Source organism: Pseudopodoces humilis, chromosome 5 (assembly GCF_049639895.1).
Source record: "Pseudopodoces humilis isolate 2021_Gansu_Grassland_sample_001 chromosome 5, ASM4963989v1, whole genome shotgun sequence".
Taxonomy (NCBI): domain Eukaryota; kingdom Metazoa; phylum Chordata; class Aves; order Passeriformes; family Paridae; genus Pseudopodoces; species Pseudopodoces humilis.
This window is the reverse complement of record NC_142204.1, coordinates 24,978,022-25,223,488: the sequence shown is the minus strand read 5'-3', so window position 1 is coordinate 25,223,488 and position 245,467 is coordinate 24,978,022. Positions and strand designations below refer to the sequence as shown.

The 245,467-nt window shown below is 48.6% G+C and overlaps 13 protein-coding genes across 25 annotated transcripts; 8 read left to right on the top strand and 5 right to left on the bottom strand.

Annotated features, from left to right (window-relative positions):
* The first annotated feature begins 11,388 nt into the window (after positions 1 to 11,388).
* TNFRSF13C (TNF receptor superfamily member 13C) lies at positions 11,389 to 17,243 on the top strand. The gene is made up of 3 exons (XM_005527741.3): positions 11,389 to 11,890; positions 12,389 to 12,550; positions 14,130 to 17,243. The coding sequence occupies exons 1-3, from the start codon at positions 11,746 to 11,748 to the stop codon at positions 14,441 to 14,443; spliced, it is 621 nt and encodes a 206-aa protein (XP_005527798.1). The 5' UTR covers positions 11,389 to 11,745; the 3' UTR covers positions 14,444 to 17,243.
* A 19,004-nt stretch (positions 17,244 to 36,247) lies between these two features.
* On the top strand, positions 36,248 to 45,673 carry SHISA8 (shisa family member 8). The gene is made up of 4 exons (XM_014256597.2): positions 36,248 to 36,954; positions 44,044 to 44,168; positions 44,273 to 44,413; positions 44,937 to 45,673. The coding sequence occupies exons 1-4, from the start codon at positions 36,407 to 36,409 to the stop codon at positions 45,248 to 45,250; spliced, it is 1,128 nt and encodes a 375-aa protein (XP_014112072.1). The 5' UTR covers positions 36,248 to 36,406; the 3' UTR covers positions 45,251 to 45,673.
* Positions 45,674 to 46,336: 663 nt separating this feature from the next.
* SREBF2 (sterol regulatory element binding transcription factor 2) lies at positions 46,337 to 71,177 on the bottom strand. The gene is made up of 19 exons (XM_014256641.2): positions 71,031 to 71,177; positions 66,511 to 66,894; positions 65,413 to 65,594; positions 64,085 to 64,225; positions 62,090 to 62,311; positions 60,856 to 60,970; positions 60,481 to 60,662; positions 59,518 to 59,710; positions 58,404 to 58,585; positions 57,455 to 57,728; positions 56,947 to 57,116; positions 56,559 to 56,727; positions 55,867 to 55,987; positions 54,212 to 54,321; positions 52,792 to 52,924; positions 52,148 to 52,316; positions 50,792 to 50,977; positions 49,803 to 49,914; positions 46,337 to 49,168 (listed from the first exon to the last, which is right to left on the bottom strand). The coding sequence occupies exons 1-19, from the start codon at positions 71,110 to 71,112 to the stop codon at positions 48,948 to 48,950; spliced, it is 3,348 nt and encodes a 1,115-aa protein (XP_014112116.1). The 5' UTR covers positions 71,113 to 71,177; the 3' UTR covers positions 46,337 to 48,947.
* A 509-nt stretch (positions 71,178 to 71,686) lies between these two features.
* Positions 71,687 to 117,830, bottom strand: LOC102106387 (coiled-coil domain-containing protein 134). 10 transcript variants are annotated; one of them, XM_088055510.1, is made up of 34 exons: positions 117,701 to 117,830; positions 117,334 to 117,457; positions 114,938 to 114,988; positions 113,031 to 113,104; positions 112,162 to 112,267; positions 111,413 to 111,616; positions 110,091 to 110,221; positions 109,477 to 109,591; positions 108,572 to 108,688; positions 107,956 to 108,055; positions 105,344 to 105,478; positions 104,687 to 104,801; positions 103,028 to 103,146; positions 101,835 to 101,976; positions 100,358 to 100,469; positions 99,650 to 99,710; positions 98,331 to 98,428; positions 97,475 to 97,649; positions 97,217 to 97,364; positions 96,383 to 96,655; positions 93,252 to 93,417; positions 91,108 to 91,212; positions 89,331 to 89,441; positions 88,600 to 88,781; positions 86,148 to 86,229; positions 85,480 to 85,685; positions 84,675 to 84,756; positions 82,580 to 82,686; positions 75,310 to 75,427; positions 74,361 to 74,482; positions 74,072 to 74,156; positions 73,664 to 73,845; positions 73,351 to 73,422; positions 71,687 to 72,984 (listed from the first exon to the last, which is right to left on the bottom strand). In XM_088055510.1, exons 1-34 carry the CDS (start codon positions 117,803 to 117,805, stop codon positions 72,859 to 72,861), a joined length of 4,251 nt encoding a protein of 1,416 aa, XP_087911636.1. In that variant the 5' UTR covers positions 117,806 to 117,830; the 3' UTR covers positions 71,687 to 72,858. The 10 variants fall into 10 exon arrangements, with proteins under 10 accessions (XP_087911636.1, XP_005527730.1, XP_014112112.2 ...); XM_088055504.1 differs by lacking the exons at positions 71,687 to 72,984; positions 73,351 to 73,422; positions 73,664 to 73,845; ... (1 more) ...; positions 74,361 to 74,482; positions 75,310 to 75,427 and adding exons at positions 79,936 to 80,099; positions 81,378 to 81,487; positions 81,655 to 81,786; positions 84,438 to 84,509; XM_088055506.1 differs by lacking the exons at positions 71,687 to 72,984; positions 73,351 to 73,422; positions 73,664 to 73,845; ... (1 more) ...; positions 74,361 to 74,482; positions 75,310 to 75,427 and adding exons at positions 79,936 to 80,099; positions 81,378 to 81,487; positions 81,655 to 81,786; positions 84,438 to 84,509 and having other exon boundaries at positions 111,413 to 111,508.
* A 59-nt stretch (positions 117,831 to 117,889) lies between these two features.
* SNU13 (small nuclear ribonucleoprotein 13) lies at positions 117,890 to 120,396 on the top strand. The gene is made up of 3 exons (XM_005527670.3): positions 117,890 to 117,970; positions 118,758 to 118,878; positions 119,454 to 120,396. The coding sequence occupies exons 1-3, from the start codon at positions 117,968 to 117,970 to the stop codon at positions 119,714 to 119,716; spliced, it is 387 nt and encodes a 128-aa protein (XP_005527727.1). The 5' UTR covers positions 117,890 to 117,967; the 3' UTR covers positions 119,717 to 120,396.
* Positions 120,397 to 123,529: 3,133 nt separating this feature from the next.
* On the bottom strand, positions 123,530 to 136,252 carry XRCC6 (X-ray repair cross complementing 6). Its single transcript, XM_005527669.3, has 12 exons — positions 136,132 to 136,252; positions 135,910 to 136,019; positions 135,672 to 135,810; positions 133,175 to 133,429; positions 132,131 to 132,314; positions 130,630 to 130,816; positions 129,243 to 129,411; positions 128,126 to 128,287; positions 127,093 to 127,222; positions 126,292 to 126,392; positions 124,615 to 124,728; positions 123,530 to 123,829 (listed from the first exon to the last, which is right to left on the bottom strand). The coding sequence occupies exons 1-12, from the start codon at positions 136,223 to 136,225 to the stop codon at positions 123,633 to 123,635; spliced, it is 1,842 nt and encodes a 613-aa protein (XP_005527726.1). The 5' UTR covers positions 136,226 to 136,252; the 3' UTR covers positions 123,530 to 123,632.
* Positions 136,253 to 136,560: 308 nt separating this feature from the next.
* Positions 136,561 to 152,729, top strand: DESI1 (desumoylating isopeptidase 1). The gene is made up of 6 exons (XM_005527668.3): positions 136,561 to 136,868; positions 145,862 to 145,883; positions 146,796 to 146,865; positions 147,523 to 147,632; positions 148,372 to 148,494; positions 149,627 to 152,729. Exons 1-6 carry the CDS (start codon positions 136,595 to 136,597, stop codon positions 149,718 to 149,720), a joined length of 693 nt encoding a protein of 230 aa, XP_005527725.2. The 5' UTR covers positions 136,561 to 136,594; the 3' UTR covers positions 149,721 to 152,729.
* Positions 152,730 to 155,863: 3,134 nt separating this feature from the next.
* Positions 155,864 to 167,239, top strand: PMM1 (phosphomannomutase 1). The gene is made up of 8 exons (XM_005527667.3): positions 155,864 to 155,993; positions 156,090 to 156,207; positions 157,085 to 157,161; positions 157,322 to 157,413; positions 159,646 to 159,745; positions 160,549 to 160,624; positions 163,369 to 163,484; positions 164,259 to 167,239. Exons 1-8 carry the CDS (start codon positions 155,925 to 155,927, stop codon positions 164,379 to 164,381), a joined length of 771 nt encoding a protein of 256 aa, XP_005527724.1. The 5' UTR covers positions 155,864 to 155,924; the 3' UTR covers positions 164,382 to 167,239.
* Positions 167,240 to 167,376: 137 nt separating this feature from the next.
* On the bottom strand, positions 167,377 to 176,647 carry CSDC2 (cold shock domain containing C2). The gene is made up of 4 exons (XM_005527666.3): positions 176,419 to 176,647; positions 170,027 to 170,292; positions 169,658 to 169,780; positions 167,377 to 169,400 (listed from the first exon to the last, which is right to left on the bottom strand). Exons 2-4 carry the CDS (start codon positions 170,200 to 170,202, stop codon positions 169,238 to 169,240), a joined length of 462 nt encoding a protein of 153 aa, XP_005527723.3. The 5' UTR covers positions 170,203 to 170,292; positions 176,419 to 176,647; the 3' UTR covers positions 167,377 to 169,237.
* Positions 176,648 to 182,071: 5,424 nt separating this feature from the next.
* Positions 182,072 to 188,564, top strand: POLR3H (RNA polymerase III subunit H). The gene is made up of 6 exons (XM_005527664.3): positions 182,072 to 182,400; positions 183,582 to 183,678; positions 185,270 to 185,356; positions 186,343 to 186,406; positions 187,017 to 187,224; positions 187,712 to 188,564. Exons 1-6 carry the CDS (start codon positions 182,290 to 182,292, stop codon positions 187,763 to 187,765), a joined length of 621 nt encoding a protein of 206 aa, XP_005527721.1. The 5' UTR covers positions 182,072 to 182,289; the 3' UTR covers positions 187,766 to 188,564.
* A 1,109-nt stretch (positions 188,565 to 189,673) lies between these two features.
* ACO2 (aconitase 2) lies at positions 189,674 to 212,262 on the bottom strand. The gene is made up of 18 exons (XM_005527663.3): positions 212,155 to 212,262; positions 206,377 to 206,519; positions 205,064 to 205,322; positions 202,804 to 202,896; positions 200,705 to 200,863; positions 200,006 to 200,156; positions 198,627 to 198,731; positions 198,273 to 198,364; positions 197,884 to 197,989; positions 196,624 to 196,781; positions 195,500 to 195,573; positions 194,704 to 194,815; positions 194,405 to 194,527; positions 194,046 to 194,201; positions 191,913 to 192,104; positions 190,970 to 191,102; positions 190,541 to 190,662; positions 189,674 to 190,179 (listed from the first exon to the last, which is right to left on the bottom strand). The coding sequence occupies exons 1-18, from the start codon at positions 212,188 to 212,190 to the stop codon at positions 190,036 to 190,038; spliced, it is 2,358 nt and encodes a 785-aa protein (XP_005527720.1). The 5' UTR covers positions 212,191 to 212,262; the 3' UTR covers positions 189,674 to 190,035.
* A 107-nt stretch (positions 212,263 to 212,369) lies between these two features.
* PHF5A (PHD finger protein 5A) lies at positions 212,370 to 218,824 on the top strand. 2 transcript variants are annotated; one of them, XM_005527662.3, is made up of 4 exons: positions 212,370 to 212,588; positions 213,732 to 213,755; positions 214,981 to 215,147; positions 218,131 to 218,824. In XM_005527662.3, exons 1-4 carry the CDS (start codon positions 212,537 to 212,539, stop codon positions 218,218 to 218,220), a joined length of 333 nt encoding a protein of 110 aa, XP_005527719.1. In that variant the 5' UTR covers positions 212,370 to 212,536; the 3' UTR covers positions 218,221 to 218,824. The 2 variants fall into 2 exon arrangements, with proteins under 2 accessions (XP_005527719.1, XP_087910957.1); XM_088054831.1 differs by lacking the exons at positions 212,370 to 212,588; positions 213,732 to 213,755 and adding an exon at positions 214,402 to 214,604.
* Positions 218,825 to 223,867: 5,043 nt separating this feature from the next.
* On the top strand, positions 223,868 to 232,711 carry TOB2 (transducer of ERBB2, 2). 3 transcript variants are annotated; one of them, XM_014256672.2, is made up of 2 exons: positions 223,868 to 224,184; positions 228,260 to 232,711. In XM_014256672.2, exon 2 carries the CDS (start codon positions 228,346 to 228,348, stop codon positions 229,366 to 229,368), a length of 1,023 nt encoding a protein of 340 aa, XP_014112147.1. In that variant the 5' UTR covers positions 223,868 to 224,184; positions 228,260 to 228,345; the 3' UTR covers positions 229,369 to 232,711. The 3 variants fall into 3 exon arrangements, with proteins under 3 accessions (XP_014112147.1, XP_014112149.1, XP_014112148.1); XM_014256674.2 differs by lacking the exon at positions 223,868 to 224,184 and adding an exon at positions 225,124 to 225,159; XM_014256673.2 differs by lacking the exon at positions 223,868 to 224,184 and adding an exon at positions 225,332 to 227,995.
* Positions 232,712 to 245,467: the final 12,756 nt, after the last annotated feature.

Sequence of the window (245,467 nt, the reverse complement as noted above, 5' to 3'; positions counted from 1 at the left end):
AGCTCAGCAAGGCACAAAGCCTGTATCCTTGCTCAAAGGACACACAAATCCCAGCTCCAGTTGTATTGTTGCTGGTGGGGGAGGGCCAGGGTGTTTGTCAGCTGAAACAAAAGGAGCTAAACCATTCAGCTGTGTTATGATGCCCAAAAGGGCTGGACTCTGGCTAAAACCCAAAGGAGAAAGACATGTGCAAACTGTCGTGGCTGTGTAAGGAGGATTGGAAGCTTAATGGGCATGCCCTACTTTCAGCTAGCTTCGCCATCCTGAAGTTACTAACCGGGACTTGTCCACCAGAGAAGGGAAAATCATGCTGAGAAACAAGTTTCTACGTTGGTTATGCTGTCTCAGCCTTGCTCTTGCTTTGAGTCCCTCAAAATAAAGAAGACCATGGCTTAGAATAGGCTGGTTTCAATTTGCTCTCGATGTGCAGGTGCAGTCTGTGGGAGGAAAGGAAGGGAAGTGGCATAAAATGAGCCACTCTTTTGTGTCCTCTGCAAGGCCTATAAGGCAAGGAGACTTTTCCATCTCCTAGGTTGCTTCCCAGTTGACTCTAATAACAGATGGACTCAGGTTAAATCCCTTTGGCCTCAAGAGTAATTTCACTGTGCCTTTTTTAATGAAATGAAACTTATTTTTTTTGGCCACACAGAATGCTTTGGAGTAACCCACATGTGCTACAGTCCATCCCTGCACCTTCAAGCAGGGTTTTTTTTTTCCACTGTTATGTTTCAGATGTGGTATTTCTTCCCTTCTACTACTTTCAAAGAAGAAAGATGCTGTTTTTACTTCCTACAGGTGGCTGAATCTCGGTACATAATAAAATCTAGTTCCTTAAGAGCAGCATCTTGCTTCACCTTGGGGCAAATATTTTTCTTACTCTTAGGAGAAAGTATTTACTAGAACTGGCAGGCGAAGCGGAGCGTATCTAAGAATATGACACTGTATCTCAGGTCCATCATGTTTTACAACCCAAAGTAGTTGGGACACATCTGAAGCTACATCTTCAACTATGTAAATACCTCTAGGAGCTGTCAGCTATTAGTTCAGACAGGCCATAACACTGCCCTTACGACCAGAGGAGACAAGGCAGCTGAGGATATCTTTCATCTAAATGGAGTAGCCAGGGCTAATGTTTGATAAAGGTCTTGTGAAAGTAGTGCTTGGGTTGGGATCAGAGGCATGGAAGGCCTGAAGCCAAATTAAGGCTGGTTGCTCAGGTTCTGTTGTGTTCAAACCTCGTGAAGGAGCTTGCCAAGCTGACTGAAATCTATAAACTAACAGAAACATTTTGAAGTTAGTTACTTTCTTCTCTTTCTTGCCTCAGTTCCCTATCCCTGTGGAGATTTTCAAAGAGGAATCCCCCTCTCTGCGGTGAAAAGTACCTGTGAGTGTTGCTGGTTTGACTGTTTCAGTTTGTGGATGTTTCTGTTTGTCAGTAATGTCAGCAAAATTAGAATAAAAGTGGTTTAATTAGTATAGAAGAGTTCATACCAGTTGCACTGGTGTAAGCTTTGGTCTTACAGTGCTTTTTGGGGGGAGACGGAACTAAATAAGGTTGTAATATGGTTTCTGCTATGGCAGGTTGACCCATGGGATTTTGTTTTCAATCCAGTCCCTTGAAGAAGATTTTGTATCCTCAGCCTGATTGCCAAACAGCTCACAGAGGTGATCTGTGAGAGATTTCTGCACAAATCGGCTTGCTTGGCATTACCTAGTGGGATTACAGCTCTCTGCTGTGCCAGGTTTTCTAAGAGTGACTGCTGCACCAGCAGTTAAATCAGACCAACTTTTAAGCATGATAAAACATGATATGCTCAGTCTATACCAAAGGGAAAGTCTGCGTACTGAAATGGCATCCATAGTAAAAGATCTCTCTGTTCTTAGAACAAAGACCAGAGACAAATCCAACCCTGGGGATATATCTGTCCCTTCCAACCCTTGAAACTGGTGGTAGAGTTTTAGATTTGAGGCTACCTCTGATATTTGCTTTGGGGACTGGTTAAAACTGGATGTCTTTGCTTGCCAAGACCTGCAGTTTGAAGGGAGTGGCTGGTTTAGGTCAGCAGTGGTGCTTAGCAGCTGTGGTCAAGCTGTAAAAGCTCCTTGGTTGCTCTCATCATGGCCACTGTTCACCGCACTGGTGGACAAGAAGGGACTCCTGCTCTGCTGCCTGGAGCTGACCAGCAGAGCTGTGGTAGAGGTCAGCTCTGCTCTGCTGCCAAAAGCAAGGAAGAGGCTTCCTCTTGTGGGGTTTTTAACTTGTCTTGATTTTGCAGGAACAGTGGCTGGTTTCCAGCTGCTCTGTTTCCATTCAGCTGGCCCAGATCCCCTGGCAGTCTCCTCTGCACTCGGAGTGTTCTCCACTCCCCACTCTAAGCTGGTGTGCAGTGTTGCTGTGGGCTGCTGAACAACTGCCACTTTCCATTCAGTGGCCAGCTGTCCTTCACTGGTGGGGAAAAGTGATTTATATGCAAGAGAAAGCAATAGCTGGTACAGCCCAGAGGCCGGAGCCAAAAACATTGGATTCATTTCACTTTTGTGGCTGATTTCTTACGTGACCCTGGGCACATGTGAAAATTCAGTGTGCCTGCCTTGCTCTGCTTCTACAGCAGGATCTGCCACCACTGGTGGTGTGTAACAAGGGCAAGCTGACATTACTTTGGGGTCGCAAATCTGGAATGGAGTGGAAAAATTCAGAAAAAAACCCAACATTTTTTCCTTCTTTAGCAGAGTTTAACTTTTACCTTAGTTCTGTGGGGGAGGGCTTGGTGGGGCCTGCTGGCTGGGCACCTCCTGAGATCAGCTGTTTTTGTGCTACTTACATGCCTGACTCCACTGCAGGGAGGCTGCCTGAAAGTGGCTGCAATCCTTCTCATAAGGCATTGCGGCACGGTTAGGTTTTGGTGTGAACTGGAACGAAACCACCTTCTGAAATGCTGAAATTCCCTGCACAATTCAATTATCCTTGAATTGGCCGGTGGGGAAATCAAAGTCTCTGGATCTGTTCCTCACTGTTAAATATTAATACAGCACGGCGATACTAGGCAGGAAGGCATCCCCTCGGGTCAGCTCTGTGCAGGAGGGGCTGTCTTGGCTGTGAAGAGCCGGTGTGCAAGAGAGGTCGGGCACGGGGGACTCTGGAGTGATGTGACTTGCTCAGACTCCTTGGCAGCTGAGTAGCGTGGGCTCCCAGCCCGTGCCGGGCCACGTTTCCTTTGCCACAGGCTCCTTCTGCAAGAGCTGCCACATGCGGCGATGTCACATCCCTCGTCCCCCTGGAGCTTACCGTGTGCTGGGCCGTTTGGAGCGGAGCCAGGAAAGGCCCCGAGCCCGTGTGCCGCGCCCTGCCGCCTCCTTTGCCGAGGGAAGTCAGCGGCGTGTGAAGAGAGCCCGTGTTTTACATACATGCAGGCAGCCTCCTCGCCGCCGGGCCAGGTGCAGCTGCGGGCTGGCTACGAGAGCCCCGTGGGCGCTGTGTGTCACGGGAAGGAGCACCGAGGTGGGGCAAGGACAAAAACAAACGAGAGAGAGCACCTCCCTTTGGGAAACGCGGCCCCGGTGTGCAGGCTCTGCTCTGGCCTCTGGATCGCGACACCCTCTTGGCACTACAAGAAGGGCCAGCTGCAGCACCTGTGCTCAGACATGCTGGAAAAAACGAAAAAGCCCAGCCAGCATTAAACAAGCTAAGGAGGCTTTCCCCATTTTCTGTCACTATGGAGTATTGCTTTTCTATTGTCCCATGAAAGCTCTCCCATCCTGCTATGTGCTCACCGTGCAGTGACAAGGTGACAGTGCCATGCTGTGACTGGGCCTGCCTTGCTCCTGCCCTGTGCTCGGATTGTTGAAACACCTTGGGTGTTTGTTGAAGGCTGGCAGTCCTTGAGGCACTATCGTGGTCTGCACCAGTCAGCTGAAAGCTGTCCTGAACCTCTGTGCTGGCCACTGTCCTAGTTTTGACAGCGGCATTGGCATTGCCCCCAGTGTGAACATTCAACTTTTTTCCCCCCCTGCTGTTTCTTTTTCTTGCTCTTCCAGTGATCACAGACATGAAGCCAGGGCTGCATTTGACTCAGCTCAGTAACAACCTGTGGCTCGTGTGGTGGTGGAGTATCCCTCTTTAAAGATAGATGCCAGAATCAACTAATTAATCCTCATTCCCCTGTGGGCCTGGGAGGTGACTCAGTGCCTCGTGCTGCTATGCTGAACAGCAGAGGATCAAAGGCATTGGAGCTGGGGAAGCCCTGGGATAGCAGTGTCACTCTGCCTGCGCACCAGGCACCTGTAAAGGCTCAATCTTGCACACTTATCTCCAGGACAGTTCTTAGCCATGCAGGGGATTGAAAACTCTGCAACCTTAGAGACAAGGCTGGAGCTGCCATCACCTTGCTCCAGAGGGAGTGTTTTCACTACCTGGTGTTGCCTTTTTACCTCTTCATTACAACCCAACTTGGCCACCCTGAGCAATTCTCCCTCCTGACCTACAGGTCCTTCACTGTACCCACTGTGGATGTGTCTGGGTGAAAGGCAGGGCAGGGAGGCTTAGGCTAGGCACTGCTGAAATTGAGCTGTGGTGGTGATGCACGTCCCTCTTGGGCATTGTGACCCCCAGCATGCTGCATGCCAGGCTGTGCCAGCATGCCATGGCAGCCCTGAAGAAAGGCAAACAAACCCCAACACCTGGCCTTGGGCTGCCCTGGCATCCATCATGCTGCTGCAGGAGCTGCTCTTAGGGAAGGGACGGGGAGTTGCTTGCACGCAGATGTTGTGTAATACAGACCTAGTTGAAACAAAAGTTTGCAGGCTGGGAAGTCCAGGGGGAAGAGGAAGACCCGCTGGGACAAGGGCTGCTGCACTGCATCTTCTGTTCTGTGTTTTAAAGGAGATGAAACATGAAGCGTGTGCTTTCTTCAAAACCTGGGTCTTACCCAGGTTGCATGTGGAGCATCACCTGTGAGAGTCCCCCTGAATGTGCATGAGCTGCGGTTTGGCTGAGCTCAGCCTCTGTATGGGACTAATACACAGTGATGCTGTCCTATAAATTATATAGTCGGAATGTTCGCCATCTGCTCTGCACGGAAAGCTGAGTGTGATTGAGATCTCCCCCACTTCCCAAAGCTTGACTCTCTTGCCAAGCTTGAAATGTGTGTATCTCCTGTAAGTGGTTCTGATTGAATCAGGTAAAGAGGGAATTTTTTAAGCAGGCTGCAATGTTCCCAGCACCCGAAGTGAGAGCTAAAGCAGCGGCCAGCATCCCATTATAAGGCTATGAGTAAAACTGAGTCTGATTTCATGTTAATTAGGTTCTAAAGGGACTGAATCTTGATTGTAGTGGTCATATCAAAGATTTAAAATAGTAATGCAAAAAGCAAAGGAAACCCCACAGTGATTCATATAAGAAGGGGAAATAAAGACAGCCATGGAGGAGGAAGGAGTTTGAGGGGGCCTGAATTGCTCTGCTGCCCAAAAGCAGGAGGGGATTTGAATCAGATTATCCTCATTAGATGTCTCTTTAAAGCATCATCAAGGCAGATGAATGGTCTGGGGGAGAGCTTGCAGGCATGGTGGCTGTGATTATCACCAGGGATTTGCAGTCCTAGTTATCTAGCTTAGAGACAAGATTATTAGGGGGTATAAAGCTGTTCCTGCCCTCAGCCTCTAATGTGCATTTTTAGGTTGGGTGATGGGAAACGCTGTGTTGCTGCACAGCCCCTCAGAAGCCTGCCTGCATCCTCTGGTGGTCCAGCCCTCTGCAGGGCTGTGAGTGCAGTATGGAAGAGAAAGGGACCTTTGCTGGCCAGGAAAACTTCCAGGGGGACGGACAGGCAGCCTTCCCTGGGGACTGTGGCAAAGGGCAACACTTCCATGTAGGTGGTTACCCTGCGATAGGAAATGGGGAGGGGATCTTGGGAGGGGGGGATTATATCTTCCTTGCAGAACTGTTTGCTCCTAATAGCATCTCCCTTCTTGTGACTGCCTGTGCCAAAGCAACTCATCCTTCTTCCAGCTAGAGCCTTTGAGGCCTCAAAGGCTCAGAAGTTGGTGGCTGTTACAAGAGGGAATGCCTGTGAGCTGTGAGGAGGTTCTTCCCTTGAAAGGGAATCAATAGACATTGCCCACAGGTTCCTTGGAGTTCGTCCTCAGGGATGTGAATATGGCACAAGGCTGCTGGCAGTCACTCTCCACCTCCTCAGCCCTGCAGCTGCAGCAGCTCCTCATACTCCCCTTTATCTCCTTCTCTACTCTGTGTGTTGCACTCCTGTTTCTTCTCTGGGCTTTGGCAGGATGGCCAAGGCATTGTGCCCAGATGCCAGCCAGGAGAGGATGTGCACAGGCAAAATTCACCTGTCAGTTCTCTTCTAACACTGCATCCTTAACACACTCATGGAAATTCATAACATTACTCTGCACTCAAGCCTGTGCAAGTAAAATCACTCTGGCCTTTTTACACCAGGCTGGACCTAAAGGTCTGTGAGAAACCAGAGGATGATGGCTTCTCTTGATGGAGGTTCTGGGGCCAGTGTGGCTTTGATTTTTGGCTCTGGAGTCATCTGCAGGAGATTCATGCCTTGAGAGTGCAGTGATGGGGCTTCCCACTGAGTACTGGGAAGATTTTTGCCCTAGCCTCAAGGATGCTTGATCTGGCTGAACCCTCTGTTCAGAGGTTTTTCCTGTGGCAGCACATCACCCTCAGCCACTGGTTTCTGTTTTGGTGCTGGAGGTGTTGCCTGGCCCTGACAGGGCACGTGAACACTCCCTGGGAACAGCCACAGGCAAAACGGGGGGGGCACTTGCCCCCTCTCCCCCCCCCTCCCCCAGTTGCCCAAGGGAGACAGGACAGGATGCCACTTCTCCACAGGATGGGGGTGGGGGCAGCATCCCTGCTGCAAAGCAGAGTGGGCAGGGAGTACTGTTTGTTCACCTTCAGGCAGAAGAGCCAGGCTCAGCTAACGCTGTGTTGCTCATGATGGGGTGGAACTTGCAGGAGCCAGCGCAGTGCCAGGGACCCAAGGCTTGAGTCCCCTCCACACTCTGGAGAGCAGCAAGAGCAGCCAGCACACCAGCTGGAAACACCTCTCACTCCTCCCCACCGGGGGACATAAAGGGCTCAGCCCCTTCAGGGCTGGATCAGACAAACTAGGTTTTTCCTGTGTTCTCTGTGCTGCTTTGTCCTTCTTGGGCTCTGTGGATCAGGGAGAGGGAATGGGCAGAGGGAGTTTGAGCTCAGGAAGTGTTGACACACTCTTCTGTAACCCCAGAAAGTTCTTCAACAAGCAGCCCACTGAGAAGTCTGACTTGGGTATTCAGCATTATCCCTGCGGGGGTCCAAGGCCCCTTGCAGGGGGAGGCAAGGACACCTGACCTTTTTTATTCAGCCTTGTGGAAGTCCAGGGACATATAAACAAGGAGCAGGGAGACAAGTTCTGCTCGACAGGCTGGAACACTGCCCCACACCAAACACCCCATGCAGGTGGGTAAGCAGTGTCACAAACCCCCTTGATAGGAAGCAGAGTACCTACAGAGGTGCTCTGGGGTTTAGAGTTTAGATTGTGAACCTCTTGAAACCTTTGGTTTCCTATATTATTCCTAAAATGAAAATTAAAGCCCACCTGGCTTTACGAAGGATCCCAGGGCATCCCGAGGAGAAGGCTTATGCTGGAACTATGAGAAATCGGCTCCTAATAGCCATAGTGGTACTTTTTGGGAAGGGATGTTTCCCACCAGCCAGCACAGGGGTGTTGGGAAGGAATGTTGGGATGAGGTGCTGAATGGGCTTTGGGAGTTGGCTCCAGCCAAGGCATTTTACTGGACCATCTGAATGCAGGGCAGGTGTCAGGCTGTGCCGAGATGTTCCCGAGGCGTTGGGTGCATCCTGTCAGACATTTGTCCTGAGGTAACAGGGTCTGCTCAGTAAACACCTCGCAGCTTCTCTGATCGACAAGCCTTTGGGTTTCCGGTGTGCACGAGCACAAGGTGAACTTTCGGGGGATATTTTCTGCTACGCGCGGTTTTGCAAGTGCGTGCGTGAGTCACTTCACCTACCCCTGAGACCAGAGGAACCGCTCACACGAGTCCAGTCACTCATGTGTGCACGAGCCCTCGCAGGCCCCTGCCAACCCTCCATGCTCCTGGAGCACCAGCACTGCCCTGTCCCCCACAGGGATCCCAGGGATCTCAGCTGATCCGAGCTGACCTCAGCCAAAGTCAGCCTTCCAGGTGTGGGATGGGAGCAAACGGCACTGGAAATCGAGCTATCTGACTCTGAGATGAAGACATAATTCTTAAATCGCTCATTTGATACCTTTTCTGGTTTATTTGTTTAATAAAAGGACTTAGCCGGAGACCCAGGCTCCTGGGGTTTTCATTTCTCTGCAGAGGAGATAAGAAAAGCGCATTTCCTTATCCAGTGAGTCATTTTTTCTGCTCTTTAATTATGCATTTGTGCGATTATCAAGCGTATTCAGCTCTGAGATGCAAACAGCTCGAACTACTCACCAAGCTTTAACTTTTGCTATTCCAAAAAGGATCACAGTTATGAAGGGAAGGGGAGGCAAAGATGGGGGAGATGAAAAACAGGACAGCTGACGCCCAGAACCTGGGCCGTGCTCATGAGCAGACACGTGTGTGAGTGCTGCTGGGATGGTCAGCACTGGTTTTCTCCTTGAGTAAGCATTATCATGTAAATTCAAACATATCTTCTTGGTCCAGGAGGAGGCGGACAAGCTGGGATGAGGGTAGGGAAGACCTGTAGAGCATGATAAAGAGGGATGAGAAAATGGGGGGGGAATTCGGTAACATCAGTGGCAGCAATGAGGCTCAAACATATAACAGGATCTTCCTTCCATGTAACAAGATCTGGGAATGCTTCATTCACAGGAGGACATGATGGCTGCCATCCCTGGGCTCCCCACTATGCATTTGAAACTTCAAGGTTTCTTTCCATGTCCTGAAATGGGATCTGTCAGCTCCTGAGCTTTAATGTAAATCTCACTCTCCGTGTTGGAAGCACTGTGTAGGTTACTTGGTTTGGGCTTTCCCCAGTGTGCGTATTTGACTGGAGGGCTCACAAAGTTAATCTGTAAGTGTGGTACTGCAGATGCTTGGAACCATTTCCCACCCCACACTTTAGGCCAAGCGGGAGGGAGAGACAGGAGGAAGAGAGGCAGGGTGACAGTCTTGTTGTGGGACCCCCAGAAATAGGGGCTGGGGTCCCTGAGTGATGATCAACATGGGGGAAGTGCAGTGGGGGCATTTGAGAGGTGAGGAAAATGGGAATGATGGAGGAGCATACGTCTTTGGGAAAAGGAGACTAGCAGGTGGAAACACCCCAGGGCAAGAGGAACAGCAAGGCCTTTGCAGCAGGGAGGTGGTTTGGGGATAAGTATCCTGACAGAGCACTGGATGTTTTGTGGGGATCCTCTGCCTACATGCATGTCCTCAGCCCCACCAGCCCACAAGACAAAGTATCTTCTCAGCCCTAGATCCTACACTTGCACTTCTGAGAGTTGCCTACTGGGAACAGTGAGGATTCCAGGTGCCCTCTCCTTGCCAGGTCTTTCCACTGTGGAGCTCAGATGTGGACTGGAGTGAGCCTTGGCTTTAATTTTCCCCCCTGCTGTGGGTCATGGCACTGCATCACAGCTTTCCATCCCTTCTTGCTGCCCTGCTGCTGTACACTTGTCTCTCCAACTCCCATGCCTGCACCCCAGCCCTGGTCCTCACCTGGGGTGCGTGAGAAGCAGAGGGTCAGCTGAAGTGGGATATGGAGAGATGTCCTGCTGTTGGACACAACTCCCCCAGCAGGTATGAGCAGGGTGAGTGCAGCCTGCTCACAGCAAGCAGCGAGGCAGAGGGTGCTGAGCTGTCTGCGCCATTTGTGGCTCAGGGCTGCGCTGAGAGAGAGAAGTGCTTGGTGTGCCCCCACTCGACTGGGGACTTTTATTTTGAGTAAGACAGAGTGGGAATAACTGAGCCACAGGCACAAGAATGGCTGGCTTCCCATAGCTCCTCAGTGCATCCCACAGCCCTCTGGCAGCCATTCCTGCTGGCATGGCTCAGGGGTGAGGGACCAAGGGCCTGGGCACACTGGCTGGATGGGGAAGTGAAACCACGGCAGGTGTGGAACTTTTGGGCAGTGACCAGTTTTTGGTTGGGACTTTGGATTGCCTGGAGCCCTGCAGTGCCCACAGTGGGGCTGAGACTATGTTGGGGCTGCTTTAACATTGCTGTGATGCAAAATATCCTCTGGGAATGTTGCTGGCAGGGAGGGAGATGTGCTGTAGGGCAGCTCCTCCCCTGCAGGGCATGGGGTACCAAAGAACTAACGGTACTTGGGGTGAGATCTAGCATGGGGAGCTGGTGACTGCATCCTACTGAGGACTTCAGGAGGTGGGATGTGGAGCCTGTGAGCTCAGCTTGCCCAACAGTAACTGGTGAGGGGCAGCCACATTTAGGGACCAAGTCCTCAGGCCTGTGTCAGAGGACCACAGCTGCCTAGTGGGGGCACCTGGTACTCTGTCAGCTTGAGCCAGAGAACCCTTTGGATTTTTTTGTCCTCCCCTCCCAGCCTTGATCCAGGACAGTGGGCAGTAGAGGCCTCCCTAGAAGGAGTCCAGATGCTATAGCTGCTGGAAGGACATGACTCCAGCAATAAAGTCCTATTAGGGATCTCCTGGGTAGGGCAGGTCACTGAGGGAAGTGTTGCTTCCCTCAGCTGAGAGCCAGCCAACAACTGTGGCTGGCCCCTTTCTTTCCTACGGAGTGAAGAAAAAGAGGATGTGACTTTTGTTCAGTAGGAAGGGAAGAAATCCACCTACAGCACTGAAATCCATCTCTTCAGGTCTCAAGCATCAGGCATTGATGGGTGGGTATTGGTGGCAGAACATTTCTCCTGCTCCTGATCAGGAATGCTTAAGACTATTAAAGTTTTTTTTTTAATCCTTTCCAATGGTTGAGGACCAGGCTTGCTTGGTGTGACCTGCTTTGCCCATGTCCTGCACATTTACTGAGCAGAACCATATCTGAACCCTGGAGAATGAGAGATGGTGCTGAGGAGCCACAGGTCCAGGTCTGTGTTGGACAGGATGCAGAGAGCAAGGTGACGGAGAGCACTGTCAGTAGGGGTGAAGAACATAAAACAGTTGTCCTGCTTGCAGAGCAGTCACTGGCAGGACGTGTCCTTGGACCAGTGGGAGCTTTTAAAAGGGGAAACATCAGTACCCTTTCACTCTTTTCTCCTGTGGTCCTTTGCATTTTCAATCCAAGCCAGATCTGTGCCCCTGGGACTGAGTCTTGTAAAGATCTGTGCACAGGAAAGTCTCCTGTAGACACTGGAGGAGGCCGAGGGGGCTTTTCAGTGTAAGCAAAGGAAGGAGCAGACTGGGGGACATGCCTGGGCTGGGGGCAACATTCAGGTGGGCAGGGGAGGAGTGAGTATCCAGGAGGTCAGGCTGGGACACAGTACCGCTGCGTACGAGGTGCTGCGTGGCTGAGGCACACGAGGGGCTGCGGGGATTTCGGAAGCATATTTCGGAGGAGAGGGGTAGTTTGAGGGCACATTGCAAAGGCAGGCAGGGGTAGGGCTTGGTCTCTTGCTCTCCTCCTCCCTGGTGAAGATCCGCCCCAGGCCAAGCACAGCGATTGTGAGCCCCAAGGGAGACGACGCAGCTTGACAGACTGTATCTCCCTCTGCCACGGGGCCTGGGGCGCTGCGATTTCACACTCCGGCGGCCCCATCACTGCTATGCCATGCAAGAGCTGGGCTCTCACTCCCACTCTGCCATGTCCTCATCAGGAAAAGCTGCCATTGCCCCCTCCTGCCTCTCCTTCGAGTGCTTCGACACCCTGACCAAGTCGTGCATCAAGTGCTCCGACCTGTTCAAGGACAACACAAGTAAGGGGACAAGGGCAGCTGCAGTCTGAGCTCCCCAGGGCTGGGTGGTGGTGGGCCAAGGAGGCTGGGGGCACCCCGGGGGTGGGCAGGTGGAAGGCACCTTCTCCTGAGGATGGCTATTGGGGTGGCAATGGAGGACGGAGCACCACCTTCACCTAAAGCAGAGGGGAAGAGCGCAGACAGTTCCAGTGAGAGGAACACGGTGCAGGGAGAAGTCAGATGATCCACCCTAGGGTGTATCAACCTGCCCCAGGGGTGACTGTGGGAAGAGCAGGAGGCTCTCATCTCCTACCACCCAGGGACAGGAAGCAGGGAAAGGGTCACATCAAGCAGGGGGATATTTTGTTGCTGGTGGCACCTGGGTCACAGTTAAGTGCCACTCTTCTTCCCTGCCACCACAGCCCCCAGGCCAGCCAGCCAGGTGAAAAATGCTGCTGCCCTCCTTCCTCCTTCAACTCTCCCCCCCTGTCCTGACACTACTGGCATCTCACCCCACAGCAGAGCCTACCCTGGCACCCACCCTGACCAGCACCTTCCTGACCTTCGGAGTCCCGGTGGTGGTGGGGTTCATCCTGGTTCTGGCTGCCCTCTGTGGCTTCCTGGCCTGCAAGATGGGAAAGCGGAGGAGAACAAGGAAGACAGCAGATGAAGAGGACAAAGGTAGGAGACCTCTTCCTATTCCTCTCACAACACCCTGAAGACCCTGAGTAGATGGGATCACTTACTGCTGGCTCCCCTGAGGCACATCCTTGTCCAGGCTAGCTCCTCCACCTCAACATCAGCTCTGCAGGCATCCTATGGCATTTTGGGACATCTGACTCACTGCCTGAGTGACAGTGTCCTGTATTCCCTGGGAACCTATGCCTGTACCTGACTGCCAGCACAACCCTGCTGAGCCATCCCTCCCTTTGCTGGGTCTCCCTGTGCCTTTGTTTGCTTAAAGCATGTCCTGGCACCATCCCCCCTCCACATGGGACACAGATGGAGCACTGGTGAGTAGCTTTGTGAGCTCACTGGTGAGAGCCCTCTCCCCCGGTAACCAGAGGACCATGGAGGGAGTGGGAGTAGTGGGGGCAGTGGTGGACACCTGGGGATGGCTCCAGAGGCAGCCTCTCCCTGTGGTGCTGCAATGGGGGTCCTAAGTGGACTACCCAGCTTGTTTCTCATGCTTGGGATGCCCGGCATCCTCTAACACATATCCCAAAGACCCTAGTGAGATATCAGGGCCAGCCCCATTGACACTGCAGCACTGCACAGGGTTGTCTGGTGCAAAATTAGGGCTGGAGTTCAAGGGATGGAGCTGAGCCTTTCCTAGCAGGGGACTTCCAGAAGAGTAAGGCCACAGTGCTCCATGATGGCCCATTTTGTTGGGGCGGCTCTTTCATCCCTTGGGGGCCCCTGCACTGGCACTGATTCAGCCTTGCACAATCTTCTCAGAAGTGGGCTTGCCTGGCTTCACTCCTCCCCATTCCTAGGTAGGGGATATGGCTCCCCAGGACCCCCAAGGGATGCTGCATCCATAGGGATGCTGGCTCTCACCACTGCCCCACAACCCGGATGGGTGTCCACAGTGGGGCAGCTGGTCCCTGTGCCCTGGCTTGCCTGCACACTTCTGGCAGTGCTGGATGGTGACTCAGACCGGGGGGACATTACCCGGGGCCTTTCTGCTCTGCGACAGCCTGTGACGCACATGCCTAGGAAAAATACCAAAAACGAAAGAGAAGGGAGAAATCCAGCGCTGAGAGAGATCTGGCCATTAAGGAGTGTTGGAGGCACTACTCAGCCTCCTGTTGCATGCCCTGGTCCACATCCCCCTTGTCCCCCAAGGCTACACCACAGCAAGCCCAGTGCTGTGGCACTGGATGTGTGGAAAGTGGCAGGAGGCTTGGGGCTGGAGGCACACGGCTGCATTCAAAGTGTGTAAACAAGTCTATTTTTAAGTGGGAGGCAGTCGGGGAGGGCAAGCTGCCACGGGCCGGGCTCTTCTGCTGCTGGCAGGGTTCAGCAAGAGGACTTGAAGTGGAAGTGCAAGTTTCGGCCTTTCCCTCTTGTCTTTTAGGGGGGGAAAAGCCCATTGGGTTGTAAGCAGGAGCAATTATGCAGCAGGAGAGGTGTGGGGACCTTGGAGACTCCTCCTGTTCAAGATCCATCTTCTCCTCTAGGGACAGGACCATCTCCCTGGGGCCTGCCTGACCCCATTCCATGAGCCCAGTAACCCCCTTTTCTTGTCCCTTCCCAGAAAACACAGACATCGCCAGCCCCCTGCCCAGCCAGGACCCTGCCATGCCAGAGGGAGATGGTGCCCTGAGCCCAACTCCGTGCCTGTATCTTGATGAGAGCCTGAAGATGCCAGGACCACCCAGGAAAGCCAAGGCAAAACAGAGGCCATGCTGCCAGGGCAGTGCTGACGGTGACATTGTTCTGCTCTCCGCCGTGTACCCCCGGCCTGAGGAATGCAACCACAGCTTCCCACTGCCCGCCACTGAGCTGGGGGCCACAGCGCTGGTCACCACCAAAACCACCCAGAACTGTGCCAGAGAGGAGAGAGTCTGAGGGCAAGGGGAATGGGGCTGGAGTGCTCTGGCAAACCCCTGTGGACACTGACAGCCTGTTCCTGGGACAAGCAAAGCCTCCCGTGGGTATGAGCTCTGTGAGAACCAGGCTTTGCCTTTAGCAAAATCAGCCTTTTAAGATGACTGTCCTTTTTGTGCTGAGTCCCAAGTTACACCTGTAAATGCTGGAGGAAGCCAAAGTGGATCATGCTGAGTTACAATGGACTGTTGACAGCTGCCATGGCTGAACCATTGGGAGGAGGCAGAGGAGACACAACTGGTGAGAGTGGAGCGTGGCAGGGACTGCTGTGCCATTTGCAAGGCAGCTGTTGTGCCTGGACAGGTCTCGTGCTGGATGGGCAATTGCTCTGGAACACCAGAAACTGTAGGGGGAAAGGAAGCAGGGAGTTACTTTAGGACCAAATCCCACACAGCACCAGCTTGATTTTTGCTACTGACCTCAATAAAAGGAGACTTGAGGCCATATGAAGCAAGGCACATCCAACATCTACCCCATTTACAGTCCTGCCTCCCTGTCTTCTGCACTCTGTGACACCCAGGTCTTTCCACCCTCTGGGCTCTCTTCACACAATGGCAAGCATCCACTGCCACTCATGGGAACCCACTCCACAGCCAGGTGCCCTGGGGATGGGAAAAACATTTATCTTCCCAAGCAGTGAAGAGGGGAAAAAAAATCTGTCCTTGCTCTGACCTACAGTCCGTGAAGTTAGAGAGGACCAGGGGCAGGCAGTGGAGACAGCTAGTCCAGTGGAGCTCCCTGAACTTGTCATTAGAGCCCCAGACAACCGTCACTTCAGCTCACTGTCGCTGCAGAAATAGCGTGTGTCACTTGGGATGGATGCTTCCACACTGCACAAAAGCAGTCAGGGAGTGATGTGAGCGTAGGCAGGATGACTTAATTTATAAGAGTGTCCTGAAGGCATTGCCTGTGTGCCAGAGCTGGTCGGCATTGCTGATCCCAGGCATTTCCTCGTAGATGGGTTTCTTCACCCACCTGTAAGTGGCTTTACTGCACAGGAAGGGCTCTGTTTGGGAAATGAACTCATTAGTGTGGGATTGCTGATTCTGAGTAATTACAGCAGTTGATGTCCCCTGGCTGAACAGAGACTCTGGGTTGGCGAGAAGCCCCTGGAGAAGGTGATTAGTCACTTAGAAGTGCTTTGAGGGGTTATTTACATGAAGTACCATCTCTGGGTCTGCTCTTCCCTAGATGAGGTGGATTCCTCGTCTGGGAGGCTTTGGACACTGAACAGAACTGGCCAAGCAAGGTGTGGGGGCACTGACACCGGGCACTAATGGGCCACCAAGTGCCATACTCCCAGCAGGGTCAGCTGGAGGCACTCTGTGGAGGGGATGTCCCTCTGATGATGGGAAGGTGACTCCCTGCCCAAGCCTGAGTTCTCTCTGGAGCTGCAAGACAGATGCTACTGTTAAAGGGTGACCACTTCTCTTCTCCCGTCTGTAGCACTGCAGCCAGATTCATGGTATTAGTCCCATAAAGGCAACCACTGGCGCTGCTACAGGTGCCAAGGCCAAAATTCCTCACCACAGTTCCTCTCCCAGACCTTAACACACTGACTGAGGTGAACCCTCATCTGACTGAGGCTCTGCATGACCCAGGGATGGGGATGGATCCCCATCTCAGCCTTGGGGCTGAGGGTGGTGGAAGAGGTGATCCATGTGCCCGGTGACTGTCTCCTGGGACATCAGACACGGGTGGCAGAAACTGTGGAGACTCAAGGGCCGGTGTCCCAGTTACCCACAACAGCCATCCTGCCCTTTGCAGAGGGGGTATTGCCACAGCATGGATCAGACATCTCATCCTCTTGCTCTGCACCCAACCCTGTGAAGTAACTTCAAACACCCTTTGTGTGTCTGGAGTGGGGAAAAGAGCCGCAGCCAGGTCGGGGGATGTTTTGTCACTAGAAGCACTACAAACTGTTTCAGGGGAGATGGGGGCGATACGGAAATGGAGCAGTGCTGTCAGGAGCCACCTCCACTTCCCTCCCAGTGACAGTGGCAGCCCAGCCCTGTGGATGCACTGTCCACCCCAGATGATCTGGGAATTTGAAAAAGAAACACCCATATAAATCCTATTGAAAAAGCCCTTCTTTCTGCTCTCATTTCTGCTGGAGCTTAAGCCAGGTATCTCCCTATATGGGATGCCACTGGCATTTGCAGCATGCAGTGTGGCAGTTGGATCCACACGGGATTCCTCAACCAGCAAGTGCCTCTTGGATCTCCTCTCTGTTATGGCACAGGGATGTCTTCCCTGCATCGTGTCTGCCCAACTGCCAGCTGTGCTGGGGCGGTGCTGCCCTTCTTCCCAAACTGCCCGGGAGGGATTTGTAACCTGCTCTGTGCTCATCTCCATCCTTATGTACAGTGCAAAGGGCTGTCCATCCTGTCTGCATGGAGAGCCAAGGGAATAGAGATGAAAAAGATGACAGTAAAAATTAAAGAATAAAGTGAACACACTGTCATGCTCAGAGGTCTGAATGGGGTCCCCGTTTTCCTGGCTTTAGGGGTCCAGCAGGGCTTTGAGCCAGAGAGGCTCCCCTGACAGTGGCTTTATCAACACATTCCCTATACATGGCTGCCTGCATGGCCAGGAACCAGCCAAGCCTGGCTGCCTGCTTCTCCCCACAGCCATGCCAGGAGCTGGCCATTAGGACAAAACTAGGGAAAGTCTTTTTTTTGGGGGAGGTGGGGTGGAAATGTTGCCTGTCTTTGACTTTCCACAGCAGTTTCTCACTTCCCTCTGTGAGGCAGGAGCTGTGCTTCCTCCTCAGCCTGGCACCCACCCCACTGCCTGCACAACTGCCTAGAAAGGCTGGTGAAGCTGGGCTTCACCTGGCTGCAGAGGCATGAGGTTTCAGAGAGAGCCAGGGGAAAGTCTGAGGAAACCCCTGCACAAGAGAAAGCAGTTGAGGCTAAAGCCCTCTTCACTACAAAATCACTTTGGTATCTCCCATGACGTTTCAATTCCACTGACCCTGTTTTGGAAGAGGTAATGAGCATATTTGAGCTCCTGCAAGTCTCACCAAAAAGGCTGGTGGTAAAGGAGAGAAGCCTTGTTATCCCTTTGGAAATGGGTTTGTTTTCATCCATGGTCCTAGAGGCAGGAGCCAGCTGGCCAACAGTGCATGGTGGTGTGAGGAAAGGGAACACCTGGCCAAGGGTCTTCTGCAGCCACCAGTCATGTCTGCCAATGCCTTCTCAATCCCATAGGCTCCCCAGTCTCCAAAGTGAGGCTTTCCTCCCTCTCTTTTTCTTCTCCACTCCCATTACTGGTTCACCCACCAGTTTAGTCTCCTGATAGTTCACCCAAAGGCCCAAATACTCCAGCCTGAAGCACTCCCACAGGCCTCCACAGACCCAGCTTGCCCCTCCATGGGCAGAGCCTTGACAGCAGGCAGGGCAGGGAGGGCAACTTGGCACCATTTCATCCCATGCATGAAGTAATGCCCCGATGGCAAACGTCCAGCAGGGTCTGTCTGTCCCTGATCCCCCCACTTTGCTGCAAGGACGGGGCTGTGTGGCCACCCCATCATCTGCTTGCAGAACACGGATCTCATCCCGTCCCACAGGAACCTTTCCCATCGCTCACTTCCCAGTGCCAGCCATGGCACGGCGACACGTGGGTGCCCCTGCCATCCTCGGGGAACACCCGTGGGAGGCTGCGGGAACACCCGTGGGAGGCTGCGGGAGAAGCGAGGTCAGCGGTCCCGGGGCGCCTGCCACGAGGTGGCACTGACACCACACACCGGGAGCGGCACGGCAGGACCGGGGCCCCAGGGCAGCCTGCGGGACCTGGCACGGCCAGCCATGCCTGTGGCCAGCCCCACCTGGGCCAGACGGGAGGGCGACAGCTGGGTCCGCCCACACAGCCCATCCCCATGGCCTCTGGGCTGCTCCGGAGATACGGTCCAGCTGGTGGCTGGACACCCGTGGGGCAACCAGAGGCACAGAGAGCTGCTGCTCCATCCCCCACCAGCACCGAGCACCTCGACCATCGTCCTGCTCTCCCAAGGAGCCCCTTCCCAGTGGTGTCAGGCCTCTCTGAGCATTCTCCAGGACATGGACCTGCCAGCCAGCACCTCCCTTCTCCACCCTGTCGGCCTCTGCCAAAAAGGAAAATACTGTGCTACCCACCAAGCTCCCCAGGTGGAAAAGGCCAGGGCTGGAGAGAAGGGGCTGGCCAGTTCCCTGTGCGATGCTGTCAGGGGACCACAGCCTTCCTGATGCTGCTCATCAGCATCCCTCCCTAATTGCTACCCAGTGCCTAATGACAGTAATTAGGAAGAACGAAGCTGCCTGGGGACTGGAAGCGCTGACGGAGTTGGGGGAGACAGATGGTGTTCGCACTTAAAGAAAGATTAAAAAAAAAAATAAAAAAATTCCACTCAGCTTTGATCAGCCTCCTTTTCCTTTGCTTAGTGTCAGGATCACTTCAGTCCACAGGCACAGCAGGGAAGGCTGAGATGTTGCACTGGTCATTTTCAAACACAGTATCTGCACAAGCACACACACACACACACACACACACACACCCCATGCAGAATTGCTGGTATTTTAGAGTGGTGAGGGAGCTGTGGGAGGGGGCACAGTGCCTGCCTGGGTACCTGGCACGGAGGGGGTTTCCTCACTGCCTTTGTGGGCTGATGCTCTCCCCTGGGGCCTCCACCACAGCTCCCAGCTTTGCTGGCTTTGATCAGTGAGCAGCTTCCCAGGGGTATAAGGTGAGGGAACAGCCCAAAACCACCTGAGCAGCTGTGGTGAGCAGACAGAGGCACTCCTGGCAGAAAGAGCTGGCCAAGGGACAGCCCCACATTCTCCCCATCACTGTGAAGACACCACACTGGGTTTTCCACCCAAAACTGGACCTCAGCAACCAGAGCAGTTGGACAGGGACTGCGATGCACTCAGCTTTACCTTCCTGGAGAAACCCCACCTGCAGAAAACCCTCTCCAAACCCTTTCACACAGCCCCTTTCCACTCGAGCCTTGGGGTGATGCCACCTGCTTCCAAAGCTACCTGCCAGACTGCGGGTGCACCTGGGCAGAGTATTGATACTGGAGTGTGAGGGAAACCCCCTTCTTTCCCCTCAGCAGCTGTCCCAAATGCACTCAGGATGCCCAGACTTTGTCCCCCAGAGCACCCTGGAGATCCAGGGACAGGGTTATGCTAGGTAGGGGGGATGCTCAGCCTCATGGCAGAGGATGCTCAGCCCTGCAGTATGGCATCAGCCTGGCCCCGTTCAGGGGATGCTCCAAGAAAAGGCCCAAGGCAGGCATAGGGCAAACCTGCACATCCCCTGGGCTCTGAGTGGGACAACTTCCCCCTCTCCCACAGCAAGTGGGGTCATTTTAAACCCATGCTTCATGCTGGTCACAGCTAGCGAGGAGAATAGAACCTTGCCAAGTGACACAAACCTCATGTGACACCTGAAGTGATTGGTGGTGACAGGCAGATTGTGCAGGGAGAGCCTCCGCACTCATTTTGAGGTGCCACTGTGACAGGGACTGGCCCCCCTCACTCCCAGGGACACCTCCAAGGAATGCAGGGCTCTCCTCCTGCTGCACAGCTGGAATTCCCAAAGGGCTGTGGAAGTGGACATGGGGTGTGAAAGATCCCCAAAAGTAAGGATCCAGTTTTGGCCCCCCCACAAAGGGTCATCTGGGCAGCAAGGTGGCTGGTGCCAGAGCTAGAGCGCATGGCGCAGCCTGCCCTGCTCCAAGCTGCATTGCATCCTCCCCTCCCTCTCCTGCCTTATGTTATTTCTTTTTTTTCCCTCTTTTTCTGAGCATGGGGCTGCGATGAGAGCCCAGGGTGGAGCCACAGGGGTGCAGAGGGAGGAGGCTGCCAGCAGTGGGGTGCTATGGGGATGGAGCCCCATGTCCTTCATCTGCTGCCTCCTGTGTCAGCTGGCCACAGCTCCCTGGCTGCTGACAGGAGCTATTCCGAGCCTGGATCAGTGGGCAAGTGTGGGGGTTTGGGTGACAGCCATGGGAGGCATGTTGGGAGGAGGGCTGCAGGCAGGGAAGAGCAGGTGGGATTTCTCAGGAGATTCCCCCATCTTCCCCCTCCCCACACACACACTCTGCTGTCCTGTAAGGTTTCAATGATGCAGATGTCTTTCTCATTTCCTTCCCTACGGGGGTTGCAGTCTGACTGGGTCCCGCTACCCAGATGTCGCTTCCTGATTTGAGAAGTGCCGGCATTTTGTGGAGTGGCAAAACTCCAGGATGAAAGCACCTGCAGCCAAAAACTGTGGCCAAGGCTGAGCTCAGGATGGCAGTTTAAATAGGGGTTTACAGTGGGGGTGACACACAAAAGATCATCTTCCTCCTCCGCCAAAAATAATTGCCATTCTTATTCTGTGACAATAATAATATTTGGTAAGGCTGTTAATTCTTTGTGAACTGAGGATAATTTTAAATCTGGTGATTTAAATGCAGCACTGCAAAAGTTTTAGGATAATTAAAAAAAAAAAATAATGCTGTTTTCCTTAACTAAAAGGCTTACCTTCTCCATTAACATTTCCAGTGATGTCCAACTATGGGATGTTTCCCATTAGAAAATTTGCAGATGATACCAATTTGGAGGGGAGTGTCGATCTGCTGGAGGGTAGGAGGACTCTGCAGAGGGACCTGGACAGACTGAATAGAGAGGCTGACTCCAAGAATATGAGGTTTAGCAAGACCAAGTGCTGGGTCCTGAACTTTGGCCACAACAGCCCCTGCAGTGCTACAGGTTGGGGACAGAGTGGCTAGACAGTGGCCAGGCAGAAAGGGACTTGGGGGTACTGATTGATATCTGGTTGAATTTGAGCCAGCAGTGTGTCCAGGTGGCCAAGAAGGCAAATAGAATCTTGGCCTGTATCAGGAATAGTGGGGCCAGCAGGACTAGGGAAGTGATTCTTCCAACCAGCTTGGCATTGATTAGGCCATAGCTTGAGTCCTGTGTCCAGTTCTGGGCCCCTTAATTTAAAAAGGATCCTGAGATTCTGGAGCATGTCCAGAGAAGCTGGAGAAGGGGCTGGAGCAGAAGTCCTGTAAGAGCAGCTGAGGGAGCTGGGGTTGTTTAGCCTGGAGAGGAGGATGCTCAGGCATGACCTGATCACTCCCTACAAATACCTGAAAGGAGGCTGTGGTCAGGTGAGAGTCAGTCTCTTCTCCTAGGGAACCAGCAACAGAACAAGAGGACACAAGGTTCACCAGAGAAGGTTTAGGTTGGACATTAGGAGAAATTTCTTCAGAAAAAAAAAAGGTGATTGGGCATTGGGATGGGATGCCTAGGGAGATGGTGCAGTCGCCGCCCCTGGAGGTGTTCAAGGAAACACTGGATGTGGCACTCAGTGTCATGCTCTGGTTGACATGGTGGTGTTTGGTCATAGGTTCAACTCTGATCTCAGAGGTCTTTTCCAACCTAAGTGATTCTGTGGTTAAGTGACAAGGACCTCAACCCTCACAGAAGGGATCCAGTCTCCTTCCCTGGAGAAGAATGAGCACACAAGGGATGGCTGCAGCTGGTGACCCTTGCTGGCCCCTCATGGCCACCACTGGGGTGGTCCTAGCTTATTTGCAGTGTGAGCTGATAAAAACACTTTCTTCTCCAAATGAGAGGGAGCATCATTTTGGCACTGGGCAAGCCTGTCATGGACAGTCAGAAAGAACTGGAGCAGTGGATTGGGATGAGGGGGAAGGAGAGACCTGTTAGCTCCCTCCCAAACCCCTTTCAGAGCCACAGCCCCAGCCTCTCCTACTCCCTTAATACACTCCTAACAAATTCCCTTTTGTCTTTCTTCCTGTCCCTCACCACTAATATAAAAATTAAATCTATAAATGCTTCTGGGGTGACACATTTCCCAGTGTATTCCCAGGAGTGGTCTCTCTGGGTTTCTGGTTTGCTCTTCAGCTCCTCAATTATTTATCTCTGCAAGGGAACAGGAAAACAAACTCAGCGAAGCAAACTTCATGCCCTGTAGTGACACCGTGAGTTATTAAAAAATATAATAAAAATTCCCCAGTGAGTCATTTAAGAGGCACTTAAGCAGCTCCAACCACAGAGATGACAGTCATGACTAACTGTTTACAGCCGGCATTGGCCAGGGAGGGCCAGGGGCAGGACAGAATCCGGATCCCCTCATGGCATTTCCCAACAGGGATGTTTATGGGGAGCCCTACTGGCGGACAGTAAACACTAAATGTCCTCATTTACAGTTTAAGGTAGTTGCAAGCTCCCTGTAAGCCTCATGTCTCCTGGGGTGGCGGAATGAGGTGATGCAGGGGATGTGGGGGATGTGGGAAGTTATAGAAACTGTGGTGGGATGCAGGGGATGAAAGAATGCAGGAGCATTTGAGGGATGCAGAGCAATGTGGGGGATGTGAAGATGTAGAAGGTGAGGAATGTGGTCGGAGGTGAGGGATGCAGAGAAAACAGAGGAATACAATAGATGCAGGGATGAAGAAGATAGAGGGGATTGGGAGGATGCAGGGGGTGTAGAGGGATGTCCATCCACATGGGCAGATTGTGCTAGAGTGTTGCTGGGAACCCTCTGCCCCAGCACTCCCTTGCCCACCTGAGCCCCATTCCGGCTCTGATGCCAAATGGCCACAGCAGTGAAAGAGCCCCCCTAAACACCTCCTCCCTGTGACATTGAGTGTCCACTGCAGGCAATTGAGCACCAACCCCATGCTCAGGAGAAATCTCCTTGACCTCTCCACCTGCTGCCTCTCACACCATGGCCAGTCCCCTCTGCTCCCTCAGCCTCATGGACCTGCTGGGGCACATCCACTTTTCCTGCTCCTGGCCCAGAGAGCAGCAGTGGCCATGCATCCAGAGATGGCTAAATGCTGTGCAGGGAGTGTGGACAGCCCAGCATGGGCTCCAGGAGAGAGAAACTGGGGGGGAACCGCTGGCCTTGGAGGTGTTAAGAGGAGCTTATCCTTAGCTCATCCCTTGCTTTCAGCCCAAATCCAGAGCCCTCCACAGCTAAATGCCTAAATTGTGACGTGCTTTGAACTCAGGTTTATGCGCGCTGTCACAGGGGCAGCGTTGAAGCCTGTCTTGCTTCAAGGGATCCTGTGATCCAGCTTCCACTCACAAAACCCAAGGAATAGGGTGGGTCCATGAGGACCCCTGCTGTCCCCCCTCTGCCCGGGAGCCAGCATGAAGCAAACGCTCACTTGGGCAGCGCTTAACCCCTGGCTCCGCTGCCCCCGCAGCCGGCACGGCCGACTCGCTGCTCTCCTTGCATGCCGCTGGCACACCGGGCTCGGCTTCAGCTTGAACGCCGGGAAAAGCAAAGGGCATAATTCTAGGAGAAGCGTGTGAAATGTGTTCTGGCAGATCAGCCGAAGAGCTCTCCAGCGCAAGGAAAGCATTAACATTTGCAAAAGGTCCTTGCAACAAAGCAAGAAATTCCCAGCAGGCAAATCCAGATGTGGGGATGTACAAGCCCTGGGATGCAGACAGGGATGGGATAGGTCCACTGGTTTGGGAATGATTCAGGAGTGTCCTGGGAAATAAATGTTCCCGAGCAGGAATGTTACACTGCAGGAATGAAATGGTGGAGGCAATCAGAGTGGGAGGGACCACTTGCTCCTGGCTGGGATTGATAGCACACAGAGGTGCAGGGGGATGGATTTAGGCTTGGTTGGGACAGGATCTCCCCTGGGTCTGAGCTCCTTTTCTCTGTCAGCCCCTCTCCCCCACATGATGGATTTGCAGAGAAAGGATGGGAAAAAAACCCCTGAAGCCTGCAGCCTGTGATTCATCCGTACTATATTTGCACATATTATTAGAAAGATGAAAATATAGCCAGAGCTGGAATTACAGATTTAGTAAGCAGGACTGCCTATTTCAGCATATACTGCTTCTCCCAATGACTCTGACTCTACAGGGGACCAATTTACATCCTCACTAGCATTAAGGCATTGCCCTACACAGTCTACTTATATATCTGGGTGGATATATTCAGCAAGCAAGTCCTTCAGGGACAGCAGTGTTTGGGTTCTGGTGCTGCCCACTCAGCATGCTGCGCAACTGGCTGGTGCCCATAAACCTCTGCCTCAACATTCAGTCTCCTGCTAATGCTCACCCAGATTTTGGGTCTAGATCAGTCCATGAAAGCCATAGGCAGGAGAAACTTGGTTGCTTGCTGCTTTGCAAGCCCTCTCCATCCCTGACAGGGAGTTTGGGATCACTGAAGAGGGAGAGACCCAGAGCTTGCCAGCTCCTTGCTGTAACTCACCCCAAGCCTCCATCTATTTATGAACAAATTATTAGCAAACCCCACAAGTTTGAACCCATAGGTGGCAGTAACCATGCCTGGCCCATACCAGCCCTTGTCCCCATGCCTGGCCAGTGGGCTTTGTGCCCACCAGGTAGGGAAGGTGACTGATACCTCCCTGTGACATCTCTCTGTGCTATCTCATGTGAGGAGACATGGTGCCCTCTGTGAGCCTGGGCACAGCACTCTCCTGCATGGGTTCTTCTTCCTTGCTGAACTGCTAAACGCAGTCAAGTGGATGGGGTATCTGCTGTAGTCCACTTGCTTGGTTTAAGACATTTTGGTTTGCTAATAAACCAGGTTCGTTCAATATTTTTCTGCCTGCAAAAGATGTATTTCAAGGTTCAATAGAGCAGTAGGCAGCTGTGTGACCTGAAGAAGACCAAAAAAAATACCAGGTACCAGGTGTGGTTGCTGGTCTCCAGCATCTTGCTAGCAAAGAGACTGTACCGAGCCCACTCCGAGTGCAAAAGCTCCCAGGTGTGCCAGTGCGGAGGGGCCAGGAAAGCAGCACTGGATCCCTGCTGCCAACCCAGAAAATTGTGTGTGTTTTCCCATGAGGTGGCAATGCAGTGTCTGGAGCAGCTCATGCCAGGGAGGTGAGGAGGACTCCAGGATCTGTCCTGTCTGGTGGCAGCGGGACATAGCTCCACAGGGATATGACCCCAACAGGGTGAACAGTGCAGTGACACAGATATTTCAGCAGTAGTGCAGTGACCTGCATGGCTGAGGTCTGCAGGGAAGATTTCCTTGTGTGATGTTTTCTCCTTTTGTTGGAAGTAGGGGAGAACCTCTGCTTTTGGGGTTGTTGGGGTTTTTTTGTTTGTTTGCTTGGTTGTTCTTTTCTGATTGCTTCAGCCCCAAGGAAGGAAAGGGAGGTTGCAAAGGAGCTGACTCTTGGGATGGTGTGTGACAGGAAGCTCTGAGCAGGGGACACCCACTGTGGTTGTGTTTGCTGTGAGAGACACTGGAGAATCCACTTTTGGGATTGCAAAACACTGTGTGACCCCAACCACTCACCAGAGAGGTGATGGCACCCGTATTTCTGTCCCTGGCCTCCTAGTGAACATGTGGGAGGTATTTTTATCCTCCTGCCAGCTCCCTTAGTCACCGGTGCTTGCTTTAAATGGGTCAACAGGGAATAAAGATGCGGCAGCCCTTGCTCCCTCGCTGTCTTGGAGCACATTTACCGGCAGCACTGACTCTTCCTCCTCTTGCGCTCCATCCTGGCCAAGTGCTATCGGAGACCCAGGAGAGAACTCCCTGGCCCAGGCAGTGTCAGCGGCAATTAACTCCTCATTAAAGGCCGGTAGTGAGGCAGCCCCACTGCAGGGTTGCCAGGAAAACAAGAGCTGTCTCCTGGGACAGTGGAGAGGAAAGTGGCTGCCCTGATGGTGGCAGAGGCAGTGTGCTGGGGTGGACAGATGCACAGGGGAAAGGGGCAGCAGGAAAACTGCATCCATCTCACACGCCCCAGATGCATCGGTACAAGGTGGCAGAGATGGCTTTGGGGCACTGGGGGCAGATATGGCCTCTGTGAGCCATTTTGGGAAGGAGATGAGGTTCACTAGAAGAGTCCATAAGGTTTGCATCTGCTGCCAGCAAGGTCATGGGGCAGGTGTAATACACGATGACATCATTTGACGGCAATGACCCCAAAACCATGGTGATCTGCCTGGACAGTGCCATCATTGCTGTGACTCCCAGTGCTCACTGCCTCACACATCTGTGCACATCTGCAATCACTGTGCCAGCACCATGGTTCACAAACTTGCATTTGATGACCATCCTGGGAACTGTAGCAAAACTTGAAGGGTTTAGAACCAGGGCTCTGCCTGAGCACTTCCCTAGCTCCAGCCCCACTGCACTGCTGCAGCCTAGCTGATTCTGTGAGCAGTGATCCCCCTTCCAGCAGCAGTGCTAGCTGGTCACCATTTAAACCATTTAAAATGGTTTGTTCCTCAAAGGTGACAACAGAGCTTCACATCTGCTCCCACCCGGCGTTTCAAGAGTGAGATTTCCACTGCAGTCGCCTTTGTGGCCAACTCCCGGCTTAGAGGGGACAGCGCTCGACTCCAAGGTGACCTCAAGAGATGAGCATGGGGTGAGTGCAGCACCCAGGGATATTTGGGCCGAATCCTTGTGACATCTTATACCCAGAGAGAGAGAAAAACAGCGGGAGACAAGCTGGGTTCTGGGAGGAGGGGGGCAGAGGGGGCAATGGCTGACAGAACCAGGCAGTCGCCTCCATCACATTTAAGGGAGTTAGTTTTCCTCCTGTCTGCTCAGATCTGTCCTCCTGCTGTGCTCGCACAGAGCCATGCAGCTTGGCTGCCCTGGGGAGGAGGCAAAGGGAGGGGGACCTGCTCACTGGGAGATGTCCCAGAGAGGAGCCACAGCTCCAGGCACACTGTGCAGAAGGGATTGCACACCCTGGTGTGAGCCAGATGGAGAGTGAGGGGCTGGCAGCCTGCCTGGGACCCCCACCACATGCAAGGGGAGTGAGGTGGGCACCAGCAGCCCATCTCTCCCACTCTGGGGGGAAAGCATCTTTGCTGCAGGAGGAAACTGCAAAGCCCTCCCAGAACACCAGCAGGTCTCTCAGGGGGCCCTGGCACAGTGATACCTTCAGGCACCTCAGGGCAGGAGCCAGGCCTGCGGAAAGCCAAAAACTGGCATAAGGACTGTGAGAGTAGAACAGAAAGAAGGAAAAAAGTGAAGTTTTGGAACTTTTCTTATTTAATCTCTGGTTTCTGAGCCTCTAGGCTATACTCATTTTACCTTTTCAAGACTTTTCTCTGTGAGAAGGATGACTAGAAATCCACACCTTGCTGATGAAGGCAGAGCCCCATGGGCACTTTTGTGGGTGGGGAACCTGGCAGGGCCTTTGGAGCTCCAGCTCCTTTGATATCTAAAGCCACAGAGCCTGCCTGGCAAGTCAAGGAGGGGAAAGTGGCATGAGAGTGGCAGTGGGGGCAGCATGGCTTGCAGCGGCATCCGTCCCCTGAGGTGAAGCTGGTGCAACGGGGAAATGTCTCTGGCGATGATGTGGAAGACTGCAGAAGGGCCACTCAGGTGTTGTTAATTTTCAAGACCGAGCTTTTTTTGTCTTAGCAATTCTGTTGCTCAGCAAGGCATGACATTTCTCTGCCGCCACCAGCCCAACCACCCCTTCTCCCACTGGTCCTGCTGCCTGATGAGGGCAGGCTGGTGGTAGCCACTGTCACCACGCAGCCAGCAAGCTCCTATTCAGAGCTGAAGGACAATCTGGAAATGTGAGCTAAACATCTAAATGTGAGATCAATACTAAAACATCCCCTGCCCCTCCAAAGAGCCATTTGGTATCTCTGATACACGTACCACTTTCACACTGCAGGGTGGTGCAAGTCTGGGCTTTTCTCCTTCTGAAGTATTGGAAATACTTTACCTAGAGCAACCTTGAGCTGTCAGGGGCTCCAGCCTTAACTCAAGAGGGACAAACTGAAGCAAGAGAGCTCCCATGTTGGCAAATCTTTATCACTGTGCATCCTTCAGGCCTCCCAAAACCAGAGGCCCAGGGTATGGTCTCAGTCTCCTAGATGCCACAGGAACAGAAATCAGGAGATGCTTCTGGCCATGCTGTGCTCAGTGACACATCTGTGCAAATGTGGAATCTCTGGGGCAAGCTGGGAAGCAGCTTTCTGAGCCAGCTTGGTTTCTGCCCAGGGTGTGGTTCCCTCTTCCCATGCCCCAGGCAGGACCCTGGGGAAGGGGAACTCTGACCAAGCTCTTCTCCCAGCTTTGCTTCTCTTTTCCAATGGTGCCAGGCCCATCTGGGAGTCTTTGCACCTAATTCAGATGTGGCCCAAGCTTGCTGGGCTCTCCATGCTGCCGCTGGTAGAGGAGAAACCTGCTGCTGGTGGCTGCCAAGAGTTTATTTTTCTCCTCATATTTGCAATTACTTCCACTGGTTGTTACAAATATTGACAAGCTTTAAAAATTATCTGGGCAGACACATCCCTGCATTTACCCCCCTTGCTCCAGCAGCCACAACCCATCTCCAGCCAGGGCAGGGCCATCATCATTCTCTGTCTGCAAAAGGCTGATGGTACATCCTGAAACAGAGCATGAGGGGCAGAAAGCAAAGGATGAGGCCAAGAGCAGCACCAGAGGGCAACTGCACAGTGTGTCCAATGGCTCTTGTGACAAAACGAATGTCCAGCAGTGAGAGTCCCATTCAGGGGACATCAGGGACATCTGCCTTTGCAAGAACTATGAGACTGTGAACTGGTCCTCCAAGAGGAGTGATGAGTGAGGATTAGTACCTGGGAGCTTGAACACAGCTCTCCTCACTCGGCCACACGCCTTCCCTGCCCACAGTATCAGCCAACTCAAAGGAGTTTTCACAGCCCCCTCCACCTGCACCCTGCTGCCTCACGCAGACAGCTGCAGAAGTGAGAGCAGACCTGTCACATCCCCAACCTGATCCCTCTCTGCTGCTTTTGGCATGTTTTTAATGGGACAGTCTGAGATCTGTCTATAGCCACATACATCTCTCTGTCTGGATTTTCAGTTTTTCTCCTGTTCTGCTTAATTTATTCCTTTTCCCCTCACTGTATATTATCCCCCTTACCTTGTCCTTTGCAGAGCTGCAGATAGTTGCTGAGCCCCTCATCCAGCCTCAGCACTTTGCAAACCTCACACAGACCTTCAGAAATTATTTGTTGGGAGCCAATATTGCCTTTTTCCTTTTCCCTTCTTTCCCCCGAGATTTGCCATGGATCCTCCTGCATCCCTGTTCATAGGAGTTTTCATTGTGCCCTGTTTCCCTTGGGTGGGTGCACCCACCAACTGTCCTGTATTAGTCTCAAAGCTATTCACCGATTTGCTCTGCCTGTGTGGAAAACACAGGACTTGTTCCACCTAAAGCCCTGCTGCTGGTGGCATCTGTCCTGTCCTTGGGCTGGGATTTGGAAGGCAGAAGGAAAATGACATGTCTGGTAGGAGCACCAAGGTGACTCCTGATTGCCGCAGCGAGGCTGCTGCCGGCGTGGCACAGGGACAGTTCCTATCTGGGAAAGCGGCACGCTTGATTTTTAGTTTCCCAAAAGACAGAGGCTTATTGCACAACAAAATGTCATCAGGGTAATGGTAGGAGACCTGAAGCAAATCCCTGCCACTAATAGGATTGGGCCATCCTCAGCAGCTCTCACTCGCAGAGGCGGATCATGCCAAAATGAAGCTGGCTCGAAAGCCCACGGGCTCACGGTGGGCAAGGGAGCTCTGCTCGCAGCCAGCCCTCTGATAGCAAAGCCCTCTCCTTCCTCTGTAATCCAGTGAAAAGAGACACCAAAGTACAAGACAAGTACATCCATCCTGGGACACTCTTGGGAAGCCAAGGGCACAGAGAGCCTGCAGTTTGCTGCTACAGAGGGGAAGAGGCACATACCAGTGCCTGTGGAAGGGCAGGTGGAGGAAAGTGATGGTCCCAAATGCAGCACACCGCTCTGTGCAGAGGCGGTGCACAGGCATTGCACATCCACACCTCTGTGCTTTCTTTACCTTCTCATCCTTGTTCTCTTCCATTGGAAAAGCAAAACTGATTTTCTGGACTTTCCCTGCCCTTCCCTGGTTTTAATTAAGGTTCTTTCCTGTCCCGTTCTGCTCACAAGCCTTTCCCGGTATTTGCCTGAAGCTCCTTTCTCAGAACACATCCCTGATTTTTTTTCACCCCTTGGCATCTCAAAAAAGGGCGGGAGTCCAGTGAACTGGGCCCCAGTGGAGCCAGCCTTTGCTGGAAAAGGGTTATCATGACAGGAGAAGTGTGCTGAGCCCCTTCAAGCCTCTGCTGGAAGAGCCTGTCCCCCAGCACAGGGAAGAGCTGGCAGAGGGGGAGGTGGGTGCACTCCTGCAGCCAATGTTCCACCAGTCATCCTCTGCTTCCATGTCAAAATGTTGGTCTTGTAGAAGCAAAGATTTCATCAACATTCATACCGTGCTACTATCAACCACAGTTACATCCACCTGGCCCAAACCTGTGCTGCGAGGGGGTCATGAGCCCCTACATGTCTCCTGGTTCCAGGGGATGAGGAGATGAGGAGGGACAGCTGGTTTGCACGGGGGCATCCTGCCCTGCTGGCCATGCCATGCTGCCCTGCGGGCTCTGAGCCGCCCGCAGCACCTGAGTGTACCTGGCAGCCGGCCGGCACCTGTGCCAGAGCCTGTGCTTGGCACGGCCGCCCTTCCCGAGGAGAGGCTCTGCCCGCTGCTGCCGGTCTGACGCCGGGACAGCACGCAGCACGCTGCTCCTGGCCATATGGCCTCCTCCTGCAGACCCTGCCTCAGCCGCCGGAACAGGCGCCCTAAATCCCCCATCCCAGCAAACCCAACAGCTCACTGCCACCACCACCATCTCGGGTCCTCAAGCACGGGAGGGGAAGCACTGGGTCCCTTTTGCTGCCACACTCTGGTTTTTATTGCTCCACAGTTGGCTAAAGCAGCCTGGAGCTGGCCCCGCTGCCTCCCACCCTCCCTGCAGCAGATCCCCTTCTCCCACAGCTGTTATGCTGAGCCTTTAAGGATGCTCTGTATTGCGATGGCTGCTCTCATCCTTTCTCTCTTTGGGTGTATTTTGCCCTAAATGACTGTGGTTTGAATCAGCACGTTGCATGAGGGGTGGTCAGGGGTGAGAGCGGAGGGGGTGGAGAGAGGGAGCGTAGCCAGAGATGCCACTGCGCTGCTGAGTAAGCTGGGCTGTGCATTGCTGCTTCCAGGTATTTATCTGGCTTTTTAATGCTTGAAAAACTGCTAGAAACTTACTTTAAAAAGGAAAGGAGAAAATACTCGGGCTCCACCCAGGATAGCAACGGGGACCTGCCACACAAGCCCAGTGTAGGAGGAGGTATGAGGCTGAGTGCTCTTGCTCAGTCTGCGGGCACCAGTGAGGGGACAGTTTTGAGTCCAACATCCCACCAACTGCCCTGAAGCTCAGATGAGTGTGAAGGGGGCTGCAAACACTCTGCAGCCATCCCCAACACGACCTCCAGGCTGCATCAGCAAAACCCCTGGGCTAGCAAGCTGATGCTAAGCTCCCCAAGCGCCTACAAAGGGGGAGCATTTACCAGCACTATCTCCAAGTTTAATCCTAAATGCAAAGTCCATATGCAGACAGCCTGGGGGTCACAGCTGATGCTCGTGAGCCTTTGTGCTATATGTGGAGGTATGGCTGCCCTCTAACAGTGGCAGATGAGGGAGCTCGGGCTTCCAGCCCAGATCCTGCTTGCCCATACTGTGACATAAATTAAAAATAAGCCCTTGCTTTGAGCTAATTTTCTCCTCGTTCCTCTGGATGTCATTTGGATTTGAATCCAGCTGCCTTTAGGAAGCTGGAAGCTTGCAAATCTCAACTTTTGAATGTTTGCAGTTATGATGGTAATGGTAAAGCACATATGCTTCTGTGTTCTCTGTAAGCCATTATGAGGCACAGTTGTTCTTTTACAGCCGTTTTACAGCCAGAGCATCAAGCACAGGCAGGAGAATAAAACCCTTGTGCACATTGGGCTGGAAATAGGGTAGATGGTGGCTGCTCTGGGCTCAGCCACCTCATCTCTGTGCATCCCCCAGTGCATTTAACTTGCCCTGCTTTACACCAGTAGCCCAAGATCTGCTTTGGTTTCCCTAATCCATTGAGCCTATGATAATGTGAGGAGGGGAGTAGGATCTGATTGCACATTAGCCCAGTGCTTGACCTCAGGGATCCCTAATCACAGTCCAGGGGTCCCTTATCCCAGTCCTAGACAATGGGTCTGACAAAACTCAGAACTTCCAAGCAGGATACTGATGGCCAAAGAAATTTCCCTCACAGAGACAAAGGCAAGGGGAGACTCTTCCCCAGCTCTAGCCCTGCCTTGGAACAGAACCAGCTTCAGTAGCTGAAGTTTTGGAGGGAAGTAGGTTTCTCTGGTGTATCCTGGGGAATGTGGGGGGGATACACATGCCCCATGTACTCACAGGGATGATGGCAGGAGCTCTTCCTCTCCTTTGCCTCCAGGCAGAGGACAGTGCTGCAGCGCATGCTGGAAGCTCTTCCTGACAGCCTTCTTTTGCCTTCAGCTCTTCCTAGCTGATGATGTCGGGTGTTAGCTGCTGATTTGCAAGCAGCAAAACCCACTCTGGCAGCACTCCTCAGCACACAGGCATGAGGTGCTGGAGCCCTCCTATCACAGCACAGCCCTTTGAGATGGGGCATCCACCCCACAGCAGCACCCTTTCCCTGGCCACCCCTCGGCCCTGTGTCCAGCTCAGTCCTGCATGGTAAAAATCACTTTTTTGGGGGGGAAAAGTGTCTCTGATTCCCCGGATGAGGGGCGAGGGGGGGTTGGCTGGGTAGCTTTGGGGCTCCAAACACTCCAAACACTGCTAGCTTTTCTCAGGAGCTGACTGCACCCCAATCCTCCCACATTCAGGGAGGCGCCCAGGGCTTTACTTCACACTGATGATGGTGATGGCTCCCTCCTCCTTCTGCTCCTCGGGCAAGAGCCTGGCAGCTCTGCTAGGCTTGCACCCCCATGATCAGCGGGGATCTGGGTCTGTTGGGCTCTCTGGCTGTGACAGAGAGGATCTTCTCCAGATCACCGTGCCCTGCCAGAAACAATCTGTTTACAGTGTCAGCGCTCGGCGTATCCCTCCCCGCTCGGTGTTGAACCGCCCGTATATCCTATTTCTGCAGGCGCAGAGACACCCTTCTGTAGTCCGGGTGGCATTGTCACTACAGGGAATATTTCCGTGACATCCTCCAGGGCTGGTGGTCAAAGTCTAACGGAGCTCTTCTCCCAAACCCCGCTCCCTAGAAGTGCCCGTGGATGTTGCAAGCACGTTCTTTGCTTTTTCTCCGGAGGTCCCTGCTGACCTGAATTTTCCTGCGGGTCCTGCCACCGCTTCCCAATGATGTTAGAGCGTAGGTGCCGGGCTACAGGATTTCCCTCTCACATCCCCCTCCTTTTGGGGATGCAGCTAGTGGCTGGGTCACTTATTTGACAAAGATGAGCTGACGGCTCAGCGGGGCTGCGGGCTGCAGCCCCTGGTGCCAGCACTGCACGGAGCCAGCGCCGGCCGGCCCTGCGAGCCGGGGACGTGCCGGGAGGGTGCTCCTCCGCACTCTGCCCTGGGCTTTGCTTTCCTTCTGGGTTGATGCACGCAGCTAACGCCAGCGAGCGGCTCTTCCTCCTTCCTTCTCGCTCCCAGAGACCCTTTAAATCAGCTGCTTCACACTCAGTAAACACCCTCCCCCCGCCTTAAAACCGTTCCCTTTCTCGCAGGTCATGCCAGGCAACCATTTTCCAGCAAATTCCCCGTTTTTGGCCAGTTTTTCGCTCTGCCTGTTAATAGTCTGTTAAATTCCGGGCCCCCGGGGCGACTCTGCTCGCACACACACGTCGGGACCAATCGCCCGGTGCCTGGGAAACGATTGCTGGCGTTACCTGGGCAGCAGCAAACTTTGTTTGCGCAGCTTCTCTCAAGGCCGATGCTGCTTTTGGCTATTAGTGGTAACGACCCCCATGTCTGCAACTTCCAGACGATGGGGCCTTTCATCAGAGAGCTCTCCCAGATGCAGGGAAAGTGTGGCTTTTGGAGACGAGCAGTTTTCTTCCGCCTCACTAGGTTTCTATCTCTTTCAGGAAGCTCTGGAGGTTACAAGCTACCTTACCTAATGGATCTCTATTAGGCTGAGGCACTGGGGGCCGATCGGACACGTCCCGGGCTCCAGCTGCTCTCTTCATCCATGCTTTCAATGTCTTTGACTTTTGCCAAACTCCAGATGGGAAGCGACCGGGGGCGTGCAGGGCTCAGGCTTGGTGAATAGGGAAAGGATATTTTATCCTCTAAATCCATCCCCCAGCAGAAGACACAAGTGTTTCACCCTCGACGGGGTGGGATGGTTTTTGTGCAAAGCTCCAGCCTGAAATATCGGATTGCCACGATGCACAGGCAGGATGATGATGGAGTGCTTCATCCCATCAGCCTGACCCCTGTGATGTGGCAGGTAAGGCATGGCTCCTGAGGACAGGCTGATCCATGGGCTGGCCTGAAAGGAGGCATCTGCCAGAGGGAGGTGGGCCTCCCCAACCTGTTTAATCCCACCTTCATCATTAAAATGTCTTTTTGTATCACCACTTGCCTAGGGACTGGGGTCTCCTGTGCCAGCACTATGCAGCCCAGGGGCAGCCACATGCCCCAGGTTAGAGTACCAGCGAGGTAAGACAGGACAATGCATTATTCATCCTCTCTCTCACAGAGCATGAATAGATGCCCAAGAACACAGTGGCGATGCCAGATTTGCTGACCTTCCCTAGTACAGCATTTAGGTCTGTCTGGAGGTGATGAAGATGCAGCCACATCTCCCATGTGTCACTCACCCCAGCCACCCTTGTTACAGGCTGTACGTTGTGTTAGCGCTGGGCAAGGGGCCCGATGGCCCCTCAGTTTGCCCCACCCTGCTCTTACCTCAATGGCCCCAGAGCAGGAAAAGCAAATCATGCCCTTCTGGGAAGGGGAGCTGGCAGTGAGGATGAATACCACCTTTATGGGTGGCACCAGCCAGAGACCAAAGCAGTGGGTGCACATTCCCCAGAAAGTCTGAACTTCGGAGTCCAAACAAAGAGCCAGCCAGTGGCTGGCTGAAAATCATTGCAACTCCATGGAGGATGACTTTCTAGGGGCGCCCCATTAGCCCCCCCACTTTTCCCATCCTACAGACCCCCATCGACAGCTCCCCTTGGGGGATGCTCTGATGTTCACAAGGGACTGGGACTGCTGCTCTCCCCCTTTCCCCAAGTGCCCCCTTTCTGAGCGGCTGAAGAAGGGCACCCCACCACCTCGGAGGCCCTCTCCTCCCCAGCATACGTCCCTCCTGTACCACTAAGTGCCAGCCTGCGGCCCGCAGCTCCCGTCCGGGCGAATGGGGGTGCGGCGGCGGAGCTCGGTGGTGCTCGGGGGCAGGCGGGCAGCGCGGGACTGGTGCCACGCGTGCCCGGCCGCCCGCGGCGGCTGCCCGACGGGGAGGGCGGGTGTCCTGCCGCCCGGTGGCGGCGGGGAGCCTGGCAGAGGACTCGGCGAAGGACCTTCTCCGGTTTCCTCGGGAGGCTGTCAGGCGGCGGGGGAGCCGAGCCCCCCGCGCCTCGCTGGCTCCCTCCCCCTCTCCCCCGCACTCCTCCTCCTCCTCCTGCTGCTCCTCCCGCCCTGGTGCGAAGGGCTTTTGCTGCTTTTCCCTCCTCTCTCCTCCCTGTCTCCTCGGCGGAGCGCGGTGCCGGGAGGCGCGGGCAGAGGCGCGGGGATGGGGCGGCCGCCGGCGCCCGACCCGCCCGCCCGCTCCCGCCGCCCGCCGCCGCGTCCCCTCCCCGGCCGGCGGGAGGCGGCGGCTCTCCCATGCCGCCCGCCTCGTCCCCTGCTCTGAATCTCTCTGCCCGTCGGCCGATCTGGGTAGACACGGGGAGGGGGTACGTCCCCTCGCACTTTTTTTTTTTTCACCCACTTCTTTTTTTTCTACCCTTTTTTGCCTTCCCTCCATTACGCCCCCTTTCTCCCCAGCCCGTTTCTCCTCCATCGGGGCTCTTCGGCGGCCATGCGGCCGGTCCCGGGCGAGCGGCTCTAACTCCTCTCCTCGCCCGGATGGCCCCCCGGAGCCGCGGGCGGATGGAGCCGAGCTACGTCGTGGGTATCTGCTGCCTGGTGCTGCTGGAGCCCGGCCGGGTGTGGAGCGGCGAGCCCAGCACCGGGGGGCCCGGGGAGAGCGGGAACAGCAGCCAGGCACCGCCGCCGGAGACCACGGTCCCCGCGCCCACCGGAGCGGCACCAACGGGGGGGGACCGCTGCCGCGGGTACTACGACGTGATGGGGCAGTGGGACCCGCCGTTCAACTGCAACGCCGGCATCTACCAGTACTGCTGCGGGACCTGCGGGTACCGCTTCTGCTGCCAGTTCAAGCCCGGGCGGCTGGACCAGAGTGGCTGCTCCAACTACGACACCCCCAACTGGGTCAACACGGGCCAGCCGCCTGCCCGGGTGGACGAGACCCCCGAGGACCCCACTCGTGACAAGACCAACATGATCGTCTACATCATCTGCGGTGTGGTGGCTATCATGGTGCTGGTGGGCATCTTCACCAAGCTGGGCCTGGAGAAGGCACAGGGTCCCCAGACAGAGATGACCGTCTCCAGGTAAAGGGGTCCAGTCCCCCCACCTTCCCCGCTTCATCTCCCCATGGGTAGCAGCTCGTGTTCCTAGCCCGTTGCGTACACTGAACCTGGGCTTCACCTTGGGACTGCCAAGAGGGTGAGGTGATCCCTAAAATCCCTGTCCCAGCATGCTGAGACACCAGGGGGTGGGTTGACTGCAACACACTAACCTGGCAGGGAGGGCTGGCAGCCAGGACAGCCTCCACGAGAAGGGGTGGTTTTACACCCATCTCCTCTCAAAGTGACCTGCTCTGTCTCTTGAGGAGGCATGTCCCTGGCTCAGGAGTGCCAACCCACCAGTCACTGGGGTGGGTGACATGTGAGCTATAGGACATGGCTTTCCCCCCCGCAACAAATCTGTGGCTCCTGATGTCTCAGGAAGGTGAGACAGAGTCTGACAGTGTGTGGGGTGACTCTGGACTGCAGTCCCTTTCATCTCAGCCTTGCTTGCAGTGCTGGGGGAGACGAAGCGGCAACTGACAGTTCCACTGTGGCTGCTGCGCCAACTCCGTGTGCATGTGTGCACACGCGTGCACACGCCTGTGTGTGCACGCCTGCGTGGGTGTGCCCTGGTGTCTGCTCTGTGCACCAGCATTGGGACACTGCCCTTGCAGGGGGCATCCACACTCTTATACCCCCTGGAGCACACCCTCCAGTGGAAAATTGGGCAGCTTCTTCCTGGAGCCCATGCCCTGTGGCTCCAGTCCCTGCTTTTCAGCTCACTCCTGGGGCTGAGCACAGGGCTGGCAGGGGGAAGGTCAAGGTGTCAGACACACTTTGGCACTGGAGACCCCCTGCATCTCCCCCAACTCCTGTGCTGCTGCTGTGGCTGTTGGTGCATCTTCCCTTCTCCCTCGCGCTGCCAGTACATGCTTCTCTCCCCATTTTGGGGCTCTAATTTTCATCTTCTCGGTGAGGACATCAAGCCTGGAAAGAAACCCATTTTCATGCCATTTTGTTAAGGGATTTTAGCTTTTAAAAAAAGGAAAAGCAGGGCTGGTGGAAATAATTTCGTTGGGATGATCAGGCAGCTGTCCTGATTGCAACCCCTAGCACCAACACACTCTCTCCTTCCCCTGGGGTACTGCCTATTTGGGACTTACGCAACCAATGGGTGCTGCACCCCAAATCCAGACCCATTCTACTTCTTGCACCCACTCAGGGGAGCAGAGGTTGATCACCCCTGGTTGGAGGAGGGTCATACTAAGTCATGGAGGAGGGTCACAGGACCCTCCTGAGACACAAGAGGCAGTTTGGGGGGGATCCATGCTGTGCCCCCACCTTGGCAGGGAGCCTGGCTGTGTGCTGCTATGTGCCCACGCCTCCCCCTGCGTTGCCTGAGGAAGTGCTGGCACCTTGACAGGATCAATACGGCCTCCGCCAGCCTCCTGACTCCCCTTCCACTCGCCTGCCACCGCGTCTTTTTTTGGTCATCCCCCCCCCTACCTCCTGTGAAGGAGATACTGTGCTCAGGGAGGGGTCAGACCCTGGGACACCCAGACCCATGTCCTCATCCCCTGCCATTGGGTATTGCCTTCTCCCACCATCACATGCTGGTGGGAGTGCTGCCACTCACCAGGGGCTGTTTTCTGTGGGTAGCCTCAATTCTGCGCTGCTGGAGCTGTGTGTTTCCCCTTGTCCCTGCCTTCCCCTAAACTCATGGAAGCCTGAATTTTCCCACTGAGTTTGGAGAGACAGGTGCTTGTTCTCCATAAAGCCACAGATCTTTTGGGCACTAGCATACAGATAGGGAGAAGGTGCGTTTTTCTCGTCCACCTTTGAGGGACAAAATCAGAAGGACACCTTGATCACTGCAGAAGTCAGGAGAAGTCTTGCCCTCTTCTGTGTCCTGTGTCCTTCTGTGCCAGTTGTGACCGGCTCTGGTTCCACAGGGATGGTGACTAGAAAGCTGTGGCAGGGCAGCAGTGGTGCATCAGGTGCAGAGCCCCAGGAACCAGGCAAGAGACCAGGCTGATATGACTTCCTGGGTGCTGGGCTGATGGAGACAGTGCCAAATGACATCACGACATCAGCATCCAAAAAGGGATGCTATCACCTCCATTCCACTGTGCCTGGGCAGCTGGGGGAATACGCTTTGTCTTGGTGCCCCTGAGACAGCAGGGCTATTTCTACCTGCCTTGCCACTGTACCCACGCATGGCCCAAGGCATGGGCAGTGCCACCTTGCCTCTCTCCTAGTGCCTCAGGTAGGAGCTTCTCATTTGCTCCTTGGGCACCGCATCATGGCCTTGGGCCAGCTCCCTGTTGCACGGTCATCTTGATTTCCATTCCTATCCCTCCCTCCCGCCGGGGTTTTTCCGCTCCTGGGAGGCACTTTGTGCTGCCCTGGACAGCTCCCACTGCTGCTGCTTGCAGGTTTCTCTCTTGGGTGGTAAGGTCAACCACCTCCAGATGTCGTTTGTCATGGTTCTGGTCCTGGTCCAAACCCAAGAAGAGTGACTAGGTGCAAAAAGTCCATTAGCTCCTCCCTGATGGAGACACCCGAGTCTGTGTCCAGCTTGTCCTGAGACCCCCACACCTTGGTCATCTCCAACATGTCTTTGTCTCCTCACGGATTTGGCTGCTGGCCCACCCAGGGAAGTGGGTGCTCAAGGGACTGCAGCTACCTGGTTTGTGCTCCCGTCCTCATCCGCCTTCCTCCTGCAGGGCCTTATGGCAGCTCCGGCAATCCCCTCTCCTTCCTGCTCAGCTCATGCTTGGCATCTGTCCCCAGCACTTGCTTAGACTGGCCAGACCCCGTGTGAGTCAGGAACACCTGCCTGTGTTTTTCTTCAGTCCCCGGATCTCCGAGGACGTTGGGTCCTCGGGGGCCTCCAGGATCTGTCCATGCCCATTACATTGAGAGCAAGCACATGCCCCAGACCTCTCAGTGAAAACCTCCTGGGTGGGAATTGCAGTTTTGCAGCTGGTGTGAACGATGCTATGGGAAGAACTGGGCAAGAAGGAGCCTCCTAGAGAGTAGGGGAGATTCTGGAGAAGGGGAAAACAACTGTCAGGAGCAGGTGCCCTGGCAGTTGCAGTAGGTGAGTGCTCGATTCTGACTTTTCACTCCCTGGGTCTCCCCATGCTTTTTGGGGTCCCCCAAATATGGCCTCACTATGCATCCAGCTGTCCTGGGTGTTTCTCCGGCAATGCTCAAGTCCAGGGCCATGCCTGCGGTTGATGTCCATGGTAGCAGGTAGTGGTGAAGACCTAGAAAAAGTGTTTTCAGGCAGTATGGTGTGCTATTAGGTGCTGCCCTGGCTCTCTGGGGGACAAAAGAGGATCCAGCTCCAGTAGGGAAGGAGACCTGGAGGTCTGTCCCTAGACTGAACATAATGTTTGGGGATGCTCATTTCCACTGGGTCCAAGCTCCAATACCCACCGCTGCAACTCCCGTTTTGCAAAGACACTTTGATAACCCCATGCCTTCCTGAGCATCCCTGAGCTCCACCGGACAGGTGTCCCACAGTGCCTGTGCTGCTCGGTTGTATGGATGGGCACCCCTGCCCTTAGCAAACATGCTGTAAGCTGTGGGAAACTTGGGATGTGAAGTTGAGGCTCTCACTGGGAGCAGTAGTGTGACCATCCGGGATGCTCACCTGTGGCTGCAGCGTGCTCTGTGCCTCCTGCAACGCTGCACCTCTGCTCCAAACCTCATGACCCCACTCATCCATGGACCCCACTCCAGCTCACGGTAATGTCACTTCACCCCATCAGTCCATCATCTCTCCTCTCTTCTGGAGGCTGTGTTTCTGTCTCCCCATTGCTCCCTGCCCCCTTGCCAGGACTTGCATACTCTCTCCTGCTGGGCTTACCAGGTATGGGGCTTGGGCCTCCCAAAAGTGAGTCAGGCCCTGGGCTGGGCTACTGTGCCAGGTCAGCGTCCTGCTCCCACACAGGCACATCCCTTGGGGATGGATCAGGAGCACTGAGTGCTTCTTGCATGGTTTCTCCTGTGAAGCTCTCTTGGCCTCCATCTTTATTGCTTCTGGATCTGCCTCTGTGCTTGGTCTCAGGTCTTGCACTAGGTTGGTTTGGGGCATCTTTGTTGCACCCTTAAGCAGAACTAGGTTTGCTGCATGGTGGTGGCTGCATGCCCACCCTGCTTGCTCAGGCAAGCTGGGTGCCAAGCCACCCACACACACTGCCTCATGTACTTTGCATCCATGGCCAGAGTGTGGATGAAGGCCTCAGTGGTACCATTCAGCAGAACCTTTTACAGATGAGCAGTGCAGGTCTAAAGCTACACTTACTCTCTGTTCCCTTCCTCCATCAGCACTCCAGATCCGTTTTGGTGCCGCAGACCACCAGGTGACCTAGGGAGATGTGGCTTGACCTTCCTCAAGCCCCCCAGCCACAGGACCAGACTAAGGCTCAAAATCCTCAAGGTGATGTTCAGTGAGACACAGTGTCACCCTCCATGTCCACCTTCCCTTCACTGCATCACCTGAGGATAAGCCAGGGAAGGGGTGCAGCCCCTGAGAGCCCTACTGGCAGCCCTGGTCAGTGGCACTACTCCAGGTGCAAGGGCAGGGTGAATCCAAGTGCTGCTGGTGCTGAGGACTTGTCGGTGCTTCTCACCTTAGCAAAACAGCTCATTAATTGCTGCTCGAGCCATTGTTGTTAATTGTTGTTGTCCATGTGCCCGGAGTGGTCAGCACCGAGGGCACGTTTATGAGAAAGAGCATTGATGGATTTATGTGGAGAGAAGTCATAGATAAAGGATTGCTCAAGCTTCATAAATAGACCCGAGGAAAAGAAAAAATAATTTTAAAAATAGGTCAAATCACATTGAACTTCCTGTTGAAACAAGCCTGTTTGAGCGCTGGCCCCGAGGACACGCAAGAGCAGGCAGCGTCCAGTGGGGAGGGGCTGGTGAGTAGTACACCCCAGGGAAGGTGGGAGTTGACAGGGCAGCAGCTCCCCGAGTTGACAGCCCACACCCATGGCCTCGGGGTACCTGCCTCCCCCTGCCCTGCCTAGGCACAGCCTAGGCACAGCTTGTGCCCAGAGTTTCTCTGACTGCAGCATCCATGGCCTGAACTTTGGTTGGGTCAGTCTGTTGCAGGAAGATTCCTGGGGAGGTGCAGGCTTTGAATAGCTGTAGGATGGAGATGCCACAGCCTCCCTAGGCAGCCTGGTCAAGCATTTAACTACTCCTGCAGGAAAAAAAAATGTTATTTCTTCTGTTTAAACAGTAATTCCTGTTTCTGTTTGCACCTGTCACCTCATCAGCTTGATGCTGTCTTTGTTGCACCCTCCCTTCAGATACTCATGTACATTGATAAGATCCCCCAAAACATTCTCTTCTCTAGGCTGAACAGTCTTAGCTCTCTCAGCCTCTCTTTGTATAAAAGATGCTCCAGTCCCAACTTTGTGTCCCTTCCCTGGACTCTCTCCTGTACATCCGTGCTTCTGTACTAAGCTGGAGCCAGCACTCCAGAGGTGTGGCCTTTCCAGTGCCAAGCAGAGAGGAAGGATCACCTTCCTCAGACTTGCTGGCAACACTTTGCCTAGTGCAGACCAGGAAACCATTTCAGCGCCTTTGTCCCAAGGGCACTTTACTGGCTTATGGTCAACTTGGTGTCAACCAGAATCCCCAAGCCCTTTTCTGCCAAGCTGCCTTCCAGCTGGTCAGCTGCCAGGGTTTGTTCCTCGCTCGTTTCAATGTCTTCAGCTCTATCAGGGTTCTCTTGGCCCATCTGGAGATTAAGCTTCCCAAGAATGATGTGTAATTAACCCACAGGCAAGTGACCCTTCCTTGTAGCTTTGCTCTTGCCCCTGCCCTGTGATGTTGACTGAACACAAACTGGGAGGTAAAAGGCTTCCTTAGGTCCCCACAAGCATAAGCATCCCCCAGGCACAATGCATTACTTTTTCCCTTGTTCTCACTGCTTTTCCTTGAAATTCCAAGCATCACGTTCGCTAGGTTTTTGAGCACTTTGGTGCCATAAGCTGACACATCTACCAAGTCAGGATTATTTCCCCCTCCCTCTCCTATTTGCATTTATGCATGTTGAGTTTAATCTGCTGTTTTATTGTCCAACCACTTGCTAACCATCAGCTCACAGTGTGCGTCTGTGAGCCAGCCAGAGCCTTTGAGGCGCGAGGCATGCTGACAGTGAGCTGGGGATTAGCGAGCCAAAAAAAGCCCTGAGTGGACACCCCTGCAATCTTGCAGGGATGGTCTCTGCAGGGGGGATGGTGTGTCTTCTCATCACAAAGCCCTGCACCTGCAGGAGCATCCCATCCTCTCCTGGGACTTGCTGCCAAAGGCTGCAGTGGCACATGGCTAGGTCCTGCTCCAGCACTGATAACGTGCTCCCTCTGTCACTACTGTTGTACCCTCCTCTGGCACCACCAGAATTGGTGCACCCTGCTCTGGCACTGACTGCCACTGTGCCCCACTCTGGTACCACCAGCATGCCGCGCTCTGGCATTGCCAGTGCGCTGTGGTGGGACTGCAGAATCTCTGTCCATGAATGTTAAACGAAATAGGGCTCTATCTTATGTAATGGTGTTTAATGTTTAATGCTGTTACTTACAAGGAGGGTGTTCTGCACAGACAGCGCCTGCACCAGAGGCTGCCACTAGTTTATTTCCCTCCCCGAAGGGGCACAAGTGGCCTCTCTAATCCCTTCCTTGGGGTCTTCTCTGTTTTGAAGGGATTTGACTGGAGGTGTTGCCTCCTCTCCCCTGTTCTACCAGGGGAGCATCCCAGAGGTGTTGCTCCAGCTTCATCAGATCAGTTTCCTTCTGTCTCAGTTCACTGTACCCTTGCAGCCTGCTCCAAGCCATGCATCTCCCTCACCACTCTTACCCACTGATGCCCCTGGCTCTGGGAGGGCTCAGCCCCAGCCAGACCCCAATTAGCCATTAGACTTGCTAGCCCTCCTGCAAAAGCTGAATTAGTGGCTTGGGTGCACTCTGGGTGCACTGCTCCCAGTAGCTCTTTCCTAGCCCCAGGCTGCATAGCTCTGCCTTCAAGGAGTGGAGTTCAGGGTTGGGATGCATTTGAGGTCCCAGGGGAGTAGGATATTGTTCTAACAGCCCTTCACCCCCTCTCCAGGACACTGACAGATCTGCTGAAGCAGCCAGGCCACAGCCCCTCTGAGAATATGGACAGCCTCATGGGGGGTGTGCAGGTGCCTCTGGGCGAGGGGCTGGCCCGGGGACCCCCCAGAAACAGCACAGGTAAGGCACTGGTGTGGTGGGGAAAAGTAAGTTCCCTTGAGTGAATAAAGGCAGTGGGAGGGCACAGCCTACGGCTGAGCCCCCACCCATCTCTGCCCCTCCAGACAAGCCACCCTTGAACAACGCGGTGGCCATTGCCCCCTCACTGGGGCGGCCCCACAGCCACGGCAAGCGCCTGCCGCTGGCCAGCAGCCTGGCCCTGTCAGCCCCGGACTACACTTCCTACACCACCCTCAAGGTTGGAGGTGAGTTCCGCTGCCCTGGGGGTGGGATGGTGGAGGAGGGCATGCACCCCGTTAACCCCAAAAACCAAGTGGGGAGGGGCATGAGGCTCACAAAGGGGCACAGGCAGAACAAGTATCCCAGTTTCCCAATGCTCCTGGGGTGGCTGCTCGCAGCTCCTCCATCACTCCACCAGCCTGCTGTGCTGCCCAGCCAGTCAGTGCCCAGGGTCCCCCGCAGATCCACTGCGCTTCCCAGTCAACCAGCACCCACGATCCCACACAGACCTGGAGCACTGCCCACCCCAGCAGGGCTCAGGTCAGGGCTCAGGGTCCACATGGACACTGCGCCGCGCAGCAATCGGTTCCCCGGGATCTTCCAAAAGCACTGCCCAGCCAGTTCATTGCCAATATCGCCCCCAGCCAGTCAGCGCCCAGAATCCCTCCTACAGCCCCATCCCAGCCTTCTCCACCTCTGCACCCTCCCTGGCCCCCCCGTGCCAGCAGGAGGCCCTGGAGGGGTGACACCGCACGCCTGTCCCCACAGAGAGCGCCACCGAGGACTTCTACAGGCGGTTCGGTGGGCTGGAGCCACCCCCCGCCACCACACTGACCTTCCCAGCCGAGACCCCGGTGCTGGCCGAGGGCTGCCCCCTGCCCAAAGCCAAGGGCCCCAAGGTGCCAGGGGGTCTGGCCTTCCCGGGGGGCTGGGAGGGGGGTCCCCATCGTGGACCCCGCCGGCCGGGCCTGGCCACCCTGCGCCCTGAGGGGCCACCCGAGGCCTTCGGCCCCTCCGCCTCGCTGTACGGGCAGCACCCGCGGCACCTCGCCACCAACAGCAAGACCGAGGTCACCGTCTGACGGCCCGTGCCATCGGGGTCTGGGGCTGCCCCTCAGGCGGGAGTCGCTGCCATCGGGGGCAGCCCGCCGGAGGAGAGCACCACAGGACTTACACAAAGCGCGGCGCTGGCCAGGCCGGGAGACGAGCCGGCCCCCGGGATGGGGACTGCCGGCTGCACTTCACCGTCGAGGAGGCATCGCGGACTCATCCGAGCAGCAAGTTTCAGGCGTCCTCAGCCCACGCCCGGAAGAGGCTGAGTCGAGAACACACTGGCAGAGCCGTACCCTGCTCAGGGCATGGGGGCCAACGCTGGACGGACTGGGAACAGATCCTGCTGGGGCCAGGCACCTTCGCCTGGCTCCTCTGACGAGGTGCGGGGAAAAGCAATTGACTCAAAGCACTGAACCCATGCTGCCAGCAAAGCCCGAGCAGCCCCTTTGCCTCCCCAGCCTCCTCCCTTCACTGCCCCAGCCTCCACCTTGTCAATAAATAACACATTAAACTGTATGGCCTTCGTATGAATTGGTTGGGGAACTTTACAATGCTCACAAAACCTTCCCCCGGGGCAGCAAGGCACAAAGCCCACTCCCCCACAGGGCCTGGGGAACCCCCCACAATGGGGGACATGGTGGGAACATAGCTTCCAGGGCCAACTGCAAAACCCTTCAAGCAGCTGCACAAAAAACAGATCTCCTCTGTCTGAAGCTTAATGGTTCTGACAGAGTTTCACCAGGGGGAGCAGAGAAACAGAGATGGAGCGAAAGGACATCGTTCTAAAGCAAGGTCAGGTAACAGCCTTCCTCCCCTAGAGAAGGTCCTAAAATTGCAGGCTTCTGGCCCAGCTCCACCTTGCTTGGCTCTGCTCAAGCCATCATCCTCTTGAGTTGCTTCCAGATGAACATGGAGACACCACACTTGTTCCACCAAGGGCCTTTCATTGCAAGCGGTGCAGTTCTGGTCTCTGGGTTATCTGGACAAAGGACTGACAGCTTCCCAAGGCACCTGTGAGGTTTTATGTCTCTAAAGGACTTTTCAAGCTCACCTCTGCTTAAGAGCAGCTGCTGGGTGGGATGAATAGAGGTAAGAGAAAGAGGTCAGGTGGGAGGTGGTGGTAACATTCATCTTTATTAGATAACAGATGTCAGGAGCCCTGGAACAGGGTTTTCAGACAGCAGGTATGTTCTCCGGGGAACTTCCCCACCACCAGTTGCATCTCATATCACAAAGCATCCCTACTCTGAACTCCATGTGGATAAATAGACTTTCTTCACATAATCCATAAAACAATTTCCTCCCACCCACAAACCAAAAAGTTACAGTATATACACACACATATAAAAAAAGTTGTAGGGACAGACAGACAGCAAATTCTTGAACAGTGTAGAAAAAAAACGGCAAAGATCCCTTGCTCTGGAGGGGGAAGAGACATACCAGCCATGCTAGGACCCTCGGTGCTTCATGCTGTTCATTACCTGGGTTTCAGCCCAACAGTTTCTCCCAGCTCCTGGCCCAGCCAGTACTCCCTGCAGCCCAGCCCCCAGGGCTCAGACTAACATTAGTGACAAAGTGAAACCTCAGCATCACTGCTTTCCCAAAGCTTTACCTCCCATTTTACTAAAGCACAGAACTGCCCACGTGCTGCACGCAGACCTGGAGAAATGCAAGATAACTCAGAGGCTGCCACAGGCAAGGAGTTTCTGTATTTTTAGGGAAAAAAACTCCATGGCAAGGAAGACAGCACGAGAGCCATGGAAGAGGAAGGAAATCAGGAAGAGGCAATATAACCCCCAGAATAGGATCACTGATAAGCTAGGGAATTTGGGAATGAGCAATCAAAATGTGTACAAACTCAAGAGCTGTTCTGCACACTTAGGGTACCTGCTCAAAGCCAAAGCCGCTGCCACCAGAGCATCCCTGCACTGATCAAGCACTCTTGAGAGCAACCTCTTCCCCTCAAATGAGCTCCCCTCCCTCCAGCCACTGACTCCAAGGAAGCAAGGGACACCCCAGCCAGTAGGACAGTACTGGCCATTGAAGCTGGGTGGCCACCCGCTATTCCCCAAATAAAGTCAGGGAGAGAGGTAAACACACCTTCTGGTCCCCACACAGCTACGGAACACAATCACTGGGAACAGGCTTTGCTGGGAGATGGGTTTCTCCAGGCCCATTTCCATCTTCTTGAAGCTGGGCAACTCCAGGACTAGCATTACCTGTGTCCAATTGCTGTAGCACATGAAATGGCCCTCCCAGATGCATAAAGACCCTGTGCAAAGGGAAACCACGAGCCTCTTATCTTTCTCCTCTCATTTTGAAGGAGCTCATGCCTCTCTGCAAGAGCTGGATATGTGTGAAAGCTGCTTGCAAAACAGTAAAAATTTGCAGGAGTTGGGCAGTACAGGCTTGATTGGGACAGGATGGCTGTCTGTATCTAAATGCTTCAAGCTGCCCACATGGAGAACATGCCGGCTGCACACATGGAGAAACAGCAATGCCTGCTTGCCAAAGGCTGGTTTCCACATCTGCACATGTGAGAGGGCAACCACTCTGCACTTCTTTGGAGAGATGCAACAGGAAAGGCAGAGAGAAAGAGGGCAAACCGTTCTCTCCCTGTCCCAAATCCACCTCCCACTCCTGGAAAGTCACAGGCAATTCAACACCTGCAAGTCAAACTGCTTGGAATAGCAACACTAACAAAGCTGGGAGACTTGCACCCTGAACCAGTGCCTCCCAAATCCTGCAGGAGCTGTGGAGCAGTTGGAGAAGGTAAGGAGAAACACCTGAAGACAAGTTCTGGGACTGGGAGTTGAGTAAAATAAAAAAAAACTGTTTCTAGAAATTGTTTCTGCATCAACAAAAAGGCACCAGAGAAGCATTCACCCTTCATGCCAAGTGCAGGGCACAGCATGTCCACCTCTGCTGCCACCCAGCACCAGATGTCCAGGAATGCCAAGGTCTTCTACCAGGCTCTGCTTGTTGCAGGCTGCTACAAACCCACCCCCTGCTGAAAACCGGAGGCAGCTATCACAGGAAAAGACGCATGAAGCAGAAGGGAAGGGAAATCTGCTGCGTTGTTCCCCATGTTTTTGTAAAGCCACAAACATTCCTATAAAAAAACCTGTATAAAAACTGTAGAGAAATTTTCCAGGCAGTACTGGCCCCAAGCGATACTCCCAGAGCACCTAGGGAAGTTGGGTCTAGGGGGCTTCAGTTTCCTGACACACAACTCAAGGAAAGCTGGTGCCTTCCCCTCTTTTGGGAACAGCCCTAGGCCCCAGCAGTGACACAGGACAAGGCTTGAACAGATCCTCTGCCCTCCCCAGAGATTTCCTTTCAGCAGAGGTGTTTGGAAAGGGAACAGAATACCCCTGAGGAGACACGGGATGTGCCACTTCTCTGTGCCGTGGGCTCATGGGCTTCTCTCCCAAGCAGGGACGGGTGATTTGTGTCGGGGCAGTGCTTCTCAACAGCCCCAGGCATAGTGACAAAAACCACAACTAGACAGATTCCTGCTGCAGTGCCTGAGAACAAGCAAGGAGGCTAGTAAAGCTAAACCTGGGGCAAGTTTAGAAAAAAATCAAACCCAAAACCCTCCCCCTCCCACCCCATCCTGATCCCACCAGCACAACCCTAACCTAGCACTTTTTCTAAGCTCCAGAAGGGAAGTCCAAGCTGATGCTCAACCAGTCTGTCTTTGCACAAAGGAAACCCATGCCTGCGTTAGGAGGCAGCAATGGCCGTGCCCCCACTGAGCTTGACGATCATCTGCTGGCAGTCATTGCAGGAGCGCTTGTCCCCCACTTTCTCCAGGGTGCGGGCGGCCTCGGCCAGCAGCACCGCCCGCTGGCCTGGAGAGGACAGGAAGGAGAGGGGGAGATGGCGGCAGGCCAACAGGATGGCTGTGGCTCGCTCCCTTTGGCCCGGCAATGTGTCCAGTTCACCTATGGGCAAACAGTAAAGAGAGAAAACTCACCACAGAGCTACTACCTGCATGAGAAAACCCCACCACACAGGCCCTCCACTGCCACCACCAAGCACAGACTTCTCTGGCTGGCATCCCCTGGCTGAGCCAAGAGTAGGGGGCACCCTGAGGGCCTTTAGGCTAGCAGAGGAGAACACTCCGAGCTAGAGTCAGGAACTGTCAGTCCTGTCTTCTACAGATACAGGTCCTTTCAGTTCACTTCCTAAGGCTCACCCCAACACTGGCATGCATATTTGCCCATTCCCATACATCCATCTTTTGGCTTTTCCCTTTAGAATTCTTAACTTTTGCCTTTGCACTGAGTGCTCCTAACCCCAGATGGCCAGGTTTTGTGTACGTGTAGCTTCATGAAGGCAAATTTTTTTTTGCCAGTCTGTTCGCCAACACCTCCAGCCCAGGGCTGGCAGCTCACGTTAGCTGGCTTGTAGAGAACATGGCAGAAGCATTGCCTTGAGCCACAGGCTGATGGGAGCTCATTATCCTGACGCAGCAGAAGACACTGCAGGGTGTATCTATGCCTCCGCACTTTGCCCAAGCGCTGCCCCCTCCCAGCCCCACAGGCAGTGGGTCGCTGCCTGGGCCCCGGGGCTGACCTTGCTTGCTGCTCTGGGGCGTGCGCCGCCTCAAGCTGTGTTCCAGCAGCTGGTGGGTGCGGGTAGGGCTGGCACCTGCCATTAGGCGCACGGTGGCCTCGTGGAGGAAGACCTGAAAAGGAAGGCAGGATGGAAGATAAGAGGTGGGCTGGCACAGGGACGATGCTGTGGCTGAGCTGTTACCTCTCAGCCACCACATTTCAAGAGCAGAGCACTGACACCTTGACAAAAACAGAGACCCATTTCCACATTCCTCCCTCATCTTTCCACCTGTCTCTGGGGAATTTGCAGGTCAGGGCAACCATGAGGAAGGGAAAAAAAAAATTGAGACCTAACTGTGAGTGGCCTGGAAAGGGGGAGGATTGAGAGCAGGGAACAGGGCAGAAAAATCTGAGAGCAAACTTTGGCACTGTGGTGCAGGCAGGATTCTTAACCTATGCTGCTAGTGCAGTGCTTTGGTAACAGCACCAAACTTTGAAATCCAGAGTTTGGACAATACCAGGACAGCTCTTGTGTCCAAGTATTAGACTCCCTCTACAGAGGCTTAAAACTAGATGAACTAAATGGGAAATGCCCAGAAAAGCACCTGGAGCTCTACAGATGCAGAAGGCATCTGACCCTTCAGCTACTCAGCAGAGTCAACACGGCTGAGGAAGCTTCCTTCTGCACTCCCCAGAGGGACAGACCCAGTCTGAAGCCACCTTAATAGACAGGATGCTGTGGTATTTGGCAATACACACGTGATGGTTTTCTACACAGAAACTAAAGTGGACACTTCCCCACATCCACTGAACTCCTACGGGAGCCTCCCTCATCACCTACCTACAGAAAGTATGGAGGTTGGTAGCAGAAGAGCATCCCACCCCAAGTATCCAAACCACACAAGCTCACATACACCCTATGTTTCCAGGGGCACCAGCTTCCCATCACCCCCAGGAAGGGCTATAGGTAAGCTGGAGGTGGGGCAGGCAGGAGAGGCGGGCCATCACCTTGCGATAGGCGGGTCTGAAGCTGTGGGCCAGCTTGCGCAGGCTGCCGAGGTCACGCTGGAAGCCCGTCAGCTCGGGGGCCGAGGCGTGGTAAGTCTCCCCCAGTGCCTGGCTGGCATTCGCCTGCTTCTGCCACAGGCTGGTGCGGAGGGAGAGCAGCAAGTCACAGGCCAGCAGCTGGATCATCTGCAAGAGCCAAGATGCCCGGGCACACTTTTAGTAACACACAGCATTGGGCGAGTAACAAGCTACGTGGCTGCTGACACGGCCCGTGGGAAGGCGGCCACGGCACCTCCTGCCCACCTGGGGGTCTCCCCTGCCCTCCCCCTGCCGTGTCACCCCACCACAATGCACCAAAGACGTGGACCTTTGCATTTTGCCCAAGTGGCATCTCTCGACCAAGGTCAAGGAAACGTGCCAAGGGCACATTGCATCAATGTTAGATGCCCTTGCCTGCACTTTTCACTGGGATCAATACTAACAAATGCAAACTGATCCCAGGGAAACACAGCCTCCTGCAAAAGGCCTTCCTGCCCAAACGGTGATGCTAACTAGTGGGAAACAGCAAAGACAGCCGTGCTACCTGCAGAGAAAAAAGAGGCAGTCTTGGCACAGCCGACAGCGGCTGCCAAACCACTTTTCCCCATCTGCTGCTGCCCCCTAGCACCGCTCCCGGCTCTGGGAGGGCTCTCTGCCTGTGCTGCCGAACAGAGAGTGCCTCTGTACTGCACTGCAGAAACATTGCACAGTCACTGCCACAACATGCAATGCAACTACAATGCACTACAGCTGCCACCCAGCAACGACGAAAGGGACCAGAACCACGTCCCATATGCCATGGAGGGAAGCTCCAGTTTTACGTAATCCTGGAAAGAAGAGAAACAAGCCCCACACAAACTCAGGAGTAGCACAGCATAGTCACACTACCGTGCTAGAGGATTCAAACATTCATGAGTCTGGCCTGAAACAGAACTCGACTTAGTGATGTCCTGTTTTACAGGTATCACCAACTTGACCTGGAGCAGAGAGATGGATACTTTCCATCTATGCAGGGCCAATTTCAAACTGGTCAAAGCACCAGAAAGAGGTGACAGCTACTAGAATGAGAGGAGTGAGAGCTGACACCGTGCCCAGGGAGACAACACTGTACTTGTGACTCTGCTTCCCCCCAGTACAGCAGAAACAGAGCAATGGCAATGCCCTTTTCAAGGATAGGGAAGAAGTCTCCCCTCTAATGTCAAGATACACAGAGTGAATGAAGAATGAAGCTACAACAGGGAAGTGACACACCTGTAGCAAAGACCAACTTTACAAACAAGACAGACCACGGGTTATCCCAGGGCTCATAATGCTTACATTGTTGAGGATGGTGCTGGACATGCCACTGCTCATGTTGAGGCTGTTCCACAAGTGACTGCTGGCCCTCTCACAGTGACCCAGGGAGCTCTGCTGTCCATCTGCCTTCCCAGACAGAGAGGCCTGCATGGCTTTACACATGTAGAAGGTAGCTTTCACCAGGGCATTCCTGAAAGAGAAAGCAGGTTGCTTTCAAGCAATACCATGTCATGCTGCCACAGCATCAGCTTTCACTCTCCCACCTTCAAGGGATATCATCACTCCTTAGACAAAAAAAAGATGGCAATTGTTCCTCACCTACACAGACAGCACAGAGAAATGAGAGAAAGCTGGCAAAGATTCTTTATTGCAGAAGAACAGAGATGGTGACACCATCCTCATGTGAGTTTTGTTTGATTTTGGAAGATGGGAGACTGCGCAATTAGAACAAAGAAAGCCAAAAGACACCCCTAAAGAAGCAACTGTGACTGTGACTTCCAGTCCACAGTTTTACTATCAGTCTGCAAGCCTTGACCTACACATGAACTGCCGAGCACACTGGCACTTGCAGAGCACAGGTAGATGTGACCCTAAGGACAGCATTAGGGGAAGGAGTCACCCCTGTTTAGGAGCAGCAGTTTGAAAAGTCTACGAGGCCTACGCACTCTGACATCTCCAGGGACTTTGGCATGCGCTCCACTTCTGCAAAATGTGACCTCACAGCGGCATCATCCCCTCTGAGCCAAGCGATTGCCATAGCCACGGCCGCTGACCACCATCGGCACACCACGTCGGGACCTGCAAAACAAAACCAGCAGCTGCAGCCCAGGACAGCACACCTGACTCCCTCACACTTGGAGAGGTGGACAGGTATATCAGGCCCTTGCCAGCACCTTCTGCTGGGATTGATGGTAATGAGCCCAAACTGATCCCACGGGAACTCAGCTGTCCGTGTGAACGCTGAAGTGTGCTGCAAGAACACAAAGGAACTTGGCAGCATGCAAACATCCTACATCTGACCGCAAGCAGAGTTTTGGATGGCATGTTTGTATCTTGTCAACAAGAGTGTATCCCACCAACCTGTCTCAAAATCTGTTGACTTCCTTCCTGACAATGATCTCCATTCACCACCCCAAAATAACAACTCCACTCATATATACACTCATGATTGGCACTAATCACCATCAAGACAGTACATCAGGTTCCCTGTATAATTTCCTTCATTATTTAACATCCCCTCAGAAACTTCCCAAAGCCTGCTTAGGGCCAATATGTTCTTCTACTCCAATCTGCTTTTTAATTCTATGGCAATACTGACCCAAGCAGAGACTTCTCTTTAAAAAAATAATTATTTAGTTTTCCTATTATGTTTGCTCTATACATTTTTGGTACAGCAGTTAGTCTGTGTCTAAAGCTGCACCAGCATCCCAGTGAGCTGCCAGGTGTAGTCTGTACCAACACCAAGCAAAACAAATATTCCAGAAGCCTGTTACCAGCCCAGACCAGATGAGTGCATGGCTCAGAAGGATTCTGCAGCCCTTGCTGTCCCACTAAATGCACACCAAGGGACCAAAACAAGCACCTCCCAGTATATGTCCAGAGCTTGCCTACAGCAGAGGCTGCTGGTCCCTCTGGAGATTGAGGAATATATCTGACAGCCACTGTGAAAGTGGGGGCAACCCCGTTCAGTAGGTAATTAAGTGGAAAAAAACCCTTCCTGTACTTCAACTGCAATGCTGCTATGTTTGTTTATATGCTCCACCCTTCCTCTCACTTTGCACTGCTAGGAACAAGCTCTCAGGTGAGGGCACAGGGTTCAGATTGGAAATAAAATACTGCTCAGCAACACAAATAGCAGCAGTCCTTGGCTGGGCTGGGCACTCAGCATTACAACACAGAGCCAAATTTATAAGCCTTCTTAATCACCTTCTTCCAGTCTGAGCTCTGGTACCACACTGGCATGCAATCAGGCCTCACTCCAAGGACTGCATTTCCCCTTGATTAGAGTTTGTGAAGTGGAAGAGAGGGAATTTGTATTGGCAGTAGATCCTGTGTATGAAAGAGCTTCAGTTCTGCCAAACTTACCCAGGGCAGACTTGAGTACAGAACTGCTGGCAAAGGGTGGGGCTCCACTTCCCATTGAGTCCAGGAAAGAGTTGAGCAATTTCAGGTACTCCATGGCACCCGAGAATTCACTGAAACAAGGAACAAGGCAGATCTTTGCTATGCTGTCAAACAGAAGATACCAAGGCACTTCTCACTCACAAGTCATGTTTAAACAGAGCTGACCCACTAAGCCCATAGAAAGTTCAAGCTCTAAAACTAACACAACCCTGCTGGACTGAAGAGACCACTCCATGAGTAGAAGTGCAGAGCGATGCTCTGAGGGGAACGGCTTCATATCTCCCCTTTCATGACCACCAGCCACAGAACTAATTTTAACCTCAAGTCTCACCTCAAACATAGACATATGTTGCAAGTTAATTACAGGCTCCTTTTCAATCACTGCCTCCAAAAGAGGCTGAACTACACTTCTCTGATTATTTGCATATATGCAAATATGTATGAGTGGAAGTGACAGCATGTTCTCAGCACTGGTCAAAGAAAATAACATATGCAGCAATGACCTAATTTACTGGGACATGCTACAGATTAAGATCTTGAGCTCCCACCCCTAGAGTGGGACAAAAAAGCTAGCTGCTTTACTAAATTTAGTCCTTTCCACGAAGAGACAGCACTCCCACAAGTATAGTGACAATCCACCTCCCTTATACAAATCCTGCTACTTTCTCCCAACAGCAGCATCAGATTGCAAGCAATTGAACCAAACTGTTGCTCTCTCTCTGCTAGGAAACAGACGAGACTGGGGAAAAAACTCACAGCTAAAGGTATGATGTTTTTCCTACACAGGTAGGGTTATCTTCCCATCTGAGGCTTTTACCCACACTTTCTTGGGACAGAAAGCTCTTACAGAGCTTCCTGTATATATATATATATATATATATATATATATATATATATATATATATAACATAACATGTAACATTTGTCTGACACCAGCATATCTGGAGATCAGCTGCAAACAGTGCTGAATTACTTGCAAAGGCTGGGATCCTGCTTACCATGGAGTCCAGGAAAAAGTTTGACATGGTTCAATACAAAAAGCAAAAAGCTTTCCGTCCTATTTTCCCCTTTAATTTGGTTAAAGAGCTTAGAGACAATGACAATTATGTTCAACATCATCTTTCCTCCTCTTTCCACATGTCTGTTTAATTCTTTACTGAGGGCAAATATCACACTCAGTCAGAAGAACACTCATGCACAAAGTAGCAAGCTGGTGGGTCCACTCTTTCACATGCCAGACCTTCACACTCTAAAAGCCCTGGACATCTGTGCTAGTCTATAGAAGAACTAGGTGCGTGCTAATTTTAGTCCCCTTGAACATTAAACTTTTTCTCTGCACAGAAAGTGCCAACCATTTAGTTGAGCAATCAACCAGTACTACCCCAGCTAACACCAGAAATCCCCACCACACCCAGGTTCACCTTTGACTTGAGAGGTTTTAATACAAAGAGGCAGAGCTTGCTCTGCTAATAAACTCTGGTGGTCAGGCTAGCATTGTCATTCCAAGCCTTTAATGAGGACTAACCACCCAGTTTTCCCCACAGCACTCGGTCACGAGCTCTGCCTCAGAGCCTGCTGCTGTGGCCAGCAGTGCCCAGTGGGCCACTCATACTCACCATGACTCCTCCTCCTCTTGTCCTGCTACCTCTTTCCTAGTCTGAGGCTTCACAAGTGAATCCACTGCTCGCTCTAGCAGGTTCTCACAGAACGCCTGATGGACTTGTGCAATGGGATCCGCTGGAGAAGAAGGATAAACCAAATAATTTAACCTGCATATTGCCATAGATACCTACCAAAACACTCAGAAGAATCAAAATGTAGGAAAGAGCATGAGGAAGAATAGTAGAGGGAAATTCTCAAGATACTAATGGAATGATTTAGAGACTAAGTTTTTATGGCTTTTTTATCCTTTTAATCCACCTGTAAAGCTACAGCCTTTGGCCAAAGATCCCTCTGGCGCTTCGGCCTCTCAGCAAAACAGTGAGGACACTGCTCTGCAGAGGATAAACCTTGGTCACCCCAAAGTCACTCCCTGACATTCAGGGCCACCTTTGGGTTGTGCTCCAGCAGATAAAATGACAAGCAGTATGACACAGCACAGGATACAAAGGGAGGCAAGCCAGACCCTGCAGGATGAGGAGACATATCAGCTCCTCAGGCCCTCTCAGCCATCAGAACCACAAGCAGGGTGGGGATAAAAGAACAAGCTCTCAAACATGACACCCGCTTTTGTCCCAGACAAGAGTGGAGGGGCTGCCAGGCTCAACGTGCTGGGATGCCACACACTTGGGAAATGAGCGGCTCTCACCGGGATTCCTTTGCGTGCAGTACAGGCTCTCCTTCGCAGCAGATTTCACCGTCCAGCTTCGCTCCACAAAAAACTTCTGTCCCAGGGGGTGGCACAGCCAACGCAACGAGTCAGGAATGGCACTTCGCTCCGAGCTGCACAGGCTTTGAGCCTGGCTTAGAAAGTAGCTCTGGCAAAAGGAGAGGATAACATTGAGAACAGTATCTAGGGAAAGAGCAGCACCACCAAGGACGAAGATCATATTGTAATTACAGCTTGTATCGTAATTGCAGGTCATATTTTAATTGTAGTGCTATCAGATGCCCTCTCCAAGATACAGCAGTGCCAGCTTCCAGGCTTTCCTAGATCTCTGCTTGAGGGTGTGATCGGGGAAGATAACACAACTCACCGCTAGGAAGCCAAGCTTGCCTCCACAGCGGGTTTTCAAGCCAACTGCAGCCGTCAGGTGGATTTCTGCCATTGTGCTGGGTGGGATTTTTTCTTCTGCACACTCAGCCAGATTCACAGCACACAATGCCATGTGCAAGCCTGAGTAAGCTGAGCTGGAGGGAAGTTTACCTGTACCAGCAGGAGAAGGAAAAGTGTTAATTTTTAATCAGTAGTACCAGCTACTAAATACTACCATCATTTGCAGGGCTGCTATCATAAAGAAACAAGAACCTGTTGACATGAGAAGCTTACACTGCTGTTGCTTCAGCTGTTCTTACAGAGTTCTTTTATCGCATGAACCTGTTACGTTTTAGTAAGTGGCTCCTAAAATTTGTCAGGCTAATTTCTAACAGCAGCCCTCCCAGAGGACAGAGGCTGTAGTGCTCTCTCTGTATGTTCCAGGATTAGCTCTGAGTCTTCTGATTCAGGAGAACCAGGCACAGCAGACCTGCCACCTCTGCTCCCACCTGTTATGTGGAGCTGATGGAGCTTGTGATACGCTAGGGCCGCATCCCGAGCGCTGGTCTTGGCCTCATCCTCGAATCCTGCAGTGGCCTCCCTTGCCCGCCACTGATGAGAAGTCCTCTTCAGCAACCACCGCACCAGTGCCAGCTTCTGCAGGCTATAGCGGATCACATTCCAGGACAGGCTGCAGGCCAAGTCCAGGCGGGAAGCTGGCAGTGCTCGTCCGAGTACTGACAGGCAAGTCTGCAGGTTTGACGCAGCTGCAGCAAAATCACCCTGCAAATAGCACAATGGAAGTTTCAGCAACAAAAATCACTCTCAGAGACACTATGGGACCTCCTTGGCACTGGGAGCAAGACAAACTGATGTGTAAGTCAGGACAAGATCTTTAGCAGAGGAACATCAGCACAGAAACTGAAAGCATAACAGCAGTTTAACACCAGCTTGAAATCTGGCCCTAAACATACTTTCTACACGTGGTTCTGATCCTGCATTGCCTGTAAGACATATCGGCACTAGATGAAAAGTTTCCTGCCTCGTCAAGTACCATAGAAATTTCAGGGTTCCTGTATCAAAAGCCAAATGTTTCCTCAACAATAAAGAGGATTTCCAAGAGGCTGGAGGACAGCAGACAGACAGACACAGCAGAGGCCAGATTCTGGACAAAACCCAAGATGTTGAAGCCAAAAATTGATACAACATGCAGTAGTTAGCAACAAGGATAGAAGTTAGGAGCCTCTTCCACTGCTTCCATGCCTCACTAACTTAGGCTGAGTAGGACAGTAAACTGCTCAGAACAACCTGGCAACAGCTTCTCTGAAATCACACAGGATAATCCACTCAAGTAATACCATCCTCTTGCAAGTGCCAAGCCACTGTCTCATTGGGAAACATTTACCCACAATACCATCTGAAAGATGCATTTGATGCAAAACAACGAGTCAACTTTACCCGTGCCAAATCCAGGTCCGCTTGCTTGCGGTGCCTCCAGAAGGTGACCGAGGACCTCGAGTGCAGCCGGGTCACCGGCTCTCCGTGCACAAGGAGCTTTATGAACACACTCAGAACAATCACTCCATTCACAAGCCACAGGATTAGGGTGGGCATCATCCAACCGAACCAACCAGCTGCATCTACAATGCATATCCCAAAAGGGAAAATTAAAATCTAACCTGGGCACTGGCAACATGAGCGTGGACCCTGAAGGATGTCTTGCTATGCTTGCCACATGTCTAATCAGCTTTCGCAAAGAATGCAGCTCAATCAGGAAACAGCTATACCAACAACCTCTTCATCCAAACTCCAACCCTCAACATTCCCAACTAAATGATTATTTCTACAAGACTGATGTATAAAAAAAAAAATGAATCAGCACTTAATTTTCCAAGAGCTGTCTTCCGATTCTTCTGCAAGACACACCCACAGGTATTCAATACTCCAGTATCATTTTCTAATCTTAGTTAAATTTACAAAGCGACACTGAAGGATCATATTCACCAGTGAGGAAAACAACTACATGCCTACAGCATCCCCTACCCTCTCCTAAGCTGTACTTTTAACTATGAATTTTATGGAATGAGTGTGTCAACAAGCCAGTTGCAAGACTCTGTAGCAACAGTGTAGTAATACTTTATGATTAAGTGACAAAAATCAGTCAGTTACCTTAAAAACAAATATAAAGTGAACACCCCTCAACGACTGAAAACAAGAGGATGCCCTAAACTACTTTTCAAGGGTCTATGCCAAAAGCTCAGGCTGCTGGCCTACAAATAGGTGCCACCTCAACCTCACCACGCTGAGCCATGGCTAGTTTTATGCAAGAGCACTGGATGTGAACTGGAGCTATAGCCAGGCTGGCTCTCCTTCCGTGCCCTGCCCTGCAGTTACTGCCCCTCCCCACCCATTAAACAAAGGTTGTACAACTCCCAGAACACACAAACCCATCCTGCTGAACCACAGCTGCTGTCCACCTCGTGACCAGCAGCCCCCACAGCTGCAGGTGGCTTCCAGAGAGAAGGTGTAAGGTGGGACATCCTCTGTGGCCCAAACTATCCTGGTTTTTTACCTGACTCAATCGTCAGCACGTTCCTGCCGGAGCCATGGCGCACCAGGCTGTCGGACTCGGGGGTTCCTCGGGCGTCCAGGAGGGATGTCAGCGGATTGAAGGAAAGGCAAAGGAATGTGAGAGCACAGAGGAGTATTCGAGAGCGATCCACCATACCAAGCGCCACAGGAGGAGAGTCAGGCTCATCTTTAACCTTCAAGGGAATAGGAATGGAGAGAAAAAGGACAAAAAAAACAATGCTTACCATTCTGGAGCATAAAAAATGTTAATGCCAAGGAAGGGATGGAGAAGAAGGAGAAACAAAATGTGTATAAATTTGTTGTTGATCTCCAAATGAGCAAGAACTCCAGTAAAGCTTTTCTTAGCTTAGTAAGATAAGGCTGAATTATTTGACTGCATTTGACTTCCTTCTGTGTCCAGTCATTTCAGTAACTGTATCCCTGGGTTAGGCAAGGATTAATCTTTGCTGCCCTTACTCTTTTGAGGATCTCCCAGAAAACCCACTTCTGTGATATCCACAAAACAAACCCGTAAGCCAAAGACAGCTAACAGCTTTTTGTTATTCTGATTACTTATGGTCTCATTACCCACACCTGATGTCACCATCCATTTTTCCAAGTTCTCCTGGCTTACTCACTGGACATATATATTCTGGAAAGCCATGGGTACCCTGGGTAATGAACAGATGCTGTAAGTCCACAGAGACTGTACAGGATAAGCACAGTTCTACCAGCAGCTAAGGCAGGACTCAGGTAATACAGCTCAGGAAATAGTCTCAATATTTCAAGAAAGATAAAACATACACATGCACCTTCTTCATCCTTACAAAGGATCTCTAAGCCCTACAAATCTGCTTGCCAGATGTCTGCTGGTTCTACTCTTGAGAATAAGAAGAATTTAAATTCTAAATCTTACATATCCTGAAGGAGATACCCTGAATTTGACACTTAAAGTCACAAATACCTTTGCATCATCAAGGAGCGGGCTTCCTGGCTCTGAATCAATGGAATACGGAGAGAAGCCAGCCTGGGATCCTGAATCAGAGGCTGGAGGAGACATCAGCAGCACGTTCTGGTTGAAGTCATCTATCTTCAGATCTACATCATTGTCAACCAGACTGCTCAGGTCAATGCCCTTCAACAGCTCTGAAAAAATCAGAGTGCGTTATGTACAAGTTTCTCCATCCTGACTCCTGTCAGTAGCTCTCAGATTGGCTCTGTCATCTGGAGTAACACTGGCCACTATCAATACAACCTCTGTCAAGGATAAGAAACTGTAAGATACATCCTACATCCATGCTGACTGCCTCCCCTCTGCTACAGAGCCTCCACAACTTACTGTTTTTTTGGTTAGCCAGCTTCAGAACCATGTTCTCCTGCCTCAGCTTATGGTTAGCCTGCTGCAGGTATTTAATGTAGTCAATAGCTTTTCTCAGGACTCCAGACTTGTGCATCTGTAAGGAATTAAATGTACAAAAAGCAGTTTATATTAAGAGTATCAAATGATCACTCTTGCCTGTAGGAATACCACAACCCTTTGTATCATGTGGTGAAAGAAAAGAGTATAAAGGACCTCTCAGCAGCTGCAAAAGAACTGTTAGCAGAGCATGCTCTGTGGGCAAGGCATCAAAGATACACAAGGATGAGGTCTCTCCAAGATCTTTTTAAAAGAGTACAATGGAAACAGATTAACATCCAAACTACAATGCAGTTCACACCTAGGTTTCAGCCAGAAATAATCCTTTGAAAGCACCACAGTTTGTAAATTAAGTGGATCAGTTCTGGGATAGAACAAGATGCTGCCTAATCACTGCTACATTCTGAGATAAGTAGTTCACCCCTTGCCTTGCTTAGCCATCTCCATGCAAATCCTTCCTTCCAGCAACATTGGGCAAGTTTATCTTCTAAACACAAGCCAAAAGTACTATGAAGCCACTGCACACTACCCATGTTTTTAAAAGCTTCCACTTTCAGCATCAGGAGGTGACTTCAATTATTAGAATAATAATAATAGAGCAATTATTAGTGCAGTAGTCACAGAAGGTATCAAGAATACTACTGCCTGCCTCAACAGCATGAGGTAAAGCAAGCTGAACAAACCCTGAATATTTGGTGCAAGAAAGCTTCCAATATTTGAGCAAGCAGGAGTTTTTACAGCTCATGTCTAAAGGAAATAAACTGGAAAGCTCTGTAAACCCTCATCCTTACTGCAGTCACATGGAAAAGGAAACTCAATTGAAGCAAGATCTGGTTTGTCAGAGTTATCAAAACATCCACTTGGATATCCTACCTAGAGGGCCTATTTTAAGTTAGGCCTAAAATAAGAACAAATGTGTAAGGTATAGCTTATTTTCAAGAAACAGTACCACTAGCATAGTAAAGTCAGCATTTTACAGATGACACTTAGTGAATACAATTACTGAGCACAGATGATTCTCACCAGTCTTACCCCAACACACGTGTGCATGCTACTCACAACCACATGTACCCAAACGCTTCATTTGGTAGAGCAAATGAGCACCTGAAGACAAAGTATTTATGACACCACATTTGCACTTATTCCCCATCTTTACCTTGGCATCTGTCCCCATGACAAGGTCCTTCAGCTCAATGATTTTGTCATTTATGGATGACCGGTAGCGCTTTTCAATGATGTTGTGAGTTGTTCTCCTCTCTCCTTCTTTAGGTGGTTCAGGTTGCTTGACACCCCCAGGAACTTGTTTGATAGGCACTTTTTCTTGTCCCACCATCACCGGCATTGTGGTCAAAATGGTCCCATTGCTCCCAACCAGGGTCTACAAAGACCACGCGCAACAAGTGTCAAGAGCAATCAACCAATTCAGTTAAGAAAGAAGGAGTAAACAAAGAAGAATCAGGAAAAGTTGGTACAGCTCAGAAAATGTTTGAGATGCCAAATTCCTTCCATCTTTCTTAGCTGGCACAAGCATTGGCACAGCAACACAGGAAAAATCTGTCGCTCTGGCTCCTACACTGGCCACTGTGGAATAAGAACATCTCTTGTTCTCCAAGCACACCAACACTTCTGCCAATACTACGCTCTGTTCATCCACTTAAATAGAGAAAGGGACTAAAGCTCCTCCTTGTTCCTACAGCTTTACACTCCAAGTGTCCAAATCCACCTTTTCTTTGGACAAATAATCATGAAAACAACAGCCTACACTACTTCCAATGACACAAGTAATGACAGTGCTAGAAATTATCCAACCACGAAAAAATAACCTTTGGCTTGAGGAATGCATTTCAAACTGATTTGAATTTGATTAAATGAAGGAAGAAAACCCCATAAGCTATAAAGATACCTTAATATGAGGAACTAAGACTAATGAGTGATATACAGCAGAACGAAAAGCTCAAACTTGGGCATCTAGATGTAGGACAGACTATCTACAGCAAATTAAAGCAGTATGTCTTCAGAGATAAAATATGATGAATCCCACTAGAACAGTTGCACAGAGGGCCTCCTAGGACAGCTGCAGTGAAACAAAGTTTAGACTGCTTAATCCAGCAAAGCAAGATTTAGAAAAGCACAAGTGTTCTCTGAAGTACACCAAGGATCAGGGAAGCAAGTAGCTATGGAGAGTAAGAGTTATTTCTGTCAAAAGACAGACATATTAACTAGTCTAGAGAGTTAGCCATGAGAATAAACTAGTCATCATCAATTTCAGGAACAATTTCAACTCTGAAATAGTCTTCTAATTGGGATACCAGAAATTAATTTAGTTTCACTTCAAGTTGGAACTTGACAAATAAGTGAATTTAAGTCTTATACTTCTCCTTGGCTAATATCCACCTAATTTCAATGTGTTCAAACATGCCTCCGATAGACACAACCTCATAAGCCTCAAGTTGTGTGAAAACATCTAAAAGCAAGTAGATTAATTGAAGATTTTAGCCTGGCTACCAATAAGTATCTAAGAAGCATACCATGCTATTGCAAAAAAAGTCAAAATTTGGGTCCACACTGACAAGTTTATCTCCCCCCAGTAAATATTTATACAAAGATATCTGTTCAGAACAAACAAGATCATAATAAATGTTTCTTTGGGAGCATACATTTCTAAGACTTGATTAGAAATGGAGGCCATGAAGCACAAAAGCCACCTCCCGTGATTCTAACAAATCCTTCCTGCAAACACCCTCTGAAAAGTAGTTTAATTAGTTGTCACATTTAATATATTACTATTAGACACTACTGAGGGGCAAGAGGAAGTTCCACAGGTACTCTGAGCAAGTTAGCTTTTGGCTTCAAGTTAAAAACTAGACTGAGTTTTTAGGTCATATTCCTCTCCCTGTAGTACCAGAGAAAGGTAAACAGAAATGTGCCCTTGGTCTTTGCTTACTGGCCATGGGAAGGCTGCCAAACAGTACAATCTGTGTGTTTAGCCTTGACAGAAACAGGGTATTAGTCGCCCTGCATGTGTGTACAACGGCCTTCAAAACCCCTTCTTGTCTGTGCCACTGCAGAACGCTAAAGTACAAATCTCTTCCTTGCATTAACAGAAAAGGACATCAGTGAGGAAAGGGATGGAAAGACATCCACAGGGTACCTGCAGAGCTGTGGTCTGAATGGGAGCAGTGAGTGCTGTCAGTGCTGGGTTCTGTACTGCAGCCATAACAGGATTGCCATCTGTTTTCAGGGTTGTCAAGACCAGGGAATCCGTTTTTATGATCTGAGGCTGGACGAGAACCTAGGTTGAAAAGAGTTACAGGTGAAGAGGAGAGCAGGCACATATTTCCCTGCTGATCTCAGTAGCCAGAGGTAAGCACGGACAGAGTTGTAATAGCTTTACAACTCAGTGGTTGGCAAAAGAGCAGGGTATTTCTTTGACTCGCACCCTGAATCACCTGGATGCTTTCCGTCAGCCCCAGTGCAAACTCTGAGCAGGAGACGGTCTGAACCGCACTGGATAGAGTGGGGCAGAGGAACCACCAGGACAGTGGTTTTCAAATCAGTCACCAGAAGTAAACAAGTATGTAAAAACACAAAAGAGCTGATGGAAAAGCTGCTTTCCCCTCTCCAGTTACACCTATAATTAGCTCTCTACATTAACTGTCTGAGTATTCAGTCTAACACAGCTAGGACATTCTGCTTTGACGAACACCCATAGTGGCTTCTCCCTGCAATTTCACTGAAAGGATCTGTACCTTTAGCATCAAGCAGATCAAAATCCACTGTAAGTTATTTTGCTCTTATTTCCTTCAAATAAGAAATAAGTGCAAATAAGTCAAACTTATTTGCTCTTATTCAACTTTCAAATAAGTCTTTTTGACTCTCTGAGAACACCAGAGATGGCACAGTACAACTCAGCCATAGCAATTTTGTCATACTGAATCTCATAGACAAACATTTTTCTTTAATACAACAAAGATGCACAAGAGTGAAAAAAGTCATATGGCACTGTAACAGTAAAACTATTTAAAAATACAAGACAGAAGAATTAGAAGAACACATTTCAGTATCAACTAGTCCTTATAAGATGTGGTAGAGGGGATGGATGTGCAAAGAAGTAAGCAAAAGTCAAAGAAATCCTGTTCAAGTAAAGTTTCCAACTGGGTTTGGCAGTACCAAGTTAAAAAAAATATTTTAGACTGCATTTAGTTACTGTTTTACTGAAAACAGTTGCTGAGCATTGCCCAGAAGTCAATCACATCTCACAACAGGGACTCTCCCACGTGACCTGCATAAAGTAGAATGCTTCTGGGACACAGGGTGGTTAGAAATACCCCTCAGGTTTAACAACATTTGTGGCGAAGCAATCCTAGCCAGGATCACCAGCCCTACAGCTTCACCACTTTTCCCCAGGCAAGACAGGGGACCAGACCCACGAAAGCACTTCCTTGTTCTGCTGGATCATCATTCTGCACTTTTACTTACCGGAACTTGCTGGACCTGTGGTGCAGCAACAGTCTGGACAGTGGCTGGCGTTAAGGTCTGGATGGTACCGTTGGCAGCCTGCGTCAGCACTCGCTGGGCCTGCACCGTCTGCACCTGCTGCTGGATCGTAACCGGCTGAACCTGCGAGGATGTCACCAGGCTCTGCACTTGGGGCTGGAGAACTGAAAAGCAGAAGAGACGTCAGAAATGGTTGAGACACACATCTCCCTCCCGGAGCCTGGAAATGCTCCTAGCATCACTCCTCTTCTTCCCAGAGCTTCTCAGGAGGCGGCATTCATCTAACACATCCCACATGCTGGGAAGCTTCCAGCTGCTTTGGTGCCCCGTGCAAGAGGACACTGCACCTAGAATAGCAGCTTTCCAGGAGGCAAAGAGTATCAGCTAATAGAAAATAAAGCCAAAACCCTTTAGTCTGATAGCACAGGACTCTGCTTCAGTGCCATGATACAGGATATCCAACTTGCACTTTCCCACTCCCCTGGTCTTGGTGGACCATAGGATCCTATCTGTTACATAAAGACTCAAGACCTACTGAAGAGGATGAAGTCATCCAGCATTCACAAAGGAAGATCGCTGAATATTCCTACAGGTGTCTCTGCTCAGTGCAAGTACTGAGCTCCAGAGTTTGGTAGATAAAATGTGCCTTCATTCCAGACTGCTGTGTGGGACAGACTGGATCTGCCCAGTGCACCCACCAGTGAGAGAACAGGGTTGCCAACAATGGTGTTATAAGACCTCTTTTCTCAAACCTCCCAGGAGAAATAGGGCAGAGGGCCAGGCCAGAGGAGAAGAGCAAGACAACAACTATGGTAAGAGGTCACACAAGAACACTTAAGATCCCGTTCCTGACAATTTCTCATGCTCCCCCAACTCCAAAGCCACACAGGTAGGAGAAGGGACACCCCACAGGCAGCATCACAAGAAAAGCATCATCAGGGTCGTCATGACTGGAGGTGCACTTGGAGTTTGAACACAGATGCCATTTACTGCAAGTGCACCAGGCACATCCACGACCCGAGCATCCTGGAATCTCACGTGCACCAGGCACGCTTGTAACCTGAGCACCGTAAGCATTACCTTGGAAGCTTGTGGCTGCATTCTGGTAGATGACTGGCTGCTGGATAATCCTGGTCTGGGGAGCAGAGCTGAACGTTGGTGTAATCATGACAGCTTGCTGCTGGAGCTGGGGCTGCACTGAGGGCCGCGGCTGCAGGACAGGAGCCGAGCGTGGAGGGGCTGGAGGTGTCGTCTGCGCTGCTTTCACCGGCAGGCTCTGGAGCTGGGGGGATGCAGGGGGTGGCGGGAAGGTTTGGAGCTGCACCTGGCTGTAGGGCCGCTGCAACTGCGGCTCCAGGGTCCCACTGCTGCTGCTGCTGCTGCCACCCTGGAAGCTGCTGCACAAGGGATCCGAAAAGAGGTCTGGAAAATCTCCTGCCTGGTTACTGACAAACTGCAGCATCTCTGTAAAACAGAAGAAAATTTGTTCAACGCTATTTTGTTGCCTACATACTTTGACACCTGGCATTAACATCATGGAATGATGGTGTGTGTGCACAGAAGGGAGCTCTGGTCCTTCGAAACCTTCAGAGAACACATCACACCACTGCAACACCTCCAGAGAGAGACCAGGACGTGGCCAGGACTGCTGCTGTTCAGGGCTAAAAGTAAGACCCTCCCACAACACTTTTTCAGACAAGATCCAAGCACAGGCTAGACCTTAAAGCCATCTCCAAAATATATATAACTAAAATATTAGAGTCTTGTTCCACCACTCCTTCAGTCTAACCCTTGCAGAAGGAAGAAACCAAGCACCTCCACAATTCCAGCACAAAACCACTCTCTCACCCAACTTTTGGGAGCTTTCAAGTCCCCTACCTGCACTGCCCCACTGAGTATCTGGAAAAGGAAGAGACAGAATAAAAATTAATGTTCTCTTTATTTTACTTACAAGCATAACAAAAACTGGGGAAAAACCTTGAAAGTAAACACCACTTCATAAAAGTGTAGCAGGATAAATCTATACATGTGTTTAAAACATCAGAGTAACTTTTTCTGTTGGTTTTCTGCCTGCAATCACTGCACAACAGGTTCTCTCCATCCCACCTTCTCCAGGATTTTATGAATCCACATCAAGAGGCTCCTACTGCAACACTATAGGCCTTCCCCCAAGAGGTGAACATTTTATAACCAAGAGATCGTTGTTCATAAGAAGAGCTTCCTCTTCCCTCCATCCTATCCAATTTAATCCAATTAGGCACCTTAAGACATATGAATGCTTTCCCTGATTTGTGTGCAGGCAGTGGCATGAGGAATCAGACACTCTTCCCTGCCCCAGGACCTGCCCATGCTGCACTGGCTCTTCCATGGTTTTCTGTACGTCCTATTCATTTTTTTTCTGGAAACAGGAAAAGAGGGGAACCACAACCTAAGAGAGATTATAACAAAATAATAAATATGGATCTAGGAAACAAAAAATATATTTCTGATTTATAGGAAAAAATACGGCAAAGGGCTACTTACACCAGGACCTTTCTCACTCCCAAACCCCAAAGGATGTCGCTGCTGTGATTTATGAAGTAGGTCTGAAGCAGTGAACTTTTGACAAGAAGTTTCTATAGATTATGTCCCAGCAATAAGAGGGCTATTAATTTTCACAGCTCTCTGAAATGCCACCCACACATTATCCAATTAATTTGTCTGACGCTCCTTTGTCTGAAGCAGAGCAAAGGGATGAGGCCTCTTGCTCCCTCAACACACATTTCGACATACTTGTGTGATACTACTACTCTTCCCCTTCAGTAGCAATCCCTCCACACCCTGACACACATTTAAGCATTGTCCATGACCACTGCTCTCAAGAACTAGTCTGTTTGAGGGAGGAGCCTGGGAGGAGATGTGTCCTTCTGACCTGTTCATAACCTGATGCTAAGTGGGGATGCACAGCTCCCCCAGCATGAGCCACCCTTGGGGACCGGCTGGACCAAACCCTTGTCTCCAGTCCTCACTAGAGGAATGAAAGATTTATTTTTTTTTATGTGTTGCCTTAATTGGCTTTCACAAAGCACTAGCAGAACAAGGAGGGCTGTTTCAAGATTAACATCTAGATGGATATTAAACAGCTCTTCACATTCCAACTGACCATCCCAAATAACCCTCACCATGATAAAACTGATAACCCAAACTACTTCCCAAACCCTGCATTTGATGGTATTGCTATTTCACTATCAAACAGCACAAGTAAGGAATAAACATAAATCAGATGAGATTTGCTCTGGGAGATTTAATTCCCAGCATAAGAACAAAATTTCAATCACTGTGTTTTAAAGAATGTTGTGTTCAGTGCAGCAGATTTAATATCTTATTTTAAAAACTACTCCTGCTCTCACAAGTTAAATCACATCTTTATGACAGATTTAACTTTGACTAAATACAAAAAGTCTGAAGCTTAACTTTTAAGACTGCCAGGGGATCAAACCCACCTCTTTTAAAGGGCTCAAGAGCTTTCCTAATAACAACACACAAAAAATTAAAAGCAAGAGACAAAGCCAACACCCAAAATCTAAATCTCTGTTTTTTGAAACATCTTTGCCTACCCAGAAATCAGAATATCTACACTCACTGTGAGAAACCTCAGGTGCTTCTGGAGCCATCAGTGATAAACCCAGTGTCACCAGAGCACCTGAAAAAACCCCAGCCCAACCCAAGGCTAAAAAATGTCAACAAGGTATTACAAAACCAAAACTGAGCCCACCAAGGGCTTCTACCGCTTTCATCAGCCCAGGGCCTGAACACCTGGCAGAAAGGCAAGGTCTGGGCTTCAGCAGCCTCTCCCAGGCTGTGGCTCAGCTCCTACAGAACAGAGGTTGCTCTTCCTCACACTCCTGGAGATGCTGTGCTCTGAGAAACAGAGCAGTAGAGATCCCAACCTCAACAACCTCTGTGTCCTGAACCCTGATGTGCTTTGACCTCCAGCTGATTCAAACCTCATGCTCCCACGTTACCCAGCAGTGCCCATGGCTCGTGGAGGAGTTGTGTTGGAGCAAGAGGCAGAGCCTTTGGGCTCAGCACTGGGGCCCCCTGGCCACCCTTGTGCCCTGTCTTGAAGGATAATCCCAGTGAACACTGGCATCCCAGAGCACATCCGCCACAAAAAAATAAAAATCCACGCAACAGGCAGTGAGGAGCGTTCAGTCTGAATGGGAGAAGAACACCCACAAGACAACTTAAAGACCAAATGAAAATCCTTGCAAAATTTCAAACCCTGAGATGAATCCATGCTGGAGCACAAAAAAAGCAGGATTGTCACGTCTCTTCCCCCTGCCTTCCCCAGGAAAATCCACCCCTGGAGGTGGGGAGGAAAGTGAAGCTGTTTTCCTAAGTTACTCATCGCTCTGAATCACACCTCCCAGGGCACACCTCAGTTCAGAGCCATTGCTGGGTTCATCAATTCGTCTCAGTTTCCATATGGAACCTGAGAACTCTACGTGGTGGTGCTTAAACAACAGCAAACACCACCTTTAATGTGCACTATCAAACTTTGTGAGCAATAAATAAGCCCACTGCACTCTCATAAGGTTCGCTCTTCTTCCATGGCAAAAGAAAAAAAGGAGTATAAATTTTGCCCCAAGCTATGTGGCAAATCAGTGTCAATTTGAAACCTAAAAGTACTGGTAAAATTTTATCTCCCAGCTGCTAAACAAGGATATTTTGGACACCCCCAAAACTGAGCTCTGTTCAGGATTACAGCCCAGCAGAGCAGTGAACTAAAGCAGGAGCTCATCTTCACCAGCCTACAGCACAGACCACACCGAGAAATGTCATTTTAAATGGGGTTTTCGGGAGCTCCTTGGTGTCGCCAAAAATATACATAAAACAGGCGTCACACGCAGGCGCTTCATTTTCCTGCACTTCGGTGGAAAACAGGGGTTTTCTCACAGGTTTGTGCTGTGCCAGCGATGCAGTAAAGTTTTAGGATGACAGGGAAAATGGGAAATGTAAGCGGGTAGAGCTGTTTCGATGCGGGAGGGCTCGGAGGCTCGGCCTGCCACGGGCAGCAGCGGAGGCACAGCTTCAGCCATCGTTTAGCACCTACTTTAAGAGAACCACGAGGAAACACGAGGGGAACGCGGGCAGCGCCGCTTGCCCCGCGGGTCTGCGGCAGGAGCAGGGAGACACGGTCAGCACCTTCCCCGACCCCTTCCCGCGACGGCCACCGGTGGAAAGGTGGGCTCGGACCCCCACATCCCCACCGCCTTCCTGCGGCTACGGCCTCCGGGCGTGGGGCAGCTCCACGACAGTCGCTCAGAAGCGCTCCCCTGGCAGGGGAGACACGCGTGGCCGCCGGCCGGCCGGGCGAGCGCTGCCCGGCGGGACGCGCTCCGCAGCCCCGCCTGTACCCACCCGGGACGGGGTGGCAGCCCGCACCGCGTGGGAAGCGCACACACCCTGAACACTCCAGGAGCACGGTCCAAGGAGCGCCCACCCCCGCCTCCCGGCCCGGCAGCCGCGGGGAGACCCGAGCGCTCCCCTCACCACGCGTGGGGAGCCCACGCGCGCCGTCTCCACCCAACCCCCCCGCTCCTTCGCGCGGCGCCTACCGTCGATGTCGCCCAGGGTGAGCTCGTCGCCCAGCTCGGTCAGGGTGTCCATGCTCTCGGCGGCCAGCTCGCCGCCCTCCATCGCGCAGGGCCCGCCGCCGCCCCGGGCGCTCAAGCGGAGGCTGCTGCTGCTGCCGCTGCCGGCGGGCGCCGCCGACCCCGCGCCATCTTGGGCCGGCCCGCGGCCCCGCCCCCGCGGCCCCGCCCCCGCGGCCCCGGCGCGCGCGCCCCCCGCGGTTTGTTGTCAATGAGACCAGGTCGCCCCCGGCCAATCGGCGGCCGCGGCGGCGCGTGGTGTGATGGCGCGTCAGCCGTCAGCAGCCGCATTAGCATAGCGCGCCCCGCCCCCGCCGCGCGCAATATTCATGAGGGGGCGGGGCCGCGCCGCGCGTGGGAGCGGCACCGCCGCCGCCGCCGCCCACGGGAAGCGCGGCCGGGGAAGCGCGGCCGGGGCAGCGCTCGCGCCCCGCGGTGCCAGCAGGATGCGCGGCGGAAAGGGCAGCTGGACGGAGCGCGGGGTCTGCCCTTCCCTCCGCAGCGCCCACGGACCCTCACCTCCTGAGGGGCCAGCCTCGACGCTCTCTGGCGCACACCCGCTCCCCCCAGGAACGGGAGCAAGAGCCAGGATTCTTCTACTTAAAAAAAAAATAAAAAAATAGTAAAGTCAATTTTATTCAAGAAAAAACAAATGCGCCCATTGCCACCCCCCCTCCCCTCATCGGAGGGACTTGGCTCTGCTGTTAAAAAATCCGGGACGTTTCCCTTTCCTCAAAGGCTGTGAGCCGCCAGCCCGGCACAGAGCACCCGCTCCTCGGGGAAGGCCCCTCTGCAGGAGCCCGCTCTGGTGCGAGGCCATCAGCGCAGGTGAGGTGTCGCAGGGTGGCTGTGTCAGGTCACAGCCCCTGCAGTTGGCTCCCTCCCTACTTCAGCCCTGCTATCGCCACATGCGCTCACCTGGCTGTCGCCTGACAGAGCCCTTTGGGGACTCATTTAGAGAGGATGAGCCCCAAAGAGAAGGGATGGAGCATGGGCTGCAGGACGGGCTCTCCGTGGCTCAGGGCTGCTTCCCCAGCATCTTCAGCATCAGCACTGCTTGCACTACAGCCACCCACTGGCTGCAAAGAGGCCAAGTACCGAAATTCCTCCTGTCCAAAAATTCACCGGGCATTCACCTCTCTGCGGTAATGACCTGTGGTAGCCACGGGATGCCATCAGCCAGGAACAGCTGCCATCGGCATTTTCAGCTAAATCTGGACAATGAAACGCATGTTGCTCAGTGAAACAGCCACTGGGAAAAGGGGAGGTCTGATCTGGCAGAGGTAGCAGCTGTGCAGAGACCAGGTAGAACCCGGTGGGGGGTGCCAATGAGATCACTCGTTTAACAAAACGAAAAGCAAAACTGAGAGAAGCAGCATTGCTCATGAGGCTGTTTGGTGTGATGCACTCCCCAGCCCACCCGTGTTGGAGGAGGTACATTCAGCGTGGGGTGTGCTGCAGTGAGGAGGGATCCCTGGGCTCCACCAGAGGCGTGTCCCCCACCCCCTATTTCCCCACAGGCAGTAACACCCTGACCGGGGGATGGCCCCAGTGCTGTCCCATCTATGCTTTACCTCTGTGGAAAGGGGTATCCCATTTTAGCCCCTTTGGGGCAACCCACCAGCACCACCACCCAACCTCCACTGAATAAAAATGAAAGGCAACAAAACAAAATCCACGGCACAAATGGAAAGGGAACGGCCAGGCATCGGCCCAAGGCTGCAAAGAAGGGAGCAAGCTGCTCTGTGTCCCAGTGGTGTCACCCCCACTGCAATGCACCAGTCCCAGTGTGCTACAGTTCCGACTGTGAGCGGGAGATGCGTGGGCCCTTGCGGATCTCCTTCCGCTTCTCTTCCTTCTTCCTCCTCTTCTCCTCATCCCGCAGCGCCTTCTGAAAGGTGTCAGCACTGGGGAAAAACTGTGGGTTGACAGCAAGGGGTCAGCATGGGCGAGCGCCCACTGCCTCCCAGAGGCACAACCCCCCCAAATCACCAAAGCCAACACACAAGCCTCACAGCCCAGGGAGCTTTCAGCACAGATGCAACACGAGGCAAACGGTCTCAACCACAAGGCAGATGGCCACAGAAGGGAAGAGAGGGCACCAGGTGCCCAAAGTAGACCATCGATGGGAAATTCAGTGTTTGTGTTTCAGCCATGCTTATTCAGTGACAGGGGCTTTTGGCCATTTCCCACAAGCCACCCATTCCATTCCCCAGCCAGTTGCCTGGAGCTGCAACACGGATGGGGAAGCCCATGAGGCAAGCCGGCAGCATTGCCATCTTACCTCTGACTGGTCCGTTTTAAAGGGATTGCGGTAATCGGGTGATTTCTCACTGATTCCTAGCTCCTGAGCCATCTGCAGAGCAAAGGGGAAACCTCACTGGGGAGTGGTGCCTCCCACTCACATCCCCCAGCTATGTGACCAGGGTCCCCTACTCTCCCACCAGTCCCATCCATGCTCTATGCTCTTCCCCTATCCCTCAGCCCAAGGACAGCCCCCAGACATGGGGGGGCCCTGCTTTCCTTTTACCCCAAAACCCTCACCCCACCAGCCTAGCAGCAGAGAGGGTTCACGGCAGGGGGACGAAGAGCCATACCAGCCGCAGGACCTGGGAGTGGGGTCCCTGCTCGAACACACCCGTCAAGTTGCAGAAGCCGATGCCCCAGCGGATGAGGCTGTTCCAGTTGGAGTTGCGGTCAAAGTAGTGGTGCACGATCTTGGGGAAGCGCAGGACGACGTCCCCGAAGAAGGCAGTGTTCTCCACCACGTGGGAGTATGCTGTGGGGACAGCCACCAGCACAGGCTGAGGGCAAACCCATAGGCTCTCCAGTATGAATTGGTCAGAGAGGCAGCAACAGGGTCCCCAACAGACAGGGACCAGCCCAGGTCTGGTCTGGATGCATAGGAGTTTTGTACCTACCCCAGTACTGATCCCAGGAAGAATGTCTGTGGTGCACCAGAGCACCAGAAAAAGGGAGGGGAGTAAAAGCCAGAAAGGACCTACCATCCTTTATCTTCTCATCCTGAGGGAAGGGCCCATCAGGAGGCACATCGGCAGCAATGAGCACAGCACGGGAGTCCTCCAGCACCTGCCAGAGCCCTCGGTTACTGCCCTGTCCTTCCAGCCTAACCCTGCACCCTGGAGGTGCTGCCACAGCTGCCTCACTGAAACCCCATGGCATCCTCCCTTCAGGTCCTAAAGCTCACCTGCCACACACTCCACAGAAGCCCCCAACCCTTCCCATTCCCACCCACCCTTGTGGGCTCAGAGTGCAGCCTGCAATGTGGCTTACTTTGAAGAGTCCCTTGAGCATGATGTCAATGATTTTGTACTGCTGGTTGATGTCATTGAGCTCAATCAAGTTCTTCAGAGCATTCATCTGGTCCTTGCGCTTCACCTCAAACAGCTTCTTATCTGCAGCACTGTCAAGGGCACTGCCGACACTCTCTCACCACACTGCTGCTCTCTGCCCTCCACCGGGCTCCCGGCACCATCCCAGCGCCCCCAGTTCTCCATGAGGTGTCTGAGGGCTGAGGGGCAGCACCTGAGCCAGGACGAAGCATAGATTTCCAGGGAACCCCTCGCCCAAACACCCCAGCAGACCCTTAACAATGTTAAGAGCTTGTGGGGAGCTTTCTTCTTGCCAGTCCACTCTCTTGCTGATGGGCTGGAGGAGGAACGTGAACTGCCACCTTCCCTGTGTGTCTCCACATACTCACTATCTTTTCATACTTTGCCTGTTCACCAGGGGATGCTGCTGTGTGCTAAGAAGGGCTTGCATTAGCCCACATCCTCATACGCAAAAGGTACCTGTGGCACTGAGGAGACCAAGTGCCACAAGCCCAGGAGTCCTCTTCCACCATCCCAGCTGGTGATCCCAAATCACTGAGAAGTGCAGGTGTGCTCTGCCTTCTGGCTGGCCATGCCACTTCCAGGAGCAGACTGGGAAATGTGCTCAGTGGGGCACAATGTGTGCACAATGGGGCAGGAAGAACACCAGGCATCACTGCCATTTCTGTTCCTGCACCAAGCCAGGCACTTGGTTAGCAAACCCAGGAGCTTGGCTAAAGCCCATCTACAGAAGGACAAAGCAGCAACTTCCCAGTGCTTCTGCATCCTCTCTTTTCCACTTCCTTGTGCCCCTTTCCACGATCTCTGACCCTTTCCCTGTCATGTGCTCCCTCCAGCCTCTGTAGCCATTAGTGCATACGTGGTCACAAGGGGCAGGCTGCAGAGGATACAGATTTCCAAGCCAGAGTCAGCTCTCTGTTTCTCCAGGTCTGTGAAGCTGCCCTGGGACAGCAGCAATGCCAGCAGAAAGGGGCAGATGAAGAGAAAATCCATGTTGGCCACTGCAGCCTAAAAGAAAACAGACCAACAAAACCAATGATCAGTGAGGAGACTTACCAAAAGGAGGAGTCACACGAGCCACTTGGGACTGATGACACACTGCCCTTGGCACCAGGGTCCTTGCCCATCCCTTGTCCCCATGATGGGTCTGAGGGATACAGTGGCCAGAGCAGAGCCACATGGTGATGTCCCAGCCTGCTCTGCCCTGCAAGTGAAGCCCTGGTCTCCCTCTTCTCTCTACCTGCCTGCACTGCCAGCCTCCAGGCATCTGACCCAGCAGAAAAATTAAGTCCTACCCCTCCTTCCAAAAATAACAGCTAGCTTTTTACTGGGTTTGTGAGGCAAAGCCGCCCAACAACCACAACAGCAGGTCTGGAAGGAAGAGTAGGATCAGTGAGGGGTTGAAATCCATCTCTCCTTCAAGTCCCTATGCAACCAGTTCAGCGACCTCCACTCATCACTTTGGGTATTGGTACCTGGACCCTTTCCCTCAGTACAAGCTGGGCGCCACCTGCAGGTCCCAGGCCAAAAAAAACCAGTTAGGTGATCTGGTGGTAACTTCCCCCTCCAAACAAGCCCCTTCCCAGGCAGCATCTGAGGCTTTGAAGGGATGTTCTTGGGCAGAGCTCCTCCTGACCACAAAGGTCCCTCAGACAAAGTCAACAGCTGGAGGAAATAGTCCTTGAGAATGAGGACCCTCTTGGACAATCTATACCTGGAAAAGGAGAGCAGTAGCTCAGTCCCCAGGCAGCAGAACTCAAGGTAGTCTGTCCTCAGGCACGAGGCTTCCACAGAGCAGAGCACAGGCCACTGACAATTACAGATGCAACAGCTCCTTCAGAGGCATTGTCTGAGCCACCTCTTGCTCCCAAAGGAAAGGCCACCAGAGATGCGTAAGGCCACCAGAGCTGACCTCACCCTATGACCCACTGCCCTCTTGAGTCTGAGTCTGCCTGCCCAGCCAAACCTGTCTCTGTAATGCCCTAACAGTGAGACAAAACTAAATCCCTTCTTGTTCTTTTCTTGTTGCTTTTCTTTTTTAAACAAATATAATTTATTCAACTCCAAGCCGCAAAAGGCAAAGCAGGCAGCACCAGCAGCTCTCCCAGCATTGCAAGGATCAGCAGCAGCTCCCACCATGCACCTCCTGCCGAGACCAAGCCAAGCATCTTCACACCCCTGGCAAAGGCAGGGGAACAGCGTTAGACAAACATGAAAAACCCTCTGAAATATTTTGCTGTTGTGCTTTGTAAAAGGCAACACCTCTGGAAAGGAACAGACCAGAGTAAATACAACCAGCATTACTAAAGAAGACTTGGCTGCCCCTGGTGTGGGCTCAGCAACATGCCCCATGCTTCTGACATAGTGCAGAGCCAGGATGGCAGCACAAGCCCTTATGCTAGGCTTGAGGTCTGTCCCCTCTTCCCACTGCAATGTGAGGCTTAAGCCGCATTCCAGCTGTCCTGAATGCCACAAAGCACACCAGCAAGCCAAGGCTGTAAGGAAAATTCTCCAGCCCAGGCAAACAGATGTTCTCTTGGACCTACCAGCCTGGTCAGCTTCCACGAGACGGCTTCACCCTGCCAAAAACCATGGCCCAAGGACCCAGGGCCTGGCTCAGTGAGGTAAGTCTGTCCTCTGCAGAGCCGCCAAGCTCTCGGGGAGAAGGAAGTGCAGCAATGCAAAAGCACAAAGAGTGACTGCCCTGGGACTCGGGCTCCTGTTTGCCCCTCAGATCAAACACACCACCATAAGGACCAGGCTGGCTATTTGCCATGCTCATGGAGAACTGGAAAGAGACACTGGAGGTAGCCAGTGGCCTCCAGACCAAGCTGGAAGGCAAAAAACAGACAGGCTGCCCACAACAGCTCTGCCATGCTGCCTGTGGCAAGTCCCAGCATACCTGATAAGGGCAGGGTCTGCTGTATCCCCCATTTCCAACACTGGAGTCGGGTGGCCAAAGGATGTTCCACTTGAGCTGCAAAAAGCCCTGTTCAAGGCAGCAGCAGAGCAAAGCTCTTGGCTGAAGCAGCTGCCAGCTGGCCAGTTGCTGCAGCACAAGGTCCACCTGGCTGCTTCCGAGTCTCAGAACAGTGATGGGCTTCTTCAGAGACACAACAGCAGATGCTGGGGTAGAGATGGTCAATGTTTTCAATGCAAATGTATTTGGATCCTCTTACATCAGCCCTAAAGATTGTCCCACGGGACAAGGAGAGGACTGGAGAACCATGCCATACTGGAAGCCCACCACTTTTTCATCTGATCTGCTGGCACTCATTCTCACATTGAAGCTACTTATTTGCCATTGTCTATCAGGGCTAAAACATGCTGGTGAAAATGAAGCAGGGCCCAGTTGTTTCTCTTACCCACAGGGAACTTGGGGCTACTGATGCCATGTGGGACCAGCTCAGATTTATTTCCTTTAGCTGCCCTGGCAATTTCACCACACTTTAACAGCAGAGGACATTCCCTCCTCTCCAGGCCACACTATGCAACAGCAGAGGTGCCAAAGCTCCTTGCAGATGTTCCTCCATGCTTTCCCAACAAACTCTCTCTCGTGTCTTCACACCTGCTGAGGGATGAGATGAGACAGAAACACTGCAGAGCTGCTCCTCTCTCCTCTCCCTGCTCCTCCCTGAATTGATTTCTGCCAAAGACAGCTCTGCCTGATGCTCCCAGAGCAGTCCAGGGAGCCAGGGCCTGGCCTGATGCTACAGATGGAAAGGAGTTTCCACCAACATTGCCTTGCATCCCTGGCCAGCTGGCTGTTTCAGCAGCAAGCCCACCAGTCTGTCTCACTGTCTCCCAACCTCTTAATTTAGATGTGTTTTTCCAAAGACATGATAACAGATGCCGTGTAATAGATGGTTAGTACTTCCCATTAAAATGTTCTCAATTACTTTATAAATTTTCCTGCAGGAGCCCCATCTGAACGAAGCATCCCTGAGATTTATTCACTTAATGAGCTTGCAGGGCAGAGCCATGCTGCAATGCTTTGGTTCCCAGGAGAAACTTTTGCATGATCCCCCCACCTTCCCTCTGCAGGCACTGAAATGTAGGGGGAAAAGCATCATCCTTCACCAGGAGCATGCTGTGGCAAAACAAGGAATGAAAACTCCCTCCCCCACGAATCCATTCCTGAGACTCTCCTCCAACAACCAGATGAGGATTAATATCTTCTTACAGGTGAACCAAAAACCTCAGAAGTGAAACACTGCTGCTCAGACTCCTCTAGGAGGACACATCGATATGGGGCTTACAGGACCAGCTGCTCCAGTTGAAACGGCACTGGCCATTTACACCTGCTCGTCTCCAAAGTCTCTCAGCCACCAAGCCCAGAAACTCTCGTACCACAGGGTTTGGCAGCCCCGATTTCCTGCTGTGATTTCCAGCAGGGATCGGTCCATCCCAGCCCATCCTCGTGTCTCCCGTCGTGCAGGAGAGGTTCAAGAAGCACCCTGAGGGGCTCGGGAGGCCACTGGCACAGGGAGATGGGGATTCTCCCGCAAGCTCCGCTGAAAGTAAAGGCAATCACACAGGGACCGTGGAGCTCAAAGGGGATTAGGCGAGCCTACCCCGGCCGCGCTGCGGGAAACCCACCCGGAGCCGTGTCCAGCGGACGTAGCAGGCTGCACACGGGAGGAGCGAACCCTCGGGGAGGACGGCAGCTCCCAGGAGCCGCGGCGGTCCGCTCCTCCCGCGGCTCCAGCGCGGGGCGAGCAGGCGCCGACGGCAGGCAGAGCCCGTCGGGCACAGCCCTTTAACCCAGGCTCCAAGGAGGTGTCCCGGGACCTCCCTTCCCGCCCCGCTCTCGGCCACCGCGGCTGCCCGGGAAGGAGCGAGCACCGGCCACCTCCGCCCCGTCCCGCGATGCCCCCGGAGCGGCCCCAGGGCTGCTCCCGCCCTTCCCTCCTGCCCTACCACGGCCCCGCTGGGCCTCCCGGGGCGGGATGGCTCCCGGGCGGCGCGGCCGGTCCCCACCTGCGGGCCGGGTGCCGGGTGCCAGGGCCGGCGCTCACGCCCGCCGCGCTGCCATGCTGCTGCTGCTGCTGCTGCTGCTGCTGCCGCTGCCACCGCCGCTCCGCCCCGCCGTGTCACTTCCTGAGCCCCCGCCCCGCCCCGACACCGGCACCGGCCACGCACCGGCGGGCGCTCTGAGGGTCTGGAGGCAGCAGGACAGCGAGGGCTGGGGCTTTAGTCGAAGGGGTCACTCGGGACCTGGAAGAAACCTCCTCATCCCTATGGGAAACGCAGCGTGTCTGCTTCCCCCGGGATCCTGGCGGATCCCCCACCGCCCCTTCCAGCCCAGAGCAAAGGGACCATCTCGCAGCTCCATCAGCCAAGGCGGGTGAGCAGAGCACCTCTTCCGCAGCATTCCTGTACGACATCGTTACCCCAGGCAGGTCTGCATTTGATAGATGAAGGGCATCAACCAAGCCTTATCCCGCACAGAAGGGGAAACGGAGCCGTTTCAGTAACAGAACTGAATTTTAATTTCAACAAACCTTTTTCTCAAAATGAGCAACAAGTGACTTCCTCTGTCCATCTTCTCCCTACTGGGAATGAATGGCAGGGTGGGATCTCCTGCTGCATTCTTGCTTTGTTCCTCTGCTCTGTGCACTGTATCTTCTCATTTCAATCTCCAATGTGTGAGAGGGACACTGCCACGCTTCCCAGACATCTGTCATTACCAGCATGAGTGGAAACCAAAGGAAAGGCATGCATGCTATGGGAATTCCCAGATTCGACATATCACTTCCAGGAGGTTTTCATTGCTAAACCAACCCTCCCAAAGATATGGAACCTCACTCCCAACATATGTGAGAAATACCACCGTAGGTTAACCTGAAGAAAAGTCAAAGCGCCATTTTGACAGAGAATTTTGTCTTTCATGTCCACGACTAACTTATTAATGTAGCCCCACTGCTGCATTTCAATTGTATCTAAGATCCTTCCTAACCACCAAGATTTGAAGGTTTCTTAATACGTAGAAAATTTAGAAATTAAAGTAACTTCAGCAATGTAACAAAACCTCCCATCCAAATTCCCTCATCCCTGTACAGAGAAGCAAAATGGAGTGGAAAGGGACTTCATGGGGCTCAATGGCCTCCACCAGGACAACTTGCCCTCTGAGTGTCCCACAACAGAGCGGTAATACCACATTGGGGGTAAGCATGAGGACAAGCTACTCCTCACAGGACAAACACCTCACCCACCACATACCCTACACGTGGCTGATGACAGTGCCCCTCAGTGAAGGAAGTCCCCACACCCATAGGAAATCACCACCATGGCCACTTCCATCACTGCTACATGTCTGAGGCAATGCAGTGTGATGAAAACAGGAAGGCAAAAAAAAAAAAAAGTTTGAGAAAAAACCAAATACTGCACCAGGTTCCCTCTTTCTCCATAAGGCATCTGGGAGTGGCCCCTGCCTCCATGACCAGGGAAGTGGATTTAGTTTGCAGAGGTGGACTCCAGGCCCAAACAGAATAAAATCTGGTAACTCCACTCAGTGGTTCCCAAATGCTCTGCATTTTGAAAGTGCCTGAGTCATATCTGGGTTTCCACTACTTCATGGGCATACTGGCACTAGATGGCATGCAAACAGAGATTAACTCATTGCTCATCCTCCAGGGAAATCAATAGAGATTGTTACTGCTTTGAAGCCAGAGACTCCCAAGCCTGCTCTCCTTTCATCAGACCACCTCTGCTTTATAGATGAATGCAAGCCCAGAATACAGACACATCTTTAATCCCAATTGTCTCCTCATTTCCAAAATGTCTTCTCAGATTAGGACGTGATGAAGTCTTTCATCCCAAAGTTAGCCAAGTGTAGAAACCACTCAGAGTCTTTCAATTTTGTTTGCCTTCAGCTGGAACAAGAGAAGCACCAGCAGATTAAGTGTCCCTTCTACCTCTGTTACACCTGCCACACACATCAGCTGTCAAAGGATACACAATGTCCTGATGCTTTACACAAGTGGTCTTCTGTCCCAAGAGGCGATCCAGCAAGGTCTGAATGATCCCTGACTGCTCTGGCTCCACCTGGTAATGACTGCTCTGAATCTGAGGGGTCAGAAAAAAAAATGATTTCCAGAAAAACATAAAACTGTTGGGCTTGTTCCTTCATACTCCCTCCCTCATCTCCACACAGAGCAATGAGATCTTCAAAGGCCAAAGCAAAAGCCTAGGGATTCCATTCTTGTTTTCCTAAGCAGTCACTGCTCTCTCACCTGAGAAAGGAAGAGGTGGAGAGCACAAGATGTGGCCTCGGGCAGCTCTGCTATGTTGGCTTCTGCTGCCTCCTGAATAATCTGGCTAATTTCTTTTTGAGAAATAATGTTGTTGCTCTGATATCTCACAAACTTGAACAAAGGAAAAAATAGACACATTAAATAGTGGAAGACCCACAGAATGCAACAGTGACTCATCACTTGCAGAGACCTCTTCTATGTGCCATTACTGCAGCACCTTAACCACAAGCCTGATTTTTATACCACTTCTAATGGAACCAGTGCAAGTATCTATGTTGCTGGTGCTGTGATTTATAGCCAGACTTATTTTGGTTTAAGCTGGGAAGGAACTAAAATAAATGAGGTAACCTTTTAAATCTGAAATAAGAACAGCAAATACTCACAGACCCATCTTTTATTTGGAGGGGGAAGGTTCTCTTTAACAACCCCCTCCTCTCATTCACTGCCATGAGGGCTCTATCTTCAGGACCACATTCCCCCTCCAGCCCACATACAGCAGGGTAGTATATTGCACTAACTCCCTGCCCTTAAAAGTATGGTCTGTAAGGTCAAGACTCGACACAAGCTGTGATGCCAAGCAGCCAGCTTGCTTCCTGACTGGTAACAGCAGTTGCATGTTCTCTGCAAGTTTCCCCGCTCCTCCCCAGGGGTCTTAGATGATATAAATAAATGTTACCAACACCAAAAGAACAGGAGGTGCTCACTAACAGCAGTCAGTTTCTGCAGGGTGTGGAATTTTGTTTGAAAGTATCATTATTAATACAGGGCACAAATATAGTCCCAGACAAAGCCACAGCAGTATCAGACTGTGCTGCAGAGCAGGTTAAGTATCAACAACCAGCCCACATGCATTGTACCAACATACTGGGAAAGATGGGGAATAGCCCACCCTTCTGCTGCTCACCAAAGTCATCAACCTGAGAACTTCTGGCTGCAGAAAGGACTTCTGGCTGCCACTGAGTAGTGTGAAGAGCAGGAATCGGTGCCATGGCTGTGAAGCAACGTGTAGAGCTGGGAGAGAAGGAGAAGCCAATCAAAGACAGCTGTAAAACTGCCCAAGTGACAGGCTGAACCCAGCTAAGGACAGTCTTCAATACTGAACCCAAGTTTTCTCTCCTAGACCCCACACTGTGAAACACTAAGGGGATATTTTGCACTGTTCTTACTTGCTTTTTAATCTGTCACTCTCTGGGCAAGAGTTCAGTCAAGAGGACAAAAGCTTAATAGCTTTTCAAAGCAGAAAATACATATTGTCCATCTTCATGCTGGTACGGGAAGAGAAACCTCCTCCTGGGGCGCATAACACAGTGAGGGAGTATCTTTAGCTTGGGGTTTTAAAAATAAAGCCCTCCGGTTTCAATATGAGGACAACTCTCCTGACCTCAGTTTTTATTTAGCTGCAGAATACCCTCTGGGTAATGAGGAAAGCCCTATAACAGAAGCTGAACAAACTGAGCCTGGATCTGCATCAGACAGTGGACTATGGGACCAGCCAGGCTGATGGTGGCAATGCAGTCAGTAGAGAAAATGCTCTTACTAAAGAACATATATGATAATACAACATATATTAGGTAATAATAAGGTAAAAAATATACGTCTGTGATGGCATGAAGTCTTTCCCTGAATGCTGAAATTAAAATGTTATTATCTTGTATTTATTACAGGTTAGGAGCATGGGATGGACAAATAGATCAGCTGATATAACTTGTTATACTATAGCAACTCATCAGAGTGTTAGGTCTCTTTTCCACTGACAGTCACATAACCTCCCTATTGCTACTACAGGAATCTTTTCTATAGGAAAACAACACTGACAAATAATGTAAAATATTTGGAGGATATCTTTCATCTGGGGAAAACGAGAAAGTACCAGAACTGTGCATGAGCCTGCTCTGCACCTTTGGAAATATCTCTGGACCAAAAGAGGGTTTTAGAAAGCCTCAAGTGAGTCAACTCCTAGAGGCAGAGTCCATGACAGACTCTTTCCAGTGTTCTTGCATCTTTCAGCCAAATACAGCTATTCTGCTTGGAATAAGGAGACTCTTGTTATTGCTGTTATGAACTTCAGCACCACAGCAGCCAGAGTGACAGGTTCAGCTCTTGCTGCAGCAGCATTTCATTAGTTTAATCCCAAACCAGCAGAGCCTTCCCATAACTTTTTTTTTTTCAAATTCAGCCTTTTAATAGCCTCCCTTCAGCTACTGGCTGTCATTCATCCGCAGTATTACGTCTTTATCCAACCACTTCCTCTCTCCCACCAGTGTCCATTGTTCATTCACTCCACTCCCTTCTCTATTAGTGTTTAAACAACTGAAGTTAACAGGTCAGGGTACAGAGAACTTTCTGGTTTAAGAACAGAGCCAGCACCTGGACTTTGTGGCAGAAGGCTGACAATAAGCAGAAGGGTCTGTTCTTCCTCTCCAACTGTACAATGCAGTCGTGTTATGTTATACTGAAAACATGGTATACATTAGGTCTGACATGCACTCTGGAAACCAAGGTCAGAATTCACCCCTGGAAATCCAGAATTTCCATCTTCCATAACCTAAGGCTGCCTAGTACCCTCTTCTCCCTTCCCTTCCTTCAGGGCCAAACTGTGACCAACACTGCCCTTTTGTAAGTCCCATCATGTTCAGATCCTCCCTCCAATATGTTTATGGTATAAATGTTTGAAACAATTGGCCTGAAAGTAAAATACTATTCCTGTACTCCTTCCACTCCCAAACCTTTCCCTCTTACAGGGTTGGAGAACTACTCTTTACCTTCTGGAAAGCATCTTGGTGTCCAGAGCCAAAGTGAAGGTTCATGCCTGAAGGTGAGCCAGGCACTGTGATCTCAACCCAAAAAGCACAAGGTTAACTTTAGGCACACAAATAATTTTTCTTATTTGGCATAAACCCATTACGCATTTTCTCCAGAGCGCTATTGGAGAGAGAACAAAGAGCTCAAAATCACTGCAGGAGGGGAAACTAGGAGAAGAAAGAGCATGAACACTTTACCAACATCCTGGTTCTTCACATACAGGTATTCCACTAAGGTTTCTAGGCAGGCAACCACTGCCTGAGAGAGCAGCAAGTCTTTCTGGAATACCAAGAGAAAGGAAAAAAAAGAACCCAGTCAACAGCTATTGCAAGTGGAAAATTCATAAAGTGCCAGGATCTGAAGAGTATGCAGCACAGGAAAATAACACCTTTCATCTCCTTCAAGGGTTGCAATGTGCTGCAAATTATCTGTCACATCAAGGAGCCAGACAGAGTTATGGCTACTTATTTTGAGACTAAAAAATAATAGGTAACAACCTCCAAAGAATAAAGATAGGAGCCCAACATAGCTTAAGAGTTAAATGTAAACTGATGTACTACCCCTGGAGCCCAGCATCACTTGAGCAAGTTAAATGTATGCTGATGCACTCACTACCCCCAAAAGCACCTTGCCAGGGGCGTGGGGGATGGACTGGGATTTGTTATACTTTTCCTACATCTGTCCCTATGGATGTGGCAGCCCTGCAGAAAAAGAGATGGGAAGACAGAAATCATCACTAGTACACAGAATTTCAGCTACCCAGTTCAGCAGCAGGGAGCACCGCATAGCCTGATTTACCTTCTTTCTCACTGCACTGTGCTGCAGCAAGAGCATTTTCCCTCCTCCTCATCACACGTCTGTAAGGGGTGGAAAATGCAGGCAGAAAAAAAAACAAAAAACAGGCAGCCTCTCTGATTCTGCAACAGGGTGGCTTCTTCTCAAGTTAATGTTCCTGTTTGAAGCCCAACATTACTGTTGTTCCAAAAGTCGTATTTTATATACCTTCAACTGGACATGCACCAGAAGGTTCTGCAGACTGACAACAAGCGAGAAGACCTGCTGCATGGCAAGGGGGTGCAAGGCAGTGTCCTGCAGTGATGATGGCTGTGGTTGAGTAGAACTTGGGGCTGTGTTTCGGCCAACAATCACCAGCAGGGAGGAGGAGAAGTTCTGTCGCAGAACAGCTCTCAGGAACTGCATGATGCTCACTAGACAGGGAGATACTTATTAGTGTGTGTCAGTGTGTTTCTCTGCTCTACCCTGTGTGTTGGTGCCTGTGCAATAGCATGGGAGTGGGTTAGGAGAGAAAATGTGAGCTTAATAGCCCACCAAAGTTGTATGGCAGCTGCTGACAGCTGTAGACAGGAATGGCAACATGAGTTTTCTTATTCATCTCCTTCTGTAAGACACTAACTCAGTTCACACTCAGTTCCAGATGTCACTACCAACCTCCAAGGAAGATCTGTCCAAACACAGAAGAACTTCAGACAGCTCACTTTTGCCATTTCTCACCACCAATTACACATTTACAAAGTCAAATGGACCAAAGTTTCCAGATTCCCTCCAGCATCCCCACCATCCCATTCCATAGTCACCAGTTCTCCCTTGTTGCTTGTATCATGGTACTAATGGCTGCTTCCAGACAAATCCTCCTAACAGATGCAAAATACCTAACAGCAGGATTGGCTTCTTATTCCTGAAGTTGACTGCATTCAGGACTTCTGTAAGGTCTACAGAGAGTGTCTGGTGAACCTAGAAGAGAATTAAATAGAAGAGAAAAAGTGGTGCTTGTTTGGAGCAGATAGAAAGCGCCATTAAATACTTCTAGTTGTTAGACACTAACCCATGATGACCACTGAAAACCAAGGGAACAGCAACAGGGTTTCAGGAGGCTGACACAGAAGAGAAAATTACATCATTGGACCCTCATGCTTCACTCACCACTAGTTGCCTGAGCTGCACAGCTTCCAAACCACACTTTACCTTGTCTGTCTTGTTCTCACTGCTCTCTGCAGGACCTCTGACACGTGGCTGTCAGCCTGCCAAGCACATGAAGTGGCAGGAACAGCTACCAGCAAACATGGCTCTACCTTAGCCACAGAGCCATGCAGCAAGACCGAGGAGCCAGGCAGCCAAAAAGCAGCAATGGCCAGAAGCTGTTCTTCCCTGCTGGAGCTGGGGCCTGCTGAGAGCCCAGGGATAGGAACTATTGCATGGGTGAAAGTGGCAGAGGAGTTTAGGGATTTGGGAACTAGTTGAAACAGGAAAGGTTGCCTTGAGAGGGAAATCTGCAATATATTGTTTCCATCACAGAACAGCCATTCAAGAGCAATGGCATGAAGCTCAGAGAACAGCAGAAGGGTTCAAATTCTTCAATAAGCCGGAGAGTTGATATGGGAAGGCAGGCATAAAGATCACAGGGCTGACTCTTTTAAATACTCTTCCGAAGAGGGAAATATTCCACAGAACTAGGAGTAGCTCCTGCAACATGGTGGCAGTGGCTACTCATTTTAGAACTGACAAGCCAAAGCCTTTAATAGCCTACCATCCATGAGTCCTGTTTATTCACAGGGTAGCAGTAACACAGTAAAGATGTAAGTTTGCTATGGCCAAACAAGTCCTCACTATTAACATCAGCCTGAGATGAATGTGGCCATTTCTTGAAGCCATTGGTCTCCCCTAAAAAACTGCAGACTCAGGGAGACAGCCTGTCATCAGCTTACATTCACAGCCACAAAGGTGCTCTTACGAGAGTCTCCAGGATGCTTTGTGCAGCTCCAGCTACACTGAACAGCAGAAAGAAGCAAGAGAAGTGACTCTTCCACTTCTTCCCCTTCAGCAGAATATTAGAAACACTAAAACTTAGAAATGCTGAAGATTAGAAACACTGAAGCAGTCTTGATCCGTTTCCATTTCCCAGCTGTATCTGTAGTTTCTTTCCTCATCTCTGGTGCAAAAACATTTCTGGGTTGTATATGGTAGCACATCAAGCCAGTGGTATTGGTAAAACCAAGCAACAGGCTTATGAGCTGCTAAATGATTGCACTTCAAGGATCAATATGAGCTGAGAGCGTCACTCCCAGGAGCTCAACACTTGACACTGGACACTAGAATGTCGTCTGGGACTGGCACAACACCAGACACAGCCCTGTCAATTTCCCCAGGAAATTGAGAAGACAGGCTGTACTTAGCAGCTGGCAGAGCAGGGCCAGACTGCATTCCCACAGCTGACAGTCTGTACAAGTACCATGCTCTAAGCCCAGCTCATGCTGACAAAGTAATGGGTGCAGACTTGGTCTGGGCTGGTCTTCTGGAAAACATCTTCCCTTCAGTATTAGAAATCCAACCCTTGCTTTTCTGCGCTCATGCATGTGTGTCCTTAATGTGATCTTATCATCTGCAAACAGGTGTACCAACTCCCAAGGAGCATACTCTGCTGGGCATAACTGCAACAGCAGAGCTCACAACTCATGACATGCTCTCTAACTCTGTATCAAGAGAGGTCTGGGTAGATACTTCAAAAGGAAACATTTTTTCCTTATATTGATTGGCATTGGAAAGTGCTTTCTTCAAAGTTGTAAATTCCATTATTAGCTGACAACTCCAGCTTAGATGTCTTGTTGGACTGCAAAGCATCAAATATAATGACAGCTGCCCACATTCTTAAGAGCTTGCTAATACTGAACACTTACTTGCCAATAATAGGTTCTATTTCACTATTGATCATTTTAGTAACAAAAAAGCAGTTTACAACATGGGAGCTGTGCCTTCCACCCCCAGGCTTCCCTTGAGAAAGGTTTTAAAATGTATTTTGCTCTGTCCTGAAGAGGAGAGTGATTTGGATCAGGAAGGTTGGGTATGCACTTCTCCCCGCAGGATTTGTGCCCTTCTTTAACTCTTCAATGATTCGTGTCTCAGAGCTTCAGTGACATGCTAGCTTCCCATCCTGCTGGAGAGGTGCAGCAAGGAATAACTTGTGGACAATAAAAAAAGAGAAATCAAAGCAATCAGATTACAGGCCAAAGCAAAACACATTCACATATGTATATATATATATTTACACACGTATTTATTTTTAAGGTTTATCCATGTGCTGACTCTGAACGCAAGAGTGGTTCTAACCTCAGTATTGTATCGATGCTGATAAAGCAAAAGGGAAGCCACCAACAGCCATCCAGAGCACAGCAAGGCATCCTCAGATGACAGGTAGGCAGGTCTGGAAGTAGGGGACCACAGCCAGGTGCATTCCAAAACCTTCTGCAGGAGTTCTAACAAGGACACGTTGGAGAGCAGCACAGCCACTGCTGCATGGGAGAAACATAACAAAGAGAGGGTGATGGGATGGCACGGGTTAGAACAGCTTGACAAGCATAAGAGAAGTGCAGAGCACACCCCTGCTGCAGTGAGGTAGCCCAGCTGCCACAGCTCATCCGAGTAAGGCTGTCCAGCTACTGGTATTCATCTCAACTGCTCAGACAGCTAATCAGCTAACAACATAGTAGGATGGTCAGTTAGAGATGTTCCCTAGTATTGTTTAATTTTTTCAACTATGACAATACCAGGATATTTCAAGCTAGGCATCAAAGGCCCACTGCTGTGTTTATGAACAAGGAAAATACAGTGATTCTGTCATTCAGCAGCCAATTCTTGAATCATCAGAAGGCAGCAGAACCAAACTAAACTCCTCAACCTAAAAAACATCATCCAAAGAATGAAATGGTCTTTAATTATAATGATGTGTCTGGACAGGGAAACATTCACCTTACCTGCTGAGAGGGTTAGAATACAGTCTCTGATTGTGAACCTACAACTTCACTGAAATTAACTTAGCAATCAATACAATCTCCCCTCACCTCTCTGCTGACTACAAGGTGTTGTCTGATGAAGGCTCCAGTACAGAAAATTCAAGGATGGCTGCAGGAGGTCAGTGTCCCTTGGCCTGCATTTCCCACAGAGATTACTGACTGGACACAAAAGAACACGTGTAACAAGGTCACCAACTTAACACAGCACCTCAACACATTAAGTAAGTGGGCAGGGAATTCAGACAATGTGAAAATAAATAGAGCATGGTACAGACAAAGCAACAGGCATGTGCCCTACAGGGTTTGCCTTAGAGTGGACAGTGCAGTGGAGAATGATAACAGAGGGGAGAAACTGAGGAGGGTATATCAGAAGGCATATATCACATTGGGGAGTAATGAATACAAGAGCAATGGAGTTTAGATTATCTGTTTCCACAGCTAAAAAAACTGCTGTGCAAGTTACCTGTTTCCACAGTGTGAGTTTGATTCTAGTACTAGAATAAGCATAATGATGTGACTGTTTCTCATGGTGACCAAACTGGGGAAAACCATGGAGAGCTGTGCTCCTCCACTCTCACCAACTTTGCTCAGGCTAGGGGTAAAATGGCATGTTTGTTGTAAGCACCAAACACTTAGCAACAATGTTAGTAAGAGTTAGGGAGGGAAATCCAGGACTGCAGGGCTCAGCAAACTGCTGTTGGAGATCTTTTGAAGAGCTTACAATTTGAGTAAGCAATTCTCAAAAAACATGCATCAACACGCCCCTTCCACCTAAGAGGCCTCATGAGAGAAAAGTGTCTTGCACATCCACCCCTGGAGAACACAGTCTGGAGGCCCAGGGGGGATAAATGGGGTGGCTGGGGTAGGGAGAGAGTTGTGCAGAAAAATACAAAGCAGAAAACAAGAAGAAAAGGAGCTTGTGACTCCTGGGAGAAGCTGAGCTGTGTTTTAAAATCAAAGCAGCTAAAAAGGCTGGGATAAAGAGGCCATGGTTATTCCACACCCCCAGTTCCCTTGGCTAATGAACGTCTGAGAAATGCCACTTCTTTACAAAGGCAACACAGGCAGCCCTGAGATATGAAACATTTCAAATTGGAGGGGATAGTCCTTCAAAGTCTGCTGGAGAGACCGATTTGTCAGAGCAGGGAAGAGATGAGAGGATGGACCAGCTGAATTTTCCTCCTAGTATCTATTTTTTTTCACAGCCTATATGAACCTCCAATAGCCAAGTAAGAAGGCAGAAGTCACCAAGTAAGGATCACCAGACAAGACAGCAGGTTATGGTATGGTAAAGAAACACAGCCTGCTCTTCTGTCTTTGGGGTGGAGTGGGCAAGGCCTGCAGTTGGTTGGGAGCCATATACTCTGGATTCATATTCCAAGGTAAGCCCAGTTTCACTAGACTGCTGGCTCCTGATAGCCGATTAACAGGACGTGACTTTGGCCTGAACCCCACAAGACTGTTACAGCAAGGATGGACAGAAAAGGATGATTCAGGAAGAACACCAGTCATGTGGTCATGTGCCAAATCAACAACAGTCACTGACCCTGCAATCATGACATGGTCAGGGGAATACTTTGGCCACCTTGTGAGATTTCAGACAAAAAAAATGCATTGTAAAAGCAAGAGGAAGAGAACCTGGGTTTTATTAACTGAATTAGTTACCACAACTCTTTATGATGCTCTGGCTATGAAAGTATCTCAAAGCAACCATTACTATAATGCAAGGTCAATCTTCTCTCAAATGACAAAGAGCAAGCCTCTAATCATCTTATGGAACAATTAACAAACACTTTTCTGGGAGAAGATGGATGCACACACTCACCCTGGTGAAGCAGCTTGAAGTCTGTGCTGTCCAGCTCCCTTATGCCCTTGCTCCGCAGCTGCACCAGGAAAAGAAGGCTCAGCAAAACAGGCAGGTTCCTGTTAGCTAAGAAGGGCACAGACAGCTTAGCTTGTCAGTGAACTCCAGACTGCTGTACCTTAAAGTGTGCCAGGAACTGTTAATTTTCTGGCTCCGGAATAAGGGGACACACACACACACACACACACAGAGCCACAACTTTACTCTCATCTCTACAGCCCCTTCTGGATCAGGTCCCCTTTCTGACACTCTAGTTTGGCCCGAGTTACACTTGAATCCTGCCAACATCATTTTAGGAGCAACTAAAGAAGGGGGGAAAAGAAGCTAGGGTCATTTACACCCATCATGAGCCATGTAGGGAGCATGTTCCTCACACTTTGATACTGCTAATAAGCTAGAAGTCATTAGCCCTTTCTAGACTGCTCTCTTCCTGCCCACTTGACCATCACTGTCACACTTTTGATAGCAGCCCAGATGGACAGCATTATTCTCCTCCATCTTGTGAGACTGAAAAAATGCTGTCCATCCCATCCCACCCCACAGGGCAGAGCAGAGACAGAAGTGAGAATCTCACACAGCAAGCCTGTATGTAAGGAAAATGGGGCTACTTAGACCACCAACCCCTAGGGCAATCCCTACTATTCACTTTTTTTGCAGTGCTGTAAACAGGTAAAGATTTTGTATTGTATAAAGCCATACCTACAGAAAGCAGCTATCACCTTCAGTTTTCACAAAGGCTCATGAGTTTTCTGTTTTGAGGAAGAAACACTTATGGGTGTCTTTAATGTTAACATATTCCTGATGGAGTCCCACTGTTGGGCCTCCTTCTTGTCTAAAAGCAGGCTACTGTTTGAATAGGGATGCAGATCCCCTGGACTTAACTATCTCAGGCCTCACAGAGAACTGCCTGTGTGCCGGGAGACAAGGAAGTCTGTCACCAGAGTACATCTGGTGTTTGACTTTCTGGATGGGTTGCCAGGACGTCAGTCAACAAGTTCAAGATGCAATATGAAGAAGAGCCACACATTTTAGTAGCAGCAGAAGGGCTCAAATCTTGCAAAAGCTCCCCTAGCTCAGTGTCCTCCATCACCAGTTATTTGGAGGAATAGGTCTGACTCCCACTATAGGAAATGGATACTTTGCCTCCCCACAGCTCTCAGAATCCATAGATCAGCGACAGAGGGACATGACAAGTTCAAATGTGCACAATTCCAGACAAGATCAGACCTAGCAGATCTTGTAGTCTCATGCTCTACCATGCTCCTGTTTTCAATGCCCCTCCTCTTCTCCAGTCTACTGACTTTGCTGGAGGTAAGGCAAAAACACTTTCCTTCTTCTTGTCTCCATCCCAATTGCTGCACAACAAAACACTTGAAACAGAGCAAAGCTGTTAAAAGCATTAGTGGCCCCCTCAGAAACAAGTAGAAGTTGTGCTAAGTCCCCATCCTAAAGGAGCCAAGGACATCCTAACACTGCTCCCTCTTTCAGTTCAAGCTCACAGACTGCTTTGCACAGCACTTTTTACAGTGGGACAACAGTTCCAACATCACAGATGGGGCCAGTAAAGAAAACAGGGATTTTCCCCAGTTACAGCCTCGCTCCCTTTGAGAGACTTAACAGTTATAAGATCTGGTGATAACACAGGCCCTGTTTGGGGATCAATATCATGAATGATTCAATCTTTGCTCCTGTTCTCTGTGTCCTGGGAACTGTGTATACTCAGGCATACCTAGCTGTTTTGCACAAAGAAGCAAAAAGGACGATGTCTTTCAGCCACCAGTTGGGCCCCTATTCAAGCAGGAAGCCTTACCAGCACAGCTCTCCATTTGAACACTGACAACAGCATACAAAAACCTTGCTTTGGTTTAACAATCACGTTTTGAAGCCAGAACAACATAAATTAGAAAAAAGGCTCTCACTTCAAAATTAATCTCTGAAAAAGGAAACCAAATTAAGATATACTTAACTAAGTATAGTTCATAAATTTCTTCATGCAGGTAAGTACTAAAGCTACATCAGCAGTTCAAAACCACTTTATCCCAGACTGTGTCCCTACAGCTAGTTGATCATACAGCTAAACACCAAGTCACAGAATTTGGGGTCACCTTGTAAGGTGGCTGAGCTACTCTCTACCAGCAGCTGCTGCAGAATCTGTAAAAAACGGCTCCGAAGGAGGTCGCAGACAAGGACATCCTCATTTCTTTCCAGGAAGGTCCTTAGAGTAATCAACACCTTCCAAGCCACTTCCACAGAGCCTGAGCAGACCAGGTCCTGCAAAGGAAGAAACACACACATTACCTTTCTACTCTGATTAGGCAGAAGTCACCACTATTTAATACCATTATGCTAATCTCGTGCCTTGGGAAACAGCCTAATAAAGCACCATTCAGATTAAGTATGCCCTGATTAAATAGAGAACTGAATAAAGCAGAAGGACTAATGTCTATTAGGCACCTCTGAGTAATATCCCATTTAAAGAATGATTTGGCTCTGCAAGTGCAAGGGTAACATATGTTTAAGGTCAGCTTTAGACAGGTGAGACCTAAACAAGAGAACAGAATCTCTGGTACCTCTGCTCTCCTTGTTGTTTTGAAAAATCAGCTTGCATATTAAAGATGCTTGCCTAAAATCAAGCTTATGAGTCAGTCCATAGTTCCTAACTTTCAAAAGGCTGGCAGCCTCATATGTGCAGTAGTAACATAACTAATCTGCATAAAACATATGTAAGCTGGGTAAGCAATCAAGCACAGGAAAGGGAAGAGTCGTGTACACAGCTCACAAGCTTGCCTCTTGACTACAGGCCTCTGTCTGGAGTCTCTGAGCTGAATCCCACAGCCAGTAGCCTTAATTTGGCCATAGTCTTCATGTTGAGGTCTATAACATTAAATTCACTTGCACAGCATGTACAGAGGCAGCTGTATAAATATCAGACAGAAAAAGCCTGATAGTGCTGACCAGGACTACTGCATTGCAAATGGTAGAGTTGAAGAGGTAAACAGGAAACTGTACAGCAACTGAGCCTACAGTCTGCCTGGACAACTTGCTGCCTCTCTCAGCTGCCTCACCCTATCACACAGCAGTAATTCATCCAGACTTCGATGATGCAGAGGAAATGGCTGTGGAACCCTGTACCCAAGGAGAGCAAATAAGGTAAGAACAGGCTGTATGTGCCAGAAAAAGCTGTCTAGTTCTGAGCCGAATTTCTGCCTCTACCAGAGACCTTCATGAATAAAGGGCAGGAAGATGTCTGCACAATCATCTCTGCTGACATAGATCTGCTCCATATGACATTCAGGAATGTAACCTAATGTCTCTGTTCTCTGAGAGAGCACCTCAGACCTGGAGCATGGAGAAGACAAGTGAGACAGTGTGTCATCATGACTACATTCATGCCCAGATGAACACACACAGCACAAAATGACATGAACCAATGGCCACAGCCTTCCTGGTCCTGGCAAATGTACCATTGTGTTAATAGGTTCCTTCCTACCCAGAAGCTCAAGGTCTCAGATGAAGTCACTAACCATCTGTTATATCCAATCCAGACAATTATTTAAAGCAGAAAGCAAATAAGTCATCCTAGGAAGGACATTCATTTTTGTTTCACTGTACCATGCAGAGGCCTTTCCACTCCACTAGTGCATTCTGAGGCTTAGGTTATTCATCTCATCATTTTCTTTACACCTGACAGTATATTTATCTTTCCATAGCGCACTGTTTTATTAGTCCACCTAAATTCAGATTGATTATGCTCTTCCACAACTGAAAGGTGAATTGTCAAAGCCTGTGATTTATTACAACTCACTTTAAATACTGGAACAGAGCTAAATGAATTTACTTCTGCAAGAGCATATGGCAAGACAGAAAAGGGAACCAGGAATTTTGTACCATTCAGGGAAGGGAGATGCTGTTTATGTTTTGCTTACTGACAGACCTTCTTCAGTTTATGGAGTGATAGGTTCCAGAACTACTAGCAAAGGTAACAGAGTGGACAAGCCTCATGGGACACTTCACCTCCTTAATTTGTCCTGATATGTAAACTCACTGATCACTTTTACTAATGCTCTGCAATGGTATCAAGCATCTGGATGTTGTTACCTACTCTGCAATGACATCCCATCTGTGAAAGAGCTGCCCTACATGAGAGCACTCCTGTCAGTCATTTCAGTAACCTCAGATATTCAAATTTACTCCATAGCCTCTTAGATCAGAACAAACGTGTTCTGTAATGCCCAATGGATGCCTACTCAGAGTCAAGCCTTGCTTCCTCTTACTTCTTTACCATCTGTTGACATGGGTTTGCCTTTTCAATGATAGTTAGTTTTAATTTCTCTAACGGATTGGAGAAGAAATATCACAGCTCTTAGCTTTCGCCCTTACAGGCAAATCTAATGTTCTTCTGTGGCAAAGTTAGCAAATACTTACTATGTGACTGGCTCAACAGTCATGGGACAAGAAGCTGATGATGGGGAGAGGTGACAGGTGACAGGAAGGTGAGAGCAGTGGAAGTGAGAAAAGGCCTCTAAGCAGCCATCAGGACACCGATTGTGTCCTGATTACATTACAGAGCTCATTACACCAGCTAAAGGCAAGCACACTAGCCTGCTGCTTCAAGGCCCCTTTCTCTCCTGCACTGATTAATTTTCCCTGCCACAAGACTTTTATTTTATCTTTTAAGAGCAATAAAACATGTTATTTGCATAACATGAAAATTCAAGGGTACTTCAAAATTCTCTGACAAGAGTCTCCAGTTAAAACCAGACAAAATGAAAACCTCAAACAAACAGAAAGCTGTGTGAAAGACCTGTTCTTTGCATGCTGCTTTTTCAAAGTTCTTGTTCATCATACCCTTCTAATCCATCAGTAACAAAGCATTGCTCCTAAATCTGCAAAACAGCTTCTTCAAAGACTGGCACTGAAGAATCTCAAGTACCTAGATGTGTATCTGAATAGAGGAAGGAATGGGGTTTTTCATGGCACACATCAGCAGCACCCTTCAGATCCCTCTCCAGCCAGCTCTCAGAGGATCCCTTCCTGACACAGTAGATGGATGACAGAGAAAGAGATAATACACATACACAGTCCCGTTTTCCACATAAGGCTTCCCTGGCAGGTGGAAGTCTGTGCCCCCTTCTATCAAAATCCTTGGCTTCATAACATCACTAAAACTTTAAGAACCAAAAAGCCCCCAAAATCAGGGCCAGGATAGCAGCCTGTCCTTGTGAAAGTCACATACCAGTAAAATAAGCAAAATGCTGGAATTGCTCTTCAGTATGGGAAGCAATGGGTTAGCGCTGTTCAGCTGATCAGACGTGCCAAAATCACCTTCTTCCGCCTCAGACTGCTTGCAGTCTTCCCAGGAAAACCAGAGTTGGAGGATTTGGTGTCCAAATTTCCCCATAAGTTCAGTGTAGCTCAGGAAGAACTTCAGCAGGAGAGGACAATGGACATAGACCAGGCTCAGATCTGGAAGATTATCTAGGATCCTTCTTATGGTAGACAAAGACCTCTAGTAAGAGGGAAAGGGGAAGTGGGACAGAGAAAAAAACAATCACTAATACTGAATTATAAAACATCTGAAGTGATGAGACTTTAGTGTGAGAAACAGTCACACTGCCTTTTCAGCAGACAATCAAATACATCAGTTAAACATCATTTTATGAACCCCATTTGCATCACAAAGGCTAAGAAACTTGTAGGCTTTATACAGAGCTCAAAGCTCTGCAGCAGCAAAAAGCCATATGGGAACACTAGAAAGCCTGCTGCAGAGGCTGGAGATGCGTTTGGGAGACCAAAGCTATGAAATTTATTATATTCTGTATGTGAATTCACAGCCTATCCAACGCAATTACACTTCCCACACATACACAAGTTTATTCTGTCAAATCTATATTCCCTTGTGGATTTTCATAGTTAACTTTCCAGAGTGTAGATGCACTGCGCAGTCTTCACTCATTCACTGCTCACCACCTATGCCAAAATACTTTCCACAAGAAGGTTGATGTGAGTGGGGAGAAACCTTAGTTTCAACAAAAAGGTTCCAAGAGGTAGGAATGAAATCTTCTTTTACCACATCCAGGGCTTTGCCTTTGTCCTGACAGACGGCAAGGAGGTAAAGTGCAGCTCTGAGTATGTGTGGAGGGGGACAGTCTCCATGGTCCTGTGCTGAGAGGAGAAAATTTCTTACAGCTAGAAATAATTCTGCCTCTGGAACAAACCTGCAATGAAGGAGATTGGAGTGGAAACAGTAACAACAGATATGCTTTACCCACCAATACAAGGTATGTTATGCCCACAAACCCACTTGCTTTGTATACTCTTGGCTCACCTGTCCCCAAAGGTGTAGGCAAAGTATAAGAGCAGTATGAAACAGTGCTGATGGCTGCAAAGAGACTGATCCAAAAAGAAAGGCTCAGGGGCTTCAGACAGGAGGAGAAGGCTTTCAGCAATGGTGAAGTTTAACTGAGGCAGACCCTTCTGCAGGAGCTCAGACATTTCTTGCTCTAGAAATAAAAATATAAGCAAGCAGGAAATGATGAGCAATGTCTGTGGAACAACTCCACAGTCTGCATACACCAAGCACATCTCTATGATTTGGCATCAATAGTGGTGTGAGACCTGTTTTAACAGAGCTGGCTTCAAGGATGAAAAGACATTTCTGTTTGAGATTCCAAGCCCTTTGCTGATGCTGCCTGTATGATGACCAGCGACTGCTAACGGGAAAAGTGTCTTTTCTGATGTAGAAACTTTCATCTCATTTGTTTAGGACTTACTTATTATGGAAAGTTACAGTATCTACAGGAAAGATTTATAGAGTATTCCAGAGGGGAAAAATTACCTTTATCTGCAGATGTGAGTGACTATGTGGCAAGTAATTTTGTTTCAATTAAGCATGCACAGCTGTGCTAATAAATGCCCCCATGTAAACAAAACCATAGGCAGATGAAATGCCTTCTTTCAGGTAGGGTTCCAAACTCTCCAAAAGGCACAGTGTTTTCTGTGCTGGTCCTTGCTGGACCAGCTTAAAAACAAGCTGGGGAAATAAAATCTCTCAATTGAGCTATGTGTGTCCTCCTTTTCCTTCTCCTTTGTCCTTTTCTAATTTTTTTTTCACCTGTTGCCTAACAACAGGGTGGCATGGACTCAAACTAAATGAAGCAACCTTTCTCTTTCCCCAAACTTGCCCTCTTGAGAAGAAGTTCTCCTCTTCTCTGTGGCTGCGTAAAGGTTCAGGCATAAACTGCAGAGGAAGCTGGAACAGGTGTGATTCAGGACAGGATCACTGTGAAGAAGAGCAGAAAAAGACAGTAAATAAGGCTAGAAATATCCTTTTCCTATTTCTGATATCACACACTGTCTACCAGAACTTCATTTTACTGAATGATCACATGCAAGCACCTGCCCCATCACAAGAAGACTCCAGGAGCCAACCTAGGCTTCCAGGAGAATGGTGAGTTCCCAATGGACTGTCAGCTCACAGATGTGGTGGGCGTGTGCAGTGACAACAATGAACATGTTCATACCTTGGGCCAACGTGAGTACAGTGGAGTACTTTCACAACCATCACACCTTGTCTACACAGGGAGTCCTATAAGGATAGGATCCCTAACACTGCAGAGAATGGGAGGTATTTAAGGGTAGCTCACAATACATGATTCCACTGGCAAACAACACTTAGATTTTTTAGCAATGACATTGCCAGGGATGAACACTGAGGAATGCCAAAATATTAAGTAAAAGGGTGAGAACAGCTATTTCCAGGTATTTCTCTCTCTCCAACCATTTCCTTGCAGAACAGGACATAACCAGATACCTTTAACACACCATCCTTGGCAAAGCACAGTGCTCTATTCAGAAATTGAGATCACTCCCACCACACACCATTCACAGGTACAAATGCCCCCATTTGAAGTTCCATATTAGCAAACTGGACTAGGAGTGCTGTGTGTTTTGTTTACTTTTTTATGAGGTACAGTCACAGGAAAGAGGAGGTAAAACATCTCTACAGACTCACAGAGAGTCTCCTCAAATACTCTTCAACCTAGAAATCATAGCCTCTACTATAGGAGATCCTTTGCAATGCCTGCTACTGAAGTCATCCTCCTCTCCCCCACTTGTAATACATTATCACACCATAAGGAACAACAACAGTGGTAGTAGTATATGCCTAGGAAGCCAGAGCTCAGATGGAACTGATGCTACTGGTACTTCTCTTCATAACACCCACTGAGCTGACTACTCCAAAGTCAAGCTTCTTTATCTCTGTGCAACTCACGACAGAGCACAGAATTCTCACAGTGCTGTGTAAATCCATCCGCCCCCCACCCAACTGCTTCTCCCTTCTCTCACATCAAGCTCTTCCATTGTCAGTAGCCATTTACATTTTTTACATTCCTGAGTCTTTCAGCCTCTCATCTTGCCCAATCAGGTGTATTAGATAAGGCAGGATCTACTTTCCCATCTGGAAATTTTTGGCTCACTTACAATGCACATGTCACAATACCTCTGTACAGAGCAAAATCTGGCCTTCAGCTCCAGTGTCAGTCGGATGAAGGATGAGGATGCTAGACAGAAAGCAAGACAGAAATGCCAAAAGAGCACAGAACATGTATGATAAGAAAAAGACTAGGCAGATCCCATAACACCCTCACACATCTCCATACAAGCCTGGTGAAGAGGGCAGGCCATCTCAGTACACATACATTAGGCTGCCTCTCATAAAGTAAACTACTCCAGGTTTGGGTCTGATGGAAGTATCTGAGGTTCATTTGTTTGCTCAGGAGAAGTGAATATTTGCCAGTTTCACATGTTTAGAACTGAGGAATTGTCTACATCACCTCTCTGATGTGTGAAGAATAAGGCATACATAGACTAAGCTAGGATTTCTACATAGTAAAATCCCACCAACAATTCCAGCATAATCCCTGTCTACAGGAACAGTCAATTCAATTCTGAATTATTCCAGAGGGAAGGATAAAGCTGACACAACATTCTTATCCAAAATAAAACCTGTCCCATCATCAGAGCTAGACCAAATAATTTTTCCATCCTGCTGAACATGACTATGCACTCTATTCTTACTCATATAAACATGTAATAGAATCCTCCACATAAAGTCTCAATATTAGGCTGGTTGCCTCAATTATATGCAGTAGCAGCAAGTTGCACCAGTTAAGAGCACAGAGAACATGATCCCACAATACCCTCATACCCAGCTTCTTGGAGAACTTATTCCGCATGCTTGGCACCACTGTAAAGAGGGTACTGAGTGTTGAGATGAAAACCTCCGTCACAGACGGGCTGACAGCCCTTTCCAGATAGCTCTGTGGAAAGACGAATAGATCAGGCGCACAAGATGCTATTAACACTGAAGGCAGCAGCTTTCTTCCAGCCTCCTGCCTGCCCAGAAAGTCAGGTTTCTAAATCCAAACAAATAGAGTGGCAGTTCTTTTACCAAAATGCCTGGCAGCATAGCAGGCTCACAGAGCACTCTCCTCTGCCAGCACTATGAGCTGTGCTGGTAACTGTGCAAGACATCACACCAGACAAGAAACTTCTTCTGGATTCCAGCAGTTAATGCACAGTGACTGATATTACTGCCCACACTGCCCTGGAAGTTACTGCTCTTACAGGTCAGATGGCTAATTCTCCTATACAACATAGGACATATGTTTAAGTGCAGCTGACTTCAGCAACACTTAACACCTCTGCTCAGCATTTCACTGAGCAGTGGCAAACACAGGCATTTGAGCTCTCTACAGAGTCCAGCCCTGAACTGTTTAGAACAGAACAACTCAACTAATTCTTGTTGAAGGTCACAGGATGATTTTCTCACAGTCCATTAATTTTTACCCAAGTTCAATGAGCAAGAAACAGCACACTGACTCCAGCTTGGCCAACCTGGACATGCACTGCACCCTCCTGTCAGGGAGGAGAACAGAAGTGTCACTGCAGCTGCCTACCAAGAGATCGGTTAAGAAAACACCGACCAAAACATCTCCAAGCTCCTAACAACTGCAAGAATTCATACACCTGTACCTGTCACAAAGCACAAGCAAACTTTACTAAACATTAGGAACCACAACAAAAGTCCCAGTTTTTTGACAATTCTGCTTGAAGTGTCTTAGGGACAGGCCTATATGGAGCACTAAAGCCCTCATGAGTCTTCACAGCTACTTTTTAAATCATGTCACAGGCCTTACTGAAGCACAATGCTTAATACTGTCCTTGCTGTGCAGACTGGGCAGCCTCATCAGCACCTTCTGGGAAAAAGCATAGAAATTAAATTGCAGGTGCAAACCACGGCTGCTCTCTGGGACACAGGCAAGTTTTGAAAGAGTGGCACATGGGGAAACAACAGTTTTCTGACACATCTGGAGCTGCAATGGATCCTACAGCATGGTAGGTAGGCTATGGGATTACACAGTCTGAAGAAAGACACTCACATCTACATGGAAACTTTATGAATTTCTGCACCCTCTGAGAGCAGAAGAATGAACTACACAGTTTTGCATGAACTATATAGTTCCATATTTGGCTATGGAAAAGTGGCAAATGCCACAATTGTTCTCAGTTTACTTGATGTGACCTCTTCCCAAGAAAAAAAACATTTGTGCAACCCACTCTCGGTGCTTGAAAGCACCTTCCCAAGTATCCATGGAACAGACCAAGTTCAAAAGAAATCCTACCATGACCATGGGGATGCAGAGACTGTCACAAATCCTCAACAGGAACTCAGAGAAGTTGCTTAGTGTGTCTTTGCTCTCAGAGTTGGGGGCAGTGAAAGCATTCTCCTGGGCCATGAAGTCACCCTGGAATTCCACTGCTAACCTACAAACACACAGTGGATAACAAAGGAAAGAGGAAACCTCCCTACTCTGTAAAGGAAGTCAGCAGATACTACATTTTAATCCAAATTTAACCATAATTCAAACACTTGATGGGTTGGAAAAAGGAATTTGGCAATCACACTCAGTTACCTCTTGAGTGAAGCTATTAAAAGTTATCAAGGTTTCACAACAGTACACATTGGGAAAGGAAGACTTAGTTTCTGTGAAGAAAGCATCTGCTGTGGGAAGCTCTGGTGTGGCAAGACTGGTTTTCAGCCATACCAGAGTGCCTGATGCACAACACAGCAAACCTTGCGAAAATCAGCCAAGGGAGCATTTAGCTGATATAAAATCCATGACAGAACCTGAGTGCCCTCTAATATCACCCCAAGACTCTGGGTCAGTGCAGAAAGGCATGTCTGCTTTTGACTGAATTATCTCTGCCAATCCAAGTGATGCAATGCAAAAACTAATTTGGCCAGACTACCCTAAAAACTGATCCTGATTCATCCTAATTCATACACAAACTCATCTACCACTGTATGCTGTGTAGCTAAGGGTGCTAAATGGTGCTCTGATCCAGCAAAAGAGGTAAAGTTGGTGCCTATAAACCCACTTTCAGTTAGAGGTCACAGACATGAGCAAATCCAAGGCCAGCACCTGGAGCAGATACACATTTGTTAAATGGTTAATCCCCTCTGGCAGTGAAACCACATAGCAGAGGAATCTGGTTTCACACATACCTTCCAATAGTTCTTACATTATCATCAGTTTTGTTGAATTTTCAAGTAGGCCCTCAAAGCCCAAAGACATTAAAAAAATGGATAGGTCCCAGGCAAATTTCATGGGAGACATATCCACGTATCACAAAATTATCACTATTAATACATACCCCTCACTCTGCAGTTTCACTGACCAGTGCCATGCACTGAACTCTCACCTGTGATATTTCTTTGGTGAGGTTGGGTGGAAGAACATAGTCACAAGGACAGAAGAATGGACAGACATAGACACATACCACCCACCCACACACCTTCCTGACTTGTCCTCACCTGCAAGCATTTCTGAAACTTTCCAGGGTATTGAGTAAGAACTGACCGTGTCTCTGAGGAACTCTACCAAGATTTCTGTTTGCCGGGTGACTCTGAGACACTGAGAATAGGAGATCGCCCTGTTAAAGGAGAGACGTCTCTAAAATCTTATGTCCACTTTCAGAAAAAAAAAGCTTTCTCCTCTGACACCAGCAGCAACAGGAGAAATAACAGATTTCACTTCGCTCCTTCACACAACAATTTTTTCACTACTGTGCTTTCCCCAGAGAGGGCAGAGCTAAACAGCTTGTATGCTCTTCCTAGGGAGGACAGAGTTATGGAGCTACTAGCTCTGCACTCCCCTGTCTTTAGAGTCTGTATTTTGACCTAATCTGAGTTTTAAGCATTTCAGCTAATGGAGCTTTAAATCCTTCTGAGAAAACTTATATTTTTTTTATTTTCTTTCTTCCAAATACTCTTGAGACAATGCAGGATAATTCTTCTCCTTGCTTAGCAATGAAATCTTAGAAGCTCTTCTACTTTGGCTCAGAGTTTTAAGCAGCTATCCATATACTAATTCTTGTTCCCACACAGCATCCCACTAACTTAAGCCTGAAGCCAACTGAAGCGTCAGAGTTAATCATTTACCCAAATTGGGAACAACTTGGAACTCAAAATCTGCCTTTAAGCCTTAACCTGTTGTGGTGGTCTTCTCCATAATACCAAAGGAGGACACAGCTAGACACTGGTTCCTGGCAGTTCAGAACTCCATCTCCGTTTCATGCTGAGATACCTTGGCAGAGGTATCATCATTTCCCTTTTTCTCCCTTTAAACATAGCCTGGATATCCTCACTGTTTGTCTAATTTCCTTCCTGTGAAGCTCCTAATTCTGAAAGGGACACCTAGCTCTGTGTGTGTGCAAACTGACTGGCCAACATCTGCCTATGGGACAGAAAGCACTTCTGCCTTCTTCCAGCAGAGAGGGCCAATACCTGGTACCACAGAACTTGGGTCTAAAAATAGTTCATCAAGAATTTGGAGTTCTGCTACTTCTTTGAGCATTGAGGTGTTCTTGTCACTACTGGCATGCAATCTAAACCTACGTGGCTCTAAGCCTACAGCAAGAAGGCTCAGCCCTTGTCTTTTCATTAGCCATCTGCACCTGGGGCTCTTCTCAGAGGTGAAGAGGTCCCAGCAGCACATCACACTAACTGTGGATGCCAGGAATAGGGAGGGATTTATAGTTCAAATAGTGGCTAACAACTCCCTTGCTGAAGGATCACAGTGCATATATGGTGACACTCTTGATTTAAAGGTAGAACAAGAAATGTTCATTGCTGAAAAAACAGATTTGATCACAAGCCTACAAGGTGGGGGCTGGAAGAAAAGGAAGTTCAAATTACATTGGAGTACTGGACACATAAAGAGAATAGCACGCTCAAGTGGTGCCCCACAGAACTTCATTGATTTAGAAAGGTAACATTCACCAGGATCCATCTTCATCTGCTTCAAAGTCTAGAGCCATCTCAAGACAAGAGGATCAAAAGAAATAGCGGAGAACCAAACAGCCATGGGGGACATAAGTAAGGGGGTGGAACATATAAAAAATATCCACACAGTGTCCTAGGAAGATCATCCCTGCCCTGCTCAGTCCTACCAACAAGCAATTTTTGACTTACTGCATGCCTCTTAGTACTCTGTGGTGGGGAAAGGTCAGCACATCGCTTCAGCACTGCTTCTAGAAGCTTCTGCAGCTCTTCATATGGGACTGGAGGGGAGCTCAGATGGTCCTTCCTTAACAGGGTAAGAGAAAGACAAGATGCACAGTTCCTGCTGGGAACATTCCACTAAGAAGGCAACACCATCAGAAATAACTGCTCTTCTGATGGAAATATGCCATTGCCACTTCTTTCCAGCAGAGAATAGTAAGGTCACAATATCGGAACAGCGCTTTCACCCACATGAGCCCAAACACACCCTCAGTACTCTGTCTGCTCCCACCACAGTCAGGAAGCCCATGACAGTCCAGAGTCTTATGTTTATTATTCTTATCAATCTGTCTGGGGTACAGACTGACAAAACCACAGCAGCTGCTCTACAAGCCTGCCTGGAACACTAGGTCCTTGCTGCAATGACTTGCTGCCTGCCACAGCTTCATTGCTCTGGCAGCTTTCCTGAGGTGGGTGGGAAGCTGGCTCTGCTGTACCCACGCCTGCCTCAGCCACAAGTCCCACTGCAGAGCACGTTCACCCACACAGCCACAGGGGAACTGCAAAGCCCAAGATGGTATCAACAGATGTATCTGAAGAAAAGTCTGCAAATACATTCCTGCCTACCTCAGGAAAGCTGCCACAGCTTTCACAGCCTCCACCGCCACCTCCAGCGCTGGGCAGTTCACTGTCTCCATCAGAACATCAATGGCTTCTATACATACACCTCGGTTTGTGAATAATTTGATTTCCACTGGTTGCCTGTGAAGAGGAAACAAAGTAAGCAAGGAGAATGTTGTCAGACTTAGGTAACTGTAGTGCCCTTCCCTAATTTGAGCAAATGGATAGCTCAGCCATGAGATTGCAACCACGTTCTTCAGTGTTGAGAGCCAGTTGCTCTCAAGGAGGTACTCTCAGACTTGAGCAGGTAGAGGCTTTGCTACAAAGAGGAAATTTCAGCCAGGCTGAAGCACTAGCATGCTAAAACACCTACAGCCTGGATAACTGCGTAACTACTCCAGAACACTGACATGAAAAGCACAAGAAAAACAAGCTTTGCAAGATATAGTGATCTCCGTGCCTAGGACTTTATGTTCAGGCCATCTGCTCTGGCATTTGTGAGTTCATCTAGAAACTCATATTTTTAAGCAAACAAGCAAACATCACCATCCTAGAATAGATAATGCCATGAGAATAGCTTCTCTCACCTAATGCCAGATGCTGCCAGGACAGGGACCTTCATAAACTTGAAAAGTAATAAGGAAAATGAACACAATCCAACCGTTTTGACAATCCTTCTCGACAGTGAGAATTTTGGTCATCTGTGGCCCACCTTTGAGCATACAAGAGCATGGAGGGACAACAGGCTATTAATCCCATTATTGGACAGAGCTGTGTAAATGGCAGACCATGCTCATTTGGCTCCTGGCAAGTCAGGTACAGTTGGGAGGACAGGGGGAAGATAGGTAGCTACATGCTACCTAGGCACTAACAGCCTGCCAACAGCCAGCCTTCCAAAGTGAAGCAAGAAAAGCAGCACAGCATGACAGGAGCCAGATTTGGGAGCCAAAAGTATTCCCTGTTATTCAATTTTCACAGTCGTGCCTGACTGAAGCAAGCCAGGAGCACATGCTGTCATGCACAAATGGGAAAGCAAAGTGAACTTCAGTAGAAATTACACTAGTAGCCCAGTTACATGGCAAAAAGGGAACAGAGGAAGAACCACTCTTTTTAGTCACTCAGTGGGATGGAACCCAGCTTTGCAGACACCTCACATTCTGCAGTGAGAAAAAGCTGTGAGGTGGGCACGGCAAAGAAAAGGACTTGTGGAACTCAGGCATCAGGAGCCAAGACACAAGTGATGCATTGAACTTCCAAGTTGCTTCTACTTACACTGGGTAATTCTATTAATCCTCTGTATTTCCTTTCTTTAATCAGTACCCTTCTGAAGTAAAACACATCAGGAAGAAAAAAGTCTTCACTGACTCATGCAGGGAGGAAGGGATGGAGGAGTATTGCTGACTCATTCAAGACGCACAAACCCACTTTCAATATGGCGCACTGCAATATCTTTGGGGCCTGGGGGGAAAGTGTGAAGGGCAGCACTCTTGCAGTTTCCTGCAACCTCTCATCTTTGGACCTGCCACTGCACCTGCCACTTTGATTATGCTGGGAGAGACAAGGGTCACTCTAGGGAGAACTACCCAACATTCCTGACATACTGCCAAGGGGAGCAGTACATCCAGTATGGACCTCACCAGAATGTGTGGCTCACTCACACAAGAGAATCCAGCTGCAAACTAAAACCAAGATGAGAGGTTCCAGCACAAGATCCCTTTCCCCACTCTGAGATAATTTTAAATAAAACGTGACTTCTAAGGCAAAGCTCAGAGAAACACAATGGGTGTGCGAGAAAATTAGAGTAACTGCACAGAGTGCTCTCTTTGTTTTACAAGCATAAATGCTGTAATTAGTGTTCCCCACATTCTGGTTTCTCTTTTTGACAGATCCCACACTGGCATCACCACACTGTTCTAGCACTGTTGCTTTTTCTTCTCCTTTTTACCCTGCCACTTGCTACAAAATTGACTATGACATTTCCAAAATTCTGCTCAAGGGCTCTCCTGGGGGATCTAAGTGGCAAAAACGAGACTCTCTCACTAGCATGACAGGATAGGAACAAGATCATAGAGGCAAGAACAGGAAGCACAGAAGAAAAACAAGCCAGTGTATATTATTTCTTAGCAGAAAACAAGAGGAAAAAAGTGACAGAAGACATTAATATTTCAGCCTGGAATTTGTTTTTGCAGTTTGAATTTAGCTCAGATGATGATAGAAGACCAGAGGCCATGGAATTTGCATGCTTTGTTTTGTCATAGAGGCACACTTAGCAGAAGTTGGCCTGCTCACATATGCCTGGACCTTCCTGGCCTTCTCTCCTGCTCTGTCTACAGCTGAAAAGAGATTTCACCTCCTCGACCGGCAAGGAACCAAGAAGAGGAAGATATAGTGGTGGATGCAGGCACAGCCAGGACAAGCTGTGAGGTTCAGAAACAACCATCAGGCCATTCTTTGCAAGAACAAAGGACATGAGATTGTTCAGCACCATCTTTTAAACACAAAAACTCTTGTATGTAGATATCCAGTCTTGGAAAAAAATTTAATAAGCAAAACCCACACAGTCTCCATTTTGGGGTACCAAACTCTGCCTGTGCAAGCCTGACAGGGTACTCCCTTACCGTTTCAGTATTTCAGTGAAGAGCAGGAGCCCTTGCTTGTGCAACTCCACATTGTTCAGCAGCAGGACACCCTGGAGACTCCTCACCAGAGATTCAATGCCTGTACATGTTCAAGAGAAGCCACAGAGAGGCTTTTAATATTCCAGATTCCAGAATGGAAGCAAAATTAATTTTTAAAAGGAAGAAAGATTTTAACAATTATTCTTCTGAGCTACTGACAGAAACAATTGTCCAAAACTGTTGAGTGTTCACTCAGCTCCCTCATAACATGCCTCAACCTTCACCGCTGCAGATAAGTCCCAAAGAACAGAAGGAATTTAACCATTCTTCCCAAATCTACTCTTGGCATATCCACAGAAAAAAATTAACAGTAATTCAGAGAGTGTCAGTCACGGTAACTGGTTATTATAATGAATTAATGCTCATCAGAAACTCATTAGGACAATGACACTATAAATTCAAGCTACACTGGACATCACAAACATGTCTGATAGGTACTTATTTTCGGTCCTTTATCCATCCTGACTGGAAATTGTGACTGTGTGTAAAGCACTGGAATTCAGCTAGAGGCACAAGAATTACTGCAGTCACTCTGTCAGAAAGGTTGATGACTCACCATAGACGGTGTGACACTTGGAGAAGAAAAGGCGCTCTTCAGTCAGGAGGAGCAGGCAGCAGTACACTGACCAGATTAGGAATTCACTTTTGCACAAGAGACACTCAAAGAGAAACTCTGCAAACACACACACAAATAAGGTCACTCTGATAAGAGGTAGGCTGCTCACAGCATGGCACAGCTGCTCCTAGAACAGAACAGAGGAAGGAGGAGGAAACAAGGAAAAACAGCAACAGCCGCAGGGAGAACGGCTGTACTATGAAATGACAGGAATGGAGAATAAAGTAGATGCTCGGGGTATGCTAGTCTTCAAACAGAGGTGACTGGAGAGCAGAGACCCATGGGCAGGCATCTTCCCAGCACAAACTCAGTAGGAGAAGCTGAATTGTGGATCTAGCCCTTGGCACAAATGAAAAGCCACAAAGCAAGCTTTACCACAGATGCAGTGACCTTTTTTTGTCATGACTTTTACATCTCCCAAAGAATTTGTATCATGAAAGTATTTCTGTCTTTTGGGATTACAGAGAAATAATAAACCATCTCACATAGCCAAATTCTAAAGCTAAATCCTAGACCAAAATCTGAGCAAACTTACAATATTTAGTGGAATGAGACAGAACCCCAGTTTGCTTAGGCTTGTATCTAAGTTCCTGCAAGAAGGACCTTGACCTCAAGGACTTGGCCAAATTCTCTCTGTGGAAACTCCATTCTGCCTGGTGACACCTGCTTCTAAACTTTCAGTTGAAAACATACTCTCCCCTTCTCCTAAAATCACCTGGTATAAAATGACCACCACATTATGCCACCAGTGGATTTCATGGAGCCAGCCTTATTCCTAAGCCAAACAGCCAGGAGCAGCTTTGATACTGGGGAATGAACAATGAGATGCTACTGCATTTGTTCACCTGGGACATCTGCATGGATAAAAGCAGAAGCATATCTGCTAGGAGAGTGAACCAGCACTGAAGCCATACAGTGAGAACTTGCTGCCTGTAACATCTCATCTCTGGTCAACAAGAGCTGTTGGGAAGCAAAAGTCAAAAGGAGAAAGGAAGTCAGCTATGTAGCTATGAGTAGCAAACAGTTTGTTCTACTTTTTAAAACTTAAAACATAAGATCTTTCTTTTGGCATTTATTTCACAGATTAAACTTGCTAAGGCAAGATAAAACACCGAACCAAAGAGACTCGAAAAAGCACATGAGAACCACAACAGAATAGATCATGAGTAAGAATAGTTCTGCCCCCAGGCTTAGTCATGCTGGTGCTGCATGTGCTGTATTAGACCTGAAGCGTGAGTAAAATCAGCTAAGGCCAGGAGTAAAATTTTCCCCATTCCAGGATGCAGGAATGAACAACAGGAGGTGATCAACAGAGGTATCCCCATTTCTCAGTGCAGCCTCTATTGCTGGTGTTGGTAACATAACACTCTGCTTTTTTATATATACAGTGCCTTAGATAAAGGTACATTACAGGCCAGCAAATTTTTTACATGTACCAACAATTCACTTCAGCAATCACCTTTTTGAGAACAAGTGGCAGTGGATTTTCCCCTTCTAAAAAGTCAGGGTTCTCAGTCTCCTCCTCTGTCTTTGAATTATTCATAAGAATAGATACAAAATGATCAGATTTCAGCAGCTCCTTTAGCAAACCTGTAAAAGGAGGAGCAAGAATGAGCACCATACCAAGCAGCACAGTGAAGATTATATTAACACATGAGTATTTACAGACTAAGACTTGTTGACAACTTCCTTCCCTGTCCTGGAGGGCCTCACCTCCAGTTTAGGGAGCTTCTTCTCATTTCTCACTTTGTTCCCAGATACTGCCATGACCCCCATGTCTTGCAACCCCTTGTTGCTGATACTTTTTGCTGCTCTGACCTGCTCTCTGTTCCTTCTCAGAGTCATGTATGTACACAGGTGCATCTCAGGAGCCCTCTACTTGTGTTATCTTCTATTAGTAACCACACCTTGAACTGTTTCTTGGGAGAGCTCTTGACCTGTATTCTTCTCCAAACAGCCAGTGACCCCAACAATAAGACATTTTCCCTAGAACACTTCCTAGAGAACAGGCCTCTATTTTCTCCTTCTGTTTTCACAGGCTCTTACAGAAACAGCTGTGCTCACCTAAAGGATACCCACACTCCAAAAAACTCCCAGTATAGATCACTGCTACAGGTATTGATGAAAATCATCAGTACACATCAGTAAAATTCACAAGGGTATCATCTGAGCTACAGAATTCTACTTTCAAAGGAATCATAATCTATTTCTAGTAGTTGAGTAGATAAGCTGAGGAGCAATCCAGTTCCTGCTTGCCTCCTTCTGGGAAAATTAATTCCCTGGATGGTTTACAAACAAGTGATGTCAGAAAGGCTGAAATTCTGCTCCCCAGCAACAGCTGAAACATGCAGTTGGAAGGATAACTGAAAAAAAAGTTCCACATTAGCTCTATATCTAATTAACATGATGTCACACATCTGAAGACCGTATTTTTTAGACTCCATCCCACTGCTCTACAGAACCCACCAGCCCGTGCACAGTATTTGCATTCAGACACTTTGAGGGATGCTCAAGCCATAGCACAAACTCTGAAGAGACTGAAGATTAGTCAGTGCTGGGCAAATGTGAGGCATCAGGGAACATGGGGACCTGGGGGTGCGCAGCAGCAGGGCTGGGCCACTCCATTGCTATGGAGCAACAGAAAGGATTGACAGCTTTGGACTAACAGCATAAAGATCCTCTACGGAATGATCCACATTAGAGCATCTAAACCAGCCAAGGATTTCTTTCTCATTCTAAGCCTTCCCTTGCACCTTGCAGTTTCTCTCAGCAATGCCTTACCCAAACAATTAACCTGCAGCTCCTTTGTCTGTGCACACCCCAGTGTATTCAAGAAGACACCACACAGCCTTTCTTCAAAGTGTCCTGAGAGCCGTTCTGTGCCAACAGGAGAGGAGTACAGCTTGCCATACAAGTAGCAGACAGCAGCCTTTATACCTTCATTTGGGTACATCAAGCCCATCAGCAGATGATCCACTAAATTATCTAGTATGAGGAACAGGAACAGCAAACATTCACTGACATTTTAAAGTCACTAACCTATTTCCCTTGAAAACTTGCAAAAGCCTACTGGACAGATTGGTGTATGCAGGTTAATGAATGCCACAATTAGGTGATGTGCTCATCACCATCTGTCCCCCTGAACAGAGGTAAGGTAATAAACAGCTAGCAGAGCTCACTGCTCACTATGTGAAGATCCATCACCCCAGCTCCCTCCACAAACAGTTCAGCTTGTTCACCAGACCCCTCAAGCACTGGATCAAGGAAAAAAAATCTAAATGTATGTTGCCTGTGAGGCAGACCCACAACCTCAGTTCACAGAGGCTGCTTTTGCCTGTCAAAAAGCACAATAACAAGCCTGCTATGAAGGTTCTGACCTGTATCCCAGGATGCCTGAATGCCACTCTGACTTCTGGACAGGCTTCTTGTGTGACCTTCATGAACTCGTCTGGGGGACAGGGGAGTGCATGCATGTGTGTGTACTGGGGCTGTGAATACCAGCCTTCAGTGGGACATGACATACTACTCACTGTGCTTTCCCACCAGTATATCAGCAAAGCCTGGGATGGCATCTGCCAGCTTGCCCAAGAGAGAAAATGTGGGCAGGCTGCTTCTCATGGTAGTTGCTTTGCACAGCTGTAGAGGAGACAGAAAAGGAAAATGTTTCACTGATGAGGACACAGTCCAAAGGCAGAAGTGCACCCAAACCAGCAAGTTCCCAGTGATGCATAATTTTCCAGAATAGGATCTTTACCAAAGATGGGTCCTCTTCACCACTTAGGATAAACCACAGGAAAACCCTGAATACCACACTAAGCCTCCAAAATGTCTTTAAATGAATTCAAGGAATTGCTTGTGTGTTGCTCTTTTTCCTCTTTCTCCCCTACACCTCTTACATGGGCAGATGAACCAGATTAATTTCTCACCACTTTTGCTACTTCCCTTTTTTTGTACCCTGTGGGACCATCATAAACTTAGGAATGAAGTAAGAGCACAGGCTGGGAAAGCTCCTCACATAACTGAAACAGTAAAGTAGGAAAAGAAGTATCTGAGGAAACCACACAGCTTCATAAGAGTATCATGAAGCCCTATGGCTGAAAGGCATCATGAGAATATAAAAACTGCACAGTAGATATTAACACTGACAACACCACAGCTGGGAAACTGGCATTAGGACATGCAAGGTCAGGTTGGATAGGGTTTTGAGCACCCTGGTCTACTGGAAGGTGTCCCTGCCCAGGCCAGGAAGGTTGGAACTAGATGATTTTTCCGGTCACTTCCAACCCAAACCATTCCATGATTCTGTGATCCCACTGCTACATCTCAGTCTTGCAGGGCCACTCGTTCCTCAACCTCTGAAAGACTGGAAGGAAGGGGAAAAGAACTCATATTCACTGACCTCCTTCTGACTTTCATCCAAAATGCAGTATAAGTACTGTTCTGACTTCAGCTCCACAAGAAGCCGCACCAGAACTAGGCAGAAAGAACAGGATCAGTAATACACCCACAAGAGCCCTCACAATCCATCTTCTACAGGGCTTTAGCGGACCAGTGAGCAAAGAGCTTAGAAATTAAATGAGCACAGACGTGCTGAGAGAGCAGGGTTACAGCAGCATTCCCAGCACTATTACTTCTGATAGCCCAGCTCAAGCTCTCTGAGGCATCATTCCAGGAGTCCTGCTTGAGCTGCACTACAAACCATGCATGGAAATGAGCTGCAAGCAACAAAATGAGCCTCAGGACAGCAAGTAAACATAAGGAATCAGGAAAGGAAGGGGGAAAAAGCCTAGCTTAAAAGCATAAAGAATTATGGTAATTGAATAGACCAGGCTTCCTACTGTATGAAAGCTGGCCTTTAAAAACGCATGCTTCCAGAGAAAATATCAGAACTGAAACTGAGGATCCTTAGATTCACACTCAGAGCTCCCCCATCCCCTGCTAGTGTCCCTAAAGTAAGTGAAGTCTATCCCCATTGTAGTTATCCCATATACCTTACCAGAAAGCAAGGTGCCAGGCACCAGAGTGGTACTGTTCACCTCCTCAGCCCCAATAAGTGCTGTTATTGTTGGTTCATTGAAACCTTAAGAACTCTGTCAACTCTGTACTAATAAGAGGAATCAGCAAGAAATTATGTTTGCTAGGCAGTGGCAACACATCACCTGGGGTTTCCCAAACAAAATCACAAGGGAGTTGCCTGATGCTGGCAGGCTGCCTGTGCCTCTACACATATACCAGCAAGCCAGCTGCAGGAAGCGAAGTTCCTCTTCCAGTACTTCTAGAACTGGCACCTGAATGTTCAGCAGATAAAATTTTGGCAATAGCCCTTTACTGAGACACTGCACACATTTCTATGCAGGATTTGATAAGGATGTCTTGGATGTAGCTTCCTGTCATGGCATGACTCATTTGGAAAACCTACACTTTTGATTCATATCCCAGGAAAGTATTCTAAAAAGAAATACCAGGGACTTTTGGGTTCACCATTTCTTGGTACATCCAAGGCAATACTAGACCTGCTTAAGCTACAGAGTTATGCATCTCAGCAGAAGCATGTCTGAGACAAGTGATTTATTGATGGTTTAATAGCCCTTTCTTGCCCCAAACTCTCAGAAACTTAAAAAACTTTCAAGACTTAGGCAACACTAATTTAAAATTCCTCTGTTAGAGAGCATCCATCTCTCAACAGACTGGTAACATGATAGAAAGACTTCTCCACTTTTCAACCCCATTTTAAGCAAGTGTCTGAAAACTAAAATCCCTCTGTAAGAAGTTTGTCATAGCTCCTTTTACCCTTCATGGCTGGACATGAAATGCATCATTGCACTGCTGATATCTCTAGACTCAGCAGAGGTGCCCAGGGTTAACTGGACTGCAGAGATTCCTTTGTCAGCCCTGCAGATGTTTCCTTCAGTTTTCAAATGCGGGACTGCTCACAAAGAGGAATCTGCAGCCTGTAGAGCTAAATCACAAATACCCTCTACTCCTGAGGAAAAAGCAGTAGATCCCATTGATTTCCATTTGCTTTGACAATTTGGTCAGGTCCAAAGATGCCACAGTTGAGGCAGTGTTACCCATCTGATATTAAATTCATGACACACACAGAACCTGTGAGAGAAATGTTAAATATTTAAATATGCACACACTCCCCTGGCCCCCAATATTGGAGCAGACCACTCATTTTTGTTGCATGGATATAGATGAAACTGAAACTATGTTGAAGCTGAGCATCTCACTATAGGTATCAGACAAGGCAGATTCTCCCCTTCACAAACTGCCAGTAATTGAGATGTGGCACTTGTCTCTCACCTTCAACTAATAGGTTCAGGGCACTGCTGTCTTCCACAGAATGCAACATCCCTACAAGATAAACCACAATAGGTCACGGAACTCATTCGTGCTTCTGATCACCAGTGCTGTAATTCCTTCTTGTTAAAAAGAGCTGAATGTTTCTTCAGAACTGTTTTGTTTTCCATGCTTCAAATGACACTAGCCTGATTTTCTCAGATGAGGGTGGATACTCTCCAGGAGTATCACAAAAGGTGCCTCCATAAGCAGGACACAGGAGCATCAGACGCTCGGTTCTCTTGCAAATTTATGTGCTTTATAGTTGAAGTCAATGGCTCCACCTATGTCAGGGAGTATGTAACTGCTGCCACCACCACATCTCACTGTGTGTATCCAGTACTATACATCTGAAACAACCCCAAAACGACAGAAGTCAAAGCCCAGCTGTGAGTTTTGTCCTTTGTGTCCTCCATTCTTACCAGTTACTATGAACAGTCTTCTCCTTCCACAGTACTGAAAATCCTGAAACCAAATCTGAACACCAGGTTTAAATCATCCAGAAACTATTCCAACATTAAACTGAACCTGAAGGCATCACTTCACAAGTTCATTTTACAATAAAATTGGATATATTAAAATAAACCACTGTCTGACTCTACTACACCCCAGCAGACAAAAAACTCTACCTCCCAGCCCCTTCCAACCTATAGCATCAGGCATACGGTTCAGATCCCCACTTCTGCCACACTGAATCACTTGCTTCAATACATCCTATCAAGCTACCTCCCCCCTGAAGGCTCCATGATGTCTCAGAATTTTGATCAACTAAAGCAATGGTATGACAGGTGAAGAAATTACTTATTTCCTGCCTCATTTGCCCAATCCTTAGTAACTCTAGAAAAGATTTGTATACAGCATTATTGAACATTACAGTATTAGCTGCATGAAATTCAGACATCTGAAATATACCACCTCATACATAACACTCCACACTATGTCTCTCTTCCGCCTGTGCTTATTCCAATAGTCTCTCTCCAAATGTATTTTCCTGAATTCACTATTAATACTTCCTCTACAGCACTGCTCAGACTTTTGGGGGGTTCCTCTTACACTCTTGCAGCAAGTGATCCTCGGTTCATCCAAGATCTATTGAAAACGAACATGCCATTGTTTGTAGCCCCAAGCTTAGACTGGGATTCCAACTGCTCTAAAAATTACACCAAGTACAGTAAAACCCAAAGCTGTCCTCAAACCACCCAATCATAAAGAGAACTCTCTTCTCAGAGAATTATTAAAGCAGACAAGAGCGTTGAAATGCATGCACAGCATCCCTGTCTTCTGGAGTATTTTGTGTTAGGGCCATACAGTTTAGGGTTGAATTGCCCACAATCACCACTCTTTCCACTACTCTGAAGGATTATGTGTGCAGAGATTAAAAAAAATTGTGCAATTAAAATAACGAACACTGCATGAAGTTCTGTTTCTAACAAAGCTGCTTCCAAAACATGCACAACGTAATTTATGTGCAATCAACTGTTTGAACGATTCAGTGTTTCAAAGCAGGGATAGAGTCTTGCAGGTTACTTTTCCCCAAAGAACAAGAATTATCCATGATGTGCAAATGAGATGGTGGGACTAAAGGAATCTGGTATATTTGCCCTTTAAAGGGACTCTTATTTCTAACCTCCACCTTTCCCTTCCTGCCTTACTGTTCCCTGATGTAGACCACTATTTCCTCTCCATTAAGATTTTAGACGTTTCAAAGACATCTCCCTGCTATGCAAACAGAAACCAGTAAGAGAAGTTCAAGATCACAGAGACTTACTGGAAAGACACTTTCTGACATCCTGCTGAACACTATTTTGCTGAGGCTGACTCAACAGAAAGCAGTAGGTTTTAGTTATACAGCAACAAATATTTACACAAATGTAAAGTGATGGTGTAAAAAAAAACCCTCTACACAGATTTGTGTTTTGCACATTTGATATTAAATCCTGCAACACCTTTGCAACACAAAGCTCACACTTTGATTTGGCTATGAATCTTCATGTAACTCCAGAGGCATGAGACCAGAATGGAGGGCGCTCAGGGAAGAAAAAAATGTCAGGCACTCCCTATTCTCCAGAAAGACTTTACAGGTAAGTCAAGATACTTTGGAAAATTTCAAGAACTTTATGAACGTACCAATCCTGCACCCTGGGGAATGAGAAAATTAATTAACCTATTCTGAATCAGTGACAAGCAGTTTTCTGCAGGGAATAATTACACACATAACAGAACGGTGGAAGAATGGAGGTAGGCACCTTAATATTCTTTTGCTCTTTTTTTTTGGCTTCAAAAGTGGGGAAGCTTCATACGTATTCAACAAAAGGCACCTGCCTCCTCCCTGCTGCACCAGGCCTCAGCAGAGCTCTTACCAAAGAGAGTTCCTATCAAATGCATGCACACCCTCTCGTCTGGTGCCAGCAGCTGGACGACTGGCAGCGCCTGCCAGGCCAGGGCATCCTGGAGACGGGACAGGACGTGCTTCTTCCGCACCAGCTACGGATCAAACACAGCAGCCCATTAGGCCTTGGGCCCGAGCCCCGCGCCACTCCCACCACCCTGAGGGGAAAAGGGCCACCAGGGCCCGGGTGCCGAGGCGACAAGACCGGCCAAGGGCTACACCTGGCCCCGGCCCCAAACTGAGCGCCGGAGAGAGCGGGCCGGCGGGGCAGGGACCGCTGGGGGGACTCCGCGGCCCAGCCGCACACGGGAAGGGGCGGCAGGGCAGGCGCTGCCCACCGAGGCGCTGCCGTCGCCCAGGGTCTCCACGGCGCAGGCGAGGCAGAGCGGCGGGCGGAGCGGCAGCGCCCAGCGCGGCCCGTGATCGCCGCACGGCTCCGCCATCGGCCGCCGCCGGGGCTGCCGTGCGGCTCCTCCCGGCCGCGGAGAGGGCGGCTCCGCCCCGGGGCCGCCCCCGGCACCGCCTCCCTTCCGGCGGCCGCAGCAGCGCTCCCGCCTCTTCCCTCAGTGCGCGCTCGGGCCCACAGCAGCGACCGCGCCGCGGCCATGGTGAGTGGCGTCGGGCCCTAGTCTCCTCTTCCTTCTCCTCTTCCATCTTCTTCTCCTATTCTTCCTTCTCCTCTTCCTATCCCTCTTCCTCTGGAGGACCTGGGGTAGAGGCAGGCCGCCTGCCGGCTGCGCGGCGGGCAGCACGTGGAGGCCGTGCGGGCGGGGATGCGGCCGGTTGCGGGGGAGGAGGCCCGGGGGTCTGGCGGTCCTGGGGACACCCGGTAACGGGGGACTCGGTGTCTGGGGTTATCGCCGTGCCGGGAGCCGGAGAGACCGCGCTTCTGCCAGCACCGGTCGCTAACGCCGCTTGGGACCTCGCTGCTGTGCCTCCCCGCTGCCCACGTTGGCGTTTAGAAGCTACGCGAGGTTTGCAGAAATAACCCTGATACGTGCTCTGCTGGTGATTTCTTCAAAATTTTTCTTAGTCTGTTAATTTGCTCTGTTAATTTGGACTGAAGTGCTTAATTTTGTGTAGTCTTAGCGGTATAAAACGCCTGAAGACTGCCCCATAAGTGCAGTGCTGCTGGTTTGTAGGGTGTAGATTGTGAGTAGATAGACTCTACTTTGATGTAAAGCATATCTTTCTTACTTTTCCCCTTTACTTTGATACAAGAAGAATCCTTACTCTTTTAGGAGTAAAATGCAATGGTATTTCTTCTGTATGGGCAGAGCAGAAGAGACGCGACTCCAGAAATCAATATATGTGGTGGACATGATGCCTGTGCAGTGTTGATCAGACCAAAGCCTCTTTTGCTCCTATTGTAATATTCTTTGCTTTTTCCTTTAGAGTGAGGCAGAAGTGAATCCCAAAGCTTACCCGCTGGCTGATGCACAGCTCACCAAAACACTGCTGGATCTTGTGCAGCAATCCTGCAACTATAAGCAGCTACGCAAGGGAGCCAATGAAGGTGAGACTTGTGTGTTGAACAGTGTGCTTCAGGTCATAACAGGATTTTGTGAGATGCCATGAGTAGAGATTGTCTTCTGTAGCTGTGAATCACTCATTTTATATAGATCTGGCAGTTGCAGGTGTCTCCTTTCTCCTCCTTCAAGCCTGTTTTAACAATATTCAGGGACAAAACTAAGCTGTAATTTTTCCATGTTTATATGCAGTTCAGGTAGATTCCCAAATTGTGTTCCTGGTGCATGGTTTGTAATCATGCATATTTAAGTGGTGTTTTGGTAAGTGGGATTACCAGATGCCTAGCCAGTTCAGAACCATTAAAAGATTTCGGTTTGAAGGTGCCTCTAGTGCAGCCTGCTCACAGAGTGGTTCCCTTCACAGTTGCTTGGGGCTTCACCTAGTCAAACTTGTATAAAACTCACAATTCCTCAGGACAGAAACTCAGTAATCTCTTAGAACCCGTTTCCCATGCACTAGATCTTCTTCCCACTGATGCCTCTTTCAGCATCTCCTGAAGTTGTTTTACATTAGATGTGCTTTCCAGAAAGACCTAGACTGACTCTCCAGTTTCTTTTACAGCCACCAAAACACTGAACAGAGGGATAGCAGAGTTCATTGTGATGGCAGCAGATGCAGAGCCCTTGGAGATCATCCTGCACCTCCCTCTTCTCTGTGAGGACAAGAACGTACCTTACGTGTTTGTGCGCTCCAAGCAAGCCCTGGGCCGGGCATGCGGTGTTTCCCGGCCTGTCATCGCCTGCTCCATCACCATCAAGGAGGGATCACAGCTAAAGCCTCAGATCCAGTCTGTACAGCAAGCTATAGAAAGACTTTTGGTCTAAGTGCCCATGGGTGTGTGTGTGTGTGTGAAATAGGAAAGTGCAAATTAGGGGAAATTAATGTTTAGCTTCAGTTGAGATGATAGTTTTGATATCAGTGTTTCATTTCAAAATGCCACATTTTTGTTTAATAATGGCTTAATTCTTAGTGTTTCTGCCTCCTATTCCCCCACTTTTCTATTATTCCACTCCAACATATTCATTCTCATTGTATTACTTCTTGAAAAATGACTGTGCAACTGTGTTTCCTGTTTTATGTTTAAAAGAAAAAAAAGTTCCCCCTTTGTCTTCCTGTCTGCCTGCTCAGGGTTTTCTTAACCCACCTGTCAGCTTTCTCTGTGCTGCAGCATTCCTGCTACGTTTCAGCAGGTGTGAGTAACTGAGTTTCTGAACGGTTTAGGCTTTTGAGGAAAAGGTTCCCTGTGTTCAGGCTGCTGGAGTCACTAAGTGATGGAGCAGCACAGGCAGGTATAAGGCAGGCAGCAGCCATCATGTAGCAGCAGATGGAGCCAAAATCAGCGCACACAGCACAGCCGTTCTTGAAACAAGACAAGAGACTTCTGTAAGAGATGCACGGGGAGCAGAAATTTTATGGCAGTACATAAGGGGAACTCTCTTAACTTGATTATTTTTAAATACTGACTTTTTAAGAAAAAATAAAAACGCTGCAAAGCCAAATAGAATTGTCATTCCCTTGGTGAAGTATTTGCAACTAACTGGAGTGTTTCTGCTTGTAAAGCTAAACTGCTCACAGGTTGCCTAAAGGGTATTGCAGTGCAGTAATTTGTACTCCTTCAGTTTTCTTTGCATGGACTGTTACCACAGAGGTTGGGCTTCCTAGGAAGTACAAAAGACATGGCAGAGAGCAGCCTGTTGTAGCTGATGACTACCATACTCTGGCTGTTAATATAAAAAGTGCCATGCTTTTTAGCTGCTGTGCTCTAGTCACCTGACTGAAGATGAACCTTTTTAAGTCATGGCCAAGGAAACAGAGTACAAGTCATTTTTCAGATAAATTAATATGTGTCTCAAGAAAAGAATGCTGTTATCATCTCATGTCCTGGAAAAGCAGCATGGAGCACCAACAGCAGTCTGGATTAGTGGTGGTTTTATGGACCTAGTTTTAGTTAAATGCATATTGTATAAAAAAATCCACTTCTGCTCTGATCAGAAAAGTTTAAACCCCTGTGTTGGAATATCAAACCTGTTTCCTATTGCAGGATGCCAAAGCCAAATAGTGTGGAAACTCCGTTAGATGCAATAGCAGAAGGGAAAATAAATTTTCCTGTAATGTTTCCACAGAGGCACTAACTTCATACCTGTACTAAGTACATCCCAAGCAGAGGAAGTCAGCTCATGAAAGACTGATATCATGTTTGTATATTTTTGTAAATGGCTGATACCAGTAATCCTTGCTGAGGTGAACTTGATACAAATACTTCAGAATCCTTTTATTTGTATGAGGTTTAGAAGGGCTCAGGAACCCTTCTACTGATGCTGACTGTTGAGCTAGTTGTGCTTAGAACTACAGCTTTGCCAAGGATTTTCCCTGTTTTACCAAGACAGTTGATGTAAGAAAAAGCACACAAGGAGCAGAAATAAAGGATACTTGAGCAAGCAAAATTGTCTTTTTCTGCTCTGAAGCATTCCATTGCCATCTCTTTTAAACTTCTGCTTAGTGTGATAGCCTGCTATTAAAAAGAACAAAAAAAAAAAAAAAAAGCCAGGAGGCAGATCTAACAACCTACAACAAACATGCCACAATCATACAAAGCTTGGAACTGTGTGCCTGAGGGTTAGCAAGCCAAGAGAAATGTTAACAAGGGTCTTAGCAGAATTCAATTCATGGAATTACAGACAGAATAATCTCACTATTCCACTCTTCAAGCCTTGCTAAGACAAGCGTTTACAGTAACTTCATTGCCCAAGAGCAAAAAAATCTTAAACTGAGTGCTTGGGCAAATATTTTACAAATAACTAATCCAGGCTGATTAGAAGTGTAACAGGTAATGTAGTTTCAGTACTGCAGAGCTCAATGCAGGCTAGCTGCTCTCTGAAGGACCTGTGGAGGTATAAGTGAGCAGCATGCTGGCACAGCTAGGACAGTCACAGTGCCAGAAGCGTGGTCACAGCTGGCTCCACTACACATGCCACACTACAGACTGGTCACAGGACAGTTTGTGAGGCACACATGGGAATCTCTGGATGCTAAAAACGTCATGCAGTCCAAATGGAACACTTCAGGTCTCCCATGTTTGTGTCCCATAGAAAGTTAGAGTTTCACTAAAAGATTAGTAACTTCTAAAGCAAAAACACCTCTTTATTGATTTTAGTCATCTTGCACTGCAAGACAGGTGGGGGGGGCATGCCAGGGATGGAAGTCTAAAACCCAAAACACCCAGCTGCAGCCTTTATGACCAAAAAAGTAAAAATACTGTGTGTAACAAGGTCTCGCTCCATAATTTTCTATTCTTCTATTTTTAAAGCACAGATTTGAGTAGGGAAGCCTGCACAATAGTCTGACTCATATTCATGTAGAGAGGTGGTAAAGGTCTATGCCATCTCAGTAATTTAATTGGGATAAATGCTTGCAGCCTTTCGGGAAACACAATTTGTTTTCCATTTTTAAACCAGCTTTTGCTATTACCATTTAAAAATTGAAGACCTGTGTGTATAGGTTTGTTAAGTGCCAGCTTTCTGCCCAAGGGATTGGATACTGCTTCCCAGTAATGATTTTCTTCTTTTAAGATCTGCTGGTAATATTTGTAATGGTGATGGTGGAAAAGAACCCAACTTGATTACTAGTACTGATACTGACTGTCTTGGAGAGTAATACATATTTATACCCTTTGTTAGGACACAGACTTAACCTGCTGCTTGATTTCATGTGGTGCCATTAACACAGATCATTGTGTTCTCTAACACTGAAGTGAGTTCTGTCTTTATGATGCACACATGGCATAGTCGGTGTTGCAAAGGAAGAGGTGTAACTTTATTAAGAAACCAGCAAGGCACAACTCTGTCCATGTGCAGTGGGTGACCTGAGTTCAGAAGAAATTCAGTTCTGCCTTTAGCTACTGTCAACAGAATCCAACTTTGCAGATGTCTTAAACTGCAGTGCAAGATGTAAACAAAAGTATATATTCATTACCATCTGTTAAAACCAGGTGGGGCAGTGTTCTTTATCTCTTCCACGACCCTTCCTCCCTCCAGAGGGATATCTTCTGTTAATGGGCCGTTGAGTCAGTCACTGTATGACTGATAAAATTACATCATCTCATTGTGAGATGCTCCACCCAGGGGAGGAGCCAAGCATTCCTACCTGGATAGAATCTGAGACTTAGAACACTGCAGTCAGCCTTTTTCTTCTGGATTCCCAGAAGACTGGACCCATCTACACCACCACTGGACCTTCAGAGGAAAACTACACCCTTCTGCAGGATCACTGCTTTAACAGATCCACATCTGTCACTCCAGGAGGACTGCAGCCACCATTGAATCAGACTGATACCAACACTCTGACCAACAGGGTGTCAGGTTGTATTCTGACTCTGTCAGAGGATTTTTTTGTACTGCTACATTTTTATTTTGATTTTCCTAGTAAATAATTTTTTTTTTAATTTATTTATCTATTCCCATATCTTTCCCTGAGAGCCCCTTAATTTCAAAACTATAGTAATTCAGAGGGAGGGAGGTTTACATTTTTCCATTTCAAGGAAGGCTCCTGCCTTCCTTAGTAGACACCTATCTTTTCAAACCAAGATAGCAGAGATGTTTCACAACTCAGTAGAAAGTTTCTCCACTGCTAGAAAGAGCAATATTTAGTTGCTTTCATTGCAAAATTAAACAGATACAGCACCCACACAAGACAATCAAAATTCTAAGCAGACTGAAGTAAACCAGGGCCTTCCTCTCCAGTTTAGCGCCCATTAAAGTATTCAGTTAAAGCATCCACAAGCTCCTGCTTCTTGCTTCCACACCTCAACCTCAAAAACCTACATGCATCCTTCAGGACAGTTACGGTGAGCTTGCCTAGAGTACCCTTTTGCACATGACTCCGCAGCTCATCTTCTGAGACTTCTGCCTTGGGCCTCTTCTCAGTTTGACTGTCAGAAGCTAGAAAGATACATTTTAGACCAAATGACTTAAGACTTTAAAAATTAGAAAGACATCAATGTTTCTTATACATACCATAGTTAATGGTTATTAGCATTAAAACACCATGCTCTAACAGCCATACACTCACAGACCTAGTTTCCATGTTTTCTTTTAAGAAACAGATGTCAATATGTAAGTCAAGCAGTATTTCATTGATAGGAATGATCTTAACTGATTCACGAAGTATGAAACTTTGTGTTCTGATAAAAACATCACCCTCCAAATGAAACTTTTAAGGGATTCTCATTGAGACAGCAGAATGCAATGATTCCACACGGAGCTCAGCTGACACTCACTTTATGCAGTTTTTCATAGACTCCCAAATTACACATGGACTTCAGCATTACTTGCATATTTAGCCCTTAAGATGCCCATCTTGGACTTGCTAAACAGCCCATGCATAAGTTTGCTCCCTCACCAAGACAAACTGAAAGCATGAGTGCTTTTATTATTCTGTCATAAAACAGAAAGTTGCTGAAATTATATATACATCTTCTGCAGTCATTTACCCATGTTACTTCCTATACTTCACTCTGCAGTTTGTCGCTCCAGCAAGTCCCCAACTGGATACCACAATATTCTCTACTCTCTAAGAATCAATACTGGATATAATACTTCATTGTGGAGATGGGGCAGAGTTATTGCACAAGCAGCTTCTTTAAACTATGAGACAAACTGAAAACACAGAACCTTCTGAACAGAATACAGACATTATGTTTTGTGTCTGCACCACTGTTATTTACCTTGTTTTCGCTTTACACCCTTCTCATCAGGATTGTAGTCAGGGGGATAAACCAGCTGCTTAAACTCGTCCACCAGGTTGCCCAGTCTGTGGCTCATCTGTTCAGACTTTGGCACTGGCAAAAGATAAAGATTTGCCCTCTCAGGAACAGTGTGATCACAAGAAAGTTCATCTGACAACAGGGATGGCCTTGTGTAGACTATCAGTTCACCCAGTGGGAAATATACAATGCTCATTCTATAAAACCATTAGGGTATGGAACCACACAATACTTTATTTTGTACTATCATGTTAAACATTCCCCAAGAAGGGACTCAAAAAATATGAACCATTCTAGGTATGCCGACTCCACTCTATGTTGGGAAGTAGCACCAGTTCATCAAGCACTCAGCTGTAACTTGAGGGTCTACAACCACCAGAGAGACCCCTGGGACAGAAAAACATGTGCACAAAGGAGAACTAACACATGTTAATGATTGTTGGGGAAATGATTGCCACATATATGTTTCTTCTGGGAAAACCTACAAAAACAGTTTTTTCTGTACTAGAGATGCACAATTTTGGTGGAGATATCCCTCATGCATTCAGCACTGTAATAAAGAACACCTGCTTCTTAAAGCTGCATTGGTGCTAACAAGCCTGACTGTTTTTCAGTACCACCACCAGACACAACTGTGCTTTTGTAATAACTAGTCTGCAAGTGTCCTGCAAGCATGCAAAAATGCAAACAATTGTGTTACAATACTCCCAAATGAGAAATTTACAGCTCTTGGTAATATCAAGAGTTTGGACATCTGGAATTCTGTGTCCAGTTCTGGGCTCCCCAGTACAAGAGAAACATGGAGCTCCTGAAATGTGTCCAGCAGAGGATAACAAAGATGATTACAGGACTGGAACATCTTCCTTATGAGGGAAGTCTGAAGGAACTGGGCCTGTTCAGCCTCCAGAAGAGATGACTGAGAGGGGAACCTCATCAATGCACCTAAGTATCTGAAGGGAGGGTGTCAAGAGCATAGTGCCAGGCTCCTGGTGGTGCCAAGCTACAGGACAAAAGTCAATACGTAGAAACTGAAGCACAGGAAGAGCCATCTGAACATGAGACAGAACTTTACTGGGAAGGTGACTGAGCACTGAAACAGGTCACCCATAGAGGTTGTAAAGTATCCCTCACTGGAGAAATAATTGAAGAACTACCTGTGCAATGTGCTGTAGGATAACCCTGCTTGAGCAGGGAGGTTGGACCAGATGACCTGCTGTGATCCCTTCCCTCCCTGATTATACAGGACAGTTACATACAAACTCTCCCAGTCACCAGGTGGCAGCACTGCCCCCAGCAGAATAATTCTCTTGATTCTGTCCATTTATCACACTGAAATATTAATGAGAATCTTGAATAGAGGATTTTCATAGAAAACAGTTCTCACCATAGGAAAAAAGTGATTCAATTTTAATTTTGGATGGTAAAGTGAGCAATTTTTTCTTTACCCTAAAATTGGCAGCAATAGAAAATAAGGTTTCCGTATTTCAGAATGGACACATCTAGAATCCTGTAGTGAAACTGCACACAACTGAAATATTTCTCAAAAGACATTTAGGTTTGTAGTAGAACATATTTGACTTATAACAAAGCCATGAGTCCCCTACCCTGCCTCCCTTCATATCCACCAACAGCTCTCACTTGTAAGATCCTCAACTTGTTCTGGTTCCATCATATCCAGCGCCAAAGCCTCCAAATTCCTGAAGTGCTGCTGCAAAACCGGGTTCTCAAAGCTGTCAGGCCTGTCAAGAAACCCCCAAAATGTCAGTGCATGCTGCCAAGAAGGCAGACAAAACACTTAAGACCTACCATCAACTTATTTCAGAATAAAACTTCCCTCTTTTCCACACAGCAGTCCATCACAACAGAACTGCTTTTCCTCTTTTCAATTTACTTGCTGAATCACTATCCTGTCATGTATCAACCACATAAGAATGCTGTGTGAAAGTCAGAAAGTTGTATGAGGCAAAAGGAGATAGTAGCATTACACTTTAATAACAGTTATGGTGGCTTCCAGGTATCTAAGAGAAAAATCTCCCATGAAAGTACTTAGTAGCATTTATCCCAGCTATAATGAAAAGAGAGGCCTAACTCTTCTTTCTGAAGTGCTCTAATTTAAATGATCTGGGTCTGATCTGCTGTAGAGTGGCAGAACCACAATAAAATGTGATACCTCTGCAACAAATGACAACAGCCCAGAGAACAAGAGCAATTCTACAAAGAACTCTAGAACATGCTACATAAAGCATTGTGGTGCCTGGGTATCCAGAATGATTAAGAATAAAGTTTGGACAAAGCTACTGCAAAGAGAAGCAATTTCTATCAAAATACATCAAATCTCATCTCAGGAACACCACAGCTGAACAATGTGTGCAACAGAGCAAGCAATGGCTGTGCTTTCTTCCCCATGCCACCCCATGCACCCTTTTTATCTCCAGGTACCTGTATTTGAACCGCAGCTTCTGAATGATTTCCTTCATTTTGTCTACCTGCCCTTGGCTGGCTGGCACGTTTTCTGTAAAACCAACATTACGTTTGTCATCTGCGTAGGGTAGAAAAATCATGTGGAAACCTATAGAGAAGAGAGGGAGGAAGACAACAGTTACACAGAAGTATGGTCTCAAAATAACGTATGGGAAAAACCAAGATGGTTTGGCCGAAGTCTGATGACTCCAAACTAACTCCCTGTTTTGTTGTTAGCAATAGCAATCCATAATACTTCCAAGTGCCTACAGCCTGACACTCCCAACCTCAATATTTGTAACCAATATGACTAATGGCTTTGTGAAAGACATTCAGACTAAATTCATAGCTAAGACTTGGATACCAGTGACTTGCTTTTTATGCAGGACATCAACTAGTCCACCTCTCCCATGTCTTACTCGGTATGAGCTTGAAAAAGATTTGTTTGAAAATCAAGTTATTGCCCACATTATTCTGAAATACTTTACTTTGTACAAAAGCAGTGTTACTTCCCTACTTTACATTCTCCCAGAAGACGTTTTTGCACTTAAAGAGGTGAGAAAATGCAAAACAGCAGGAGTCAGCTCCTTAATCATTCCCCACTTGGCTGACATGGCATGAGGCTCACTATATGTGAGATTATTTATTTAATATTTTACAATGTATTCAAGGATACAATGTAATTCAGGAAAAGACATTTTGTCTAGTCTTCAAATAGGACAAAAAGACTCCTAATTTCTACATCAGTTATTTGAATCTGCTAAAAAGAGGCAGAAGACAGGGAAAACACTCCAGCCAGGTCATACCTGAGCAAGCACTGATGCAACTGGGGCTTTAAAAATAGATTCAACATCAGATGTTTACATTGACAAAACCAAAGAAAAGGAATGTTGGAAAGCATTTTCCCCAGTCTTAAGGGAGGTAGCACTAAGAATATTTTTCCTCAATACAAGACACCATTACACTTAACTACATCCAATCATGCAGGGAAAGGCAGCATCTATTCCCACACCTGGAGGGGCTGTCTGCACTTTCTGCTCATCCAGCTCTTCCTCCTGGGGAACCAGGGCCACAAAGCGAGGAGGGACATTCCGGCGAGGGGTGTATCTGCACAGCATCATCATCTCCCTCTCCAAGCATTTCATCAATAGGGCATTAAACAGCGTTGTGCTCCCTGCAAAGGAAAGAGTGGATTGGTCAGACTGACAGCTTTACTCCTTTGTTCTGGAATATAACCCTAGATGTTACAGTTTCAAAACCTCTGACTTCTTTGAAATGCTTGCATTATTGTGGAGGTAAAAAGCAAATTTTGGAAGGGGGAAGACTCAAAATGGACAATGTCAGTGAGTCTCTTCTGACCAGCAGTGAGAATTTCACTTCTGGTAGAAGAAGTGAAATCACTACCATCTGAGCAATGGAATACCATGAAATTTTATCTACAAAGTCTATTTCTACGCATTTGCCTCAGGTGTATTTCACCAGACATGGTAGTCAGGGAAAGACTGACATATAAAGTGTCAGGAAACTGCAGTTAGAGAAGCAAGCATAAGGGGTCAATTCTTTAGTCAGACACTGCAAAGCCTTTGGTCATAACTCAGCCATCTTTATCCACTGCTAGAATGAGGAGCTAAAGGTTTTTTCTTACTATTGCAGCTTGGAATATATTTATAGACAAACAGAGATATATATACATATAAAAAGGCAAATATAAGCAGTTCTAAATGTCCTTGCCTTATCTCCCCTGGTTTGCAGTTAAGGTTTTTCTTTTTTTGTCATTGGTTGTTAGTTTTGTTTGGGCTTTTTTAACCATCTTTGCCTTCTTGTCAGGTACTAGGATCCTCCACTTTCATGAATGGGTAAAACAAGTACTTTGTGACTATATCTACATGGTTTAATTAGCTGCTTGTCATGATGGATAAACATGAAGCACAATTGGCTCTTCTGCTATAGAAGGAAACAAGAAGTATCTGCAGCTGAGAGGGGCAATAATAGTTAATTCAGTTCTTCTTAACATTAGCAAGTTTTTAAGTTAGAGCTTTTACACCCAATGATCACCACTCAAACACATGATGAATCAGCTGGTTACACTAATGCAAGGTGGTAAATCTTCTCTTAACTTCTTTACTTACCTCTCACCATGGAGTCCTCAGGATAAATGAACTGGGAGGGCCTGATATGGTGGTGCTGTTTTAGCATTGAAAGTGGTTTGAAGCCAATCAGAAACAAACCCGGAGAATCAAACCGTTTTAATTCTTCTGTCTCCTCTTTCTCCAGCACAATCTGTCGTTTTCCATATGTCTAAACCAGGGAAGAGCAGATGATAGGGCTGCCAGCATAAAAAAAAAATGGGGACCAGGAGGCAGGACAGAGCAGGAAGTGCAGGAAGAAGATGCAATTGCTGTGTTCCACTACTGAAAAGAAGGTTATAAACAAGACACTGTAAACCCTCATGAGTAGCACACACTGAAATGGCAAGTGATGCTGTGACCATTATTCCAAGGGTAATTCTACCTGAACATAAGCAAAATGCACTTTTCTAAGAAAATGGCTAAGCCCTGATACAGAGAGACTGTCACATCTCATCTCTGGAGTTCTTCAGAGCTGTCCCAAAATAACCCTGAGCAGCAACCTGATCTGGTTTTGTGAGTCTTGCTCTGGGCTGGGTTGGACCAGACTTTTTCAGAGGTCCTGTCCAATTGTAAATTTGCTTCAGCAGATGCAAGTCAGCTACCTACTCCTGACAGAAATAGCGACTGAGAAACAATGTTTCTGTAGCACCACTCATGCATCACAAAATCAAAACCATGTTACAGTCCAGCTACTGAAGGTAGACATCAGGGCTTAATGCTGAGCTCTTTCTCTCCTATTGTTTACTTTAAGAAACTAATATCCACTATAAATAGACTTAATATTCCATTTTAAGACAACAACTTTAAGATCTATTAACGTGGAAGAAGACACAAAGCACACATGTGACAGTACACCTAGCAACTACATAACTTGTTTTGAAATAAAGCTGTGCCTGATCAGAACACGACACTCAACTTATATCAGCCAAACAGGAAAGCAAAACAAAGAAATATGTATACAGAAACCTCCAAAGGTATCATGCCTTTTGTTTGGAAAACAGCTCCAACTCCCCTGTGTTGAATGTTTAACAAAGTGGAGCAAATCCATTCCTAACGAATCAAAAGCCGATGGCAGTGGCAATGGCACAGGGTCACACAAGGTCAGGCTCTGGCAACCTCGTTCAGCCTTACAGAAAGAAATGACCTGTGTTCCTGACAGCACTTCCACCAGCAGCTATGCCTTCCCATGACAGTCAAGTCAGGGAGACAACCCACTCTCACCCTACAGAGCTCACAACACAACCAGCCTGATCCCAGGTGCATACAGATGCAATTATTTCTGGATCTCATCTTGAAAGTGCAATACAAACAAAAGCAGCAAGGGAATTGGCATCTCCCTCACACATCCCAGACACAAGACAAAGCAGGCACATAACCAATATATTACCTGAGTCCTTTTAGTGTCACTGGGCAGGAGCAAGCTGCCTGTTTTTCCACTGAACATCCTTGTTTTGATTTTAACTGGTTCATTAGTTTCCCGATAAAGCTTCACCGGATATGGTTTATGAGCTTTTTGAATAAGGCTGTAAACACCAACAGAAAGTGCCACATCGTTGCTCAGATGCAGATTTAGCCTGTGTAAAAAAGCAGAAACAGACTTGAGATTCCTGAAAAATTATCACTGCAGAAGAAAATCACCTCCTCATGTAAGTTATTTCCTCTGACCTTCTCCTGTTCTCCTCCCCCAAAATCACATATATCTTTGGAAACCTACTATCAATTGAGCCATAATCTCACTTGCATAAAAATGTTCTTGCAATATCATCATTTCTGGTGATAAAAGTTATCTAAACACAAGTAATTTATCATATTTCTCTGACCCTTTTTTTCACTGAAGGGCAGCTATGCTCAAACAGAGCACAGGACAACTCCCCATCTGGGTACCCCCAATTATGCTTATTGTAATGTCTATATGAATTCTCATTGTTTTTTGTGCAGAAGGCAAAATTCTCCCCCAAAAAACCCACTAAGACAGAAATACCAAGATTTAAGAAAACACATAAATCAGACGTTAGAGAAAAAATTAGGTGTAAATTTTAAAAACAGAGGTAATCTTCAAGTTATGAGAGCAGAACAGTGAGTTACTACAAATGCTACTTTCTCTCTTGTAAAAGGTATCACTGGTATGGAATTCTTCCTCCCCAGCTATCAGAAAACTTGAAGAACATTCCCAGAAAATAAAGCTGTGAGCAGGAGAAAGAATGCCAGTAACAACAGCTCAGGTTGGGACCCTTTATAAATATTTATTGGAAAAAAAAACACTGGGCTTTGAAGTTCATTCCCTTACAGTGCTTCCACATCATTCTGCTATGGACTCACTCCCTAAAAAAGCAACTGTTATGGATCATGTGGTTCCAAAAATACTTTCTATCTGCTTTGTCAAGAGCACTGTAATCTTTCTTAAGCATCTCTAATCTTTTAGTAGGAGATTAGATATATCAAGGCTGTGTGAATTCATGCCAAGTACCTAGACAGGCTGGCAACAGACAATTATTTAATAACAGGCCAAAATACGCAGCATTCACATTCAGATGAATTTTCTTAAGTTAGTATTGGCAAGAAAAGCCTAATTTCAATAAGATTTCACTATGAACTATTTTTTAAGTACTTGGCAATTATGTAATATTTTAACAAACTATAATTTCTGGCCAAGCTCAATACAGGAGATATCACACAGGGGAAAAAAGAGGTTCACTCTGCTCTTCTCATCCACAAATATCCTTAGAAACTACAGAAGAAACAGCAGTCTTGGACTAAAGAATTAAGATTGAGGAATGTAAGCACTGATGCTTTTAAAGACCAGTCATTCCAGAAGAGGAAAGTAAGATGCAGTCTGAAAATAACATCAGGTGCCTCCACTGAATGATGTATCATAACCAAGTACAAACCTGACTAAAGCCCGTTTCTTTGTCTCCTTTGCTCGTACTTTCCTCATGAGATGTTCCAGTTTCTCTGACTCTTTAGGTTGGATCCCAAGGTCCTCATCCTCTGCTAAATTTATAATATCCCTGTAGAACAAAGAGATATCAAACCCTCCAGGCTTCTTCAAGTGCATAAGGTCCAAGATGATACCTAGAAACAATGGAAGAGATAGGAGAGGATCAGGAACTTTTTTCTTGCATCAGCATGTATCTCACCACTCTCAGATTTCTCTATCTACACAAATAATTTAAGTGAGAATAAGCTCCAAATTGTCATCTGTACCAGATGTGAAATATTCTAGAGAAAGGGGTGATTCTAGGGCAAGAGGCAAAACACATTCTTTCATTTCAGTCAAAATAATGCAGAACAGAAAATGTTTCCTCTCTAATTAAGAATCTGGACAGCATTGAATATGAAATGACTCTGATAAGCTCCTATAAAACATAATCTTACCTCAGGCATAGAGAGGAGTAACAAGTTCAGAAAATCCCCCTTCCCATAGTTATAGAGGCTAACGGATTAAGGAAACCTCACAGCTTCTAGATCCAGGACATCTCCTGAATCCCAAAAACACTGGTTAGCTCAGCTACATAGTTGAACTAATGCTGTCTACTCTCTGAGCTCAGGCTGATGTCCTTCAGCTAATTCAAAATGGAACCATTAAAGTAATTTTCCTTTCATGTTAACTTGGAGTTACTGCTATTCCCTTCCTGGAAAATGGTACAATAACAAGAAAAAGCTTATTTTCTTCGCCCCCTCATGTGCCCATTTATGCTACCCAACTAGAAAGAGATCCTAGAAAACAAGTGCTAGCTAATGGATACCAGATCAGAAAACATATATTCTAATTTAGATTAGATACCAAATTTCTAGCTTAGAAACTTTCAGAAACATTTCCCAGTTCTGATGATTTTACATCTCTTTCCATCACAAACTAGTAATGCAGTTAACATCTGCTGCAAAGATGTGTCACATTTATTGTGCCTAAAATTATAAGGGGAAATAACGACCTGTGTCTCTCAGATCACCAGCTCTGGTCCTGGCCAGCTTGGCTTTAGCACTGTCATTGGCATGAGGGTTATCCTCATTGGTGAAGAGCATGATCCTCTTATGGCTCAGCCTGACTCGGACATCACTGAAGAGATTTGAGCAGGCCCAGAGCGCTTCACCCAGTGAGTAGTCAGCATTGTGGCCAAAGTTCTCCCGGAAAAGTGCTCGTCCTTCGTCTCCCCTGTACTGGTCCAGCTCCAGAACACGCTTCGCACCTGGAGGGGTAACAGCACTCACATGCATTAGAAATTCAGAAAGAAGTACCACAAGCTCTTCTAAGTATGCACAAGGGGTCCCCAAGCACCTCCCAAGCAGTGTCCTTCCAACACCTGGTTGAGAAAACTGTCCAGCATGGCCTAACATCTGCAATGTCACAAGCCAGTTACCACTGAAAGCACCTGCTAGGGCCAAGAGGACACAAAATGCCCTGGCACCAATGTGGGCTCTTTCTGTGGAGAAGGGAAGCAGACAGGGATCTAAGTACTGCAAACCCTCTCCACTGAATGCCACGTGCTCAGCAGCAAAGGCAGCAAACTGCATCTGCTGCAGAGGCACAGCAGACTGCTGCACCACCACAGAGAAGAAAGGAGCCTGAAATGCATCCTGCATCTCCACAGCATGCTGGGAAGGTGGAAAGCTCCACCTCCTCCTTCCTCACCCCTCATGTCAGAGAGAATCCACCCAGAGGTGAGATGAAGCCCACAGATCACCACGAAGAGTACAGCAACATTCAGATCAGGCATCCACAGCCTTGTTGCAGCTCTGAGGATTACTTCAACCCAGCTAGAACTCCTTTTCCCACCTGTCTCACAGCAGGTTCTGTTTTCTTCTGTCACTCTACAACAGGAGACAAACTTTCATTTTTCAGCCACTGCATTCTGCAGAGCTTCTTCCTTTGTCCTTCACTTAAACTCTATAGCACTTAAAAAATCTCATTTGAAAATGTTTTCTTCTCCCTTTACTACCTTATTTTCATCTCCTCATCTGTCCTTTAATGTGTATGTTCATAATTATGTATTCCTGAATAACCACCTATAGCATCTCTTCCTTCTCCAGAGCACACTGCTCTCCAGGGGCAGCAAATACACAATTCTGTTCCTTTTGAACTAATGCTTTAAGTTTTAGCTTTTGTATTTTCCAGATTCCATACTGCACTGGTATATAACTCTGAAGTCCATATAAAGTGTTAGCAAGTTCTCTTCACAGGGGAGTTAGACAAAACAATCCTTTTCCAGCCTGAGAACCAAGGACACTGTTACAGCTTCAGGCCCAGCAAGTATAAACTACAGGGAATTGAGGAGAGCAATCTGGGAGGATGGGATTTCATAACCTGAAGCTGTAATTGGACAATTAATCCTAATATGTAAATGGAAAAAAACATAGAAGTGTGAGAACTTGTGACTTGGAGGCCATCTTGGGTGTAGCCTCAGCCAGGCTCTTGTAGTGCCCAAGGTGTATCCTTTGAAGGCCTTTTAATAAATACCTCCTTTATTCCTTTCACACTGTCTAGCCTCACAAGGCATCAGAACAACACCCACCTTTCACCTGCGCTGGTTTTATCTGCATGGAGATGCTACTGCCTCTAACATGGGAGAACAGATGAGCAGGGAAGAGGAGGAAAATGGAAAAGCAAGACCTATAACGCACTGTCTGCCAGAAAAAGGAGAAGAACCTAAGGCAGTACTGTCAGGTCTCCATTGTAATAAATTCTGAAAATAGGAAAAGGCATAAATCTTTCAGAAGCCCCTGTGTTGTTAAACCTGCACCCCCAGTAAAGAAAATTAAATCAAACGTCCTCAGAGATAAAGGCTGCTATTAAAAGTTGTAGACAAAAATTCCCCCAGAAGACTCTCAACTGTCAGACAATCTGTCACCACTACCATGTATTCTTTGCACTTCTCCTACTGTCTTTCCAATTCAGCAACCAGCACTTGTTATCAAGCAGATGGTATGTAATCTTAAGAAAATGAAAGAAAGAAATTCAAGAATTGCAGAACTTATTATGGAAACAAGAGATGGAACACCGCAAACAGGCTACCATGTTGAACCACCTTTCCTAGCTGACACTGCTTGAGCAGGAGGGCTAGACAAGACGACCTCCAAAAGCCCATCCAACCTCAGCTATTTTGTGATATTCTCCATCAGCTGGCATCCATGTTGCCTTAGCATGGACATACACTTTTCTGACAGACATTCAAGAGTTCTGTTGAGGTTTAGCAGACAGCAAGTGAAGCCACCACATTAAAATATAAGAAAAGGCATTGAAAAGGATCTGAACCAACTCTAAGAGAAAATGCTAGGCCCTCATGAAGTTTCTAAGCTTTCAATAAATATCTAAATCTATCCCCACCACTAACAGTGGATTTCAGATCTCATTTTAGAGAGATTAGTTATTGACAATGCTACTACACCAATCTCCTTACTCCATCATTTTACACAACCTTCATACCACTTTACCTGGATTGTCCAGCTCCTGGAGAACATAAACGTGCTTGAAATCTGCCGAGTTCTTGTTGTTTTCTGTACCATAGAACACAACACTTAACAGGTCCCTGTCACTGCTGATAATTTTGCTGGTATACACATTCCGGATGCACTGAAAAAAAACGTACGCAGGTCAAAATTGGAATAAAACAATTTTTAGTATGGAGTGTGAAAGTCTTGCCTTAGCAATCAGCATTTTATCCATCCCTACCTGGATGGTCATGTCGAAAGGAGTCTCTGAGTCCCCATCGGACTCGAACATAGCCTTGGAGGCATCCACCAAGAAGATGAGGCTGTCCCGGCCCGAAAACCTCTGCTCCGCTACGGAACGTGTGGGGGAAACAGTTTTAGATGCGGCCCCTCCGCCCGTGGAGCCTCAAAAGCAGGCAGCGGGCCCCGAGCTGCCCTCCATGAAGGAGTGGGGGGCACTTACCGACCGCCTCAGCCCCTTCCTCCTCTTCCTGCTGCTGCTCCTCCTCCTCCTCCTCCAGCCCCTCTCCCCGGTAGAACGACCCCCACCCCGCCATGGCTCGCGCGGCGCCGCCGCCGGAAGGGCCCGGGGAGCTCGCGCCAGACGCGGGGCTCGCGCCGCACGGCCCCACTCACGTTCAGCCAACCGCCGCTCGCCAGATCGCCACGCCCCCGTAACAATTCTGACCAATGGCGAGAGAGGGAATGAGCCGAGTCCCGCCCCCACCCGGGGAGGCGCCCCTCCCCTCAGCGCGGATTGGCTGCAGTGGGGTAGAGAAGGGCGGAAGGATCTCACGCGTTGCGCGCGGCTCCGAGCCTCAGCCAATGACAGCGGAACTTGTCCGGCCCCGCCCCAGGCTGTAGCTCCGTCCCCTGGCACTGTCGCGCAGTGACGGGGCGGCCCGGTAGGTGCGGGGCGGCCGCGCATGCGCCCGGAGAGTGTCACCCCTTCCTCCCCGTCTGTCACCTCACGGCTGGTGCCGCTGTGCCGGGGACCGGCACCGGGGCCGCCCTTTTCTTCTGTTCCCCTCCGTCTCCCGGAGGGAAGGGCCGTTCAACCTTGTCCGCAAGGGCTCCGGCTGCCGCCTGGCGGCCGCGCCCACACCCCCATGGAGGAGCCGCTGGCGCTGCACCCCGTGAAGCTCTATGTGTACGACCTGTCCAAGGGCATGGCCCGGCGCCTCAGCCCCCTCATGCTGGGTAAGAGCACAGCGGGGGCACCGGGGCCGCCCCGACCACCGCCTGCTGGGGTTCGCGTTCCGCAACCGACCGCCGCGGTCCGGCTTTGCCGCACCGGGAAACGGGGCCGAAGTCGCCGTCTCCTGCCCCGGGGATGGCGATCCCCGCCCGGTTTCGTTCTCCTGAGGGAGCGGCCCGCCGGGGCAGGTTCTCTGAGGGCGCACCGGGCGGCGGCGGTGTCCGGCGGGCGCAGCACGGCTTGGGATGTGCAGGGCTGGCACGGGGGCCCGGGGCTTGGGAACACAGCGGGGTTTGGCTGCAGGATTCCTGACTCCGCTGTCTTCGGGACGAGCTTTGTCAGTGCGGCAGATCCAGCGGCTCTAGGTCCAGCCTTTTCTTCCCCAGCCGCCCGCTGCCGCTGCGCGGAAGGAATTTACTGACGGCAGCTTAAAAGTGTTCCTTGGCCCCTTAGGTGAGGGACAGCTCGGCTCCCGACTCCCCGGCTGCTGCGGCGCCGCGGCCCGAAGGCTGAGCTGAAGAAAGGCGCCTGCTGTTTACAAGGTTACTGAGTTCGAACGGCTCCATGTTGTGCCGAGGCCGGGCTGGGCTGGTGATGTGCAGCCATCTGCCCTCTCCTTCAGAGAGTTTGTAGGAGTCTGCTGTATGTCTCGTCGAGATTGTGTGCGTTTCCAACCGAACCTGAAGCTTGGGATGGAAAGGAAACAGGTTTTGCTTGACGTTTTGGAAGCATGAATTAGGAATGCAACAAGATAGTGTTTTATACCTGTTACGAGTAGATCCTGGCCCGTGTCAGACCAGCAGTCTGTGTGGGATGAGACTTCTCAACAGGCTTGAGTGTCTGAACAGATGGCTCTGTGTAATCTTGTTTTACAGTTTGTTGGCATTCACTTTGCTCATCTGCCCTATGAGGAGATTCTGTGATTTCCCGCAAGCTTAAAATGAAAGTCCAAACAGTTCTTAGTATGAGGTTTCATGCAGGTCAATGATAAGTTTGTAAAGTTGAGAAGAAAATAGTACAGAGATCATGTGTATTGTGTTCTGTTATCCAGAGAGCAGCAACCACTTTGGGAGATGTGTGTTTCCTGCACTGGATAACCTCAAAACTTTTTATGTGGTCAGAGTTGCTTCTGTTGTAGCCCTTAGGGAAGTAGCTTTTCACCTGTCAGGTGAAATAGCCATATTTTATCATGTGCTAAGAGTTATAAATCTTGAGACTACCTGGGTGCATGATTTACCTGTGCTTGAGTTGAGTAGAATTTAACCACTCTTATTTCAAAGTGTTGGTCCAAGCAAAGACTGTAATAGAGATAGATTGCCACTATAATTATCTCCGTGCCAGTCTTCACGTAGATCAAGCAAAGGCTTTTTAGCTCCCTTCTCACCTACAAAGTCAGTTTTGGGATCTTGTAGCTTTCTGAATTTCCACATAAAAACACATAGTCCATGACTTCATTTTTAATGCTTTCTAATCTATTCAAACAACAACTTGAAAACTTTGTGCTTGTGATACTGTTTGGTGGTAAAGTTCTGGGAGTTTGAGCAGTGAAAAGGAAAGCTTAAAAACCTGAACACTTCTGGGTAGTAGGGGAAGTGCTACTCGCTAGTACTGCCTGGTAACTGAGTTCAGATGTGTTCATGGAACGTGGCCAGCTAGGCCCGCGTGGTCACAGTGACAATACAGACTGCAGAACATTTGAGATTGTGTGGATCCAGTGACATGATTGTTCATAAAACAAATCATTCTTTCTTTCTTCCTTCCTTTAAGTTGTGTCTTCTGTGCATTCACACTCAGCTCTGTTCCAGATGATTTTGGAAACCTCCCCAAAAGCCAAGTGATCAAGAGAATACTCCTCTTACATCATACACAGACCTTTTTTTCCTTAAAGAACAACAAAAAAACTCTTGCTATTTCTCTGTATATCAACTTTCAGATGGTCGATATCAATTATTTCCTTAGTGATGTTCATAAACTGTAGGTCATTGGGGAAAGTCATAGAAATTAAAGAAGGCATTTCTTAAAGGATTTACACTTGGCATCTCTACTTTCAGTATTCTTTTCATCAATGCCAAATTTGAAACAGTGCTTTTGCTTTGAGTGATAATTCTGTAGTATCGCCTAAATTGAAGTACCTTGTTTTAGAAAGAAAAAAATAAATACAGTAATTGATTGTGCTAAAATCAATTTTTGTCAGGCTTGAAAACAGCAGCTCAGGTCCCCTTGCCAGAGGGGGATGAGTCCTGTCTTATGAGACTGCTCGCTGTGAGAGCATCACTGCACTGTGTCTTCTGTTGTGCTAATAGGGTCCAGAGGTATTGTGGACTATGTCAGCACAGCCTTCAGGGATCAGCTCTCACTACTAAATGTTATACTGACTTTTTCCAGTATCAGTTCTCTTGTTGTTGTTTAATGATGAATCTGGAAGGGAGAGATGTTTAGCACAGTTCATAGCAGGCTTTAGTGACTTAGTCTTGTCCCTTGGGCAGTCTTTGTTTTTTGTGGCAAATTTACTCTTTTTCTACCCAGACTGCTTTTATTATTCTTAATTTTCTGTAAGCTTCCTGTAATTTAGTGAATATTTCTGTTCTGAAGTATATATGATGAAAAACTGTAGTTCAATTGCCTTTGGTATCAGAAGGAGCACATTTAATTTTTATATTGCTCTACACTGCATCTTCTCAATAGCTACTCTTGGTCCTCTCCCCCCATGACTCAGTCCATGACTACATTTGTTTGTTCAACTATGTGATATAAGAAATGTTGACCTCAATTCAGTAAGATTCCTGTTGCCAAGACAGAAAACATAATCCACCTGATTCTGTGGAGGGTAAAGAGGAGAAGGGAATAGTTCAGCTTGCAGTGCAGATTTTGAAATAGATGTCCAAAGGCAGAGAAGTCTTTAAGAAGATTAAAATCCTATTGCATCATTGGCTTAAAGAAAAACGTCTAGCACCTCTCAAAGTTCTCCTGTCCTGTAACTGAGGTTACTGCTTTTGTGATTCACAGAGTGAGCTGGAAGCTTGGTTAACCACAACAACTTTGGCTCCATGTAGTATAAACTGAGTGGACTGGGAGTATGTTTTGGTTGAAATTTTTAAGTGGTGCATTCAGCTGTAGGGACTTAATGGCCCAGAGGGAATTGGAGCGAAAGGTAACTGCTGAAAGAACGTGCCTTCTGCTTGGTTCCATTTTCCCAGGCCAGCACATTTCTCTGCTTCTCCTCCATCTGTTCTGAACAGTGTTAAATTGCTTCAGCATGATATTCTATCAGCTTTGCTCCCAGCATTTGCTGAGGATTTCATGAAAATCATGTGCGTTACCCTCCCCCAATATAGCCTACTTCTGTCTCTCTAGGCACCTCAAGGAGAAGGGAATTGAAGCAGGCTCCTCCCTCTCCGTTAAGATGGGTTTTTTTGCTTTGGTTGAGCACCCCTGGGTAGCATATAGAAGAAAGTGCTTGACTATGTGCTTGCCTAATTAGAGTAATTTTCTATTCAAAAAAGGCAGGAATCTTAATGAGTTGTCCTAGGGAAATTACAACAATATGCAAAGCAGTGCACTGCTAGAAATACCCATGTTGGTTGACCAAATTGTATTACTTCTGATTCCACAGGAGAACAGTTCACTACTTTTTTTTTTTTAGAGTCTTTTATGGCTTTCTGGGGCTTACATATCCATTGCAGAGATATATTGTTAAAGATACCGAGCTTCCTATAATTTCTTAACAACTCAAAAGCAGGCGTAGATCTTGCACTGAGGGTTGGATGTCCTGAACTCCAAATGGGGTAAACTGAGTACCCATCTGCACAGACCGTTCCTTCCCTTATGTCTCAGAACTCTTCTGCCCTTCAGTATAATAATTTGAATTAATATACAAGTGCCACTTTCATTTGATATTTGAAATGCACAGGAATAATCAACATTGTTTGGCCCTCAAGATTAATAAATTACTGTGATGAAAAGAAAACTGGTGAGTGTCTAATGGCCCTTGTGCTTGGCCTTCCAGACAAATCTAAACATTGAAGTAATCCCATTCAATTGTATTCTAAAATTATATGGGCTTCCTTCTTCTTTCAGAATCTCCCCATATCCAAACAATTACAGTCACCTGAGTTGATTTTACAAGAAGCTAGTCTAACTACTTCATTCTCCATGTTCCTGTGACTAAGATGAGGGTCCTGGAATTGTTTATGTTCTATTTTTCTCATAGGTTTCTGTCTCATGTAAACACCATTAAAGTATTTGAGCTATGAACATTATAAAGAAAATAAAACAGCAAATATAAAAACTTGCTTACTTGCTAGATGCTAGTCTGCCTTATTGAAACAAATTGAATCTTTGAGATGCTTAAGCGCACTGATTTGTGCTGAACTGGCATCTTCCCCCAGGTTCTAGTGAGTGTTTTCAGGAAAGAGCCACAGAAGCACGTCAATAAGGGAAAAATAAAAAAGTATAAAAACAAAACCATGCTCAAGCAAATAAACAGTCAAAAGACATAGTGATCTTGTTTCCAAAGACAGGCTATCTATCCCCCTAAACTCTCACAAATGTAACATAGTAGCTGTTCATGTCCATATTCACAGTCTGTGGGGGGAAAAAAAGGTACCTTGACTTGCATTAGCTTGGAACGGATGCAGATCAAACCAAGCTGATTTGCTTCACATTTTCTTTAGGCTGAGCTGGCACGTAGGCAATTTCTCTGGGAGAGTTGATACCTGATAGCGTGGCCATATGCATTCAAGGTTGTGTGATTAAATGTGTATATCTAAATTTGCACCAACCTTTTCTGTTCAAGAGCCTCCTGACCCTTGAAATATTTAACCTAGTTAGCATTATGATGTTTCGCTGTTTCACCTGGATCACAGAAGAGGTAAGGTTGGAAGGAACCACAGTGGGTTATCTGGTCCAATCTCCCTGCACAAGCAGGGTCATCCCAGGCACATTGCACAAGATTGTGTCCAGATGGTTCTTGAATATCTTCAGTGAGAGAAACTCCACAGCCTCTCTGGGCAATTATTCCAGTGTGTCATCACCTGTATAGTAAAGAAGTTCTCATGTCCAGATGGCTCTTCCTGTGCCTCAGTTTCTGCCCATTGCCTCATCCTATTGCTTGTCACCACTGAGAAGAGCCTGGATCCATCCTCTTGATATCCTCCCTTCAGATACAATAAGTGCCCAAAAGAACTGCATTATGAGCATGTGCATCCTCTGAATTAGCTTTACTGTAGGTATTGAGTCAAAGGTAATGCCTGCAATTTAATGCTGCAAAGGGTTTTTCAGCTCCAGTGGAAATTACTGGAGAGTCAGACTTCTCTATACAGTAATGGACAGCCTCAGGTCATGAGTAAATGTCTTGGTTTTGCTGGCAGTAGCAACACACAGTTCTACCCACATTGCAGTGACCACAGGAGTTGGGAGTGTTGGGCAAGGAGTGGAAGAACAGGAAGCATGATATCTGCCAGTATCCTGGATAGTGTTTGCAATCCCTTCTTACAGTCCACTCAATTAACTATGGGATGTGAGCTTTATTGCAGTATAGGATTATTTGGGGAGGTTCATGGCAAGCTTGAGCTTCTGTTTTTTAAGCTGGACAGTGCTGCCAGAAGCAGCTTTATTGGAAAGTGTTGCTGCAAGGCCCGGATACAACTTCTGTCTTAACACTCATAGCAATGCTGTCGCCTTGCTTGGTCATGCTGTTGGGGCATTTGTGTGTATCAAGCCTTCAGAGGCTCTGGGCAAAATATTTTGTGTATAGTGGTCAATGTCAGGCAGAGGGCAAAACATAACTCGGTGCAGGCTGCCCTGATTGCTCTACCTGAGCTTATCAGGCTTGGCAGTGGTGGTGAGCTGTCACCTGTTCTGTGCAGTGTCTGAGTCTGGGAGAAAGGGCAAGAAGAGTCATAGAGCAGGATTCCCATCAGAGCAAAACTCAGGAGGAAGATGATTATCTGTGAAGGTCTGTACGTAACCTCTTACATGACAAACAAGCAACACAGATTCTTGCTGAGCAGCAGGAAAGGCAGCTGCCTGAGTTCCTCAGAAACTGGTGGCCATTGATTTATTTGTCTGTGGCTCAGTTTGAGTTGAAATAACAACAGCCAACCTGTGAAGCTGGGGTACTGTAGTAGCTTACCAAAAGTTCTTAACTTAAAGTTCTTAAAGTCTTGGTTGTCTCTGACTGATGCATACATGGCCAATAATGGCAGGTTTCTTAGGCTTGGGATTCCCCCAGCAGAGTTGTCATCAAAGACTCTTACCTCTGACCAAACACAGTCCAGCACAGGAAGAAAGGGATTATATTTTGTCTGTAGCAGGCTGGAGAGCTACCAGAGATGCCTTATTGTCAGCAGTGCTGCAGATCTGATGTATGTTTTCCACAATGCCAGCTTGGTTAATGACTTCTAGGAGCCAAGGAAAAATAGTGGGTCTGCAGCTTCATTAAGATTTTCAAATCAGTGTTGGCACAAACTGGGTGAGCTGAGCAGCCACAGACAGACCTGCCTTGTGAAGATAGGCAGCTTTGCTTGCCAAAAGCTGTTCTGTTGTTGCCCTGACAGTTGCTGCCTTTGGACTGCTACAGACTTCATGTGTAGCAGTAAAGATTGGACTGCAGTCCAAAGCAAAGTCCAATTCCAGAATTCTGCTTGGGTTTTGTACATACAACCAGATAACTACTTTGGTGAAAAGGGACCTCTAGAAGTCCTGTTCAAGGTAGAGCAAACAAGAGCAAATTCTTCAGAGCCCAGGACAGCAGAGTTCTAAGTGTCTTCAAGGATTGAAATCCCACATGCTCTCTGGATTCCTGCCCCAATGTTTGACCATCTTCATGATAAATGTTTTCGCTGCTTCCTATTGAATTGTGAATTTCCCATTTTCCAGCTAGCACCTGTTGCCTTTCACTGTGCATATCTGAGTAGAGCAAGGATCCCCTTTCATCCATACCTGTTGGGTATTTGTAGACAGGAAAACAGACTCTTCGCTTTCTCTTCTTGAGGATGAACACAGGTTCTCTAATCTCTTCTTCAGTACAGTAACTGCTCCAGCCTAGTACATCAGTGTATTTTGTACTGTGGTGATAGTAAAGTGGACACAGCACTCCAGATGTGGTCTCAGAAGTGTCAAACTGGAGGACAGAGTCACCTCCCTTGAATTGCAGGCTGCAACCTTGCTAGAGCAGCACATTATGTAGCCTTTGCTGCAATGATCTTTTCAGGTAGGTGTTGCGATTGCACAAGCAGGTCCTGGCAGCATCTGTGACATTGTCAATATCTACTGTAGCTCTTGCACCTTCCTACAGAATCTAGGTACAAAGTGGCAACTCTCTGGAAAGTCTTTCATTATTGTTTGCTGCAGGTGTGTGAGAAAGTAAATATTAAAATGTTCTCTTTCAATTTAGCATGCAAAGAGCAGGCACAATTCTAATATGTGCTACCTTTGAAATGGTTTGTTTCTCTGGTCTGAAACATAAAGTTCAAGTTTCTAGTGAAAAATTTATTTATTGTGAGCAAATGTGTAATAATTTGTTAACAGATACACAGAACGCTAACTGGGCAAAGCCAAAGGGTAAAGCCAACCAGAGGCCAGTGCCACCTGTGGTGCTGAGCCTCCAGGGCCAATGGGTGCTGGCAGCTCCAGAGTGCAAGGTGAAACCTCTGATGGGGAGATGTGGAACAAGGGCCAAAGGATGACGAAGCACAACAGTGGGACATTTTAAAGGACCAGCAGATGCTTCTGAGATACTGCAACAATGTCATTACTGCCATTCTCTTTTGGCCTTCATCCTACTCCAAGCCTACGTTTCTCTGCAATGGATTGACAGGGAATGTGGTTGCTGCCTGGCTGTGTTCCATGGGAGTGACAGATCTGTCCACCTGCTTCAAAACTACATGTGCTCCCTTCAGATGATGTCTCTATTGTCACAACAGCCTTTTCCCTGTCTCTGCTCTTCCATGACTCTCATCTGAAGCAGGTACTTATTTTGCTTCAGACTTGAGTGTAAAAAAAATGTGTTCGTGATTGCTTTTTCTTGTGGCAAAGGAGTACTCAGTCTAGTGCTTGGGTTCAAGAGAATACCAAATATTGGCATGCATGTAGTTTTTCTGTTCTAAATCTGCTTTCTGGGAGTTATGCTCCCTGTTCAGGAAATAAAGTTATAACACATCTCCCACAGCATCCACTGGCACCCTACAAGCTCCCAAAGGAAGGGTACCAGGGACCAAGACTTTAGGTTATGAAAAATAAAATAAGCCTAGAGCCATAAAAGCTGGTGACCTTTTTGAAAGAGGTTTAATCTTGAGATCCTGCCATGAACAGAAGAGAGGTTTAGGTCTCCTGCTTCTAGGAAACTGGAAACACATTTTGAAAGGGACCTTTTCTTTGAGACACAATTATATTATCGGTGTAGTGGTGCCTGAAGCAAGTCTTTGCTTCTGTGTTCTGCAAAACACACAGCTTGGTAACTATAAATTTCAGTGCTGCACTTTTCTACCTCAGCTCCCACTTAAACTAATTTTTAAGGGCAGGGAGAGGGAGGGAAAGGAGGAAATTATGGAATACATTATAGAGGCTACCACCACTGGTCATGTGTTTGTCAGACCTCTCATCAGTTACTGAAAACGAGAACTGAATAATACACTCTGCTGGCTAGCAGCCTGTAGTTACGAAATCTGTCAAATTCAACTCTTCTGCTCCTGATTGAAGACTCTAATTTTAGGAAAATGTTTTCTTTCTTGGTCTGTAGAGAAAACACCTAAAGAAGGTAAGCACTGGCAGGATAGGATGGTATTGCTACCTCTGCCTGCCAGGAGGGAAGAAGTACAACAGTAGTGTGGATTGAGCAGTTAATTTGAAAGACATTCTGGACTTTTTAGAAGCAACTCTGGATTAAACCTTTGGTATTGCTGTCATGATAAGCATGGTTCCTAAGTGATTGACAGAACGTAGGCTGAAATCTGGAAAATACATTGCTAATAACTCTTCTTTTCTCTGCATACAGGGAAACAGCTGGATGGCATCTGGTAAGTGACTAGATTTAAACTGCATCATGTGCAATAACACTGGTGTAGGAAGTATTTTCAATATGCAATTATATATGCTTCAGATCTTAAGAATATTTTGTTGTGGAAGAGAGACCGAGAAACTTTTTGTTCCTGAATACAGACTGGCAGTAAGATGATGTTCAGTCAGGTGCTAGTAAAACCACTGTTCAAAGCCCAGTGGACCCCATGGAAAAGGGTGTTGTTAGTAGTTGTGTTTTTGTGCACCTGTGTACTTTTTCAAGGGTAAAATCGTGTCCTTGTCCCAAGCACTTTGTGTTATAATTCCAGGCATCACTAAACATGAGAGTAAAAGAGTAGGTGGGAAGAAGGTATTACAGGATCAAGTCTTCTGCCATATGAGAGCAGCATCTGTATTCAGTCAAAAAAAACCTCTAATTTCCTATATTTCATACCAAGAATTTTGATACCAGATGAAGAAGGCTTGTTCGGGTTTGGGGGTTTTTTTTAGAGGCAAGAAAACTCCTAAACCCTTGTCCATCTGTTTTCCTTTCTACTGATCCATCTCCAGTGGTTGTCCTACCAGCTTCTCAGCCAGTGAGAAGTCTCTGTCAGTGTGATAGCAGGGCTAGTTCCATCTCTGAGGGCTGACCTCACCCTCAGCCCGTTAGCTGAGAGAGGCTCGTGCCTGGGCTCTTAGCTAAACCTGTTCTTTCCTAACTGCTTGCAGAATTACAGTAGGCTTGATAATCATTGCTTCCATATCCATTCATGTCCCAGCAGATCCTGTGCCCACTCACAGAAACACATTGACCTTTTCTTTCAGTTATTCCCTTCATTATGTCCTTGAGCTCATAAATTTATCAGTGATTTATGTACTAGGCTATTTACTTTTTCCTTTATTTCAACTTTTTCTTTTGTTCTCTGTGGCAGGCACACCTCCATAATAGTCCATAAGGATGAATTCTTCTATGGCAGTGGAGGAATCTCCAGCTGTGCACCTGTAAGCTAAACTTAATTTTCTAATAATTTTTTATAGAGTTACCTGATCAGAATTGCTTGTGTTACTGTCCTTTAGAAAAGCAGCAAAAGACTTCTAAATTCAGACAGATGCTGAAGCCAGCTGCTTGTCATGGTTTCCCACGGTACTGAGGGTACTGAGGGTAAAGGGAGCATGGTTTAAGCCCAACCCAGTTCAGGTTGGAGTTTGCTTCTTCTGGTACAGTCTATCTATCCAGAACACCTTCTGCAACTGCTTTGCCAGTGACACCTTGTCCAATTCTGTGTCATTAAATATTGCATGCAGACTTTTTAAGGATGAAAAAAAGCCCCAAACTATGATATTTTCTCAGACCTTTCTGTTCTTAAAGAGGTAAAATGGATGGGCCATGCTTCTAAAGCAAAATTTTGCCATATCTTAGAGCTTTCAGCCCAGAGAGCCAAATTTACCAGCTGAAATGGAAGTTGCATGTTCCTTTTCATTCTCTTGAGTGCAGAACAAGGGAGGCTAGCAGGGCTTTTTTCTTGACAAACACACCAAAAGTTCCTTCTTTTGTGCCTGGACAAACCATAATAGCTGTATTCAGTAGAATAAATTCAAAACTCAAAAAAAAATCAGCCAGATCATTTAACATTATCTTCTGGCTGTTCTTTTTTACAGGGAGGGACACTTCTTGGTCCTCCAGACACAGTTGTTGATCTGGGGAACACTGAAGTCACTGAAGAAATTTTTCTGGAATACCTTTCCTCTTTGGGGGAATCTATGTTCCGGTAAGTAACAGCTTGTACTGGTAAACTTGTATACCAAAAAGGTGCAGAGTGGAGGAAGGTGTTATGAAATCAATCCAGCTCACAACTTCTGTCCGCTTACTCTCTCATTTGGTACTCTTCAAATATGGACTGGACTGATGCACCAATAAACGCAAGGAGCTACTTTCTAGTCTGGGAAAGAAGCATTCTTCTGGGAAGTCTTTCACACAGTTTTTTGTAAAATCGAATAATGCCTGAAATGCTTTTGAGAGAATCACCAGGGAAAATTAAACCTCTCAGTAAATAGCAGTTTGCCCTGTGAGTCATAGGTAGTCACTGTAGTAAAGCTGCCAGTTTTCACTTGAGTAGAAGCAAGGTCTTGACTGTTAAAGAGTCTATTCTGCTTCTCACAAGAATAGGAAACCACAACATTTAGTGTTCTGGCTGTCTTTCAGAGTCAATAATTCCTGTGATTTCTCATTACTGCTACCGTGGTTTTAATTGAAGAAACCTGACCTCACCTATTGTCCCAAAAATGGTTGTATTAAATTCAGGAATGCAGAGAGATGTCATTTTCCACCCTGATTCAATTGAATTTGAGGGTGATTTGATGTATGTATTTTACCTGTTTGCCTTGGAATTCTTTGGGTGGGGCGAGGAAGTGCTAATGTAAGGAGATGTACAGGTGTAAGTTTTTCTGTTTGTAAGATTTACTGCTGAATCTGTTGGGTTTTGTTTCAATTTATTTTCTGTGGCACAGAGGAGAGTCTTATAACCTCTTTGAACATAACTGCAACACCTTCAGTAATGAAGTGGCACAGTTTCTGACAGGAAAAAAAATCCCTTCCTACATCACTGACCTTCCATCTGAAGTTCTTGCCACGTGAGTATGGATGCCCCTCCTCTCTGGCTGCTTCATGCTAATGCTTAAACGTTTGACAGAGCCAGCAGTACCAGTTTCTGATGGATCTGTCTGAGAACCAGCATAAGATTAAGGAGAGGATGGAATTTTCTTTGCATCAACACTTGCAACACTGTATGACAAGTGCTAACTGGCGCTGGTGTTCCAAAAGACAGGAGAAGGTTGTCATTCTGCCTTTAACTTACACTAGCTACTTTGTGATGGTCTCTTATATGTGACCAGACAAGCTTGGAAAGTTTCAGAAAACAGTGCAAGGGGTTTTTTTCCCTCTTAGACAGCCAGTATCTGTTAAAAGTCATTTCTCTAAGCACCATAATGGCAGCAGAGGTGTCAGTTTGCTTGTGAAGAGGCAGGGGAGGTACAATTTTAAAATTAATGCTGCAGTTTTGAAACTAAGATTGGGTGGAAGAGGATATGGGAAAAAAAGGAAATTAAGAATTCCTGCCTTGTAATTCAGATTTTTTTTTTAAACTCTCAGCTGGTGAGGATCCCAGTAGGATGATGTGGGCTCCATCATTTAGGTCTTACTTCTATTAACAGTGGTATAACACATCATTTGTGAGACATGTGTCTTCCACCCTGGACTCTTATCCCTTCAGATCTCTCAAAATCAGATAAAGTCTGTAACAGAGTGAGTCCTATTGAAAGATAAACCAGGTACTACAGATTGCAACAGAAATTATTCTGGGAGTGTTGAACCATTGTATTTTAAGTAAGCTAGAGGCTATTCTTTTGGCAGGTCTCAATATTGATGTACTTATGGAACACTGCAGTTGCATAATAGGGATTTTGTTTGCACACTTAAGTAGAATGAATTACTGAGAGCTGGTTTCAGACAGTATTACATTAGCAGACTAGGCATGTTAGGACTCAGAACTACCTTATATAAAATCATGTTTAAGTTTCTTAGTTATTGAAGGGTAAACTAATAGGTTAAATTATTTTGCTTTAGTTTGTACTGGAAGTCTTGTCTTCAAATTTGCTTCTAGAATGTTGGTTTGATTGAACTCTAAGAAGTGACTGTACTTCAGAGGTAAATGGGAGTTGCTGACCAAGTAAACTATTTGAGATGTTTATTTCTTTACCTTCTCAGACCTTTTGGACAAGCTTTAAGGCCCCTCCTGGACTCCATCCAGATCCAGCCACCCGGAGGAAATACCTTCAGCAGACATAATGGACAGAGCTAACAGGAGTGACCCAGTGTGCCCAGCCTCACCAGGCCTCTTCCTTTTTAAACATGAATCTACCAGATTTCTATTTTATAATTTCTCATGAGAATTAACTCTACAGAAGTTACAAGACAAGTTTTAAAATTTCCTGGGGAGAGAATTTATCAGGGTGCATGTAAGACAATGCTACCAAAAATATTGCCATAATTTCTAATAGTATTATACTAATTTATAAACGCTGTCTTGCCCAAGTAGGCTGACACTTTCTACATAACTCCTGTGCTGGTAAGTGGAAATTCATTCTGTGAGCATTCAGCGGCCCATGACACAACTTGAAGTAAATAAGGGGATGTCGTGGACATCCCTTGCAGACTTGCATGTCTTTGTCTTGTCAGTGCTTCTATTTTGGGGGTATTTGCTAAAGTCTAGCAAAAAAAGCAGAGCAGGTACTGGTAGCCTAGGAAGCGAAGGTATCCCAGGATTAGTCTGCATATTTCACTGACATTTGCTCAGGGGAAGAGCTGAACTCATCTGATTAGGATATTTGCAGTGGCACGTGTATGGGAAAGGCGAGAAAGCTGAACCATGTGTCAGTGTCACACTCAGAAGCTGAACTTCAGTGGGACTTGCTGTGGTGGGAGGGAACCTGGAGCTGAAGGTTACCAAGAGCCTTGTAATGCCAGATCTAAGAGTTATGGGAAAGAACCAGCTGAACAGAATCTCATGAGCAGAAGTGGTAGAGACAAATTTCAGGTCAAAGTAAAATGAAGTGAAATGTTTCCTTTTCTCACACATAAGCTTATCAGCATATAGACAGACATTGTTAATGCATAAGAACTATATTTTCTTGGTTTTGTTTTTTTTTTTCCTTCCAAAGCCAGAGTTACGGTACAGTAAGGCAGGAGTAGCATGGCAACTGCATGATAATACCAGTTGGACCAATTTCTGCCTTCAATATCCAACTGCAGACACAGTAGGAGTTCCAAGTTTCATTAATAGTGCTGCCCTATCCAAAGCAGTCAAGCATATCATGGCTCTCTTTAAGAGAAATAAGTGCTAGGTCTCCCCAAATGTAAAGAAAATGAGGAAGAGTAAAATTAAGCTTTTCTGTGAAACTGAGTTTCTTGGAGTACATGCAGAAGCAGTCCTGTCCTTAGATTAACCTTTGGTTATATCAATACTGCATCTTCTAGTTAAAGATTTTTAGAGCTTTGCAATTACTTGCAGTGGGAAAGAACAGGGGAATGAAAAAATAGGCACAATGTTTTCTTTTCATGCATGTATATACACTGCTTTCCTGAACAATTTTGTAGCAGTTAAATTTAGGAAGGAATATAAGAAAGACATCAGACAAACCCCAGAACAATGCTGATGCTCCTTAAATGGGGATTGCACATCCCAGATGCTGCCAACAAAGCATCTATGCAAATGTATAGCCCTTTGTCCAGTGCTTTGTTGTGAAAACTATTGCTGCAAGTTCAGTCCTGCATCTCAAACTTCCTGCACTGGAAACTTCTTACATACCTAAACGAGGTGTCTTTTATCTGCTGCGTTCTGTCTCCCAGAATAATGCAGACTGATAAATTTCCCACACTGTTACACTGTGTGGACTATAACGGTTTGTATTTTTGAGGGGCTGGAATAGAAGGAAAACTGCAATTTTTTGCAGTCACTGTCAAATACTCAGTTGTCCTGCACATTGTGGAGCCAGTGCACAGATGGGAACAGGCTATTGTCAGGCCATTCTGCTGTTTCATACTTACTTGCTCTCAGTGCACAGCAGTGGACCCTGCAGCCCAGCTGCTCCTTTTCCTTGTCATTCTCAGTTTGTGCCATCAACTTCTCCTTAAGCATTTCATTTGATAGACTTGGAGATAACTGTAGCAGTTACTACAGATGGCTTTATACAAAAGCTTTCAATCTTACCCCCTCCAAATGTCCTGTTTGCAGAAAATGGTCTATGAAAGCCCATTATGAATATCTTTTGATGATCCTGAAGGAAGGATCGGTGTTTGGTTTTGCTAAGCCATAACTTAGTTTTCCTGTCTAGTATATATGTCATCTCCATACATGTTTGAGAAGAGCAACCAGCCTTTCATCTTAATACACACATGACTGTGCCACAAAATGCTGTAGATCATGTTAGAGATCTTGGAGCTTCCTCAGTTGAGCAGGTACACTTGAGCTGACACGGTGCAGCCCAACATCCTGGTGGGCTCCTTTGGTACCTGCAAGCAGCACAGCTGTGCTTGCTTGCCTTTCAGCAAATTATTGCTTCAGGCACAGCTGCCTGTGATGGAAGCACTGGTGCCATGGTTTCTACCCCACACATTTACACAATGAAGATATGCCCTGTATATCCACAACTTTGGATGTCCTGAGCCTAGTTGCTGCTTGGCTGCCTACTTCAGGACTTGTTGCATCCTCTTGGGGCAGGAAAGAAAAGAAATACATTCACCCTGTGCATTTTGCAATCTGTGTTTTCCCCTCCTGAGCAGCCCTTTTGCAGAGATAATGCTCTTACTTTAAGGTCACTGGGTGACCTTAAAATTTCACTCAGCTGTGTGTTGTTTGCAATAGTCAAAGAGCTCTTGGGCTCAGAACCTACTTTTGTGTTTTGTGGCAAAAGAACTGTAAGAGGGAATCCTCTTTGCTTGGTCTTACTGGGTAATGAGACCCCCGTACCCTGTAGGACTGTTAGGAAACCTGTCTTCTCCAAAGATGGTTATGTGTAAATTGCAGGACTGTGCCCTCAATGTTCCACCCAGCTAAAAACAAGCTAGACTGAGAAGTGTATGTAAATGTATATAGGTGATGAACTTCAGCCAGCTAATGGACAAAGGGGCAGGGAAACTGAACTCCTGAAAGGGAACAGAACCCTCCTGCCCACACTTAATATTCTGTCTTGCATTGCTGAGGTTCCCCCCCGTGCCATTTTAAAAATGTTAATAATGTCTTTAGGCAGAAAGTGATGTTTTGGTTTACTTGTGGGTTTTTTTCTATTACAATAAAAAGAAATACAAGACATTTTTCTGATTGAATGCATGTGTCCACACAGCTGCCCAGCCAATGCATCTGACCAGAAGTCATTATCTTCGCTCTGGTCCCACCTGGGAAGTGCAGCATGAGAAATTGTCCAAGCAGTTTGTGCCAGGTGCTGCTGCTGGAAGTAGTGGTGGCAACTGCCCTTTGCTAGAGCTGGCCAAAGGCAATACTCTTACTTAAGTTTGGGAAATTTTTTCTTCTGTAAGTACCACGGTATTTAAAACCATGCTCCTGAGGCATTACACAGCTTAGATGAGGTGAGTGAAGATGTTCTGTCAGCACAGGTTTTGTTCAGCCCTTGATCATCTAAGTCTGCAAGTATGAAGTGTCTAACATCTGCTGTTGAAGAAGAGGCCTAACAGAGTTTTAATGTGGAAAAAAGTGTTTTTCTGACTGCCTTGATACTACTTCAAAGGGGGAAAAAATGAAAAAAGCAGTAGAGTAAAAAGTAGACTTCATGGCTGGGTTCTTCTGGAGCTTCAGAGTGGATATTGGGGAGGATTATGTAGCACTGCCTAAAATATCTGGCTCTGGGGAAGAAATTCACTCTGTTTGGTTCAGCCTTCTGCATGCTTATTGATGGCATCCAAAAGATAAACCACACAGTTTGCTGTTTGTGTAACAGTATCAGCACAGTACAGAAGAGGTTTTGTAACAGAAGGGGATTGTAACAGAGATGCATGATTGTGGTTATTTTGGCCTTGTTCTTCGGATGTGGTGCTGGTTTGCTACCAAGTACTAGTACTGGCCACACATAAAATACCTGTTTCCAGGTATTTTAATTTTTTTTAAAATACTTTTTGAAAATTAAATTTTTAAACTAAAAGGAAAACCTTGACCTTAATGGCGGCTGTAAACTAGTGCTCGCAGGCACTTGCCTTCTAATCTTCAAACAAAATTTCCTGCCCTTTCCTGCTGGTAACAGAGATTTTATTCCTGACAACAGCTGCTGCCTATCCGAGCAGCAATCAAGCAAATGTATCAGGAGTGGTTGGAGTGCAAAGTATTCCATAAGCGGAACAGCCACGGTGGCCCTGTTCTCAGAGCTAACCCGGCTGAGGGAGCTGCCACAGCTGTGGACAGCTGTGCACTTCAGCACAAGGCAGGTTTGTGCTCCCAGGGAAACCAAGTTGTCCCCGGTCCTCACCAGCTGGTATCAAATGGCCGCCAGGGTGCTTCCCGGGAGAGGTGTTTTGACGTGAAAGGACTCCCTAAAGCAGCAGGACAAGCTGCGAAAGCACAGCAGGCAGTTCAGGTTTCAGGAAGTTCTCCTGGGTAGAATAAACCCCATAGCAGTGCAGGAGTGTGAAAATGTGAACGCTGTCCCTTATTTTAGCAGACATCCCAGTTCTGGAATGTGCCCCGAGGTGGCACTGCTGCCTTGCAGCACAGGGATGCACCTGAGCGTGTGCAGAGCAGCTCCCGGTTTTGGACACAGTAATGTCAGTGCAAGAGGCAGGAGGGAGGTCTCTCCCACACAGGAAAGCTGCAGGTAGGAGCAGCCAGGAGACAAGTCCATGGAGCACCTTGGGCTACAGCAGAACACAGTGCTGCTACAATAGGTTTTCTAACTCCACACCTCTTCCACCCAGACATGGGAAGTGTCCTCCCTGTACCATGTCATGGTTTATGAAAAATAAAGGTTTGCATTCCTGAAATCCTGGGAGTTCACTGTGTGTTTGCCCCCACGGCTGTCCTTTGAGAGTCCTGGGCGTTGGCTCACGGCTCTGCTGTGTGGAAGAACAGTTCCTTGGCTTCTGGCATTCAAGCACTCAAATCCAGGAAGGCCACTCTACTCGCCCATCAGCATGCCATGGTAGGCACACTTGGAAGGATTCATACTCTGGAGTAAGTGTCCACACATTAACTCATGATAAATGTGTAACCACACCTCAAGTCCTAGAAATGAGCATGACCCTAAACTCAAAACTCAGCACCCAACTGCATACAAAAAAGTAGCTAGGTGCTAAAAAAAACATTCTGGGGGCTTCTGTGCATCTGAGAAAAGAGTCCACTTTTCCAGAGGTGGGAGCCCATAACCATGGTCAGATCCTGAAGGCCACAGATTCTGCAAAAATGTCAATGCTGGGGTGAGTAGTGTGTGTAATACTCATCCAAGACTGCCTGACTCGCTGTATTGTGGAGGCAACTCACAGAAACTGCTTGGAAATAGTTGTCCTGTTGAACTCAACTAATGTCTCCCCCAGAAAGCATCTGAGGCTATTTTGGTAAACTTTGTCCGAGGCAAATGGCACAGAGGTAAATTATTGACATTGTTTCTCTACATACCCCTGCCACCGAGTGGGAGCAGGAAAATCATAAACCACAAGCAAGAAAAAAACAGAATCTGTGAAGCTACCTGAATGCTTCCTTTTGAGAGGAATCTGGTGGAGAACTGGGAAAAGGGGTTGCATGATAGCTGGAGCAAATTATACTGAGGCAAAAAACAATCAGACTGTCAAAGAAGAGTAAATCTCTCCCCAGTTCCAACCTAGCTCAGCACACTAACTCAACACTCAGTGTTGCGGGAGAGAATGCAAGCTAGTGGTTGAGCAGAAAGTTTTGGATGTTCCACGCAGGCTGATTTTGATTTTGGAAAATAATTCAGGAATTAATGTAAGAGACTGGGGATGAGGAAGGCAGGGGGAGGTACAGGGCCGGCTGTCAACATCAGGCCAGCATAATGCGGCGCCGTATGAATATGGTCTGACCAGATGGTCTAATTAAATCCTAAATGACTCGTGGGGTGAATGGTAGGCGGGTCAAAGCAAAAGCTACTGGCTTTGTGCAGAGGGTATTTTTGTTTCCCCAGTAAAAATATTAACAGCATCCTATTGGAAAAGCGAGGTGAGGCACTGACTGGGAGAGTGCGTGCTGCTCCTGTCCCCTTCACTAGGACACAGAAACCCTCAGAGGAGCTGAGCTTATCAATGCAGACCCCTCAGTTCCGGGGGGCACCGCAGTAATGACAGCAAATGTGCAGAGCCGCGCCACACACGCAACTCCAGGCTCTACAGGATTGAAGGGAAGAGCCGACGCGGGAAGACCCGCACCTTGTCGCGTCCACAGGGGAGCAGACGAGGGGTGCCCGGCACGTCCCTGCCGTGCGGCCCCGGAGGGCGGGCGGCCGCCATCAGCTCCCGCGGTCCCGCCCCCCGCCCGCGGAGCCCGGCCGGGATGGCGGCGGCGCGGGGCCGGGTGCTCTGTCTCTTCGACGTGGACGGGACCCTGACGCCGGCCCGGCAGGTAGCGAGGCGCGGGGGCGAGGGGCTCTGGGGGGCGAGGCCGGCGAGGCGGAGCTGGTCCCGCCGGCTGTGGCCTCACCCGCTGCTTCCCCGCCAGAAAATCGAGCCGGAGGTGGACGCGTTCCTGCGGGAGCTGCGGGAGAGGGTGCACATCGGCGTGGTGGGAGGCTCCGACTATGCCAAGATAGCCGAGCAGCTGGGAGAAGGGGACGAAGGTGAGCGCGGTCTCCCGGGGGTCACCTGTGCCCTATATCCAGCCCCGAGGCTGCCCTTGCAGCGGCTGGCCGTGCCCAGGCGGGAGCTGCTGCTTGGCTCCCGCTCCCCGTGTGAGGAGGGCAGGCAGGGATGCTCCAATCCATGCCGGCTCCAGCGTCAGTTTTGCACGAGCTACCTCAGAGCTCTGACAGCTTCACCCCACCCTCGCCCCCCCAGGCAATTTTCGCCTCCCTGGTGCTCCACGGTGGGGTCCCCGCAGGTTCCTCATCACGTTCCAGTGGGGGCATGAGGTAGAGTAAGGAGTGGGAGGGCAAGGAGGCAGCAGCGCCTGCCTCCTCCACCGTGTTCTCCTTCTCCGGCATGGATGACAAGCGCCACTGGGCTCCAAGCTCTGCCTCCCACTTCGTTAGTGGAGGGAGGCCGAGAAATTCCCGGCTGAGGCTGATTGCTGAGTCGCCAGTGCTGCGTGTCTGGGTTGCAGGGGGGGCTGGAGTTAGATAACCAGTAACCACATCACCTCAGCAGCCTGGCAGTGGGGAGGGCACGGCAGAGAGCAGAGTAGCACGTATGTAGTTGACAGCATAACATTTCTGAGTCCTTATCTTTGTCCTGCAACTGATTCAGCCCGTGACCTCAGTCAGGTCGTTTCCCCCTTCATGCGTCACCTCCCCACCCGTGAGCAGAAGATAATCTCCTCATCCACTTTGTGGAAAGCAAGCAGCATATGATGACCAGTAGCCCTTTGCAGAGCACAGAACCTGTGGAAAGCACAGTACTAAAGAAGCAAGATGGCTCACTCAGTCCTGATGCCAGTCCTTTTTGCCCCTTTTCCCAAGCAGTAGTAATGTTTCCTCTTTTTTTTTCCCCCCCTCTCAGTCATTGATAAGTTTGACTACGTCTTCGCAGAGAACGGCACAGTGCAATACAAGAATGGGCAGCTGGTCTCCAAGCAGGTATGTCCATGAGCCATGGCTCTGCTGCCCTGTGCACCGTGGGGAGCAGCACCTGCCCTACCCAGGCCAATGGGCAGCCTCTTCTCCCCAGTTGCTACCTCTTCCAGGTGGGCTTCATGGAAGCATTCAACCATTGCCACTTGCCCTTCTCTTTCTGCAGGCCATTCAGGACCACCTGGGGGAGGAGCTGCTGCAGGATCTGATCAACTTCTGTCTCAACTACATGGCACTGCTGAAGCTGCCCAAGAAACGGTAACAGCACGTGTGTGTGAGTGGAAGTCATGACACTGATTTCTGGGGAGCTGAGCTCCAGATCTGTCCTAAAAAGAGCTGATCTACAGAGCTTGTCTTGCTCCAGGTTTTATCTTAGCATCCAGAGCCACTATATCACTGAGCTGGTCAGCAGGGGCAAATCATGGATGAGTGTCTTTGAGTTCTGGAGTGTCTGCACTATGTTTTAGCATAATGCCTGCTCTTTTGCCCCTTGGGTTTTCCTCCCTGGGAAGCAGGGTGCAGCCACCGTGTGTATCTCATTTAGGACAATGGTACCAGCTTGTAACTGGACAGGACATCAGGCTTCACTGGTAGTATATGTTTCCAATCAGGCAAACAATGGATCTTAGGATGGGAAGTCCAGCCCCTGAGCACACAGTTTCACACTGTTTCTAACCCACTGTCGCTGGCTGGCCCTGCTCTGCTCCCTCCCCTGTGTTCCTCTCTGCTCTTCTCCTTGAGATCCAGCAGCCAGAGGCTGAGCTGGGTTGGTGCACCTTTGCTGAGGGAAGACCAGACCAATCCAGGACAAGAAAAGGTAATCTTCCATTGGATCAGCTCATTCTGTTAGCACAGAAAGAAAGAGAGAGAGAGAGAGAGAGAGAGAGAACCTATGGCATGGAGGTGGAAGGGGTAGCAGGAGGGCCTCTTTCAGGGGCAGCTTGCAGTTAAAACAGCCTGGGTGCAGGGTCAGAGCTCACCTCAGACCACAGTTTCGAGAACATCTGAGCCACCCAGGGCTGTTGGGTGCAGCAGCTGTGCCCCACCCTTGCCATGGCTGATTTTTTCCCTGCTCTCCCCGTGTTTGTATAGTGAACCCAAGCAGGTGAGCCACTGGGTTGAAATTAATTTGGTAGAAGTTGCTAAATTGTGATCCAGATTATTTGCTTAATATGAGTCTCCACGTGGCAGTAGAAGGACCAGTGAGAGGGGCTAGGATGGCCCCTTGCAACAGGACTGCTGGCAGAACAGGCCCCCAAAAGCATGGGCTGAGTCCCAGAACCCTCGGGGCTGTTTGGTTGCCTCACTGCTGTCTGGTTACCCAACAGCCTTGGTGGAGTTTCAGCTCCCAAGTAGCTTTGTGGATTTAGGCTTATGGGATTTCTAGCAAAGCAAGGAGTTTAAGTCACATCTCCTGAGTCCTGGCCTGGGCTGTGAGCTACCAAACCCTCAGTGCCACAGAGATGCTGCTCCTGGGCTGCAGGCATGGCTGCCTGTGTGTCCATCCCATGATGTTCCTCACTGTGTCAGGAGATAGGAGGGGGAGAGTTTCTCCTCCAGACTCAGGGTGGTAAGCACTTTATCACAGAGAAACAGCAGGCAGGGCTGGGAGGGACAATAAGTTCAGGGGTCTTCAGCTGGACAGGGGTGGGGATCTCCCTCTCCAGCACAAGAATTTCAATCTATTTTCATGCTGGCAGGGCTGCCATCCCCTGTTGTTTCTGCCCCAGCAGTGCTGGGATAGCTGTCTGACCCCTCTATAAACAAACAGAAGTAGCTGGGTTTTTACCAGAGAGAAAAGAAGGGACCAGTTTTCTGCCAGCTCAGTTTCAGCTTTCAACCACCCCACCGAGGAAGCAGCTGAGAAGTGACCCCAGCACAAGGTGAGGGTGGCAAGCAGGAACTGGATCCTGTCTGTGCAGGCTTAGATAAGAGCTGCAGTCAAAGGTGCAGGGGTCAAAAGGAAGATAAAGACCCTGATTTGTGTCCCTTGAGGAGGCCCTGATTGCTCCTCAGCCTGCTGCTGGACATCAACAGCGAGTTACGCTGACCTGGGCCATCCCACTGCTCCCAGGTACTGCCAGCTTCACCCAGCCCACACAGCATTTCTTAAGAGCCTCATGGGGTAGAGGTGCCACAGCCTCATCAGGCAGCTGGACCAGGCCAGGCAATAGCTGTCCTTGCAGTTATCACAGTATTAGAAAATGTTACCTGTCATCTCCGCTAAGCTCATTGCTTCCAGCCTATCCCCAGGGCACAGAGGGACTGTTTATTTCTCTTCTTTCACAGCCTCTTTTTATAAAACTTTTAGCTCCTTGGACCTTAAATAGTTGTTGATGCCAAATCTGTGTCTGTTGCGAAGCACCTGGGAATGGGAATGGCTTCTCTCCTCCTGCATGTTCTCGCTGAGCCTCGCTAAGCAGCCATTCTCCTGGAAAGGCTGTTTTTCTCTCCCTGCCCCAGTAATCTTGTGCCTTTGCCCACCCACAGAGGGACCTTCATCGAGTTTCGCAATGGAATGTTGAACATCTCCCCCATTGGTCGCAGCTGCACCCCAGAGGAGCGAATCGAGTTCTCGGAGCTGGACAAGGTACAGGGGCCAGACCTGGGCTCACCCTCCCCTTGGCTGGTTTTGCATGACCAGGTTTTATGTGCTCCCCCCCTCCCAAGGAGAAGGGGGGTCCAGCTTCAAGCAGTGCACTTGCAACAAGGTGGAGACAGGGCTGGGAGCCAGGAAACCCAAGAGAAGACGCAGATGAATGGAAGAGACTTGATTTTATTGGGGACCACCAATGCAAGGGGGTGGCAAGCAGGATTCCCTGTACTGTGGGAGAGCCCCAGGGAATGAGGCAGTTATTTAACAGCATTTACATCCTCATTTACAACACCCAAAGATAGCCCAGCATCTGTCTTCTCTCTCCCACTTCCCCAGCCCCAACAGAGCTGGAACTAACTTTGGAAAACTGGGCTTTCCAAACTGGGAGAGCCATGGCAGATCTGCTGGGCAGATCTTTAGAGGATTTGGCCCATGCTCATACCAGTTTCCACCTGGGGAAGCATTCTTGGGGTTGAGGAATCAGCTGGTCTTTGCAAGACTTTTTAAGCAAAACTGGAGGCTTTAGGAAAGCAACTGGGCTGTGGGAAACTGAAGCAGTTGTATTCCATTGCCAAGGAAGATCTGCGACCTGCTCCTCCCGGTGGAGTGAGCTGGTGGCCTGCTTGGACACTGGGCAGGACTGGTGGAAGCTGGCTAAATGTCACGGCACTGGGGCCCAGTGCAGGTGGGGAGGGAGCAGAGTTGCCCAGCAGACAGTTTACAGTGGATTCTGGGAGAATGTCAACATCTAGGTATTCAAACCCTCTTTTCTTCCCTTTCCTTCTTATGCTCCACAGAAAGAGCGGATACGGGAGAAGTTTGTGGCAGCCTTGCAGAGGGAATTTGCTGGCAAAGGCCTGCGTTTCTCTCGAGGTGAGCAGTGAGGACTTCCTTGGCTTTGCCTTTGTCATGTTCCCCATAAAATTCTGTGGAGCAGGAATCCCAACTGTTCCCTCCGAGTGTCTGGAAAGCCTGGGAAGAGCAGAAGGAGCTTTTAGTCCTGGAGAACTACCACAGGGCAGTCACGTTTGCATCCACAGCATCTGCATCCATGCAGAGAGTAAGCCATGCTGCAGACTTCCCTCCCTGGGAATCGGCCAGCCAGCCAGGTTTCCATCCCATGACATTATCCCTGCCTTAATCTCAGCTTGTGGAGCCCACTGCTGCCCATTGGATGTGTTCTGGCTCAAGCATCAGCAGCAGGGTGGCCAGCAGAGCCCCAGGCATGTGCACTCTTCTCTAGGAGTGAGGCAGGAGCCTGATGCATGTCTTGGCTCTGGGGTTTTCTTGGGACAATTGGCTGCAAGGGAGACATCTTTCTTCCTGGAGGAAGAGCTGACAAGGGGTAAGGAGATTGCAGCTCCCTGCCACGGGCTTTTGTAGGGCCAGACACTTCTTGGGATGGTTCTGACAGCCAGCTTACCATGGGTGGGGAGCTGAAGGAGGAGCTTGAGCAATCCTGGGTGTCTGGCCAGGACAGGGAGAAAAATGAGGGTGTGTAAATTGTGGGGATGATGCTGGAAGAGGATACTCTGCAGGGGTGTGAGATAAGAAGGTTCCATGTGGCAGCCCAGCCAGAGGGCAAGGGGGTGGTGAGGCTGAGGCAGTGGGTCACACCCCAGGCCCTCTGATCCTCCAAGAGCTTTTCTCTGAGAGCCTTTGCTTGCCTTCAGCATCCTGCCAGGGCCATCCTGTGCTGTCCACAGCACTGGCACACCCTGTTTGTCACAGCAGAGGAAGACAAGGTCCCTGCTGCTGTGTCCCCTCGGGCACGGGGTGTGAGAGCTGGACAATGGGCCTTTCTCCTTGGGCTTTGGGAAGCTGCCATGAGGAGCCCAGGCCTGTTGTATAAAAACATAAAGGGGAGCTGTGGGCCCCCTGCTCCTCCACAAAGGAAATGTGGGCTGTCTCAGGTCAGGCATCTGAAAAAAGGGCGTGCAGAAACATGGCTCTTCTGCCAGGCTGGCTCCGTGTCCCTTCTCCCTGGCTGTGGAAGATTCAAGGCTCAGAGGTGGTGGGAGGTCTCCCTGCAGCCCCCCAGGCCCCTGGTCTACCTCGGGGAGTAACAGTGCTGGCTGGTTCGCACTATCTCTTCTCCCTTTGATTTCTTACCTGCTCCAGCTGGCATCAGGAACCCCCTTCCTGCTGCCCAGCTCTGTTTAGAGGGCTAGAATGCAGTGAAGGGCAGTGTTTTTTACAGGTAAATGGCTTTGGATGCAAAACAAGAGTATGTCACCAAGCTTAGCCCCTGCTCTGATGCTGGATCCTGCTGCAAGCCTGGGGCCATCCCCACCCCTGAGCTCATAGGGCACTTGCTCCCATCCTTTTCATGGTGTTCTGTCCAGTTTCTCTGCTCCAAGTTGGAATTACAGGCTCCATCCCCATCTTCTCAGGCTCCAGGGAGGCTTGGTTCAGGATCCTCAAACTAACAGGGACACTCCAAACAGCCAGGAAGGGGAGGTACATGGCATCAGGACATGCATGCTTGAACCTGGTCAGTGCCTCTCCTTCAGTAGGAACTGACCCCGTGATTATCTGTCTACTCACCCTCTTCCTTAGAGAGGTGAGATTATTATTTAAGAAGGAGAGTGTGGAACTCCAGGATTTCTGGTGGATACTCCAGTAGATTTCCTGGAGAAGACAAGCTGACTGGCAGGATGTCACACGTACCAGCTCAAATCCCCCTACCTCTGGCTCTGAGTGAGACCTAAACGTACATGTGCCCTAAGCTGCAGGCTTTGTTTTGGAAAGATCATGTCTCCTCTCTTGGTGCTGGGACAAGGGTCTCTCTGCAGCCTGTGGGCACAGTGGGGCAACTTGAGAGGATGGGGAAGGTGCTGCCTCCAAGCACCCCCAAAAGGCAGCGAAGTTCTGGGGTAAACTCTGCCTGGTCTAAGAGCAAGGGCTGGGAAGTTTGCTAACCCTTGGTGGCTGTGGATGTCCATGTCCATATACATGTTCTCTGGGAAAGCTCCCTTGCCATTGTGTGTTGGTCACATGTGACTTGGTGCTTCTCCAGATGTTGGCAACCCTCACTAAACTCTTGTGTCAAGAGGTGACAGGCCAGGGTCATGCCCTGATTATGTCAACAGGTTCACCTCCATGGCAAGGTCCTTGATCAGTGTGCAGAGACAGCATGCAGGAGACCCCAGTCCCTGCACAGGAGGAAGCATCAGAAGAGAGGTTTTAGAAGGGCTGGAGATGCCTAGCAGGAGCCTAGGAGAGAGTTTGGTGCCAGTCTCCAAGGTCATTGTTCCCTGCTGGGACACAGAATGTGCTGGTGCTATCTGCAAGGCGTGATCCAAAATCTCCCCCCAAAAGATGCCTCTCTTGAGAAGACCCCTCTGATTCCTGCTTGCCTGCAGGGAAGCTGTGCTAATGTCACCCCAGCCATGCTGATGTCACTGCAGCCTGTTGTCATAGGAACAGCCTCTACCACTGTCCTAGCCATGTGCCAAGAGGAACACCAAGGCAGAGCTGGTGCTTGTGGCTGCAGTTTGGGGTGGGGACTCCCCCCTGACATCCAGTCCCCTCCCATCCTCCTGCCCACCCTGGGGTGGGGGGACACCCTGCCAGTTCCCAGCAACATTGCCTGATGCCCTCCCTTCTCCTGGCAGGTGGCATGATCAGCTTTGACGTCTTCCCAGAGGGCTGGGACAAGCGCTACTGCCTCAATGTGCTCGACGACGAGAGATTTGACACCATCCACTTCTTTGGGAACGAGACAACCCCTGTGAGTATGCCCCACGAGCCCCACACATGGCTGCTTTCTCTCCTGCTGTGCCATCATGGGTCTTGTGGGTCCCACTGGCGCCAACACAGACCTTCAGTGGTGTGAGGGGGAAGATGTTGCCCTGTGCTGTGGGTTTGCAGTGCTCTCGTGACAGCTCTGCTGGCTTCTGGGGAAATCACCTTGGATTCACTGTGCTGGGAAGCAGGTCCACCTCAGCATTGCTTTCCTTGCCCCAGCACCCTTGGGAGGGCAGCAGCCACTCCTGTGGCTGGCATGACCCGCAACACAAGCCCCCAGCACTTAGGAGAGGACTCCTCAACAGCTGGAACAGCTTCACCTTCCCTTGAGAGCAGTGGAGGATGATGCTTCCTTACTGCTGTAGATCAGCTTGGTCATCCACTCAGCTCTTCCCAGATGCTGGCAGCCTCTGCTCCCCAAATGTGCTCATCCCACCTTCTGCTAGCCTCTCCACAGGCAGGGCAGGGGTTAACCCAGGCTCCTGGACAAGCTTTGCTGATCTGGGACCTTCCCCATCTTTTCCATGCTGCTCCCCTGGCACTGAAGAGGAAATCGAGAAGGAGAGAGCAGAGCTCCCATCCCAACCCCTTCTGGGGCCAGCAAAGCCCTGCCTGCCCCTGCCCACCGAGTCCCCACCTGCCCAGCTGCTGGCTCCCAGCCCAGCTCCCCACGGCACAGAGCAAAATGTGGGTTCATGGATGAGCTTGTTCTGGCAAGACCCTGCTAATGCTGTCCCTATTTTCTATTCCCCTGCAGGGAGGGAACGATTATGAAATCTATGATGATCCCCGCACTGTAGGACACAGTGTCCAGTCCCCCCAGGACACAGTCCAGCGGTGCCGCGAAATCTTCTTTCCAGAAAGAGCAAACGAGTGCTGACTGCCCGGTCCCTGCAGCCCTGCCCCAGTCCCACCCTCCCCCCACCAGGAAACGCACCTTCATTTGAGGAATCTGCTCAGGGTAGACCAAAAAAACCACTTGACAGAGCTGGTCAGGATGTAACAGTGAGTGTAGGTGGGTGGGTGGTAGGAGGGGGTCTTGGCTGAGCAGCCCCTCAGTGCTCCCTGTGGGTGGCTGGGGGTCATGGCACCAGACCCTCCTTGCCTCCAGAAAAACTTCTCTTGACAGTTCAACTGTGGTGGGCGGTGATGCAGATGCTTTTGTGGTTAGAAAGCATTTGAAAGGGCCAAAGAGTGAGTGTGTGTCTTGTCCTGCGGCTCCCTCTGCTCTTCTCTCCTTTTCCACTCGGTTTCTCTTAACACTTGTGCATGAGGGAACATGTGGCTCGCCTTCCTCTCCCCCTTGCACCTTGGCCAGAGAGGCTGGGGCTGCTGAGGCTCGAGGCATTCACCAGAGCCTCCTCTGAGGTAGGAGGCCAGGAAGGCTGTTTGCTGCAAGCCTGTGGTAGGAAGGAGTAGCTGAGATCCCAGCTTGTTGCACCATTGTGCTTTCTGATGTCACCATGTCCTTCCCCTCAGTGCCACAGTGTGCCAGTCCCTCCCTGCAGATGACCTGGGAACTATAGCTTTGACATGACTGGGCTGCTGCTCTGAGCTTTGCTCGGGTGCATGAAGAAACCAATTCTTCTCTTTTGCTTACAAAAAACACCTAGAGTTTATTCTCTATATTCTCTATTTTCAAGTCAGACCTTGCCTGTCACAGGTGAAGGATCCTGGCACTTCATGCTATGGAACAGTTTCGGGTAGAAGGCTTTCCACTGGTCTTCCTGCTCCTGTGTCCATTGGGCATCACAGAATTGTTAGGGTTGGAAGAGACCTCTGGAAATCATCTAGTCCAACCCTCCTGCCAAGGCAGGGTCACCCTGAGCAGGTGACAGGAATGTGTCCAGGTGGGTTTTGAATGTCTCCAGAAAGGGCAGCTCCCCAGTCTTCCTGGGCACTCCCTGTTCGAGTGCTCTGCCACCCTCAACATAAAGAAGTTCTTCCTCATGTTGAGGTGGAGCTTCATGTGTTTTAGTTTATGGCCATTGCTCATTATTGTGTTGGTGGGCACCACCAAAGAGAATCTTGGCCACCATCCACTTGGCATCGGCCTTTAAAATATTTATATACATTAATGAGATCCTCTCTCAGTCTTCTTTCTCTAGACTAAACAGGCCCAGCTCTCACAGTCTCTCCTCATAAGAGAGATGTGTCCTTATAAAACCTTACCCAGGGCATTTGTAACAGACCAAGTCCCCTTCCCTTCCCAGTGCTCAGCTTTCCAGAGCTCAGCTTTCTCTCAGCTGCCAGGGACATTTTCTGCGGGGGCCAATACCAGCCATACAACCTGGAGCCTCCAACAACCTGGAGGTACCCGCTCAGCAGTGCCCTCCAAGCTTGCTCTTCCCCCCATCTCATCCCACACACTCAGTTTACAAGCTCACCTTTAGGGAGACAGGATGTCCAGTGCAATTGTCATATGTCCTGTTCCTCTCCCTGGATCTTTGTGGGTTGCAAGCCCACATCTCTCCTTCAGCCTTTGACCTTCTCCCTCACATTGTCCTTTTATTCCGAGCATTTGCATTGTGGTGTGTGGCCACAATGGTGACACATGTCCTGACTTGGTGCCCAAAAGGAGCTCAGGGATCCCCGCCAGGGAGATGTCCTGTTTGTAGCTCCCCAGGGTACACAGATCTGGTGTTTGTGGACCTGGAGAATGTTAGAGGTTCCTACAAACTCTCCCTCATTGTTCCCCAGGAGTCTTTCTCACCCCATCCCTGCTGGTATGGCACTGCCCCATCTCTTGGTCCTGTTTTCTCTGCCCTTTTTCTTCTGTTCCTAGTTTCCTCATCATGGCTCTCCATTTTCCACTGGCAGCTGGACTGCAGAGAGAAGTTCCTCAGCTGGCAACCGCCACCTACGCAAGGCACCACCATCCTCCTCAGGCGAGAGACACTGGTGCTTTTAGGCCCAGGGCAGGGCTCCCACACTGCCATGGGCAGAGTCCCTGGTGGCCCTTGGCACTGCAGCCTGGCCTCAGGAGCAGGGATACTGCATGACCAGTGCTGCTGGGGTGCTGTCTCCTCCACCTGACTGCACCTCCTAACTACAACACATCAGATCTCTGATGCAGCGCATTTGCATGAGCACAGCAGTCTGCCCAGCATCCAGAAATCCCCAGCAAATCCACAAATTCCTCTTTCTACCCAGGAAAGATTTCTGTGTGGGAGAAGAGGACCTGTTGGAGAAACTTGTATGCAGGATACCCTTTGCACACGTCACAGGTTTTGGCCCTCCACTGCAACCTCCGTGGTGGAATTGTGTTTTGTGATTCCTTCCTCTCTGTTTCACTGTGGATCAGGTTATGTGTGAGTCTTGGGGAGTTTAATTTTTCCTGTAAGTCTATTCATAGCCAGCAGGACCTCTAGAGAGCTTAGTGATGAGTGAAGAGCAGGGTCTGGCCCTAATGGCATGGGGAACCGTGGTGGCCTTGGGGGCTGAGGTGACTTGCACCTTTGAAGGGAAAGGCATTTCATGCCTGTCCCTGAGACCCCTTTGCCGTGATGCTCCTCTCGTGGTGGGTGCCCACAGCGTAAGTGGAGGTTTCTCCCCATGGATGTGAGTGAGCAGACGTGGCGGGCCCCATGCCCAGGACTGCCTTGCTGTATGGATCCGTATCAGTGTGAGATGGGCAGTTCCTGTCTGGCTGATGACAACTGTTAAATGAGAAATTTATTTAAATACACAGATATGTATATTAAAAAAATTAAAATCCTATTAAAGCCACAACACGCAGCAGTTGGAGGCAGTGTGTGCTTTGTGCTGGGCTGTGCGGGGTGAAAGGCAGCCAGGCAACAGGCAGGACACGCTTCAAGGTCCCCACAGCAGTGAGGGACCAGCCCCACTCCTGGTCACCCTCAGGGTGAGCAGCAGCCTCCTGTCCCAGGCTCACAGTGTGGAGCATCTCCAGCCCCCCTCAGGGACCTACCGTGGGTGAGTCTGTTTTGATGTCTGGGTAAATTCCTGGGTGCTCCTGGTCCTTTACCGGAGAGTCACTGTGACACATGCACACAGGACAAAGAGCCAGGATGGGCAGGGCTCATGGGAAAGTCACTTTTAATGGTTTATTGCCAATGTTACAAAGGTTGACACATGGTCAGACAGGCGGGAACCACACCAGAGTTGTAAAAACACCAACAAGTCTAGGGTTTTAGTTTATTTTAAAAAAAAATAAAATAAAATCCAACCGTTTGCCTTGGCCAAGCTGACTGCATGTCCTGGGGATGCCTGGAGCCTGAGCCACAGTTGCCACAGCCCCTGGGAGAGCCAGGCTTCGGGTTGGCAGTGAGATGGGCTGGAGGGTCCCAGGGCAATCCCCACACCAGCATGGGTAGTTCTCCCGAATCTGCAGGGCCCAGCCGTCCTGTGTGGCACCAGCCTTGCTCTGCTGCTCTCCCCACTTAGCCTTGTCAGCAACAGCGGCAGCAAAAAATGTGGCAAACACCCGACTCCATCCATGCTGAGCACCAGCTCCTGCTGGCACGGTGCTCTGGGGAGCTGCCCTGCTCCGGGGGACCTGCTGGCACCCCATTGTCTCCAACCCTGCTTTGAACCCCTTAAGATGCTGGTAATTCCTGGAGCAACAGCACCATTTCCCTGGGGTGAGCTCAGGACCAGCCCCGTGCATGTTGTCCCTGCCCCAGTGCCCTCTGCCCTGTCGCTCCCTGGGGCTGTGGGAGCCCACCTGGCCAGGGTGTGGCAGAAAAGACCAAAAACAAAGTTTGTGCTTTGTATACAAGACCCTGCCTACACCGAGGGGCTGGGGAGGAGGTGGCTGCACTTGCCCCATGGCTGAGGCTGCTCAGACCCCTCAGCCCCTCACCACCCCAGCAAGCTACAGACATGCACACACACACACACACACGCATGGGAAGGGGGTCCCCAGGGGGCCGGGGGGCTAGAGAAGGAAGGGAAAGTGTCTGTCTCCCCAAAACCATGTCAGCACTGAGCCAAGAAAAGTGCATTACTGCCCGGCAGCAGTGGGGAGCACAGAGGTGCCAAGTGTCCCCTGCCCCGTGCCCAGGTGCAGCTCCCCAGACACAGCACCAAGTGCCCCGGGTGCCCTGCCAGCAGCTGGCTGACTCTTAAAACTAAATTTTTGCTTTCTATAAACCAGCCCCCTCCCTGTGGCACCGCTGACCTGAGATCTTGTGATGGAGGGATGTGGCTCAAGTGGGTGCTGTGAGCTGCCAGCGATGGGGATGGGTGTCAGCCACCCAGACCCCGCACAGTGATATGCCACCCCACACCACCCTGTTTTGTTCCTCCTTTGTGGGAGCATGTCCCGCTGCTGCTGTCCCACTGTGGACCGAGTGGGGTGCCCATCTTGCCGGAGTGGAGTTCAGGAGGATGAGCTGAGCCACCCAGCCTCTCCCCACCCCCTCCTGCTCTCAACACCTGCTTCAGCCCAGTAGAGCTGGAGGGCTGGGATGTAGGACTGGTTCCTCTGTTCCCCATGGGCTCAGGAGCAAGGAATGGAACATGGGGCTCGGTGCTGCCCCTGGAGCTGGGGGACAGTCAGGGAGGGCTCCACTTCCCCTGTCCCCCTCAACAGACACTTACAAACACACACAGAGAAAGGAAACCGTAACCTTATAAAAGACACTGAACTCAAACGCCTGCATGTTTGGGGGCAACCCCGTCCCCGCTGCCGCCTCGGCTCCCCACACGCCCCTTGAGCGGCTGGGCAGGCTTGCTCCATGGGGCTGAGTGGCTGGCGGCCCCCCAGGGCGCCTAGGAGCCGATGATCTGGCCAGACCATGTCTCGTGCTTCGTGTGAGGCGCCAGGTTGGTGAGGACCACCTCCACTGCCTGGAACTTCTGGTTCTTGGGAGGGATGGGGCAGACCTTGTACGTCACCTCGTCCCCCTCCACTGGGACGTACTCTCCCTCGATGCTGCAGGAGAGGAAAGGAGAGGTGGTGGTGGTGGTGCCACAGCCAGGAGATGGACCCCTGCCCCAGACCACCCAGAACAAAGGAAGGCACTTGACCAGTTGTGCCTTGGAAAAGAAAACCCACAGGTGATGGAGGACAAGCAGAGACCCACGTCCACCCCATGGAGACATCCACACCCCAGCCCACAAGTCTCCAGCCCCATGCTGACGGCATGGCTCCCCTGGGATCTTCCAGCACAGCACAGCCCTGGGACTTACTCAGACACATGCACAAAAATGTCCTCAGTGCCATTCTCTGGGGTGATAAACCCGTGGCCCTGGGAGCGAGAGAACTGCTTGCAGACGCCCTTGAAGATGGGGCCAGCGGAGGCACGTGCTGTCCTACAGGAGGAAAGGGAAGATTTTTCACTGGTGGCACTTGCCCAGGAGGTGGAACAGGGAGAGATTTTTGCCATGAGCACAATGGTTCTGGGCAGTGCACTTGGTACCCACCCACAGCACTCTGGGCAGGTGTGTGTGGTGATGCTGGGCACCGCGTTGGCAAAGTGCACCAGGTGTAAAGGGCTCTGCAGGCACCACAGGTGACCACGGCTCAGTCGGACAGTCCCAAACCCGCCAGGTACTTACGCCGAGTAGGTCCTGGTCCTCTTGGTGGGGAGGGGGCTGGGCAGGTCCCGGAGAAGGAGGTTGCCCCGCTCCCAGATGCGGCTGCCCTCCCGCTGGAAGGGGAAGGTGGGCCACACTGGTGACTTGGGGGAGTGTAGGGGTGGCACTGCCGGCGGGGCGCTGGGGTCCGATGACATGGTGGGGTCGGTGGGCTCCTCCGTTTTGGGATCGGGCAGGTGGGCAGCAGGAGAAAGGATGCCCAGGTGTGTGGGCCTACTGCTGGTGATCTGGGGAGCAAAAGGGACAGGGAGTTAAAGGGCCTTCTGTGAGGCTTTTGGCACAATTTGCTGTCAGAAATTGTCCCTTGGCTCCCAGCCATTTGTGGGAGCAGGGAGCATGCTGCCAGCCTTCAGCATTGGACACCAACCTCCAGCACCGGGAATTGCCCCAGGAAGCCTGTCCCAGCTTGGAGTCACCTGGTATGTTCCAGAAAATCAATGCCAAGGGAAGAACCTGGCTTGTTCAACCTTTCAATTGCCAGGATAACCCCACATGTTTGAGACAAAGTCACTAAAAAGCACAGCCTGGGAAATGAAGCAGGGGAGCATGGGCTGCCACAGGCCGGGACCACTTTGGGAAGGATGCCCATGCAGTGCCAGCATGCCTGAGCCTCCAGTCCCAGGCTCTGAGAACTTCCCCCATCCTGAGATTTCTGATAAAAAAGTGAAGAAAAAAGGCTGAGACAACAGGTCAGTACATCAAGGTCAGGGGTCTGAGATCTTCTCAGCACAGAAGGTTGCTTCAGCCCCATAGGATTTAGGACACAACCCCAGCCCCAGCCAGCACTCAGGCACATTCCTACAGGAAGGAGCACCAGAAGAATGTGGTGAGGCCAGCAGCCCTCATACCCCTCAGGCACCTCAGCTGAGCCACTATACAAGCACAACCTCTTGCTGCTGCCATCATCAGGCTCCAGTTTCTGAAGGCATCATGCCATTTGCAAGGAGTTAAAGCCCTAAAGGGCGGAAACCCTGCCAACAGAGCAATCACAACTGTGGACACTCTCGTCCTTGCTGAAGCACCCCAGCACGAAATTGGAGGGATTGTGCAATTTTAAGCCTCCCAGATGCTCTGATGTGTGATGAGCACTGCAGCTGCTTGCTCAGAAAGGCCTTGCTCTGTTGATTTTTATTCCAATCCGTTGCTGCATCTGATATTGGCGCCTCTGTCCCAGGGTGCCCCATGCCAGGGGTTGCTTGAGGGCACCTCTCCCTGGGTGCACTGGGTGCTCACCCTCCTCAGGCTCAGGAGTTTTTATCACCTGGTGTTGAGGAGCCCGATATCCCCTGGAGTTACCATCACCTTCCCCAGCACCCCCATCCACCCTTTCCCACCCCACTGGGGCATGCAGCATCTTTTGGGACAACACCTGCACACACCAGGAAACACAGAGACTATTTAATTTATTTTCTGACTCACTATGGCCTTTTGAGACACAAAGGCCCTGGGGGGATGCGCAAAAGGGGGTCACCTCCACTCTGAAATTAGCAGGCACCAAGGACAGGGGAAAAGATTTCTAGAGCAGCTGAAGTTTCAAGGAGGGACCAGGCAATTCCTGTTCCACTCACCCACCTCCACTTTCTTCCTCTGCCAGGGGATGTGCCTGCCACTGGGCCCCCATGGCTGCCAGACCAGCTTGGATTCTGCCATGGGATGCTGCCCATATGGGCCTCAGCCAGCTTCCTAACAGCTCCCCCCTCTCAGCCCTGCAGAGCTTCACCCCAGGCAGTAAAAGCCACACTAGAGTCCAGCTTCAAGGTAGAAGCCACCACGTTCCTCCTGCCCTCTGAGTCAACTTCCAGTTGTGGCTGAAAACCCTCCAAACCATCTTTCCCTTTCCTGGCTCCCCAGGACCAAACCCTTCCTGTGCTTCAGTGGCTCCTCTCCCCCATGCAGCAAATGGAACATGCACATCTGCCTTTGCTCCACATCCCACCCCACACAGGGGCTGCTCAGCTCCTGGCCTGACAGGCTCAGCATTTCCTGCTTCCATGCCCAGGTTCATTATCTATTTCCCCCAAACCCTGGCTCAACATCTCCTTCTCCCATTCCCAGGCTCAAGCTCACCATCTCCTTCCTCCATGCCTAAGGAGCTCAGAGAGGCTCAGAGAGCACCCAAGTGAGACACCCCAAAGCCAGACCAGACACCAAACTGCTTCACAGCTCCCATCTGTGCCCCCATTTGACCACCCTGCCTGTGCTGGCGAGCAGCCTGGCCACTCTAAGACAGCAAAATGTGATGTGTTCCTCATGCATTGCTGCAGGGTTTGTCACCTTCCCAGGAGGTGTCAGGATTGGAGGAGTGGGATGATTTGGGGGAAATGGCCCTCAGTTCTCTGTCACATCATGAAGCTGTCACTATGAAAATGGCCTTGCTGTGGTGTGGTGAGCCTCCTCTGTGCGGCTTTCTCTGACAGAGGAGGCCTTTCCGTTCCCCCACCAATTCAGGGACAATGGAGGGTATTTAACCTGAATAAGGATGCTTGGAGCAAACTATTAGTATGCTGAGGGAGTCCGTTGGCATCCACAAAGCGCTGGAAAAATTGAAGTTTCCCAGAGGCAAAATTAAAATAAGAGGCAAGGGGGTGTGCAGGAGGGGGAGCTTGCAGGGACAAAAAGGTGTGGGCTGGTGAAGTGGCAACCAAGAATGGGTTTGCCACAGGTTCACCTGTAGGACCACTGCAGGTTCAGGTGCCCTGGAAGGCTCCCTGTTTTGGGGGACGAGTGATGGTGAAGAACGGGAGCATGCTGGGCACTGCTGAGGAGGCAGACTCTGCTCATGAGAGCTGAGGGCAGCAGCAGAGGGTGCCCTTCTGGGCTGCTGTTTGCCCCCAGGAGCTGAGCTTGCTCCTTGAGGGAGAACAAGTGAGATGCAATCCCCCACAGGCACTCTGAGGGCTCTCTGGATGGCCCATGGGGTAGGGTGTAGGGTGGCAGTTCACTGGCATAAACACAGGGACAGGGCACAGCAAGGCTGTGGGATCCCCATCCTTGGTGGATGCACTGCCTGGACATGTCACAGAGCTACCTGCTCTTTCTCCTTGGAGCAGGGGCTGGAGCAGAGATCCCTGTCCTGGGGCCATGCCGAGGCTCCCTCACTCAGCCAGCAGCACTCTACCCCTCTTCAGCACTTGGACTGAGCATCCCAGATTTTTGGTCAGCTTTGGGGTGCCCAACAGCTGAATTCCTGGCTTTGGTGGTGCTGGTGAAGCTGAGGCTGAATAGGAGCTTTGGCACATGGGGACTCCAGGGCCATATCCTATCTCCCATTTCATTTAAATCCCTGCTGCAAACAAAGGGACCGAGGAAATCAAACTCAGGGGGAAAGTAGGCTGAGAGAAGAGTGGGGACAGAAGCATATCCTCGCCTCCTCCCCTCCCAGCCCAGACACAGATCAGGGAAAACCTCTACTGTCCTCCTTCCTTCCCTGCTCTCCACCTCACCATCCTCTCCCCAGCCATTTCTCCACAATGCAGCCCCAGCAGGGAACAAGGAGGGAGCACCTCAGCACAAGAGGCATTTTCACCCTCCCCTCAATCTCCTGTGGTCAGAGTAACCTCTGCTGGGGATGAGGGCATCTGTCCCCACTTCAGGTCTCTCTCGCCTAGCTGACACCACCCCACGACACTATGTCCACCCCACGCACGTATACAGTGCAGGGACCAAATCCGGGTCACTTGAGGAATCAAGCGGAGAGACTGCAGCAGCCCGGCTTTGCCGTGGGGCATGGGAAGCCTTTCCAGCGCAACCACCCTCCGCCGCCGGACCTCCACCTGGCTCCTCCCCGCCTCCTCTTGGTGGCTTTGCTCCGAGGGTCTCCCAGGGTGACAGTCCTCCGAGCCAAGGAGGAAAGTGGCCGCAAGCCCAGGGCTCCCTGGAAGGAAGCTCTTTATAAAAAAAGACCTCCTGCCCTGTCCACCTTCTCTCCTCTCCAAAAAAATACATCTCAAAGCCAAACCCCAGAGCCCTCTGGTGACAGGGTCTTCTTTGGCAGCAGAAGCCAGCTTCGCTTTTATATTTTTTGGAGGGCAGGCTCCTGAGCAAGCGGAGCTGACAGTCAGGAGCCCTTGCAGGCGGAGGCAGGAAACCCAGGCCAATTAAGGCAGACAGGCAGTAGACACATCAGCTTTTATCTCGAGATCCAAGTACCCCATTCATCAGCAGGGACTGAAAGGTCTGCGGTTTATCAAATAAAATCACTGTCTGTCTCCCCTTCTTTAAAGCCAAACACATTGACTTGGGTGCTGGCTATGACCTTGTTTAACTAAACAGCCTTTCAAGGCCCCCTAGAAGGGGGGAAAGAGCCTTTTGAAGAGGCAGCAGCCTCTGTCTGCCACTCCCCGTTCATTAGCGGCAGCGAGAAAAAAAAAAAACAAAACCCTCACGCTCCCCCGCCCGGGCGGGGGAATACATATTTAATTAGCTTAATCGCCCTCGGTGAGTCGGCCCTCCCGTGCGGCGTTTCTTTGTGCGCCTTCCCATCCGCTGGAACCCGCGGGATGCCCAGGATGCATTGGCGGATGGGTGGCCGCTTTGCTGGCGGCCGTCACGCTCCGGCTCTGGACGTGACCCTTGGGCCGGCCAGACCATCGCCTTTATGGGCAGTTCCCTTTCACGCCGCCGCTTCTCTTTGTAAATCTTTGTAAATCCCAGCTCGGATGCTGCCTGCCGCCACACTCGGCTCTCCCGAGTACCGCTGCTCCCCCCGCCCCAGCCAAAGAGCTGGAGGTTATTTTCTCTCTGCTGCCTTTTGCACCAGTCTCCAGCACGGGCACTTCCATGCCACTCTCCATCACGTTTTCTCCGTCCCTTGCCGGGGCCGGTGGCCCCAGTTCAGGAGTCAGGTTTACTACCCCTCTAAATCCGCCCCAGTAGAAAAAGAGGTCTCTGTATGTCAAAAAGACGCGCCACCTCCACAGCCAGCTGCCAGCAGCCATCTCCTCGCCCCGTGGAGCACAGAAAGCAATGCTCTGGCCCGCTGCCATTCTCGGGGAGGCTGATGCCCCCCCAGACCTAGCTTGTCTAGACACAGGCTGAAACAGAGAAGAGCTACACCCCTCCAGACGCATGAGCATGTCCCCAGAGCTCAATGCAAAAACAAAAATCCCATTTTTCGGCTGCTGGGCATATTCACCTGCCGAGGGACCTAACAACAACGCAGTGGCCAGCAGAGATCCCAGGGGGGCTGCCATGAAGGGCAGGAACCAGCTGGGGAACCACGATGGCTCCAGGCAGGGTTAACCCCGAGCAGGGCCACCGCAGTGCTGGCTGGGCTATGTTTCTCCATCCCTCCTTCCTCGGAGAAGGCTCACAGCCTTGGTGTCTGGGAGATTTTTATAAATGCTGTCTCTGTCCGATGCTAATGAAAGCCTCTCAGCTCTCCCCTCTCCCGTTTTTGGTTATCAGCTCATGTTAAGAGTTAAATACCAAACAAAGCAATTTTCTCACCTACCCTGCCTATTACAAATCCCTTCGATGAGACAAATTACTATAGGAAAAATAAAACTAGGCGGTTTTTGGGCAATGCACACTGACAGCATCCCCTCCCCAGCTAAACCAATCACACTCCCAACTCCAGAGATGTTTGCTGAGATAGTCTCGCCTACGATACAGCCTGCTTAGCGCTAAAATATGAATGTCACCTTTATGGATTGATTATAAAAAGCTCCCTTAGTCAGTGCTGGGCTGCCCAGTTCTCAGGGAGGCCATGAGGCAGAGCAAGCAGGCTGACAGATGCAAAGGAGAAGCAAAGGGAGAAACCATCATGGAGGCTTGATTTACCTTTTAAGCATGTATGGATGATCGTCATTCCCAAATACCAAGTTTGTGAGATTTGTTAGCTTTCTTGTGAAGGTTTTTATTTTTTTAATTAGCATAGCATATGTTCAAAGACCTGGCATAAACATCGTCCGTGTCCTTCTTTCCTCCTTTGTGGATCTAACTTGCCATCGGCAGGAATAGTGCAGCCTGTCCAAAGAAATCCCAATTCCAGCTCCCATCACTATCAGCCTACTTTAATAAGTCAGATTTTTCACAAATTGCCTCCCGCTCACCCGGCAATCAGAGAGCTGGATCCCAGCTGAGCTCAGCCCTCCGTGGCAAAGCCCTGGATTATTTGCCCCCAAGCCAAAGCAGACGTGCGGCATTGCCGCCGCCACCCCCAGGGGAGTTATTGTTCCTGAGCCTGGTGGGGAATAACCAAACCGGAGGAGGGAAGTCACGCTTCATCCTCGCACCTCCCCACCGTCAGGAGGAATAAGCAGATTTCAAAGAGAAAGGTGGTCCGTCAAGTTGAACCTCCAGCTACAATAGCCCGGGCGCGCTGCATGGCCATTGTGCCTGCCCTTACTCACCTCCTTAGCAGCGACGGGCTCCCTGGAGCTGCGCTCTGCAGAGCATCGGTGCTCGGAGGGGCCGGACGCTCCTCCGCTACCTTGCGAGGAGCAGCGGTCTCGCCTGCAGCCCGGCTCCGGGGGGCTTTCTCGGCTGGCTGCCTGCCGGCTGATGGATCTGCGGTATCTGATGTGTGGATGATGTGCGCCTCGAACACACACGCATCCGCACGCCTTCCCCTGACGTCAGGGCCGGGCCAGGGGGAGCGGGCAGGTGGGAGGGATCAGCCTGGTCATTTCTGAGCTAGCTAGGCTTAAAGGAGAAAGTCTGTATGGGGGGCCGGAGGTGACGAGGGTCGGCCCCGGGGGACTGCATAGCTCCGGTTGCGCAAAGTGACGCACATCGGTGGCACAGCCGGACACAGCGGGGCAGCCCCACCGGCTGTAGGGACAGCAGGATGGGGCATGCACTGCAGGCAGGGATGCAGTCAGGGTCCCTCACAATGGGTGAAACCTCTCCCCTGTCACCCCAAGTCTCACCGGTGCCCTGCAGCCGCTCTTCCCGCCAGCCCAAGCACCCCTGGGTACCAGAGTCGCCCTCGGTGCAGTAGGAGAGAACAGGAGGCACATGCGGCAAACCCATCCTACTGCCCCACTCCCTCCGGGCTCACAGCCAGCCATCGCAAACCCAGGCGCTTTCTAAGGGTCCCATTTCTATCAGCGCACAGTGCCCAAAGAGCTTTCTGTTTTCCCCCGTGCTTGTGTGACCGTGCTCAGGGGAGGCACCTCCGCGGGCAGAGGCCATGCCATAAATTGGCCTGAGACTTTCTCTAGTCGGGGTGTCGGGCAGTGGGAAGAGGGCAAAATCGTTTGCTGATTCCATTGGGGATTAGGGTGAGGAGTAATGGGGTTTAAATTACAAAGAGCAAGATTGATGTTAGACATTAAGAAACACTTTCTAACAGAACAGACAGTTAATTACTCAAGTAGATTGCCTGGCCAAGCACCAGGGTCTCCATCACTGGAGGCTGGTAAGAATAGGCTGGGTAGGCATAACCTGGGGGGGATTTAGGTAATATCACCCTCATTTTGAAGCAGAAAGGTAGTCGACATCAGCACTTTACCAAGCAAGTGCCTGTGATCCTGGGATAAAATTTAAAACAACCCTCAATAACTGTGGCATCTATCAGTGATGCAGGGAGCTGTTATGGGCATCCTGTGACATGGGGTGGTCATGGGTTGCTTTTGTATCCTAAACTCTTTCCGTGATACATCCTAAGTAGCTGAACATGGTGATGCCAACTAGACCTATTCCACAAACAACACTCGAGGCTGCAGAGTGGCACATAAGTTGTGTGGGAACCACAAGGCATGGCACAGTCAGGAGACAGGGTCACAACTGCTCCACTTGGCTGTATCCACGCGTCCATGGATACATGCATGAATGCATGCATGCATGCATGCATCCATCCATCCATCCATGTACTGGGTGTTGATATAGGGCTGTCCCAAGGGCTTTGACAGGGGGATGAGATCACAAAGCACTTGTCTCTCTCCTGTCAATGAATTATAATGCAGAAAAAAGCTCCATAAGCATAACAGCCCATGGCAAGGCCACCAAGAAGCACTGAAACTCCAGGTGCCAGTGGGTTCTGCCATTGCCCATCACGCTCTGTTTGTGGCTTTTCAAGTAGTTTTCCATGACAGAACACAAGCCCCATTCATGCCCTACAGAGACAAAAATCTTATTTCTCCAGTCTACTTTTCAGAACTTTGCAAAAGAAGGGGAGCTAGCTCTCCCAGCTCTCAGTCTCCACCCTGAGTTTCTCCTGAGATGGCTTCTCCCTTCTTGGGGGACAACTTTGGCTCTCCCACATAAAGGCTCTTGATGGAAAAGGCACGGGAAACTTGAAGTACGTTTGGCTGTAAGGTGACTCTGGGCATGTGCTGCAGTGGAGGAGGAACAGAGTCTAAAGCAGACAAAAATGATAAAAGAAGAGGGAAGCTTTGATCAAACAGAGAGTGGGAGTGGGGGTGCCAGAGATGCCTGCAGAGATGGAAGCAAAGGCAGGAGAGCGGAGGACTTTTTATGTGAGAAGATACATAATTCCTTTGGAGTCAATCAAAGGAGGGCCAGAACTGTCAAGATGCAAATTACCACTCATCTCCCCTAGCATCCCTGAGCCAGTTTTCTCCAAGAGCCATGGGCATGTGGGGACAGAAGAGATCTTAAACCAAGTAATTTGGGGGCTCCTTTCATTTTCCTCAAAGATTCCAATTCTTCAGGTAACTTCAAATATTATTTTTCAGTTTTCCTGTACAATCAAGAGAATGAGAAATGTCTGGTATTTCCTTTGAGGGACAGAAAAGCTCCTCTGCATCTCCTGGACTCCAGCAGCTAAAATTTCAAAGAAACCCCAACAACCCAGCAACAGAGAACCATGCTCTGAAATACTGGAAAAGCCCCAATACTTATGAGAGAGACTCTAGAGACTTTATGGCTATGTGTAAAAAGGCACTATGTGTACAGGCACTGTGGCTTTCTGGATATTCACCAAGTCAGTACTACCAGGAGAAAAGGAAACAACTCAGCAAAACAAAACTGTTCACATCATCTCCAACAGCAAGGAACTTCAGGAGCAGCAACAAATAGTGTAACTCTGAGCACTACCATTAGCTGAGGCAACACTCATATTTTACAGATCATAATTTTGTTTATATTTTTACATTGAAGGCGGCACTTATAAAATATGGAATTTCTCCAAGGAGAAAACCTAGGTGGGAACAGAGCAACATCTGTCATGCATAGACAGCCCAGGCATGCACCACTTGGGATTGGGGAGGAGCTACCTGAAGAAAGTAAGACTGGAAATAATTTCTCACAGCCTGGGATCTTACTGGTGGAGGCTGAGACACTGACATCCAGACTCAGCTCTGGAGTGATTGGTACCAGAGGCAGTGAAGCTCATCTGACACTGCCATCGCCAGCTTTCTCTGCACACATTTCAATTCAGTTTCCCCAGTGTGAAATCAAAGTACCTGCAAGTTTCTCCAAAACACACAGCTGCACAGAGAAGAGGAATCTTACTATCCTTACTGAGGAGCGGCCTTCAGTATTCAATCCTTCTTGGCAATCACAGAGCTGGTACAGGAGAGTGAGATTCTGCACATCTTGCTTGGTGTCTGCACTTTACAGCACACAAAATACCTCACTCATAGGACCCCAGACAGCATGAAGTGAGGCCTTGCAGACCTGCTGTTCACACAGCTGTTTTTTGGGGCCTGAAGGGAGGTGTCTCTGCTTCGTACTGGGCACCCAAAAGCCCTGGATGGGGCACTGTTATTGGAAGCATGGAAAATATTAGCTCAAGAACAGGCTAGAAACAGAAGCATGATATGACTCTGTCCAAATCCACTTCTCTCCATCTCCCATGTTCTCCCAGGTATTTGAGTCTACTATTCCCTGAGCACATGCCCTTAATCCTACAGTTCTTAGACACAAGCATCCAGAGTGATCACCAAAACCAACAGTGCCTAAGTTCTCTTTCCTTGTGTGACACCAAAGCTATTTCTTCCCCTGCCATCAGGACAGAGTTGAGAACAATTTGCTCTTCTGAAAAAGTAGCTACAGACACCTGCAAAAGCTGCACTAGGTAAAGGTCAAACCTTGCACTGCCAGACCTGCATGAGGCCAGGACAGAACAGCAAGGGATGCAGCATGTGTGCCAGCAAAACTGTGCTGTGCCGAGATTAGCGCAGCCGTGACTGGAGTGCAGGAGAAGGGAGCCTTTGTAAGGCTCCCTGAAGTAGGACAAGAGCAAGAAACGCTGGGGATTTGGGTTGAGGTGTTCTGAGAGAGCGGCGTCTGCTGTGCTGGCAGCAGAGCTCCTTGCTGAGACAGTAGATGCTGCTCCAAGAAAAATGCTGCTCTTCCCAGATGACAGGGGAAATCTTGTTTCTGGGCCCCCTATTTAACACAAACATGGACAGACCAGCCACGTTTATTTAAAAAAAAAAAAAACAACTCCACAACCCAATAGACCCTGATGAAACAGAGTAATTGAGAAGAGATCAACACCTATTTGTCCAAGACAGGTATCTTCCTAATGAGGCCTAACCAGGGCATTTCCAACCTTGTTTCCCCTTCCCTTTCCCAGAGAGCTCAACATTTAATGATTTCTTACCTAAACTGCTCGTTACTGTCCCACCAGGCACTGCTGGGGATCGTGGGGGATGACACACTTAGCCTTCACATCAAAGCCATGATGCTGACAGTGCAGTTTTCACTGTCAGCCAGGGATGTTTGGTTTTCCTGGCAGATCTTTTTTTAAACACACTTCAAAGAACCTCCTTTCATTTTTCTTGACAAACCTCAGACGTTAGTACACCCCCTTGTTTTCTGCCATCCCTCATGCTGCTTCTCCCTCACACCGATTCCCTCACTGCAGAACGCACCGAGGCCTGAAAAATTATGTGATGGGGGTTGGTTTCTTTTTGGCAATTAACATTCACAAATTATTTCAGCTCAGTATGGTGGCAGTTTGTCCCTGAAAAGAACCTTGACCTAAGCATTGGGCAGACAAGGCTGTGAGGAACTTCCAGGTGCAAAGAAGATTATAAACCCACCGGGGTTTGCTGGAGACGTGGACAAACACCTGAAGCAATGGCTATCAGAGAGGCAGAGACTTTCACCTCTGGGCTCCTGAGCGCAAGAGAGACATGGAGCTCCTCAGAGGGCAACAAGGATAATCGGGGGACTGGAGCTCCTCTCTTACAAGGAAAGGCTGAGGGAGTTGGGCTTGTTCAGGCTTGGGAAGACTCAGAGGGGACCTCATCAGTGTGTATCAGGACATGAAGGGTTTCTGAAGGATGCAGCCAGGCTCTTCTCAGTGGTGCCAAGAAATAGGACAACAGGCAATGGCAACTGATGCACAGGAAGTTCCGCCTGACCGTGAAGAACTGTTTTACTGTGCAGGTGAACAGCCACTGAACAGATTGCCCGGAGAGGGTGCAGAGTCCCCCTCACCGGAGAGGGAAGGCAAGAACCCTCTGGATGCAATTCCTGTGCCACGTGCCGCGATACCAAAACGGCTGGAAAATAAACTTTCTAACACGATCTGAAGCACTAGAAAGCAAGCGTTCTTTATATATGTAGAACACTAGAAGACTATCTCTGAAAATTTCTATTTTCTATGTTATTTATCAACCCTGCTTGAGCATGGAGGTTGGACCAGATGTCCCACCGTGCTCCCTTCCTATATGACCCGTTCCATGCTTCTGCGATCTCTGCTGCCCTATCTGGATTGAAATTTACGAAAAGGATAAATTAAATCAGAAAAACCGCAGGTGAGAATTGTTCTAGCTGTGACACGGGAGGAAGCGCCCGGGGTCCCACGCGCCGGAGGTGGAGGGGAAGGAGGCAACTATACAGCACCCCTGCAAATGACGCCTAGGTGCTGAGCCCCCTTCCACGCTTATATCGGCCAAGAGCAGCGTCCCCTCCCGGAATCGCCGGTACTTTCCCGCTCCGGTGACAGCGCCCGCCGAGCCCGGCCCGGCCCCTCCCCGCCTGAGGAGGGACAAAATGGCGGCCGCTGGCGCCCCGCCCCGCCCCGCCCCGTGTCAATCAGGGCGCGCGACCCGCCAGCCCAGCGCGATTGGCTGCGGCGGCGCCGGAAGTGGCGCGCGGCCGGGGCGCGCGGCCGGGGCTCCGCGTGCGGGCGGTGGGTGAGGGGCGCTGCGCTCCCGGCCCCTCTCGGCCCCTCTTCCTTCGGGACGGCCGGGACACCGCCCCACCGGGCTCCGGGCCACAGCGTGGGCTGCCTTCCCAGGCCCCGTCCTCGCAGCGCTCCAATTCCCGAGGCTGTCGGCGTCTCCTCGCCCCCCGCCACCATGTTTGTCCTGGTGGAGATGACTGACACTGTAAGAATTCCCCCCTGGCAGTTTGAGAGGAAACTGAACGAATCCATTGCTGAGGAGCTAAACAAGAAATTGGCCAATAAGGTAAAGCGTGGGTCACGTATAGGTTCATGCAGGCATCACAATATCATCCCTGAGCGTTTCTTGTTTTTATTTGTGACTGTTGAGGTGCGTGCGTGAGCTGTCAGAGTGGCTTAGATATCAAGGCCATCCCCTGCGACTTAAACAAAGAGACAGCCACGTATCATCTCAAAGGGGACATTTTTCTAATGACTGATGTTGTAATGGGAAGATACTGAGACACCAGATGGGGCAGAGAAGCGTGGAAGTGAGAGCAGCTGCTGGTTTGTGTTAAAAAGAGCAATCCAAAATGCAGCCTGAAAAACAAATGCAAACCAATTCATCCAGTGGGAAATTTAAAGGGAAAGAAAAAAGACTGTATAAACACATGTAGAACAGTAATACTGGAATACTGTTAATAGCTGATTTGGTCTGTGCTTAGTAATTGCAATACATGGTGGCAGTTTGAAGTTGGTCTTTGGTGCAGGATGTAAAAAGTGTTTTCTGGTGGACCCGGAGGTCAGTTTCCCTGTGCAGCCCCGGGACTGTGATTAGCATATGGCTTTCAACATGAGGCAGGTGCAAAACTCAAAATGCAGCTGTAAACGTGAAAGGAGCTCAAAAGAGCAACCTGAAGAGATCGAGGGTTGTGGATAGCAGATTATACAGGCAGGTTATAAAAAGCAGAAGTCTTTCTTCATCCATTGATGACCAGTAGATGCCTCAAATTTTGTAGGCAGGGAGGCTGTCTCAGAACTAGCAGAGAAACCAAGACTTTGCCTTGTGTCTCCCCAAAACTAATACAATATAAGACAAAGGCAAGCCTAGAGGCTCCTGAGAGTGTAACTAGCAAAAAGCATGTTTAGAATTCGGACAAGCTGTGGGGCTGGTGAATGATGGGGAGCTGTTGACTGTCTTGGCAGCCCAAGTTCTCTCACCGCCAATGATTTCCCCAAGGGTTTATCTTTGTAGCAGTGTTCTTTCCAGTGCCAGTGAAAATGTGCTCCCACAACACTTGGACTGGGGTTCCCCTATGCTGCTGGTGGTGTTGAAGGCAGTGTTCCAAAACAGCCTCCATCCCATCTTGCCACGCCTCTGTTGCTGCCTTTTGAAAAGGTGTGCGTAATGTACGGATTCCGTCATTTGATTGATTTTACCTGGTGGGTTGCTTGATTTTCTGCTCTTAATTTTTTTTCTGTTAACAGGTTGTATACAATGTTGGGCTCTGCATCTGTCTGTATGATATCACAAAGCTGGAAGATTCATACATATTTCCTGGGGATGGTGCATCACATACCAAAGGTAAGTGCTTTTCCTCAGTTATATTGTGTTGCAGAAGGTTAGTTAATGATCTGGAAATGTAAGCTGAGTTGAGTTCTTAGGGAAAGTAACAACCTTAAGTTCACAGCCTTAACTCTGTTCCTGTTAGGAGGGCAAGAGGAACATGGTGTAAGTCTCTTACTTTCTTTGCACTTTTGGGTACAAATACAGGTTTAAATAGCCAGTCCTCGTCTTCTCCAGTAGCCCACCTCTGTTCTACAATTAGAGCCATAGATGTGGGGTAAGGAAAGGGTTAATTTAGTTGAAAATTATTTAAAGTCTGCACAGAGAAAGTAAGTTGTAATAATTGGTCCGCATTTCTTTGATTTTTTTTTTTCTTTTTGAAGCTTACTTTCCCTAGCTGGGATATTGAAACCTGTTTGTACATACAGCATTTGCACAGAATTTAATGTGCTCTTGTACTAGCTGGAAGTTTTATGACACTTTTGTTGAAACTTAGACAGATCTGGTTCATCATACATTTCTAGTGATTTTTTTTTTATAAGAAATTACTTCTTTACTTTGACTCTTGGCAAATCTGAGTAAAAACTCAAAGTAAGTGCATAAAACCAATTTTTTTTAAAGTTAAAAGAAGGGTTTAAACTGGTAAGAGATGCATTTTTCTAGTTTCAGTTTACAGTCTGGAAAGATAGGTTGAGCACATAAAATATCTCCTGTTAGAAGGGAACTGCATTGACTGTATGTGCCTCCCCTTGTCTAAATTTTAACTCCAGTAGAACTCATTTCCTGCAAATAAAAGTTTCTCTAATACTGAAGGAGGATGTCAGGCTTTCCTGCTTGCTTTAATCTCCGTTCAGCTTCTCAACTTAGAATTATTCCTTGAAGTGAAAGAAGAGAACATTTCTCATGAGCTCAGGAAAAAAGTCTGCTTTCAGAATGTGGGGTAGCACTTTGATAAATCCCGCTGTGTCTGGTAATAACTCTCTCTTTAATACACTGCCTAGTTTTATGTAAAAGAGAAGCACTGAGGAGGTACAAGTAAAGTGATGTTAAATTTCTCAGAAGCATTGTTTGGCTGAGATTGTCTTAGTATAGCATTTTTGTAATAATAATAAGCCATGTGCTTAGTTAGAAGCATTTTATCTAGCTTAGGGGGAAAGTCTTGTTTAATCTGATAATACTTGATTCAAAATATTTCATTTAACAAAAATACAGCATTGCAGACAAAGATAAAAGGCAGAACTATCATGAGAAAGTATAGTTTCAACTGATACTCTTGACTGTGAAGCATTGTGCTTCCATCATAACTGAACCAGAGGCCATGCTCCATGTTTATCATCTTACACTTTCTGTGAACTTCTTGCAAAACTGAAGAGCTGGAGACAGGACACTGCTGATCAGCTGCTGCCAGAATTTGTACAAACCAGTTAGGAATCAGATCTCTTATTCCTGTTTTTCTATCCAATCAGTGCCTGTAAAGAAGTTGTAAAAGAAACTGGGTATTTTAGAGGGCATATAGGATGTGGGATTTTGTTTTAATGGTTGCCACCCTGTTGAGAAGACTATAGTTTACTAACATGGACATAACACTAATGATTTGTTTTCTTTTAAGTGCATTTCCGCTATGTGGTCTTCCATCCCTTCCTGGATGAGATTCTGATTGGACAGATTAAAAGCTGCAGTCAGGATGGCGTCCACGGTAAACCACAACTTCTGACATTAGGGACACGTGAGCTGTAGAGTTCTTGGGTCTGTTGAGACACTGATTTTGGCTGGAATAATGTTCTCTGTGGGCTGGTTAATGGCTGTTACTGGCCTCCAGTGCCGCTCTGATCTGAGCGTGCTTGGTAGTTTGAGGCTGGCAGCTTCCCCTGAACTTGGTGGTTTTGTCTGCACTCCCTTTTCCTTTTGCCCAAGAATAACAGGCAAGCCCCTCTGGAGCACAGACTGGATTCCTTTCCTTGCCTCAGTTAACAGAATTTGTTTTTTTCGAAGTGGAACTATCGGCTTCTGCTGGTCTGATGTATTTCGTGTTGGTCTGATGTATGCAGTGCTTTGCAAATTTGTGTTCATTTCCTGTACCTGAAAACATGTCAGGGAAATGTCTTTGTGAGCACAAAGTGCTGCCAGAGTCATGGAATATATAATTGATGAGTTCTTTCCTCTAGAAGTCTTCCATGCAAGGGAGCTCTGCTGCTCATTTGTTAAATTAGGACAATAAGGTTACCTTGACTGCTTTTGTTGCTGAATTTGGGCAGTCCGTTCCCTAATAAAATTCAACATCATGAAATCTCAAGGGGGATGTGGGGGCTGTTCTAACTTTATATTGGTCTTTATTTAACATACTACATCTGTGATTTCTAAGCTCTTTTTTGTCACAGACCTCTATAGCATCTGACTCATTTCTTGGAACGCTTTCATTTCCATTCCTGCTCCAAACAACCTTTTCCTTTCCCAGCGGGCACGAAGACTGTGCCCTCTGTTGCTCTATGTACTTTCAGCTGGGTGTCTGCTTTGCTGCCAACTGAAATTGAGCGTTGAGGCTCAAAGAATGATTCCTGCATAATCTCAATGTCCTTCCTGAGAGATGAAGAAGAATGAGCCTAGAAATGCATTTTAGGAATCGCTGTGGAACATCATTTGCAAAGAATTGTTTTGGTCTTAACCAAATTCTTTCCTCTGCAGTTTCTATTGGATTCTTTGATGATATTGTCATCCCACCAGAATCCCTGCAGCAGCCAGCAAAGTTGTATCCTTTGATCACCTTTGATAACTTTACTACTTCATTTCAGAAGTTTGTGCAGTGCTGGCCCAACAGGCATTCACCACTGCAACAATGAAGGTGCTCAGCAGCAGAAGCTAAGCCCTTCTGTCGGGCAAGTCGCACAGACTGTTATCACAGCTAGACAGGCCCTCACGCTCATTAGGTTTTGCAGGATCATTGTGCCCGCTGATAGAAATGAATGGCAGTGTCCCCTGCCCAGTTGTAATCCCTGCCTCCAGTCTTGGCTGCTGCTGAAGATAGAGTGCAGGTTTTACCACATCATGTAATGTCTATATACGTGTCTGGTGTACTTCAGTGTGGTAGGCGAGGTTGTCTTGAGTCTGAGGAGGTTTGCTTGCCTGGGGTCTTTTCTGTTGCTGGGGGTTTTTTTTGGGATGTGTAGACCAGCAGCACACAGCTTGATGCAGGAAGGTCATAAAGATGGGGATCCTGGGCTGCACAGACGATGACCTGGGACAGCACTTTGTGGTTTGGGAAATAATTTTGAAAAGGCTTTGAGTTGAGTCTATTCTTAGAACTGTCAGAAAGTGATCTGTCAAGCAGAATACTGTTTCCCTCCTTAATCCTTGGCCAGTGATGAAGCAGAGCAGGTGTGGGTGTGGGAATATGAGACAGAAGAAGGGGCCCATGACCTTTACATGGACATTGGGGAAGAGATCCGCTTCCGAGTCGTGGACGAGACGTTTGTTGATACGTCACCCACCGGTCCAAGCTCTGCAGAGGCTTCCACTTCAAATGCTGCAGAAGAAGTCCAGAAGAAAGAGGCACCTTACACTCTTGTGGTAATTATGTGCATTAATTGTTACAGCCTTGTGAGTGTTGTGGTTTATTCAGTGTCTAAAATAGCACCCCTTTCCCAAGGAACTGATTGCTTTAAGTTGACTAGGAAGCAGTTACAAAATGAAAGGAGTGGAAAAGGGCAGAAATGAGGTTGTTCTTGTGGTTGCTGTTTTCTGAGTGTTTTCACTGGAACATTTCGTGGTTGTTGGTGGTTAACAGCCTCCTCTGGGAGGCTGATTTAAAGCAAACTGCATGTGCATGAAGAGTACAGAGCTGGGAGAGACACATAAAGGTTTATGCGGACTGAACAGTCTTTCCTTGCAGTGCTCTGGCATAAAACCTACCTGAGTACAATGTGTGAGAAAGGTGGATCTCTACCAGTGGCAGCTATGTTCCATAACTTGGATGGGAGAGATGTATTTTTAGGCATTTTCCTCTATTCTCTATGCAGTTTACAATTGCATGCTCTCATCTTCTCTTTGTGAACAGGGATCAATCAGCGAGCCAGGCCTGGGCCTCCTGTCGTGGTGGACAAACAGTTAGCTCCCATCAGAGCCTGCTCCACAGAAAGTCTTTCTGGTGGATGTTTGGGGGGATAATGGGACTCTGTGCTGCTGTTCATTGCTCCTCTGAAGCTGAATAAGGAATTAGACCTGCCATTCCGTTTTCCCTTCAGCTTCCAAGCTGCCAGAGAGAGACAGTTGCTTTCAAGAAATGTCTTCACTGATGTGCAGAAGTGAATTTACAGGCACAAAAAGCCTTGAGCGCAGCAGATACAAACTCAGCTGGAGCTTTGGTCTCCTGCCCCGGAGGGAAAATTGTGGAGGTCTTTGCTTGCCTGAATTAAAGAAGGAGTTGACTTCAGTGAGTAAAGGCAGAAAAGAATACCTATGGAGAAGTACCACTCCTTTGGCTGGGAGCTTGATCTCAGAGGAGTGGAAACTTGCCCTTTTTTTGACAGGAAATGAAGAGACAGCAAAAGGCTACAGTTAGTAGAGGTGTGGTACTCTGGAGCCCTGGGAAATGCTGCTGCTGGAACAGCAGGGGAGGTGGTGGTGATGTTCTGCTAAGAGTGGGAACTTCAACCCTGGCTGAAGTCAGCCAGAAGGAACAGGAATGACAGTTTACCCAAAAGTAACTCAAGCTTAGTGAAGATGACCACTGTGAAAAACTACAGGCTGCTTATTGTACTGAATGGAATGACTTTTTTGGGTGGGCTGTATTTATGCAGAATGACCTAAACTGTGCAGGAGTTAAGGACTGAAATGGACCAAGGCTGCTTTGAGCAAGCTACATCCTTGTTTGTGGGGGGTGTTAATACCGTAAGTGGAATAAATAGTAAAAACCACACAGCCTGCCTTCCTGTACAATTTGTGGGGAAACGATTAGCTTCCTGCCTAGCAGGAAGAAAACACTTGCCTCCTGCAGTTTAGCTACTTGGATTTCAAGGCAGACAGAGTTGAGACCAGCGCTTTGCTCTATGCTAACAGCCAATGACAAACAATTGCCATCACCCTCCCTGACAGCAGTACAAGGAAAGGAGGGAACAAAACACTAAGTAAAATCTATGCAGGGCCCATTGCCAAGAGAGTGATGTTGCACATAATTACAAAGCTAGCCACGTTTGGCAGGAAGGAGCTGTAATTCCCTGGGATAGTGGGTCTGCTTAACCTCCAACTGTGGAAACAAAGCCTGAGTCATCAGCGCCCTCCCTGCAGCGTCGTTAGAACCCCTTAATTCTCAACTGTTATTCCTGGTGCAATGCCCTAATTAAAAGGGAGTCTAGAATTCTTTAGGTTCACATAGTAACTGAGGTCCATCTGTGCACACAATAAGCTTACTGAATGCCACCTACAGAGCAGCAGTGCTCACACATGCAACCATCTAGCTGTGGTGGAAACAGTTGTTCGCAGAAACCCTCTAGCTGTTTGTATAGGTGGAAAGTTGGGTGAAACAAGTGAGGAGCTTCCACACAGGTTGTTCTGGGGTACCGCCAGGGCAAGGGGAAGAAAACAGTCCAGCTACTCCAGGTTTTGCTCAGCTCCTTTTGGAGTCAGGGCTCCCAGGAATATAGTGAGGTGGTAGCAATGTGGTTTTGAGTGCTGTTCTGATGAGAGACTCAAGGCGTGTTTCAGGAAACGAACCGTGCAGTTCTGGGAAAGCAAATAGAGAAGGTGTTCTTTGCAAGTTTGTCATTGCTGCAATAGTGGCAGTGTTGCCCTGGACAGGAGTGTAGGGGGAAAGGTGGTCATAATCATAAGGGTAGCTGGCAGTAGGTTAATGTCAAGAGCTAAACAGTCCACAACAGCTGTGAGAGTTCTTTTTTTACCATACTGAGTTATTGTTCAATTTGGGTTTTTTCTCCATATAGCAATGATTTACAAGAAGTTCTTTCCCACTCTCCCAGCAACAATGACAGGGATTAGGACAATGAATACAATAACACATGGCAAAAGAGATGGTCACATTCTTTATTTTCATTTTAAGTCTTTAGCCATCAGTAAAGTGAATGGGCAGAAAACAACCAACTGAGCAGACAAACCCACCTTCGCTGGTTATTTCCAAATATAAATAACTGTGGGAGAACTGAAATTGAGCCAAAATAGAAAAAGGGAGCTGGGGAATTTAAAAGACAAAAGTAAGCCTAGCTGCACTCCCTTTTCATAGTGTCAGTGAAGAGGAAGTACCATAACAAAAAGAAAGCTATGGTTACATTTGATCAGACATTTATTCCAAACAGTAGGCATGGAATTGCACTTTCATGAAAATGCCAAAGCTGAATCGAGTCCAGTGCACTGGGGCATTGTGTGCACTTAGCTTGATTTCTGCTGCAGCTCCTTCATTCTGTTCAGGGCACTGCCAGCCTGAAACCACTCGATCTGCGACTCATTGAAGGTGTGGTTCAGCATGATTGTTTCTTGGCTTCCATTGGGATGCTTGATGATGCATTTCAGAGGCTAAAGGAAGAAGACAGTTTTATTTTCCCTTCTCTTTCAAGGGAGGTTATCTTAGCTTCTCACAGGAAAATTCCTACATGGTTTTAAAGGGCTGAAAACCTCAGAGTGGATCTTAACATAGAAGTGAGGTTGCAGTTCCTTCTAGTGAACACTCATGCTTAAGTCAACAAGTCCAGGAATTCAGAGTACAAAGGTATCTCTTAACTGTTCAGAACACCACTGATTCTGACCTGCCCTGTATCTCCTCGCCCACCATGTCTCAACAGTGCCAGTGCTGCCTCACAAGCACACAACTCAACATTGATCCCATCAGAGGCACATCCCTGTCCCCAAGTGCACGACAAGACACCCAGACAGTTACCTTTCCAGGTGCAAAGTCTTTCAACCCCACGATGCTCAGCTTATCCACAGGATGAATCTTGTTATAGTCTGCTGGATCAGCAAAAGTGAGAGGCAATAGACCTTGCTTCTTCAGATTGGTTTCTGTGGAAAACAAACCACCAGCCACACTTGAAACATCCCACTCCAGGATTACCTTCTGGCTGCCCAGGGCTTCTCCGAGTACTATTCCAGCAACAATTACTATCTTTGTAGCAAAACCAACATACCCGTTGTTTGTGGCATATCTAACTAGCTATGTAACAGGACTCCTGACAGGAGGCACCTTGCCATCTGTCAGCAAGGAGGGTTCATGCCTGTAGGTGTTGAGCCCTGGGCAAGGTATAAACACCACTTCCACTCAAACCAAACACATCCTGTTTACAAACACCATAGGGGAAGCCTGACTCACCATGGATCCTGGCAAAGCTCTTGGTAATGATGACCCTTCCTCCCAAGTGACGTGGCTCCAATGCTGCGTGCTCCCGGCTTGATCCTTCACCATAGTTTTCATCTCCAACAACTGCCCATTTGACACCCATTTTCTGTGACAAAAGACATATTTACATTTGTGCAGCCACTCAAGTGAGAAATTAACAATAAATACTCCCACACACATCTAATTACAGTACTTCACTGACATTGCTACGCTATGACACCTTCTCCCAGAAGACCTCCTTGGGTTCTCAGAAAGGAGAGAACTGAAGGAGTTTAGTGCTTCACAGCAGTTAGACACTGCCATCCTTGCTCTCAAGGGCTGAGGAGGATTGCTCTTGGGATCCAGAGCAAATGGTTTCTTTCCTTTTCCTGCCATCTCTCCTTCCATCGTGCTATGCCAGACCAGTGTTTGCACCAGCCATGACCTCTGTTCTACTTCTGGAAGGGATATGGAAAATTTTAACTTCTCTCTACTGAAAGAGCCTATCAGAAACAACTGCCAAGTTGTCCAGAGGGTAAAAGGACATTTCTTGAAATTTGAAGCTTAGTGTTAAAGAATAAAGGGTATAGGACTGTAATTTATTAAAACATTAGACTAGTCATAGGTGAAGCATTCCAGAAGGCAAGATTTAGTTAAGTCTGATGATACCCATGCCTTCTAAGGTGTAGAGCCTAAAGGAGTTCTTCCTTTTTTGTCTATGATTTCTGGTCCCTTCTGAGTCACGAGATCCTTTTCCCTCTTCCCCATAGCAGGTAGGGACAGAATCTCCTACAGGAACTGCAGTCATTGCCAATAAAATGCCCCAATGCTGAGTGAATTTGCAGCTGCAGTTACTTGAGAGCAGGAGGTTGAGATCCTTATTCTTGGCACAGAGTGCCTGAAGTGTAAACGTCGTCTTAAAACACGAACATCTCACCTTGTAGTAGCGTGCTGTGTCTGGGACTGGGCCAAACTCCTGGGTTAATGCATTCCGCACAGAGTTGGCCTTGCCGTTTTCAATGTTGATGGCACCAATGAGCAGGTTGTTGGAGATGTTGTCCAGATGGCCACGGAATTTAAGCCACGGTCCGGCTGCAGAGATATGATCAGTGGTGCATTTCCCTTTTACCTAAATTGTAGTAGAAGAAAAGAATGTCTCAGGATGGAGTAATGTACTTGACCCTTCCTCAACACTTTTAACTGTGAAGCATTAACTTGGAGGAGTGGTCAATACTCCAGAGGGCTCTGCAGCCCTTCAGAAAGGCCTCGGCAGGTTAGAGGTGGGCAGAGAACTGTCTGAAGTTCAGGTTCAGGGTCCTGCACCTTGGAAAGAGTAACTCCATGCACCAGCACAGGCTGAGGGCTGACTTGCTGGAAGCTGTCCATGAGCCAGCAGTGTGTTCATGTGGCCAAGAAAGCCAATGGTATCCTGGAGTGAACTAGGAAGAGCATTGCCAGCAGGTCAGGGGAAGTGATCCTTCCCTCTACTTAGCCCTAGTGAGGCCACAGCTGGAGTGCTGTGTCCAGTTCTGGGCTCCCCAATACAAGAGAGACATGGAGCTCCTAGAGCAGGTCCAGGGGAAGGCAACAAAGGCCATTAAGGGGCTGGAGCGTCTCCTGTTCAGCCTCAAGGAGGGACAAATGAGAGGGGACCTCTCATTTACAGTATCTATAAGTAACTGAAGGGAGGGGGTGTCAAGAGGCTGGAGCCAAGTGGAGCTCAGTGTTGGCAAGCAATAGGACAAGAGGCAATGGGGCAGAAACTGAGGCACAGGAAGTTCCACCTAAACATGAGGAAGAACTTCTTTATTGTCAGTCACCACACTGGAACAGATTGCCCATAAAGGTTGTGGAGTCTCCTTCACTGGAGATATTCAAGAACCATGTGGACACAATCCTGTGCCATGTGCTCTGGGATGACCCTGCTTGAGCAGGGAGTTTGGATCAGATGACCCCTTGTCATCCCTTCCAACCTAACTCATTCTCTGATCATCACATCTCTTTTTAAAGGCACAAACCCCAGAAAAACACATCAGCTACAAAATCAAGGCACGCTAAAGCAGAACACAGTGGTCATTCTGCATCCATTGGGTAAGAAGAACATCCCTTTTCCAAAGGGTAAATTACAAAAACTAGCTTAGCCATTGCATCTCCTGCTGTGTCCTCACTTCCCTCAGCAGCAGGTTGCTCAGGTACAAAAAGCAATTAAGCCCTTCCTGCTACAGCACAGCCTCCCTGCTGGGGAACTTCAACAAGATGCCAAGTGTTACCCTCTAAGTTTCCAAACTGCACATAAGCCTTCTCAGCTTGTAAGAACAGAATTCCCAACCAGAGATAATGGCCTTCCTTCTAACTGGTAAGTTCTGAAGTGCTTAATAAAGGAATTGCCTGTGTCAAAAACTTTTGCACAGCAGTATGGCCCTTGGGAGTACCTCCAACTCCTGTCACTGAGAATCAGGAATGTTTCCAAAGGTCCGTTCATAAGGGATTGCATTTCAGAACCCCTCACCATATCAACTGAAGTTTCCATCTGTTAACTCACCTCAGGCAGTGAGGAGAAACCCATGTCTCCACTGAAAGACCAAACTGCAATGTTTAACAAGTGTGAAGTAATTTCTCTTTCTATAAAGTGGGAAGAGAACATGCATACTGATGGATGAGAAGTTCCCAACGACCTCATTTCAGATAAAATACATCTCAAAACAGTCAGTATTAGAAATGCTAATTAAAGAACCCATCCACCTTTCCATTGCAGGTTGTAACTGCAACAAATTCTGCAGAATGCATGGTTTGGGCAGGATCGTATTACATGCTATAACAAGCTTGCTTTTGCATGGTATTAGCAAACCACTAGCCCAAAGGAGAAGAGTCATTTAATTATACACAAAGAAGTATGAGAAAGAAACACCTGGAAGAAAGGAAGACCCTTGCTTTCCTTTCCATAACAATGTGGTTGTAGGGGAGGGAATCAGGTATCTCAAAGGTACATCCAAAGCTTCTAGCAGTTGCTGTGCAAACCCCTGTTAAAGCAGACCTGTCATAGCTGATGGTCCCCCACTTTGTTCCTGACCTTGATGAGGATCAGCATGTCTTCTAGATCCTTGCCATCCCATTTATCAAAGGGCTCAAGAAGCTGGAGACGCTGGCTGGTGGGGCTCACATCCACATGCTGCCCACTGCCATCCTTGGGAGGGTACTGATAGGTGTCCTGGCCTGGGTCAAACTCCTTCCAAAGAAGAGAGGAAAACCATCAGCCTCAGCCATCCCCCAACAGCACATGAAGAACAAGCCAATACAGGCAACTACACCCATTCTAGCTCTACCACCACACGTCAAGAGAGAGGTCAGTGCATTTAAGTTCCCTCAGTATAAATAAAACACTGCTAGTGTCAGGTCTTCCCTCCCTCTGCCCCCAGACAGAGCAGTTACCAGCTTGGGTAGCTCATCTGCATCAGGTGCCTCTAGTTTAAACTTCTTCCCATCTGCTCCTGTCAGGTAATCTGTCTCAGGGTTGAATTTTAGAGTGCCAGCAATGGACAGGGCTGTGACAATCTGAAAGGAAAAAAAAAAGACCAATTTAAAGGCATATTCTATCTCCCATCACTTCATCTGAAAGTCCCAACATCTAGGTCTCAAAGCCACCAGCCAAGCTACTAAACAAGGCACACTGGGCCTCTTCTGCAGGCACCCTGAACTATTCCATAGCCCCTCCTCTGTCTGTTTCTTACCTCTGGAGAGGTCACAAATGCGTGAGTCTCTGGATTGGCATCATTGCGACCCGTGAAATTTCGGTTGTAGGATGTAACTATTGTATTTTTCTCTCCTTTCTTGATGTCTTTCCTGTGAAAGAAGCAAACATGCTCATCAGATCCAAATAGAGTATTGCTTCTAGATGTCTCACTGCTAGAATCCCCCACCTTGGTTATGGCAGCAGTCACCACCTTAAGAAACATGAGCTGGTGCCTGTACATGTTTTCATCCTTTAAGCACAGACCCAAAATGAATGAATGCAAACCCAAGTCAAATACTGATTCTTGCAGTAGATTTCTCAGCCCAGGTTGTTCACCGTTGAACTACCTAAACAATAATCAACTAAGTACATTGCCTTTGGATATCCCATGGTCAGCTGTGATAAAGCAACTTAAGAATGTGCCTCCCATCCCTTCTATTGGGAATTATGCTCCCTGCCACTCCAATGACTAAAGCTGGACCAATTCACTTTTCCCATTTTAAAAGGACCATACAAACTTCAGTCCACCCTCTCACAGACAACAAATCTTTCTCCCCATTCTTTGTTTTCTACAAAAAGTATGTGTGTCCATTCTGCAGCTTCATTCACCTAAAGGCTCAATATAACTCTGTAGTCCTTTTTGCCTCCTCCAATACCTATCAGACAGCTATGGTCAGTTAGTTTTTAAACATTTAATTACCAGTGTGTGGTATTTACAATCAAATCAGGCTTCAACAGAGCATTCTGGGAGCTAAAAGATACAAAGCTAGAGTTAGATCCATCTTTCATTTTACCTGTCCCACTGGCCGATGCATGGCCCACAAGCATTGGCAAGAACCAGCCCTCCAACTTCTCGCAGGACTTTTGCCTGGGGGCAGAAAACAACTTTGTTACTGTAGAATGCCTGGAATGAGTTTCTGGGGTTGGTCTTTCAGGGGAAGAAGACAGGAAGCACCAAGCCTGAGAAAATTCTCTTCTTTGTTTCAGTTTTGACTCACTTTTATAAGTACATGGGGTTTGACCCCAGTAAGACTGTAAGTTAACACTGCGGCAGAGCACAGGATGACATGCCATGATGTTCCCATTCTCTACCTGCTTCAGCTTGAGCAATCCAACTCCTTACGGACATTTAACTGAAGGGCAGTGTCTGGTCTGATTAATATTCTATAGACTTCCTGTCCATGTAAGGAGAGGCAACAGTGAAGGCAAGTATGTGTGCCTGCTCAGTCTACTCAGCAAACAACTCAATTAAGGGGGCAGCTGGTAAGGAAAGGTATGGCTTGAAAGGTAGGACTTTGCTGGAAGAGCCATCAAGCATTGGCTGGTCATGTGTAAAGTCTTGGTCCTCACACTATGACAGCATCTAAAATTTACTAAATAGTAAAGCTAATTAAAACAACTTTTTCTGTACAGAAAAAAGGAAGAAAGTAGGTAATGGTTCCTCAACAGAAACATTCCTTTTAAAGCCAGTATGATTTTTGCCATAGGTTTGCTCTAAATTAGGAACCAACTTCCAATAAAAGGGCATGCTCTCTTTATATATTGGGATAAAAGTGGATTGCAGCCCTTTGTCAGCCATGGCCATCTACAGAATCCCAGGTGCATGAGGCGTCCCTTCCTATGCATACTGCTATCTCCTCGGGGCCCTAGTTCCTGAAAACTGCCTTGGCCTTGCTCAGCTCTAATCCTGTTCTTAAATGCCCAGGTAGTAAAGATATCAGGTCAAAACACTGTCAAGATGATGGCAGGACCCACAGGCACAGCAGCACAAGACCAGTTACTACATCAGTTATTGCACCTCCAGCAATAAGTGAAGATAAAGTTTAGGAGGTTTCCATTAGTTAACTCTGGCCCCCTGAGGTAATGTCCTGAAGAATATAACCCTTTGTTTGGAAGTGCAAAGAGCAGCCATACTCACATAACCATCTCTCTCAATGGTGGCACGGATCTGCTCTGACCCTGGTGTGATTGTGAACTTGGATTTGCACTTTAATCCATGCGCGAGCGCCTGTTTTGCCACTGCTGCAGAGCGTCCCATGTCCTCATAGCTGGAGTTGGTGCAGCTGCCAATCAAGCCTGTGGTGTTTGACAGAAACAGGGTGGTGGTTACTGTAGCCCTGGTACTTGGAAGATTCTCCCTGACCCATCTCCCAGAAGAACAAAGGACAACCACCTTTTCTGTTGATAAGGAATCTGAAAGGGCTTCAGGTACTGAAACTGCCAAGCCTCCCAGCAATATACTGTGGTCACAAGCAATCCCCTGCCCAGCTCTGGAGGTTGCAAAGTCACAACACACTACCCAGTCACTAGTCTAATCTAAGTAGGCTATTGGTTTACAAGACCTGAGTGTCACCTACTTGCACCTTGGTTAAGCAAATAACCAAAGAGTGGTATTGATCCACAAAGACAGAAAAAGCTTCAAATCAAGACAGCAAAAAATGGAGGAAATGATGAAATATCTTTGTTATGCCTTGAAGACCACATGAGAATACGCTGTACCATCCTAACAGCATTCTAGTGCTAAGCAGCAAAATAAAAATTCTCTTTCAGTTACAGCTGCTCTAACTGTATCCTACTCATAACACTATCATATAATACACTTCCCACCTGGGATATGGCTTTACATTGTGTTTCTGTTCTTTTCATTCCTTCCTACACTCCATGAGCAAGAGTTGAGAAGCCAGCCCACAAGCTACCATCCCAAAAGCAAGTACATAAATTTCCAAGCCTGCTTTTTAGGACAGCAAGTACTAACTTGACTACATCCCAAGAGTTCAACAGCCAACTGCTGTGAGTGCTGACAATCATGCTCCTGACAAATCTCTGCAACAGCCAAATCCATGGCACAGACTTTTAACAAAAGCCATCTTCAATGGGTAACATTCTTGTCAATCCAAACATTCAAAAGTTTCAAAAATGGAAGAAAACCTGGTCTACTTCTTGAGATTAAAATCCCTCCTGCTATCCTGGATCTCATCCTACACACTTGGCCCATGTGGTCAGTACTTTTCCCAGAAAATTCATATGGCCATGAAGAGATGACACTGCACCAAAGTCAAAGGACATACAGCAGCAGTGAAAAAGCTGGATCCCAAGCTAAGTGACCAACAGCTTATCCCAAGACAACAATGTTTATGCCACAAGTATGAAGGCAGAGGAAAGAGCAAATGCTACCCACCAACTCTGATATCAACAGGCCAGCCCTCCTTTTCTGCCACAGCACCAATATCTGACACAGGGTGCGCCAGGTCTGGTGTGAAAGGTCCATTGATATGTGGTTTCAGCTTTAAGAAACAGTGACAAAGTCAGAAATCACAGTAGCAAAGAATAACCCCAAAACACAGCAGCAAATCAATTCCTTTCACAGTTCTATCTGGAAGTTGTTTAACTAGGATAATCCTACATGAACACTGGAGCACAAGCTGTCAGTGAAGCAGACCTGAATGTACTTTACATGTTCTAGCACAGCACCAGGGGTGTTGCATCAAACTCCTAGTTTGGTCCTCATTCAAACAAAGCAGAGTCATGTCACAGCATTCAAGATGGCAAGAAGAAAGGGAGCCTTACCTCACTGAGGTTGATTTCTATCACCTGGTCATACTGACAACCAGAATCTGGTACCAAGTGTTGCTTGAATTCATCTGCTAGTGCAGCTATATCTGGAATAAGAAAGGAGGAACATCTGAAAAGTGCAGCAAGTATGAGGGAGAAAAAAAAGTCTAGAACAACCAAACACATGGGGGTCCACCTCATATTTCCCCAGCCACTTCATCTATAGACTCCCTACTTGTAGCAGATTACCTACAGGACCACACAAGGTCAAAACTCACATCAGACAACACCATAGGAGGATACTGCTCCTAGAATACACCTTCACTTGAACCCATACTTCTACCCATTTCAATCCCCAAATCCTCTTACCAGCTCGCCCAGTCTTGCCCAAGTATTTCTTCATGCGTTCATTGTAAGGGAAGATCGATGTGGTAGCTCCAATTTCAGCCCCCATGTTACAGATTGTTGCCATTCCTAGAGAAGTGGGAGAATAGACCACAGGGTCAAAGGAGAAAGTCCGAAGCCACCCAATTCTCCAGAAGTCAGTACAAGCAAAAGGCAGCAAAGCTAAGAGAGATCAGGGCATCAGCCACAGAAACCTAAAGCCACAGCTGAGAGGACACTGACAACATAACAGCTGGCTTAGCCCCCTACGTTTCTGACCAATACTGCAATCAGACTCTTGTGGAAGGAATGAGACAAAAGTTACACTGATACCTGCAGACAGTGGAAGGGATAACAAGGAATCCCTGTTTGCACTGAGCATCAAATAATTTACAGCAGTGAGCAGTGTTTCTGCTACCTGCAATGAGTGTCCTGTCCCACCCTACCATCTAATTTATATTTACTGGAGGAGACAGACATTTGTGAGAAATTCAGTGGGCTGAATAAAATGCTTCCAGTGATGGAACACAATAAAAAAAATCCCAAATATTTGCTCACAGCACTGGGATCAACCATCCCTTTCAAGGACAAAACAATGAAGCTGTAGAAGCTCCTGTTTTACATTTAATAAGATAGAAACAGATATAAAATTCCTCTGATTCGGATTCTCCCTGATTTCATAGAAGAAAAATCCCAAATGGCTCTCAGTTTGTAAAACCAAGTATTCCAAACTGTAGCCAAGTCATGCAAATTGAGAGAAGTCCAGCTTGAAGGCTGCACTTCAAACTAAAGGAAGACACATTTCTTGTAATTTGGTCCTAACTAGCACATTACAGAGAACTGCAATATTTGCTAGTTCAAATTCAGCAGCCAAGATCCACAATTAGCTTGTATAAACTGCATGTTACAAACTGCTTTCTGGTCTCAGAACCTCTACACTTTGTTTAGCGGATGTCACATATATATTCCCATTAACCTGTTTCTTTTTTCTATTCACAGCCTATTTTAGGCTGAAATTAAAATGTCATTCTTTTATCACTGACATCTCCACCCTCTAAGTATACCCTGGAATACATCCACCCTTATTCTTATCTTGACACACCATCTTACAGGATTCTTCACAATTAACCACTCCATGTTCTCAAAAATCACAAGAAGATTTAATGGAGAGAAGTCACTTTCTCACTGAGAGGGAATGCTATTTTGTTACACCACTCTTCCAGTTTGCCATGTACAAACTGCTGGGCAAGCCTAAGGGAAAACATTCGGTACTTCTTGTTTGGTTCCCTTCCCACCCTCCACAGATAGCTCAACACCCAGCTCCACCAACAATCCACTCAGATAAGAGATCTGTGTTGACTTACCTGTGCAGGAGATTGAATCCACACCCGGCCCATGGTATTCAATGATGGCGCCCGTTCCACCCTTGACAGTGAGGATGCCAGCCACTTTCAGGATCACATCTTTAGGAGAAGTCCAGCCTGAGAGCTTGCCAGTCAGTTTTACACCAATAACCTGAGTAACATCAATGAGGGGAAAAAAAAATACTGACATCACTTCCTGTCAGAAAGGTAACAATGTACAGTTCTCCTGTGGGGTATATTCCTATCACACTGCAATGGTATCTGGTGCCTTATATACCTAGTGCTTGAAAATCCATGCTCCTTACACAGCATGCTTCTCACCCTTGGCATCAAAATTTAGTTGTTACATGCCAGCTGTGGGTGGGGAGACGAAATCCACAACTCAAGATCCAGATGCTTATGAGACAAAACAGCCTCATTTATTGTTCAGAGCTCATTTTTATACTCAATTCAAAACTCCTGGGTTTAGAAGTTCATTGGCTGGGATCTCTCTCCGCCCAGATCTCTGGCCAGTGATGTGCTTCCTACTGATCTTGAATGGGGATGGCTGAGGGTCCCCTGTAACTTATCCAGGGACTTGTTCAGGCATGAACTAGGCTAGCGGAATTTGATTTGTGTTATGGTCAGATTTACCTTGTCCAGCTCAGGACAGCTGTACTGTGACAATACTGTGACACTTACTATTCCTTCTGCTCCTACCTTTGGGCATTTGAGCTCCCAAGGGATTCCCGCCATGACATCCACAGCATCAGCTCCACCGACACCAATGCAGATTCCCCCCAAGCCACCTCCATTGGGGGTGTGTGAATCTGTGCCGATCAGCAAAACCCCAGGGTAGGAGTAGTTCTCCAGAATGATCTGAAAATAAAAATGGATTGTTTGCTTGCTTGTTTCATGGGAAAGGAGGGGGAAGACAGCAGAAAGAAAACAAGAACAAGAGTTTAGATGAGTTTGTATTTGCAGATTTCAGTAGCAAGAAAATAACTGAATTTAGGTTGAATTGGAAATCCTCTTCTGTTTCAAATTCCTTGTGGAGGATGTAATAACAGAACAAGGTATCAAGTCTCAGCTCTAGGATCCTTGCTCATCCCAGGATAATAAAAAAAATTAGAAAACAATCCCCCTTTTTTTCCTTCCAGTTTAGGCTTTTGCTAAGGTGCCACCTTCGTTAGGGCTCAAGAGTCTGTTCCATAATCTCCATATCCTTAATGAACAGCTGAGCAAGTCAGTTCACTTATCCAATGCTAGCAAGACCTTCCGTAGCCTTTATGCTCCCATAGCAGTAGAATACCAACAGGCTCCTCCAATCCATGCTGCCAGCCAAAATTTAATTACATAGAAGAACTTCTCACCAAGACACCAAGAGGCTGCCCTTCCCTTACTGCTGCTACCAGTTCCATGCAAGACTCTTCAACTATTAACAAAATCACAAAACCATTCTTCAATGAAAAAAATGAGATTTCTGTGGTAACAACACTGTAGAGAACTCAAGCTAATGAACTTCTCACTGCATGTGTGCCACACGAACTAGGGACAGCCTTTCTGGGAAGCACAGAACTCACACCACATGCATCACAGAACAGCTTGAACAGAACTAAGGCAGTCCTTTACCAAAAAGACCAAGGTTTTGCTTCCAGAACTTTCAGCTTTACATCTTGTAGCCACACTCATGTATTTGTGTGAGAAAGGTCACTCTCAAGGCCTCACTTTGGCAGAGCTGTACTCTGAAGCAACAGGATCAGTTTCCTCCAGCCAGTGAGCCACAAGAAGACTGGTAACCACAGCACGGAGCTATGTTGCCATGTGACAGATGTTATAACCAGTTTCAGAACACAAATGACCAGAGGTGTTCCCATAACCTTTTGAAGAGTTCATCTACTGCATCACATTAAGGTAACCTTAGTAACTCACTCTGCAGCTAAGAAAACACAGCAGACAGCTCTTGACTGCACCTGGTCACAAGTTCCCTGCTTACAGGATGCTTACCAGTCATCCATTTTCCTCTCCACTCCTTCTGCTTCATGCTGCTCTTCAACTTTTGCTACCTGATACTCAGAGGAACAATGAAAAATGACTACTGGACCCTCTAAGCTAACCAACCACAATCAAGTTAGGGACATCTTGACAGAGGTGTCAGTTTTAAAAAAACAAAAAGTCTCATTAAGTGGTAAGTTATCTTGGGACTGTCATATTCTTTTTCAGTTCTAATGTAATAACAAGAGAATCTCAGACTTGAAAACGGTTTTGCATTTTATTCAAATTCACCTAGCAACTCTATCTGTTGCCACTCTTGAGTACTTGAAGTATGCTGCTCTGTTGTATCCTCATATACTCTTCTGAGTGTTACAGATATTTCATGTTATCCATACATAAACAATCCTAAAAAAAGTATGTTCCCAAGGCTGCTTTCCTTACCACCAAAAGCAATTCATATTAACCCTATGTAGCCAGCTTCATGGCCTCATCTCACTGTCTCAATTGTACTAAGAGGTGCCAGCCCACAAGCAGTTAAGGTATTTCAAGCTTCTGTGATTCACATGGCATGCTGTTGGCACTACCTAATCACACGTTAGGTTACAGTTTGACTAAAATAACCTTTAAAAAAAACCCCCACTGTTGTCAAGATTACAGAGAGGGAGCAAGTAAGAAACCTCGCCTGCCTCAAGCAAATCAAGTTGTCTCCCTAAACTGGTGAAATTCTCTAAGGGTTTGTACTTGAGCTCTCTCTCCAACCTAAGGTGAAAGACCCACTGCGTGTTCAAGAATTGCAAACACACACACACACACACACACTTTACCTGGTGAATGATTCCTGACCCAGGTTTCCAGAATCCCACTCCATACTTGGCACCAGCTGATGACAGAAAGTTGTACACCTCCTGGTTTATGTCCTATTCACACAGGGAAGCACAGAGCATTAGTACCACATTTTGTTCTTCCATACATCAAAAGTTGTTCAAACACATCCCCCTCTCTCACACGCTTGCCTGTAGTTTGCTTCCCAGCTTTGCAGCAAACTGGAGGGAGGTGCACATAATTTTTAAACCATAAGGTTAAGATTAAGACTGTTTGACAGACAGTTGTAACAGGCCATTTAATTTCATCCCACTTGTAGCTCTACTAAAACCATCTTTTTTTAGTTTCTATTTCCAAACAGCACAATTTAAGGAAAACCCTGCCAATAAGGCATTAAAAATGCTGTGCTCATTTTTTCTGTTCACAGGGGATTTTTAAAATCTGTTTCCCTCACTCATTCTAGCCCCTCCTTCCTTCTCTACCTGGTGTTCTTTTTCCTATACAGATGCTTTGGAGACATTTCAAATCCCTTAGATAAATATTCTGGCTTTATTTTTACAGTTTAAGAAATGCAACTGGAAGTTGTTCACTGCCAGGGGAGTTGGTGAGTGTTATTTGTCATTCGAGCAAGTCCCCTCTTTAAGACTCACACAATGCTGCCTTTCTTGCTGCACTGTCACTATTGTTGGTGGAGGTCACACCGTGAAAATTGCTTGTGAGAAAAACCATGGTTGCCAAGGAAGTATGACACTATTATATCCTAACAGTTCTTGGCAAAACAGTGCTGGAGTAGATAAGATAAGCACTAGAAGAAGAGAATTTCTTAAAGACTGTTCTCATGCAGCTAAGCTTCAGAATAAAGGGAAAGAGGAAACGAGATAATTGAAGAATTGTCCCAGCGCACATTTGCTGAAGTTTCCCAAGAGGCAGCAGCAGCTCTTTAAGCCTCGTTTTCCACTGGGAGTTGGGTCACTCCACTCTGTTTGTGCATCCCTCCCCCAGTAAATCCAAACCACCCTCTGGCATGCCAGCATTCATTGTGTGCCAGTTGGCAGCAACAGAAGCCAGTCAGAAGAAGGCAGGACCTTTACTTGCTCTGCTCAGAGTGGAAGGCAAAGAAGGGACTCAGCTCAATTCAGGGCTGCAGCAAATATAATTGCACTATTGAGAATATATGCAGGAATAGGGGAAAGGGGAAAACAGGAGGTGAATGGGAGAAAAGAAACTGTCTGATTTAGTTAAGTCTCAAACTGTTAATTGCACAACTTAGGACTGAGACAAGCAGAGCAAAAACTCCCCAAATCACTCTTGAGTGGTGCAAGCTGCTTTATTGTGGCCCACTGAAGAAGGCCAAAAGCAGATACTTCAACACCACAAGTTTCTGAGAATAGATATGGACTAAAATCTTAAAATGTTCCAGCTTAAAATTATGCAGCTGTCCCCTGTTTACTGTTTGTAAATTCTGATATCAACATTCCGGGTGCAATACTTCCTGGCTCTGACAGTGGACTTAGGCTAAGTCCACTCGGAGTAACAAGATTTCCTTAGCAGATGCATTGTGGTATGATGGTCAGAGATAAACGTGTCTATATATTACAGAAGCTCTTTTGGGAAGGAATAAGCAGTAAAACAGTTGAATAGAAAATTTAAGAAGGGCAGTGAATCAGCAGTTGGACAAACAACACTTTGAAATTCCCAAATAAAACCCAACATCCTCCATACTTTTACACACATTTATACTATACCCATGAGCCATGAAAGCTGCTCATGACTCAGTTATTGCTCTTCAGATAATCACTAGCAAATGGTTTGGGAAAGTAACTACTTGCCTCCCCCTCACAGGATACACCAGTGCAATGCAGACATATGTTCATTAAGTTTTTCACACTGCCATACTGCAACATGGAGTAATCTGACTTCCTTTCTTCCCCTTTAAAATAATTTTTTTCTCTCCTTTAGCTGAAATATCTTCTCTCTCCAGAACATACATGATCTGGGCTTCTATCAGTAACAACTTAAGACTAGCTTTTCCCACATTTTATGGTCCTGCAAACCATGTAATGGATGAATCTGAGCTGAAAAATTCCCCAAAATCCATTTAGTCTGTTTCTTTGCTGCATTTGACCTACAGAGCTGACCGCCATAGGTAATCTATTACCATATCTGGTTTCTGGCTGTCCTTCTGGGGAAAAAATTAAAATAAGCTCTTCCTTCAACTGGAAGGACATTTTCAAACAGAAGTTAAGTGTCTGCAACAGTGACCTTGGCTCTTTGAAGATCCTTTTCACCACCTGACTGAGCCTCGATGAGGTGATCACAGTGGATGGTGGAAGGCACAGCCACTTTTGGCAGCCCGCTGCTGATGAACTGAAGCATTGCCATCTGAGCTGTGGCATCCTGCATGGCCACACGGTCCGGCCGTAAGCGCAGATAGGTCTTGCCGCGCTCAATCTCCTGTTTTGCTGGGTCATCCAGGTGTCCATATACAATCTTCTCAGACAAGGTCAGAGGGCGGTCGAGCCTGGGGAAAATAATTTTAGTATCTGCATCTTGTGTACTTCAACATTTGCCCTTTTAAGCATGTAACAGAATGCTTCCCTACATTGCTCAGACTGTTAAGACCTATTAGCACACAGAACCTCCATGCTCTTCTTACAGCACTAAAATATCAACTGGCACATGGTTAAAACAAGGGTTCAGTTGATAAAGTTCAAAAACATATAAATTTATGTAATTTTATGCTTTCTTTTCTAATCTTCCTATACAGTAAAAGAAACATTGACTGCTCACTTCTTGAATTATACTTCAGAACAGCAAATGTAGAGGTGAGAAAGAGGTCAGCCTCAAATCACAAATACCAGATCCCACAGCAAATACAACTAAGTGGAGTTTCATGACCTCAGACCTTTCATCCTGCAGCTGTATCAGCTGAGGAATCTATTTATGTATGTAGCAAGATCTTCTGAGAAGTAATTAAATCAACACAACAACTTGAAAGAAGAGCTACTGCATTTAACACGGGACACAAAGACTGAAGGACAAGTCATACAAACCACTGCCACAGTAAGTGGAGCAGGAATAACAAATTAGCAGGCACACAAGCCTCTATCAGCAGATTAAGGTCACTATGTTTACATATGCTATGAATTCTTAGCCCTTTGTTCCATGCCTAACACCTACAGCAGAACACAGCTCAAAGAAGCATTAACCTATAACAACCATTGCCCACGTGCTGCTGCCCCAGAAGGAAGCAAGGGCCAATGTGAAGACTCCTCAACAAGGGTATTAAACAAAGAGGATGGATCTCTTTCTAGCACTTCCTCTGCGCTGGCCTGGTTCTCTGCATGTTGCAGTGCTTCATCATATCCTTCAATCCTTCCCACACTGCCCCACAACCATGAGGAGACACTACAACTCATCCTTCACTATATTTACAACTGCCTCTGTTCAGTGCTGTTTTCCCTAGTAAACATTCCTTGTACCAGGGCCCCATGACATTTTTTTCTTCATCTCCTGTCATTGCAGAGCTCAATTCAATACATTGACCCCTCCCTTCTTCCCTACTACACTCTTACCTCTTACGGACAATGCTGATGTTCTTCTCCAGCTTTTCATAATTTATGTATTCATTAGGTTCAAAGTGGCTCATGGCCACCTTGGCCCGCGCACACAGGACAGGAGCCACATGGTAGCGTCGTACCCCACTATTCAAGGCATGCTGAAAAAAGGAGAGTATTAGCACTGGAGCCCTGCAGAGTGAATTTCTGTAACATATCAATAAAAAATGTTTTTCAGTTTTTGTTACTGGGATTTTACAGACCGAGGAATAGAAAAATTGCAAAGGTTTTTAAAGACACCCAAATACATTTCCTCACACATTACTGCATATTATCTTAAACAGATACAGATCTGGGTACACCAAGGTACCCAGAACAGGTAGCATTTACTAAATTATTCCACATTTTTATTTGTTGCACCAGATACCTTATGCTTTCAAATGAGAAATCTGCTTTCAGGCAATGTGAAGCCAATCCTCAAGAAAGCACCAGTTTGCCATACTCCTTACACATTAGAGTCATGGTGGAGAAGAGCCAATGCTGTTCCTGGTTTGTGTTTCCTTGCTGCCATTGAGTTGACATTGAAGGACTGGCAGGTGACACAGCATGAGTCTGAGTGGACACACCTCTGTTCTGCCATCACATACTAAGTTTCCTAGGCAGGATCCCTCCATACTGCTACAAAACTTACTAAAAATCAGACTGAGACTTTGGTGTAGGGGCCTGGTCTACAATGTAACACACAGCAGGAGAAGCAAGATGTGAAAAAACCACACCAGCTCCACCACCCTGGCTGCACAGATCCAGGTGCTCTTTTCCTCACTCTAACAGCACCCTCACCTTTCACCTCCAAAAAGCCTTGCACTTATCCTACAGGTGAGTTAACTGCATGATAAGTGAACTATACCGAGAGCTGAACGCATCAGCAGAAAGTGCCAGGGGAAAAAATAGCCCAAATTTCACTTGGCAGCCTCCACAGTGAGACAGTTTTCTGGAACACAGGAGAAGGGCAAGCTACGGTGAGGCACCTTTACAGCACCTGACCTGAAAGAGACAGGTCAGTGCCGAGGGCTAAAAGCTCTCACGCAGCTTTGAAAAGTGAGTCAGCCAGCAGCCTCCATAAAAACTTCCAAGGATTTGGCACATGCATTTCTTACATGCCTTCAAAGTCTCACTCATCAGCATTAGAAGTCTGGAAACAGACTGAAGAAAAGAGTTCAGAGTTGTTTTCCTCCTCCAGTATTACACCTTAATCTTAATCCCACTTTTTCTATTCATCCACTACTTCAGAGTTACAAAGTTTTGATAAATACAGGTTAATAAATGTAGCAGTATTACACTAAACACCTCTTTTGCATGTCCTTGTTCAGAATACAATCATTGTACCTACCACTGGTTTGGTTTTTTTACCACTGTCAAGAAAACTAGTTAATTCTTTAAACCTGTTCAAGTGAATATTTTTTCCAGCTTTCTTATTACCAGTATTGAAAGGATTGCCTGAAATAATCACGATCAAAGAGACATCACCAATTTTTAGCCAAGTCTCTTGTTTTATTGTCCTTTTGATAACATTTGTTAGTATCTTTTGCAACAAAAATTTTGAGAAAGCTAGGCAAGATCACCCTGCTCGGTGCACTAACAATAAGGGTGAAGTCTGCATTTCTACCAAACTATCCTAAGCCATTACACAAAGAGCTTTTGGTAGAAGCAGTACAGACCTCCAGCAGGTGCACAACGCTGTCAGATACTCAGAAGAGTATCTGAGGAAAGTGAACCTTGTGGTACAAAGAGGGCACTGCTCCTCCATGAGTGCATGGGAAACCCAGTCATCAAATTTCACTGTGCTGCACTTTAATCTTAGAACTTTCAGAACTTATCACAGGTGTCAGACTTAAGACCGTTCCTTCTTCCACCAGCAAAAAACCCCAAAAAAACCACCCAGAACAACCACCCACACCCAATCAAACACCACCCAGCTTCTCTTTGTTTAACATACAAACTAGGCAAAGCTGCTCTTTACCTAGTAGCCACGTAACTTTTGTTTGCTTTGTTCTGGCCTTTTTTTTTTTTACCTTACAAGATATTCACTGTCTTGTGAAAGTCTTCAACTGCTGGAGGGGCTTGAAAAAAAACACTGAGATATTTAATCACTGTTCATGGAAAAATAATCTCTTTCCCAGGCCAGGAACTGTATTGTGGTTTAATGCAGTAATTTCTTCTTAATTCATCATAGAGAAGAACACATATGCAAATAAAAGTAACAGCAGAGGCTTCATAGCATCTTAGTGTTGTGTGGGACCAAAGCTGATTAAAATAGAAATCTGAAGCAGGGCTCTCCAAAAAGAAGTACAACAAAACTTTTCACACAAAATTCAGGAAAAATCTTTTCTGTTTGAATATACACATCTATGGGTCTTTTCACTTCATGAAATGGCACAAGTAAATGTAATTTTTTTCACAATACTACATCAGTGTTCAGCTGGTAATTGCGAAATCATCAATACAAAGTAGTTGAATCCTGCTGATCACAGCTTCAGGCTACCCAAAAGCAGGAAGAGAGCGTGTTTAAGATGAAGGATTCTGTCTGGACCTGGAGAAGTCTGGAAAGCTGAAGGTCTGTTGCTGTAATGGCCAATATGACCCAGGGGAAATAACTGCCTAAACCAATCAGCTTTAGTGCTGAGAATCTAGAGAGACTAGAGAATCATTTTTCTCTACATAAGAATTTTAAAAGCCACCTAATTAAAAAGCACCATCTTCATTTTACCAGGATATAAATCTAACCCCATATTTCTGCTGGGAATTAATTTGATTCAATATAGTTGTTCTCATGTTGGCAGTCTAAGGTTCCACCACCACCCACCGCCAAGCATAAACTGCCTGGTTTGAAAGTGTGAGTTCTCCTCTCAAAGAATCTACAATATATCACTCATCACACCTGTCTATTCTCCATGCATGTCCTTCTTCTATTGTATCCTCAGAAATGGGGTGGCAGAAGTACAAGATTAAGGAAAAGTCACAAGCCTGACAGTTGCCAGCTTCATTCCCTCTCACTCTTCTCTGAGAGGGAATGTACTAATGCTTTGTGAGGGCTTCCATGGTGTTTTTTTAATAAGTAGTGAGAAGTGCCTTGAGCTCAACAGCCAAGGGAAGCAAGCAGCCACCAATCTATAAATTTACCCTTTTATCCAGGAACTGTTTATTTCCAGCCTGACCAAAAGCTGCCAAGTGACCTCCTCTCACCTGGCACTGAATCCCTTATTCCAGTTTGCATGTCCTTGTTCAAATTTCAGTAAAAGGAATGGCAGTAATCATTACAGGGCTCCTAAGCCTATTGGTATTTTATGAGGTGACAGGCTTCCTTAAAAGACGGAAGAAAGCCAGTCTAATAAATGGGTCATTATTTCTGAAATCTTTGTATGGAAGCTAACACTGCTCTTTTACAGATTTTAAGGCAGCTATCTTGCATTTAGCTCACTACAGTGAATGTTCCAGATGCAAGTGGAGTCTGAATTCAGAAAATAACTTGCATTTTGGCAGCCAGTAAGGCAGATGAGCCCAGTGAGCAAAAGCTCATGTTCAAAAGAGTAGCAAATGTGTTACGTGCACTCCTATCTGGGAAATCTGTCCTAGAAATCCCAGCTGAAACCCGAAATACCACCTTTCCTCATCTTCCCTCATCTAAGAACACTGGCCAAGTTTCCAACATTCACCATGATTCAGCCTAAAAAAGAAAAATAAAATGAAAAAAAAAAAAAAAGCAGTGTGGTATAATCAAATTGTAAATGCAGGCTCATTTTCTAGACCCACCTCAAAATAGTAACCAAAATTATGGTTCTGAAGATGACTTTAGCCCTGGCCAACATTTCTGCCAGATACACAAAGCTGCCCATGCATAATTTCAGTACTTACCCACAATGCCCTCAATAAACCCAATATTTCAGGCAGTTAAGAGCTTTACAGTCCTCCCTTTCAGTCAGTCGTCAGCCAATGTGGCTCTAAAAATGGAATGTTACTAAAAGCATTATCTCAGGTAGGCAGAAAAGAGATCTTGACCCCCTGAGGGTATTAGAACTATACTTTAAATAGGACAGTCAGTCCAAATCAGGCTAATTCCAATTTACTTTCCTCAGCAGCAAGCTTTCTCTGCAGTTCCAGTTCCAAAACAGTTCCAGGATGGGAGGTAAACAGAACCAATAGCAGTAATATGTGCCATGGTCAATGCTGGCACTATCACAGTGATTGACAACATGATGCGCATATTTATTAATCTCTAGTCTGCCACACAGAGGCAAAAAAACCCTGCTTCCTAAAGACATCACCTAGAGGCATGTTTGGTTACCATCAAACTGATTACAGATTTAGTTCTTCACAGGAAGGAAAGAAATATGCACCTTGAGCCTGATAATAGATGACAACCTCCTGGAATACTAAATTCCCCATAGTGACTGTGCCAGCACAGCCTTTGTTTTGCATAATACAATATTAATTTTAGCAAGTGACTACTTGTTCTCATGCAATGTCACACCATAAAATGAGAACCAATTCATTACCCTAATAAAAGATTTGCCTTCATTTTATGAGTAGTCATTTCTGTTCAAAGTACAAACTAAAAACTATTTAACAACTAAGAACAAATATACCAACCTGAAATGGTGCTATTCTGTAACTTTCACTTAAATTTAAAAACCCCTATACTTTTTGAAAACATCTACCTCTAAAGTAAGACAGTAATAACAAAACTGGAATGAAGATTCACAAAAGACTTTCAGAATACTAAAAGCCAACCAAATTCTTACTTCAGTTCCCTAGGAAAGGGTAATGAATTGGCCAAGGTCACACGTGGCAAACTGAGAAGTTATGCTGGCTGCCTTTATCACAGGGGAGCAAAGGCTTCCTTATCCCCTTAGCAGCCCTAAACAGAAAACTGCACCTCGTATTTGCCTTACAGGCTTTAAAAGATCATGAAAACTTTATTACTGAGTAGACACTAAACACGAAGTCTCAAGGAAGGCAATCTCTGTGTCAAGATCATATTACTGGCAAAGGTGAATTTTAGAGGTCATGACAGACAAGACTGCAAGAGCCACTATCACAGCCCCGGGAAAAAAGGTTATTTATGTGCCTGACCCACCTGCTTCTTCAGCCTTCCTAGCTCCCATTTATACAGAGATGTTGGCATCTTTGTCACCCAGGGGCCTCTGTTTGTGTTAAAAGGGTTTTTGAAGCAAAGTAGCCAAAAGACAGCTCACTCACACAACAAAGGGTCAGTCACCTTGTGCTGCCGCACGCCCATAAGGCGAAATAATACAAGATGAAGGAAAGAAAAATGCCTGCCCCGGGGCAAGACCTTTTATTTCACCATTCGGGCCCACGCCCCCGGGCTCTCTGCCCTGTTAGGCCCGGAGCTTTGACAGCGACTCCAGCGCACCGCAGCGCGGTCCGGGCGGACGGGGAGGCGGCGGCGCCAGGCCGCGCCCCCCCCGCCTCGTTCACCTTGCACTCACCTTGACCGGCCGGGCCCGGTGGCGGGAGACGCCCTGCCCCAGGGCCCGAGCAGCGGCCACGCCGCCGCCGCTGCCAAAGCCGCGGCCGCCCCACCATCGCCATGGAAACGGGGCGTGGGGCCGCATCGGGGACACGCTGACCTACACGCGGAGGCGGGGACGGCTCGACCCCGAGGCTGCGGGCGGGCGGCCGCCCTCCCGGCTGCCCAGAGGGCAATGATCTTGTCCCGGCCGCAATCCCCGCCGCCCGTCCCGCCCGCTGCCTGCCCCGCCCGCTGCCACCGCTCACCCTCAGCCGAGCCGCCAGCACGCAGTACGGCGCCATTTTGTTCACTGACAAAGATGGAGTCGCGCCGCGATGGCGTCACACCGCCCCTTTGACATCTCCGGCGCGAGCGGGGGGGCGTGGCCGCGCGGGTCCTGGCAGGGAGACACCCGCGACAGGGAGGGGGTTCTCGGCTGTCACTCGGGGCTATTCTAGGCGGGGGAAGGTTAGAGATGGAGTAGTTTTAGGGGCGAGGGTTTATCTCTGAATCCCCCAGCATTTTTCCCCTCGGGGGAGGCGCTTTGGCAGACGCTGCTCTCACCCCGGCCAGGACCCGGGGGCGGCGCGGTGGTGAAGGCTCCGCGGGCCCGCAGCAGTAGCAGCGCCGGGCGGGTATCGCCTCGCTATGGCCAAGCATCACCCGGACCTCATTTTCTGCCGCAAGCAGGCGGGCGTCGGTGAGTCTCGGGGGAAGAGGGGATGAGGATGCGGGGATCTCTTCACTCCTTTTCCCGCTGCGGGGCGAGCGTGAGGCGCGCGCGCGTGTGGGCCCGTTACCGGCCGTTGGGCGCGCGCGGCCGCTAGGCCCGGCGGGGGGGGTGAGGAGCAGGAGGGGCGATGTGCGCCACCCGCTCCTCCCTTCCTCTCCCTCCCCCTCTCCTTCCCTCTTTTGTTCTCCTTTTATTTAACCTTTATTTCGATGGCCCAGTGTGCGTTAAGGTTCCAGCAGCATTTGAGAGCATCTTTCTGGCTGCGAGACAAAATCTTCCGGGTTTTCCCTGCAATGTGGATAACGGGATTTACCCTTGTCGCATCTGAGTAAGGTTCAAAGAACTCTTATACAAGATTAGAAGTTGAGGTATCCCTTCCAGGTTTTTGTCACTCACTAGAAGACAAATTTAATGAGCAGCTTTCTGCAAGATCCATGAATGCGACACATTCAGCTGCACTGTCCGTGGGAAATCTCTTTTTAGTATAGTCAGTGCTTCTAAGTATTTGTCTATGTTGAAAAGTTATGTTCTGACAAATCACTTGTCTCTCTTCAAATTGCTTATCTCTCTTCAAATCACTATTTAGCCTTTGTGAATGTGGACATCTAGTCTTTGAAATTTCCTATTTATGGCATTTATCCAAGTTCCTAACATCATTGTTGTGAGTGTCCCAGACAAGTGACAAGATTTCTAAGATGCATTTAACTACCTTTATGTTCTAAAGCAAAGTGTTTGGGCTGCTTTAAACAAACAATTGATCCTCCCCCCCCCACTAAAATAAATGTAAAAGCTGTGCCAAGACTCATGTAAAGCATTTCCTTCAGTCAGACACACTGGCTGTGTTTGAAATGGAATTATGGATGTAGGTTTTCTTACTGGAGAGGAGTGTTATTGTGCATTCATAGTGCATCTTTAGTCTTGATAAATGTCTCCAGGAAGATATATATTGTTTATCATGAATGTTTGTATTTATGCTCAAACCATTTCTGTGGTTTAACCTTTAATTTTTGAAGGACTACTCATTGCAGAAGATAATTATTTGACATTCAAGCTCATAGTTACTTAATTTTTTCTCCTGCCTCAAATAATTTTTTTTTATTTTTTTTTCAGCAATTGGAAGACTCTGTGAAAAATGTAAGTATAGCATCCACGTTTAGTTGCTTGAGAACATAGTGTTGTGGTTAGAGCATGCAGTTTGAATTCAAAGGTTGGAATCTATTTTTGCTTTTACCACAAACTTGATGTCACTCTTTGAGAAGGGAACAATTACCTTAACATTGCAAGTGTAGGTCAAGGAGTACTTAAAAAGTTGCAAGCTGAAACACACTCTTGCACAAGCGCAGTTCTAGAGTACCTGTTCCCAGCATTTCCACTTGCTGAGGCTACAGTGACTGCTTCACTGGATCCTTATAATCTGTAATACCAAAATATCATACTGATCATTTCAAAGCAGGGGGAAAATGCATTTTTGGATTCTGGCTTCATCCTACTGCGAGAAAGGTTCCCATTAGCATCTAGGAGAAGAAGAAATGGAGGGCAAGCATCTAAAGTTAGAGCAGGAAAAAACAAATTCCCATTGGTAGTAGCTGAGATCTGTCACGCCACAGATTTAAGAGCAGGTTAGACAAGCTGTTTGTGGGAGTCTGGATTAGATACCTTGGGAACTGGTAATAGGATATGAAGCCTTTCATCCGTAGGTCAGTGTTTTGGTTAAGATCCAGCTCAGCAGAAACTGTCACTGGCATCTGATGGCTCCTCGCCTGTATGATATGAGTACTTGAATTTCACTCAGTTCCTTGTGAGAGCGCAAGGGCAACTTTTGTGAAATGGCTGCTTATGCCAGTTTGCTATTTCTTTGGCTTTCTCACAGATGAAGGATTAAAGGGACCATGAGTATAATCTCTTTTCTCTTTGAGGATAGTAACTCCAGACTTTTGTTGATGTGGCACTGTGGGAGAAGCACACACTGCTGCTTCTCTGTAGGTAAGGACTCTAGTCCTGTCAGTCTGGCTTTTTTTGTTTTGCAAGTGAATAAGTCAGGAAAAGTTGTAGTGTAAAGGTAGTGGTGCAATCTAAGCAAATCTTGACTAATCACAAAGAAGTAATTTTGGATTTTTTCTCTGACTGTGAATGTATGACTAAATGTAAACCAACCCTCAAATATGCAGGCCACGGCCCTTGTTCCTCTCAAGTCTGTGTGCGGTACAAAGTTTTGCCCTCTGCCTGCAAGGCACATTTCTGCAGTTCAGCTGTGATGTCTATGAGTGTACAGGAAAGTTACTTGACCAGGAAGCTTTTCATCTGACCTGGGGGTGGCAAAAAGGACATTCTGTAACCAAAGGCTGTGCTGTGCTCACAGGTGATGGCAAGTGTGTGATCTGCGACTCCTACGTGCGGCCCTGCACCCTGGTGCGCATCTGTGATGAGTGTAACTACGGCTCCTACCAGGGCCGATGTGTCATCTGCGGGGGGCCCGGCGTGTCCGATGCCTACTACTGCAAGGAGTGCACCATCCAGGAAAAAGATGTGAGTTGGCATCCCAGCTACACAGTAGCCATGCTTACCTTTAAGGGGCTTGGAACTGCCAAAATTAGTGCTGGGACAATTGGCACTCATTTGCGATAACTCAAACCTTTCCCTGTTGATAGGTCCCCGTGTTTGCAAAGCATTTTGAGGTATTGTAACTCTCTTCATTCTAAGGATCTCTGGCTGTTTTGCACACTCACAGTTCATTTCCTCCACAGACTGCTTGTTGCCACTTCAGGTTGTTATCTTACTACAGCTCCAGCCTAGGTTTCACCAAGGTCAGAAATATTGCAGACACTGCAAGGCAGTGGTAGGAGCAGCTCCTCACTAGAAGTCCATTATGAGCCACTGATTAAGAGCACATATGGTACTGTAAGGCCTGTGGAATCAAAACCTTTGTTTTTCTTTGAATAACGAGGTAAAGTTGGTCCTTAGTGTCCAATGGCTCCACTGCTAATTGTGTTTCCCAATTTTGATGCTTCTTGTATAATTTCAGTGGGGTACAATTTATATTTTCTTATTCTTTTCTGGAATGGTTTGTATTGTAGATACTTCTCCTTCTGCTAATGCTTTTTGATGTAATGGTCCCTTTTGTCTATATCCAGAGCTATCATCTTTTTATAATATTTTGCTGAAAGCCACTGCACATGTGAAATGAAGCAGCTATTCACCCCTTGTAAGGCTTTTGTTAATAATCCAACACAGTGAGTGCAGGACATGAACTGCAACAAAGCAGTTCATGTTAGAAAGACCTTAGAGAAAAACAAGAACATGATGCTTACAGTTCTGCTATCCCAGAGTATAGGCCTGGTAGCTGTGAGAGTTTCTGTTAAAAGTTGTTTGGTGCTTTGCAAATGTAATTTCCTACACACCCTAATGACTGTGAAGAATGTGCTGAGAGAGTGGTATACAGGAGTGTCCTCAGCTGTGCAAGTTGCTGCTTTAATTCTCTCCAGTGCCTGTTTTCTCTAGAGGCCTGCAGCCAAATCCAGAACAGGAGCAGGTCCTAATTTGAATTTAGTCATTAGATCTAATAGGACCATAGTCTTTCTCTGTATCTAAATATGGATATAAGTGCTGTGATGGTGGTGCTGCCTCCTACTTTATAAATGTTGTGAAAAACAGTAGTTTTGTTCACTTGCCTTTGGAATGAAGATGCCTGGCTTTATAAGTCATGAATAAAATAGGCTTGTTTTTGTTTTTATCAATTCATAGGGGTTCCCAACAAATGTTTCTCATAACCTAAGATGCATCTGTATCTTATATTTGATTCAGGTGTGAAATAACTGGCTACTCTGTCAGGGAGGACTGTAGAAAACAGAGCTAGAGGAGGATAACAGGTCTGGGGTATTTTGACACCCGGTGAATGCTACTGTGAGTGAAGAAAGTTGCTCTGTGGCAGAAAACTCAGATACTACAGATTATTGCAGATTTGAAGTTGCAGATCTGAAACAGCAGATTTGACATGATTTGTTGCAGGATTGAAAAGTGCTGGCACAAGCATAGGGAGCCCAGAAGGAGAAAAATTAGGTGTGCTGCTGCCTGTCACAATTATGGTATCTGGTGCTGATGTGAATAAGAAAAACAGCTGAGCAGAGCTCTGTACCTGAAGCTTTAACAGTCCAAGGTTTCAGCCACAGCACTTTCATCATCCTCAGAGAAAGACTGGAAAAGATACTGAAGCAAGAAAGCAAATAAAATGGAGGGCAAAGGTGGAATGCTATGTGGCACAAAGCAAAGGACCTGGTTACTCTTGGTTCATTTATTCTGGTGGAGGAAGAAATGAAGTACTGTGTCAGCCCACTTCAATCTGTGGGTAAAGGCCAGAATCTCACCTTGTCGCCCAGGACATCTGTGAGTTGCAAATAGTAATCTTTTCTTGGGGAAAGGAGGGTGCTCATGAGCTGTGTCCTTAGGAGGAGGTGGAAGAATGAACAGAGCCCTGCAATAAGGTTGTCAAGATTTGAACAGACTCCATGGATCGTGGGAGGCAAGGCTTGAAAGAGTCCTACTATTGAGGTTCAAAATGAAATAAGGAGACAGTAGCTAGAAATGGGTTGTGGCAGGTGTATGGGGGAGGGATGATTTCTGTTCCCTACCTCTCCTGTTATTCCTATCATGCAGATCCTCCCCACCAGATTGCATCTCTGGCATGGGAGCCAGGAAGCTTGGGTGCAGATTCTACAGCATCTGACATCTGCCCAGGGACTTTCTAAATCTAATGCACTCAGGATTGTACTTCAGCCGAGGACATGTGTTCCTCTGCCTGCTGGGCCCCTCACAGCTGCTGTGGCCAACCATAATGTTTTGCCCTTAAGAATTATGCAGATGCTGGGCCCAGGTGGCCCATGGGCAAATGTTCCCAGGTATACCAAGAGGTGCATTTCTGATTTGATTTTGCAACCACACTTCTCAGGAGGGTTCCCCCTACTCCCCTTGCTTTTCTTGTGACTTTTTTCTCACCATCTACTGGAACTGAGGTAAAAGAACCCATCTGTGTAGCTGCTGTGAGTAGCTGACCCTACAGCCTCTGCAGTAATCGATCCAGGATGCAAGAAATCTGCAGTTCAGTTCTGCTGTCACAGCTGAGGTGTTCCTAAACACAAGAATGGTTTGGTGACATCTAGAGCAGTAAGATTCTCTTTGTCTAAGGAGGGGAAAGGTCATTCCTCTGGGCCCTAGAAGTCCTGCATATCCTGATTTAGAAAGAATTCAGTCTTTTCATTAATGGCTGATGTTATATGAGCTGTTTTCCATTTCAGCCCTGAGGGAGAGCATGTCCTACAGTAATGTTGAAAAGATAGCCATCCTCTTCTCTGTTTCACTGTCTTACTGGTAACCAGCACTGGAGAGCAATTTGTCTGTACAGGTGTTTGAAATGTGTTGAGGACAGGGCGAGGAGTGTGGGAACTGAGAACCCGCTACAACTATGATGTTATTCTGTGTTTGCTCCTTTCCTAACTTGCAGTTTATTTTCTTACAGAGAGATGGGTGCCCTAAGATCGTCAACCTGGGCAGTTCCAAGACAGATCTTTTCTATGAAAGGAAAAAGTATGGCTTCAAGAAGAGGTGATCCTCTTCATACGTGGCTACCTCCTTGGATTGGCAAGAGGGTCTTGGAACATCTCTGGACTTTACTCTTATTGAAAACTGGTTGATTTTTTTTTCTAAAACAGTACAAATTCAGTAATATACTTGGGGTTGGAGAAATAACAGACTGAGTGAGGACTAAAACCTGATCAGAACCAATGATGAGAGAGGGCAAATGAAGATTACTGTCTTCTGCCTTTGCAGAAGCTCTGCTAGTAGTTGCCCCAGCTCTCTATACAAAGCAGAGTTGGCAAGCACTTACACATAGAGGAGCTATGTAAAAATGGGAAGTGCTGTTTTTAGAGTGGAGAAACACCTTGAGGTTGTTCTTACTGGGCCTCCTCTCAATTATTTGAAATTGCCCCATCCATCAGTGTTGAAGAATGAAGCATCAATCTGCTCCCCTCTTCTCTTCCTCCAGTATATTTCCATGCTGCCCTGTTTTGTAAGGAATCTGCACATGGCTGGTACCTTCCTAGGGAGAGCACAGCTGTTCCTTGTTTTCTTTGACAGATAAATCCAAGGCCATTTCTTGTAGCCATTTCTGTAGGATGTATACCAATAAAGCTTTTTCTTTTGGGTTTTTATTTTTTGTACAACAAGGATTTCTCTTCAGTTTATTCTGTGCCTAGCCTCTCTGGAGCTTTCTGGGGACATGGAGGATTAGCCCAGCGAGCACTTCACAATGGGTTATCTGGTTTCTGACAGCGTCTGCTTATGGCCACGTGACCTTGCCACAAGGAGCTTCAGGGAACGGCTGTTGCTTTTGTCTGCCTGTGATCCCAGCCACTGATCATTTTGTCCCGTAGCATGAGGATCGCTGAGCTTGTAACCCTTATCCCAGCTAATACGGCTGTGGATGTTGTTTCACCATGCAAACATCCAATCCCTTTCTAAAACCTACTAAGCTATTTGACTCGCTATCCTGTTCTTGTGAATAAGTTAAAGCCTTCTCTGCTGTAATGGGAAACCAACTATTGTGTTCTGGGCTATTGGCCGTGTGCATGCTGGAAACCAGAGGCTGCTTGTTTGTCAAATACCAGTACAGGCTAAAAGCAGTCTGTTGGCTCAGCAAAGATCTGGGAACAGGCGCCTTTGTGCAGAGGCGGAACTGAGTTCCCCACGGGTGTGTATACTCCTCAGATGGCTAAATCAGGGTTCTGGCTCAGTGTGCTCTGTAGACCTTCAAGTACTTTAGTCTGAGCAGAGTATGTGCTACACTAACACTTGTCTTTGTGCAGTCTTGGGGTGCAGAGCCCCAAGACCATTTTTTGTTTTGTGCCCCTTCTAGGATTTCAGCTATTCCCTTGGGGCTAGCACCAATTCCTCTAACTACTCTTTGGCTTAAATACCTCTTCTACCTGCTCCAGCTATTTGGATAAAAGTGAAAAGCACACAAGTTGTGATTATCCTCCCCTCAAAAGTAATTTTTTCCTGCTCCAGCTGGCTGTAGCTGTCACCAGCCCTAGAGCTATCTCAGTTGCTCCTCCCTCTCCTGCCCCCAGCTATTAATTCTGTCAGGTTTCTCTTCCAAGATTTTTGCAGTTCTAAGATTATCAGCATGTCTTCTTCCCTGCACGATGGTTCCCTTACACAGCTTCTGATGGATGCCATTTGCCAAGGTGTTCAGAGCAATCTAGCTCATTGGTTACAGCAAACCTATTCTCCCAAAGCAGTTCTTTAGGAACAAGCAACTGCCTCTGCAGACCAGGAAGCCCATGTCAGACCTGTTATTGGCCATTTTAAATTCTGTATTTCTTTAGAAGCAGGCCATGACATGCAGATTTGTTGTACGTGGAACTTTATCACTTCAACCAGAACTTATCACTTGCCCTCAGTCAGGCCGCCCAAATTATCTCACTAGGAATGCAGAAGGTTTGTACACATTTTTTTTCTTTCCCAGAAACATGGAAGATGACAAAGTTTTTCAGTAAAGGTAGAGGGAAATGAAGTAAGGAATTAATTTTTGTCTCAGAACCAATACACCCTGGTGAGCTAATTTTAGAGCACCCCTTGTTCCTAATCATTTAGCAGGATCAGCCAGGCAGGGCTTGCTGTAGAGATACGAGTGTCCCCATCCCTTCCCCCATCCCCAACAACAGCTGAGCATACTCACTTTCTTGGCACTCCCGATGCCCTCACACTGACTGCTGGATATATCAGTCTGTATTCTGAGAGTTAAGCTGCCATTTCTAGTTGTTCTGAGTCACTGGGCAGGTGGAGAGAGGGAGGGACAGGCTTTTTCCCCTTTGCCTTGTTTGCTCAGACAGCTCTGGGGAGCATGCCAAATGCTGCTGGTGCTCAGATCAGTTCAGTGCCACTGCCTTTCTGGTACTTTCAGAGCATGGATGGGACATTGCCCTGAAGCTGCTAATTCAGACAAGGGTAATGGATGCATTTATGTAGCCCAGAAAAACACGACCTTGCTTGCTTGGTAATGATTTCTGTGCACCAGTAGATGATACCTAGGCAGGCCCTCTAGAAAAGTGCATTATTTTTCACCTAAATAGATTTTGAAGTACTTGTCCAGGAGTAGATTGCCTTGCCGTACTGCAGACCTGAGCACATGCTAAAAGGGCGAGCTTCCCCAGAGGGGGAAAATGAGACAAGACATGTCCTGCTGCTGTGTGCACGCCAAGCTTTGGAAGGGCTTCATCAGTCCATGGAGTTTTATGCAGCCAGATTCAGGGGCTCTCTGGCTGCCAGCTGTGAAGTACTTGCGTGGCAGCAGCAGGGAAAGGTGAGAGCGACAGGGACAGCTTTGTCAATGTGGCAGCTGAACCCCCATGGTGCTGTCTTCAAAGCCTAATGCATGGAGCTGTCTCTTCCTGCTGTTACTTTTCTAGGTAGTGTTATTTTTTCCTTTTTTATTAAAATGTTGCATAACAAATAGAAAAAAAAATACTTTAATTTCAAATATTTACATTGAAGGAGAGAACATGGGACCTCCTGGCCTATTAAGAAATTGGCCTCTGTTGCCAGTACTAACAAGTCATTGCTGTGTTCTGAAATGTAGGTGTTCCCTTTTACACACCCGTTCAGCTCAGCTGCCAGCCACAACTACAGCTGAGCTCAGCAAATAGCTCTGTAACATACATCTAGTCCCTTGAATCACCTAGACCTTGTCTTGACAAAGCCCTTGAGCCCCAAGCACTACTTTTCTTTAGAAAGAGACACAACGAAAAGAAAAGGTAGGTAGAGGTCTGGAATCTGCCTGTGAGCTTTTCCTGTGGGAGCTGCATGGACAAAATCTCGCTTCTGAAATCTTATCTGCACAGGAGCTGTTATTTTCTCATTACAGACATCAGCTGGAGATGTTTGCCTCTTTCAATAGTAGGAAAGAATTTTTCATTTCCTTGGGGTTGTCATGTGAATTGAATGTAGAGAGGATTCAGGATACGGCGATATTAATTATGCCCAATTATAACCTGACTCCCCTTCCTTGGCATTAAATAACCCAACCAAACGAGCTCTGTCCCAGTGGCTTGGCAATTGCTCCCCTCCCCATACACACGGGAGCTTTGCTTTGACGTAATAGCCAAATGGCTGAGAATGCAGGAGCAGATACTGTGACAGAATTCCTCTGCCTGCATGTGTACAAGGGCAATGCCATAATTAAAGGAGCACAGTCAAGGCACAGGTATTTTAAAGAGCCCTAATATGTAACACCCTCTTAGTAACACCTTATTAAAACAATAATAGAATTTTAGAAATGTAATTGCTTTTTTTTTACTTAATGATGCTAAAAATAGCTCAGTCATTTTAATTTCCTGATCTTTGGCTGACACTATGATTTTGTTTCCACCAAAGCAAGGGAATAATTGGAAAAAAAAAAAAAAGGTGTTCTTTTGTAACTAAATTTCTTTTAAGATAGGAGTGATGAAAATAAGGCTGCTCATAATAGCTCTCATAAATCTTCCACTTCTCTTTCCCCTTCCCCTGTAGGAAAAAAACCAACTTCAAAAGTTATTGTCTGTAATCAGTGGGAAAATGAGAAAGGCTGGCTGCTGTGGCTGGGAAGGAACATTAATAGGTTTCTTAATACACGGTGTTGGCTGGCCTCAAAAGAAATGCTCTTCTGTGGCAAAGGCAGTACGTGAGGTAAAGTATTCCTGAATGAGGGAGGACAAACCAAACCCAGAAGGAGGCCTGTTGTGGAAATGGGGCAAGAGATGAACTTCGTATTTTTGCACTTGGGAGATGGTTGCCATGCCAGCTAACCCTGCTGCAACAGGGACTGTGGTAATGCCTGTGTCACCCTCTGCTTGTGTCAGCACCAAGGAAAATGTAGGACACGTGGCTGGGAGAGCCTGGAAACACCGTTCTTGGTGTCCTTTCTACTAGTTTGGAGTATTACTTGGGTCAAAAGCTGCTTTATGTGCGGACAGCAAGCAGCCTTAGCAAGTGGTTTGTGAGGAAGGTGGTGTGACCTTGGACTGCAACATACACGGCCTGGGGATGCCTCTAGACATTTTCTTAATTTTCCTGGAACTAGCAATAGTTCTGCTTTGAAATAAAGGGTGAGGATATGTTTGTCTGCTGGCTGAGAGTGCCTTCGGCTTGCTAGTGGGCATCTCAGCCTTTGGCGGTGGAGGTGCCACCATCGGACGTAGCCCCAGGGATGGCCGTGGTTGTCCTTCCCCAGGACAGCCTGTGACCCCGAGCCCTGCCCGAACACGCGAACGTCCCGCGGTGCGGGGTAGGCCGTGGCCGCCCCGGTGACTACATCTCCCAGCAGCCCCCGCGCCGCGCCCGGCAGTGCCCACCGCGCACACCCCCTTCGGCTCACTGGCTGAGGGAGCGCTCCAATCCGAAGGCGCCGCCGGGCCTGGCCAGCCAATGGGAAGGCTGTTGCTAACACGCCGCAGTTATTTTTAGCATGGCCGGCGCTCGCGCATCTTGCGGGTCTCTCGTCTCCACCGCGGCGGGGCCGGCCCGGCCCTCCTCTGTTGGAGGCGGAGGGACACAGGCGTGCGGTGACAAAATAGTTCGGGAGGCGGGGAACGCATGCCGGGGGCGGGGTCTCCATCCCCGTCTCGGGGGCGCGGAGGTGGCCGTGCTGCTCCTGTCCTCCCCGCCGTGACACCAGCCCGCCCTGTTTGGCTTTGCCCCGTTGTTCCCCGGGGAGATGCGCTCACAGTCCCCCGGGCTCCCTGCTCTCATCGGGGACCAGGGATCCCGAGGGCTTTGCAACGATGGAGGGAGCCGGGATTGCCCGTGGGCACGTCTCCCCTAGCTCCTCCACCGTAGCGGGGAGGGGGACTCCACCACGGGGGTCTTCGCAGACGTGCTTGGAGTGTGCGGGAAATTGTTTCTTCGGGAGTCCCGGGGCTGGCCTTGCCACAGAGCTGGGGTTTGACCGTACCCACAGTGCTCGGGGGCGGGGACCACGCCGGCCGGTCCCGTCCCTCCCCGATCCGTTCGATTCCCCTCACAACCCACCCCCACCTCCCCCCGCGTCGCCTCAGGCTAAACCGCTTGGGGGAATCCTCAGGTCAATCCCCGCTAAGGTCGCGGCCCCCTCCAGCCTTCCCTTGAGCTCGAATCCGGGATACTCCCGGTGCCCGAGGGGCAGCAGAGGAGACTCCGCCGACCCAGCCCTCCCGTCCATTCCGGTGGCTGCGGACGGCGACGGGAGGGGGAAGTAGTCCCGGCCCGCCCCCCGCGGCCGCATCACGCGGGGTGGGAGCGGATCCGTGCGCCGAGAGGTTGCTAAGGGTGAAAGTTTGCCGTGAGTTGGCTCACTCGGGGCCAGGGCGCGGGCGGCTCTGGGGGCACAGCAGCGACATCCACACGACAGCACCGGGCCCGCCCCGCGCCGCTGGGAACTAGGGAGGGAGGGGACGGACGAGACGGGGCAGAGCAGAGCAGAGACGAGACCCGCCGGCAGCGCCCTCGGCCCCCGCGACAGCCGCCAGCAGCCGCCGGCCCTGGAGCCGAGGACGAAGTAAGTGGGGCCGGGGGTGCTTCCATCGCCCACACCCCTTCTTGGGCCGGGACTCCTCCAGCGCGCGTCCTCTTTGTGGGCTCGGTCTGAGGGGGCTTATCGTCGCCCTCCCCGCCAGGGGCAGCGATTTTCCCGTCCGTGGAGTTACTTACTGTGTGGCTATGGTCCCCGGGGGGACTAATGGGGTTTCAAGGGAGAAGAATAGGGGTGAAAGTCACTGGGTCGGGGACGCTTTGCAGTGCCCCAATTCACCATTTTGTTCCCTACAGCCCAGTTTGAGAGGCGGGGTGGGCGGGGGGGCTGGATGCGGCTCAGCCCCAGCCCTAGTAGCCCCAAAAAAGGCAGGCTGGGCCCGAGGGCGGCGGTGGGCACCCTGGGCTCCCGGGAGAGGTAGATCTCGCCGGGGTGTTCCCTTTCGTGCACGACGAGCTCCTAGGGGGAGAAGCCCGGCGACAACAAAGGCGCTGTCGGGGCTGGGCTGGGCTTCCCCCCCCCGCCCCCATCTCCCCCGGACACCCCGATCTGCCGTGCCCCTCTGGGTGTGTGGGGCCAGGAACTCGCCCTTGATGACACATCCCCATCCATCCGACCGCTCTGTTGGGAACCTTGTTTGCGACCTCGCGTGCCCCACTGGGGCGAAGGGGGCAAGCAGCGGGGCACAGGGGAGAGGGACAGAAGGATACTGGGCTTCTGGCCTCCCGGGTTCCGTCCCGCAGCCGAGGAGGGGGAAGCAGCTGCGGGGTGGGGACGCGCCCGCCCATCCCTGCCGAGAGGGAGGGGAAGGGAAGGGAAGGGGAGAAGGGGGCGGCTGCCCGGCGGTCCCGGGCCGCGGGGCGTGTTCCCGGCCGTGGGCAGCGTCGGGAAGGGCGGGCGGGCCCCAGCGCGCATGTGCCCTGGAAAATTTTGTGCCCTGCCCCGCCGGGGGACGCGCCGGGCCGGGCGCGGGGCGCGCCGGGAGCCGCAGTCCGGGGAGAAGTAGGTCGCGGGGCGGAGAGGGGGGGCGAGGACTACAGCTCCCGGCGTGCCGGGACAGGCCGGGCACCGGGGATGGAGGGGGCGACGGGGCTCGTCCCCGCGGGGTCGTTCGTCTGACGGGCGGCAGGCTCTCCGCCGCCCTTGGCGGGGTGCTGGGAAGGGCGCTCTCGTTCCAGACGGGTGTGTCCGGCTGTGGGACCGCAGGCCGCCGTGGCAGCCGTCTGTTTAAGTCCCGAGACGGCGGCCAGCCCATTCCCAGGGCCAGGCCTCCTTCGGGAGCTCGAAGTGGGATACCCGCAAGGTCACCCACCGTGTTGGTGTAACCAGGAGGAGAGGGAATCGTTCCTGCATTCGCTCTTCTGTGTTGCGAGTGATGGTCTGGCCTCTCCCTTTAAGCATACCGATAAACAGGGAGTCTGAGGTGGCTCTTGCCTTCCCTCTGCAGAGCAGAGAAACAGCTCTTTGTTCCCTGCCAGCACCTCGATGTTCTGTTCATGTACAGTAAGCCTTTACTTTGAAAATGCTGGCCTTTATGGGAGACTGCTCAGAATATCCCTTACAATTGATATTCAGTAATTTCTTCTCTCCAGGCCATGCTGCTTCAGCTGGATTTCGGTGGGTTCGAATTTTTTTTTTTTAATTATTTTATCACATTTCAGTGCAGTAGAAAGAGATTGAGGGGATCCTACTGGAGCACGTCTTACCATGTCAACAACCTGAGGAGCCAGTCACAGTTTTTTTGTGCCTTCAGCAGGTATCGGTTGTATGCCACTACCTTGGCCGCTGTTGGTGTTATTAGGCTAATTAACTTATCTTTTTTCATAAACAAGGTACAGAGTATTCTCTTTTTAGGAAAACAGGAAAAAAGAAAAAAGGAGATAATGTATAATTGTACTTCCTCACTGTTTTCTGCAATGGGATCCTCGATGAGACACTTGTATAGCAAATAAGATGTTAACAAATTTTGGCCACTGTTCCTTTCCCAGTCTTTAATATCTGATTTCTTAATAGTTTTTGGATCTGGATTAGAATTTATCACAAGGTAAAAGACTTACAAACTGGCTGTTCTCTTCCTGCGATCTCAAGGTGTCTTCTCTTTTGAATGTCTCAAAGCCAAAGAAGTTAGAGAGCTCCATGTAATCCTCCCTTGAGGTAGTATAGTCTATACTCTTGTTAGGGTTTAGCTGTGCTCTTTAGGGGTTTGCTTCATACTTAATTTCTGTGGAAAAGGCTCTGTCTCTGTGCCAAGATTTTTGCCCTCTGAAAATGGCTTCTTAACTGTTCTTAGAACAACTGTGGTTGCTTATTTCTTTAGTGTTCATCTGTTCTTACTTGGACTTGGTCAGGTTGCAGTGACGTACCAAAGTTTGTTACATTGCAGTAATTCCTTAAAGAAAGTTTTAAAGGCAAGACTTCTTTTCCATTCCCTTGTTGCTATGTGTTTTTATGTTCCTGAGTCAAACCCAAAGGGGGTTCCTTCCAGAACTGGCCTCCTTGTTGGCAGATCTGAGGTGTGGGATCTGTTTCTGGTTACCATCTTCCTAAAGCTAAACTTCTGTGAATGAAGAGTAGCACAGAAAAAGCATAGAATCTGCATCCCGTTTTTGCAGTAAAGCCTCAAAATATTTGAGGGCTTCTTTAAAATTATTTGATCCTTCCTGTCCACTGAACTAGACCAAGCAAACAAGTCTGGTCAGTTTTTTAATTCCTCCTGACATAGGCCAGCATGGATACCTGGTTGTGCTGCTGGGATTTTTCAGGGGAATGCTGACTATGTATGTTTGTACTCCATCCCCACCCCCAAATAATTGTCACACATCATAACCATTGGCTTGAGTGCTGTGCAAGAATATCCCTAAAGCCCATTTTAGGAAAATGGTTGAGCACAGTGTGTCTCTTTGGGCAAGGTGAGGGCAGCTGGAGACAAAGCAGCCTCTGACTAAGCTGCCAATTAAAAACTGGATATTCTTCTTTCCCCTGGAGAGGTGTGGAGGCTACTAGAAGTGTGCTTCCTCTTAAAATGTCTGTGGGATTCATCTTCTTTGGATGAGTGACAGAGCGTAGTGCTGACATACCTGGTTTGGGGTTTTTTTTGTACCCAGACAAACATTGTTTGCAAATCTTTGTATAATGGGAGAGTTGAGTGTTGCAGTTTTGCACTTTGCTTTTGTGGGTTGTCTCCATTTTGGAGACTTCCTCACAAGACAGAGAGAGAGAGAGGAGGGAGGATTACTTCGATCTTTGGTAAGCAATTTCAGTTTTTATTAAGTAGGCACCTGATCCTGGCTGAGCTCATCTTTCCTCTGTGCCTGGGTAAGCGATGTGACCTGCACTGGTCAGGCTGTTGGCATGTGTGTATTTTGTGACCCTATGCAGATTTACTGCTCCACTCTCCCCCCTCAGCAGACTTAAACTGAGATTTTATGCTTGTAGCTAGGCAGAGTCTCAACTGGGTACACTTAATAAGATATGTGCCTGCCAGTCAAGGGGATAATAAATACGGGCTGGCAGCTGGTGCCCCAGCACCCTCCCTCTCTCCTTCTCGTCCCTTCTGTGCTTGTGCCAGCAGGACGTGGCACCCGGCACAACCACCCAGCCTCCCAGAGGAGAGGCTGGCCCTGGCGTCCTGAGCGCGAGCAGGTCTCTGCACAAAGCTGCTGAGCAAGTCACGAGGCTGTTCAGGTGCTGCACTTGTGCTCTTGAGAGGCTGGTGCAGGTGAGCCGTGCTGGAAGCAGCCGAGTGCCAGGGCAGGAGAGGCCTGTTAGATGTGCTGACAGAGCTCTGCCAGAGCGGACAGTGGCCTACTGGGTTACAGCAGCAGTGCTTGGCAGCGAGGTGAGTGTGATGTACGTACTTGTGTGTGCGCAGTGGCTACTCCCTTATTTCTTTCAAAAGAGGAGTAGGGAGAGTTCTCCCTATCAGCATCCCTCTGTTTTGAGGACATTTGTGGTGACTCTCCTAGAGAATATTGCTTCTTGTTAGTATTTGTGCAAACTGCTCATTCTCCTTTGTTCATGAAAATGCACAGCTGTTTATCTCAACAGGTGGAGAGTTGTTGTCTTCTCTTGTCTTCACCTATCCTTTTCTCTCTTTCCCTAGGTCTCTTTGGAGTCAAAAGTTGTCTATGTTTCTGTCATTTTGTCACTTTTAATACACGGCCCTGACTTGCTTGCTGGGAAGAGAGTATGCATCTGGAGATCAAAGTTGCTCTTAACTTCATCATCTCATACCTGTACAACAAGCTTCCTCGGAGGCGGGCAGACCTGTTTGGTGAGGAGCTAGAGCGCCTGCTGAAGAAGAAGTATGAGGGTCACTGGTACCCAGAGAAACCTCTGAAGGGATCTGGCTATCGCTGTGTTCATATAGGGGAGACGGTGGATCCGGTGGTGGAGCTGGCGGCCAAGCGGAGTGGGCTGGCTGTGGAGGATGTGCGTGCCAATGTGCCAGAAGAGCTGAGCGTCTGGATCGATCCTTTTGAGGTTTCTTACCAGATCGGTGAGAAGGGCTCTGTTAAGGTTCTCTACCTAGATGACAGTGAGGGCTGCAGTGCCACAGAGCTGGACAAAGAAATCAAGAGCAGTTTCAACCCCGACGCCCAGGTATTTGTCCCTATCGGCAGCCAGGACAACTCGCTGTCCAACTCTCCGTCCCCTTCCTTTGGCCAGTCACCCAGCCCCACCTTCATCCCTCGCTCTGCACAGCCCATCACTTTCACCACTGCCACCTTTGCTGCCACCAAGTTCGGCTCAACCAAGATGAAGAAGGGTGGAGGAGCCGGAGGAGGGGGCGGTGGAGCAGGGGCTGTGCAGCAGCCGAGAATGGTCAGGTCTCCCACCACCAACCTGCTGAAGCACAAGGGCCTCTCCCTGTCTATGCACTCTCTGAACTTCGTCGGGAGCGCTGGGAGCCAAGCCCCACAGTCACAGCTCTCCCCCAATGCCAAGGAGTTCGTTTACAGTGGCGCCTCGCCAGGAGCCAGCAGTCTCTTCTTCGATGGTGTTGCCAGTGAGAGCCAGGCCAGCAGCATCCCGCCAGCATCGCAGTTCAACGCCAGCACAGGTGGTACCTTTGATATGGCTCAGGTCTTCGGTGGCAGCACCAATAGCCTCTTTTTGGAGAAGTCTCCCTTCGTGGAAGGACTCAGCTACAACCTGAATGCCATGCAGTATCCTAGCCAGTCGTTCCAGCCTGTCGTTCTGGCCAACTGAATATAAAGGAAGGAGAGTATTTTGGGGCAGGGTGGGAGGGGGGAAACAAGAACAAAACAAACAAGAGGGAGAGAAAAGAAAAATAGAAATATACAGAAAATATTAAAACCTTACAAATATAGGTTCTTGGGAAAAGAGAGAGCTCAGTGTTGTTGCGCTGTGCTGGTAACGCTCCTGAAGCACTGAATTGTTTTTTAACTCAGTACCTGTGCTTTTTTCCTACTCACTTTTTTACTCCTTAAAATGAGTCTTGGGCTTTTTTTTTTGTTTGTGTTCCCCCTTCCCCCACCCCAGCCCAGGACGGGTGCAATTGTAGGTCACAAAGTTCCTGATTCCCTGCACCACCCTCTGCCCCACGCTGGCCACAGGGTCCTTCTACCTGGGTGTAGGGATATCATCTTCATACCACTGTGCTGGAGGAGGGACAAGAAGAGGATGAGTCAGTGTTGGTGGGGACACACACTCTTGTTGCATGCTAGCCAGAATGGGTGGGTGAGCTTGCTTTTTCTGTTATAGCTCCGCATGTAGACGGAGAACATTGCCTGTGCCCACGGGTGCAGACTATTGTGTTGTTGTGGCTCCAGCCCAAGCTGGCATCAGCTGTTCTGTCTGTGTGCTGAAAAGCACTAACTCGTCTCCTTGACCATCTCCCAGCACGTCACAGTCAGGGCAGAGCATTACTGTGAAATGGCTTCTTCCTGCTCCCTTCCTCTTCTGCACTTCAGCTGTGGCTACAGGGGGACAGACAGCTCTTTGAGCTTAGTGGCTCTGGTTATTGGACCTTTATGTACCTGAGCAAGAGGGCCTTTTTATGCTCTCTCAAGGCTGCCCGGTCTGCTGGATGACAGCCCCTGTGGTGTAGAAACACCGCCTGCCTCTCTGGCTTGGGGGAGGTGGCACTGAACCAGCTGGACCCCACTTGGATCCTGCCCCCACTTCCCAGATGTCCTCCCCAGCAGCAGGGGCCAACATCCACTTGGGGTGGCCTCTGAGGTCAGAGTTCTCATTATCTGCTGTGAATTCATCTTCTTGTCTCAGAGAGGAAATTCCTTCCTTTTTATTTAGTGAGGCAGCACAACTTTTCAGGAAGATAGGGTGATGTTGTTGAAGCTGCTGTCTTGAGTGGTAGCATAAGGGTTTATGCTTTCAGACAGGTATGCACCTGACTAAATCCCTTCCCTTGCCTTTCTGGAGAAGCGTGAGGAGGTAGCTGATCCAGTGAGAAAAGGAAGCACCTATCTTAAATTCCTTATTCCAGCCAGATCACATCAGCATGGACAGCAGTAAGCTTAGGGCAGAGCTGGGATGGGCTCTCCAAAGGCAAGTGGTCATCTCAGCCTGTAAATGTATGGTGCCTCTTCACAGCAGGGATGGGATCTGGGACTCTGCAGCTTTCTCCAGGGTGATGTGCTGCAGTCAGGCAGTAGTGGCTGTCCAGCTTGATCCCTTCTGTGTTGAGGACTCCAAAACTCACCTTCACAGAAAGCTAAAGGAGGGCTGCTTCATGCCCAGAAAGGGTGGTGGCTTTTTAGGTGGGAAGGGTGGTCTCCTTGGAGGCTGCTGTGTGGTCATGGAAGTGTGCAAAGAGGAGAGAGATGGACGTGATGAAGCTCCAGTCTTTGAAGTTCTCAGTTTAAATGAAAAATAAGCTTTTGCTGCTTCCCAAACTTGAGGTTTGGTTTTCTTTTAATGATGCTTCTTGGAGCACAGTCTGAAATCCATTCCTCCTGCACTTGTGGAACCAATGTGCTCTTTCAAGAAATCTGTTTCAGGTGAGATGAGTTTGACCATGAGCTTTTCCTGCCCCCTTCCCTGAGACAGAGGCACTCTAGCCCTTTTGTAGTTGTGTTGCCAGTGAGCATTTGTAGAAGGTAATGGTCTGTCCCAGGGAAACTGCCTGAGCCCAAGAGCTCTCCAGGGAGAGTTTCCAGTGCACCTTTCCCTGTTGGGTGATGGGGTGTACAGTCCTGACCATGTGCCCAGCATGGGTTCCCAAGCAGGCTGCTTGCTCTTGAGCTATGACCAATGCAGCAGCTGGGTGAGGAGAGCAGAGCCCAGCCAGTTTCCCAAAGCTGGTGCCCCCAGCCTCAACCCTGCAGGTTTCCAGACTAAGACAAATCGATGAGGAATGGCCTGGCTGTTGTGTTTCCCTTTTTTCTTTCCTTTGAACCCACTGCTTTTAATGGAAGCTACCACTGCCGTGAAGTTCTCCTCCCCAACAGGGTGCTCTGGATGCCACCCCACATTCTGCACTGGACTCTTAGGGGTGCTCAGCCCCTGATGGCAGGACCTGGTCCAGTTTCCCCCCACTATCCCCACATCTGGCAAAGTCACCTGTGAGCCACTGCTGTGAGACAGCTTGCTCTCCTCCAGCACAGGGAGGGAGGGAAGAAGTGGGGATGTCCCCTGTCCACTGCTTATGTGTGTGAAGCTTTGATGCTGCTTTGCCCTGCCACACGTATTATACCTGCTTTAAAAATAGTGGTGTGAGTGGAAGGAGGAAAAGAAGAGGGACCAACCTCTTTGCATCTTAAAAGGAAAAAAGTGTGCTTCAGAAATGTTCCTCCAGCATCAGGCAGCAATGGAAACTAATGGCCTTTTCAGGTCTTTTCTAGTCTTGGATGTAGGCGTTCAGCTTCAATTTTATTTTTTAAAAACCTGCACTAATTTACCTGGTTTCTTAGGAAGAGAAGAGAGATTTTTTTTTTTTTAACTTTTATTTTTTATGGGTTTATGTTCTTTTTGTTGATGTCCGTTTGTATTGAATAATTTGCTACATTTGTAAAATGTAAGAGGTATATATAATATATGTATATTTCTAACGTAAAAAAATGTAATTTTTTTCTTTTCAAGATTTTTTCTTAAAAAGAGGAGAGAAAAAATATTTTTTCAGGAAAAAACTTTAAAAAAAAAAAGAAGTGGTGAAGATTCCTTTCTCCCCACTCAGCCTCCCTTTCCTCCCGCCCCTCTCCAAGGAGTGAATCAACAGTTGCCTTGTGGGAGAGGAGTGAAAGAGGATAGAAGTCTGTATGTCTCTGAGTAGAGGGTTTCTGCGTGTGCTCTGCTTGGGGTTTTTTGGAAAAGGGGACTACTGAGAGGGGGAACCAGGGGGTTGCTGTCTTTTTCTTTTTTTTTTCTTCTTTTTTTTTTTTCTTTAGCGAAGGAGGAATACAATCAGAGTTTTGTATTCAGAATGTTGTGCAATATTTTGGAACGGGATATTGGTGTGTCTAGAGATTTAGTTAAAAACAAACAAAAAAACCCACAAAAAGGTTGATCAAATCTGTACAGTTTCTATTGTTCCAGATTTTTTTAAGTTTGTATTAAAAGCATGATATAATAACTGTTTGTTGTGTGGTGTGTGCTCAGTGCAGAGAGAACACCTCGGTTGTGCCTGGTTTTGGGTAAGGAGGGATACAGCTGCCTTTGGATGAACTGGTGCTCAGTGTCAGCCTTGCAGGCAAGGCCCTGGTTTCACAGTATTAGGAATAGCTCAGTGATGCCCAGGATTGTGCAACAGGGCCAGGACAGCTGTCTCAGTGACCTCTCCTGCTGCCAAGAATAGCAGCACATAGGAAAAAGTGGCAATGTGCCTGGCCATCCCTGGTCCTGCCATGATTCAGCTCCCTGGAGCGGAGGGAGGAGAGCTGGCTCGCCTCCCTGGGGGAGAGGAGGGAACCTTTAGTGTGCTGCTTTGGGAGCCTTCAGTCAAGCAGCAGAGTTCCAAAAATACCCAAACTGTGTGGCAGCTCACTAGGACCATCGCCTATGAGGCCAAGTTAGGAGGCCTCTGGTGTCACTACATGGGGTAGATGAAGCTCCCTATGGCAGTGCTTCCTGAAGAGAGTTGCTGATATTGGGTCGATTTCTTTCCCCTCTGCACAAACCGGTTTCTGTTGATCCTGGGGTCCCTGGGTTGCTAAGCAAAGGGAACATCAAAGTACATGTGTAGGCTCTCTCCTCCCTGCTGTGAATGTTTATGCAAGGTGAATTCCCATAGTGGGGTGGGCTTGCAGCTGGATATAAGAACATGCAGCAATAATAGTGGTTGGATTTTGTTTCTCTTTTTTGTAAACTCTCACTGCTTGGTTTCAATCAGGATTTCTGTTCAAGGGGGCATTTCCTTTTTGGCAAAAGGAGATGAGATGGCTGAGGAAGGTGCCGAAATGCATGTCATGCCCCATGTGTGCCACTGTCTGTGTGACCCAGCTTCCCCAGCCCCACCACGCTCCTCCTGCTGCCTCCTGCTTGAGGGGTGCCTTAATTTCCCCATGCTGCCTCTTTAAAAAGCTGTTGAAGGGAGCTGCTCTGAATGTCCTTGAAACTAAACAAGAACTGGAGCGTACTCCCTCTAGCATCCTTACCCCTGCCCCCTCAGCCCCTCTAGCCTAAATTTCCTCCTGGGAGAGCTCACTGTGCCCTTGGTTTTGTGAGCCCCAGGAGCTGGGCTGATGCTCATGCCTACTGTGTGCCGCGTGACTGTCACACTCCACTAGGCAACAAAACTATTTTTTCCCCTTTGTGTCTCAAACCCCTTGTAATCATTTATCTAAAGCACGCACAAACACTTGCCCTTAGACATGTTTTTGGAAATGGAAAATCGAGGGTGACTATGTGCCTTCCTGATCCTTGCCCTGCATTTGCTCAGCTGTGACGCAGGCAGGCATGGAGCCTTTCCCGTTTTGGGCACAGGTAGGGCCTGGAGTTGGTTTACAGCTGATAGCTGCATAGTTTGGGCAGGGATTAGGCAAGAGGTTTAGTATAGCCTTGTTCCTTCCGAGGTATTTGTTACTGTGCTGTCTCAGGGAGCAGGAAGAGTGTAGGGAGCTGAACCCCATGTAGTGCAGTGTGCAGGGAGGGGCTCTGCCTTCTGTCGGCCTGGAGCCCTGTGTTGGGCCAGCGTGGGGTAGTGCCTGCGTGTGGGAGAGTTTGTCAGATGTTTGGACAGTGACCGAGTCGGTCCCAGAGCAGCTTGCTCCAGCAAGGCATGGCAACAAGATGGGACTTGTCTCCTGAAACCTCCGAAGCAAGGGGCGTGGGGGTGTTGTTTAGACATTCGTCACAGGGGACTCCGTTATTAAGAAGGAAACTTGCAACTTGAGTCACCGAGAAGGCGGGCTTCCGCCTGAAAGGAGGAGACAGCTCGGGTAGAAAATGCCACACTTCAGCCTTGGGCCTTTCAGTCTGTGACAGCAGCAGCAGCAGTGTCTGAATCGAGTTGGGCTGTTCAGGGAGTACAAAGGGGCTGGTGCCTGGAGGAAAGCCTTATGCAAACATGAAAAGTCATTCTCTGGACTGTGTTTAAAATACAGGTCCAGCAAAATAGCCTGCCTTTAGTTCAACGGGAGAGGATCTCCCCCTACCCCAGAGTCTCCTGGAGACTTGTGATAATTGGGATTGAATAACACATGGCATGGGCGCTGCCAACAGCGGGTGCCTCCCCGTGTCCCAGCACTTGCCGACATGCCACGACTGAGAGGTGGAAAAACACCACTAGTTGGGGGGGCCAGGACCTGCTGAGTCCTTGGCATCCCTGAGGAGTTTTCCTGCCAATGCCACCTGCTCCACACTCACATGGCTGCAGCCGCAGCACTGCCCATGGCCTCAGCAGGTGTGAGGGGCAAGGCTGACGCCACGGTTGCAAAGGGCCAGACAGGTCTTTGCACCCCACGTGTCCTCCACTGGAGCTCAGGCACCAGCCCAGCTGCAGGCTGTGACCAAGGTTAGCTACCTCCAAAACCTTGTACTTTTTCCTTTGGTTTTTGTGGTGGGGCTCCAATTCAAACGCAGCCGGGAGCATGTTCATCCCCAGCCTTGCACAGCTGTTCTTCCAGTGTCCCCCCCACTGCTGCCTGTGTTGTCACTTCCAGAAACTTGATATTTTTATAACGCTGATGAAGAATGAGCCTTTCACCCTCCATCTGTAAGACACTCCAGTGGAGGATAAGCCCTGTCTGGCACACATGGTGCTTTTGACTTGTAGTGGTCAGTGAAGGGCACATTTTGTGTGTGGCCATTGCCAGTGGCAAAACTGACTCCAGCATGGTACATGTATATGTCAGGAAGGAATGTGTTTTTTCTTTCGTAAGAAGCCCTCAGAAGGCACAGGAATGAGATAGGAAAAGAGGGTTAGGATTAAATTTTGCCTCTTTGTCTTGAGAGGGGCAGGGAATGGTACAGGTGAAAATGGTAGGGGGGAACTTTCTCCCTCTTCACCAAATACTGAGAAGGCGAGAGTAGTCCCCATGTTATTCTGCTGAGTCCTGGGAGGGGGGTGGGGGGCATTTGTGCTTATTTTTGTTGACCTCACACTGCTGGCACAGTTTGACTGCTGAAGGAAGCAGGTCCTCAGGAGTGTGTCCCTCCCACTTGGCAGGGTGTTTCCACCAAGGACAAAGTTTTCCTTCAAGTGAATTAGCCAGAAACTGCTTGCAGAAGGTGCAGCTGGGGCTTTCATCAGACAAAAATGAACCTGAAATGACCCACACAAGGTGATGCATAGGGAGGGCAATGGGTGATGTTGCTGCAGCAGGAAATGCTTCTTTCACAGGCCTCTGTTGCAGAGCTCAGCGAATTCATGCAAGGGCCAAGTCCAGCTTCCCTCAGCAACAAGTGTTCTTGCATTTCCTGATCTTCCTGTGGTTGGGTTCAGTGTCAACACGTGCTGCTGCGGGCTCCCTCAGAGGCATGAGTGGCGTCACAGCAGGTCTCGGGCACCTTTCCAAAATCTACCAAGGTCATCCTCTGTCCCTGCCTGTGCCCAGCATTGCTGCTGAGCTGCAGCCAGGGGGATGCTCCAGACTTCCCCCACAACATCCAAACTTGCGCAATGCACTGGACAAGTGAGGGGCACACAGAAAAATTGGGGGGAACCACAGAGACCTGATCTGCCAGGGGAGAACTGGGGTTGGCATCCTTGTGGGGACAGACTGGCAGCACAGTGGAGGACACGAGGAAAAGAGCAGCAGTGGTGTCTGGAAGACCACAAACACGAGTCAAGGAAGGACTGAGGAGCAGAGGGAAGAAGAACAGCACCCCAGGGACATCCAAGGTGTTTACACACAGGTGCTGACAGGGAGGCAAGGAAGGCAGGAACTCTCCTTTTCCCATCACTACCTGGTGAAAAGAGGCACGTTCCCAGTGACCCAACGTGGACGGCAGCTGCGTGGGTCTCCTTCCTTTGGAGCACAGCCAAGCAGAGCCTTCCCACCCCCACCTGGCTCCCTGCTTGTCGAACTCTCATACATGATCTTCCTCCAGCTCTCAATCTGGGCTGGTCCTGGCATGGTGTTTCCCATGTGGGGATCTGGCCAGATCTCACAGAGGGGCCACAAGTCACCGTGCTGTTGGTGCCTCCAGCACAGACGTGGAGATGCCGAGGCTTAGGGAGAGGCCATGTCTTCACTGCACTCACAGGGAGTATGAGCACTGGGCTGGCAAACATCAGTCTCTTCTGCTGCCTCACACTGATCCTCCAGCACCAGGAGCTGCTCTAAATGGGAAAGGAGGTGATGCAAAGGGATGGGACAGAGACATGCTGGGGAATGGCAGCTTATCCTTTGCAGTCATGCCACTGCCAGCAGCCACTGAGGAAGGGAAAGGGCTTAACAAACCCAGACAAAATAGGATCTAACAGAAAGAACACAGGTGGGCTGTGATGCTCCAAGGCAGAGCCGAAGGTGGTCTGCACTGCTGAGGAGAGCAGTGTAAGCTGTCACTGTTGGACAAGGCACTAGATGATAGAACCCACAGTCTAAGTGCTAACACAGCAGCACAGGGAACCACAAATTGTTGGTTTTTAGAAACATAAACAAAGAAAATTTCTCATGGTCTGGATTATAAATCACACCACAGATCAAGAGCGTAAAACCATGCAAGAGGGACATCACTTGGTTCTTCAAATGGGAGACTTGACCATTGAGAATAACCAGTCAAAGCCAGCTAAGAAAGATTATTTTATTTTGATAAGACTTTATTTTTAATATTTTCTAATTGTCTTCTCCAAAGGCACAGTGGTCTTTGAAAAATCCCATTTTCTTTCATGGAGATACTTGTGATGGAAATTTATGACCAGTCACGGAATTTAAGTAAAAACCCTACCAAAGTCAATGGTTACAGAGGTTACAGCAGGGGCTGCAAGAGCTCCATCACCAGCAGAGAATACAGCATGTAACCAGCAAGTGCTCCATCACTCATACGAGGCCAGTATTTACTGCAGGAGAAAGCCACTGACCACATCTTTATGTGAGCACACAGACAACTTCACAGCTGAAAAGATTTTGCTACTTTACATTTCTAAAGAAACAACTCGAGGCTTCCTAGAGCACACCTTAAAATGCTATGAAAGGACCTGAGACCATCCAAACTCGACTCCAGTGTTTTATATTGTGGGGTGCATTAGACTGAACTATTGACTCCTCAGTGCACAGAGTAACTGCTAAGACCTGGGAGTTTTCCAGCAGCACCTGATTGATCTCTACCTGTGATGGAGCTTTCCTGGAAAGTGGAATGTACTGGTTGAATGAGGCCATCTGAGGGCCACAATATCAGTCTTCAAAGCTTAACTAGGAAGTGGAAGTCCATGTTAGTAACTGTGTGCTGACCCTTGCCTTGCCTGGCCGGTAGAGCTTCATAGTCCAGAACCGGTTGGAGCTGGGTATCTTCCTTTGACATACCTGGAATGTGCTACAAAGTTGCACAAGTATCGTCTCCAGAGCTGCTCTGCCCTCATAGGGCTGCAGGAGCTGGTGGGGGTGGGCCCCATGAGGAAACCACAAAAGCCAGATCACAGCACTACACTGGAGGACCCGTGTCACCTCAGTGGTGTGACAAATAGCTGGACGTGCCTTTTGGCTTCCATAGCCGGGAGGTAAAAGGGCAAAGGGAAGGGGTGTCAAAACTGTGTTTGCCTGGTTGACAAAAACCTAATGATTTTATCCAGTGACTCTTGTTAACCTTGACAGAATTGGGTACAGGGAGCTGGCTCTGACCTCACAAAAACCCCAAGCAAACCCTTCCCAAGTATTTTTCTGTAATACAGCTCTGTTGAGGAAGGTACTATTAGCAAGAGTCATCATCATCCCCATCCCTCCCCACCCCCCCCATTTTATTTCACTCTCTTTAATGTTATCCTCTCTCCCTACAAGGTCTGCAGACAGAAAGGGGTCTCCACTGCAGGTTGTGCTGCTCCCCTGCCAGCCAAATGTGCAGAGAGGTTTTCCTTTGCTCCCATGCCTGGTGAGACCACTCTCTTCACCTGCAAATACTGGTGGGGGAAGTGGTAATTGTTCCTTCTAGAGGTAATTGGCACTTGGCAGGATCTTACTCATCTTGGTGGTGACAGGGGCTAGCTTTCTAGGCTCTTCCACCAGCAAAGCAGGCTGCAGGGCTGTGGCTCTCCACCTCACAAACATTTAAAAGCCTCTTACCCAGGGGTGCAGCTGTCTTCACTCTTGCCTGGAGCCTGCCCTGCCAAAGCGTTCACTCTGCTGAGTGAATGCTGGCCTCTTCACACCTTGCCAAGCAAAGCAGATCTGACCTCAAGGAGTTAAACACTCAAACTGGTGCACAGATGAGTATATCTGCTCTGCTTGGTGGATCTGTTCAGCGGGCGGAGTAGAAAGGAAGGTGAACAGACACAACTGCACCCCTGTAATATTTCTGTTACATGCACATGCTGCCAAAATATAGGAAGACCCCAAGGGTATGGAAAGGCTTCCCAGCCCTCTGGATATGACTAGATAATGCCACTATGGATGTCACATTCCCCAGGTAGGAGCTCATCCACCTGGGAAACTTGGGAAGCATCCTTCTCCAAAGCCCTAGCCTTCTTGTCTCCCTCACCTCTCTATCTTCCTTGCTCCGAGGGATTATTTTCCCTAAATGCTGTGGCCTGATCCTTGGAGCAAACAGCAGCCAGCAGGAGGGTGTAAGAGAGAGTCCTGCCATCAGTGAGCAACCCTATCTCTCCCTTTGCCTCCTGCTGTACCTATCCCCCTTGTGCCATTCACCTGCAAGCAGCTGATTCCCTTTTTCCCCCCCTCTACAGCTCCTCCTGGTCTTCACTTCCCACGTATGCCTTGCCTGTCTGGCAACAGCTGCACTCCATGCTGTGAAACAGCATTTCCAAAAACATGGGCCTCAGCAGGTAGCTGCGGGAGCCGGCGGCTGCGGTGCACAGTGGGAGCACTGGCTGGAGCAGTTGGCTTGGCTGGCAGCGATGTCCCTGTTCTGCTGCAATAGCCCAATTAGTAGCTCAGGTGTCGCCACAGTCTTTGGCTGTGGCCCAAGAGCTAATGATGGAGCAGGTGGCAGATGTGAGGATTGCAGAAGTGTGGCTGGAGATGAGGGGAGCACATTTGGAGCAGCTTGTTGTTGAGACCAGTCTTTGCTGACCAGCTGGGATGATGGGTTTTGCAAGGTGTGTTCTTGCTTTACAGAAGTCTCCAAAACAACCTTCAACCTCTGAAGGATACTGCAGCTGCATTTGGCTCTGCCACCCCTCCCAGGATGTCCAAAATTATTTTGGGATTACAGCAGTGACCATAGCTGTGACCACTGGTTTACAGCAGGAGGAAAACTCATTAAACCCCAAAGGTGTTTCATCAGAAGCAAAGTGGCAACAGGGCATTTACATGTCACTCATGTTGATGCAACATGATGATAGAGGGGAATAAATGGCATTGTCTGATGAAAGAAGCTTGGTCTTACCAAATTCCTTCACTGTGTGTCTACCACAAATGGCCTGAGGCACTTGGGAATTACTGATCCCAGAGGAGAGGAGAGGAGAGGAGAGGAGAGGAGAGGAGAGGAGAGGAGAGGAGAGGAGAGGAGAGGAGAGGAGAGGAGAGGAGAGGAGAGGAGAGGAGAGGAGAGGAGAGGAGAGGAGAGGAGAGGAGAGGAGAGGAGAGGAGAGGAGAGGAGAGGAGAGGAGAGGAGAGGAGAGGAGAGGAGAGGAGAGGAGAGGAGAGGAGAGGAGAGGCTGAAGAGTGGTGGTGGAAACTGTCTAGAAGTGTACAGGCAGTGCAGTGAAGAATGTGCAACTTGACACGCAGCAAGATCTTGAGAAGCTTTCTCCAGGTTCTTCAAGCAGGTTGAAGAACTGGTTAAAAAGAGGCTTAGAGCTATGACCAAAGAAGCTGTTGATGCAGTTTGACTCCTGCTGTGCTTACAGAAGCAGGAGTTTATACCTTCTTTGTAGGCAAACAGGATTATGTCAAACTACCTAATGCCATCATTCAGTTCTCTTACTAATGGAAATATTGAGTATGGGCTGATTGCTCGAGCCAAAAAGGGAGGCAGGTTTTTATGATCACCATGTTGTGTTACCCTGCAAGTACAAACTGCTCCTTTTGGGGCTCTGCATAAAGCCAGAGTATAGATCCAGCTCTGCTTGCCTATGCTTGAGGAGTCAGGATACATGGATCTTCTGAATCTTTTCCATCCCAAGCTCCTGTCCTTGCTGTCCTTCCCTGGGGCCTGTTTCCACTTCTGCTGCACTCAGTAGCAGAGCTGACTTCTGTGGGAGCATTACGGCCCTTGGGTGTCAGGCCCTCAGTGGGCTGCAAAGAAAAGGAGTGGAAAAGTCTGTTCTTGAGTCTGAATCCGTTACACTGATGCTTCTTTCCCCCAATGGCTCCAAAAACACCCACTGCTGCTGAAACACAGCCCCATCTTGAAAAGAGCTGTGTGGCAGTGGGTGTCACGGCAGCCATTTTGTACTAATAACAATAATTTTGTATTAATACCATGTCATAGTAGGGAAGACAGAAATGACTAATTAAAATGTTGCAGAGATAGTCAAGTCATGAGAGCATTACTCAAGTGCAATTTAGCTGGGAAGCTGCAATTCACAGCTCTGCTTTGACAAAAATACCACAGGGCTTAATTGGACACGTCGTTGTCAAGGTATCAGGGTAGCATCCTGCCTGAACGCAGCTCCAGGCTACCCACCATCCAGACTGGGCATCCGGTCAGAGCCTTCCACTGCTGGCTCCCAAGTGGCTGGTGCCAATTCCAACAATAGTTTTTTCTGGCCTACTCCCAGGCAGGCCTAAGGTGTCTCAGCTTGCAAACAGACTCTTAGTTCAGTGTGGCATGCTTAAGATTGGGGTAACAATATCATCAGTGGGGAGTCTAGCTAAGCAAAGGAGATGGAGGGAGGAGAAAGCAAAGGGTAACACAAAGAGAGAGATGGAAGAGAGAGCAGCCTTCCAAAAGGCCAGAGAAGGGAGGCAGGAAGGACCTGAGTGTGAAGAGGACAACAGCTCCCATACCTGGCACATTTCTCTCCTGCTGTTGCTGTCTTGGAAGAGATGAGCCTGGTTTCTTCTGAAAATGCCTAGTGAGGAATTACCACAAATACTTTCTCTGATACATTCTGTGGCACTGTGAATATAAATGATATATGTTACAGGAGAGAAAAAATGATCTTGCATGGGCTCAACGAGGCACCTCACCCTGTGAAAATACCCTCCCTGAAAGGTTGATGTGGGTCCAGACCTGCACAAGAGGCTGGAGAAGCATCCAGGCTTTGGGGAAGGGCTGTCTTGATCCTGAGGAGCCTAGTCCAAAGGAAGAGAAAGATGTGGACACATCCTGGCATCTCAGTGCCCTGCAACCAGTGACAACTCTGAGCTTTCATTGCCCCAGACTGGCAGATCAGAGGTGCAGTCTCTGCTCTGGGCCAGAGAAAATCACTCATGAGGAAACACAGATGAGATCTTCCATCTAGCTGACGTGCATGTGGTGCCCCTGCAAAACTCTGCTCTGCTCTCTCAGCTCCTTGTGCTGACTGCCAACACAGATGTCACGCTCACCAGAGACACCTCCTTTTCCATACACTAGAAATGCCCAGTCTTGCCTCAGCCTGGCCAAGCTCCTCAAACTTCTTGCCAAGGCTGACTGTTATTTACCCTTTCTCCTCAGTGGGGCATGATGGCGAGGCTCAGCCTAAGCACAGTGTGTGCCCAGGATCTCAGCTAGTGCCAGTGGGATGCAGGGGGAGAACAAGCTTCCCCACGCATGGACTCATTCACAGGCCCGCAGCCTTGCAGCCAGTCCAGCTGAATGATGCAGAGCCAGGGAGGACACACAGTGGGACCTACCCACTGCTCTGGGATGTCAGTCCTAATGGAAAACAGCAGAGAGGAGTTATAATATGCCATAAATATTTACTAGCTAAGGCATCCCTTTCCCCAACAGTTGTTAGAAGTCCTTAGATGCTTGAAATTTCAGGAATGAACTGCATCTTCTGCTCCAGCACCAGGAGAACCCAAGCACGATCCCAGCCTGGTCCTGATGAGTCCAAGTGATGCCTCCTGTGCAGCAGGTGACTGCATGGCTGCCAGATGAGCCCCGGATCTGCTGAGCCCCCGGGCAACACCGTCACCTCCTGTGAAGTGTGCTTGGTTTGTGGATGCAGAAATAGTCTGGTGTGGTTTGAGACTGGGATGAGCCGCATTATTCTTCCCACTGACGAGGGGCTGCTGAGAAATGTCAAGGTTTCCCTTTGCTCTAGAGGAAGCTAACCCAGTCTCAGCCTTCCTTTCAGCGGCTGGCCCTCCGTGTGCAAACTCTGGGGTCCAGCAGCGCGTTCCTTCTCAGCCTGCACAGCACAGACACGTGGCTGGTGCTAAGGAGACACACTTTAAATAACCACGCCACAGTGACTCATGCCTTACCCAAGGCAGTCTGGCTGCTGGCATATAAAGCATGAAAGCCGGTGATCTTTGGAAAAAGAGAGGATCCTACAGCGAGCAGACATATGGCTCAGTTCCTGGCCAGAAGGTGGGAGGGGTGGAAGCGTTTCTAAACGAGATAGGCTGGGAGGCTGAGGCTCACAGGTGCAGAGCAGTGGCCCCCCCAGTGCTGCCCAGCTCTCTCCTCCTGACCTGCTGCCACATACACAGCCCCTTGTGTCTGGAATTTCAGTGAGTTAGCAGTTTTCCAGGCTGAGGAGCCTTGGAGGGGTAGGAAAAAAGCATGCGGGAGCAGCGCCTGCACCGAGTGGCTGACATGGGGACATGGAATGCTCTTTTGCCCTTTGCAACATTTGTCCTGTAGCACCCAGGTGGCAGAAAAGGATAGGCACTTCTGGTGGTTCTGGTGGACCTTCACCTTTCCCTCTATCACTTCTCATCCTCCATTTCCCCAGCCCCCACAGTTCCAGAACTGCCCTTCCCATCCTGCCTCTCTCTCAAAACTCTCCCCATCCACTTGACCCCCTTCTCACACCAGCTCCCCTCAGCACTGTTCCCTCCATCATTGCCTGTCCTTTTCCTCCTCCCCCAGACCTATCCTCCCACACCTCCTGCACTTCTTATCCAGCTCCCCTCCCTGGAGGGCCGCTCTGCAATCCCTGTTCTCTGCTTCTCTGTGCCATCTCTGCACCACTCCCTCCTTGTCTGCTGCTTGGGGCCACATCTTCCCCTCTGGCAAACAGTCACCCCTCAGGACCTACTGTGGTACTTCCCACAGACCTCCTCACAGCCTCCAACCCCTTCCCACAGCTGTTTGCTCCAGAAGCACCACAATGGCTCGGCAGGCTGGACCAGCTTTCTGCCAGCAGCCCATACTGAGGCTAGCCTTCATCTTGGGTTGCATCCCGCTCTCCCTCGCCTTTTCTCCAGGCTGTGGCTGTGGTTGGGTTGCCCTTGACAGCCACATGAGCTGCCTTCCCCAACCCACAGGCTGTTTTCAGGGCCTGGACACCCTGGAGCTGCTCATCGGCTTTGGCAGGGTAGCGTAAATGTCACGTCCCTGCCTGTTCCCAGCCTGATGCCTGTTCCCGGCCCGAAGCAATGCCCGCATGTCTCCCATTATGTAAGGCGTAATGTGGATGGGAGCTGGGAGGCCTCGGGGTGGCTTGTGTGCCATGAATGACAGCTGCAAAAATGAGAAGGGAACTATTTTTAAACCTTCCCCTGCCTGCCTTCTCCAGCTCTTTTCCCACAGCTCCAGCCAGGCTGAGTGGATGTCCAGCCCATGGGGGCAACTGGTCCTGATGTGCTCTGCTGAACAGGTCCCGAGAAATTCTGCCACAGAGGGACATGCAGCACCTCAGCACAGGGCTGGTGGTACTCAGAGGACGTGTCCTCTTCCAGCCCTCCTTTGTCGCCCTGAAAACTCAGCTTCTGAGCTTGCTGACATAGTTTTCTAAGGACTTTCCCAGGACAGTAACTGTAAACATAGAGATGTGTACATTCTTTCTGATACACGTCTTGTGATGGGCATCTCTCACGGCCAGTGCAGTTGGGAAAGTGTTATCCTGACCATCCAATCCCCGGCCATGGTCAGAAACCTATAAATCCTGGGAGAAGAAATAAACTCTCTCTTCCTTTCACCACACCTTGAGCTGCGTTCGTGTGATCTATTCATCTCCAGCGACAACACTCCTTGGCCATCAACAGTCCCCTGACATCCTCTCCTTCACCTCTCAGAGCCCTGCCTGTCGGCAGGACCAGCAGTGTTCCTTTCTTTCACCCAGCCTCTCTGTAACTTTAGAAAGGTCATTCCCTCCTCCTTGAGCCACAGGGTTATCACAATTCCTTGGAAAAGAGCAGAAGGGATCTAGAGGGAGAAAAACCTACCTTCTACTGTGTAAACATGATACCTCAGCACCGCCCTGTCCCTCAGAGTGAGGGCAAGAGACAGATGGTCTGAGGTAGGGGCCTGCATGATTGTCCCATCTCCCACTGAGTGCTGTTGGCACAGGGACCAGTAGGGGAGAGGCAAGGTGGGTGGGGAGCTGTCTAAGAAGGGCTCTGACAGTCACAAGGAGAATTGTCAAAACCAGCAGTGTTTTGCACCAGAATGCTGCAAACAAGGCACCCCTCAAGCTGGAGCATTGGAAGAAAGCATGCAGAGGGTGGACACTGCCCATGTGCTACCAATTTGGCTCTGAATAAAGACACTTGGTTCAACGATTTGCCCATCAAAGAACTGTCTGGAGAGACCGGAAAATGTGAGGTACCTCTTCACCTGGCATTGCAGATGCTGCTCTAGACAGCCCTCCTCAGGAAAGATGGAGCTGACCTGTAGCAGGTACAGAGTAGGCTTGTGAGTGGCCATTTTGAGTGTGGAGCTTGTTTAATCTAAA

Bases quoted from the DNA above. Each gene is read 5' to 3' on its own strand.
- ACO2 (XM_005527663.3), bottom strand. From the start codon at position 212,190: ATGGCGCCGTACTGCGTGCTGGCGGCTCGGCTGAGG. The intron at 198,732-200,005 runs GTAAGTCAACAC...CCACTTCTCTAG, and splicing joins GGATTCAATCTCCTGCACAG to GAATGGCAACAATCTGTAAC. The intron at 198,365-198,626 runs GTAAGAGGATTT...TTCTTATTCCAG, and splicing joins GGGCAAGACTGGGCGAGCTG to ATATAGCTGCACTAGCAGAT.
- POLR3H (XM_005527664.3), top strand. From the start codon at position 182,290: ATGTTTGTCCTGGTGGAGATGACTGACACTGTAAGAATTCCCCCCTGG. The intron at 186,407-187,016 runs GTATCCTTTGAT...ATCCTTGGCCAG, and splicing joins CTGCAGCAGCCAGCAAAGTT to TGATGAAGCAGAGCAGGTGT. The intron at 187,225-187,711 runs GTAATTATGTGC...CTTTGTGAACAG, and splicing joins AGGCACCTTACACTCTTGTG to GGATCAATCAGCGAGCCAGG.
- TOB2 (XM_014256672.2), top strand. From the start codon at position 228,346: ATGCATCTGGAGATCAAAGTTGCTCTTAACTTCATCATCTCATACCTG.
- PMM1 (XM_005527667.3), top strand. From the start codon at position 155,925: ATGGCGGCGGCGCGGGGCCGGGTGCTCTGTCTCTTCGACGTGGACGGG. The intron at 156,208-157,084 runs GTGAGCGCGGTC...CCCCCCTCTCAG, and splicing joins GCTGGGAGAAGGGGACGAAG to TCATTGATAAGTTTGACTAC. The intron at 163,485-164,258 runs GTGAGTATGCCC...ATTCCCCTGCAG, and splicing joins TTGGGAACGAGACAACCCCT to GGAGGGAACGATTATGAAAT.
- TNFRSF13C (XM_005527741.3), top strand. From the start codon at position 11,746: ATGCAAGAGCTGGGCTCTCACTCCCACTCTGCCATGTCCTCATCAGGA. The intron at 11,891-12,388 runs GTAAGGGGACAA...CTCACCCCACAG, and splicing joins CCTGTTCAAGGACAACACAA to CAGAGCCTACCCTGGCACCC. The intron at 12,551-14,129 runs GTAGGAGACCTC...GTCCCTTCCCAG, and splicing joins AGCAGATGAAGAGGACAAAG to AAAACACAGACATCGCCAGC.
- LOC102106387 (XM_088055510.1), bottom strand. From the start codon at position 117,805: ATGGCGGAGCCGTGCGGCGATCACGGGCCGCGCTGGGCGCTGCCGCTC. The intron at 104,802-105,343 runs GTAGGCAGGAAT...TACCCTGTTAAG, and splicing joins GCTGTGGCAGCTTTCCTGAG to GAAGGACCATCTGAGCTCCC. The intron at 75,428-82,579 runs GTGAGCAGCAGA...GTTTTCTTTTAG, and splicing joins TTCTCAGGTTGATGACTTTG to GCTGCAGTGGCCAACATGGA.
- CSDC2 (XM_005527666.3), bottom strand. From the start codon at position 170,202: ATGTCATCGGACCCCAGCGCCCCGCCGGCAGTGCCACCCCTACACTCC. The intron at 169,781-170,026 runs GTAAGTACCTGG...TTCCTCCTGTAG, and splicing joins AGGACCAGGACCTACTCGGC to GACAGCACGTGCCTCCGCTG. The intron at 169,401-169,657 runs GTAAGTCCCAGG...CCTCTCCTGCAG, and splicing joins ATTTTTGTGCATGTGTCTGA to CATCGAGGGAGAGTACGTCC.
- PHF5A (XM_088054831.1), top strand. From the start codon at position 214,511: ATGAGTATAATCTCTTTTCTCTTTGAGGATAGTAACTCCAGACTTTTG. The intron at 214,605-214,980 runs GTAAGGACTCTA...CTGTGCTCACAG, and splicing joins ACACTGCTGCTTCTCTGTAG to GTGATGGCAAGTGTGTGATC. The intron at 215,148-218,130 runs GTGAGTTGGCAT...ATTTTCTTACAG, and splicing joins GCACCATCCAGGAAAAAGAT to AGAGATGGGTGCCCTAAGAT.
- XRCC6 (XM_005527669.3), bottom strand. From the start codon at position 136,225: ATGGCGGGGTGGGGGTCGTTCTACCGGGGAGAGGGGCTGGAGGAGGAG. The intron at 136,020-136,131 runs GTAAGTGCCCCC...CACGTTCCGTAG, and splicing joins GGAAGGGGCTGAGGCGGTCG to CGGAGCAGAGGTTTTCGGGC. The intron at 132,315-133,174 runs GTCGTTATTTCC...CATTGTTTCTAG, and splicing joins TGGTGATCTGAGAGACACAG to GTATCATCTTGGACCTTATG.
- SHISA8 (XM_014256597.2), top strand. From the start codon at position 36,407: ATGGCCCCCCGGAGCCGCGGGCGGATGGAGCCGAGCTACGTCGTGGGT. The intron at 44,169-44,272 runs GTAAGGCACTGG...CTGCCCCTCCAG, and splicing joins ACCCCCCAGAAACAGCACAG to ACAAGCCACCCTTGAACAAC. The intron at 44,414-44,936 runs GTGAGTTCCGCT...CTGTCCCCACAG, and splicing joins CACCACCCTCAAGGTTGGAG to AGAGCGCCACCGAGGACTTC.
- DESI1 (XM_005527668.3), top strand. From the start codon at position 136,595: ATGCGCCCGGAGAGTGTCACCCCTTCCTCCCCGTCTGTCACCTCACGG. The intron at 136,869-145,861 runs GTAAGAGCACAG...CTCTGCATACAG, and splicing joins CCTCAGCCCCCTCATGCTGG to GGAAACAGCTGGATGGCATC. The intron at 147,633-148,371 runs GTAAGTAACAGC...TCTGTGGCACAG, and splicing joins TTGGGGGAATCTATGTTCCG to AGGAGAGTCTTATAACCTCT.
- SREBF2 (XM_014256641.2), bottom strand. From the start codon at position 71,112: ATGGAGGGCGGCGAGCTGGCCGCCGAGAGCATGGACACCCTGACCGAG. The intron at 64,226-65,412 runs GTAAGTAAAAGT...TTTTCAACCTAG, and splicing joins CACAGGTCCAGCAAGTTCCG to GTTCTCGTCCAGCCTCAGAT. The intron at 49,169-49,802 runs GTCAGCCCCGGG...GTTTGCCCATAG, and splicing joins GCCCCAGAGCAGCAAGCAAG to GTGAACTGGACACATTGCCG.
- SNU13 (XM_005527670.3), top strand. The intron at 118,879-119,453 runs GTGAGACTTGTG...TTTCTTTTACAG, and splicing joins ACGCAAGGGAGCCAATGAAG to CCACCAAAACACTGAACAGA.